Source organism: Denticeps clupeoides, chromosome 1 (genome assembly GCF_900700375.1).
Source record: "Denticeps clupeoides chromosome 1, fDenClu1.1, whole genome shotgun sequence".
Taxonomy (NCBI): Eukaryota; Metazoa; Chordata; class Actinopteri; order Clupeiformes; family Denticipitidae; genus Denticeps; species Denticeps clupeoides.
The window spans coordinates 41117652-41348787 of NC_041707.1; the positions used below are offsets into that span (position 1 = coordinate 41117652).

The 231136-nt window shown below is 48.8% G+C and overlaps 14 protein-coding genes and 1 pseudogene across 22 annotated transcripts; 3 read left to right on the forward strand and 12 right to left on the reverse strand.

The window, feature by feature from the left end:
- Positions 1–403: 403 nt before the first annotated feature.
- Positions 404–5114, forward strand: LOC114793709 (actin-related protein 2-B). 2 transcript variants are annotated; one of them, XR_003750270.1, is made up of 8 exons: positions 404–648; positions 1881–1991; positions 2069–2357; positions 2431–2567; positions 3290–3439; positions 3706–3928; positions 4182–4314; positions 4669–4809. XR_003750270.1 is itself a non-coding variant. In XM_028985820.1 (8 exons), exons 1-8 carry the CDS (start codon positions 601–603, stop codon positions 4837–4839), a joined length of 1185 nt encoding a protein of 394 aa, XP_028841653.1. In that variant the 5' UTR covers positions 408–600; the 3' UTR covers positions 4840–5114. The 2 variants fall into 2 exon arrangements, 1 of the variants encoding a protein (XP_028841653.1); XM_028985820.1 differs by having other exon boundaries at positions 408–648; positions 3783–3928; positions 4669–5114.
- Positions 5115–5797: 683 nt separating this feature from the next.
- Positions 5798–25684, reverse strand: rin1b (Ras and Rab interactor 1b). Of its 2 annotated transcripts, none has more exons than XM_028985053.1 (11): positions 25445–25684; positions 17779–17913; positions 17445–17559; positions 15079–15151; positions 14785–14876; positions 13801–14165; positions 11821–12310; positions 9994–10299; positions 8957–9088; positions 8715–8878; positions 5798–6845 (listed from the first exon to the last, which is right to left on the reverse strand). In XM_028985053.1, exons 2-11 carry the CDS (start codon positions 17911–17913, stop codon positions 6516–6518), a joined length of 2202 nt encoding a protein of 733 aa, XP_028840886.1. In that variant the 5' UTR covers positions 25445–25684; the 3' UTR covers positions 5798–6515. The 2 variants fall into 2 exon arrangements, with proteins under 2 accessions (XP_028840886.1, XP_028840895.1); XM_028985062.1 differs by lacking the exon at positions 25445–25684 and adding an exon at positions 24620–24719.
- A 6947-nt stretch (positions 25685–32631) lies between these two features.
- gal3st3 (galactose-3-O-sulfotransferase 3) lies at positions 32632–47146 on the reverse strand. Of its 2 annotated transcripts, XR_003750269.1 has the most exons (4): positions 46823–47146; positions 37348–37462; positions 35159–36489; positions 32632–34990 (listed from the first exon to the last, which is right to left on the reverse strand). XR_003750269.1 is itself a non-coding variant. In XM_028985721.1 (3 exons), exons 2-3 carry the CDS (start codon positions 37428–37430, stop codon positions 35253–35255), a joined length of 1320 nt encoding a protein of 439 aa, XP_028841554.1. In that variant the 5' UTR covers positions 37431–37462; positions 46823–47146; the 3' UTR covers positions 32632–35252. The 2 variants fall into 2 exon arrangements, 1 of the variants encoding a protein (XP_028841554.1); XM_028985721.1 differs by having other exon boundaries at positions 32632–36489.
- Positions 47147–55820: 8674 nt separating this feature from the next.
- On the reverse strand, positions 55821–74608 carry LOC114793186 (alpha-actinin-3-like). Its single transcript, XM_028984944.1, is given in 22 exon segments — positions 55821–56536; positions 56538–56639; positions 57467–57625; positions 57699–57764; positions 58009–58155; positions 59280–59459; positions 59556–59690; positions 60886–61068; positions 61153–61293; positions 61393–61501; positions 61764–61914; positions 62127–62274; positions 62359–62589; positions 63775–63867; positions 64226–64311; positions 64536–64617; positions 64830–64908; positions 65495–65582; positions 65690–65776; positions 65914–66033; positions 66125–66239; positions 74329–74608. Coding segments are annotated over 22 exon segments (2685 nt in total). The 5' UTR covers positions 74452–74608; the 3' UTR covers positions 55821–56476.
- Positions 74609–78629: 4021 nt separating this feature from the next.
- On the reverse strand, positions 78630–81723 carry rbm14b (RNA binding motif protein 14b). Its single transcript, XM_028985270.1, has 3 exons — positions 81368–81723; positions 79609–80620; positions 78630–79221 (listed from the first exon to the last, which is right to left on the reverse strand). Exons 1-3 carry the CDS (start codon positions 81714–81716, stop codon positions 78879–78881), a joined length of 1704 nt encoding a protein of 567 aa, XP_028841103.1. The 5' UTR covers positions 81717–81723; the 3' UTR covers positions 78630–78878.
- A 3917-nt stretch (positions 81724–85640) lies between these two features.
- On the reverse strand, positions 85641–89387 carry ccs (copper chaperone for superoxide dismutase). The gene is made up of 8 exons (XM_028986207.1): positions 89302–89387; positions 88323–88395; positions 88115–88252; positions 87864–88038; positions 87689–87749; positions 87033–87110; positions 86829–86932; positions 85641–86122 (listed from the first exon to the last, which is right to left on the reverse strand). The coding sequence occupies exons 1-8, from the start codon at positions 89323–89325 to the stop codon at positions 85981–85983; spliced, it is 795 nt and encodes a 264-aa protein (XP_028842040.1). The 5' UTR covers positions 89326–89387; the 3' UTR covers positions 85641–85980.
- A 101-nt stretch (positions 89388–89488) lies between these two features.
- Positions 89489–99251, reverse strand: prkd4 (protein kinase D4). Of its 5 annotated transcripts, XM_028984968.1 has the most exons (19): positions 98977–99135; positions 98084–98244; positions 95739–95877; positions 95461–95592; positions 95217–95371; positions 94828–95023; positions 93786–93869; positions 93513–93663; positions 92904–93033; positions 92252–92329; positions 91999–92176; positions 91875–91903; positions 91730–91802; positions 91393–91499; positions 91152–91313; positions 90982–91080; positions 90634–90901; positions 89739–89824; positions 89489–89655 (listed from the first exon to the last, which is right to left on the reverse strand). In XM_028984968.1, the coding sequence occupies exons 1-19, from the start codon at positions 99041–99043 to the stop codon at positions 89509–89511; spliced, it is 2442 nt and encodes an 813-aa protein (XP_028840801.1). In that variant the 5' UTR covers positions 99044–99135; the 3' UTR covers positions 89489–89508. The 5 variants fall into 5 exon arrangements, 4 of the variants coding, with proteins under 4 accessions (XP_028840801.1, XP_028840802.1, XP_028840800.1 ...); XM_028984969.1 differs by having other exon boundaries at positions 89739–89795; positions 91730–91903; positions 98977–99251; XM_028984967.1 differs by having other exon boundaries at positions 91730–91903; positions 98150–98244; positions 98977–99137.
- Positions 99252–99334: 83 nt separating this feature from the next.
- Positions 99335–107860, reverse strand: klc2 (kinesin light chain 2). The gene is made up of 14 exons (XM_028985200.1): positions 107642–107860; positions 106477–106760; positions 105212–105515; positions 104925–105141; positions 103978–104167; positions 103728–103901; positions 102859–102958; positions 101794–101843; positions 101653–101720; positions 101462–101570; positions 101255–101389; positions 100996–101120; positions 100831–100888; positions 99335–100729 (listed from the first exon to the last, which is right to left on the reverse strand). The coding sequence occupies exons 2-14, from the start codon at positions 106702–106704 to the stop codon at positions 100646–100648; spliced, it is 1842 nt and encodes a 613-aa protein (XP_028841033.1). The 5' UTR covers positions 106705–106760; positions 107642–107860; the 3' UTR covers positions 99335–100645.
- Positions 107861–110944: 3084 nt separating this feature from the next.
- Positions 110945–133529, reverse strand: pacs1 (phosphofurin acidic cluster sorting protein 1). 2 transcript variants are annotated; one of them, XM_028984931.1, is made up of 24 exons: positions 133286–133529; positions 121607–121694; positions 121352–121441; positions 119858–119983; positions 119563–119707; positions 119049–119140; positions 118860–118937; positions 118674–118733; positions 118188–118348; positions 116865–116958; positions 116325–116405; positions 116124–116242; positions 115903–116035; positions 114938–115042; positions 114432–114538; positions 114204–114358; positions 113956–114066; positions 113720–113822; positions 113418–113460; positions 113283–113325; positions 113046–113181; positions 112196–112434; positions 111680–111799; positions 110945–111369 (listed from the first exon to the last, which is right to left on the reverse strand). In XM_028984931.1, the coding sequence occupies exons 1-24, from the start codon at positions 133429–133431 to the stop codon at positions 111251–111253; spliced, it is 2694 nt and encodes an 897-aa protein (XP_028840764.1). In that variant the 5' UTR covers positions 133432–133529; the 3' UTR covers positions 110945–111250. The 2 variants fall into 2 exon arrangements, with proteins under 2 accessions (XP_028840764.1, XP_028840756.1); XM_028984923.1 differs by having other exon boundaries at positions 116325–116408.
- A 2984-nt stretch (positions 133530–136513) lies between these two features.
- On the reverse strand, positions 136514–146272 carry sf3b2 (splicing factor 3b, subunit 2). Its single transcript, XM_028984963.1, has 22 exons — positions 146113–146272; positions 145970–146016; positions 144673–144732; positions 144390–144599; positions 144236–144298; positions 142849–142987; positions 142558–142652; positions 142357–142465; positions 142194–142279; positions 141909–142106; positions 141670–141789; positions 141512–141592; positions 141202–141429; positions 140383–140532; positions 139724–139813; positions 139510–139617; positions 139308–139415; positions 138679–138821; positions 138078–138179; positions 137749–137848; positions 137483–137674; positions 136514–136736 (listed from the first exon to the last, which is right to left on the reverse strand). Exons 1-22 carry the CDS (start codon positions 146219–146221, stop codon positions 136665–136667), a joined length of 2610 nt encoding a protein of 869 aa, XP_028840796.1. The 5' UTR covers positions 146222–146272; the 3' UTR covers positions 136514–136664.
- A 4125-nt stretch (positions 146273–150397) lies between these two features.
- Positions 150398–164378, forward strand: capn1 (calpain 1). Its single transcript, XM_028985074.1, has 22 exons — positions 150398–150474; positions 152525–152881; positions 155071–155140; positions 156060–156178; positions 158499–158632; positions 159441–159609; positions 159687–159770; positions 159858–159943; positions 160187–160261; positions 160331–160491; positions 160711–160871; positions 160975–160986; positions 161060–161271; positions 161909–161948; positions 162073–162138; positions 162232–162289; positions 162373–162437; positions 163110–163178; positions 163301–163379; positions 163614–163730; positions 163809–163867; positions 163984–164378. The coding sequence occupies exons 2-22, from the start codon at positions 152630–152632 to the stop codon at positions 164008–164010; spliced, it is 2115 nt and encodes a 704-aa protein (XP_028840907.1). The 5' UTR covers positions 150398–150474; positions 152525–152629; the 3' UTR covers positions 164011–164378.
- A 1189-nt stretch (positions 164379–165567) lies between these two features.
- Positions 165568–174634, forward strand: dusp19b (dual specificity phosphatase 19b). Its single transcript, XM_028986328.1, has 4 exons — positions 165568–165791; positions 165863–165909; positions 170898–171050; positions 171142–174634. Exons 1-4 carry the CDS (start codon positions 165575–165577, stop codon positions 171322–171324), a joined length of 600 nt encoding a protein of 199 aa, XP_028842161.1. The 5' UTR covers positions 165568–165574; the 3' UTR covers positions 171325–174634.
- Positions 171761–174197, reverse strand: LOC114770566 (purine nucleoside phosphorylase-like). The gene is made up of 4 exons (XM_028964633.1): positions 174136–174197; positions 173123–173292; positions 172889–172992; positions 171761–172651 (listed from the first exon to the last, which is right to left on the reverse strand). Exons 1-4 carry the CDS (start codon positions 174195–174197, stop codon positions 172523–172525), a joined length of 465 nt encoding a protein of 154 aa, XP_028820466.1. The 3' UTR covers positions 171761–172522.
- Positions 174635–177453, reverse strand: LOC114793906 (purine nucleoside phosphorylase-like). The gene is made up of 6 exons (XM_028986057.1): positions 177299–177453; positions 176655–176824; positions 176415–176518; positions 175998–176173; positions 175263–175453; positions 174635–175129 (listed from the first exon to the last, which is right to left on the reverse strand). Exons 1-6 carry the CDS (start codon positions 177325–177327, stop codon positions 174909–174911), a joined length of 891 nt encoding a protein of 296 aa, XP_028841890.1. The 5' UTR covers positions 177328–177453; the 3' UTR covers positions 174635–174908.
- Positions 177454–192262: 14809 nt separating this feature from the next.
- Positions 192263–226178, reverse strand: LOC114792986 (zinc finger protein 208-like; annotated as a pseudogene).
- Between the last annotated feature and the right edge of the window lie 4958 nt (positions 226179–231136).

Sequence of the window (231136 nt, forward strand, 5' to 3'; positions counted from 1 at the left end):
CGAAGGTGGCAAGCAATCTCTGCAATAGATAAATAGATACTTTGTTTATAGCGGAAAAGTACATGAATATAACGTGAAACCTTTTGAATCATTTTATTATTAACAATATTTTATTAATAATAAATAATAATAATGTTACATTTCATATATTAATTGTTAATCTTGTATTTCATTTCTTATATTAATTATATATAGATATATATGTGTGTGTGTGTGTGTGTGTGTGTGTGTGTGTGTGTGTGTGTGTGTGTCTGTATGGATGGATGTATGGATATATATCAGCACAGGAAAAGGGAGGATGAAAGAGTGGAGGAAGCCAGGGTAGGAGGGGTGGGGCCAGACTAGCCCCGCCCCTGCCACAGACTGCCCGGCTGTCGGTCACCTCCTCCTCCTCCTCCTCCTCCTCCTCCTCCTCACCTTTTTACCAGAGGACTTCAGCTTTTGGTTTAATTCCATAGCCCGTGTGCCAGTGTATGAAGACGCACTCGGGACGTATGTAAAGGAGTCCATTTCCCCCCCGTTGGTGTTTTGACTCTGGTTTCTAGGTTAGACTTGGCTGACCCTTTACTGGGCAGGTAGTCTTACCTGCAGCTGGGGACGATGGACAGTCACGGCAGGAAGGTGGTGGTCTGCGACAATGGCACCGGGGTAAGTGTTCTAATCATGAATTACTGTTGCTTTTATGTAATTAACACAGCAATGCAGTAATTGTAAAAACTGTTGATGGTTAAGTGCTAGTATCCTCACTGACTGAGGTTCAAACCCCACTTACTACCATCGCGTCCCTGAGCAAGACACTTAACCCCAAGTGTCTCCAGGGGGGGACTGTCCCTGTTATTGTTAAGAGAAATGTGATTTTGTGTGTAAAAAAGATGCTATATATTTATATATTGCCATTGCCTCGTAAACTGTTGTGATGTGCGGGTCTCTAAAATCTGGCATCCTTGCATGATCGTGTCCAAATGAACATCGTGCCCTGGGCCTGCTGGCGCATTTATTACATGCAGCAATGCATGCTGACGGTGTTCATGTTCAGATCGATAGATTGGCTCGGTGTCGGTGCTTCAGCACTCGGGCGTGTTCCTGCGCAACATGTGCACGTGTTGGGGCCTGTTGGGAAGTTCGGATTCTAACACCGCACACGCCCACACACAACACACTCATACACACATCCTTAAAAGGCACTGATGAGAAAAGGGAAGTATGGCTGGACAGGAACCTGGAAGGAACGTTTTTGTTAAAATCTGTATTTCAAGTGAATCCGTTAAATCCGTTTTTATTTCAACATCAATTCTTTCAGTGCATTTACATTTTCAGCATTTACCAGACGCCCTTATCCAGAGAGACTTACAGTCAGTAGTTACAGGGACAGTCCCCCCCTGGAGACACTCAGGGTTAAGTGTCTTGCTCAGGGACACGATGGTAGTAAGTGGGGTTTGAACCTGGGTCTTCTGGTTCACAGGCGAGTGTGTTACCCGCTAGGCTACTACCACCCCTGGTTATTCTGTTTTTTTTATCTGGCAACCCCAGTCCCGCCTCGGTGGAATGCAGTGCGCGTCCCCGGGCTACGGAATGCACCGCAGCGTCTGCGACAAGTCGAGGCAGCGCCGCATGGCCCATGTTTTTGTGTCGTGTGTGTGTGTGTCGACTCAGGTCCTCTTACATTTATGGCATTTTCCAGACGCCCAAACAGTAGTTACAGGGACAGTCCCCCCCGGAGACACTCGGGGTTAAGTGTCTTGCTCAGTAAGTGATTATGAACCTGGTTTTGAAGCTTGGTGGACGTCTGGATAATAACCTACAGACCTCACCCGTGCATGTTGTGTTCACTGTTCGAACGTGTTCACCTCAGCTTGGCCTGTTCTTCTCCTGGTCCACAGTTCGTCAAGTGCGGGTTCGCCGGGTCCAACTTCCCGGAACACATTTTCCCAGCCCTGGTTGGTCGGCCCATCATCCGCTCTACCACGAAAGAGGGAACCATCGAGATCAAAGTAAGCAGAGGGGGGACGGCGGCCTTTCCGGGGTCCGGTAGTGTCGATCTGACCTGGGGATCATGCGCCTGTCGCAGGACCTGATGGTGGGGGAGGACGCCAGCAAGCTGCGCTCGCAGCTGGAGGTCTCGTACCCCATGGAGAACGGCATCGTGCGCAACTGGGACGACATGCTCCACCTGTGGGACCACACCTTCGGCCCGGAGCGCCTCGACATCCACCCGCCCGACTGCAAGGTCCTGCTGACGGAGCCGCCCATGAACCCCGTCAAGAACCGGCAGAAGATCGCCGAGGTCATGTTCGAAAAGTACCAGTTCCACGGCATCTATGTGGCCATCCAGGCGGTTTTAACCCTCTACGCTCAGGGTGAGTGCCGGTCCGCCGGAGCCACTGACCTGCAGTTGTATATACGCTCGTCCTCTGTCTCCTGTCCCTCCAGGACTGCTGACGGGGGTGGTGGTGGACTCGGGGGACGGCGTCACCCACATCTGCCCAGTGTATGAGGGCTTCTCCCTGCCCCACCTCACGCGCCGCCTCGATATCGCCGGACGGGACATCACCCGCTACCTCATCAAGGTGTGGCGTTAAAACCAGAGCCAAAATCTGCCACTAATTCCAGCCATTAGTGTTGGTTCCATCGATGAAATCTATGATGAAATATCTCGATATATCAATGGAACTTTATGACGTGACGAACACGAAATTCTATTTAGTCTTTTTTCTTTTAGACTGGATGGAATGGATGTCGAGTGTTCTTGTGTCTACAAGGTGACAATAATGTAATAATACGATAACCTTGTTTTAATTCCGAAATGGATTTGACCAAAAGAAAATGTAGTTTTTGTCTATTCTGCTCCGTATTTGTAATATACTAAAAGAAAAAAAGGAGTAAAATACCATTTTCATTGACTAAAACTAGATTAAAATAGTCATGGATAAATCTGACTAAAATAAGACTAAAATGCTCAGACTTATATATATTCATTTTAGTCAATGAAAATTGTATTTTAGTCTTTTTTCTTTTAGTATATTACTGAGCAGAACAGACAAAAACTACATTTTCTTTTGGTCAAACCAGTTTCATAATATAAACAAGGTTGTCTTATTATTACATTATTGTCACCTTGTAGAATCATGAACACTCGAGTGCAGTAGAGTGTACAAGTGTGGTAGACATGGTCCAGCCGACCCAGCACTCTGTCTCATCTGGTGACCTCGGGACTTTAGCAGTGGCGTCTTGGCGCGGAATAAAACGTTTCACGTCTCCTTGTCCCCTTGGTCGCTGCCATTTTCGGAAGCTGCTGCTGTTGAGGGGCTACGCCTTCAACCACTCCGCCGACTTCGAGACGGTGCGCATGATGAAGGAGCAGCTCTGCTTCGTGGGCTACAACATTGAGCAGGAGCAGCGTCTCGCCAACGAGACCACTGTCCTGGTGGAGTCCTACATGGTAATGACCGCGCCCTCTGAATACTCATTTATTGTACCTTTAAGTGAGAAAATGCACGAAAAAGAACATTATGAGTTTTTCTCTGTATCCACGTTAAATGTTGAGCTTGAATGGGCCTTAAAGCCGAGTTTTCGAATGCCAATAGCGTTTTTGTTGAATGAAATCTGTGGGAAATCATTCGATCTTTCCAAACAAAAAAGTATAAAAGTGTAGATTTAGAATTTTCCAGCTTATTGTACCATTTTTATGGAGTTGTAAAATTTCAGATGAACCCAGAACATCCAGGTACGTGGTGGAAATCAGAGAACGTCTTCCGATCCAAAGGTTGTGTGTGGGTCCACAGCTCCCAGATGGGCGCACCATCAGGGTGGGGGGCGAGCGTTTCGGCGCGCCAGAAGCCCTGTTCCAGCCCCACCTCATCAACGTGGAGGGAGTGGGCGTGGCCGAACTGCTCTTCAACACCATACAGGCGGCGGACATCGACCTCAGGTCTCGCGCTCAACCTCAGACATTTACATTTACAGCATTTACCAGACGCCCTTATCCAGAGCGACATACAGACAGTAGTGACAGGGACAGTCCCCCCTGGAGACACTCAGGGTTAAGTGTCTTGCTCAGGGACACGATGGTAGTAAGTGGGATTTGAACCTGGGTCTTCTGGTTCTTAGGCTACTACCACCTAGACGTTCATGCTGGTGTCCCCCTCCCGCTGACTTCTGTTTTCTCATCTTTTTGTCCAAAGGTCCGAGTTCTACAAGCACATCGTTCTCTCGGGAGGAACCACCATGTACCCCGGGCTGCCGTCGCGCCTGGAGAGGGAGATGAAGCAGCTTTACCTGGAGAGGGTGCTGAAGGGCGACACCAACGCCTTATCTGTACGTCCAAATCATGTTATCTCGATACGAAAACAGAAGACAACGAGGTCTCACGTTCAAACCCCACTCACTAACAAGTGTCTCCAGGGGGACTGTCCCCGTAACTGCTGACTGTAAGGCGCTCTGGATAAGGGTTATAAACGTGCAAGTATCTGAATCATCACATTTACATTTTAATGCGCCTCACAACCAGCAGTGACAGGGACGGGCCCCCTGGGGACACTCGGGGTTAAGTGTCCTGCTCGAACGTGGGGTTCGAACCTGGGACTTGTCTGGTTTTATAGGCCTTGTCATACTCAATCAGCCCCCCAGTACAAAGTGGGTTACTATTCATTTTGTCCCCCAATTCTGCAGAAATTTAAGATCCGCATCGAGGACCCGCCGCGGCGGAAACACATGGTCTTCATGGGAGGGGCGGTGCTGGCCAACATCATGAAGGACAAGGAGTCCTTCTGGCTCAGCCGCGCAGATTACCAGGAGAAAGGCCTCGCCGTGCTGGACAAGCTGACCGGCAAGCCGAACTGAGGGACATCTTCAAAGTTCCAAATCGTCCAGTCCTACCGAACATGTCATCATGACCACGCCTTTACATCGATGACCAGTGACAAGTCACTCAGTGACTCTCAGGCTTTTTACAACCGCTGTATTATCAGATGTTATTCAAGTTATGAATGATCATAATGATGATAATAACGTACGAGTTTTCTGCAGTGGGACCTGTAGGAAGGAACCCGTATTATCCATGTTCTCATGCACGAGTTAATAAATGGTCTCTGTGCGAGACATCGGCTTGGACATCAGCACTGGGTGGGTCCTGTAGTTCGGGTTCTCGTCCTCTCAGAATAAATGTGGACGAGCACCAGCCTGGTTGGACCTTCACACGCTCCTCAAACCAGGGTGAAGTTGGCCAGATTTTTAAAGAAGCAGTTTTCTAATCTCCTGCCCCAGAAGACCCAGGTTCAAACCCCACTTACTACCATTGTGTCCCTGAGCAAGACACTTGACCCTGAGTGTCTCCGGGGGGGGACTGTCCCCGTAACTGCTGACTGTAAGTCGCTCTGGATAATGGTGTCTGGTAAATGGCGTATATATATTACTGTTAATACTGTATAATACTGTTAATTACTGTGTCCTTACGGACACGCCCCATCACAAATGCGCCACAGTTATTCCTACCTGCCAGTCACGAATATCTCTTCCCAGATAAATTCCACCACCCAAACCTGTTCTTCAGCTCCGTGAAACAGCCGCATCGCTTTTTTCATTATTAGACGTTTTATACTGAAAAAAATACATTGATTAACATGATAATTAATATGATTAACATGCTGTTTAGGCCAGATTTAAAGAGTGCATGGACTGGGTGGTGAACATTTCAAGCTGCAGTATTTATTAACGGGCTTCTGCTGACCTCTAGTGGTGACCCGGGCCAGGCGCGGCCATCCAACAAGATCTAATAAGAATAAGACGGAGCGTGTGTGACTGCAGTACATACAGGTTCCTTTAATGCTGTTTGTTACCGACCAACGGGGGGGGGGAAGAGCACTGAGGGAAATACATTCATGAAAAAAGAAAATTCTCTAAAATCACCAAGAATATTCATGAATAACGAACGTGTGCGGCACATGCGAACGTCACCAGGCCCCTCTCCACAAGCAACGCAGCATGCAGAAAAATGCAGGAGAAAAAGCAGCGTCCCCGTCCCCGTCCCCCGGTCAACTTAAAGCCTCACAGCAGCGGCACATTTAGAATAGAAATAAACACACACACACACAATCTCAGTCCAATCACATCACGGCCGGCCAACGAAACGCAGCTCGAGCGCCCGTGAGGTCACTGGTGGGTCAGAGATGAAGCAGAGGGCGCCATGGTTGGAACTGTCAAAATCCCGTAAGAACGTCCGGTGGAGAAGAAGAAGCCTTGTTCTCGATGCGCGGAACCCTCTTCAGGACGAACTGAAAGTACGTACACTGACAACGTTCCTGTCATTTCTGCCTGGATTCCCGGAACGCCGTTTAAAAGTGGAATTTTACTTTTCATAAACCGAACCAGTTTTACATAGATCTGTTCTTCCTGTTTAAAATGTGATATTTGCAGCGTAGCGAACAGCCTCTAAAGATAATAACAATATTAACAACCAATCACCAGCATCCAAGAGGCGGAGCTTGGCGTTTTAGGACGGAGAGGCGGAGCCTCGTTGGTCACTCCTCGCACACGGACTCGCCCAGGTCCACAGCGCCCCCTCTGGTGAGGCGGCGCACCTTGCTGAAGTCGTGGTCGGAGCGCAGGTAGGACAGGGAGGGCAGGACGCCGTGGGCGTGGGCGTCGGCCTCGCCGGGGAGGGCGTGGCCCGGCAGGGGCCTCATCTCGCCGCCGGCCGCGCGGCAGAACAGGCTGAAGAACTGCGGCTGCGCCACCCGGAAGGCCTCGGCGCAGCTCCGGGCGAGGGCCTCCGCCGGGTCCCCGTCCCGCCACTGCAGGGTCCTCACCGCGCTGCGCTCACCCTCCTGGTACAGGACGCGCACGAACCGCTGCGGCACAACACAAATACACAAGCGCTTCATTCTGAGTGAAGGTGACGTGACTGTCATTGTGAGACACAGCAGCGCAGCACATGGTGACACAACGAAACGTGTCCTCTGTATTTAACCATCACCCTTGGGGAGCAGTGGGCACCATGACAGGCGACCGGTGAGCAGTGTGTGGGGACAGGACCTTCATCAAGGGGACCTCAGTGGCACCTTGACAACCTTCTGATTCCGCTTCCTTACCCACTAGTCCCATTTTTTTATTATATATATTAATATTGGTCTGTGGTACGCGTGTGTGTGTGTGTGTGTGTGTACCTGGGTCTCGACAGGCGCACGTGTGTGTGTGTGTGTGTGTGTGTGTGTGTGTGTGTGTGTGTACCTGGGTCTCGACAGGAGCGTGTGTGTGTGTGTGTACCTGGGTCTCGACAGGCGCACGCGTGTGTGTGTGTGTGTGTGTGTGTGTGTGTGTACCTGGGTCTCGACAGGCGCACGTGTGTGTGTGTGTACCTGGGTCTCGACAGGAGCGTGTGTGTGTGTGTGTACCTGGGTCTCGACAGGCGCGCGTGTGTGTGTGTGTGTGTGTGTGTACCTGGGTCTCGACAGGCGCACGTGTGTGTGTGTGTACCTGGGTCTCGACAGGAGCATGTGTGTGTGTGTGTGTTTGTGTGTGTGTACCTGGGTCTTGACAGGAGCGTGTGTGTGTGTGTGTGTGTGTGTGTGTGTGTGTGTGTGTGTGTGTAGCTGGGCCTCGACAGGCGCGCGCGCGCGTGTGTGTGTGTGTGTGTGTACCTGGGTCTCGACAGGCGCGTGTGTGTGTGTGTGTGTGTGTACCTGGGTCTCGACAGGCGCACGCGTCTGTGTGTGTGTGTGTACCTGGGTCTCGACAGGAGCGTGTGTGTGTGTGTGTACCTGGGTCTCGACAGGCGCGCGTGTGTGTGTGTGTGTGTGTGTGTACCTGGGTCTCGACAGGCGCACGTGTGTGTGTGTGTACCTGGGTCTCGACAGGAGCATGTGTGTGTGTGTGTGTTTGTGTGTGTGTACCTGGGTCTCGACAGGAGCGTGTGTGTGTGTGTGTGTGTGTGTGTGTAGCTGGGCCTCGACAGGCGCGCGCGCGTGTGTGTGTGTGTGTGTGTGTACCTGGGTCTCGACAGGCGCGTGTGTGTGTGTGTGTGTGTACCTGGGTCTCGACAGGCGCACGCGTCTGTGTGTGTGTGTGTACCTGGGTCTCGACAGGAGCGTGTGTGTGTGTGTGTGTACCTGGGTCTCGACAGGCGCACGCGTGTGTGTGTGTGTGTGTGTGTGTGTGTGTACCTGGGTCTCGACAGGAGCGTGTGTGTGTGTGTGTGTGTGTACCTGGGTCTCGACAGGCGCACGCGTGTGTGTGTGTGTGTGTGTGTGTGTACCTGGGTCTCGACAGGCGCACGTGTGTGTGTGTGTACCTGGGTCTCGACAGGAGCATGTGTGTGTGTGTGTGTTTGTGTGTGTGTACCTGGGTCTCGACAGGAGCGTGTGTGTGTGTGTGTGTGTGTGTGTGTGTGTACCTGGGTCTCGACAGGCGCACGTGTGTGTGTGTGTACCTGGGTCTCGACAGGAGCATGTGTGTGTGTGTGTGTTTGTGTGTGTGTACCTGGGTCTCGACAGGAGCGTGTGTGTGTGTGTGTGTGTGTGTGTAGCTGGGCCTCGACAGGCGCGCGCGCGTGTGTGTGTGTGTGTGTGTACCTGGGTCTCGACAGGCGCACGTGTGTGTGTGTGTGTGTGTGTGTGTGTGTGTACCTGGGTCTCGACAGGAGCGTGTGTGTGTGTGTGTGTGTGTGTACCTGGGTCTCGACAGGCGCACGCGTGTGTGTGTGTGTGTGTGTGTGTGTGTACCTGGGTCTCGACAGGCGCGTGTGTGTTTGTCTCCTGGCCCCGCCGGCGGCTCCACTCTCTCAGGCTGTCCCGAGCCTCACTGGTGAGACCACTAGGGGGCGCAGCCCCGGGCTGACTCTGGATCAGGCACAGGCTGGCGAAGACGCTGGTCAGGTAGTAGCCGCCTGTCAACACAGAGACGCGTCAGTCCACCGCGTCCCTCGCCGGGGGCCTCTATTTCGGAGACGGTGGGTGTCCCCTACCCTCCCCCGTCAGCCATGACGGCTCCAGCAGCTCCATCATGTACTCCACCTCCTGCAGCAGCAGCGGGGAGTTGCAGCACACCAGGACGTACGACAGGGCTGGCAGGAAGTCCTGTGACATCACTTCCTGTTCTGGGTCAAGAGAAAACAAACTTTTCACTCATAGAAAGATATAAATAAATGCGAAAAATCAGGGGCAGCACAACTTGGAGTCCAAAAGGATATATATATATTTAAATATCTATTTTTGGTTCAGGTATGTTACTGAGTGGAACAGTGGTGAACCTTCCCAAAATGACCCCAAGAGCGCAGCAACCACTCGGAAAAGAGGAGCATCTTGGAAGGTTAAATTGAAGCATGAATGCTGCTGAAGGAAAATGTCCAGCCATCTGCTTGTGACCTCATGCTGAAATGGACTTGGATTCATGCAGCAGGACCAGCAAGTCCACCCTTGTCAAGTCAAAGTCAAAGTCCACCTCGTTGTCCTCTCACTACATACAAGTACACAGAGAGACGAGATTGCAAAGCTTTGGACATTCACGGTGTGCAAAAAGACATAACCACCAACACAAAAAACACGACAAGGGACACTGTGGACATTGTGGACATTGTGTGCTGACCCATCAAATAGTGCAGATCGAGACAAACTAGAGAAACCAGGCAGCAGCAATGAGTGTATTGTCTGAAGAGAGCCAGAATGAAGGCTTTGGAGTGGCCCTAGTCGACGTCCAGACCTGCGGCCTACTGAGATGCTGTGGTGTGACCATAGAAAAAGTCTAAAGTGACTCTAAAGTGAAGTGATTGTCACTTGTGATCCACAGCAGCACAGCACACGGTGCACACAGTGAAATGTGTCCTCTGTATTTAAGCAGTGGGCACCATGACAGGCGCCCGGGGAGCAGTGTGTGGGGACGGTGGCACCTTGGCGGATCGGGATTCGAACCTTCTGATTAGGGCCACCGCTGCCCCGCACAGAAAGGTGGTTCATGGTGGAAAACCCTCCAATGTGGCCGAACCAGAAGACGGGAGGAACTCACCGGGCGGCGCGCCCATCGCCTTGTAGACGCTCTTGCAGACCTGCAGCAGCAGCAGCACCTTGTCGACGGGCGAGTGCGTCCGCCGCATGAGCGCCAGCTTCTGCCGCGCCCGCTCCACGCCGTCCGCGTCCAGGACGCCCGCCCGCACCCCGAGCCGCTCCGCCGCGCCCCGCTGCAGCGCCCGCAGGCCGTCGGCCACCCGCTGCGTGGAGCCGTCCTGGGCGTGGAGCGCCAGCAGGACCTGGTCCAGCTGCGTCTTCAGCGGCTTCAGGACACACCCGAACATGGCCTTCTCCAGAGCGAGGTCTACAGGGGGGACAGCAGATACACATGAACCGTAGAAAGAAGAACGAAAGAAAGTGAAGTGATTGTCATTTGTGAAACACAGCAGCACAGCACACGGTGCACACAGTGAAATGTGTCCTCTGCATTTAACCCATCACCCTGAGTGAGCAGTGGGCAGCCTTGACAGGCGCCCGGGGGACAGTGTGTGGGGACGGTGCTTTGCTCAGTGGCACCTCAGTGGCACCTTGGTGGATCGGGATTCGAACCGGCAACCTTCTGATTACGGGGCCGCTTCCTTAACTGCAATGACCTACGCGTAAAATGTAAAGCGCCCTCGGATCCGCCATCCCATGCTGTGCTGCAAAGGCTGCTGGGATACGGAGCCAGGACGAGAGTAGGATTATGTTCTGGGTTTGTGATTAACAATCTGGAGGGTGGTAGTAGCCTAGCGGGTAACATACTCACCTATGAACCAGAAGACCCGGGTTCAAACCCCACTTACTACCATCGTGTCCCTGAGCAAGACACTTAACCCTGAGTGTCTCCAGGGGGGGACTGTCCCTGTAACTACTGATTGTAAGTCACTCTGGATAAGGGCGTCTGGTAAATTCTGTAAATATAAAGCACATCTGGCTTCTGGAGCAATAGCGCCCCCTGTGATGTGCGCCTTGTCACTCATTTCCTGGCTGGGTTGCACGTAAAAGCCCGTAGCATCAAAAAAACAAGAGAAATCAGATATTCAGATAACGCGAACCTGATGCCACCCCACCCACGAGCGGCCACGCGCCCGCACCCTCGGATCCGCCATCCCATGCTGTGCTGCAAAGGCTGCTGGGATACGGAGCCAGGAGGAGAGTAGGATTATGTTCTGGGTTTATGATAAACGCATCTGGAGGGCGCATCGCGAATGCAAATGTCGCCACCAACGCAGAAAACACACACAAACACACACACACACACACACACACACACACAGCCAATCTGCTGTTACACTGTTTTTTAAAAGCCTCACACACATCCTCATATGCAGACCCGTTTCCACAGTTGAACGATGTGTGTGTATTTACATTTACAGCATTAACCAGACGCCCTTATCCAGAGCGACTTACAATCAGTAGTTACAGGGACAGTCCCCCCCTGGAGACACTCAGGGTTAAGTGTCTTGCTCAGGGACACGATGGTAGTAAGTGGGATTCGAACCCGGGTCTTCTGGTTCATAAGTGAGTGTGTTACCCGCTAGGTTACTACCACCCTACCAGTGCGTGTATCAGTGTGTGTACGAAGCCTGCGGAATGTTCTCCATTAAGCCAATCAGAACAAACCATAATTATTCCCGTCCCTTCGCACTCTGTGTGAGGCCACACCCTCATCCCTGTGTTGGTTTGCCTAGCGGGTTACTACCATCGTATCCCTGAGCAGGACACTTAACCCTGAGTGTCTCCGGGGGGGACTGTCCCTGTAACTACTGACTGTAAGTCGCTCTGGATAAGGGCGTCTGGTAAATGCTGTAAATGTAAAGATTGAATGTAAATCCCTCGTTACCTTTCTCGTTCTCGGGCACTAGGGTCTCTATGGGGGGTTCGAGCTCGCCGGAACCCAGGAGGAAGTTCTTGGCCTGGGTGAGGAACCTGCGCAGGCCCTGAAGCAGGTCCGAGGCTTTGGCTGAGCCCGCCGGCGCCCCCTGGAGAGTCGTGAGCTCCTCGCGCCTCTGCCGCAAGAAGTCCTGGACCAGCACCCCGAACGCAGAGCGCCGGTCGCGTGACAGCTCGTCGACGAGCCTCGCCACCCGCCGCTCCGGAGCGAAGAAGCAGACGAAGGCCGCGCTCATGCGCCGCAGGGAGGGCCGGCTGGTCGCGGGGGCGGGGATCGCCGCGGGGGCCGGCTTGCCGCTCTCTGGCCCCTCCTCTTCTAGGCTGCTGAAGGAGCTGCTGCTGTCCAGCTCGGCCAGCGAGGGAGCCCGCCGCTTCTCCAGAGACAGACAGGCCTGCTCCGCCCCGCATGGCTCCTCCTCCTTCTGTGCCGCGTCCCCGCCCTGAGCCGCAGAGACGCACAGTCAGCACATTGCAGGTCACCCTGCACAACACACACATGTGTAGTAGCCTAGCGGGTAACACACTCGCCTACGAACCAGAAGACCCAGGTTCAAACCCCACTTACTACCATCGTGTCCCTGAGCAAGACACTTAACCCTGAGTGTCTCCGGGGGGGGACTGTCCCTGTAACTACTGACCGAAAGTCGCTCTGGATAAGGCCGTCTGGTAAATGCCGTAAATGTGAATGTAAGGAGAGGGTTTGGCGGCATTTCGCCGAAATCAGGAGCTTGGGTCTACCCGGTTCTCTGGTTTCCTCCCACAGTCCAAAGGCACGTGTGCGGGGTGAACTGCCGGCTCTGAACTGTCCGTAGGTGCCCCCGGTAATATACGAGCCTCCTCGCCCATTTCTGGTCTGGCTTTGTTCTGTAGTAGTAGCAGATAGCGGGTACAAACCCACGAGCGGTCATGAGCCCGTCTTGCAAAGGCTGCTGGGATATGGAGCTACCAGGAGAGTAGGACTAAGTTGTGGGTTTAGGAGAAATTGGACGCGGTTGGATCGATAAATTCCTCTCCTGGCCAAAACGGGCAAGAACTAGTGTGGTAGTAGCCTAGCGGGTAACATGCTCGCCTATGAACCAGAAGACCCAGGTTCAAACCCCACTTACTACCATCATCTCCCTGAGCAAGATACTTAACCCTGAGTGTCTCGGGGGGGGACTGTCCCTGTAACTACTGACTGAAAGTCGCTCTGGATAAGGGCGTCTGGTAAATGCTGTAAATGTGAATGTTAGGAGAGGGTTTGGCGGCATTTCGCCGAAATCAGGAGCTTGGGTCCGGTAGACCGTGGGTTTCTACCCGGTTCTCTGGTTTCCTCCCACAGTCCAAAGGCACGTGTGCGGGGTGCCCCCGGTAATATACGAGCCTCCTCGCTCATTTCTGGTCTGGCTTTGTTCTGTAGTAGTAGCAGATAGCGGGTACAAACCCACGAGCGGTCATGAGCCCGTCTTGCAAAGGCTGCTGGGATATGGAGCTACCAGGAGAGTAGGACTAAGTTGTGGGTTTAGGAGAAATTGGACGCGGTTGGATCGATAAATTCCTCTCCTGGCCAAAACGGGCAAGAACTAGGGTGGTAGTAGCCTAGCGGGTAACATGCTCGCCTATGAACCAGAAGACCCAGGTTCAAACCCCACTTACTACCATCATCTCCCTGAGCAAGATACTTAACCCTGAATGTCTCCAGGGGGGGACTGTCCCTGTAACTACTGACTGAAAGTTGCTCTGGATAAGGGCGTCTGGTAAATGCCGTAAATGTAAATGTAGCTTTAAATGCTACACGGAAACGTACCGACTATCTCGACTGTCGATCACATTGTCTAAGCGCCTGACTTTATTGATCATTTTAGTTGTGTTTTTCAACGTTTTAAATCAAATTTCTCACATAACATGGCGTTTTTTTCCGGTTTCGTAACCTTATCAGACAGAGGGACACCTGCGTCGGGGTCAGCATGTCGTCCTCCTCCTCAGACGTGGGGGCCAGAGCGGCGGTCCTCCTCAGCGGCCCCGCCCCGGCGCCACCTCTCCTCTGCAGGCCATGGTTGGCCTGCGCCGCGTCCGCCTCGGCCAGAGAGCCGCCCGGGGACAGGCTGAAGGACGACTCGGTGGAGACGCGGACGCGCAGGCTGCGCTTGAAGCGGTGGCGCCTCTGCGAGGCGGCCCGGCTGGCCTGGGGCTGCGGCCGCTGCAGGAACAGCGGGTTGATGAAGCAGGGCGACAGGCGCGCCGTCCCGTTGGGACACGCCGAACCCGGCGGAGGTCCGTTGGGGGACGGGGACTCAGACTGGGAGCTCCAGAACTCTTCAGATCAAGAGAAGGGGGCAGAAAAAGAGGAAATCAAGTCATTACGGCAGATCTTTCTGAAAGAATGTAACCATGACTGTCTACGTCGGCGAGGTTTTATCCAAAAAATGTCCCTTTGCTAGCATTAGATGGACAGACGGCTGAGCATCAAAAATCTAAAATAAAAGACAATGCGAACGTCTTGTACAAAGTCAGTGTGGCTAAAAACATTTAAAATGCAATAAAAGTGAGTAAAGTGACGTGATTGTCATTGTGATGCACAGCAGCACAGCACACGGTGCACACAGTGAAATGTGTCCTCTGCATTTAACCACCATCACCCTTGGTGAGCAGTGGGCGGCCATGACAGGCGCCCGGGGAGCAGCGTGTGGGGACTTCTGCTCGGAAGAACGACGCGAGCGTGAAGGTGTGTGAACTTTATGGAAGCCAGCACTGGGTTAATGGACTCGAAGCCAGCAGCTGGATCGAGTCGAGTCGAGAAACCCCTGGATTTTTAACACGGGGCCTCGCTGAACTTAGCATAAAGAACCAAGCTGATCCACGATAATAATGATAATTAGAACCTCGGCCTCGCTCTGAAATTTAGGACATTTTTGTCCAGGACGCTTCTTCTCACCTGAGCCCAAGTGAGAGATGGCCTCCAGCTGTGTGTGTGACGAGGCTTGGGCGATGGTTTCTGGAAGCTCCAAAGGGAAGGGAAGAACATCTCTACAAAACACCAAAAAACCACACACATCTGACCTCTGCCCTCACCAGAGCGTCTGCCTTCTGGAGAGCACGGTGGGTGGAGACGTTCATCCGGCATCAGGCACCTGCTCCTGCCCCGCAGCCCTGCGGGAGGCCACCGAGCGCGACGCCGGGTGCCATTAACCGCCTGCTCTGCATGCAACATCTGCGCCTGTGCACCTACCTGCTCACGCAGTAGAAGGCCACCAGCCGACAGAGGTCAGGAAAGCTCAGGGCAGACGACTCCAGAGAAAACGCTGCAGCGGGAGAGAGAATCAAAGCTCCATTTATCCCGGTCATGGTTGGGAAATGAGCAAAAGATGGCAGCGCCGTACACCGACAAGCACTTTCCATAAAGGTCTTGACTAGTGCTGGACATCTAGTGTTGACATCCCGACACTCGAGCTGATCCCAGCCTGGGGTACTGCCTGTGGTCCACCAATCAGATTTTCCTGAAGAACTGATTTGGAACTGATTCATGAATTGAAATGAACTTTTATGAATGTGCAAATATACAGTACAGGCCAACAGTTTGGACAAAAGTTTTCTTTATCTTCATGACCATTTACGTTGGTAGATTCTCACTGAAGGCATCAAAACTATGAATGAACACATGTAGAGTTCTGTACTTAACAAAAAGTGGAGACCTGACCTCCACAGTCACCGGACCTGAACCCAATCTAGATGGTTTGGGGTGAGCTGGACCAACAAGTGCTAAACACCTCTGGGAACTCCTTCAAGACTGTTGGAGAAGCATTTCAGGTGACGACCTCTTGAAGCTCATCGAGAGAATGCCAAGAGTGTGCAAAGCAGTAACCAGAGCAAAGAAACTAGAATATAAAACATGTTTTCACTTATTTCACCTTTTTTTGTTAAGTACATAACTCCACATGTGTTCATTCATAGTTTTGATGCCTTCAGTGAGAATCTACCAACGTAAATGGTCATGAACATAAAGAAAACACGTTGAATAGGAAGGTGTCCAGACTTTTGGCCTGTACTGTACATGTGGTGGGTTTTGGCAACTTTTTCAGAATCCTCTGCCGTGTTTTGTCGTGGAGAAAAAAAGTCTGAGTCTGAAGCCCTAAAAAAAAATTGTCCACATAAAAAGTTTTAATGGACCAAACACGGTTGTTTTTTAAAGCGGCTGCTAAGTGAATTTTTTCCAGGAATGGTCTCTACACTTCAACTCACCACGGAGGAGAACCACCACGTGTGGACGACAACTTTCCAGATAACGCTTTTTTCGTGAAACCGACAACCCAGTAGGTGTCAGAGCAGGGTTGGATATGATTTGTTCGAGATAAAAAGTCCAATGCATGTATTAAATAGTCCAACATGGTGCATTGGAGAAAGGATCTGTCCGTATATGAAGGTACTTCACAGTGCGGCGTAGGTTTAAACAGTCAATCCACTTGCACGTATGGGTACGTCATGCGTTTTTAACACTTATCCAGCACTTTGAAGCCCCACAGATGATACTTGGAAATGACATTTGATAAAATGATAAAAGCCGGTCGGGTACGATCCCCTCTGGTGGCATGTTACATGTTCGTAATGAGCGAGGGCGCCACTGACGTATGAAATCGATTGGTCATGGCGCTCATGAGCCCTTTTTAGAACGTGTTTATTAGCTCTCCACGGCTGCCAGGGAGCGGTGAGACGTCCCCTTTATTAAATTCAGTGTGATAATGTGTCCCTTCTACTGACGAAGGGATGCAAATGATGCAACGTGGGAAAAAAAACACTGACTTGATGCCATTGTTTTTTCCTTCAGCAATTGCCTTGATCACATTATTTTAAGCATAAAATGTAGAAGCACTGAGCAGAAGGTATGTGGGTGAAGCACCATCTGAAAATAGGAAGAGCAGGGCTAGTGTTGGATTTTATGACCTAAACAAAATATAAACCTCTTTTAGCAATAACAATTACAGTAAAATATCAGTGGGACAACAGATCAAGACATTTATGTAAAATTAGTGCCTGACAACCAGAAAAAACACGGAAACTACACAGCTGTTTTACACACGTATTTCAAAAATGGACCTTATATGTATTCTTAAAGTATTCTGAATAGGTTACTATTTATGTACCTTAACAGAAATCATAGGTGTTCAGTATTCAATCAGCGCTGCATTTAAAGCGCTCCAATTATGAAAATGTCACTTTGCGAGATGATTGAACATTAATACGAGTTCCTCTAGCCTGTCTATGGTCCTGCAGTGGCTACAGGTATAAAGAGTGTTCTGGTCATTCTGCCTCGCCGTTCAGAGAGCAGCAGCTCAGACAGTCGGATCTGGAATTTGTCCCCTTATAATGTCATACAGTATTAGGGGACACTAAGGCCCATATAAAAGAATAATAGGGGAACTTTTAACTGTTTATTATGCATGGATACTGTCACCATATTTAAATATGAATGTTCAGAATATTCATATATATATTAATGCAGCTCTTTGACATAATCTTTGCATCTTCCCTATATCAAAAATATTGTGAGAATGAGTGTGCATGGTATTGTGTGTGTGTGTGTGTGTGTGTTAAACTCACTGGAGTCCTCCTCTCGAATGCAGTACTCTTTGACAGCCGACGGGGATTTCTCTTCACTCACCCGCACACACAGAACCTTCCCCTGGGTGGCGCCGGACTTGCACACCATAAACGTCTTCGGCGAGCGAGCAAGAGAGCGAGACAGGAAGTGATGCATACAGCATTTTTTTAATACGTTAAACAAAGACGCTAAACACAAGGTGGTAAATACTGAGAAAGCCGATCGCTCGGCACATTCACCAACACACACCGGCACCAAAAATGTGTTCCATTAAAAATAAAAGTACAGTTAATTACAACATAACCCGGTTCTGGAGAACGAGGAGAATCTCACCCCCACCGGCTCCCTCTGGAGGATGTTTAGGGCGGCGTCTGTGTGGACGGACAGCTGAAGCCAGATGGGGTGAGTGAGTAGCAACCGGTCAAGGACACTCAGACTCTTCGGCACATACCCCACGTCAGCGTCCATCTGCAACACACACACACACACACACACACATCCTTACACACGTCTGACTGCACAGTTCACTTTACGTCAAACTTGTTCGTGTATCATTATTGCAACGAAATTTAGCATGCTAGCCTGCTAATAGCAGCCCACCACCATGTGGGGGCAGTGGTGTCCTAGCGGGTAAGGATGCAGACCCGTAATCAAATCCTCGAACCGCCAAGGTGCCACTGAGCAAAGCACCGTCCCCACCCACTGCTCCCCGGGCGCCTGTCATGGCTGCCAACTCACCAAGGGTGATGGCTAAAAGCAGAGCACTTTTTCTTGTGTGCACCGTGTGCTGTGCTGTGTTTCACAATGACAATCACTTCACTCTTCACTCTCAAGAGTTCTTCCTGCACTGCCAACAAGGCTGACACAGAGCGTCCTCAAGGCGTCCTCTAGCCTCTGCCTTGCCCACATTGTCTGTGGTCCCACGTTTCCTTGGAATCACCGGCCTGCCCCTGTCCTGAGACAAGACCATGGTGCTGGTGCTGGTAGACCACTTCACCAAGGCAGCGCAGTTCATCACCCTCCCGGGGTTACCCATGGGTTTCGAATACCTTGTGGACAGGCAGGGGTACGGTCCCGGGGAACGCTCCTAGGTTCCCCCGGTGGGACCTCCTGCTGTAAGCCTTTTCGTGGATTGATCACAACCTCACGCCAACTGCCTCACCATGATTCCAGACTTCCATTCCATACCTTCATTGTTACGACCGCTTTTTCCACCCACACCTACGATTCCAGCCCCGTCTCTGACATGGCATCTGCTCCCAAAACCACCCGATAACAGCCAGCTGCCTTCCTGTACCTGTCTGCCTCGTGCCCCCCACCTTCTCCTGAACACGGCATGGTCTCAGCCAACGTTCCAAGCCTCCAACGCCCCTTATTTCCTCGCTTGTTGGGGGCACACACACAAAAAAAGGACAGCAAACCTCTCAATTCACATTTCATCCATCTCTGAAGCTGAAAGGATCTACGGGCCCCTGAACCGTACTGCATACATCAAAAGACCCTCAAAATTTGCGACGCACGATAAGAATAACGATAGTCTCTCTCTATGCACCTCGCCTTTTCTAAACTCTGGATGTCACAGTGGTGACACTGTGTGGGATGGTGGAGTGTGTTCGTGGCGGCAGATGGTTGCCATGGAAACAGATGCCTACACATCCTACCAGGCAATCCCACTCAGTCACAGAGTCCCACTCTTGTGTTCGGGCGCACACGCTACCCAATTCCTTCTTTCAAGTGAGTGAACACACACACACAAGCACAAACACTGGCGTCAAACATTGGCAGTGGCAGGTGGAGGAGGGGCGTGGAAGTTGCCGGAGAAGAAAAGCATGTTTTTTATAATTATTCCTCCAAAGTCCCGAGCACTCAACTCCTGAGTGCAACACACTTGAGTTATTTTTACTCCGTATTTTAAATTAGCCTCCGACAACAACACTTCCTCCCGTCTCCACTCCACTCCACACCAGCAGTCATAAAAACTGCAAACGTTCATCAAACGCACTTGGTCTCGAGGATAATTCCACTGGACGAGAGGGGTCGGGGCCAGTCGGTCGAAACTCGCGTTCACGTAATCGCACCTTCTTGGGGGGGAGAAAAATGTAAAATAAAACGAAGCGATGATTAAACTAAAGCCTCCGCTGCCAACAGACTTCAAAAACGCGGGCGTGTGTTTGACTTATGCAAGAGTTCGCAGGTCGTCAGTCCACCAGTTACATCACCAGCCCACTAGAGCTCCTGTAACCCGTCCGGGGTTAAGAGGCCCCACCCACTAATGCCCTGGCCCAGCCGCCACCCACTCCTCGGAGCGGCCGGTAATTAACAGAGCCCAATTAAAGCAGCCGATAGCAGAGACCTGGACACCACATGACCGCACTCGTTAGCGGGAACGCTAAACACGTACCCGCTAATCACGAACACCACCATTTACATTTACAGCGTTTACCAGACGCCCTTATCCAGAGCGACTTACAGTCAGTAGTTACAGGGACAGTCCCCCCCTGGAGACACTCAGGGTTAAGTGTCCTGCTCAGGGATAATATGGTAGTAAGTGAGGTTTGAACCTGGGTCTTCTAGTTCATAGGCGAGTGTGTTACCACCCAGCACCACTCACACGAACACCCAGGGTACGGGCGGGGCCAGGCCCGTCCCCCTGCTGAAGTAGACACAGCAGCACCCAGAAGAGGAAGAAGGGGTGGTCAGTCGCTGCCGAGGCCCAACTTACATAAAGACCCGGACTCCCACACAGAGCCGCGTTACATAACAACACGATGGAGAGGAGATGGCAGCTCTGTCCAAAGCAAGGCAACAAACAGCCGGGCGGATGCAGGGCCCTGGTTGGCCGTTTTACCGAACCCTTTACCACAGGAGTTCGTCCGAAGGAACCTTTTAAACCCAGGGGTGGGAGAGTTGGAAACAGGTGCAGACATAAGATGGGGCTGGATATGGACCACCATTCTGGTACCGGTGTACCCCCCATATGGGCGGTGTTAAATGGGACTCTAATCTGGAGTTGGTTTATATAAACACTCTGCACTAGGGATGTGGAAAATTCACAGGATCCTCGTGGTGCATCAATAATGGGGCGGTGGTGGCGACCTAGCGGTTAATGAAGCGCCCCCGTAATCAGAAGGTTCCCGGTTCGAATTCCGATCCGCCAAGGTGCCACTGAGCAAAGCACCTGTCATGGCTGCCCATTGCTCACCAAGGGTGGTGGTTAAATACAGAGGACAGATTTCACTGTGTGCACCGTGTGCTGTGCTGCTGTGTATCACAAGTGACACTCACTTCACTTTATCTTTAATCGGTGCGTTGACGATCGTAGTCAAATCAAATCGCGAGACCAGCGACGGTTCACAGCTCTGCTCGGCCTCACACGAGGTCCGTATCACCGTCACATTTTATCATCTTCCATACGCGATTTTTTGAATATTGTGACAGATGTTTTTTTCTCGTTCTGCTGAAGATGAAGACGTGACACCAGGACACGCTGAAGTGATCACGGGGAGCGCCGGGGAACGTGGGCCTGAGAACCTCCGGCGCCGGCCCGGCACGGCGACGGGGAGGAAGTCTGAACGCAGCCAGAGGAAGTGAGCCGCCGACAGCTGCCCCTGACAGCGAAGTGAGCCGCCGCCGCCACCGCCGCTAATGAGAGCTGGAGGAGGAGAGAGAGACGGGCGGAGCGGTGGCGAGGGGGGGTGCGGGGGAGACAGGGAGAACATCTCCAGGGACGGCGAGCGAAGGAGAGAGGAAGCAAGGTGAATAATTGAAGACGGGAAGGAGAGGTGAAGAAAGAGAGGGGGGGGGGGGGGGAGAGCGAGACTCCTCCAGGCGCGGAGAAGAGCGGCGCCACTTGTGACACCGGGGAAGTAAAATGAGGGGGTGAGCGAGGGAGAGACAAACTTTACATGAACATTCTGGAAAGAGGCTCCAATCAGAAGGAGAACCGTCGCATTTCATTACTCTCTGGTTAATTAGAGAGTGTGAGCAGCATTGAGGAGGCGAATGACGATACACACACACACACACACACACACACGCTCCTCGTGTGCTGCTGTCAGTGGTGTCCGAGTAATATCAGCGCTGAGAAAATAATCACATTAGCAGTATACAGAAATATTTGATATTTTAATAGGATTATAATAAAACTGGACCACAAAACCTTTTTAAATACTATGAGACCTGCTAATCATGGATGGCAGCCCATCACCTCAAAGTCAATCCCACCAGAACTGAACTAATATTCATTCCAGCAGATTCTTCAGCACATCAGGATCTTGCTATTTACGTGGACAACTCGCAGCTCTCTCCTTCCTGCAACAGCCCGCAACCTTGGAGTAACAATAGACAACCAACTCTCCTTCTCAACTCACATCAGCAATCTTTCCCGCTCATGTAGATTCCTTCTCTACAATATCAGACGAATCTCACGACTGGACTACTGTAACTCCCTTCTAGCTGGTCTACCACTATGTACCATCCCACCTCTACAACTCATACAAAATGCAGCAGCACGACTGATCTTCAACCTTCCCAAGTTTACATTTACAGCATTTATCAGACGCCCTTATCCAGAGCGACTTACAACCAGTAGTTACAGGGACAGTCTCCCTGGAGCAATTTAGGGTTAAGTGTCTTGCTCAGGGACACAATGGTAGTAAGTGGGATTCGAACCCGGGTCTTCTGGTTCATAGGCGAGTGTGTTACCCACTAGGCTACTAACACCCTGTTCTCCCACCCCACCCCTCTGCTACGTTCCCTCCACTGGCTCCCAGTAGCTGCCCCACCACATCAGGTTCAAAATACTGATGCTGGCCTACAAAGCCAAACATGGAGTAGCACCATCCTACCTCACAGCCCTTATTACACCTCGCACTGCACCTGGTATACTCCGAGCCTCCAGTACTGCTCGCCTGGTCCCTCCATCTCTGAAGGTAAAAGGAAGACGCTCATCTAGACTCTTCTCCGTCTCGGCCCCTCGGTGGTGGAATGAGTGGGGGGTTCAAGTGAACCAGAACTGATCACTTCATCCATGGTGACATGGAAGCACGTTGTATGTCGCTCTGGATACGGGCGTCTGCCAAATACCTTCAATTTAAATGTTCACTTTTTAACTCCACATCGTTAAGAGGGCAAGACGGTGGAGGTGGTGGACGTTGCTGTCCAACCACATGGCGTGGTTGGTGACGTGCCACCCAGCCAAAAATGTCCCCCGAATTACCCAGCTCTCAAAACTGAGGATCCGTGGAGGGGCGACCTCGCTACATACAGCGACTCCGTCGCGCCACACCAGTGGATCCTCGACGAACAAACAGGGAACGAAGGTTCCGAATTGCTCCACCAGTAAGAGCCCCGTGGTGAAGAAGGCAGAGAGAAGCCCAGAGGCATCGTGGGATTAACAGGGGTCCTGGTGAACAGGTGGCTGCTCTTGGGACTCGGAGAGAGGGGGGTGACGGAGGGACGAGGCAGGAGGCGCCGTGGGGCAGACACGCACTCCGGCCGCCGGTGGGAAATGCGAACGTCCGTACCGCACGGACCGACAGGGAACGTCAGCCACTCTGGCGATGCTGATGTTTTCACGACAGGCGGTGGACATGTTTCCCACAAAGTCGATAAAGTCGTATTGAACTGCGTGTGGGCTACTATTTAAAGCGTGCGAGCCCACTCCCGAGCCAGTGGGTCACCTCCCTTCACACGTTACATAACACCAACAAAACCCAGCAGGACGAAGCCAATAGAACTTTCACTCTTCTGCGGAGTTAATCCCGCCCACTTACTTTGATGGGTCAGACTGACAGATGAAAGAAAGACACAAGGGGACAAATTCCAGATCCGACCGTCTGAGCTGCCGCTCTCGGAACGGCGGAGCAGAAAGGCTATTAAATCATCTCACAAAGTCACGTTTTTATAGTAGGGAACCTTTAATTCATTATTATTAGTTTTGATTTTCGGGGCAGTGGTGGCCCTAGCGGGTACGGAAGCAGACTCGTAACTGACGCTTTACTTACGCTTTAATACTTAATTATTGATGTATTAATCTATGTACTTTTGGCACGCGTGGCCTTCCATGCTCGAGTTTTTCAATATACCAACATTAATTCAGCATTCACGTGTTATAAAAAACATTATAATAATATGGACTGGTGCTGTGTTGCTATGGTGATTTGGCCTGATTGGGTGGGTTTGTATTAATGGATCAGATCTGAAGAAAGTGACCAAACTTGTGTACTAACTTCTTACTAACTTCATGCATGTGAGGACCATGTCCAATCACAGAGAGCGTTGGAAACTCAAGTGGAAGACCGACTTTTCTAAACTTCTCAACTGATGGCTCCACTGGTATTTCTGGCTTTCCTCCATAGACTAACATTCATCAAGAATCAATGTCCATCATGGTGCCAAAACCAGCGATGGAAGCGACGTGTTGGCATGGTCATATCTGCATACTAGCCTCAGCGAGGTGGGCAATTACCTAAAGAAGGTTACCAGGACTGCATGGACCATCAGAAGAGCTTTTCTGGAGCCTCCTTGGAATGCGAAACCTTCTTCCCCTCTCTCACCTCATCTTCAGTGTTCATCCGTTCCCTCGACCGCTCAGATCTGCACTGTCCCTGTCCATTCCAGACTTCTCTCGGTCCACCGCGTTGGACTGCCGCGGGTCCCTCGCTCGTGCTAATGCGACCTCCTCCCGTGGAGCCCGGGCGCCGGTGACGGAGTCGAGTGGGAGCCCGCGGCGACGGCCGGTGAGTAAGAGGCCCCGCAGGAGGTCGAGGACGCTTGTAGAGTCGTCCACTCGCGCAAACTCGCTTTTCTTACGGGGGGTTCGCTCGTGCCCACCAGATTCATCCATTCACCCGCCAAAAGCTACAAAGATCCGACCCGGATCAGGGACCGCGGCCACAAAGTCACCAAGCTTTCAGGTTGTGGTACGAGGGTGGTAGTAGTGCTACCCACTTACTGCCATCGTGTCCCTGGGCAGGACACTTAACCCCGAGCGTCTCCAGAGGGACCGTCCCAGGCTCTGGATTAACACGTCTCCAAACGAGGGTAAAACTGAAGAACCGCGTCAACATCTCCGGCAGGGGAGAAGTTGAAGATGTTCTCGCACCTGTTGCTTCTGCTGACATCTCAGCTTCGTGTGTGTGTGTGTGTGTGTGTGTGCACGAGCCAAGTTTACGTGTGAAAGCGTCCTTCCATCTGCGACTCCGGTTACAGCGAAGGGAACAATGGCCGCTTTGGCTGAACAGATTGAGCCTCTTCTTCTCTCCCTCGTCCCTCTCAGGCAGCCCACAGATGCACATGAGAGCGTGTTGCTCTCACACCCACGCCCCCACAGGAAGGAGCGCTCCACACGAGCGTTTTCCATAACTTCGCACGTACTTCTTCCACGCGTATTCACCTGCCACAACGTCGTGCCGTTGAAAGGGTCTGCAGTTTGTGGCCCCGGCGATTTTTGGTAAAGGGGGAACGTGGGGTGGCTTGGAGGAGCTCGCCGTCCTCGTCTCAGCCTCCGATTAAAAATGCATGGTGCTTCCCAGGTGCCGGAGCCGAAGCCCCTCAGAAATGTCCTGGTCTGATGCTGATAAATACAGACGTGCTCATCACGAGCAGCTCATGGCAGAAACTTTTTGTGCCTTTGGTGGCAACAGAGGCCAAAGGGGCAGGTCTTGGTGGCTCTTAACAACTGAAACACTATATATATATAAATATATATATAAGATGCCATTCTTATATATATAAGATATAAATATATATTTTATATATCTATAAAATGCATTTCAACTCCTTAAAGTACCACGCTTTTTGCACAATAGCCCCATTTACATTTACAGCATTTACCAGACGTCCTTATCCAGAGCGACTTACATCAGTAGTTACAGGGACAGTCCCCCCCTGGAGACACTCAGGGTTAAGTGTCTTGCTCAGGGACACCTTAGGCGAGACGGATCTTCACGCCTCTGGGTTTTACATTATTAGAGTGTAATATAGCGTGGTGTCCTACCGTCCCCGTCGTCCCTCGGATGGGGTCCCAGGCGCGGTCCAGGTGCCGCCGCTCCCCGGATTCAACTCTTCCTCAGCGGCGTCCCATCTGTCCTCGCCCGCGACAACCGTCCGCGCGAACTTTTCCCCGGCGAGGACGGACGGGCGCTGCCAGCTGCGCCACGCGTTCGTCCCGCCTCGTGGAGACAGAGATAGTGGCACCAGTGCACGGCTGCGTGTAGGAATGGCGTCAGGCTGGTTCGATAATCGATACCACCGCCCTCTGCTCCACACCGCTGCTAGGCTGCCAGAAGATACATTTTTATATCATATTATATTTTATTTTATATAAATATTATATTATATATATTGCAGAGTGACAGTTTAACACTGACACTTCATTAATGTGCAACAATAATGATTATAATGCATGTGCGCTGTTGATCCCTTTATGGAATTAATTATGAGCGCGAATTGTTAATAATATAATTGTTAATATTGTTAATACCCCCCCGCCCCGCCCGCCCGGTCTTCGGAGGCGCGCTTGCGCCAGTTGACCACTAGGTGTCAGCGCAGGCCGCGAAAAGAGGAGAACTTTCGCAAGAAGAAATCCGCAAGGTGCTGTAACCACTCGGCACAGAAATAAACGTGGACGTCTTGGTCAAAGTTTGTGCGTCTTGGGCGAGGCCTCCTGCCCCTGTTTATATTAAACATGTGGACAGGCAACCTTCAACATAACACAATATGTCCTGATAACTCTTTATACACGCACTATAATTCTGTATCACTCATACAGTACAAAGTTAGCGTTATAATGAAAAAATGGGGTTGGAAATTGAATATGTTAAATAGTTTTTGCATTTATTTTATTGTTCATATTGAACTTGTGTTTTAAATGACACATCCAACAGCAACGTCATGGCAGTGGTGGCCTACCGTCCCCACACACTGCTCCCTGGGTGGCTGTCATGACCACCCACTGCTCACTCAGGGTGATACAGGTTAAATGCAGAGGACAAATTTCACTGTGTGCACCTTGTGATGTGCTGCTGTGTATCACAAGTGACAATCACTTCACTTTATTTACTTTATTAAATAAGTGTTAAAGTGGTCATGGTTAGATGTGTTGTGGGGTGTGTCCATATCAGACATGGACGAAGTCCTGTCCTCATGCGCCCACATTACTTCACGCTGGAGCTGACATTGTCTCACAAACAAAGCTGAGCTGAAGTCTTGCTCCTTCTCATGCGTCGTGAACATAGGTCCCATCACATTTAGCATGTGGGTGAAGAGACGGGCCTCCGCCCAGTGAACCCATGGATGAAGTATGGACTATTCTCGCCACATTAACGTGTGCTCCATGATGGGACAGTCCGAGAGTTAAAGTCCTTAGTGTGGAATGGGACCAGTATAGTAGTATAGTAGAATAATTATAACACTTGACTGGTCCACATGTTCTCAAGCCTTTGCTTGTGGGGTGAAATTTGGCTGGTGTGATCATCAGCACATCGTTGTGTGGAAGAAGGTGTGTTGGTGTTGGAACTACAGGGCTACATACGCGTGCACACATGGCGTAACATCTGAACCCCCCGTCGCGAAGCCCAGCTCCCGCCCTTTTCTGCAGTCATCTGAACGTCTGTTCTGCCAACACGGATCAGAGGTCATGCTGTGGCGAGAAGGGCACGTGTCCGTAGGACTTTCAGGTGTGTTTGATCCACGAGAGGAGAAGAAAAGGCCTAATGGGGCATGGGGCACTGATTTGTACCGATTTCGTGGCAGCTGTCCCGTGTCTCCCGTGTCCCGAGTCGGACCCCCCCGGGCCACAGGTCAGGTTTCAGCCGCCATCCGAGCGGGAGACGACATGCATCAATATGAAATAATCCACACAATCATCAGAAAGCTCAATCCCCGGCCTCCGCTCCGATCCCAATCCTCTTTCCACGGGATATGTGTCACCCGCAGCGCTCGGCGCGGTTGCGTAAGCGCCAGCAAGACACTTTGGCGGCGGCGCGCCAAATGCGGGCGTGGATGGAGAGAGGGAAATCGGACAGAGAAAGACAGCATGTGTGTGTGTGTGTGTGTGTGTGTGTGTGTGTGTGGTAGGGCGGGACGGGAGGTCGGGTGGGGGTTTGGGGGGAGATCGCTCCGGCACAGCAGCCTGAAAACTGGACCGAAACCGTGATTGTCGCCGCCAGTAATCCCCTCGCCTACAAGCACATTAATCATCTGAGTGGGTCAAGATTTTAAAAAATGCAATTTTTGCTGAAAACACGACGTAACGTTTGCAGCGTTTTTAATCCCCTTCTCGTGTTAGCGGCGGGACAATGGCGCTTCGGCGTGGCGGAGTTGGACTCTAATGACGCCCAGAGCTCTCCTTTTCACCGCTTTCTCTACCGGGCCGGGCCTGCAGTGTAGCGTCCACCTTAAACCGGTTCCCCTTGGACACCTGTTACATGTACATGTTAGGGCTGCGCTCGGAATTTATTTGCATTAAAGAAAACAAGGGCGGTAGTAGCCTAGCCAGAAGACCCGGGTTCAAACCCCACTTACTACCATCGTGTCCCTGAGCAAGACACTTAACCCTAAGTGTCTCCAGGAGGGGTCTGTCACTACTGACTGTAAGGCGCTCAGGATAAGGGCGTCTGGTAAATGCTGTAAATGTAAAATGTAAACTTCACCAGTGATGAATGAACTGATATTTATTGAGGTTCCTCACCCGTTGGGCCATTTTGAAATACATTCTGAACCATGTCTGGTGTTTGTGGAGTCAGGTGAGCGCAGACTTGTTTGCTTCTCATTGGATCAAACCCAGGCGTTCAGAACCAGTGTTCGGTCGTTCGGATGGCTGTAAATAAACGCCGTGTGCGATTTCTACTGAATCCTAACTAGACGCTGTACTCAGATCCGGCCGCCACAGCCACTACCGGCACTACTTTTTAACTAGAAAATCACCAATTGACGTCATTATAATTTAATAATAATCTGTTATGTTCTGCACTGCGCCCCTGCAGAATCGGCCACGTCGATTACGAGATTAATTTCAACACTCGTACTGCATGGGTGGTTCTTAAATGTCGGGTTCAGGCTACACGCTTTCAGTCTTAGGATGGCTGCACAGTTCACACTAAGCGCTCAAACCCACATTGGAGCAGTGGTGGCCTAGCGTAATCAGAAGGTTGCCGGTTCGAATCCCGACCTGCCAAGGTGCCACTGAGGTGCCACTGAGCAAAGCACCGTCCCCACGCACTGCTCCCCGGGCGCCTGTCATGGCTGCCCACTGCTCACCAAGGGTGATGGTTAAATACAGAGGACACAGTTCACTGTGTGCACCGTGTGCTGTGATGCTGTGTATCACAAGTGACAATCACTTCACTTCACATTGATTGGTGGTCACCGGTCTGGGACGGTGAACCGAGCATTCGTGGAAGAGAGGAGCCTCCTCAAACCCCACAAGGCAGTGATTCAGCACGGCGGGCAACGTAATACGTCCAGCCAAACCCCAAGGGCCAGGGGGCCCATTGTCCCCGCTAAGAGGACCTTTTGTGAAAGACAATGCGGGGACACATGCATACATTGAAGGGATAATGAGGGCAGACCAGCCTCCCGGTGAGGGTGGGGCCACAGCGGGGGGCTTGGCGTCCAAGGCCAGCCAAGGGGAACGATCCTCATTGACACGAGGTAATCCAATTCTGAGAGCTGTCGCTCACGAGGGGCACGGAGCCCACGCCACAGACCCGGGTCTTCGCCGTGAATGGGGGTTCGGTTACTGGCGAGAACAAAGCGGGTAAAAACAAAAAAACACACCAATCACAGCGGCCAGACTGCGGAGGGAAGGAGCGAGAAGCGAGTCGGAGACTGGGGGACACTTCTCAACTCGGCACAACACAAAGGCAGTGTGGGGGGAGGACCGGTCAGGTTACAAGCCTAAAGAGCTTGTGGGCTTTGACTGCCGGTGGCGTTGAGAGGGGCGGGGCGGGGCGCCCCGCCGCAGTATTGACAGCCGTCACCGAAGAGCCACTAATCTGCTCCCCTTGTCCATCGCTCCTTTTTTTAACAGCTTTGAATGCTGTAACTCGAGACGCTTTGCGTCCATCTGCGAGCTCGAGGCTGGTCTGTTTACCGTGACCGCTCTCACCCGCCCCTCCCTCCCTCGCCCCCTAATCTGAACTCCACACTAATTACCAAATCCGGCCCGGACTCTCCGAGTTATGGCAGATTAGCACTGTCTAGGGTGCCGGTCAGTCTGGATTTTTCCTCGAAAAATACCTGCTACTCGCTGTCCCTGACCTGCTGGAGTCTGTTATCAAAAGCATTTCGAGGAGAAGGACAGAAAGTCAGTGGACCCTTGTGTTCACCGGTCATCTGCAGGTCACCAACACCTCACCGCACCCATTACATTTACATTTACACCCTTATCAAAAGCGACTTTACAGGGACAGTCCCCCCTGGAGACACTCAGGGTTGCTCAGGGACACAATGGTAGTAAGTGGGGTCTTCTTGTTCATAGGCAAGTGTGTTACCCGCTAGGCTACAACCACCCGCCCAAACCAGTCAAATGACAAGAAGAAGCAGGGAACGAGTGCTTTATTGTAGCTCACCGTGTCCATCCTGGCATTGACTTTGTCAGACTGGCATGAACTATTGGATCACCAATGCTGGACCCAAAAGGCACCTATTTGTATATTTCGGGTCATTATACACAGCTGATTCAAGCTATCTACTCATTGCTGGCCAGTTATTGAGCTGCATCAGGTATGGTGGAACCTGGAAAAAATGTATGATGTGCAGGGCTTGTGCCCTCTGGGAGCAGAAGTGGTTATCCCGGCTTTAGCCGAACCCCTTCATATATGTGCAGCTCACCTCCAGTAATGATTTACATTTACATTTATGGCATTTATCAGACGCCCTTATCCAGAGCGACTTACAATCAGTAGTTACAGGGACAGTCCCCCTGGAGACACTCAGGGTTAAGTGTCTTGCTCAGGGACACAATGGTAGTAAGTGGGATTCGAACCCGGGTCTTCTGGTTCATAGGCGAGTGTGTTACCCACTAGGCTACTACCACCCTACCATGATCCTTGCTTGAAATGCAACATTTGGCACACAGACTCTTAATGTGAAGTGATTGTCACAGCACACGGTGCACACAGTGAAATGTGTCCTCTGCATTTAACCATCACCCTGAGTGAGCAGTGGGCAGCCATGATAGGCGCCCGGGGAGCAGTGTGTGGGGACGGTGCTTTGCTCAGTGGCCCTGTAGTAACATTTTACACCTGGTCACATTTTACCCAAGCTATTGCTGGTCAGGCCAATTTGTCAACCCATAATTCCAACTTCAGTATTGGTCAAGAACATGGCTGCTCATCCATCCTGCCAGAATGGAAGAAGGGAGCATTATTCCACCAAATGGACCAGCCAAGGTATACGTTGCTGTGCTGCTCTCGAACTGTGAAACCTCTATAGCTGTAAAAAGGCAAATTGCTCTCTCTACGGTCAGGTTTTGGTTTGAAGCAACGTGGTGGTCTGTATGGATGAGGAAGATATTGACAAATGATTTTAATGCCACATTTATGAAGCAGGTTTTTGCCTTTGTAGTTGACAGGGATGCAATTGCTCGGGAAAATATGTGTAGTCAGAGTGAAAGGGAGGCGATTGTCACAACAAAACGTGTCCTCTGTGTCTTAACCCATCACCCTTGGTGAGCAGCGGGCAACCTTCCGGGTCCGCCTCCTTACCCGCTGCCCCGAGGTGTACCATGTGCGCTTTATGGAATTGTTGGACGGAATGATTACCTGGTTTAGAACGGCACGTTCCCCTTTAAGTCCATGGTGGGACTTAAGAACGACCTCTTTGTGTGCGTAAAACCCCAACCGTCCTTCTGCTCGTCCCTGTCCCAAGTGTTTTTAATTGCATCTCTCCTCCACCATCAAACTCGCCATGGCTGATGCCGCGAGCCGGGCCGGGTGGAGGGTGTGTGTGTGTGTGTGTGTGTGTGTGGAGGGAATCTGTGGAAGCGGAGGCCCCTGGAAATAAAGACTCGTTTTCAGCGCTGAAGTAGCCTGCGCCCACTGCCGCCCACGCTCCTGCGCGTTGCTCATTGTTGGCGCCCGCCGGCGGCCCTCCGCTATATTATACCCATCCGTTACTGACACGCCATCACACTTCTGCATGTGTGTGTCTCTTTATTGTCCCTCATATCTTCCACACCGACGCACACACTGATCTGTGCTATAGGCGCAAACAAAGGAGGCCCATCCGTCCTCATCCTCCTCACATTCCATAAACGCGCGGCTCTACCATGCATGAATATCATTTCTGTTACGCGGTAATATTTATGATTGAATGCGAGGAGAAAGTTTCGGTTTTTCTGAAGACATGGTTGTTGTTCAGAAATTATACGTTTACATTTACGGCACTTACCAGACGCCCTTTTCCAGAGTGACTTACAGTCAGTAGTGACAGGGACGGTCCCCCCCGGAGACACTGCTCAGGGACTACCAGACTATACTGTTCTTTTCGTTTTGGTGTGTATGTAAAACACTATCAGAAGAACGAGGTTCGCAAGATGAGAGCAAGAAAAAAAAAAAAAAGCCTCCAGGATGGGAACAGCCCGCAAGAGGGGGAACAAATGAAGGGGCGCCGCCGCTATCCCCCGTTTAAAGGGGAGGGGGGAGTGATGGAGTTCTGCAGCACTTTTGCAGAGACATTTACAACCTGCATCGCCATTTATTCTTTTAATTCGCAGGCATCAGGGAACGTCCAGGAATCCATAGCAACGGCATCCGAGATGCTCTCCTCCGACTATCGGCTCTCAGAGATCTTTACAATGGAGAAGATTCCTCTCTTCTTCTTCTTCTTATTTTCCACATCAAATGAACAGTTCTGTGTAAAATGAGCTGGCATTTTTTTTTTTTTGCTAGAAACAATAATGATATTGGGAAGAGAGCGATCCTCTCAGCTCCTTGTTCGGATTAAAATAAGTGCAGCAGCAGCGATCCAGATTTTCCACCATGGATCATCTGCAGGATAATCATGTTCCCTACAGATACCGAGTAAACGTCACAAAATAAGTTATTCGATAAAAAAAATGCACAATTACAGAACTATAGACTTATGTTCATGTGGAAAATAGGATAGTGGGACCTTTTGGGAGGTTCGTATGGCACGTTTTCATAAAACATCATGGTGAAAAATCCAGAAAAAATGAACTTTTCTGTTGGATTTAGTCGTCTTTAATTAGTAATATTACTGTTTAAAACGCCAAGATGTGCAAATATCCGAACAAAATAATAAAATGTACTAATTTCATCCTTTAATATTGAAAGAAGGTTTTTTTATTCGTCAGGTGATGTGTCACATTCGAACCGGTTTAAATAAAATCCCGCAGCCGTGAGAAGAGTTTGAACGTTTAATGGTTCTTGTTCTCGGAACCTTCTGCAGAACCGAGCTTTGGGACGGCTAGCTCTGATTGTCTGTAGCAGGACACGTTTTCAGAGCAGTCAGGTCACGGAGGGAGACGTCCCTCTCCGGCGTCCTCGCTCTGAAAGCGGCCTCGAGAGACGGGTACAGTACGTTTCAGTCCTCAGGGAGCAAAATAAATTAAACGAAGTCAGAATCGTCATAATGCTGACCAGTAGTTACACTGAAAACACCACGAGCATCATGGGAAAATAAGCACAGTACGGGATATTTATATAGAAGTTATGTACAGTCAAAGAGCACTTTAAACTGGGGTGGCGGCCATACAAACGTTACATTTCATCCGTGCGTTACGGTTTATTGCGGAAGAAAACGTAACAGGACACGTAGCAACATCGCTGTAATGCAGTGTCCCCAAAACCCCGCCTTTCTTTCTGTTGTTTGGTAGTTGCACGTTCGTCACGTGACTGGCTCAGGACAAGCTTGTTTTTTAGGATGCGGCTTCAACGTCTCCGTCCACGTCCGCCACCGTGGATCTTCTGAATCCGGAGAATCAATGCAGTCTCGGGTGACGAGGTTGGAGGTCGCAGAGCGTCTCGGCCGCCCGTGCCTGGGGGACAGCTGATTGGCTGGGGGTGGACGGTGATACGCCCTGAGAGGGGGCCCACCGAGACCTCGGGGTGATGCCATGAAATATTAACACACAGACGAGAGAGAGTGACATCCGAGAGGGAGCGTCACCAAGACGAGGGACCGCTCCCGTAACATCCAATCAGGCTCCGTTTCACAGCTCTAATAACTCCTGAAGTGTGTGACCACGTTCCGTCCCTCACACACACACACACACACACACACGTCCACACACACAGCAGTTCATATTAAACTCTGGTTAATATCGTCTGGTACGTGAAAACTGAAATTAATAGGTAACGTGTCTACATAACGAGTCGTTTTTATGAAAGTCCTTCAGAGTAGAGTCGACACACACATTCACACACACACACACACCCACACACACACACACACACAGCAGTTAATATTAAACTCTGGTTAATATCGTCTGGTATGTGAAAACTGAAATTAATACGTAACGAGTTGTTTTTACAAAAGTCCTTCAGAGTAGAGTCGACACACACGTTCACACACACACACACAGACACACAAACACACACGTCCACACCAGCAGTTAACATTAAACTCCGGTTAATATCGTCCGGTATGTGAAAACTGAAATGAATACGTAACGTGTCTACGTAACAAGTCGTTTTTACGAAAGTCCTTCAGAGAAAAGTCGACACACACATTCACACACACACATACACGTCCACACACACACACGTCCACACACAGCAGTTAACATTAAACTCTGGTTAATATCGCATGGTACGTGAAAACTCAAATTAATACGTAATGTGTCTACGTAACGAGTCGTTTTTACGAAAGTCCTTCAGAGTAGAGTCGACAAACACATTCACACACACACACACACACACACACACACACACACACGTCCACACCAGCAGTTAACCTTAAACTCTGGTTAATATCGTCCGGTACGTGAGAACTGAAATTAATTCGTAACGTGTCTAAGTAACGAATCGTTTTTACGAAAGTCCTTCAGAGTAGAGTCGACACACACATTGACACACACACACACATACACGTTTACACACACACACACACACGTCCACACCAGCAGTTAACCTTAAACTCTGGTTAATTTTGTCCGGTACGTGAGAACTGAAATTAATTCGTAACGTGTCTAAGTAACGAATCGTTTTTACGAAAGTCCTTCAGAGTAGAGTCGACACACACATTGACACACACACACACATACACGTTTACACACACACACACACACGTCCACACCAGCAGTTAACCTTAAACTCTGGTTAATTTTGTCCGGTACGTGAGAACTGAAATTAATTCGTAAAGTCTCTAAGTAACGAATCGTTTTTACGAAAGTCCTTCAGAGTAGAGTCGACACACACATTGACACACACACACACATACACGTTTACACACACACACACACACACACACGTCCACACCAGCAGTTAACCTTAAACTCTGGTTAATTTTGTCCGGTACGTGAGAACTGAAATTAATTCGTAACGTGTCTAAGTAACGAATCGTTTTTATGAAAGTCCTTCAGAGTAGAGTCGACACACACGTTCACACACACACACGTTTACACACACACACACACACGTCCACACCAGCAGTTAACCTTAAACTCTGGTTAATTTTGTCCGGTACGTGAGAACTGAAATTAATTCGTAACGTGTCTAAGTAACGAATCGTTTTTATGAAAGTCCTTCAGAGTAGAGTCGACACACACGTTCACACACACACACGTTTACACACACACACACGCACACACACGCCTTGACGACGGGGTCCTTCCGTCGTCAAGGCGACGGCGCACGCTGCGACGGCCCCGAGGCCCGAGGGGCGGGGCTCGGGCGGCCCTGGTTGGCCCGCGGAGGGTTCTGGTGGGCGCGGGGGTTCCGCGGCGGGTAGCTGCGGCGGTACCGGAGCAGCTGCGAGCGCAGCAGCAGGCGCGAGTACTGCACCTCCGGCATGACGAGCTTCGTGCAGACGTCCTGGGTGACGCGCCCGTCCCCGGCGCGCGAGGCGTTCGGCGGCAGGTCGTACCCCACTATGCCCACGTTGGTGCTGGGTTGCCACGGACGCAGGTCCTTGTTTTTGATCTGGGCCGCGGACCGGACGAGGGGCAGGGGCCCGCCGAAGCAGTCCCGCACCAGCCAGCCCCGGGCGCGGCGCATCAGCCGGACCTCGCGGGCCACGCAGGCCGCGCCCAGCGCGCCCAGCTGCCGCCACAGCGAGGCGTTGAAGTGGTCGTACAGCGCGGCGTCCAGCGAGTTCCACGCCCGGATCTTGGCCGGCAGGCCGCCCCCCAGGGCGCGCTTGGACGCCGGCGTGCGCATGTTGAGCTTCAGGTACAGCACGTCCTCCAGGTCCCACGCCAGGAGGCGGCGGAGCAGGACCAGCGACTCGTCGAAGTACTCGGCGATCATGACCAGCGAGAAGGTGCGCTCCACCTCGTCTACGAAGCCCCGCACGTACGCGGCGTCCTGCGCCGAGCGGTCCTTGTCCCCGCCGAGGTCGAAGGTCAGCGTGTTGCGGGCGTACATGGAGTCCTTCTCCTCGGGCCGGTAGTAGCTCCAGGGCCGGTCCAGGAAGGCCTCCAGCGAGCCGTTGGGGACGCGGCGGAAGCTGAGGCAGTGCTGGTTGTAGTAGCTGAAGAGCGACTCGAACATGGCCGCCGGCTCGCGCAGGATGGTGACGTAGGTGGTGTCGTTGGGCATGAGCCGGCGCAGCTCGGCGCGGTCCAGCCGCATGTGGCTGGTGATGATGTCGGCCGGCGTGGTGTGCGGGTGGACGAAGCGGCCGCTGAACGGGTGCGGGTAGCAGAACTGGTGGTCGCAGGTCTGCACGGGCAGCGCCACCGTCAGGTTGTGGCGCTCGGCGAAGCGGAACAGCATGTTCTGCACCGTGGTGCTGGCCGTCTTGTGCGTCTTCAGGAAGGCGATGCTGGTGTGCTTGGCCTTGTTGCCCGCGGCGCCGAGCGGCGAGTGCAGGAAGCGCAGGGCGGGGCAGCTCAGGCTGAAGGCCTCCATGGTCCTGGATGGAGCGAGAGCATAAATAGAAATATGCAATGATGAATATTACCCATAATACTCAGTGTGTCGTCTGTGTGGGATAATAACAGGTGGTAGCGGCCTGGTGGGTAACACACTCGCCTACAAACCAGAAGACACAGGTTCAAACTCCACTTACTACCATCGTGTCCCTGAGCAGGACACTTAACCCTGAGTGTCTCCAGGGGGACTATGAATGAACACATGTGGAGTTCTGTACTTAACACAAAGTGGAGACCTGGACTCCACAGTCACCGGACCTGAACCCAATCCAGATGGTTTGGGGTGAGCTGGACCAACAAGTGCTAAACACCTCTGGGAACTCCTTCAAGACTGTTGGAGAACCATTTCAGGTGACGACCTCTTGAAGCTCATCGAGAGAATGCCAAGAGTGTGTAAAGCAGTAACCAGAGCAAATAAACTAGAATATAAAACATGTTTTCACTTATTTCACCTTTTTTTATTAAGTACAGAACTCCACATGTGAACATTCATAGTTTTGATGCCTTCAGTGAGAATCTACCAACGTAAATGGTCATGAAAACAAAGAAAATACATCAAATGAGAAGGTGTCCAGAATTCTGGCCTGTACTGTATATCTAAGAGAAAAATGGTGATTGTGAAGGAATAAACAGGTACAATGGAGCGATCGCGCTGGTGAAATGGTGTTTTTTTTTGTTCTGCGTGTCCAGTTCGGAGAGTTGACATTCTCCACACAACCATCCACAATTTAAAAACCTGCGTTTCCGTGTGCGCCAGAACGGCACCGTGTGGTGTGGGCTGAATTCGAATCGTACGGTTTGATATGGCAGCATTATTTATTACTTCGTGTCGTTCTTACCAGCTGAGGTGACCCCCATGGTGCAGCAGCAGGCTGACAGTGCTGATGGCCACCAGCACCAGGAAAATCTTCTTCTGGGACATGTTCCCTCTCCTCCCTATCCAGATCACGGCACCTAACACAAAAGCAAAGACAATGAAAGCGATGAAAAAGCTCATTATGTAACGGTTCTTGCGGAACCTTTCATCAAATTATCGCCGCTTCCTAGTTTACCAAACCACGCCAACTTCATTTATAAATAGGACCCAAAGTGGCGTACGGCTTCCCCTCCTAAAGTAAAGTGATGCAAACGGTGCACACAGTGAAATGTGTCCTCTGCATTTAACCCATCACCCTGAGCGAGCAGTGGGGGGGCCAACCCGCAGACCCTTGGAGAAAAATGTGCCAAGTGGGCGGGACCACCTATCACCTCCACTACACCTGGAAACAGGCCCATCAGATGGAGATAATATTCTTAATTATTATACTTATAATAATAACCGGTGTCATCGGTCCACGTGTAGGACTTTATTATCACAGTAAATACACTTTTCATGCGTTTTGGCAGCATTTGTGTGTCTCTCTGTCCTGGTCACGTCCCTCTTGCTTAGAAAGGTTGAACCTCCGCTCCACAGTAATCGATTGTCACGTTGCACGTTCGATTTCATCGAATTACCCAAACTTGTTTGCTTTCTCGACACCCCACGAACGATCCGTTCCTTGTTTTCCCCTCCTTTAGCCAGCGCGCAGAACCTTTCTCAGGAGAACGTGGTAAGAACATGGGCAGGAACCGTGTAAATGTCGTGAAATCTTTCACCTGCACTACACCTCATAATGAGGCTCATAAAATCATACAGCAAGCCATAAATAAGACGAATATAATAAATAAGTGATGAAAGTGAAGTGATTGTCACTTGTGACAGTGCACACAGTGAAATGTGTCCTCTGCATTTAACCATCACCCTTGGTGAGCAGTGGGCGGCCATGACAGGCGCCCGGGGAGCAGTGTGTGGGGACGGTACTTTGCTCAGTGGGACCTTGGCTGGTCGGGATTCGAACCGGCAACCTTCTGATTTACCGGGCCACCTCCTTAACCGCTAGGCCACCACTGCACCATCACTAGGCCACCACTCCCCAAGTTACGTTATATATTTAATATCACAGTAATCAGAAGGTTGCCGGTTCGAATCCCGATCCGCCACTGAGCAAAGCACCGCCCCCACACGCTGCTCCCCGGGCGCCTGTCATGGCCGCCCACTGCTCACCAAGGGTGACGGTGAAATACGGTGATTCCGATTCCACTGGCTCGGTCCTGATGTGTAAAGAATATCAGCGCCTTTCCAGTTTCATTATAAATTTGGACGGGAGTTGACCGGCTCCCGTACCAGCTGACCGAGGGGCAGGCGGCAGAAATGGATTCTGGGAACGACTCCAAGCGAAGCCAGCGCCTCTCCTCACTCGCATAACAATGCGCTCCCTCCGGCTCTTTGATTACACTATCTCGTGTCCCGGCCTGCGCTCCCACACTCCGGCTTCAATTACCCGACCACCTCTGCAGCAGCTGGACCCGAGCCGTCCCCCAGCGTCACGGCAACGGCTGGCCAGCGTCCAGGCACCGACGTCACCAACATGTGGCAAATTCCACCGCAAAGCCCGCCACCTGTTACCGACACCACAGCGCCGTGTGCATCGGAACAGAAGCACGGGAGCCACGGTCCCAGGGGGACGCCGTCCCCAGAACGCATCTCCGGCTTGGTAGGTCTACCAGGACGTGGAGCACCGTCGGCCCCGTGAACCCCCCCTTTAATTAAAAAGAAGGCTGATTGTGTTTCTAACGATCGAGCGGAGATATGATGGCGGCGAGACACGGAAACCCGAGACGCCCGGCGGCCTGGACACAAAGACGGCACAACGAGAGTCGGAGAAAGTGGCACAGTGTTAATAAAATCCCGACTCTGCCATTCTTAACTGTCTTTTTTCATTTATTTATATAAATTTAAAAATTTAAAAACCTGTAAATTAATTTAGCCAAATAAAAATAAAAAAAAGTACCATTAATACAGACAGATCATTGACAATTAGGACACAAAATGTGAATTACTCTTTGGCCAAAAATGTAACACTTGCCCAATTTAAATGTGACATTTTTTTTGTCAGATATAGGCATTGTGTGAGATTTTGATAAAAAAAATTTTTTATAAATTAATAAACAAAAATTTTAATAAATACATTTTTGTTGGCATCATTATTTGAAGGATACAATACCACGAATTACCGTTTCTGGCCCAGACAGAATATTACTAGCATAGTTAAAACACTCGTAACCAACTATTGTATTTAGCACCACATGTTCAGATGAATATTATATTAAAAGCCGTCGGTTTGGCGTCAGACTGCATGTTTCCGTAGCGAACGCCTCGTTGGTTATCAGATCGTACGCGTCACTATTAGCAATAACACGGAACGCTCAGCATTGACATTCGTTCGGCTACGCGCCAACGTGGATTTGGAGCCTCGTCTGCGTTACTGGGTGCGGGGCGGGTCTCTCGGGTGGCCGTTCCCCCTCGGCCAACGGGCCTACGTGGGGGCTTGTGCTCGTGTACGTGAACCTTCAGGAGAGGTTCCACTCTCTCGTCCACCTGCTCCTTAGACGGCCTGTACGTCTGCCGTGTACGGTTCCTCGCGGCCTGCCTGGTCGGGCGGGGCGGTCCCTGAAAGCCCTCCATCGAGCCATTGTCATCAGCTGGTCAGTTCCCAGAGCGAAATCCTACACCCGCATCGAACAAAGCGGTCCCTGTCGACCCCGGCGCCCACATACGTAATGATGCAATCTCAACTTTCCCCCTCGTTGGCCGCGAGCCGGCCGGGGGGCGGGGCTTAATAAACCGCACGGACCCACAGACCCAGTACCGACATTACGGACGGATTCGTTCTACTCGGTGTTTTACTGTATGGCCAGGGTGTAAAGATGATCTGTCTGAACCGTCCTCCTCATCCTCATCCTCCTCTTCTTCGTCTTCTACTGTCCATCTTTGTGACTTTGACTGTATTGGCTGACATCTAATCACGGACGTACACCGGAATCTATAGTCTGCTCTCCGTCTCTGACACCATCTGCTCCAGAACTGCTGGGGCAGTGGTGGCCTAGCGGTTAAGGAAGCGGCCCCGTAATCAGAAGGTTGCCGGTTCGAATCCCGATCCGCCAAGGTACCACTGAGGTGCCACTGAGCAAAGCACCGTCCCCACACACTGCTCCCCGGGCGCCTGTCATGGCTGCCCACTGCTCACTCAGGGTGATGGGTTAAATGCAGAGGACAAATTTCACTGTGTGCACCGTGTGCTGTGCTGCTGTGTATCACATGTGACAATCACTACACACACTTAGAACCGCAGTCCTGCTGCAGGACCGCATTTAACCAACCCCGCCTCCTGGCACCGGCTTCGCCGAGATCGGCCTGGCGGCTCTTAATTGATGTTGCCGATGCCGCCTCATGCTTTGTTGATTATTAAGCGGGGTGCTCGGCGGGGAGGCCTGGTATCGGCGAGGCCGAGCGTGGCCGCGAGCTTCACTTCGTCGCATCGCGCCGGGCCCGCCGCATTCGTTATTCCTGCTTAGCGGCCCGCCGCCGGCACGGCCGCTGTTTTTAATGACGAGAAGCGCTCAGGCGCCTGCAGGCTTCCACGACCGGAACCCCACCGCGCCCCAACCCTTTCATGTCGGGTTGGTTGTTCTTCATGAACTCATTTTAATTTACAGTGACCTGGAGCAGCCCTTCCTCACAATGGCAGTAACTTTGCACTTTTCTGCTCATCTTGCACGTTTCTCCTCATTTTGCACGTTTCTCCCTCATTTTGCACATTTCTCCTCATTTGGCACATTTCTCCTCATTTTGCACGTCTCTCCCTCATTTTGCACGTTTCTCCTCATCTTGCACGTTTCTCCCTCATTTTGCACGTTTCTCCCTCATTTGGCACGTTTCTCCTCATTTTGCACATTTCTCCTCATTTTGCACTTTTCTGCTCATCTTGCACGTTTCTCCTCATCTTGCACGTTTCTCCTCATTTTGCACGTTTCTCCTCATTTTGCACGTTTTTCCTCATTTTGCACGTTTCTCCTCATTTTGCACGTTTTTCCTGATTTTGCACGTTTCTCCCTCATTTTGCACATTTCTCCTCATTTTGCACTTTTCTGCTCATCTTGCACGTTTCTCCTCATTCTGCACGTTTCTCCTCATTTTGCACGTTTCTCCTCATTTTGCACGTTTCTCCCTCATTTTGCACGTTTTTCCTCATTTTGCACGTTTCTCCTCATTTTACACGTTTCTCCTCATTTTGCACGTTTCTCCCTCATTTTGCACGTTTCTCCTCATTTTGCACGTTTTTCCTCATTTTGCACATTTCTCCTCATTTTGCATGTTTCTCCCTCATTTTGCACGTTTTTCCTCATTTTGCACGTTTCTCCCTCATTTTGCACGTTTCTCCTCATTTTGCACGTTTCTCCTCATTTTGCACGTTTCTCCCTCATTTTGCACGTTTTTCCTCATTTTGCACGTTTCTCCCTCATTTTGCACGTTTCTCCTCATTTTGCATGTTTCTCCTCATTTTGCACGTTACACGTGGAATTAGATGCAGCTGATGACTGAATCAAGGCGGCACAGAAATTTTGCAATCAGGAAACACATTTACATTTACAGCATTTACCAGACGCCCTTATCCAGAGCGACTTATAATCAGTAGTTACAGGGACAGTCCCCCCCCTGGAGACACTCAGGGTTAAGTGTCTTGCTCAGGGACACAATGGTAGTAAGCGGGATTCGAACCTGGGTCGTCTGGTTCGTAGGCGAGTGTGTTACCCGCTAGGCTACTACCACCCCCATTTTCCACAGAAAAGTAGCTAACTAGCAGTGTTCATTCTGGAAATAATCTCTACTATCGGACCAGAAGCAGCCAAGAGAAGTTAGCAGTGAAGCACGGGTCATCATAATTTCAAATTTGCTGAAGATGTGTTTTTTATATTCATTATTTATAATATTCCCAGGAAAAGGTTGAGGACCCAACTTTTGTAGAAATTCCCGCTTTTTTCAGGAACGGGAGCTCATGTGCTGAATGGTACGTAAATGTGCAGAGCTTTGCTTTGCAGATCCAGATGCAGCTCGGCCTCCAGAAGTTCTGTGTCATTTGCTAATGCGTTTCATTAAAACGCTGAGCCGCAGTCGCAATAATCGTACGGCGGCTCATCCGATTTCCGGCTCGTACATTCGCGACGAGGCCGCCGGGAAACGGACGAGAATCACAGGATGTTGGGGACGGAGCTCTTTCAAAATGGATTGGACCCGTTATGAACGATGAGCCCGCGGGCTTAATTCAGCTAATGCCTTCATAAAAACTCGCTGGCCCACAAAATGAGTTGTTTGCTGGGAATTCCGAGCCATTAACGAAAAAAAAAAAAAAATTATTTTTTTTGCATTGACATAATGTCAATCATTTTTTTTATTTTTGATCGGTTTATTTACATTACGGCCATTACGTTTTTGGCCAATGTTCACTTTTTAAAGTGTTCTTATTACAGTAGTTAATATAAGTTTGCTCTTTTAGACTATCTGTCTTTAGGCTGTCTGATTCGTGCATACGAGTAAATAATTTTTTTTTACTTTACTATACTTTTTTTACTTTGCTTTATTCCTATTACAGCAATGCTAAAATATTAGGCGTGACAGATTTGAGCTTTTAAGCCAGTGTGATGGGTACAGTGTACTGTAGAAATACAGACACTGTACCACGTTAGCAGATGAAAAGACAGAATGTGATGGACATTTTGGACCAGGGTGGATCTCAGAAAAAGCTCAATTCTCCATGTCTGCAAAATACACTTTTACACGTGAGACTAACGGGCAGCTAGGTGGTCACTTTCACTCGATTTCATGATCAAAATGTAATTAAAGCAGTGGAGGGACAAGCAGGAGGACATTTTAAAGAAAGCGTTGGACGGTGGCTGCTGGGATACGCTCCAGATGGACGCCCCGCGCTGGATAAGCAGGTTTTAGAGGACGGCTGGACTTGCTTGTTTGTTAATTTGACGACGGTAAGAAGTGTACCGCCCGCGGCCGAGCAGGGGCCAGGGGCCGCGAACTCTGTTCCGCAGGTCACGGCGGGGTCACCCGGAACCCTGTTTACAGCTCAGGCAGGGATTCGGCAACAGGCTGATTAAACCGAGCTGCCGGCCTCGGATTAAAACAGCTCTCAAACGGATGAGATAATCCAGCGTGGCGCCGGAGGTGTGGCCGCCCGCCCAAAACGCTCCGCTCGCCGTACGAATACGGCAGATTCCCAACAGCGGCGCCACTGCTGCCACCGGCACAGCGATACGAGCACAGCGTTACTGCTGTCATGTACAGTACAGACCAAACGTCTGGACACCTTCTCGTCCAACGTGTTGTCTTCTCACTGAAGGCATCAAAACTATGAATGAACACATGTGGAGTTCTGGACTTAACAAAAAAAGGTGAAATAAGTGAAAACATGTTTTATATTCTAGTTTCTTTGCTCTGGTTACTGCTTTACACACTCTTGGCATTCTCTCGATGAGCTTCAAGAGTTCGTCTCCTGAAATGCTTCTCCAACAGTCTTGAAGGAGTTCCCAGAGGTGTTTAGTACTTGTTGGTCCAGCTCACCCCAAACCATCTGGATTGGGTTCAGGTCCGGTGACTGTGGAGGTCAGGTCTCCACTTTTTGTTAAGTACAGAACTCCACATGTGTTCATTCATAGTTCTGATGCCTTCAGTGAGAAGAAAACACGTTGAACGAGAAGGTGTCCAGACTCTTGGCCTGTACTGTATAGGAGATAAAATGAAGGAAATATCCATGGAAAAGCATGAATGGCGAGGACAAGTCAAATTTTCCATTGACCGCAGATTCCAGCGCGAGGGTGAAATTCAACACCTGACCGCGCCCGTTTCACCTCATGATAAAGTACGCCGGCATCGCGGTGCCTCGTCCTGCACGTCTGCCAGGTTCGGGGACAGGAAGTGACAGCGTTTCTGGGTAATATTGAACGGTGGACGTGCTCCTCGTCTTATTAATCCAGGGTCTTCCGCCAGTTTAAATATCGGAGGGAACGCTTGGTTAATGACGGACGCGCGGCGTTCATTGATCCGCGGGTGGCGTGTTTTGGCCTCGCCGTGGCTGCCAATCACGGCGGAGTAATTTCCAGGCCGACATTTACCCTGGTATCGACGTGCTGCAGCAAGCTGTTTGCTTTCACCGCTTTTTCCACGCGACCCGCGGAGCTCCGCCCCTGCGCGGCGTATTCAGGCCGAGGAAGCGCCGCCTTCAGTCTTCTAATCGGACACCAATAACGGTCCCCAGACCTGGTGACATTCAGCAGGTCGGCCGCGGCGACTATCGACAGCCCGCCAATCAGTCAGTCGAATTGGCCCTTTAATGGCGGCGGAAACGTGTCCCCCCCCAACGAAAGGGACGCTCTCTGGCCCCAGGATGTCAAAAGCCCGAGCTTATAACAAGGGGGGCGGAGCCAAGCCTCAAGACGAAGAAGGTGGTTGGGTGGGGGTTGGTTACGGTGTACCATGCTGGTGAAATTCATCAGAAACGTAAAATGAAACGCCCACAATCCCCACAACAATTACTCAACACGTACTAATTACCGTAACTGTATATCTGAATCAATACGACGAAGACGATCCAGTCTGATGCATCTTGGGAAAGGTCCCCGTGAGCCACCCCTGATCAGGGCTGTCACCCCATCGTGTTACCATGTTTTACTGTTTACTGAGTTAACCGTTCCAACATGCGTCCAGACTTAGTCCCCTTGTCCCAGTGAGGCAAAAATGATTTACTTCATCGGGCAATGGACACGAATCATTTGATTCATATGAATCGTTTAGCTTCATGTAAGTGGAATGAGGAGTGGAGGAACGCGGGAGGATCTACGATGTGCAGGACTGGTGCCCTCCAGCTTTATTCTCGTCTTTACTTCAGACCGTCCACATGATGTCCGTTCAGATAGATTTTTTTAACATGTCATTCTTACACGTTCATTCACTGTCTTTTAACGTCGAAAGTTCGTCTAGTTTTTTAGTTTTTTTTTGTCCAGTGTTTGCTGTTTTTTGGTCTGTTTTATGATGTTGCCGGACGAATTTCAGGGTTAACGCTTTCAGGTTAATGTCCCCTGATTGGGACAGTCCTCACCAACGGGAGGTTTTTATACACGCCGTCTCCATCGCCATCGTCACCAGACCAAACGATGATCATACAGCGTACGGAACATAAAGACGGACCGGTGACGATGAAGCGTGTGTGTGTGTGTGGGCGCATGTGTAAGACAGTGCGGAGGCGAGACGGGAAAATTGTCTGCGTGCGTGTGAGTCGGGTCCGGAACCGACACGCGGGGCCACGCGGAACGCTGCAGGGCCGTTAAAGGCACTCGCATATTAAAAAAACCTCAGAAAACCGCTTTTTCTTACGATTAACGGGGTTCGAGCCCCAGTTTATACCGAATATGAACAAGCCCGGTTCTCCTCCCAAAACGAAGGCCTGTATCTGTGCAGGGTGTGTGTGTGTGTGTGTGTGTGTGTGTGTGTGAGAGATGGATATTTAATCACAAGCGAATAAAATCTGTTTTGCGGCGGAATGTGGGGTCAGAGGTCGCGGCCCATCAATAATGCAGAGCCCGGCCGACCGCCAGAACCCTCTCATCCGTCCGCCCGCTGATAAACCCACAAAGCAGGACGTCACCAACACACACACACACACACACACACACACACACCTTTAAATATTGCAGGTCCCGGTGGGAGAGCGCGCGGCATCGCGAGGCGAGAAGGTCCCAGGACAATGTGGCAGTGACTCGGTGGCCGGCGTGTTTATTGTGCCCGCGTCCCTCGGCCAGGACGGAGGTGGCGAGTGGCAACAGCGGCCCGAAGGCGGGCGAGATCGGCGCGCCGAGCGGCGCGTTTACAGGCGAAACACGCGCGTGCGGGATGGAAACATTGGGGTCTCGCTTGAACCTCGAGGGCCCCTGCACCTCGAATCCCCGCCCCGCCCGCCCCGCCCCAGTTTCCGCCCTCCAGGTGCTCCAGCAGACCCTCCATCCGGCCCACGACCCCGGACGCCTTCCGTAGGTCAAGGTCCCGCTGGACTCTGGTGACCCGGCGCGTTACGAATTCCTCTGCAGGTTTTATGAATTGGGTCCAGCCTGGCGTGCAGGGTGTGTGTATGCGTGTGTGTGTGTGTGTGAGTGTGTGTGTCTTGCATCTTCCTCCTGTCCCCAGAACATCTGATCTGTTATCATGCAGCGTCAGCCACTTGGCAGCGACATTTGCAATTCAAAATAGGACGGAGCTGGGGACCCGACATTGTCGCGTATTCATGTTTAATAACCGCGTTATAAGCAGGAGCGACTCGGCGCGTCGCTCGACGCGTTAACGGACGAACGCGAGACAAAAGGCCGCCATGTCGCAGGTGAAGCCGGGACACCCACCTTCAGCATCTCAGGACGGACGCACCGGGCGGCTCGACCGAGGCGGACACCGCAGAACCGAGTCCGGGCGGGGACGGGGACGGGGACGGGGACGGCGGTGCGCGGCTCTGCGCGGCGCCGGGATCCGGTCCGGTACCCGACTGTCATCGGCGCGTCCGGAGTCCTCGTGTTCCAGCGAGACGTCAGCGACCGCCTTTACCCGACAACAGCCAATACGCGGCCGGTGGGGGCGGACACACACACACACACACACACACACATGCACGCGCACACACGCACAAACACACACACGCACCCATGCACACACACACACATGCACGCGCACACATGCACAAACACGCACGCGCACCCATGCACACACACACACATGCACGCGCACCCATGCACACACACACACGCACAAACACACACACACTCGCATGCACACGCACACACGCACGCGCACCCATGCACAAACACACACACACACTCGCATGCACGCGCGCACACACACACATGCACAAACACACACACACACACTCGCATGCACACGCACACACACACACACACAGGCAACCACGCACACACACGCATACACACCCTCACACGCACACATGCACGCGCACAGGCACACACTTTAGTTTTAATCAACCCCCTATATTCACAATTTTTTTATTACATTTTTCTCAAGATTCAATATTGAGCATTTGTTCAGTGCATTAAACACGATACGTGTATATTGAGGATTTTGAAAAAATCCATAATGGCTACAATCAACATGACACGCCGTGAAATATTGTAGGTCCAGCTGGAAAACACTGCAGCATCATGGACATTTACATTTTATTGCTTTCTTATAACAGTGTCAGCTTTTTCAAATGGCCGCATTATATTCAGCCGCAGGGAGTTTCTTCCAGTCTTTGTGTTGCAGCATGACACCTGCACAGAGTTAAATGTCCACTGTACAGTGTTTATATAATCCGTGTTAATCTGAAGCCTTTCAGTGTAAAGTTGGTAAAACTGCCACTTATTAGTGTTAAATTACAGTGACTCCGCCCCTTCCCAGGTAACAAGCCCATATGGGTGGTACACAGGTAACAAGCCCATATACCAGACAGGTGGTCCATATCAGCCCCATCTTAATATGAACCGAAGAACCCAGATGGGGAGCAAGAGTCACCCCTGATTTACCCGCCGTCATGAAAAAAGTCATTTTATTATTATTATTATTATTATAGTAATTTTTGGATGTGTATGTAAGTGTTACTTTGGTGCATATGTCATTGCAACGGACATTTGAAATCATCCAGCTGTGCTATTAAATGCAACTTAAAATTGTAATATATACAAAACATATACAAGAACTTCATCCTTTTACTGTCTGCTACCTGTGTACCACCCATATGGGCGTGTTACCTGGGAGGGGGCGGAGTCACTGTCATTTCACACTACAGAGTGGACTCTGCAAACAGTGGCGTTGGTGTGCAGCATATAAACACCCTGCAGTGTTCATTTAACTCGGGTCGTTTTTGCTGTGTATATATTCTCTCACTCCTGGTTTAAATAGAGCGAAGGTGTGGTTCTTTTCCACGTTGGAAAACAAAAGACTGCAATAAAATCGTACTTTCCGAACCTGAAATGTCCACATCTGGTATTAAATGGGTTATTTACTGTGCTGTTTTGTATATATTTTTGACCAATAGCAAGTGTAGGTTTTCGGTACTCTTGTGTAATCAAAGGCAGCACATAATGTGTTAATATACATGTTTACACACTTGTGCGTTACCTTTCTTGACACTTTTTCATTATGAAAAGTGTTAACACAGTGAACGTGTTAAAAAGCAACATTGTCCATGAACCACACGTCCATTAATGTGTATTTAATACAGATGGTGTTCATTTAACAGATCCTTTCTAATAAATGCTATTTCCATATTCTAGCACGATTCCGCTCACGTTCTGACTCATTCTCTATGTTTTTTAATGTACTGACATAACATCAGAAATGCTGTGAAACTGAATTATTCAAATTTATCCCGGCTAGACAGGCCTCCTTATCGTTTAAATCTGGATTTTCATACCTGGCTGTTTCTCTGGACGTTTTCTATTTAAAATATCCCACAACCACATCCAAACCGATATATTCAGCAATATTCATTATTATTGGCAAATGAAGACCCCCCACGTTCAGGACAGCTGAACGGTGACAGTGACAAAGAGGTGGCAGTTCGAAGTTCGAAGTTCCATTTATTAAATAATATATAAAATAAATACATTTATTTCAATAAATACGTTTTTAAAAATAGAAATAGTCAACCGTAAGTCAACTTCTAAAAAACGGCAATAAAACTCTCCTGTCAATTCTCTTCTCTAATCTCATCTCCATCTCAACTTCATCTCATCGCTTCTCAGTTCTAACAACTTGGTCCCAATCACGAAACTAGTGGGATGTGTAATATGGGTTTTTAATAAATAATGTTACCCTCCTGTGGCTTTTATTACTTTTATTTTTATTTGAATAGTAATGGCAAAAACCGCAATAAATGATTCCATTCAAATAATAATAACTCGGCGGCGTCCACGGTGTCTTTGCGAGGGTCAACCAGGCCGAGACGTACATGACTTTGTCAGGGACAGAAGTCGCCCTGGGACCACAGCCCCCTCCGGACCGAACGTGCAGACGGATCATCAGAGCTTCTGTTCCCCTGCGCGCTGCGCGATTTATAGCGCAAGGACAGTTGTCCCGTCACATGACCCAGTGGCCTAATTACTGAGTGGCTGGTTCCATTTCAGCGAAACGTCGAGAACGAAGCGATATCAGGCACACACGTCCATCGTTCAGGCAGGAGAAGGTTCCCTCACCAAAAGCTCTCATCATGAGAGGAGAGTTCTGGACGTCCGAAGTAAAGGCCCTTTTCCACAGCGGGAACGTTTCTGGAAATCTGATCATTGTAAAGCACACATTCTGACTGCCCTCTTCTTAGAACGCACAGAACGCCCTTTTTCATTGTCATCCTAATCCTGCTAGAACTTTTCCTCGAATCACCTTTTGTTTAGGACTTGAAGAATTTAGCTGACGTGGTGGAAAAGGTCACTGTTGCATTTTTAAAGCTACAGTGAAGCTGGACCTGGGCCCTTCAGCATCTTCTACGAGACCCGCCCGAGTCTCAGTGTCAGAATCCGCCCCAACGATCACAACCTCATCCAATCACAAGCCGGCTTTCGTCTGTCATGTTACCGGCCATTTTGGAGCCTTCAAAATTAACCCCCTTCATTTCATCTCCGGTTCTTTTATTGCCAGACGACCACTAGCTCCACCAGATAAACGTGCTACTACCGGCACAAGAGGGCGAGCACACGGAACCACAGAACCCAAAAAACCTTTCCTCCGTTTTTCTCATGTTAAATTGTAGATGGAACCAATGTCTGTAGAAAGATGGGGGCTTATGGTACACAGTGTATGTGGGGATGGGACCTCAGTGGCACCTTGCCGGTTTGGGATTTGAACCTGCAACCCTACATGCTAGGCCAGCACTGCCACCAAAACCTGACGTCCATGACTGAATGTGCCTGACTGGCCTCGAACCTGGGTCCTCGGTCCCAATGAGCGACGGTATAGCCAACTCCCCAACCGTAAGTTTAACGTTAGTTTAACGTTGAGCTCACGCCCACCCTGTTCTCCTCTCCATCCTCCTCTCTAGTTTGGATTAATGAGCGGTTTTGTGGATAATACGTTTTAACCCCTCGTAGCCCACATTGGACGCGGCCGGCTGCGTGCATGTTTTTAAAAGAAACGGGGCCGAGACAGGATGTTCAACTGCAGCTGTTGCCAGCAGCAACGTGGTCCCGGGAGAAATCGCAGCATCCTCGCCAGCGCTTCACCCACGCGCTGAGTCACCAGGAGGCCCTGTTGGAGGAGAGAGGGGTCACCCGCTTACACCGCCTTGGCGAGGGCGGCTGCTGCCGGTTCCGCACATCAGCCTGCGTTCGCATCCTCGTGTTTTACATGCATGAGTCCATTATTACTATTACATCATAAACGATGGTTACACAGCATGGACTAAAAGCATTCTTCTAGAACTTTCTCTAGGAGAACTCGGTTTTGTTCTTGAGAACCTCATTTGTTTATTACCTGTGGCAATAAGACTATACAACTTATACAACTCAATGGGTTGTGCAATATTACTCTTTATTACTTATCAGTTTGTGATCAATGCAGCCTGCCAGTCACTTTTCACAACCACTTGCACTAATAACCTGTAATTTATTTGAACTGTTATAGTTATTTGTTCAATTTACTTGTAGTTTTGTTATTTAGTTACGGTTGTTTTGTTATTTTGTTTGCAATATTTCAACTGTTCTTCTAAACTTTGTATTGCTCTTGTTGCACTAAGCAATGTTAAAAATAAAAGAATAGTTCTTCTTATCTTATATGAATCGCATGTATCTTATTAAATATCTTATCTATGTACTTATGAATATATTTCTGTAATATTTGAATTGTCTGCATTTAAGAAATGTTGTTTTATACACCGCCGACCGGAATCAAAATCTTTTTATGTGTTCGCTGACATAATAGGCCAATAAACGCAATTCTGATATCAAATGTCATATTGAGTAAGAGTTTTTAAATATTACGTTTAAAATATGTAAAATCTGGCAAAAACTAGCTTTATAAAGTTGTTTTGCCATGCATGGCAGCAGTGCACGTAATGAGTGTGTGGTGACCTGAAGAAACGCCAAATGTGCAAATTTGTACATAAAGTCGTCCGTGTCACACTACAACCACTGTCCCACATGCAGACGCTCCAGGGACGTGTCCACATGTACACACAGGATCATGTGCACAATAAACACAATGTGTTGACTCCTTATTTACCCAGGACCTTCTCAGTCCATCTCGCTTTCCCTCAAAGCCAGCCGTAGTGTGCCAAAACATGGTTCTACCCCCATGAACCTCATTCCCTCCTTTTCCAGAAGGGTCATTGTCATGGCAACAGGGAGGAGGCGGCGTGAACTTCCCTCACCTTGCTGGAGTAGCTGCAGCTGACTCGGCAGTAAGTGCGCTTTACACCGTCAGCAGGACACCGAGGCGAGCGCCGCATTAAGCGGCCGGCCCAGGGAGTCTTTTTTCCCATGGTGCCACGGGGCTGCCGATAACGCTGTCAGCGCCGTCTTTCCGCAATCCACCTCCCCGCTTCTCCAGACGTTCCTCGGGTTTCAGCCCCTCAGTCCCTGAGCCGCGGATAAAGAAACCCCGTTCCTGGCTAGTACAGGAGGGGCGGTGTGTTGCGGCTGCAGCTTCTGTAAGGAACAAAGTGGCCGGCCAATTGGTGTCAATATCAGCGTAAGAACCTATTACAGGATTACCGACTGTCCTGGGGTCCCAAATCGCCGGGACTTTCTGCATTTCTATACGTAATTAGCACCAAAGGGGAGGCTGGTTTCCATGTAACCGAGACCAGGCCCACGGAACGTCCAATGAAAACTTTTAACGTCAAATTCTCTGATAAACTGGTTTGTGGGTCATGAAAGATTTAAAAATATTACTCCCAAAAAATTGGGTTTTGGGTCACAAAGGGTATAAATATGTTTCTTTTTCATTAGTGAAAAGAGAGCAGGATCTGCAGGAGACAAAGAGGCCATCACCATCTTAAGCTGGTTAAGATGGTGGAGCGGCTAGTTTGACTAGCTTGAGGTACATTTTCACGCTGGTCGAGAGACTGGGTGCTTTTTACATTTTTTTTATTTTTATTGACATTGTAGTTCAGGTGCCTGCTGCTTTCCCGCTGAAATTCTACATGACATCTTTAACCTCAACCAAGTTCTGGACCCTTTTTTATTCAAAGGACGGACGGGGACAGAAGTGACAATGTGTGCTAATGTTTTAGCAATGCGCACTTGGCAGTTTTACACCGTTTCACTTTCAGTCTTTGGCAATGTTGTGACAATAAAGGCGAGAAATGCTAAAGTGATGAACTTTAGCTTAGCTTAACATTAGCATAACAGTAACTGCCGTGTTGGTTGTAGGGGCTTTTTTACATCATACTGTGACATTAAAAAGAAATAATGAACTGATGGAATTCCGGTAACAGGTTTATTCGGCTTAATTCGGTTTATTTCTCATGTCTGTCAAGGTACAGGGTACAAATATAAAGTATGAATCGTAATACTTTCTTGAGGCTGCGATTTACCGCCACAGGTGTGTCACATGTCCTCCGCGCCACGTCCTTCGTTTTTCTGCATGAAATGTGGCAACCCTGGACGTAATACGATATTGGACCGTAAGCTCAGAGTAACCTTGATGCGAATGGAGGTGAGTGCTTACTTAGGCCGCTCACGTTTGGCTTCTTCAGGACCAGAACGATGATGGTGACCTGGAATGAAACTTTCACACGCAAAGACACCTGCCTCAGAGCCACAGGAGGGTTCGAGACCGGGCCTCCAGACAGTCGTGAGAGTTGGCAGCCCGGGATTTCGGCTCCTGATGATTTCGTGTCACTTCCTGAAAGGAGAGCGGTCACGTAGCCCGGTAAATCCCTGCTATAGCGTATCACAGAGGGACCCGAAAGGCTTTTCTCACACGGCTCCAGTCGATGTACAGGTTTCGCACGCAGCCGGCGTCTCGGGTTACCTTTCCGGTTCTGCCATTCTGCTGCCCAGGTGAGCCGTCTAGGATGACTGTACCTTTTTCTGTTCAGGGTTGGCTTTGTTCACGTTCTTTTCACCTTTCACATCATCTTGTTGAGGTTTGATACAACTTCACCTGCATCATGTGATATACTGAAAATTAGGGTAGTGGCCTAACTAGGTTCAATTTATTGTATCGTATTGGCATAACCATACAGAATGGAGTGCAGTCGCACAACTGGAAATGTGTCAATGGCCCTCGTAATTAAAAAGAACGGCAAGGTCAGGATTAGTATTGACAAAAATAGGCTCAATGAGAACATCATGCGAGAGAAACTGTCAACCCAATCTGAGCCAATCAAAACTCAAATTGTTGGGTCAAACCCAATGCCCTGGTCACCGAGCACTGATTCCCACGTCCATGGAGCAGGCGTACTGCACAGTGAACAACCAGCCCAACGGTTGACTCATTTTCCCCCCGCCCGTTACCACCCTCGCTGTTTCTACTGATGTGTGGCCCTCAGGCCACTTTCCAGAACCTCTTGATGAACCACTCTGGCCGTGGGAGAACAGGCTGAATGTGTTTGGGTCCAATACGCTGTAAAGCCTGTAAATAAAGAGGAAACTAGTGGTTTGTTTGGTCCTTCTTTTTATAACTGCTTTATTTACTTATTTATTTTTATTTTTCGCAATTATTTTCCTAGTAATTTAACTCAAAATTATTCATAAAATGATTGTACAATTAATTTTTTATTTTTTTTTTTTTTACAAACCCACAAAATCAGAACCAACGTCTGTCAGATACCTGTCCAGTCCCTGGTCATCTCTAAACTGGACTACTGCAGCTCTCTACTGGTGGGACAACATTCCCTCCTCAAATGGTCTAGAGCGGTGCTGCAAGTTCCTCTCACCAAAAAAGCAAGATCTGCATCCACCTTTCACCTCTGGTTCCTCGGTGGTGCAAACTTCCCATCATCTTCAGAAGGGCCGAGTCCCTTCACATCTTCAAAACACAACTGAAGACTCACCTTTTTCAGGAGTACCTTCTGGACTAAAGACACATAACATCTCCATTACAGTTGTTTTTCGGATGCAAGGGCCTGTGCTGCTGTGTAAATGAATGATGGTCTGTAAAAGCACGGTTCACTTGAACAGACGTGATAACCCTTGGAAATCTGGAACATTCTGAGATGTGTTCTTGTAAAAAAAAAAAGGGTCGGTGCATCTGGGAATAAATTCACAGATACCGTGGTGCTCCAGGCACTTAGTACGTTGCACCACTAAACTCTGGCTGTAATGAGGGACCAGCTGCCGAACGGGAGCGAACGGCCAGGAACCTAGAATGCGGCCGTCGGAAACGCGTGTCCGGTGGCCTGTAGGGCATCTGTGGGGCCCTTGCGGTCCTAAACAATGCGAGTTGGCAGCAGTAAACACCATTTTTGTGGGATTTGGCTTCTATGACTCCCACCCAGACAGCAAGACCAGCGCATGTGAGTCACTGGCTGCTGGGGTGGGAGCTTTTTTTCTGTGATTCCATTAGGGGTGAAGTGGCTGAATCACAACAAATCAAAATCAAACGACAAAATGCATGTGTTGGGACCCTAAAAATAGGATCTTGCTTAGGGTGGCTTGACTGAGAGCTTCACTGACTGCACACCAACTGCAGATTGGATTTTATTTGCTTTAATTGCAATTATGTTCTGTTTCTGGACACGAGAATTCTTCACTTTTTTACATCGTTACACCACCATCATTATTTTTTTTCGTTTCATGTTAATGTGTTAATGGTCTTTTATGGAGTTAAACTGGATAATGTCTGATGACTTTACATTACATTGCTACATTAGCACCAGGTTGACCCACATCCTGACAACCCTGACGTGGCAACCACGAATTTCCCTGGGTGTCCCTGTATCTGTATATGTACCCGCATTGTTTGATTTTTTTATATATATATAAAACATATTGTTATGTTTAATATCTGTCTTTTTTAGGCAACATTATTTGTGTTTGAGAAGATTTCCTTTGTGGGGAATTCCCTCCAACCTCACAGTGATCACAGTGAAAAAGTGAATGTATTAAATTGGATAGTGTATATCCAATTAATATTGGATTCACATTAATAGTGTAAATATGACAATCATATCATCAGGCTCTAAGAACCTCCCACAATCATAGTCTACACACATGACAATAATAAAATTAAGCTTTATGCCATATCAAAATAAATATTTTCCCCCACTTATTATGCCACGAAAACAACAAAAAGCATTCGATTTATAAAAATAGAAGATAACTATTGGAGGCATTTCAACTAATTAAAAAATGAACCAGTTTCATGTCTCGATGCGCCCCCTGGTGGACAAAAAAAACACTCCAGACACAAAAAAACACCAGTTGTACTCTTTATTTTTCTTTGGTATTGGCAAGGTGTGTATGTGAGTGATGGGGAGGGATGGAGAGGGAGGGGTGAATGAACGAATGAACGAACAAACGAATGAATAAATGAAGGAGAAAAACGGCAGAGAGCTGATTTACTATGGCTGCTCTCATTCTCCTCATCTCATGTGAACCTGAGCGTTCTCGTGCTTTCCTTGGCCTACCCACAATTCCACTTGCTATAGGGGACTGGTGTCCGCTCTCTGTCCGACTCTCTCTTCTCCCGGGGACGGTCGGGGCAGGGAGAGAGAGAGAGAAAACCAACTTACCCACATGCAAACCGCCCAGGTCTCCCTAAAAACACCCCCCTCCTCTCCCACCAGAAAAGAAAGAAAATGCAGCAAATCATGAGCGTGTGGCGGCGCTGGCCCGACCTACGGCCTAAACGGCATCGCTCCGCGGCCTCTCCCGGCACTCCGTTCCCTTCTACAAAAAATAGATATATATATATCACGACAATCGCCTCTCCCGAGCCGTGGCTAAAGTGACAAAAGAAAACCCTTCAGTTTGTGGTGGGAGGAGGAGGAGGAGGAGGAGGGGGGGGTGAAGAAATCGGGGGGTGGGACGGGGGGGACGGGGGGGGGTGAAGAGAGGACGAGGACGGGTTTATAAATCGCTCTCGCCGTACAGCGCGCTGGAGAAGGAGATGTAGTCCAGGGCCCCGGGGGGGGGCGTCGCCGCCGCCGATGAACTTGGTCATGCGGCTGATGCAGTACTCGGCCTGCTCCAGGGGCAGCTCTCGGCGCAGCTCCTCCACCGTGATGAAGGGCTGCGGGGGGGGACAGCGGGAACATTTCAGCCACGATCGTGCTAACTGGCTAAACACGTAGCAACACGACACGCAACAAAACCAACAGATAAGCTGGTAAAAACCACGGCCAGACGTGGAGAGAACATGGAAGGTCCATGTCCATTAGACAGTAGGATTTAGGACTGGCCAGGCCTCGAAGTGCTTTGTCCTTTATTAAAACCAGAAGATCGTGTACGACGGCGGTTTATCTGTCGCTGTGGTTTTTACTGAAGATGGTTGCGCTCTCGTAACATTAAAATGCAACGTGTTCAACGCCACGTACGTGTGTTTGCCCGCCACCTCCACCCAAGTCTGTTCCAATACGGGAGCGTTTCCAACCCGGACGCCCCTTGGGGCGAGTAAACAGATGTTTGTGTGGTGTGCACATGATGACTGAGCAGATAAGCAAGTCGTGCAAGTCTCCTCCTTCTGACAGGGTTCGAAACTTGGCCATCGACCCGACCGTACATAAACACGGGGGGGTGGACAGGTCAGGAGGGAGGGGGACAACCCCCAGACCGTACTCCAATAACCGTAAAAAGCCACCTGAGCATCATGAGCACGTACGCTCTATGCAACATATAAAGTAAAACTTGTCCCCCACAGGGGAGGGGACAAAGGACGGCGGACCGAAGACCACGTAGACGAGCATCGGCCCCCCCTCCTTTCCTGCAACCTTCTTACAGACTGCATAGAAGATAAAAATAACACATCTTCATTTTACGGTGCTTTCTCTTGGTACAGGCTAATACACGTCCCACAGCGCCTCCGATGGCCAGTAGGCTACAGCGCGCCGCTGCCCTCACCTTATCGGAGGCTAGGATCTTGAAGGAGGCCATGACCTGCTCGGCGGTGTCCGTCTCGGCGGTCTCACGGGTCATGAAGTCGATGAAAGCCTGGAAGGTGACCACGCCTGTGTTGTTGGGGTCCACCAGGGTCATGATGCGCGCGAACTCCACCTCACCCTGACAAATGCGAACGAGGGTCAGAGGTCGTGGGGGCGATTGGGTTCCTGCTTTGTTTTTGCACGTTACTCACCAGGTCGTAACCCATGGAGATGAGACAGGCGCGGAAATCGTCGGGGTCCATCATGCCGTTCCTCTTCTGCGGGAATAAAAAGTCAGGCCACGTCACCCCTCCACACACTGCATCCTCCCACCTGAGGTAGGAGGCATCTCCATCCTGTTCATTACGTAATGATCCCATTTCCAGACCCTGCAGCTCCCACCTCCCACACGTCTGTTCTCCTTCTGTTCTTTCTTTTCATTTCCATTCGTTCTTTTACATAGAATAGAGTTGTCTTTGCTCCTCTGGCACTTGTGAGGTGGTGTGTGCTCGTTTTATTCACCCTGTCGAAGTGGTTGAAGGAAGCTCGGAACTCGTTCAGCTGCTCCTGGCTGATGCCCTTGGCGTCCCTGGTGAGGATCTGGTTCTCCACCTCATTGATGGTGCGGGCGATGGTGGTGAGCAGCTGCTCCCAGCCCACGCGGACGTGCTGCCGGCAGAGAAGGACATTTCACCGTGCGTGTTGGTTGGTACCCGAGTTGTAGTGGTGGCACGTACGCCGAATACACCGATGACATCACGACATCATCAGCGTTCCAAACTGCCTTCTAGCCCTCCTAGCGTTTCAGATTTTCTTATTACTCCACACAGTTATTGAAATATTTTTTCAATCATTCATAAACCTGATCACCTTCAAGAGAACTCAAGTTCTTCGCTGCCAGAAGATGATGACATGCCTAGTTTGTTACAGGTGCCATAACTAAGCAAAAATTTGCCGTATGAAATTTTGTTAGCCTGCTAACCAGCTTATAGGTGACCCTACCTATACCACCGCATACCACAAGAGGTGATAGTGAGGCGCTGTCAGGTCAGGTTCAGGTTCTATAACTCCAGTCGGACTCGAGTCGGGTCGGGTCGAGCTTGTGTGGTCAACAAACACAACCTTCCGGCCTATAGTACCCATCCTATATTCGCTACTTGTACATTCGCTTCAGTTAATTTACATTTACATTTACAGCATTTATCAGACTTACAACAAGTAGTTACAGGGACAGTCCTCCCCTGGAGACACTCAGGGTTAAGTGTCTTGCTCAGGGACAATTGGGGTTTGAACCTGGGTCTTCTGGTTCATAGGCGAGTGTGTTACCCGCTAGGCTACTAACACCTCATTCAGTTTATTTAATGTAAATGTTTTAAGGGACTGTTCATTTGATTTGCAATTCTCGGCCACTGTCGTCAGGTGACGCGCTTTAATTATTGCGAGAGAGACGCCAAAATGGATGCTGAGGAGGTGAAGCGGCCGCCAGCCCCTGGCGAGTATACTTTAAACCCGATCATGTTTCCTTTCCCTCGTAGTCTGCTGGTTGCAGGTCGTGCAAAGAAGGCGAGCTTTTAAAAAACTTGTCCGGTTGGATCTGATTCTGTCAAGCTCGTGTTGGACTTGAGCCGTATTCTGTGATGATTACAGCTCTAATCTAGACCACGTTAGGACCGGTACCTGACAACAGTAAATTCACTTATTGGGTCAACTCCACATGTGCACAACAAATGTTCTCGCCCAAGCCGATGGGAAACCAATTAATCATTGATGTAGTAAGACTGTGTGAGCATTACCTCCATGGTGTAGTTGGTGTGCTTGTTGTCGAAGATGAGGGCCTCCTGGATGAGCTGATGGTCTCCCTCCAGCTTGTCAATATTAGATTTGTAGTTTATGATGTTCTGCTCGTATGTCTTCAGGTTGTTCATCTGTTCCTCAAGAGAGCCGGCGATGTCCACCGACACGTGACCAATCTCCTGCAGATGAAGAGTTCACAGCCCGACAGATGGAGACACCAACGTTTAAAATGTCCAAGGATAAAATCAAACCTGTTCAAAAACAGATGTACCAACCTCCATCTTGGTCTGGATCCAGGGCCCGATGATGTTGGCCTGGGCAGCAAACTGCCTCCTCAGCCTCTCATTGGCCTGTTGCCTGGCAACCTCCTCCTGCAGCATTTGGTCTCTGAGGGGAACCAGCTGCTTCACCTGGGGGAGCGATGGGGGTCCAGTTAGACTAGAATGGTCATATCGTTTCATCTGTAAAGCTCGTCCTTGTTTAGCTCCACCAGAAGGGAACCAGTGAAGCTCGAACACGAGCAGCCCCACTTCAGCCAGTTCTTTCTCTTCAATTTCACTAAGAATTGGTTTTTATGGTGCAAGTCCATACCTAAACATACCTAAAACTTGTTATTTTTTGCATTTTTGTACAGAAAAAGAATCACTGAGACAGAATGGGAACTAGATGATATTGGAATTGGAATTAGATGAAGAAGTTGTATTAGTTGTAATGTTTCATTTGCTTGACCCAGCTGTTACTACTGCTGGGACAACCATCTTGGATTATTTTCCAAATCAAAAAATTCCAACTTCAAATGGAATGCACCATTAGAATACTAACCAACCAAAAGTAGAACAACCCTTTAAACAGCATCCAATCATATCACAATAGACGCTGCCCTAACGTATATTGCTATATACTAGAATTCATATTGCAATATATTTACCAATACATTTCAATATATGACAAACTTCCCCATATATTTGCCATGCATTTTTCAATATATATATATACTGATGGTAGGACATTTTTCAGAATATATAATAATTTATTAGTACATAGTATTAGTTCAAAGTATAACAATGTATTTATTGAATATATATTAAAATGGCAATAATTGCAGTATTTTCATATATGCATTTATTTATATATTGCTTACATATAAAATATATTATTAGAATATATTTTATACACATTAAATATATGGTCACATAGTATGTTGAGAACTATATTTTTGTTGCGTATGGGGGAATATTAATTTTATGTTATGTTAAATTATGTTAAATATCAGTATTGTGGAAGTCCACAATGGTGCTGAGAGAGGTGGACCAAATTTGGCTATTTTTCTTTTTGAAAGTGATTATCATTGTGAAACACTGCAGCACAGCACACGAGACACAACAAAGTGTGTCTTCTGCCTTTAACCCATCTCCCTTAGTGAGCAATGGGCTCGGGAGCAGTGTGTGGGGACGGTACATTGCTCAGTGGCACCTTGGTGGCTCAGGATTCAAACCGGCAACCTTCTGATTACGGGTCCGCTTCCTTAGCAGCTAGGCCACCACTGGCCCATTGGTTGACTATCTTGACTGAAGGAGCACTGTGGTGGAAGTTCACTGTACTCACGGCCTCCCACTTGTTGCTGATGTCCTGTGGGGAGAGGTTGGTGTAGGGGTTCACCCCAGCCAGCTTGATGCCATAAGTCTGGGCAATCTTCATAATCTCGTTCTGGATACCCATGATGGCCATGCGCTCCTTGTCGGCCTCGGGCAGAGTGGCCTTGAACTGGTCATGGGCCGTGATCAGACTCTGTGGAAGAGGAACGTCCAAGTTTGAGGTCATGTTCCTGATCTTTCAATCTTTCAAGTCACTATGAACGTTCACAAGAAGCACCTGGATCTCCTCAATGCTGTGAACAATGAACATGTCCTGCAAATCCTCCATGGCTCCATCCATCCAGTTGTTGAAAGGCGCCGCCCTCTTGGCGAACTCCAGGTACAGCTGGTCAATGGTCTCCCACAGCTTCTCTACACGCTGGAGATATGAAAAAAGGCGCGTGTGAATCTACGTGAATTTCAGCGTGCAGTCGAACGGTGGCCCAGGAAGCAGTCCAACGGTGGCCCAGCGCCGCACCTCCAGAGCGTCTCTCCTCTTCTGGGTCAGGGTGCCCAGGCTGTCCCACTGATCACAGATGCCCTGGCAACGGGCGTTCACGGTGGCGGCGTCGTGGTAGTCCAGCTCGCTGGCACACACACACACACACACACACACACACGTACATGTATTTTCAACACGCTGAGCTTACATGGCACGCTACATGTCTGTACCTGTACTGATTTAAACAAGAACATTGCTATTATAAAACTGTTAAAAATGAAAGTGCAAAATGGGCCGATGGTGATTATATATATTTTTTCAGATGGCATTAATCAACATAATGGTTTTCTTTTATTGACGTGAAACGCCAGTTCCGATTTCGGTTCTCGGGGAGAAGAGCCTCTTACTTCAGCTCCTGGGCGATGGCAGCAATCTGCTCCACGCGGTCCTGATGAGCGGCCAAGTCGCTCTCGAAAGCCTCATGTTTCCTCATCAGAGCTCGGATCTCCATCAGGGACGCGGACTCGTAGTCCTTCTGAGACAGGAGCTCCTCCTTCCCTACAGCGGGAAATCCATCACGCGACTGCATTGTATGTTAGATGTTTAGATGTTAGATGTCTCCAACACGGACCCTGCTGAGTTTACAAGCCGCAACGGGTGATCGTGTTGTGTTGCTAGAACACTGGATGGCGTACCATCACCGGGTGAGGCTGGTTGGCCGGGTTACTGTTTTGTGTTCGAGGGGTTGGTGGAGCCCAGGGTGCCCGTACCTGAAGTCCAGGACTCGTGCAGGGAGCATTTCTGCTTGAACTTCTCGGCCAGGTGGTCGAGTCTCTCCAGTCTGCGGATCTCCGTCAGCAGCCACTCTTCGTAGCCCTTCTCCACCTGCTCCAGGCCTTTCCACGCGTTTGCAATGTCCTTTACACACGACACATATAGATCTACTTCCAAACTGATTCCAAGGGCATCATGTCACCATGAGTGATGGTGGTGTGGCCATACCGACACCATCTTCCCCTCGGAGGGCATGAAGGCAGGCCGGTTGCTGAGGCGCAGTTTGGTCTGCAGGGTGTTGAAGTTGATCTCCAGCTGACACTTCTCCTGCACGCGTGGGGGCTTGTGGACGCGCCGGTAGTCCCGGAAGTCCTCCAGCTTCTGTTGCATGGCCCTCATGGTCTGCTCTGCCACACGGTTCTCCAGCCATGGGATCGTCCTACGGATCCATTCCAGCAGCTGGAAGGAGGGACAAAAAGAGAGCAGGGTGGAAAGTCAGGAGATGTGGAGCAGAGCTGTCAGGAGTTAAGGAGATAGAGGTGAAGGTAAAACAAAAAAAAGAATACATGTGGAGTGTTGAGGAGATAAAATAAATGGAGGCATGTGTGTAGAAGAGATAAGCTGCGCATGGAAAAGGATGATAAAGCGGAAAGTTAAAGGTCCAGATTTGGCGATAAAAGCCATGGCAAACAGACAGAGACTTAAACAGCAATTGATGGAGTAGAGGAAATGGGCCAGGGAGACAGAAAAAGGTCAATCCAGAGGGCACCAACACCCAGCCTGCCAAGAAGGCACTGTGCCATGGCACAGGATGCCTCTCACTGTTGAGGATCTGTGCCAGGCCACAGGATGCAGCTCACTGGGGAGGCCCAAATCCAAGCCTCAGGACAGAGCTCACCGGAGTGGCCCAGATTCAGGCCTGTGGGTGCAGCACGCCAAGGGGGCCTAAATCCAGGCTGCAGGATGCATCCCTATCTAGGCCCCAGGACACAGCACATCCAGGAGACCCGAATCTAGTCCCCAAAATGCAGCTCATCATGGAGACCTGAATCCAGGCTCTGGGATGCAACTCAGTGAGGAGACCCTATCTAGGCCCCTGGACACAGCTCGTCCAGGAGACCCGAATCTAGTCCCCAAAATGCAGCTCATCATGGAGACCTGAATCCAGGCTCCGGGATGCAACTCAGTGAGGAGACCCTATCTAGGCCCCAGGACACAGCTCGTCCATCTGGTCCCCAAAATGCAGCTCATCATGGAGACCTGAATCCAGGCTCTGGGATGCAACTCAGTGAGGAGACATTATCTAGGCCCCTGGACACAGCTCGTCCAGGAGACCCGAATCTAGTCCCCAAAATGCAGCTCATCATGGAGACCTGAATCCAGGCTCCGGGATGCAACTCAGTGAGGAGACATTATCTAGGCCCCTGGACACAGCTCATCCAGGAGACCCGAATCTAGTCCCCAAAATGCAGCTCATCATGGAGACCTGAATCCAGGCTCCGGGATGCAACTCAGTGAGGAGACCCTACCTAGGCCCCTGGACACAGCTCATCCAGGAGACCCAAATCTGGTCCCCAAAATGCAGCTCATCAACGAGACCTAAATCCAGGTTCCGGGATGCAGTTTTTCCAGAATATTCCTCACCTCACTGGCCAGCTTCTCATATTCCTCCATCAGTTTCTCATTCTCTTGGTTCACAGCAAGGACCTTGCAGATCCTGTTAGCAGCAGTCTCAGCCTGCAGACAGTGGAGAAGGGTGAAGGTTATATTTAACTTATATTTATATATAATATATATTTAACTTCATAACATGGCATTATCCAATGATTAAAATATAACGGCCGCATACATGGTGACCGCACGCTGCCAACAGGAATCCAGCCCCAGATCTTTTCTGTAGCAAATGGGGTGCTGGGAAGAGACTTTGTACAGAGTCGCCTTTCATCCACATGGCCTATTGTCCTCACCGTCAATGCTAATTTGTGTGCTTCTGTACTGTGATCCTCGGGACTGGATCTTATCGCCAGATATTATGCTCTTTTATACTCGTTGCAACAATAATGCCATTGTCCCGCGGAGGTCTTTAACTCCTCACCTGCTCAGCCCCAGCAAAGGCGTGGTAGAAGCAGGACACATATGTCATGATAGCTTTCTCATCAGGCTTCGGGGTGTTCACAATATCTGTGGGACGGTGAAGGACAGAAATGAGTTAAAATAGACTGACTACATGGATCTAGTTAAGAGTTAATATGGGACAGAACCAGAACAGTATCGAGAGCAAGGTGAAAAGTTCCCTTGGTCAAAACCTAAAGGTCTTTACCAACGGAGAAGTATGACGTTAAAATCAACATGGTGATAAGAGCTTCAGAGGGAGGCGGAGATAGGCGAGGAAACGGGAGTGTCACCTTCAGCATCGAGCATCTTGGGAATGTCCAGGAACTTCTCAGCCACCTCAAAAGCAGTGTTAAGGTTTCCGATGGGGTCATCCTGCACGAGAGGGACATGAGCAGTCATGACGCAGTCGCACGTCATTATCCACAGCAGCTAATTACAGGTCTGGAGCTAACAGCTACAATGGTGTAACCCCACCTGGGATGACATATGGTCACAATATCAAAAATGCATTTGGACAAAACAAGCAAGTGGAGCGCCCGAAGCCTCGGGCAGGAAGGGAGGAGGAAGGAGAAGAGAACAGACACCTTTCTCAGCTTGGAGTAGTCAATGAGGTCAGGCCGGTGCCTGTGGATGAGGGCACACAGGGCCAATCCATCCTTCCAGCTGTGAGACGAGAGGAGTGGAGAGGCGAGGCGGGGAGGGTGGCGGAGTTAAAAAAGGAAAAGGAAAAGAGATGAAGAGAAACAGAGCAGAGGAGACGAGGACACCGGACACATTAAGAGAAAGTAGACCATGAGGGCAGCGAAAAAGACGTCTTTCAGACAGTTCTTCTGTGTAAGTGTGAAGGTTGCATTCTGAAGTAGAGCTGAAAATCCGGTAACTCGCCCGCTAAATGACACAAAGTTCCCGTCTACAGTACCTATCCTTCCAGTACGATTCACAGCTTGTTAATATGTTTTATTAAATGTTCATTTAATCACCGTTGTTTTAATTATCGCGAGAGAGCCGCGTAAATGGATGCTGAGCGAGGGAAACGGAGGCCAGGCTCTGGATGCGGTTAAACCCGCATATTTCCTGTCCCTCTTAACCTGGTGCTCGTGGTGTGCGCAAGGAAAGCCGTGCTATACTTAACGGGTCGAGTCGGGTGGCATTCTTTTTAGGCCAGATTACAGCCCTATTCTGAAGATCCCAGCTAAGATCCAACAGAAGATATGAGAATCTCTGCCTCAAAGAGGCCATGGGTGGTCACCTGATGTGGAAGTTCTGCACATTAACATTCCTGTAGGGGGCGGTCTTCCTCTGGCACCACAGCAGCAGACCCTCTTTGGCAGAAGTCTCTGCAGAGGAGAGAGAGAGAGAGGGAGCACAGTTTTACTACAGCAGAGAAGCTCCGGAGGCAAATCCTCAAGTTCATAAAAAGTCTGCATATCCCTTAAACACTGACCTTCCACTGAGATATCTTGAATGGCAAAACGCAGAATTATTGTCCAGATCATACCCAGGGTCATCTTCACGTTGCCATCAACAATTTCTGTCGAGGACAGAGACAACATGCTTAGAGAACTTTATTGTGGCTTGTGGACTGGTGTTCCACAGGGATGGATTTTAGGTCCATTCTTTTTCTGGACTTTTTCAGAAGCACTGCTTAAAGTCATGGTGTTCACCCACCCTCAGCACCAATAGACACCAGCTTGACCCCTTTGCTGCAGATAAAGTCCAGGGCTTTGTTGACATTGGCGATCTTGTGGAAGCGCATCTTGCCTTTGTCTGGTTTGGGCAGCCTCTCGCCTATACAGAACACGCTGATGAGCACACAGACACTTGCAAACTCCAGGGAGATGGACATGCACGCCGACATCCGGCCGATCGCCATGGTTACCTGAGATGACCTCGAGCAGCAGCATGAGCTTGAGGCCATTTCTGAAGTCCTCCTCGATGTTCTCAATCTGCGTTCCTGCTTTCCTCAGGTGAGAGTTGCACCACGCAGTGAAGGTCTGGAGATAAGGGAGAAGATTATGACCCAGAACCTGGAGATAGGTCTGCTGGAAGGAGGCGAGATCTACAATCATAATGCTTGTTCTATTGGAAATTTGTGTTTTACCGGAAAGACCAGAAGCTAAATGGTGAGGCTACTCAGAAGTACAAATGGAATTTCAAACAGTGGTTCAAATTGTAATTTATTTCTCAGATGTGAAATCCAATTATTTATTTATTTCTAAGTCATTACTGCATTTTTTATTTTTTTATTGATCTTTTTTCTGCATCCTCTTTCATTTGCCATTAAAATACACAAGAATGAATTGTTTGGATCCTATGAATTTATTTAAGGATGAATAAGGCATCTTTTAATTAAGAATTCAGTCCAAATTAAATCTAAATGTTGTTTCTGTGACATTTACGATCGATAACCATAGCCTCTAATGGCACTAGTGTATCTTATAGACCTATGTGACAAAGTGAAGCAAAGACACTAATATGTAATAAAACCATGTAATTTGTCTGGCTTTCTATGAAATATGGCATATTGTCCTTTAAACAGGCTAAAACAGGACAAGTCCTTTAAACAGGCTCAGGAACAGGACAATTCCATTCCTGCCTGGGAACTTTGTCCAGTCCAATCAAAGTGACTGACGGGGACCTTAGGTTGCAATACAATGTACGTCTGGAAGGAGATCTGATCTCAGCAGGCCAGTCACAGAGCATGCCCAAATTTAGCCACCGGCCTGACCCCTCCCCCCCAAGACCTCGGGGAGCGAGCCCACGTACACCCCTGGGCAGGGCCGGAGGAGGCTAAATCGGGGCGCTGGACAGGGCCGGAGCGAACAGCTGAGGGAGCAACATTCCTGAGACGGCCCGTTACAGACAGACAGCGAGGGGACGAGAAGAAGAACAGAAGAGAGATGACCAGAGAGAAGAACAGAAGAGAAGTTTCATTATAAAAACGAAGACTTTACGTTCATTTCATGGTTAAATAACCAGTTTCTATACCAGCGTGTAGAAACAGCCACTGATAAAACTGCAGCAAACCTGGAATTTCATGGTTCTCACTTATGCTGCATAAAAATGAATTATTCATAAAGTAACTGCAGCAGGAGGCATGATGGTTCTACACGAGAAGTAACTGACATACAGCGCATGTTGTTCTTATACGGGGGGCTTTAGTCCCCTCTCCGCCTGTCGTGCGTGTGTATATATGTGTGTGTGTGTGTGTGCGTGCTCTCTACTATTCTTAAAAAATGAGGTAACCCTATAAACAGCGCCATCATTTTGTGGGGTGGACAGCTGGGAAAGCCCTAGATGACGACACTTGGCTGGAAACGCAATGTGACCCAACCCGCCACAGGGGGCAGTGGAGAGCTGCAGTCGAAACATCTATAGGATGTACTAGCATCACCTTACTGACTCAGCCCGACCAGTGTGTGTGTGTGTGTGTGTGTGTGTGTGAACAACTGGCCCAGTTTAAAATGTCGTTGCCATATTTACAGTTTTGTATTCTCTTTCACACTTACAATCAGTAAGGACGCTCAGGGGTGGGTGTCTTGCTCGGGGACACAATGGTAGTAAGAGGGGTTTAAACAAAATGTGTCCTCTGTATTTCACAGAGGACGGTACCTTGATCAAGGGGGTCTGCATCCTTACCCACTAGGCCAACCACTGCCCCATAAATGCTGATGTGACCGCGACGTGACACGTGTTAAAAGCTGGTACAAGTGGTCAGGACTGTCTCACCAAACACACACAGTGTGTGTGTGTGTGTGTGTGTGAAGGGTCTGTTTTTATGATTAGAACAGACGTCGTGATTCGGCCAATTTCTGCCTGAAGCCCCCACGCTACCTGCTGGTCACATGGCCAGCTGTTCTGCACGCCCACGCCGCGGTCTGAGGGAGAGAGAGCGCGTGTGTGTAGGTGTGTTACCGTGCGCTACGTTTCACCTCCAGCCCACCGACGGAAAGAGGACGGAACCATGCCCGGCCCGCCGTGTCCCGGGGTGACAGCTTGACGGCCTTTAAACGCACTGCCCTGCCAGGCGGGGCCGGGCAACCTTTACCACCATCTTACACCATCACACAGCTCCTCCTCTTCCACGGAGACGTCCTCAGCGCGCTGTACTCACATAGACTCACGCGGACGTATTACGACCCCTGAGGAACAATAAACCGGAAATAATCTGCTTTCAGAAAAGAGGTGCGAGAATCAAGCAAACTCGCCTTACATTTACAGTATTTACCATACGCCCTTATCCAGAGCACCTTACACTCAGTAGTTACAGGGACAGCCCCCCCCTGGAGACACTCAGGGTTAAGTGTCTTGCTCAGGGACACGATGGTAGTAAGTGGGGTTCGAACCTGGGTCTTCTGGTCCATAGACGAGTGTGTTACCCACTAGGCTACTAACACCTTTCCACGCCGTGCAGAAAAATCTGTTGTTGTTTAATAGTCCTTTTTTTAACATTTTAATTCGGATAAGATATTCCAGCTTTTACGAAATCCTTTTTAAGGTGGAGGGGATGAGTGGAGAAAGACCTTCACATTAAACACCCGGTTTTTGATAACTGTTAATTCCAGAAGGCCAAAGAACGGCAGATATTCTCCTAAAACCATTTTTACTTGCAGGACGGACGTTGGACAGACATTTCTGAACTGTTCCCGCTGACTCGGAATGGGACTTTTTTTTTTTTTGCTCTTTGCCAGTCTTGGCACCAATCGCGTAGTCCTTGCTGCTGTCAATCAAAAAAAATAAAAACCTCTGACAGCTCCCGGTCATTATAAACCCACAGGCTCTCGCTCTTACCTACAGCACAGCCCTCCACTCACTGCTGCGGTGGAGGCCGGGGGACAAACACGTCCATGTGAGGCCAGGCGTCCTGCAGATGTGACGGAGAGTCCCAGATCCAGAAATGAATCAGACAGCCCCAACGTCCCAGAGCGGAAGCCATCACCCAGGAGAGATGAAATCAGGTCAAAAAGGACACGCTGGGCGTCCTATTGGAGGATCGATGCTCCTCTGATGGGGATCTTCTGCCCTGACAGGCAGTTAGGAGCCACCAGGCGTTTATCAGATGTCAGCCGTCATTAACTCTGCGACCAGGCGCTTCAACGAGTGACGAGTGACGCCCGCCACCCAGATGGCACCAGCTACGATGCGGGCATTAACCGTGGCACGTTATATCCACGCGGCCGGCAGAAGGGCCCGGGTGGCTCAGGTGAGATTTATTTTCAGCGTTTTTAAAGGTGAGTTAAGTTGGGTGGTTGGCGACATCTAGCGGACGCCAGCTTGCAGTGCAGCTCCCACAGGTGCCACCTTCTACGGCCAGAAAGACCACGTTGGCACACAAACACCCGAAAACAGATTTTTATGTCCTTTTTACATGCTGGGATTCTACACAGTATTGAGATTTCCAACAAGAAACTACTGGAATATATAATATACTTTATTGGAGAAGATGACATGAGTGGGTAAAGCTGCCTGACCTAAACCCATAACAAATACCATTCATTTAAAAGGTAAAGACACGACTGTGATGGAGCAATTATGACATTTTGTTATGCTTCTCCTGTTGAAAAAGCTTCGTATGCACCTGCAATATGTGCGATTTTACTGTAACTGTACTGTTGCAGTAATTAATTTATCATACTCAGAAGGTCTTACACTGTTCACAAATTCATGTTCATCAACGATGCTTTAATACAATCAAAAGTGGGAGGGGCCAGTCAGGGATGACTGACAGCACTCACTCACCCTACTCTCCTGCAGAAACACCACTAGACCGGCCGTTATGACTGGTGCATGCAAATCGTTTAAAGAGGGACGAGTCGCCTGCCGCGCCCTGCAGAATAATTCAGGCTCAAGTTACAAAATGGTCAAAATGTTACCGCCAGATCACCGCCAAGCAGCCACGGTCACTCACAAACGCCGCCGAACATCCAGGAAACTGTCGCATACAGACAACAACGCAACCATCACTCGTTTACATTTACAGCATTTACCAGACGCCCTTATCCAGGGCGTCTGGTAAATGCTGTAAATGTAAACGAGTGATGGTCGTAGTTACAGGGGACAGTCCCCCCTGGAGACACTCAGGGTTAAGTGTCTTGCTCAGGGACACGATGGTAGTAAGTGGGGTTTGAACCTGGGTCTTCTGGTTCACAGGCGAGTGTGTTACACACTAGGCTACCAGCAGTATTAAATGAATTTAACACTGACTGCTCATTAATTGTCTGTGGATAAGCGAAAGCTAATTAATAATGAACAGTCACCGCCGTCCCGCCTCCAGTAACCCAATTTCTTACGGTCTTTAGTGGCACATTAACACACCAATTAAGGACATTAAGCTGTCAATATGTGGTCCTGCACCACAGTAGATGAAGTAGATGAAGACCACCAGAAGAGCTGAGGTCCCCCAGGACTGGATTTCAGGAACCTCAGACTCCTCAGACTGGCGATGTGGCTAATGTGTGTACAACCAGCTGCAGTGTGTGTGTAACGGAGGGAGGGGCATGTTTACCTCACACACACACACACACACACACACGCAGTTTATAGAAGCTGCCCTACATGGCCACAGCTTCTAGAATAGTAACTGCCATACGATCTGCTCGCCCTCACCTCTCACTCTTCTTTTCCCAACGTTCCTCCATCTGTCCATCTCTCCACATGATGCTCTTATCAGCCGTCAGCCCTCAGCATTACTGTCAGACTTTAACATTAAGGGAGAATATTGTCCTTCTGACCATGCAGAGGCTGGAGAACCATCACCAACATCGTCCAAGGACCTCCTAACCCTCATAAAGTCTTCTGGTTGCCTCCCTTTTGCTGGGGATACAACCTGAAGGTCAACAATTAAACTCTCTGTGGTGGTGACCATGGGCTCAGACCTCACCTCCATAAATAAAAACAGAGTTTCGTTAGAGTTCACACGAGAGGACCTCAAACTTCCAAATGAAAACCCTGAACTACCCCAAACTGGAGTTTTTTTTTGATGCAGCGCCTAGAAGAAACACTTCAGACGTGTTTCAATTCCAAGGCTGCACGTGGAGACCAGAGTGTGGCCCAGAACTTCTTTTCCAGGTTCATGAAAGAGCCATCATTTTTCACAAGAGAAGCAGAAGAAGCGTCAAGCCGTCCTCATCACCAACATCACCGACGTCTGAATGAAACGTCCCGCTTCCTTCTGTGCCAGTTTCTCTCAACTCGTCCAGAATTCTGTGTCAGGGAAATCAGAAGGTTGCCGGTTCGAATCCCGATCCGCCAAGGTGCCACTGAGCAAAGCACCGTCCCCACACACTGCTCCCCGGGCGCCTGTCATGGCTGCCCACTGCTCACTCAGGGTGATGGGTTAAATGCAGAGGACACGTATCACTGTGTGCACCGTGGAGGAATTCCCAGATTAAATTACGGTCAGCATCTCTCCTCCACAACAAGTTTGGAGACACGATTGTGTTGAAGTCCATAAATGGACAGTCATTAGTTACAGGGACAGTCCCCCCTGGAGACACTCAGGGTTAAGTGTCTTGCTCAGGGACACGATGGTAGTAAGTGGGGTTTGAACCTGGGTCTTCTGGTCCATAGGCGAGTGTGTTACCTGCTAGGCCGCCACCACCCTTTAACCTGATGAAACTTTGAACCATTTCTTCGTATTGGATTATAAGGTGGCGAGACGCTGGCGAGAAGATGTCAGTTCGCACCTCGCACGACCGACGTCATGTTCATTTGATCGGGGACGCAGGCGCATTCGCCAGATAATTGGGAGCCGGCTTGTTATTTATAGGCTTCTGCCGGGATGAACGACTCCTGTTCGCCGTTCGGACGTCCAATTAGCACGACGGGGACGGTAAAAAAAAGGGACAAATCAAGCAAGCGAACAGTCAAAAACCATCACGAGGAGATCGAGTTTGAGGGTTCACGCGTTTCATCGGACCTCAGACGTTTTTAATGCTCGTTTTAGGACAACTTGCAGGATGCAGATGACAGACGTCCCGAGCAGCTGCCACCACCAACACAAATTCACTGTCCTGGCACCCCCCCCCCTGAATAATGACCTGTGGCCTTCAAGACACACCGCGGCGAACCCCCCCGCTTCCTTTTGGCCCGTTTGAGCCGTAAAGCCTGAAATAGCCTTCCTCACCCAGACCGCCGGGCAGGACGGGGCCAAGATTTACACTTCCCTCCCACGGGACAGTCGTCTTCTTCATCTCCAAACCTAAATAACGAGCCATTTAATAATGAAGGGACAGGTCGACGTGAAAATGTCCCCTCAGGTGTTACATTAATAATGATGATAAATAGCAATTATCCAGAGCAAATAGCATCATTGTTTTCATCTTTTGTGCACAAACATGTTACATATGGACAGATGATGTCCATTTTCTGCCAGAATGAAGGAGATATTAAATGTTGTCTCAGTTCACGGGAACTTTATGAATTTTTAAGGCACAATTTTTGGACAGCTGGTGTAAATTTAACCCCAGATGCATTTCTAATTATTATATAATATGATGAATGCTATGTGTGTGACTATAATTACAGGATCATGGTAGAATCTTCTGTAAATATGTTGGGGTTTTTTGGCCACATCTTCCCACTGCGCATCTGGCATCAGAAACACGACTCGTGTTGATAAACACTCCATCGCTGCACCGTGTCTTTTCCACGGAAATCGCCGGGAGGCCGAGGCAACAGGTGCCCGGGGGCTCGTTTCAGATTCGTTTCACTGCAAAGTGACGCAGGGTCTATATTTGAGACGTGATATCAGCTCCATAAGACGCTTTTTACATTCCGGGGACGCGGGACGCCGGGAAGGACGACGCATTACAAAAGCCGGACTTCTGTGACACTGTTACGTTCTTCCCGAGTCGCCATTCGTTGTTCCAGGGGGGCTAACTTGGGTGCAATTTAGCAGGCTTAATAAAGGTGCACTGCCTGTCCATGCCAACAGCAAGCAGCAGAATTCTGACATATTAACCCATAATAACCCATATTTTGGGTTAAGGTAAGCAACCACGTAATCAGAAGGTTGCCGGTTCGAATCCCGATCCGCCAAGGTGCCACTGAGCAAAGCACCGTCCCCACACACTGCTCCCTGGGTGCCTGTCATTGTGCCCACTGAGGTCCCCTTAATGAAGGTACCGTCCCCACACACTGCTCCCCCCGGGCGCCTGTCATGGATGCACGTTGCTCACTCAGGGTGATGGTTAAATGCAGAGGACAAATTTCACTGTGTGCGACGTGTGCTGTGTATCACATGCGACAATCACTTCACGAACAGACTCTACACTAAAATAGCGTAAAACGCTTCCCTCGCTGCCACCACCCCCGGGATCTCAGGGTTAAGGGGTATTTTTAGCAGGTTCATTCGCAGTCCTAAACCAGGGCTGCTGGCACTTGGTCCGCTGGCGGGGTGGCGGAACCCCCTCCGGCCCTCTCCTGGCCTGGGTGCTGCCATCTGTTGAAGCGTCTCACCGCTGACAGGAGCAGCAGTGCTGGAGAACGGGGAGGTGACCAGACGCACGCAGGACACAAACAGGAAGCTGCCCCGCGGACGTTCGAGCACAAGGCTGGAAGGACTTTTCACTACAGGAGGAATTAAATGTATTAATAATTTTTAGATTTATGAGAAGGTGATAAAGTATCACCATTGGCTATAATCAGCCAGTGATCCGACCTGACAGCCCATTAAAAGCCAGCTGTCGCCCTCGTCACCGCAGCACCAGCTGATCGCCAAGGTGACGTTCTGGCCGCTTTAAATAAATGAAAAACGGGAAAACCTGGCTGCAGGGTTGTCATTCAAGGTCGCGAGAAAAGACGGAGACCCGACTTTGGAAATCTGCATCTCAGAAGCACTCGTTCCCGGCGTGCGTAATGCGTGCGTAATGCGTGCGCCTTGTGCGTAATTGCGCACCGACTGGAACTGGCTTTATCGTCCGGTTAGGACATATTTAGCCCCGGTCGGGGGGGTTACGGTGGGACAACCCGGACAAAGTTGTGAGGTCAACACATCAAACGCGTCACCCGCGTCGCAGGACATGGGCAACAGGTGCGCTTCCCAAGGACATGCGCTCTCCAGCGTCCGCCCGTCCGACCTACCTTCCTCTGCTGCTTCTCCCAGGCGGGGTCCAGCAGGAGGTCCCGGTCCCAGTCCTCCTCCTGAATCATGTACTCCATCGTCGCGAAGGTTTCATAGTGCTGCGTCTCTACCATCGCCGTCATCTTGCCACCCTCGTCAGGCCTGTCGCGTTTATCCCTCTTAGATCAGCCCGGTTCGGGGGACGAAAGGAGAGGCGGAGGGGTCCGGACTCCGTGGAGAGGTGCTGCTCCCACTAAAGCAGACTTCGGCTGCGCCCACGCCGATCAAAAGCGCCTCGCGTGACCCCACCCCGACGAGCACGAGCGCACGGGGTCGCCGGGTGTCGAGTTCCTGACCCCCAAAAAGGAGCGGTGGGCGGAGCCTCGGGGGCGGGTCTGTTTAACAGAGGGCACGGTGCCCGACGAGAGGACACGCCCACAACACAAGACTCCGCGCACCTGTTGCGCGCAGGAGCGTCATTCCTGCTCATCTCGGTGACCCGGGGTTGATCACGTGGGGCAATAAAGAGCAGGCCTGTAAAACACAGCAACGAACCTGCAACGAAATAATCAACCTTCTTTTATTTCTCTCACGTTAGAACAGCAGCTGAAGGCCCCAAACGCTGCTGAAAGACAAGAACCAAGGCTCAGCAGAGGAACCTGTCCTCTTCTGGCCAGCACCGGGTCACCCTGGGATGTCCATATGACATTTATCAAGGAAATACGGAATATAGAGTTCAGCTATGTATTATGATGTAATATTGAGGTTGTACATTACAGGCAGTACTCTACAAATTCTCCCACACCGCCCCTCTGCTACGCTCCCTCCACTGGCTCCCAGTAGCTGCATGCATCAGATCCAAAATACTGGTGCTGGCCTACAAAGCCAAACATGGAGTAGCACCATCCTACCTCACAGCCCTTATTACACCTCGCACTGCACCTGGTATACTCCGAGCCTCCAGTACTGCTCGCCTGGTCCCTCCATCTCTGAAGGTAAAAGGAAGACGCTCATCTAGACTCTTCTCCATCTTGGCCCCTCGGTGGTGGAATGAACTTCCAGCTCAGTCACTGAGCACCTTCACACGGCAGCTCAAGACCTTCCTCTTTAGAGAAGATTTAGATGAACTTGTAACCTTTTTATTGTCTGACTTCTGTATAGAAACTAGAACAGAGTGAATAAAAAGATTGTATTCATAGTTGGGGGTCCTAGTGAAACAGAACTGACCACTTCATCCATGGTAACATGGAAACACGTTGTAAGACGCTCTGAATAAATGCATTAAATGTAAATCTACAGTAAAGTATTGGTATTAACATATCTGCATGTGTAAAATTGGAACCAGTCTGTACATAAGTACACCGGCAGCTACAGACAAGTTTAATCCTTCGTTTTAAACCCCTGAAAACATCGCGTTGGAAATGTGTGTGTAATAAAGAAGACAGCCGGGCCGGTTGAACTTGGAACACTGGTTTAATTTAAACGTCAGCATGCAACGATGACAAATTCCCAGCATGCAAAGAGGCAACAGATACATTTCGCCACAGACGTGACATTGCCATTTTATGCACGGCTACGGTTCACGCAGAGTTTCACTTCTCACATAAAAGGCAATGAGTTACAAATTGCAAGTAATAAGCGTCCTATTGCCTGCAATAGAAATGGTTTTTCCACGTCGTCCGTTCAACCGAAAGTACCACAATAAGTAGGACGTCTCAAACCACACACACACAGAGAGAGAGAGAGAGAGATGGATTTTTAATCGTGAACGACCACGAGAGCCAGTCAAGCACCAGGTGAGATGAAGAGCTGTCCTGTGCACAAAGGACACTGTTGTTGTGGTGGTGGTGGGGGGTGAGGGAGGCAGCAGCCATTTTGTTGCAAGTGTGTGCAAACCAAGGGGGAGGGCTCTTTGGCCAACGTGGAAGCCGCCCCGGGTCAAGGGAAGGACCCACGCGCCGGTCGGAGGGCTGGCCGCGTGGGGGCGGAGCCCGAAACAAAGCCGAGGTTGCGGAGGGCAGGTGTGCGGAAATGGGAGCGTGGAGTCCCATCGTGGAGAACCCAACGTGCACCAACCTTTAGAACCCAATCTTAGTCCAGATCCCTTTAAAGGGCCAGCAATTGCTCTCAAACGCAGGCCGGCCCTTTAAGGGGCTCGGTTTACAGACAATCCGTTCCCCAGGATGGGGTTACGACCTCCATCGACCAATCAGAAAGCAGTGCCCAGCCTCCACAACCAAGCCAGTAACAGGGATAGAGAATAGAGAAGGACTGGAGGCAGGTGGATCCATGCTTGGTTTACTCACCTTCCCTACCTCTATCTATCCATCCATCCATTATCTCCTTCCTTCCTTCCTTCCTTCCTCCGTTCTTCGCCTCTCAAGCTGTTTGGGGCACAGAACGTGTTTAAGTAGGAAGCGGAAGGCGCCGCCTCGCAACACACGGGTGGGACCATGACACAGAGGGGACACAGGTATACACAGCACGAGCAGCCGAGACGAGGACAGCGGAAGCTTCCGGCGCTGCTGAAGAAATGTCCTATAGGAGCCCTGAGATGGTGGAGAGTATCTGCAGGTGGTTGAAGCCGCTCCAGCTCTGTGTCTTATAGGACGTTTCTTTTGGCAAAGTTTCTTTTTGCCCGGACGGGGCAGTTGGGGGGGCGGGGTAGCGCGTGCCTTTTAGTTAGGGCTGCCGGGGCGGGGCCACTTGTCACATAGCAACGGTTTCCAGGGGCGTCGGCGGCGACGACAGAAGACGGGACCAGAGGAGGGGTGCCGAGGGAGCAGGGGCAGGCGAGAGCGGCGGTGGAGGAGGAGCTGAGTACTAGCGGGGTGGGAGGGGCGATGCGCGAGCATTCAGACACACACAGACACTCCTGTCACCACATGGCACGGAACCGGCACCATCAGCCCCAACGCCAACCTCATTCGCACGGTTTTACAAACGGGCGGAGCCCCACGCTGCAGAGGCGGGGCGGGGTGGGGCGTGAAAGTGGAGCAAGGTTGGGGTTGGGTGGTGGCCAAAGTGGAGGCGTCGGGGTCTTTACGGTTACCTTGATGACGAACTTGATGAGAACGAACCGCCTTCACCTCGGCGGCGCGTCCTGGAGAAGCGCGGACCTGTTTCAGTCGGAACAGGCGAGTCAGTGAGGACCCCACACACACACCCACAGACACACACACACACACACACACACACACACACCACGGCCGGTAGAGGTGCGCTGCCCGACTTCTAATCTTCGAAAGCGAGGACCCCTTACCCAACTTACCCCGGCCACACATGGCGGGGTCACACACAGGTTCACTTCCTGCGGTCGCCCGTCCAACTTCCGCAGCGTACATGTTCCCATCGTGCACACATTCTTTATTGTTGGTTACACGTAACAACATACGCTAGAAAAAGATGACATCGTGGAAAGAACGTCATGAAAAGCCTGGATACAATCACAGAGGTCGAGAGAGAGAGAGCGAGAAGATGATGATGATGATGAAGAGGAGGAGCAAATTAAGGCGGCGTGAGCAGCAGATGAACAGAAACTGGTCTAAACTCTCTCACTGTCGTTTAATCTCATTGCACAGTCACATTCACTCAGGACTACATTCTGTCCCTATAAGGTTAAAAAAAAAAAAGATTTCGAAATTCAGGAGATTATAATTTGGCCTTGAACGTTTTCGTGTTCAGTGACACTGCTGAATCTACAACGTTTTAGAACAAGCACACCCTTCTACAGATTTACAAAATTAAAAATATAGAAACAAAGTCACAAAAAACATCAAATGAAATGAACAGTGAAAAGATGCATGTAAAAATCCTACTAAAATTACTGTTTTATATATAAAAAAAAAAAAAAAAAAAGAAAGAGAGAAATGAACATGGCAGTTTGGTACTGGAGTGCCATCCTCGGATTGGCTAATGTGGGCCACACCCGCCTCCGGTAGGATGTCACCGGGCCACATCCTGGCAGAGGCCAAGTCACAGTGTCTTTCAGCGTTCTAAACCGGTGGGGTGGGGACGGGGTGGCCATGGAAAAGGCGGCTCCAGTTTTTTGTGTGTTTATGCATACATTAAGCTTCGTAACTTTTGTATAGCTGTCTGCGCCCACAGTAAGCACAAACACACACACACACACACAGACACACACCATGTCCAGAACCCCAGGGTACAAAACACACACAAAACGAACCCGACTGACACCCCAAGCCCGGCTCTGAGTCACGCCCCCTTCAGTGCAGACTCACACACACACACACACACTTCACAGCTACATTTCACATCTTACAAATCTCAGAAATTAAGGTGAATGTTAAAAAAAAAAAAAAAAAAAAAAAAACCATAAGAGCTTGGACAGTGGCTTTAGTGTCCTGCTAGTATTAAAAATTAAAAACGAAATAAAAACCTGCACCGAGAGAGTGAACAGAACCAAAGTTGGGGTCCAGAACAAAACCCTCCCCCACACACACACACACACTAACAAACTCACACCACAGCCAGACTGCAGGGTTGAGAGGGTGGGAGAGGGGGTGGAGCTCAGACGGGGCAGGGGGTCAGAGGTCAGAGGACAGCGGGGCTATCGGTAAGGGGTCTCGGGTGTGTGCAGGGGGAGGTCGGAGCGGCGCAGGAGGGTCTCCTTGCGCGACGGTGGCGGCAGCGGCGGCTCATACACACGGGGCGTGGCCATGGCGATGGCGGCGGGGGGCGGAGGGGCAGCGGCGGCAGGGGGCGGGGGCAGCACTGGCCTGAGGGTGTCCAGGGTGGCCACGGGCTGGGCGGACACGGTTGGCACACCGGGTACGGTGGGCAGGGCGGAGATGGTGGGCATCGCCGCCAGTGGGTTGGGGGACTGGAAGGCGTACTGGTACTGCGGGTACTGCTGCAGCTGCTGGTACTGCTGGTAGTACTCGGCGTAGTACCTAATACCACAGAGGAGACACACACACACACACACACACACACACACACGAGTCAGGGACCCCATAGAGTACATTTTTTTAAAGGACCCCATAACAACCTCAAACTTACACCCTACCCCATTCACATTTACAGCATTTAACCGACGTCCTTATACAGAGCGTATTACAATCAGTAGTTACAGGGACAGTCCCCCCCTGGAGACACTCAGGGTTAAGTGTCCTGCAGGGTTTGAACCTGGGTCTTCTGGTTCATGGGCGAGTGTGTTACCCGCTAGGCTACTAGCACCCTACTCCTATCTGAGAGCACAACATATGCAGCACGGTGTGTGCTGTGGGGACCCATGTTGAAAACTGCCTTATGGGGACTTTCTCGGGTTTATTGCACACCTGGCCATGGGGTCTTCGTCCTGCGCACCATCTTCAGCTCGCCCAGATGGTGTGGGGAGCAAGGCGCGGCGTTTGGCTCTTTGGTACATGAAGGGCTTCATCACAGGGTCCGGCAGGAGGGGGGCGGACCTTCTCAGGGGACTGCGGTCCCGCTCGGCGGGCTTGCCGCTCGTCTGCTGCTCGGCCATGACCTGTTGGCCCTGGGCGATGTAATGGGCGCGTGCAGCCTCAAAGATGGCCGCCGGGTCGGCGCTGGCTGTCAGGGCGCCGTAGGCGGGCGTGGCTGCGGTGTAGAGTGCGGGAGCCATCGTGTAGGCCGGGTTAACGGCAGCAGCCGCGGCAGCCGGCACCTCCATTCCGGGCGGGGCGAGGAAGACTGGGTTGGCTACCGCAGGAGTGTACATCTGAGGCCCGTACGCCGCGGCGGCCGCAGCCGCGGCCACCGCAGCTCCGCCCGTCACCTGGCCATAGGCCAGGGCGGGGCTAACCGAGCCGTACATCTGTGCAGCGGCCGCCGGGTTGAGCGCTGCGGCCGCGGCCGCCTGATTGGCCACAGAGCCGTAGATCTGGTTGGCGACACTGCCGTACACCTGGCTGGCGAGGGCGCCGTACACGGCCGGAGTCACCGCCGGATTCTCCGCCCGTCCGCCGCCCGTGGTGAGTCCGGTGAGCGCCGCGTACGTGGGGTCGAAGGTGGTCGTGTTGTAGACGGAGTTGTGCACGCTCTGCTGCACCTGCAGGGGGAGCCCCGCCGCCGCGGCCGCCGCCGCCGCCAGCACGGCCGCCTGGCTCTGGTACTGCTCCAGCGTGGTCTTGCCCGACGGGCATTCGCCGGCGTAGTGGCCCTGCTTCCCGCAGCTGACGCAGGGGATCTTGCCGGTCGGCGCCTGCTTGTTGGGCTGCACTTTGGAGAGCTCCACCGACAGCGGGCGGCCCTTGAAGGAGGTGCCGTGGAGAGCTTCGATGGCCTGCAGAGCGTCCTCCTTGTTCTCCATGTGCACAAACGCATAGCCTGGTCCAGGAAAGAGAGAGAATTTTTAGTAGTTACAGGGACAGTCCCCACCTGGAGACACTCAGGGTTAAGTGTCCTGCTCAGGGACACGATGGTAGTAAGTGGGGTTTGAACCTGGGTCTTCTGGTTCACCCACACCTACCAGACCAAGTTCAATTCAAAAGTATAAGAACAACTCAAATGTCATGTTTTAGCACCTCGTGATTGGGATGAACGATGACACCTCCCACTAGCTTCCCAGCTAATCCTCAAAAAGAAGTTCAACTGTACTGGGGGGACTTTATGATGTATAATTAGGAAAAGAGAAGCGACTGGGTGTGGCCTGGAGGGCGGGGCTAAACGCCGCAGGCCTCCTGCTTGGGGGATCCCGTTGTAAATGGCTTGGTACGGTTGAGAAGGCTAATCCCGCTACCTGAAGACCCACCTTGGGCGTTAACCACTGGTATCAGGATCCATGACTGATCTATTATTAGAAGCGTTGGTGGCTATGAGAACAATGTGCCGTTTACTCCTTTCGTGAGTGACCCCTCCGGACCCCTCCCCCTCCCCGACTATATTTAGGAGTTGCAGGAAGACCTCCACCCAGCCTCCAGACGCTGGGGCCACCTTCTCAAATTCAGGAGCAGGGATGCCGAAGCCATGACAGAAGACCTTCCGTCTGGAGCGCTCCAACAACAGCATCACCTTTCCAGCTTTAGCGTCCGCGTCCGCTACGAGAGTCAAATCGCCGTCTTACATCGTTCTCACCTTTGACCTTGTCGCACTCCAGCACTTTGCCAAAGGTCTGGAACAATTCCTGGAGGTCTTCGGTGGTGCACATGCTGCTCAGGTTACCCACAAACACTTTGGTGGAGTGGAGGGGACGGCCGCGGGACTCCTCCACCACCAGGTTGCGTCCGCGGAACTCGCGGCCGTTCAGCTCGCGGATGGCGCGCTCGGCCGCGCCCTCGCCCTGCAGGTGCACGAAGGCGAACTGGCGCAGCACGCTGCAGCTCACCACCTGGCCGTACGACTCGAAGATGGCCGACAGCTCCTCCTGGCTGGTGTCCAGCGCCAGGTTCCCCACAAACAGCTTCACCGTGTGGCTCTTGTCCATCGTGCTACTGTGGGGCCGGAGAGTGAAGATGAAGAGTCAGGAAGTTACGGCTGGACCCTGGAACACTGACCGTTCAAACGCAACGTTTCACAATCTAAACTGGAGTATTTTACACCGTGCAAACATTTACAGCATTTACCTTATCCAGAGCGACTTACAATCAGTAGTTACAGGGACAGTCCCCCCCTGGAGACACTCAGGGTTAAGTGTCTTGCTCAGGGACACGATGGTAGTAAGTGGGATTTGAACCTGGGTCTTCTGGTTCACAGGCGAGTGTTTTACCCGCTAGGCTACTACCACCCCCAAACGCCCTACTGGGCTACTACACCCCCACCCCCCACTGGGCTACTACCACCCCACCCCACTGGGCTACTACCACCCCCAAACACCCTACTGGGCTACTACCCCCCCCACTGGGCTACTACCACCCCCAAACACCCTACTGGGCTACTACCCCCCCCACTGGGCTACTACCACCCCCAAACACCCTACTGGGCTACTACCCCCCCCCACTGGGCTACTACCCCCCCCAAACACCCTACTGGGCTACTACCCCCCCCAAACACCCTACTGGCCTACTACCCCCCCCAAACACCCTACTGGCCTACTACCCCCCCCACGCCCTACTGGGCTACTACCCCCACCACGCCCTACTGGGCTACTACCACCCCCAAACACCCTACTGGGCTACTACCACCCCCAAACACCCTACTGGGCTACTACCACCCCCAAACACCCTACTGGGCTACTATCACCCTATATACCAAACGTGTCAATATACCTAAACTATGCATCTTTAAACAGGAGTTGGTGAGAAGAAAGCCTAGCTGAAACCTGTTCTACGGATGTTAAAGGTCACCTCCTCATCAGATTCCTCTTGTAAGTCGCTGTGGATAAAAGTAAAGTAAAGATTGCGCTAATGTGGAACGTCATCGTTAAAAATAAAGCTCGCGTGTGAGTGACGTCATGCGCTGGTCACCGACCGATACATTGCATCGTTACCAATATCGTTACCACGATATCAGCAGATAAGAGCTACTTTCCAACCAGGGTTCCGCCTCGACGTTTCGCCACGAGAACCAGCACGTGCTGATCGGATCGTTAATAAATCGGCGGACAGAAACAGTCGGATCGACGCGATGACGCGGCAGCTGCGCGACGTAAACACGCGGCGACAGAAAGTCGCGGTTCGACGTTAACGGGACAAGACCCGCGGGGTTTATTTTTTTCGTTTTTTAATCTGCCAACATTTCTCCAGTGACGCGCCGCGACGCTCCGGAACCCGCGATGGGTCGTTTGGTTAAAAAAAACCCTGATTTCGGGAAGCGGATCGATAACTCGCCCCCGATCTGTACCCGAGGTTGGAGCACTAAACCGGGAACAGGAAGCGACGTCCCGCGCCGTAAATCACCGCCGTGATTATAACGACAACCGCGGAGTCACAAAGAGGAGAATCTTCCATCTTACCGAAGCGGCGCAGCGTTTCAAAATGGTCGGTGCACTTCCGTTACGCGGAGACACGGGATTTACTGACCAATGAGAGACGAGCGCGGCGCCACGCTGGAGGTCCGAACCTACTCACACACACACACACTCACACACACACACACACTCACACACACACACACACACACACACACTCCACTAATACACAAAACCACCAGCCCAGCACCCTCATACACACACACACACACACTTACACTCATACTTCACTAATACACAAACCCACCCAGCACCCTCATATACACACACACACACACACACACACACTCAAACACACACACACACACTCCACTAATACACAAACCCACCCAGCACCCTCACACACACACACACACACACACACACACTCCACTAATACACAAACCCACCCACCCAGCACCCTCATACACACACACACACACACACTTACACTCATACTTCACTAATACACAAACCCACCCAGCACCCTCATACACACACACACACACACACACTTACACTCATACTTCACTAATACACAAACCCACCCACCCAGCACCCTCATACACACACACACACACACACTTACACTCATACTTCACTAATACACAAACCCACCCAGCACCCTCATACACACACACACACACACTTACACTCATACTTCACTAATACACAAACCCACCCAGCACCCTCATACACACACACTTACACTCATACTTCACTAATACACAAACCCACCCAGCACCCTCATACACACACACTTACACTCATACTTCACTAATACACAAACCCACCCACCCAGCACCCTCATACACACACACACTTACACTCATACTTCACTAATACACAAACCCACCCAGCACCCTCATACACACACACTTACACTCATACTTCACTAATACACAAACCCACCCAGCACCCTCATACACACACACACACACACTTACACTCATACTTCACTAATACACAAACCCACCCAGCACCCTCATACACACACACTTACACTCATACTTCACTAATACACAAACCCACCCAGCACCCTCATACACACACACTTACACTCATACTTCACTAATACACAAACCCACCCAGCACCCTCTCACACACACACTCACACACACACATTCCACTAATACACAAACCCACCCACCCCTTCCTGGCGGGGTCTCCATGCGTACTGCATCACCCTCATACACACTTACACTCATACTTCACTAATACACACACACACACACACAGAGACACTCATACTTCACTAATACACACACACACAGAGACACTCATACTTCACTAATACATTTACTTTACTTTATTTTGCTTTTATCCAAAGCGACTTACAGGAGGACGACACCAGTAATTCTCATTCGATTTCTATAGATTTTGAGTTTACAAAACCCACCCACCCAGCACCACCCTAAGGGTGGTATTAGCCTAGTGGGTAACACACTTGTTACCCAGGTTCAAACCCCACTTACTACCATTGTGTCCCTGAGCAAGACACTTAACCCTAAATTGCTCCAGGGGGGGACTGTCCCTGTAACTACTTGACTGTAAGTCGCTCTGGATAAGGCCGTCTGGTAAATGCTGTAAATGTAAATGTAAACAAAAAATAAGAGCCCTGATAAGGCCTAACTTGTCAGCAAAGAGCATGCTCGGAGGTTGTGCTAGGTTGTGTGTAAGTGTTAGATTTGTCTGAAATACTTTTTGAATAAGCGGGTTTTCAACTGCTTCTTGGTGTTAGTAGTCTCGGCTAGTCGAATGGAGGAGGACAAGTTGCTCCACCAGCCAGGGACAATAACGGAGAACAGAGTTGATTAGAATCGGAGACCCAGTGAAGAGGGAATTTTCAGTGTCATTTCGTTTGCAGATCTGAGAGAGCGTGCAGGAGTGTAGCTGGCTAGTATTGTGTTGATGTAGGAGGGCGCAGTTCCATTTACAGCCCTGTAGGCAGCATCAAGGACTTGAACTCAATGCGAGCAGCTACCGGGAGCCGGTGGAGAGAGGTGAGAAGAGGCGTAACATGTTTCGGTTGATTGAAGATGATATGGGCTGCCATATTTTGGATCATCTGGAGTGGTTTTATGGTGACTGCAGAGGCTCCAGCCAGGAGAGAGTTACAATAGTCGAGTTTCGAGATGACCATTGCCTGGACAAGGAGCGCGCGCACACACACACACACACACACACACACACACACTCATACTTCACTCACACACATACTTCACTAATACACATACACACACACTCATACTTCACTAATACACATACACACACACACACACATACTTCACTAACACACACTCATACATCACTAATACACACACACACACACACACACACACACACGCATACTTCACTCACACACATACTTCACTAATACACACACACACACTAATACACACACATACTCGCACATGGCGAGATTTAGAGGACGAGATTTATTATCACGTCTGATCACAGCACTACAGGTTTGACGGTAGAATTTATTTTATGAAATGTTACATTAAATCGCACGTTACTTCAAATTCAGAGACTTCTACAGCAGGAGCTGCGCGTGGTTCTCTGACTGGTGAATAATTCTGGAACGATAAATCATCACATCGGAATCATTTATAGATGTTGAACAGCCAGGAACCTTTAACGGCATAATAATACATTCAGACTTTTATGGAATTCGTTTCTGATTGAAGAGGCTGCATGAGCCGGGCTGGTCCAGGCTGGTCCAGGGTCTCCACGAGGGGCCTGGTACAACCAGGCAGAAGCTGAGATCCAAAAACCGGAACGATGGGAGGGCGACTCTTCATCACAGGTTGGCGGTGGTCTTGCGGCCTTTCCCTGCGACTGGCCGGTCCCGCTCCTCCCAGATGGTGACGCCGTCACAGGCGCACATCTGTTTGGGGTTCTGGAAGAGTCCGGAGGAGCGAGCGATGATCCCGCACGCCAGCCTGGATCCGGGGAAACAAGGTCGCTCAGCCAGTCTATCACGTAGCCTACAGGCGAAGGTTCTAAAGAGGTTCTGATTACAGCGCTGGTTCTCTGTGCAGCCGTATTTATTCACAAAGCACCTCAACACGACAAAGGAGCTGTACGTTAGCATTAAATTACCAGGAACAAAAAGTTCATTAAAAATAAAGACTGAAAAAAAAAAAATTAGTAAAAAATATTGGTAGTAGCCTAGTGTGTAACACACTCGCCTATGAACCAGAAGACCCAGGTTGAAACCCCATCGTGTCCCTGAGCAGGGACAACCCTGAGTGTCTCCGGGGGGGGACTGTCCCTGTAACTCGCTGTGGATAAGGGCGTCTGGTAAATGCTGTAAATGTAAATATTGATCCTGCAGCCTCTGTTACGACTTACACGGTTACGCATTTTGTTTCCAGCATGACTGTTAAGTTCTGTTGGTTCAGGAAGGACATCATGGTGGATCCAGGCTTCTATTACTGCACTTCATTTTAATTAAAGCAATAAAACACGACCTGAGCCTGCAAGTTTACGTCAGTTGTCGTGTTCTTTCAGCATTCTGGGTTACGAAGCATCGTAAAAAAGTTTCACGGTCGCTTTTTATCGTTCACTTCAAAGGATCGCTGGACGAATCATTTAAAAAAAAAAAAAGAATCGCTTGGGACAGGCCTAGCTCTGATGCAGGTTTACCTGTCCCCAGAGTTTCCCGTCACACTGGAGAGCGGGTGGCCGCCCCTCCCCAGGTCGTCCTCGCCAGAGTCTACGACCAGAGAACGGCCAATCACATCCCAGACCTAAAAACACCAAGCGGGAACACGCACAACCTCTCATATCGGGACAAGCAAACCTAACAGCGTTAAATTGTTCCCCAGCGCGTGTGTGTGTGTGTGTTACCTTCAACTGGGTGTCCTCCAGGCGAAACGAAGCCCTACCATCTGCTCCAGCCAGGACGTTGCCCAGATCGCCAACATGCTGCAGGGAAGCTTAGGGTCATTTTAAAAAAATTTTTCCTTGCGTGCAAAAAAAAAAAAGGTGACAGCAGTTACGAAATCGCTGTAAAAAAAATTATATTGATTTGATGTACAGGGTGGCCCATTTATATGGATCCACCTTAATAAAATGGGAATGGTTGGTGATATTAACGTCCTGTTTGTGGCACATTAGTATATTTGAGGGGGCAAACTTTTCAAGATGGGTGGTGACCATAGTGGCCATTTTGAAGTCGGCCATCTTGAATCCAACTTTTGTTTTTTCAATAGGAATAGGGTCATGTGACACATCAAATTTATTGGTAATTTCACAAGAAAAACAATGGTGTGCTTGGTTTTAATGTAACTTTATTCTTTCATGAGTTATTTACAAGTTTCTGATCACTTATAAAATGTGTTCAATGTCACCAACCATTCCCGTTTTATTAAGGTGTATCCATATAAATGGCCCTCCCTTTTATTCATTCACATCTGCACCGTTAACTGGCCACTTGTAATCGGCCGGTAAAATACCACCATATATTTCCGCTTTGGTATTTTCGCACATGCAATTCACCGTACCCGCTCCGAATCTTCTGGGGCACCGTGCACTTTGCCATGAGGATTGAAGTGGTCTCCACAACTGCAACACAAGATCAGTCTAGTCTTCATGTGCAGACTAGTACACAGACACGGCTCTGCACAACCGAAACGTTCACCGGAAACTAAATTACGGCAAAAGCCGCCATTCTTGTACCTGAGACAGCCGCGGGTGAGGTCGCCCAGCTCGTGAACGTGCAGGCCATGGGGTCCGGGCTTCAGCCCATCGATGGTGCCGTCCACCAGGCAGCGGCCCTCCGACAGCTGCAGGAAACGCACCACGCCCTGCACCACGCCGCCGCCGGACAACATGGCCACTGCCACACCCAGGTCTGAGGCGCAAGACGCCAGTAAACACGCGTCATCCGGAGAATAACGCAGAAACCGCGTCCCCGCGCACAGACCCACCCTGCTCACGGCCCCCCACGCCCTTCAGGACGGCCCGGCGTCCCGTCCTCTCGATTACGTCCTGCACCTCCCGCGACGTCAGGCTGGACTCCACCAACACCTGCTCGCCCGCCAGGTCTATCTGCACCGCCTGGACTCCTACAGACACAAAGCATGAAACCTCGAGCTCCGGGGACGGGCCTGATGCAGGCGAGGGACGCTCGCTGACCTGGCGTCCCCTCCAGCGCGCCCCTGACCGCCTGCACACAGCTGCTGCAGGTCATCTGCACCGCAAACTCCAGCTGGGAGAACACCGGGAACAAGAAGTCAGCGGCATCGCATTACGCATGACGTAACAAAATGATCTAGATATACAGGACACCTTCTCATTCATTGTGTTTTCTTTATCTTCATGACCATTTACGTTGGTAGGTTCTCACTGAAGGCATCAAAACTATGAATGAACACATGTGGAGTTATGTACTTAACAAAAAGTGGAGACCTGGCCTCCACAGTCACCGGACCTGAACCCAATCCAGATGGTTTGGGGTGAGCTGGACCAACAAGTGCTAAACACCTCTGGGAACTCCTTCAAGACTGTTGGAGAAGCATTTCAGGTGACGACCTCTTGAAGCTCATCGAGAGAATGCCAAGAGTGTTCAAAGCAGTAATCAGAGCAAAGAAACTAGAATATAAAACATGTTTTCACTTATTTCACTTCACTTTTTTGTTAAGTACAGAACTCCACATGTGTTCATTCATAGTTTTGCTGCCTTCAGTGAGAAGAAAACACGTTGAATGAGAAGGTGTCCAGATGTTTGGCCTGTACTGTATGTGTGTGCGTGTATATATAACCGCCTATATTTAATGTTTCTTTATTCGTTATAGACCTCCATACCATCACTAGGCCTTCCCCAGATTACTTGATAAACTAGGTAAGAAATTCAAATTCATTCATTGCAATTTTCTTAATTTCACATTATTAAGTGTGGAATAACGACATCAGAAGCGCTGCGAACGACAACATTTATTCACACACATCAACATATCTGTGTATTATTAAAAGTTTAATGCAGCACAATACAACGTAATTCTGATTTATAATGAAAATAAAAGCACGCAGCTGCCTTCATCCAGTTTGAAACAGTAGCGGTCAACGACGAATGTTATTAAATTATATAATAATAATAATAAACTAAACATCAAACCTTAACAGTTTTGTCCGTTTCCATTTTGCCTATCGTGACACTTCCGGGGTGTCACATGACAACGAGTTTTTCCGTTTGTCAAAATAAAAGTCCCGTCCCTTTATTTTAAATATGGCCGCTGAGGCGCAGAATGCGGGTTTATAAAAAGGTCGCCAAATTAAAAGCCAGTTTGAAGCAGCTCTGTTGTCAGGTAATCCCTGATGAGTTTTACGGCGGCTCGGCGAGGTGTGAGGGGAAGGCGAGGCCTTTCTGCTCCGCATGGCGCCTCCAGTGCTCGTCCTCCTCCTCGTGTGTGAGGTAGCGGCGGCCCATGCGCTGTTCGAACTCCCGCAGGTCACACCACAGCTGATAGTTCTGGGGAAAGAGCGGCGAAGCCCTCGGTTACATGCGTGGATAAAGCAGTGGGGGTGTGACAGGGGTGTGGCGTGCGGTGGCACCTGGAGCCAGGCGTGTCCCATGGCCTTCCCCACGCTGAACCTGCGCCTCACCACCACCTGCAGCAGGTTATTAATGAGGTTCACCGCTGATGGAGAAAGAAGAGCAGCTTTCAAACAGCTTTCGATGCCATTGTGCTATTTCAATGTTTCCTAATCATTTTAATAACATGGTTGGCCAAATGCATGAGAAAAATTATTATTTGCAATACTTCTGGGTTGCCAATTACACTCGGTATACTAGCATCATCAATAAAATATTAAACCCAACTACAATGGACAGGCTAAAGCTGCCTTGTAAAACGTCGAGTGACCTAAATTCATTTTTAGATTCTGAACGCATGCCAGCGTGTCATTTATTATGCCACATTCCAACATAGTTTTTACATTAGCTAGTCACCCACTTGCTAAAGCTGGTGTAACATTACTACATTCATTCAATTATTACATTCATAAAGGTGGGTTTTTTTTTTCGTACCGAGGGTTTAGAACTCACTTTTTCCATTTGCACCAATAGTTTGATGGTTGTGACGGTGAAACGGCTGACACCATGATCAGTCCCTCCAGGAACTCTGATCACAGCAATTTACGCAAATTCAGCCGATCGATTGCGTTTTTGCACCTTTAACAGCACATCCTGATTGTCAAATCACTGCAGCCTTTTTGCAATTTTGACCTATCACAGCACATCCTATATCTTTTTAGGTATTGATACGCGTCCTGCTGCGTCCAGGCCTCAAGTTCAGCGACCACTCTGGCATCCGCTTCTCGGGACCTATTTATACTAGACGGCCACTCTGTCACAACTTTTCACTAAAGTTGACACAAATTCATGCATTCTAGATCGAAAACAATCCCAAAAGCCTCCATCCATGAAGCTCCGCCCCACGTGCCTCACCCTCCAATGAAACGAGAGACCACAGCTGGCGTGGGTACATGAAGGCCGCGTTGGTGATCTGCTGGGCCACGTCCTCGTCCTCGTTGAAGGGGAAGGTCCCGCTCAGGCTGACGTAGAGGATGACGCCCACCGCCCACATGTCCAGCGAGCGGTTGTAGCCGTGGTCGCGGACGACCTCGGGCGCCAGGTACGCCGGCGTCCCCACCAGCGAGCGCCGGAACGATTTCTCGCCGATGATGCGCGCGAAGCCGAAGTCGCACAGCTTGACCTGCAGTCCAGGAGAGACCAGGACCTCACCGCCGAGCGGAGGAGCCGGACACCAGGACGGGAGCTGCCGGACGCACTCACCTGAGGGAAGGGCTCCGGGGAGGCCAGCAGCACGTTCTCCGGCTTCAGGTCGCAGTGGGCGATGTGCTTCAAGTGCAGGTACCGCAGGGCCTCCAGGATCTGCACGCCACGGTGAAGAACGTTTCATCTTCCGCCCGAGAAGGAGTCGCGTTTAAATAAACCCCGCCCACCTGGGTGACAAGGAACCGAGTGTTCCGTTCCGGCAAGCGGCCATTCTCGTTGGAGAGGATCATCTCCAGCATGTCTCCGTGCAGCTTCTCCATGACAACGAAGACCAGCTCCGCCGTCTCAAACATGGCCTCCAGGAAAATCACCCCGAGGTGAGACAGGGTCTACAGAGACACGACCCAGGAGGGGTGAGCAACGTATGGAACAGCCCACCATGACGTGGACCACAGAAGCCAGGCTGACCTGCAGAATGGCCACCTCGTTCCTCGTCTGCCTCTCCAGCTTGGTGGGGAACCGGGACTTGTCCACCACCTTGACCGCAACTTGTCTTCCGGACTGTCTGTGTGCACCTGAGAGAACCGGAGCCACGTCACACATCCAAAAACTCTAGCTGCTGCAGCATATATGAGAATATCCTACTTTTCTAACACTCCCATCCATATCAAGGACATTTTGCCATAAAGACTGACAAATAACAGGATCTCTAGAACGTGGACCAGGTGCTTCTCCACTGCACCCAATATTAATACGCAACAATACACAGCTCTAATAAAAGAAACGAGTTCTCGCACGTCCTCACCTCCATAGACGATCCCAAACTGCCCCGAACCCAGAACCTCTTCTGAGAAGATCTGATACACGGCGCCGATGTCCTGAAAACACACGTTTCTGTAGGCTTTGCTACGGTTTGACGTGTCCACGTGTTTTATTTCGCCCGGTCTCACCTGCGCCTCTTCATCCTGGGGCCCGTTACCTGTCGGACAGAAGCGCATGGTTGTATGAGGAGCGTTTTCTGGACGGAGAGGAGGCCCGGCCCCCCACCCACCCACCCAGCGCCTCCGGACTCACCACCGCCCTGGACGGGCATCAGCGCCGACCGTATGGCCGACTCCCACTCCCGGCCCTCGTCGGCCGCGCCCACGCAGTACACCAGGGCGGCGGTCGCCAGCTCGAACGAGTGCGGGCCGCCGGGCTCGGTCAGCTGGCCCCGCCCTCGGACCTGCAGCACCTCTGAGAGGGCGAGCTCCTGGGTGGAGGCAGGCGGGTCGAGGCGGTTAGTCGCGTTTTATTTGGCGCCCGGCACGATGAAATGGTGGAGCACCTTGAAGTACTTGTTACTGCTCTCGTCCTGATACAGCGTGATGCTCCTCCCATCCAGGATCCAGTAATGGCGTTTTCTCTGGGGGAGAAGAAGAGAGTTAACCACTTCCTGCGGAAGGGAAGGGAAGTGGCGGCCCAGCGGATCAGGGACACGTAAATACAGAGGACACGTTCCGCTGTGTGCAGTGCTGCCTCGTGCGGAACTGGACCTATTCACCGCGGCGGCGGGTGGTGCGGGGAGCGTGGAGGGTAAATTGATGCGGTAAGGTGTGGCCATTTTTTGGTAGTACTGCAGGAAGCACGACCTCCTGGGGCGAAAGGGGGCTGGATTTTCCCAGTTCTGGGGTTTAAAGTGAAGTGATACACAGCAGCACAGCACACGGTGCACACAGTGAAATTTGTCCTCTGCATTTAACCCATCACCCTTGGTGAGCAGTGGGCACCATGACAGGCGCCCGGGGAGCAACTTCCTTGACCGCTAGGCCACCACTGCCCCCAAATTCAATTCTCCGTGTGTGAACTTGCTAATAGAACGTACGACCAGTGCAGAATTCTGCCTTTAATTCTACTCCATGTACAGCATAAGAATGTTTTAGCTGGAGATGTAACTTGGTTGATGGGTAAGTCCTTGATGGCCGAGCGTGTGTGCGCACCAGCGAGTCCGTGTCGGTGTGATGCAGCAACCAGCCCTCCTTCAGCACCCCGCCGCCGCCGCCATGCCGCTTCGTGTGCCGCACGGACTGCACCACGCGCTGGAGCGGGATGTTGCTGCTGAAGCACGGGCTGCCGGAGAGAGAGAAGAACAACTTCGAAACGTCCCAGCGCAGGGGCCGGGCCCGCTTTCAAGCTCAGGGGCCACGGCGACAGATCCAGACATATCGGACAGAAACATAAAAACGGCATTACGGCGTTGATATTTAGTGAGACGTGAGATGTTCAGCTCCATCTGCGCCTAATGCACCATCTGGTGGAACACCAGGGTGGTAGTAGCCTAGTGGGTAACACACTCGGCTATGAACCAGAAGACCCGGGTTCAAACCCCACTTACTACCATTGTGTCCCTGAGCAAGACACTTAACCCTGAGTGTCTCCAGGGGGGGACTGTCCCTGTAAATACTGACTGTAAATCGCTCTGGATAAGGGCGACTGGTAAATGCTGTAAATGTAAATGCCACCACTTCATTTTGGCAATTCTATACCCCTCTTCAGCGGGCGGGGCGTGGCCCCCGGGCCGTAGTTGGCCCCCCTGGCCGAGTGTGTACCTGATGGCTGCTGGCTGCTGCAGCTCGTCCGACTCGGGCAAGCCTCGCTTTGGGCAGAGCTCCTCGTACAGGTCGTTCACCGACTGCACCGGCACGCCCAGGTCCACGCCGTCATCCGCCAGCAGCGGCTCGTAGTCCGAGCTCCTGGCACCTAGTCGTACGACACGCTCTCGTCACGCCCGTACACGCTCGCCGTGCGCACGCTGAGCGGTAAATAGATCTCTCCATGAATTGTTCGGTCCAGGTCACCATCATGGGTGTCAGATGTCTTACCGTCCCCATTGGTGGCCTTCCTGTCCCCCAGGCAGTCGTTGGGAATAAGAGATTGGCAGCGTCGGTGGCAGTTTAATTTACAGTCTGTGGGACAGAACGCACACACACACAAACACACGTGCAAATTAACCCTTTAAATCGCCACTGTGGACACCCACGGCGTCGGCAGAAAGCCTGACGAAGAACTGAGTCTGAACCATCACGTTGCTGCGATCTCCAGATCCTGCAGGTTCACTCTCTACAGCATTCGTAAGATTCGGCCTTTTCTCTCGCAACAGGCAACGCAGCTCCTCGTCCAGGCAATGGTCATCTCCAAACTGGACTATTGTAACTCTCTCCTGGCTGGAGCTCCTGCAGTCACCATAAAACCACTCCAGATGGTCCACAATGGTCCTCATCTTCAACCAGCCGAAACACACCCACATCCCGGAAGCTGCTCGCATCGAGTTGATCCTTGATGCTGCCTACAGGGCTGTAAATGGAAGTTCACCCTCTTACACCAACACACTACTAGCTACCGGGTGGTAGTAGCCTAGTGGGTAAGACACTTGCCAATGAACCAGAAGACCCAGGTTCAAACCTCACTTACCACCATCGTGCCCTTGAGCAGGACACTTAACCCTGAGTGTCTCCAGGGGGGGACTGTCCCTGTAACTACTGACTGTAAGTCGCTCTGGATAAGGACGTCTGATAAATGCCGTAAATGTAAATGTAGATGCCCTCTCAGATCCGCAAACGAAACGAGACTAAAAATTCCCTCTTCACGGGGTCTCCGATCCCAATCGACTCTGTTCTCCTTTATATATATTCGTCCAGCAGTTAACAATTCCCAGCATGCTCTATTCCTGACAAGTTGGGCCTTATCAGGACTCTTAGTTTTGTAAATCAAAATCTATAGAAACCGAACGAGAATTGCTGGTGTCCTCCTGTAAGTCGCTTTGGATAAAAGCGTTTTGCAAGTAAAGTAAAGTAAAGTACAGTAAAGTACAGTAAAAGTTAATTCATTAAACGAGTTAATTGGGTCCATGCCCCGCCCACTCACCGGAGCACTGCAGACCCTGGCGGAAGAGGCCCTTCAGCAGATGCCGGCAGTGGTGGCACGCGGTGGTTTTGGCGTAGCTGTGCACGTGGAAGGTGTGGGGGAGCCGGGGGGGCCCCTCCCTTCCCTGACCGACACCCAGCCAGACCGGCTGCTCCGCCCAAAAGGCGGGGCGAGACCTGGGCTTAGACATACTGATCTGTGCAGAGAGAGGCAACAAATCGTCAAACGGACGATTTCATCTCTAAAAGGTGACCAGGGGCCACTAACATCTAATGCTGAAGTGAAGGATTATGGGAACCCGCACGCCACGCCCACATATCCAGATGTTTCGCTGCATATTGTCCATCATGCTCGCCTTCTAATGCAGGAAGGAAGTGGTGGCTGCTCACCTCCTCCAGACTGCCCCCTGCAGGTGTGGAGAGGGACGGCGCGCGGGGCCGTCCCGGCGGGAACAGAGACACGCTGGGCCCGCAGCGGCGCAGCACTCGGCTGCAGTCGTTGGCCAAATGCAGCGCGCAGTGCTTGTGCACGTCCAGACCGCAGCCTGGCAGCAAGAAGCCACGGAAAGCTGGTCATTCGGTGCATTTCCTTCCCAGACCAAGCAAGGAGGAGCAGGTCATCACCAGCGGTTACCTTCACATTTCAACCCCTGCCGGACCAGCCCCCAGAGCATCTGACCACAGCGATGACAGAACGTAGGCGTCCGATACGACTGGACCATCAAGGAATGAGGTCGGATCTTCACTTCGGCCACCGAGGCTGAAGCTGTGAGGAAAAAGGACCAAAATGACCCACGGACGTGGTTAAGGACCTCCGAGGTTTGAAACATGCAACTTTATTGGTTTGACATAAATACAAAAAAATAACTTTTGGGAACAGTGTGGAGAAAAGTGTGGACGCAGCCCCCTTACCTGAGAGCACAACTTCCACGCTGTCTCCGTCCTGCACGGTGTCACGCTCCGTGAGTCTCTTCAGCAGGTTGTCGCAGTCGGGCTCGTGCTTGAAGAGCAGCAGCTTCTCACCAACACCGATGACGCTGACCTCGGGGGCCTGCACAAGGCACGGAGGTCACGTCACAGCGGTCCGGTCGCGGCCGCTTTACAACAACTTCACTAATATTCCTCAAACAACCGGCTCGGCATCGACAAGACCCTCCACGAGAAACGGCGAGAAAGAAAATATGAAGTGGAGGTCTTTCCACTCCATCGTTCACAAATAGACCGCATTTACTCATTAAAGGTTTTTATTTTTTTGCATTTTTCATTAGAACATGATGAAACGCTGACGTTCCAGGAACAGCCAGTAACACGCCGACATGTCGGCTGCAGTGCATTTCCAGCATTTACCAGACGCCCTTATCCTGAGCGACTTGTCCGTGGTTACAGGGACAGTCCCCCCCCCCCCCCGGGGGACACTCAGGGTTAAGTGTCTTGCTCAGGGACACGATAGTAGTAAGCGGGGTTTGAACCTGGGTCTTCTGGTTCATAGGCAAGTGTGTTACCCGCTAGGGTACTACCACCCTCTTACCACCATTGCTCAGATCTTATCGTGTTCAATCTTTGGTGCATTTTGCTGCAGCCGCCAGAGCCGCTTCAGGCGGGGTTTGAGGGGCGTGGCAATTCAGATGCATCACTTCACAATACAGTCATTATAAAACCAAGAAGATTAATTTTTCATTGCTCTATGCAGGCGGCTGCAAAGACGTCCGTGGGCTTGGGATGTTGCACGGAAACTTTTGCCGAAGATCAAAGGAGGGACGCGGGTAGGCCGCGGCTGGCAGGGGCCTAACGTCTGTGGTTGGAAACTCCGGCTCGCTCGCACACTCACCCAGAGGTGGCTTCCGTAGGTAAAAGTTGCATTGTGCACTAGAACATGCACAGCCTATCATAACGTGCAGATCTTCTCAGCAACGCCGCTGAGAATACTACAGCATTTAGGATCTGGCAACACTGAGCACAAGCAACGTTCTCGCAACGAATGCATGCCATGTGATCGCCAACTAACACATTTGTGTAATTCCACGCTGCGCGGACCACGCATAACACAGGTGTTCTGTCGAAACAAGCTGCCTATCGAGTTGTGCTACCTAGCGGATCTGCGCATGCGCCGTCCCTCAAGTTTGCGCTCCGTTTCAGCGCCCATAAATCCACGCTACCCCTTAAATTGTAAATAAATATGATTTAGTTCACTATTACACCATGATCTTTATACTCTTACCGTGCACATGGACTGAGTGTGTGTAAGGTGACACGCCATCACCCGTTTTAAGGTGCGGTCCTAATCATAGCTTTTTATTTTAACTAAGTGATGGAATATGTTGGTGACCATAACAGTAAATACGTTTCAATGGCATATTTTATGTTTGTCTTCCACTTTTCAGCTTTATAAAAGAAATTGTTAGGGAAAAACAGGACTTTTTACTATCTGTGATTGCTACCTTCATGTAGTGGTAAAAAGCATGACAATATATTATGTAATCCAAAGTATTCAGAATAGGTTACTCACATTGAATAACTTAACTGAATACGTTACAAACTACCTTTTGGGGCATGTATTCTGTAACGGAATACATTTTAAAAGTAACCTTCCCAACACTGCTCTTAGGGAACATTAAAGATCACATGACATGAAAATGTATTGGTCCCCAAATTCTGTATCTGGAGTCTCTTTCTGGAATTCAGCCGTGGTGCAGAATTACAGCCACTTTGATCCAGTCCCAGGACGCTCAGTTTTGGTGTCTGTAGCTTTAAATACTAATGAGGAGTGAGGCAGGACGAGGAGGAGAGCGGCCTATAGAAGTTGAAATGACGTCATCAACACCATCCACCAACCACAATGTTTGGCACAGACAGGAAGTCGCGTCGCCGTTTTTCCAAAAAAAATCAAATGAACCCACTGGGTCTTCAGAGTCCAATCTCCGAGCAACTGCAATGCTTTTGCCGGTTGGTGGAGATCATGTTTTAGGGGAGGGGTGGGAAAAATCACAAGAAACGGGAGGTAACCTTTCCCCTTATGACATCATAAGGGGACAAATTCCAGATCCGACCATCTGACCTGCCACTCTCTGAACGGTGAAGCAGAATGACCAAAACACTCTTTATACCAATCACACTTTCTAGCCACTGCAGGACTTAATGTATTAATGTTAAATCAGCTCACAATTTCATATCATGGGACCTTTAATAAGCAGACACCATACAAGTACTCAAAAGCTCATTCTGTGCAACACCTCAAGGCTGAGAGCTTGCTGTCTGACCTTTTTCTCGATGATCTCTAAAGCAATCTTCTTAGCTGAGCAGTAGTTGAGATGGGTGCCAGGTACCTGGACCACCTCTTTGAAGAGGCCGATCTGGAACTGGACGACGATGGGTTTTTTAGGGCCTGTATTATGTTCCAAGGACATCAAAGTGAGGGAACCTATAGACACATTTACATATACAAACCACACAATCAAGATCCACGAGGGACAGAACAAGGTCCAACGGACTGTTATACTGTTATTGACACCATTTACACCAATCAACCACTGAGAGGTGAAACAAAACAGCAGGTCTTATAGGGTAAATGCAGTCCAAAGATGTCAACCCTTGCTGAACTCAATCTATTTCAAAGTCACCTCCAATGGTCCAATGCATTTTAGCATTGGACCTGGAGCATGAGGCAATGGAAGAAGATGCTCTGGTGTGATGAATCATCTTTTCTTTTACATCGTGTGTGTGTGTGTGTGTGTGTGTGTGTGTGTCCGTCCGTTGCTTATCTGGGGATGATATGGCACCATAATGCGCTATGGGCATGTGAAGAACCTGCAGAGAAAGCGTGATGCTTTGAGGAATGTTCTGCTGGGAAACCTTGACTCCTGACATACAGGGCCAACCTAAACTTTTTGGAAATGGTATTCGTTTCCTTGATAAAATTTGTTCGAGAATTGTTCGAGGAACACAAATGACTTGGCTTCTTGATTCTCAGGAGAGTCCCAGACACTTCATAGGTCTTGTCCAGTCAGCGCATTGCCATTCTACACAAGATTAAACTTGTGGTCACATCACCTTCAAATTTCTTACTGTGAACGGTCTTATAAAAATTTGAAGCCCGCCCACCTCATTAACACAGACGCCCATGAAACAATTTCACTCAAGTCCAGGAACTTACTGCAGATGTCCAGATCAAAGGTGCCTGAGAAGGCTTTCCTGGGACGGGCTTCCTCGTCGGCAGCCATCCTGGCTCCTCTTGTCAGCTATGCCGCAGACCTTCGCGCTGGCTGTGCCGCTTCGGCTCTGAGCAAGCTTCCTCTGCCGAGGCCTTCAGCACCGTAGATGCACTAATTAAACAGGAAGTAGGTAACTTCTCGCTTCCAGCACCCTTTTTTTTTTTTCCGCACGTCCCCCTCTGCTTGCAGGCTTCTTTACCCTCTCGCATCTTTGCAAAGGCACGTTGGCCGTTTCCTAATACATCTGATGGTTTTCTGTTCTGTGCACGTTTGAAGTTGAGAAGAAACACAGGCAGATAGTTTGGTTTGAAAACTGGAACATTTTTATTTAATATTTAAGCTTTTCTTAAAATAAAGATGAGGTTGGCCCCTTCATAAATGGGTATCATCATGGTCTTTGCAACACAGTAAATTGGCCACACCCCCCAACACACATCTGTATGTACGTTGATGCCGGGTGGGAGGAGTTTACATTCAGTCTGAAATGCAGCTTTATCGTCTCTCTACAGCGTTCCGGAACGACCCTGCTGGCTTGTGGACGCGCGGCACCCTACAAATCCGCTGCAGCTGCGGTGACCTCGACACCAACCACATCCCCCCGTGATACAACTTTACTTCCCGTCCCCTCGGCCCCCCGCTGCACATCCTCAGCTCCGTCACAGTCCTACGACACCCACAGATCTACATTCAAACGAGCAGGAAAGGTTAAAGGTCACCCGGTCCCTTGAACAGACAGCGACTTTACACTGGGAGCACTCTGCGGGTCATAAAGAACAAATGGTTCGAAGACAATGCCGGTACCGGCCCAAACGGGGCGCGTGACACGCCAGCATCCAATCCGAAGCGGAGTTTGTGAGCATTTAAACAGCCCCGCCCATTTGCTCACAATTACACGAAGCCAGCGTTCAAGTCTGCTGGTAAAACGAAAAATAAGAAACACGCGTCCGAGAGGAACCTGAGGAGGGAACCGGGCCCACGACCCTTTCAGCTCTCCCTTCTTCCAGTGATGTCCCCACATGGTTCCTGATAAGATCTACAGTGTAAACAAAGTCACTATTTACAAGGACAAAAAAAAAAAAAAACACAGCGATAATTTAAACTCTATATACATAAAAACCAGAAGGCAGAAAGTGAGGTTTAAACCATGTTCAGTGCCATTTACGTGTTTCTGTTCTGACCTTTTTTTTTTTTTTTTTTTTTTGCAGAAATTTTAATATTATAATTTTATTTTAATAATTTTTCGTACCACCGTAATTCGACGTGTGATTCCGGTAGAACGACGGTTGGCATTTGCTGTGTTTTGTGTCACTAGTGAAACTGACACAGTAACTAATACGAAACTACGGTGTCGGAGTACATTTAGTTGCCGTAAGGTATGCGAGCGTTTAAGACCACATGCTACGAGTAGCCGGCCGGCGGGCGTGGCCCTCGCTGCCCTCGCCCTGCGAACAAGCATGCCACGCCGCGATGTCCGCGTCCGTCCAGCCGTTCGTGCGACGTTAGCGTAGTTTACAGCGAAAGCGGTCGCCTCCCGTGCATCACAGAGCCGAGGCCGTGTAAAAAAAAACAAACAAAAAAAAACAAGCCCCTCCCCCTCCCCCAAACTCTGCTTTAGCCAATCAGAGAGCTGCGTCTGGTCAGGTCCACGTTGCTGGCGCTCAGCTCTCTGCACTCCGACAGCCCGGCGTTCGCATCCTGGGAAAAAAAAAAACGGGAAAGCGGGAAAATTAACCGTTTATAGATGAGAGCGTGGACAGGGACGCCGAAGAGCGTGGGACCGGTCGCGGGGACGCCACCTGTGACGTGTCCTCGGCGCTCTTGTTCAGGAAGTTGAGAGAACTGGCCCTCTTCATCCTGAAAGACAAGCGCTCGGGTCACAGGTCACGCACGCGCCTTCCGGCACGCTGGGGGGGTTAAACGGTGAATTAATTGCCGGGGTAAAGAAGGAGGCGGGGCCTCACCCAGCGCTGCGCGGCTCCTGAGGTCCGCTGAACTGCAGCTTTTTCACCAGCATCTCGCTGCTCCGCCTCAGCGCGTCGCGGATCTTCCCGAACGAGCCGCTGCGCCGCAGGGACCCGCTCCCGTCCTGTCGCGGCGCCGTGGGAGACAGCGCGAGAGAGAGAGAGAGAGAGAGAGGGAGAGAGAGAGAGAGAGATCGGTTGCTGCGCCGACGAGCGTAACGGCGCCAATGCGAAGGGGGAGGAGGGAGGACTCTCTGACCCCGTTCCACTCGGCCTCGTCGCCGTCGCACTCGCCCCTCGGGTTGCCGGGGCCGCTGGGCCCGTCCCGGCTCTGCCGGCGCTCGCCGTCCTTCAGCAGCTCCACCACCTTGCTCTGGTTAATGACGTCGATGCCCTGCGGCGTGGAGAGGCCGTTAACGCACGCCCGTCCTCCACCATGCAGAAATGCGGCGCTGCGCGGGCGCACCTGCTTGCGGCTCTTGCTGGCGCACTCCTCCAGCGTCTCGGCGGCCTCCAGCTTCCCCTGGCGGCGGTACAGCGCCCCGAGGCTCTTCAGCGTGGTGTTGACGGTGGGACTGGAGGGGGGAGAGAGGGGACAGGAGTACGTCCAGGCGTCTGAACGATAATGGACGCGTCTCGTCCTGCATCAGAGCTCACCTGTCGACCTTACAGGCCTTGTACCAGCCGCCATATTCCCCGTAGGGGCCACAATCCTTCCTCTTGCCCTGTAAAAGGACACGAGTTATCAAAAACACGGAGACGGGAGGGTCTCGTTGTTATGGGCGAGGAGATGCCAACCTTGGTCTCCTCCCTCTCCTCCGCATGCATCCAGATGGGCTTGTTCTCATCTGCAGGCAGAGAAGTTTCACATTTATACCCTCGCCAGTGGCTTTATGGGCTTTATCGGTCCTTGAAGAACACCCCGAGCACAATTTTTAATAAACAGATATTAAAAAGGGCGGAGCCTCTGCTCTGGGAGTTGGGGTAGCAATTAGTGCTGGAGGAACTGTGTTGATCAAACGCACATATTCTGGGACTGTCCCACTAGTCAACATTTTTGGACTGAAGTTAAGGGGCACATGAAGGGGCTCCTTAAAGTGAATCTTTCCTGGGACCCTTTAACGTGTCTACTGGACAAATTCCCGGACTGTCTGTCCCAGGATCAGAAAACTTTGCTACATCTCCTACTAATGATGACAACTTATTGGTTGAAACCTGAACCCCCAGACAGTTACCAAAAACCCAGACAGTTATATTTAATGGAACGGTTGACAGCACAACTAAAGCTGAAGACTCGCATCTTTGAAAGAAGATGGAGACCAGTCCAAAGCCTTGTTGGATAGGCCACTTATGTCTCTTTTAAGTTTAGATTTTTTCTTGTGTATTTATTAAGTTTGTCTATTTATTCTTTTTTTTTTTTCCCTCAGATCTTTATTGTAATTTTATATATATATATGTGTGTGTGTGTGTGTGTGTGTGTGTGTTTATTTGTGAGCTCGGGCCCAATCTCAGGACTGTTGTTATTGTTTGTATTTATGTTGACTGTTGTTAATAAAAGTAAAAAAAAATTATAATTTAAAGGGGGCGGAGCCCAGCGATCGGCAGCAGTCACGCCCACCACTTCCTTGTGCTGGATGGTGTAATGAGTGGCAGTGGTGTTGTGCCCATCAATAAATTGCACCATTAAAAGGTCGCGTTTCCGTGTTTTTCCAGCTAAGAATCCGCACGCTTGCTGCTCGAGTTTGCACGAGGTACAAAGTTCCCCCAGCGGGGCGCGCAGTAATAAAGTCGGGGGCCGGACGTGCCCGAGATTAGCGGCCTGAGCCGGTGGACGCCCTCCAACGAGAGGCATTCGGGACTTACTGTTCACCGAGCCAAACTCCTTCTCGTGGGCGCGGGTCAGGATCTCCTTGTACAGACACTCGGCGTCTTTGAACTTGCCTTGCTTGAGGTAGCACGTGGCCTGGGGATAAAAAACAAAACCAATCCTGGCTGACCTTCAGGCGACCTTGAGCTGGTGGCCAAATTCCACCGTCAGCTGACGGTTTCTCGGACATTTCTGGCATTTTTCAGACCCCTTTATCCACAGCGACTTACAATCAGCAGTTACAGGGACAGTCCCCCACGGAGGCACTCAGGGACATGATGGTAGTAAGTGGGGTCTGAACCTGGGTCGCAGTACTTTATTGAATTTTATTCCATTTCCTTACTAGGCTCCATTTCGAATTGGACGCCAGAAATGTATACTGCGAACCAGCCGGTATAGCGGCGGCTTGTTAGCAATGTTAACCTTGACTGGCGCTACTTCTAATGCGCCAGCAGTCCCCAACAGTCCACATCACCTCAGCAGACCCAGAAGACCCAGGTTCAAACCCCACTTACTACCATTGTGTCCCTGAGCAAGACACTTAACCCTGAGTGTCTCCAGGGGGGACTGTCCCTGTCACTACTGGGTGGTAGTAGCCTAGCGGGGAACACACTCGCCTATGAACCAGAAGACCCAGGTTCAAACCCCACTTACTACCATTGTGTCCCTGAGCAAGACACTTAACCCTGAGTGTCTCCAGGGGGGACTGTCCCTGTAACTCTGGATAAGGGCATCTGGTAAATGGCATAAATGTAAACTTACTGATCCCAGACGTACTAGAACTTCACCATTAGCCTCTCAGCCAGTATATCCTCTAATGAAACCATGAAACCCACTGGTGTCTCTGGAAGGTCCCCCTGCTTACCAGGTTGTTTTTGGTCTTGGCCACGTTAGGGTCGTCCACGCCCAGCTTGCTCTCGTAGATCTCCAGCGCGCGCCGGTAGTAGTACTCCACCTCATCGTACTTCCCCTGGTTCTGGCACAGCAGCGCCAGGTTGTTCAGCTGCTTGGCCACGTCGGGGTGGTACTTCCCCAAGACCTGCGCCGCGGGCACAAGTCGTCATCTCTACATCCCGCCGTTTTCTAATAAGCGAGAGCCGGTGCGCGTCCGGTACCTTCTCTCGGATCTCCAGTGCCCTCTTGCACAGTGGCTCCGCCTCCTTGTACTTCCCCCTCTTGCCGTAGAGCACGGCCAGGTTGTTGAGGGTGGCCGCCACGGCGGGGTGGTCCTTCCCCAGCGTCTTCTCCCGGATCGCCAGGGCGTCGTTCAGCAGGTGCGCGGCCTCTTTGTACTTGTTCTGGTCGCTGTTGCCAAGAGACCAACTGGTTAACCACCGCTGATGATTAAAAGCGGACAGGGTAAAAGACATTGTTATCATCGTCATATAAGGAATCACCACTAGATGGTGTATAGAGCGCCCAAAACGTATTAAAGGTCCCTGGACTTCTATGACTGTCTTTCTGGTCCCTCATTCTGTATCTATAGTCTCTTGATGCAGAAGTACAGCCACTTTGATCCAGTCCCACAATGAGATTTCTCAGGACGCGCCGTTTCACCGTCTGTAGCTTTAAATGCTAATGAGGAGGAGAGAGGCGGGACGAGGAGGAGAACGGCCTATAGAAGTTGAGCGGGAAATGACGTCATCATCAGCACCACCCACCAACAGCGATGTTTGGCCCATACAGGAAGTCATGTCGCCGTTTTTCCAGATTAAATAAATTGGTTCTTCAGAGTCTCGAGTGACGGAACTAAAAGAAATGTATTTGTGCTCATTTTTGCAAGCCATGACGGTCGGTGGAGATCCTGTTTTAGGGGCGGGCCGGGAAATTCTATGGGTGGAAAAATCATGAGAAACGGGAGGTAACCTTTCCCCTTATGATGTCATAAGGGGACAAATGTAAAAAGGGGAACTCATATAAATGTTAAATTTTCATGATAGGGGACCTTTAATTCTCGACTTAACATCTTTATCAACAGAAAAGCGTACATCTACATGAATTGTCCTCAAGGCACACATAAAATGTAGACGAATGCTGCCCGTTCTTGGCCACACCCCCTCACCGGTAGACCAGGGCCAGGATGTTCAGCATGGTAGCCACGTCGGGGTGGTCGTGTCCGGAGGTCTTCTCCAGGTCCTCCAGTGCCTGCTTGCAGAGGGGAACGGCCACCTCGTAGCGGCCCTGAGAGGCGTACTGGATCACCAGGTTGTGGAGAGTCCGCAGGCGGGTCGGGATCTCGTAGCCGCCCTGCTGTGCCGCCGCCTCCCCACTGGGCTGAGCTGTGTGGGTCAGGGGTCAGAGGTTAACGTGAACTACAGACCGACGGACAGCTGGCTGATCGGCGGCTACCTGGTCCCTGGTCGTCGTCGTTGGGGAACAGGTCGTCCAGGCTGTCTTTGGTGCTCTCGCTGCTCTTCTCCTCGCCGGGCGAGGCGTCGTCGTCCAGCTTCTTCATCTGGTTCATGAACTCCAGGTGCTTCTTCTCCTCCTCCAGCTGGGCAACGCTCTGCTCGCTGCGCTGCAGCTTCTGCTGGGTGCCCGCCAGCTCGTCCCGCAGCCACTGGTTCTCCTGGCAGAGGCGGCGCACCTGCGCCCGCAGCTTCTGCTTCTCCGACTCCACGGCGCTGAGGTGGCCCGACAGGGCGATGATCACCTGCCAGCATGGTCAAAACAGTCCAGATAACAAGCCGACCCAGCACAGGCAGTAAAACGTCGGGACGGCCCGGCCGTGTGGAGGCCGTTCTGAACCCAACGTAACAAACATGTTTTTTACTTTTTTTTTTACCTTCGCGGCTGTTTTGTTAAGTATAGTCGGCATTAAAAGCCGCTCGATGAGACGCTCATTAACACGAGTGAAGGAACCTTCGGGACGGGTGGAAACCGTCCCCGCTGTCCAAGACCAGAGCGTGAAACGCTGCCATCAGCGTAAAAGCTCCCTGATTCGGAGAGACGCAAATCTTCCCAATGTTTTTGTGTCGTTTCATAGTTTTGTTTTGTTTGATCATGTAAAAAAACGTTAAAAAAAGTAGGCGTGTCCAAACGTATTATAGACTGTGTAAGTCTATATAAATATGATAGTTTGGTGGGGAAAAACAGTTGTACAGCACATGGCGCTTGGGGAGACCATTCTGAACCCAACGTAACAAACATATTTAGAATTTTAGTAGCCACAGTAGCCATTAAAAGCCGCTCGATGAGATGCTCATTAACACGAGTGAAGGAAGCTTCGGGACCAGCTTAAGGTGGTGGAGAGAAGACCAGAGCGTGAAATGCTGCAATCACGGTAAAAGAGACTCAAATCTTCACATTTTTACCTTATTTGCTAATATTTTTGTTTATTACATAACCTCATGTGTGTCGTTTCATAGTTATGTTTTGTTTGATAACTGTGTAAGTCAGACATATACATTACTTATATATATATGATAGTTTGGTGGGAAAAGGCTTGAAATCATGCTTTTAATTGGTTTAAATGACCCTGCAATGCATCACGTCACAGAATCGTGAACATTTACATTTCAAGTAGAGATAAGTAGTCATGTATACAACAGTGTGTTGAATGATGGTGTGTGTGTGTGTGTGTGTGTGTGTGTACAGTGAATGTGACCTCTGACCTGCGCCTCCCCCAGCCCCAGCTCGATGGCCTCCAGGCTCTTGCGCAGCAGGCCGGACTTCTCCTGGGCCGCCGGCGGCTGACCGCGGTCCAGCAGCGAGGCGAGGAGCTGGGCGTGCTCGCCGCGCAGCGTCTCCAGGCCCTGCATCACCGCCTTGGTGTTGAGGACGATCTCGTCCTGGGTGAGGCGCTCCAGGGACTCCTCCCGTGGGTACACCATGGTGGACATCGCCCGGTCTCAGACGCGCTCACACACACACACACACACACACACACGCACGCACACTGCAGCGGCAGTGACAAGACAAAACAGGAATATTTATTTAAAATGTGGTAAGAAAATTACCGATAAATGCAGTAAAAAATAAAAAAATACTAGATCTATATAAAAATGTCCTTTATTTAGTTGAAAAACGTAAACTTTCACATATACGTGACATATTTTGAATATTCCGTATGGTCGGGAGTTCGTGGGGTTTAAGGTTTCACCTTTTTAGATTTGAAGCCTGCGCAGAAATTAGTGATGACAGAGTGATAATCGGAGGCGGGGCAGAATAATGCACCGCGGGTCACGTGACCAGAGGTCTCCCGTCGCACTTCAGAAGTGAAGGTGACTGTCCTGGCGCTTCTCCTCTTCTTCACCGAAGGTACTTGGAGGGGTGTGTGTGTGTGTGTGTGTGTATTCCGTTACTCGGATATGGCACAATTTATCGGGACGCTCCGAACCATCATTCCAGAAAGGCTCCTCATCCATGCGGAAAAAAGGTAAACACCACCCCACCGCAGAACCCGCCACCGGCAGACGGCGCGCGACCCCACCCTCCCGGTCCCCCTCCCTCCATCCCTCCATCCACTGCATTGCAGCAGGCAGAAGGGCACGGACGGGACGGGGTGGGACTGGACTGGGCGGGACGGTGAAGGGTGAAGGTGACCCGCCCGACATCCACCACCTCCACCCACCAGGTCCCACCATCCTGCGGCAGTAAACAGGAGGGGCCTCGTTTATGAAATATGAATAATATTTCTGTCCAGGATTGTGAAATAACAATAAATAAATAAAAACAAACACCCAGACGCACCGTTTAAATACGCAGAACAAATGATGTCGTTTCAGCCCGTGGAACAGAAAAAGAGAATTTTTAAAAGCGGCTCCGGCCCGGATCTACCTTTGTCTCCTCCGGTACCGGGGATGCGGTCTGTCCGCCCGGGAACGGGCCTCAGTGGCGGCACATGGCGTCCCGGCGGACGTCGGTGGCTTCACGGACACGGCGCTGTGGGGCTCGGCCGCCTGGCGCGCATCCTCCCCGGGTCGCGGGGGCGAGGGTGACAGCGGCAGGAGGATGAAAATGGCTCCCAGGATCCACAGCCGGCGTCGGGCGCGATGACGTCACCGCCCCAAATGTGGGCGGGGCCTGGCGGGCCGCGATTAAAGAAGTAGTCCCGCGCAACACACGTACCGACGTTACCGAGCAACGTCGCGGCGGAGGGATTTTCTAAAGTGATGCGGTCAATCAGAACGCCTGGCCGGAACTAGCTGACCTTTAGTCAAAGGTCCTCTATTACAAAAAAAAGCTGTAATTTAATCCTGTACCTGAGGTCTCTTTCCGAAATTCAGCCGTGGTGCAGAATTACAGCCACTTTTATCCAGTCCCACAATGAGATTTCCCAGGATGCGTTTCACCGTCTGTAGCTTTAAATGCTAATGAGAGAGGCGGAACGAGGAGGAGAGCTGCCTGTCGAAGTTGAGCGGGAAATGACGTCATCAACACCATCCACCAACCACGATGTTTGGCCCAGACAGGAAGTCGTGTCGCCGTTTTTCCCAGAATAAAAATAAAATGGATCCGCAGGTTTTTCAGAGTCTCGCGTGATGAATCTAAAAAAGTACATTTGTGCGACTGCGATGCCTCACACGTTTGGAAGCCATGACTGTCGGTGGAGATAATGTTTTAGGGGCGGGCCGGGAAATTCTCTGGGTGGAAAAAGAATGAGAAATGGGAGGTAACCTTTCCCCTTATGACGTCATAAGGAGACTGCCGCTCTCTGAACGGTGAAGTACTCTCTGAAATATTCTTTACACCTATTACCATTTCTAGCCACTGCAGGACCAGAGACAGGCTTGGTGAACTCGAATGTTAAATAATCTCACAAACTCAACATTTTTATGATAAGCAAAATGCAAAAATATAATTTTATAGGGAACACATCCTTAAAATATTAATTGCCTGTATAACCTAAACCTGTTTATATAGAATGTACATTTTATTTGGCCAAACCTAGAAATTGTTTGAAGGGTCAAGTGTGGGGGGTGTCAACATACTGTATGTGTGATGTGATTTTGGGCTATATAATAAATAAATGTTGTTGTTGTTGTTGTTGTTGAACCTAAAAGGTAACAGATAAGATTTATACTCTATTAATACTCCCTTCATTTCAGCAACCTTTACAAAAAAAAATACATAACATCTGCTAAATGTACCCTGCAAATTGAATATAAATGTTGTTTTTGGAACACATTAAATGATATAAGACAAGTCACATCTGGAAAAAGATTCACTATGCTAGTTAAAACCATTTAAATAAAAAATGTAAAGCCACAACTAGTGGTTTCCTGTATAAATTGTATAAACAAAGGTTTATTGTACGCAACAGAATCTGACAGAATTAAACAAATTTACAAAATCACATTAATGCATTTCTTTTTTTTAAATAAACACTTAACATATCCACATTCCACCCACACCTTTTGACAACATAATTATGGAAGAAGCAGTGCTACAAAACCCATGGCCAAAAGAAATAAAACACATTAAAAGAAACTCAAGTAATATTGCAAGCGCTCCATGATATGTACAAGATATTTTTATAGGCAGTGGCGCAAAAAAAAAAAAAAAAGACATAAAAATAGCTTGTGGCTGCGGTTATTTCATCTTTTTGTTTAGCACATTAAAATTTCCCCCATGAAATGATCCAAAATTACCACAAGGTTGCCATCTAACCACAGAGAGGACGTTTGAGGTCAATTTTCAGCGTGTGAGAACTCAAATTCAATATAGAAGAAATATTTGACGTAACGCCTGTGGATACAAGAACAAATTAGCAACCAGTTGAAAACGAGTTAGTGTGCTTCTACTCCATGTTTCAGACACCTACATTGCACATACAGGTACAGGTATAAAGCACAGGTACAAGTACAGGTATAAAAGCACAGGTACGGCCACCGGGCAGAGGACGTGTTGAATCTCCTCTCACCACAGATTTCACTGGAGCAACGTACATGATTTCACAAAAAAGGGAAAAAAAAAAAAAAAAACACACAAAACTTCACCAATTTAATATTTCTTCTCAAAACAGTAAAATATTTTTCACCAATGTTTTTTATTGCCACAATAAAAAAAAAAAAAAAAAACGCACACACTGCGACTTTAGGAATGTGAAACCATGAATATGTGTGCCGATATTTGACGTTCATTTGCCTTTTTTTTGCAACAAACGAGGATCATTTTGCGAACTGGCATTTTCACGAATATAAAAAGAATCTCTAATTCTAGCTAGCAGTCCCACACATAAAAAAAATAACACTAAATAAAATCTCAAAATGACCCATCAGATTGGTAATACTTAACGTTGCACACGAATGACGGCGCCGCCCTGTGGTCAACACAAGGCCACGCCCTAGTGACCTTTGACATTAAAGGTTGCATTTGCATCACGAGCCGGACTGTCGAGTGAGGTGAGCATACATTCGGGCTGGCTTTAAAGGTGATTTGGCGCTGGAGGTCGCAGTGCTTTGTGCCGCCAATGCCGAAGGCCAAAGTTCACATGGACCACTTAAAAACAGCCCCTCCCCCCAAAAAATGCACACGAGAACGCCACTCACTCACACCACTTCAGAAATTTGACATTTTGCGGCCCTAAACATGTAACAGAACACCGCGGCCTCGCGCCAAAAGCTGCCTGGCGACCGGGGAGGGGAGAGACTGGTGGGGCTGGCCAGTCGCTATGGCAACGTTGTGCTCTGGAAGGGTGAGAGTTAAGTGCATAGTGAGACAGCCAATAGGGAACCAGCCCCTTTCGAACCCGCCCCACCAACACACAGAAACGAAAACGGAAGCTACATGAGCCAATAAAAACCAACAGAACGTGAAGAGTCCCACAGTCAGATTCAGCCCTTGCGCTACGCCGCCACCGGAAATACATTCTCCACGAAACGTAATCTTTGGACGTTAGAACGAGAACAAGAAAAGAAGAGAGAAGTCAGCGATGAAAGCTGGAAAAAAGGTCACTTGCAGTAACGATCGTAACGGAGATGCACGCACTTCAGTAGGGCAACGACTCGTTCTTAAAGTGTTCTCTGCGGCAGCGGAACATGCGGGTCTTTCAGTGTAAAGGGTCAAATCTTGGCACTAAGCCTTGTTCATGCTTTTTTTTACATTTTAATATGCGCTGTAGTTATGTTGGCAGTTTGGTTCTGTTTTTGTGCTGCAGGCCCTGTTTCTTTAAAAAATAAAATTCATACAAGCAAAAGGGCTGCTGTTTAGACTAAAGTGACTAGCGCCCCACACACACACACACACACACACACACACACACACACACACACACACGCTTGTGTAAGGGAAATAAAATGCGACTGCCACCTGCCACTCCGTAAACAAAAGTAACAATATTAAAGAAGGCCCCGCCTTCCCGGCTGTAATGCGATTGGCTAGCGGGCGTTCCGGGCCGGCGCGAATGGCAGGCTGCGTTCGGATGCCGCGGAGCGGGCGGGGCTCCTAGGAAGGCGGCTTGCTGTAGCCGAAGAGCCCCACCGGCAGGTACTTGACGTGGGTGGGCCACTGGGCGGCCAGCTGGAAGAACTTGACGTCGTTCCACTCCACGCCGTCTATGGACACTGGAACGCACAGAGACAGCCAATCACATCTCAGAACACACCAATGTTCCCGGTATAAATAGTGATTTAATAAAATAAAGAAATAGTAATTAAATAAAATCAATTCGTTTAAGGACCAAGTTACAGATATCATTCCAATTTCATCTACTAGTCCTACTGCAATGGTATTTAGTGACCAGATCAGATAAAAAGTTCCCTTTATTAGTGTTTGAACTAATAATAATTAAGAATTATTCATTAAAAACCAGTAATAAGTTCAGCACGTCATGCCGGGCAGAACACCCCGTTGATTGGGTCTGGTCTCGCGTACCTTTGAGGATCGTGGGCTGATGCTTGGCGGAGCAGATGAGGCGGCTGATGCCCTCGAACACCTGACTCTTCGAGTCCACCTCCTTCTCCCTCGGCTTCTTCCCCAGGAAAATCGTGGGCACTGCAGGGAAAAATGGAAAATGGAGAAGACGCGTCAGCCTTTGGAGTGTGAGAGGAGGAGGAGAGCGCGTTTTTAACGCGTACAGGCCAGTAATTGCTTGCTCGACCACCGTGGGCCAACTGGCAAATGAGGTGACAGTGACTGACGATCTGTTTTTTTTTTTGTGGCCTGAAATGGACAACAGCAGCTGCAGAGTCAGAGGAGAACCAAAAGGTGGAATTTTTTTAGAACTTTTTGGTTTAGTGGATCAAATGTTGCTAATGATGTCAAAGAATAAAGTTCAACATCAGAATGGCCCTGAAATGTCGATAACATAATCATCGACCAAAAAATAGGAAATTGTACGTTAACACAGCCGAGAATTAATAAGAGGAAGGGTAAATGACAACATGTCACCTTTCTTGTTCTTCTCCTTGGTCACCACAGTCATGGCCATGGTGCTGACCTGCGCCTGCGCCTCACTGCTGCCCCCCGGTGGCAGGCGGGTGACCTGGAGGCTCCGGAAGGCGCACTTCAGTGTGTTCTTACAGCCCGTGTCTCGGCGCTCGCCCTCGCGCCGCTTCTCTGGCAGCGACACCAGCCAGTAGTCCACCTGCAGGCCGATTGCGTCGACGGCATGCGGCATGCTGGGACTCCTGTCACATTTAATCATCCATTATTAATCGATTAGTCATATATGCACTAAAAATAATATTTCTGATATAAATATATAAAGTACAGGGCAAAGTTTTTTTGCCCTGTACTTGACACCTTCTCGTTCAACGTGTTTTCTTTATCTTCATGACCAGTTACGTTGGTAGATTCTCACTGAAGGCATCAGAACTATGAATGATCACGTGGAGTTACGTACTTAACAAAAAGTGGAGACCTGACCTCCACAGTCACCGGACCTGAACTCAGTCCAGATGGTTTGGGGTGAGCTGGACCAACAAGTGCTAAACACCTCTGGGAACTCCTTCAAGACTGTTGGAGAAGCATTTCAGGTGACGACCTCTTGAAGCCATCGAGAGAATGCCAAGAGTGAGCAAAGCAGTAATCAGAGCAAAGGAACTAGAATATAAAACATGTTTTCAGTTGTTTCACCTTTTTTTGTTAAGTACAGAACTCCACATGTGTTCATTCATAGTTCTGATGCCTTCAGTGAGAATCTACCAACGTAAATGGTCATGAAGATAAAGAAAACACATTGAATGAGACGGTGTCCAGACTTTTGGCCTGTACTGTATATCAGAAAATCACACTGTACCCCTGGACGCTCAGAACTGAGCCCATAGACGGAGAAGACGGGGGCGTGGCCGTTTCTCTCAGGCTGGCAGGTGACCCGTGGGAGGGCGGAGATGTGGAGGGGACAGCCAAGCTCACGGACACACCCTCGTCTGTGTCTGTCCAGAAAATGGAAAAAGAAAAGTCAACGGAGGACCGCGTATATGCTAGCTGGGTTATGCCAGTTCAGGAATTAATCCAGTTAACCAGAATCACATACCTGCAGACATTTGCCCAGGTTCGATCAAGCCCACCTTCACCACCTGTGTGAGGACAGATGACAAGGAATGAGCATGGGGCTGCACAGCCTGATTCTGTCTCCTGTGGAGCAGTTCTGAACAGGTTCTGAACTCACCCCGATGAAAGGAATAAACTTCTGGTACGAGTCCTCCTCCCGCCTGCAGAATCAGCAGAAGAAGATGAAGACGGGTTAGTCCCAGTGGAAGTGCAGAATGTGTGTATGTATATCTGGGGACATTCTGCCGGTCCTCATAAAACATTTACACAAGACAGTGGTTTCGTATAATAACTATGAGGAAGACAACAGACAAAAAACTTTTTGGTGCTGAGGTGTAGGGTTGCGAGTAAGTCTAGTCCCTGTGCTGGTTGACCCACCCCTTCTTCACCCATCCCCATGTTTTTTCCGCGTGGACTCACGTTCTGTGTTTGCAGGTAAGCATAGCTTCTGCAATGGGCAGCTGGTGCGTGATGGTGGCTCCACTGACATACTGGTGGATCCTGCTGGCCACGTCCACCACATCTGCACACAACACACAATGTATTTGTGAGAGTAACATCGTGTGTGGTACTGGGTTGCTATGGAATATATATATATATATAAAAGTGTGCGTGAGAGAATGTGTGTAGATTGCGGAGTGGCTGGGCGTGTGTACCATTCTGGGGAGGCTCGGTGCGGCTGAACAGCTCCCTCCATGCTCCATCCTGGAAGGCGGAGCTGTACCGGTTGTCCAGGGTTCCAAGGTGCTTAGCAACAGGATGGGAGCCTGACAGAGAAACAGAGAGGGGATCAGACAAGTGGAACTACGCGTGAAATGATGATTAATGGTTCCAACATCCTTCTGGTCTCTCAGGCCTTAAAATATCAGGATACTGATCTAAGATCAGCTCATACTGCGCTTACCCAGGGGCACCACCAGGAACCTCATGTAGTTGAGCCAATCGGACGTCTTGTTGGCGAGCTGCGAGACGAAGGACTGCAGGACGGCGGTCAGGTAGGCCTGCCCGCCCACCGCCACCACCTTCACCGGCCGGGGCACGGAGGAGTTGCAGTTGCAGCTGCGGGGAGGAGGCGAAGGATGAGCAATTAGCGAACTGGATGAAATGCGCACACGAGCGGCTGGAGACTCACAACTTCTGGATGCGCGTGAGGACCGCGGACATCACAGCCTGGATCTCGGCGCTGGAGCATGTGCAAACCACCGCCTGCCTGTGTACCTGCAGCTGCTCGGCAACGTACTGCGCACACACACACACACACACACACACACACACACACACACACACACCAAAACAGAGGTATGTAAATACCTCACAAAACTCACAAATACACACACACACACACAGGTCCACAGTTGCTGTACCGGATACCAGCAGCTTCTGAACGTTTGTGCTGCCACCCTGCATCCTCCCAGCTCTAATTATCAACTCTGCTGCTTTTGTGACAGTGTTGTGATTATTGTTGTTGTTTTTTTTGTTTTTTTAACTGCAGTTCCCACAGTGACCACTGGATGTCCACGGTCATGATCAGGAAACACGGCTTTATCTCAGCACATCGTTGCTTTTCCTACGTACACATCAGTCAACAAACAAACGTTAAAACATCGCAGACGGGCGCACGTACGGACACACACGTACCTGACCCTGCCAGTCGGTGGCATTGACCATGATGAGACTCTCAGGTAGGGCGGTGTCAGACAGGAGGATCTGATTGAGCTGATCGTACACAACTTTCCTCAGCAACTTCACACACACACACACACACACACACACACACACGCACACAAACAGTATAATTTATTTATATGTACTTGTTGCAGCATCAATAATATATACTGCAGCTCAGTCATGAACAATTTAGAGTCTCAGAGCTCCACATTTAGAACAAGAGAGAGGACAGGAGGGGACTGATAGTGAAAGTAGTGTGTGTTACAGGGACGTGTGTGTGAGTGTGTGTTCTTTGCAGCAGTGGGGTGAAGACAGCTGATGCAAATAGACTGAACAAAGTGATCAAAAAGGCTGGTTCTGTCCTGGGTGTCAGACTGGAGACCCTGACGGAGGAGTCTGAGATAAGAATGCTGAAAAAGCTTCTCTGTATCATGGACCACCCCTCTCACCCCATACATGCCTCCACGATGGCCCATCGGAGCACACGCAGGAAAAGACTCAGAGCCTCTAAACGCAGAACCGACCGGCACAGGAAGTCCTTCCTACCTGGGGCTACTAGACTGTCCAACTCTTCCACCGCTCTGTAGGTGACTTTCTCAGGGTTAATACCCATGTTGTTTTTTGTTCTCACTCAGATGGTGCAATATTACTCGCCTGTATGTTTTAGAATGTTTGTTTCACCCCCCCCCCCCCCATCACACGCTGCTACTCTCTCTTTATTCATTGCACAAACACGATGTCACTTTGCATAGCCACTTGCATTTCGACGGATATAGTTATATTATTATTGTTATTGAGTTCGAGCTATTTTTTGATATTTGCACTATTGTACTATTCTTTTTTCTTCCATTCTTATTGTATAGAAATTTATTCCTCTTGTTCCTCTTGCTGCCCTCGGGATAAATAAAGTTCTTTCTTCTCTTCTCTTCTCTTACCTGAGTGTTGTGGCCCAGCTCTGGTGATCTCTCACTGTCGGAGCTGTTGGCTCTTTCACTCGTGGCTTTGGAGGCCTGTCGCTCCTTCATGGGAGTGGTGCGTTTCTGACGGGGCGTGTGAACGCCGTCCAGCCTGAAACACACACACACACGCACTTCAGTTACTCAGTTAAAAATCTGTCTGCTCGTCATCAGGTGTGTGTGTGTGTGTGTGTGTGTACCTGGGTGAAGGCACCGTTTGGCCCTCGCTCTTGCTGCTCTTCATTGGAGTCCTCTGCCTGTCTGCCGCTGAGACGGTGATGCTGGGGCCTTCAGACGTCAACTCGGACTCGACATGGTCCTTCACACAAAACACACACACGCAGATTGGCACCTCAGGGTCCGCTGGACAGTTCGGGGACCGGGCGTGGCTGCATCCTCACCTGGTTGTCCACGTCGGGCTGCGCCTCCTCCAGGTTGTGACTGCGCGAGCGCTTCATCTTGTCTGAGGGCGGCTGCTCCCCCTGCTGCAGGACATTTTATTTTATGTTCCAGAGACTCCAGTGATTCACGACCTCTACCGGTCCTCCACAGGTCATGACCTCCATATGGTCACTACAGGCATTACAGTTCCAACAAATTAAATCAGCGTTGCATAACTGGCCATGTTATGATGGTGGCCAAGCAGCTCAAGACCTTCCTCTTTAGAGAAGATTTAGATGAACTTGTAACCTTCTTCTGTATAGAAACTAGAACAGAGTGAATAAAAAGATTGTATTCATAGTTGGGGGTCCTGGTGAACCAGAACTGACCACTTCATCCATGGTAACATGGAAGCACGTTGTAAGTCGCTCTGGATCAGGGCGTCTGCCAAATGCCATAAATGTAAATGTAAGGCAGCGGACCCATAATCAGAAGGTCCCCACTGAGGTCTCCTTGATTAAGGTACCGTCCCCACACACCCCCCCAAAACAGAGTCTTACCGGACTAAAAGGGTCCCTGGTCAGACTTCCTTTACTGTTCAGGCTGCCGATCTCCGTCTGGGAGCTGGACTGGGACATTCCCTCAAAAAATGGCCTGGACACACACACACACATATAGACATTGCATGTGTGTTTAGTGTTAATAGATATCATATAGCACAAGTAAATAACATGTAGACAGATTATACAGATCTACAGGAAGACAGAACCCAGTATCCCCGTCCACGATTGGCCTTTACAGTCAGATTCATACGTTAGGTTTACATCGTTAGCGGTCTTCTTGAAATCTGTGTCCTTGTCACCATTCACCTTTCGTGGATGTGACAAATGTGGGTGATCAGAAGACCACAAAGTCCCAGGTTCAAACCCCACTTACTACAGTCGTGTCCCTGAACAAGACACTTAACCCTGAGTGTCTCAAATTATGGATTCAGACAAAGAATGAAAAACTCAGGACTGAATTTTGGACTAAATTTGTAATAATAAAAATGAAAAAAAAAACAAAAAAAAAAAAACGCAATTTTATCGATAAAATATCACAATATATTTCTGGATAAGTATAAATGTGATGACATGACTGTTTCCTCATTTACACTCGTGTGATGAAATAGTCCCGACTCTGATCAATGGAATGAGGTAGATTGTGAATATTGTGAAATGTCCTTTTTCTACTTTCGGTGTATTTCCCACGGGTGGGAATTTAATAATACATTTTTATAATAAATTAACTGCATATTTTGAAATAAAAGAGAAAACTTTATTGCAAACGACTGCTGTCTGGAGAAAATGGAACACCGGTGATCACAGTGATCAAAACTGGATACCAGTTTATCCATAATGCATCACCAAAGGCAGCATTGCGAAGAGGCAGAATCGATTTTCTGTCACGCCTCGTCATTAAGCAGACTGGTCTGCCGATGGGAGTTTTTGTGCGGCGGCACGACGGGCAGCAGGGGGCGCTGCTGCTGCACCCCCCGCCCCCCACAGCAGCCTGATCTGTATTCAGCACCCATCCCCACAGCGACTGCTCATCACGCGCTTTTAAATTCTGCCTCACACACACACACACACACACACACACACACACACACACACACACACACACACACACACACACACACACACACACACTCTCTGACAGTGGTCTTTGCTTTGTGTCGTCAAGACGTTTACAGAAGCAACCCAAACATGAATATATGAGGAATGTGTGTGTGTGTGTTTGTGAAGACAAATATAAAGCACTCAGACAGTTGGGAGAGAAGGGACCTGCTGTGAGTGCATGTGTGTGTGTGTGTGTGTGTGTGTGTGTGTGAGTGCGTGTACCTCAGTTTAGGTTTGGGGGTACTCAGGATGCTGTCAGTCTCCTCCATCTCTGGTCCACTGTCGCTGGGGTTGTAGAGCTCCAGACTGTCGTAGAGCTCGTCCAGATCCTCCTCCACCTCCTGGATCTGTTCACGAGACACATGCTCCAGGCCGAATCCCACCTGTACACACACACACACACAAACACACACACACACACACACACATTTCCAAACATACAATCACATGACTGGAATAACATTTTTGGTCACATTTACACCACGTCCCCGGTAATCACACACCCTCTCGCACTGTGAGTCTCTGTGAGGACCATGATAATAAACTTCATCATCAATCATGTCAAACTAAACCAACCCATATTCACAGAAGGTGTGTGTGTGTGTGTGTGAGAGAGATAATGTACATTCATTGTACCACTCGACCATTCGAATGGAAAACAGGGTAAAAACCAAGAAAACGTGTGAATGTGTGTATTAGAGTCTGTACCTCATCCGACACTTTAAACCTCTTCAGTAAAGCAACAAACTTCTGCTTGATATTCGGTTGCTGGGTGCAGGGGAAAGAAAAGAGAAACACACACACACACACACACACGCCATGTGTGTTTTGTGAGCAGCGCAGCAGAAAAGTGGATTATAAAGACAGATGGGAGAGGAGAGTTCAGAGACTCACTCTGGTTATTGACGCATTCGGGGTGAGTTTGCGTCGTGCCTTCTTCTTCCTCACTTCATCTTCCTCTTCATACAGGTACTGCAACACACACACACACACACACACACAGTGGGACGTGTTACCCACTCAGCCAGAAGGTTCTTTCCCGAGCCAGGAACCCCAGCCAGGTCACGCTGGAAATCACCCTACCTGGCCGTGCACTGGGTCGTCACTACCCTCCTGCTCTGACGAGTAGCTCTCCTCCTCCTCCTCGGAGTAGTTGTCCATGTCTGGAGAGCGATCTGGAACAGGTCAGAGGTCGAGACGTCCATTTTTGAATCAGCAGGTAACAGAGTATTTCGCGGTGCAGACTCCGCCCACAGTTCAGCGAGGGGCCTATTCCGGAAGAGTTCAGCAGTGGGAGGGTCCCGCTTTTCTTTTCTTTATTCCATTGTGGAACTTACTAGTTCTAATCCAATAAAATAGAATAAGAAAATCAATATTTCACTTCACCCCCTCAACAAAAGAGCGAAACACCAACCGCTGGAGACCACAAGACGGCACGTACGAAGTGCCTGAATCGACGATTCTGCATCGATGCAGTGCAGAACACGGTCGATTATATTGATGGAGATAAAAAAGTGGTGCATGCCACGTTTTCGTAGCCTCATCTGAGCAGCTGAGAGAACGCTGGTATCGTGAACGAGTCCTGACGGCCCCTCACCGGACATCTTGGCTTTGGGCCCCTCGTAGTCGATGGGCTGGCTGGAGAGGGAGTACACCCGCACCTCGGCCACCGGCACCGACGCCTCCTTCAGCTGGCTGTGCAGCCCCAGCACCTGCGCCCCTTCAGATGGGTGCTGCATCACCTGCCCGACACAAGCAAGCACACGGAAAAAATACAACCCTCAACTCTTACCAAATCTTACCCACACGACTAACGAAGAACATGAAAACTATTTCAATTCATAACAGGGCAAGATGTTAATTGGTCTGAATTTTTGATGGAGAGCTCCGACCTCGGCCATGTTGATGAGGCCCAGCGCCAGCGTCTTGTACCCCAGGATGGTGCGGTTCTTGTAGCGCTTGCGGCGCTGCAGCATGATCTGCAGCTTGTTGGCGTCTCGCTTCAGGAAGTGCGGGTACTGCGAACAGAAGCACACGGCTCAGCGATGGAGACGGTCAAAGCAGGTGAGGGCAGGATCCAGACCGTCCGATGTGCGGGACAGTAGCTTCCGAGGAAAAGGAGTCCATGAAGGTCGGGCATCGTGTGAGAGTCAAGTGGGTGACACACTCGCCTATGAACCAGAGGACCCGGGTTCAAACCCCACTTACTACCATCGTGTCCCTGAGCAGGACACTTCACCCTGAGTGTCTCCATGGGGGGACTGTCCCTGTAATTACTTACTATGAACCAGAAGACCCGGGTTCAAACCCCACTTACTACCATCGTGTCCCTGAGAAGGACACTTCACCCTGAGTGTCTCCAGGGGGGGACTGTCCCTGTAATTACTTACTATGAACCAGAAGACCCGGGTTCAAACCCCACTTACTACCATAGTGTCCCTGAGCAGGACACTTAACCCTGAGTGTCTCCAGGGGGGGACTGTCCCTGTAATTACTTACTATGAACCAGAAGACCCGGGTTCAAACCCCACTTACTACCATCGTGTCCCTGAGCAGGACACTTCACCCTGAGTGTCTCCATGGGGGGACTGTCCCTGTAATTACTTACTATGAACCAGAAGACCCGGGTTCAAACCCCACTTACTACCATAGTGTCCCTGAGCAGGACACTTCACCCTGAGTGTCTCCAGGGGGGGACTGTCCCTGTAATTACTTACTATGAACCAGAAGACCCGGGTTCAAACCCCACTTACTACCATAGTGTCCCTGAGCAGGACACTTAACCCTGAGTGTCTCCAGGGGGGGACTGTCCCTGTAATTACTTACTATGAACCAGAAGACCCGGGTTCAAACCCCACTTACTACCATCGTGTCCCTGAGCAGGACACTTCACCCTGAGTGTCTCCATGGGGGGACTGTCCCTGTAATTACTTACTATGAACCAGAAGACCCGGGTTCAAACCCCACTTACTACCATAGTGTCCCTGAGCAGGACACTTCACCCTGAGTGTCTCCAGGGGGGGACTGTCCCTGTAATTACTTACTATGAACCAGAAGACCCGGGTTCAAACCCCACTTACTACCATAGTGTCCCTGAGCAGGACACTTAACCCTGAGTGTCTCCAGGGGGGGACTGTCCCTGTAATTACTTACTATGAACCAGAAGACCCGGGTTCAAACCCCACTTACTACCATAGTGTCCCTGAACAGGACACTTAACCCTGAGTGTCTCCAGGGGGGGAATGTCCCTGTAATTACTGGGATAAGGGCGCCTGGTAAATGCTGTAAATGTTGCATAATAAAAGGCATGGGGACAGTACGCAGCGTGCGTGCAGAAAGGCCGCCGTAGAGTGATGCATGATGGGAAACGGGAGGCTTCGACTCACCTGCAGCAAGAAGGTGAGCTGCAGGTCCGTCTCCGTCAGCCCCGCCGGCGACAAGAGGATTTCGTTTGAGCGCAAAATGCGCTTCGACCCCTGAGGGAGGGGAGATAAAAAGAAGAAGAAGACGGGTGAGGAGCTCGACTTGCTACTGAGACCCGCTCACCTCCAGCAGACGGAGTGGAGGAGCGGTGCGGGTTTTATTCATTATGGAAGAAAATAAACGGGAGGAGGAGGGACGGTTGGGCTGGTCTTCTGTACCTGGAGCTTGACGGCGATGACCACAGAGGTGAGGTCTTTATCCAGCTCCTTCAGCATCACCAGCTTCTTCAAGGTCAGATTAAAGAGCCTGCAAAAACACAGACCCGTGCATACGTTAGCTGCCTCAGGATCCATGTAGACCTGACATTTGACGTGGTCGATGGACATTAAGATGCAGTACTAATTAATCTACAGTCAAGTAAACGTCAGACATTAATTAGTCATTTAATCTGAATGTTCTTTAGACGCTTGTCCCGCCCTCTGATTTACATTTACAGCATTTACCAGACGCCCTTATCCAGAGCCCTTATCCAATCAGTAGTTACAGGGACAGTCCCCCCCTGGAGACACTCAGGGTTAAGAGTCTTGCTCAGGGACACGATGGTAGTAAGTGGGGTTTGACCCTGGGTCTTACCACCCCTGATTGGCTCATATTTTGACAGTGACATTTATGCCACTTTAAACCTGACAACATCTTATCTAAGGGTTTTAGTAGCCTGGAGGATAATACACTCGATTATGAACCAGAAGAGCCAGGTTCAAACCCCACTTACTACCATTGTGTCCCTGAGCAGGACACTTAACCCTGGGTGTCTCCAGGGGGGGACTGTCCCTGTAACTACTGATTGTAAGTCGCTCTGGTTAAGGGCGTCTGGTAAATGATGTAAATGTAAATCTACTGTACTGTTGCTACTGGCAGGAACCCTTAGTGGTTGCTCAGCCAATAAGAAATACTCGTTCTGCCGAACGGAGAAAACATGACGCATTCTGCGAACGGAGCGAAACAACCGATCTCAAGCTAAACTCATGCAACTGGGTCCCTTTCCTCCCTATTTGTAATTAGCGTTAAGTTTATATATCTATTATGGAGGCGAGTTAAAGAACTAGTTTAAATGCTAGTTTATATTTGAACAGTGCAATGAAAAGTTTCTTTTTCTACAGTCAAAATGAATTTCTGCTTCCATTTCACGAGTGACAGAAAGGCGGTTTTATTATAGTCATACGGAAAAATGTGAGGTGATCGCATTCAACACCGCAGAAAAGTATATAAAAACACGCTGGCCATGAGGAGTAAGTTGCTTAACAGCATGTACATTTAATTCGGTAAAATAACAGGCTGTGTTGCTTTTAATTCAGTAAAAATTTCACAGGCTGCGCCCTGCGTGATATCGAATATGCAAACAGCCCACTCTTTCAACCCAAACGTCCACTTTTTTTAAGACTAAAAATCCCCTCTTCACGGGGTCTCCGATCCCAGACAAATCTGTTCTCCTTTGTTGTCCCCAGCTGGTGGGACAACTTGTCCTGCTCCATTCGACTAGCCGAGACTACTACCACCTTTAAGAAGCAGCTGAAAACCCACTTGTTCAAAAAGTATTTCAGATGAGTCCAACACCAAACACACACACACACACACACACACAATATTAACAACTTGCAAGGATGTTCTATTCCTGACAAGTTAGTTTTGTAAGAATTGCTGATGTCTTCCTCTTGTAAGAAGCTTTTAAGTAAAGTAAAGTCTTCCTCAGAAAAAGAGTAGTCTGATACCTCCAAGCCTAGAAGGTTCAAGATTCAAGATCGGTTTATACGACAGTATACACAGGATACCGTGTATTGAAATACACAGACAGAAACAAAAATGCATATGTATATACACACTAAACTAAACTAACTACAACTGTACGGTATTTACAGTAGAACCAGTAACTAGTAGCTGGAAACCGCACACTGACTACGTAAAAAGCTCAGAAAAGTGGTGGCCTGTGAGACTATTTTTTTTTTTTAAATGACAGAAAAAGGCCTCTGAATTCCCCCGCTCTCTGATCCTGTCACTCGACTTTGCGCCAAAGCTCCTCTGAAAGCCACAATCCCGTACTGCTGACGCTGCCACGGCAACCAACAGGGCTAAAAGCCAGAGCCTCACGGCGACCTCTGACCCCCAAACAGTCTCCACCCAGTCAAGCGGCCATCCACATCACCCTCAGGGTTCTGATATGAGCACTGAAACACAGGGGAGGTTTTGCGATTAATCGCAACTAATTCTTGAGGCTGAAGCAATAATATTTTAACCAGTTACAAACGCTCACTTGTGCACACAGCCCCGATGCCCAGAACATCCCCACGGATTGACGAACGAACGTCTCTGGACGCAGGGACACTCGTGCACACACGGAGGAGGGGTGGCGCTGGTCTAGACGCCACGAAATGCCATGTCTGGACAGTCTATAAGCCTGAAGGTCAAAAGCGCTGAATTATTAAGGAGGTTTTTTTGTTTTTTTTAACGTCTGACCGCAACACTCAGAAATCACGTCACTCGCGTGTTCCCTCCACGCCAGAAACAGCACGGAGCGTAAACGCGGGGGCCAAACCCACGCGAGACAGCTGCCGCCCGGGCTCGGAACGTTCCGGAGGGCCGCGCCGGGGAGCAATGCCAGTTGGAGCGTCGACGGAGGCGAGCAGATGGCGTCGTGGAGGCATGATTGGATTTCCGCGGAAATCTCATTAACGTATCAAGCGCTGCCGCATAATCCCGGCCACACCGACAACACGGTTCATCGTTTCCACAGGCGGTAAAGGGATTTAATGAACCTGAAGTGACTGTCATTGTGATACACAGCAGCGCAGCACACGGTGACACAATGAAATGTGTCCTCTGTATTTAACCATCATCCTTGGTGAGCAGTGGGCACCATGACAGGCTCCCGAGGAGCAGCGTGTGGCACCTCGGCGGATCGGGATTCGAACCGGCAACCTTCGTATTACGGGGCCATTTCCTTAACCGCTATGATGATAATAAGATGATAATAAGTCGCTGTTCTCCCACATTTACATGCGCTCTTGCACATGGCTGTCAGAGCAGAGTAACTTTGACAGAACTAGAATTTAAGAGCATAAATGGGTTCTACGCCACAGTGTTGTATGGAAGCTGCACTGTTGCTGAGCGTAATGCGATGCAGCGGGTGGTGAAAACTGCCCAGCGCATCACAGGGACTCCACTTCCATCCATCGAGGACATCCAGAGGAAGCACTGCCTGCGTCGCGCTCGCAGTATTCTTAAGGACTCCTCCCACCCGGCCCACGAACTGTTCTCTCTCCTGCCTTCAGGCAGACGCTTCAGGCTACCACGGACAAGAACCAGCAGACTTCCCAGAGTGGTCTCCTTGCTGAACTCCTCTGCCCCCCCCCCATACACTCCTGATAATCACTGTACTACCCATGTTTGCACATGTTTGCATATAATCAATGCACTGACCTAACTACATTTCGTTGCCCTGTACTTGTACATGTGTAATGACAATAAAGTTGAATCTAATCTAATTAGCACGTGATCTGACATTTAAAACTATTTTGATTGTTATATATATATATTACGTCCTGTAAAGCACTGAATGGAGCCTGAACTGGTGGGATAAACAAAATTTAGACGTAGAATTTAGAACAGTCATAAATCGAGCCTCGTCAGACCAGGCCCAGACAAGGGGTCACCCTGGGGTCGTAAAGCACTCCACTCCTCGGCTTCATTTACAGCCTCCAGGATTTGTGGAGACAGGCAGGGGCAGCGGTGGCAGTTCTTCACACATGAATGTGGCAGCTCTCTTGAGCAGAAATGTCATTCAGGAAGCCTCGGGGCAGATGATAAAATCTCTCTCACACACACACACACACACACACACAAGGCTGCGGTCAAAGATGGAGCCAGAAACGATGCTGCTTTGGATGATGTTGTACTTTTAACCTCTGACCCCTGGAAGAGAAAATGCTGCCACTAATCTTAAATGCAACCACAGGGTCCAGGCACCATCGAAAATGCACACACAGCCGAGCTTCCTCTGTTCCTCACTCAACCCACAGGAAGTGAGAGTTCGTGACGTAACTTCCCTGTTGGCTGATGTTGATGTAATCAGGCCTCAGCGCAATGCGGCCCTGCTGTGCTCCGATTGGTCCCGAGTCGTCAGGTAGTATCTACTACAGAAATAAAATAAATGCTCTACCTGAAGTTACCTTGGTAACAGATTCGGGTCACGTGACCTCGCCTCTCCCTCTCTGACGTGCCGTGTTCCCTCGGCTCGGAGGAGGCAATTTTCTACCCGACTCCCGCAATCTCGTCAGCCGCTAAGACACGATTGGCTTTCGATTGTAACACGCCGCCCAACCCCCCCCCCGCGGCCCAACCCAATCCCACAATCCCCTGGGCTCACATCTCCATTCTCGATTCCCATTTTCTCCCGCACTTCTGTCTTTATCTCAGTTCCTCTGGGCCCCGTTAAGGCCCTGCATTAACACACGCCCCGCGTCCGGATAACCAACACTCTGGTCCGATATCAGAGTTTCTACTTTACGTCTTTATACGTAACATCCAACTTGAAGAAAACATCCGAATTACAGTGGCAAGCAGTAGCAACCCACCCAGAACATGAACAAAGTGTAAAAAGGGGAGGAGCCTGTAGGCATGAGGCATGACTGACACCCCCTCCTGTCAATACGTGACACGGTCATATTTAGCGCAGCATCCACCCCCTCCCTCTCTCCTCCGTTTCCCTCCGTTCTCCACACTCCTAATACCCCTTGTACACAAACGTGACCACGCCCTTTAATTCCAGCGAACGTGACCACGCCCACTACCAACATGCAGGTTATCAGGCGCTTTAATTCCTAGTGAACGTGACCACGCCCACTACCGAGACCAACATGCAGGTTATCAGGCGCTTTAATTCCTAGCGAACGTGACCACGCCCACTACCAACACCAACATGCAGGTTATCAGGCGCTTTAATTCCTAGCGAACGTGACCACGCCCACTACCAACACAAACATGCAGGTTATCAGGCGCTTTAATTCCTAGCGAACGTGACCACGCCCACTACCAACACCAACATGCAGGTTATCAGGCGCTTTAATTCCTAGCGAACGTGACCACGCCCACTACCAACACCAACATGCAGGTTATCAGGTGCTTTAATTCCAGAGTTCTGATGGGGGAACTGGTGAATTATTGAACATTAGTTCCCATTAGTGGGAACAACTGCAAGATCCTGACACTACAGAACTGAATTCGTGTCCATCTACGTTGTTGCTGCTGAAGTCGGCAGTGAAATACATTATCATGAAACGGCACTACGTTAGTCTTGCTGCAGTGCTCTCTCTCACACACACACACACACAGTTGCTTTAAAAGTCACTGAAATGCACGCTGGCCTCGTAAGGGACAAAGAAGGACTCAGATTTGGGTCACTGTTCATCACAAACACAGAGACAGACAGACAGAAAAGGGCCTCTGAATTCCCCCGCTCTCTGATCCAGTCACTTGACTTTGGTCCAAAGCTCCTCTGAAAGCCACAATCCCATACAGCTACGAACAGGGCTAAAAGCGAGGGCCTTACGAGGACCTCTGACCCCAAACCGTCTCCACCCAGCCAAGCGGCCATCCACATCACCCTCACCGCCGGCTGCTTATCTCGCAAGGAGAGCAGGGTTCTGATATGAGCAATGAAACACAGGGGACCAATCGCAACTAATTCTTAAGACCAAAGCATTAATATTTAAACCAATTACAAATACAAGTGTGCAAAAGAGGCTTGGGCGTCAAGGAGTGCCAGGGGTCAACTTTGAATGGGACGCTGCGGCCTGGATGAACGCTCCATTCTGATTGGCTTCTGACTGAGGGTATCTATGCAACCACAGTAGCCTGGTGCAAGAAGAGTAAATAAGCGTGATCAAACAAAAGATTAAAAAAGCCAGATATCTCCGCCCGGGGTTTTTGATTAAAGGACGTCTCGGCCTCTTCCTGGACGTACTGGTCACCAAACAAATTTGTCTCAAGATAAAAGTGACTGTGGACCCACATCGTGGTCCGCGTTTCCATTACTAGGAACGATGTACGTTCCTGAGAGCAACGCACAACGACTGGTGTGCTGGGATCACAAACATCAATGCAGTTGAAAACGGCTCCATGGAATCTTCTGCATATTAATCTCATAATTGATGCATCGCCATGCAGACGCGGACAATTCTGCATTGATGCAGCGCCGAGCGCAATTGATTTTATCACAATAGCGTTGCTCGGTATGAAAATCTGGGTTAAAAAGTAGTGCCGGTCATGACTGTGGCGGCCGGTCCGGGTGGGACTTAGTCATCGTCCACGCGGAGGTTCCAAATGAACGCCATGCCTGTCTTGTAGTTGTGTAAGATTGGGTGTCACAGGACCATGCTTTTGTCTTGCATAGCAGCTGTATACAAGAAGATGTGTGAGCTTCCTGTGCCGGTGGTTGTGCGTGAAGATTCGGCACCTCTGTTTTACATGCTTTTGTCTGACTGCAACGTGTGAAGTGTCAGCCGTCAGGACCGCCCACTCTCTTTGTCTTCCCCAAATGGGAGGCACGGGGGGCGTGACATCAGAAACAACAGGTTCTGATTGGCCAGTGACAACTTCCTGTAGGCCAGGGGTATAAAGGTCTGCTCACATGTGGAAAAAGAGACCTCTGAGCTTTCTTGCTCAGGGGGTTTTCCATCGGAAGCCGGAAGGCTTCTGAGCCTTTCTCTCCCCCTCTCTTTCTCTTCTCCCTCTTTACTCTTTCTTCTCATTTTATTTTCTCTGTAACCTTGGTACCTTTTTACATTCAATATTCACATGTAACTACAATAATTATTTACCGGTGTTAATAAATTAGAAACTGTTCATTTTTAACCTCTTTCTGCCAGGTAACATCAAGTTGGAGTGGTTGAATACAGTGCTTTGTGTGCAGAGAGTTTTTCTACACACTCTGTTCTCTCTCACACCACATGGTCTTTTTTACAGTTGCATCCGATTGTGGTTCCACTGGCGTCCGCTTGATACTGTTTAACGTTCCGCAGGTCGGAATTGACTCCATCAGACATGTCCTAAGCCCAAGTCATACAGGACTGTTCACCGGAACGTTCCACCGGCAAACCCAGAATTCTGTTGATGGTGTGTGTCAGTCCTCATCAACTCCAAAGCAGCAGGCTTTTGAACTGTGCACGCACGCACACACACACGCGCACACACACCTCGCACAAAATAAAAATCAAGCAAACAGATGACACACGGCAGTAATTTTAGAGCCCGTTTAACACCCCTCACGCTTACAGCCTCACCGGCGGGGGTTTGGACGAAACACCCCGCAGGTAAACAGACCCCTCTCCGGAACGAGGGTCCATCTGGCTCTGAAAAACGGACCAATTAAACTAGTAAACGGGGTAAACATCCCGTGATGGGACGATTCCCACGGCGCCGGGAGGAGAGCATCGTCGTCATCATCTAATGAGTCGCCACCTCACGCGGGGGACGCGGCAGGTCCCACCAGCCAACGTCTGACGTACGAACCGCGAGGAGCCGGATGATGGCTCCACGGTCACACTAGTGCAAACGAATTTTAAAATGAACTTGGTTCATTTTCTCATTGTTGCTTCATTAAATTGTCCAAATTGACACATTCATTTCTAAACATGTTAAAAAAAAAAAAAAAAAAAAAAATGAGCACAGCGGCATTTTGTTGGATTTTACAATTCATCCTTGAAAAGAAGAGACAAACCCCACACACTCGAGACTTGAGTCATCTGCCCGACTGAAGTAATGAGAAAAGCACTTTTTATTTCCTGACTGAGAAATAAAAGAGCAGATTATCTCCCGGTCGCCCCCCGTCTGAGCCTCTTTGAACCCCTGGACGGGCTGAAACGCTGTGAAGGATCCGTAACGAGTCCGGTCACCAGTGAAATAACCTTTTTCTGAGAGCACCAGGACCTTCACAGAACCAGGGGACACATTTCACCGTTTCACAATGACAAAAAAATAAAACTACCGCTTTCACGAACACGCGAACAACATTGGAGGACGGCCACCTGCGATATCTCTCCGGAGCCTTCCGGCACTCCGCCCGTTACACGGGACAGACAGTCCGCTACGAAGCAAGACACCAAAGGCTTTAGCAGCCGAGCAAAATGGAGTTCTTGCAGAACCAACGTGGGTTTTGTATTCAGTTGTTTGTCATAAATAGTACAATCTAGAAGATCACCCGAAAACGGAATTAAGAAGAATCTGAGTCGGACGTTCCGGGCAACCTGCGGCGCGCCCGCGTCCTGAGGGTCGCGTGGCGACAGACGATAAGACGGCGAACAATGGGCCCTTTCTCCGGGGCCTCTGCCAGCAAGGTCGAGCCAAGGTCAAATCCCATCAGCCCCTCTGATTCGCCGCTTCGTGCTCTTTCTGCTCGTTTAAACCGAACACGGGCAAGAAAGGGACAACTCCCCGCCCCCCAGAATCCCATCATCCTCTCTTCATCTACTGGGCCCATTAAACCGAGCTGCCGGTTCCCGGTTCTCCTACAATCCTCTCAGTGTGTGTGTGTGTGTGTATATGTGTGTGTGTGTGTGTGTGTGTGTGTGTGTGTATAAACCCCAACACTTCGTGGCTGTCAGCTGAGCGATGGCCTCCAGGGTCCCGGAGTCCACTGGCGGAGAGGATTTTAGTAGGAAAAGTGAAGCAGGGGCTGAATCAAGTTGTAAAGACTGTGTGTGTGTGTGTGTGTGTGTGTGTGTGTGTGTGTCTTCTCCCTCAGGCTGGCATGAACCATCTGTGTATTAAAGTGCTGCTCTTCTCTCTCTCTCTCTCTCTCTCTCGCCAGACACAGTTTTTCATTCATGACGAGTCCTGGACAGGAGACAGCGCGAGGAATGCCGTCCTCCCTCGGCGGAGCGTCTTCTCACCGCGCGTTCTGATTGGCTCTTATTACACCGTTTTCTTGACGTTGCTTAGGAACGGCTGGATCAGAGATAAACTGTTTCAGCAGAATAGATCTGATTAACACACCAATAATAATAATAATTATCTGTAATAAAGCAGATTCACAATGAGCTGTTGAGATAAGTGGGGTGTTCGTTTATAACAGCCAAAGTGTGGTAGTAGCCTAGTAGGTAACACACTCGCCTATGAACCAGAAGACCCGGGTTCAAATCCCACTTACTACCATTGTGTCCAGGGGGGGACTGTCCCTGTAACTACTGATTGTAAATCGCTCTGGATAAGGGAGTATAGTAAATGCTATAAACGTAAATGTAAAATAAATGACGCAACATTATTCAGGACGGGCTGCGAGAAATATATATATCTACAGATATAAAACAAGACTGAACAGGACAACCTGCCGTCACTCTCACTACACTACCAACACAACCGAAAACTTTGGACTCGCTATTCCGCACGGCTCATAAAATATGTTTTATTCAATCCGGCAGCTGGGGAACACGATTAAATAAACGAACAAGAGAGTTTATTTACAATATTTACATTATTCCAAACACGACACGCGGCTCGGACTGACAGGAGACAGTGGACAGGAAGTGTGACTGGAGATGCTTATTAGCATCCAGGTCACTTTACAGAGATTAATCACACACACACACACACACACACACACACACACAAATCCTGATTACTGGGGACACATGTGCACACACGAAGTAACAATTCTAAAGAACGCTTTACACACACACACAGAGTTCCTTCAATAATGCAATTATGAGTTATGATCTGAAGATCCATCTGATCTCTTCAGCAGGAACTGAGAACTGTGTGTGTGTGTGTGTGTGTGTGTGTGTGTGTGTGTGTGTGTGTGTGATGGATAGATTTTGACGGTGGCCCAAATCTCCCACCGTCTCATTTAAACGATGTTCTGCTTGACGGGATCAGCAGCTCCACGTGTGACAGCACGAGAGATAACGTTCTACAACCGCACACACGAGTGTATATATGTGTGTGTGTGTGTGTGTTGAAGTTGAGACTTATTGTCATTTCAGCTACATTCAGCTACACAGTTATACAACGTGTGTCCCATACAATCCGTCCTGGTCCGGTAACAAACGTTATTTTAACATTGTAATAAATGTCCCACTAACGGATTTTTCCCTCCGACACCAGACTTGTTGTTAAAAATTTGTCCGTTTTTAACGTCGCCACACGCAGTCCAAAGCGAAACCACCGCAATGAGAACCTGCCCAACTCGGAAATCTGTCCAAACTAAAAGTGCAGTTGTCACCATGGCAACAGGCCCGAGTTCGCGGAGGAAAGTCGGTGACGGGTGCCGATAAGACCGTTATTAACACCGACGCCAGAGTTAATTACTCCTACAGTCTTAATTAACCGCCGTCGGGAACGTCAACACTCGTCATCACATGGCAACGTAACCGTGCGAGAAACACTGCAGCACAGCACATGGTGACACAGTGACATGTGTCCTCTGCATTTAACCATCACCCTTGGTGAGCAGTGTGTGGGGACCTCAGTGGCACCTTGGCGGATCGGGATTCGAACCGGCAACCTTCTGATTACGGGGCCGCTTCCTTAACCGCTAGGCCACCACCGCCACTGATGCGAACACGCAAAAGCGGCTTCCACGGTATCGTGACATCAATACGGTAACATTCTGTCGCCTTCCAGATGCTGGGCTCCGCCTCCGTTCACTTCCCGCAGAGTTCGCATCGCCGAGCGGCCTAGTCGGTAAGGAACCAGACTCATGTTCGGAGAAGTTGCCGGTTCGAATCCCGGCCATCCGACGTGGCACCGAGGCACCGTCCCCACACACCGCTCCCTGGGCCCCTGTCATGGCCGCCCACCGCTCGCCAACGGAGACACAGTCACTACACTGACGACAGTCACTTCACTTTCATGAGCTCCTGGAACATCTGACATCTGACAGCGGATTCCACGAGATTTATCAATCAGTCTATTCATCGATTGATCTAGCCACATGTGCGGCAGAAGAATTTAGGTAAATATCACCCTAGGGCGATAGTAGCATAGCGGGTAACACACTCGCCTATGAACCAGAAGACCCAGGTTCAAACCCCACTTACTACCATCGTGTCCCTGAGCAGGACACGTAACCCTGAGTGTCTCCAGGGGGGGACTGTCCCTGTAACTCGCTCTGGATAAGGGCATCTGGTAAATGCCGTAAATGTAAATATAGGTAAGAATAAACGTGTCCTCATCGGTCCCCGTCACACCATCAACACAACCGACACCCTTTCTGGCCCAAGCAAGAGGGTCGTGTTGGAGCTGAATGTACACACACACACACACACACACACACACACGGGGCTCCATAGTACAGTAAAGGAAGAAAGGCGGGGACGGGACGAAGCAGGAAGACATAAAAGCCACCAGTGTCCCCAGGCCCACGGTGACAAAAAGCCCGTTTGCAACAAGAACGTGCGCCGCCCTCAGTCCGATACTGGTGGCCTGTCAGAAGTTACGGAACTTCGGAATCGTCCGCTCGCCTCCTGCGCAGGGCCGCGGGGCTTCGTGGGGTTTTTTCAGGGCCCTTGACTCCGGCACAGGATTCCTGCTCAGGTTCAGGTTCCGGCTGCGGGAACGAGCCGCGTCCCCCACCACAACCACACAAGCACGTACCAAGAAGACCAGAACCCCGAAACAGCCACTCCCCGGTCCCCGGACCCCACGCCGGACCTTCCGATCCCCGTGTCAGCCCGCAGGACCACCGTGGAGGTCACAAGGTCACATGACCCAGACCCACGGCGACCCGATCAGAGAGAACTTGGCTCTTCTTCTTCTGTTTGTGTTTTAAAGTGGTGGACACACACACACACACACACACACACACACACACACACACACGCCCTCGCAGGAACCCGCGCGTCACGTACCGGGGCACGCAGCTCGGCAGCGAGCGGTCCACCTCCCACGTCGCGTACAGGTTCATGTGCACCGGCCGGTTGGAGGCGATGGCCACCGGCTTGGCGGGCTGCGGCGACGGGACGCCTCCGGGCCGCGGGGGCCCGCCGCGCTCCATGCCGGGCGACGCTTTGTCTCGGTCCGCGGGTCGGGGCGGCGGACGCGGCGGGCGCGTTGCGCGTCGCGTCGCGCTGTTTACCCACGCAGGAAGCGGAAAGGCGCGCAGAGCGCCGCCTCCCGTTAAAGACGTACAGCGTCTCTCTCTCTCTCACTCACTCTCTCACTCACTCTCACTGTGGCAAGCCGGTGATCGTTTAATTCGCAATTATTATTATTTTTTTTTTTTAATAAGTAACAATTAAATTTCGCAGATAATACAGGCCAAGAGTCTGGACACCTTCTCACCTTCTCGCGTTTTCTTTATCTTCACGACCATTTACGTTGGTAGATTCTCACTGAAGGCATCAAAACTATGAATGAACACATGTGGAGTTCTGTACTTAACAAAAAGTGGAGACCTGACCTCCACAGTCACCGGACCTGAACCCAATCCAGATGGTTTGGGGTGAGCTGGACCAACAAGTGCTAAACACCTCTGGGAACTCCTTCAAGACTGTTGGAGAACCATTTCAGGTGACGACCTCTTGAAGCTCATCGAGAGAATGCCAAGAGTGTGTAAAGCAGTAACCAGAGCAAAGAAACTAGAATATAAAACATGTTTTCACTTATTTCACCTTTTTTTGTTAAGAACGTAACTCCACATGTGTTCATTCATAGTTTTGATGCCTTCAGTGAGAATCTACCAACGTAAATGGTCATGAAAATAAAGAAAACACATTGAATGAGAAGGTGTGTCCAAAATTTTGGTCTGTACTGTATGTGTAACAGTTCTGGATAATCTTTACTTGTCATTCATTAAAAAAAAAAATTTAACTGGGATGTATAAAAATTAGGTTTGGGTTCGAATTCCGATCCACCAAGGTACCACTGAGGTCCCTGTTATAGTGCCCACTGCTCACCAAGGGTGATGATTAAATACAGAGGACACGTTTCACCACGTCACCAGGTGCTGTGCTGCAGTGTATTCGCTTTGCTTGTCCAACGCGTTCAGGTTTACACACAGGTAGGTTGTAAGATATTCTCAGAAAATACTGGCACAGAAGCATGGTCTGCCTTTAATTTTCGATAACTGAAGCCAGAATAAGGCTAAAATATGACTAGTGTAATCTCGACAGAATGAATTTTCCAATTTATATTAGCAACTTTGTAAAATAAGGTAATGACCATTGGTGTTTGACACGTTGAAGAATGAAACGGCTTGCCATAGTGTGTGTGTGTGTGTGTGTGTGTGTGTGTGTGTAAGATAAATAGTAGTAAATTAATACACACAATACAGGGTTCGTGGAATGCACGTATCCAAATGTCCTTTTAATGTACATGGGTGTCCAAAGCAGACCCAGTCCACACATCTGAATGTCATATTTCATTCTTTCCTCTTTTATTAAAGCTGTTGCGTTATACTTCCACATGTACAAGAGATCTGTGTGTTTTTTGTTTTTTTTACTTAGTTTCTCGTCCTTCAGGCATTTCAGTCGCAACACACACACACACACACACACGCACACACGCACAGAAGGATACGAGTCACGCCGAATACCGCGAGATTTCGAATTTTGACGCACGGGATCCACGTGTCCAGTTATCGGGTTTATACCATGTTAATACGGACCACGTATTCATCCATTTATACATGAACTCGCTCTTATAACAAGATGCTGGCCTATATCGCGAATGCTGAAACGTTGGAATGTTCTGCTTTTCCTGCTATGTCGCGTTATGACGGTGGAGCCATGAATCACCGAACTGGCGGGAAACGGGCGTCATTTCCCGCGCAGATGACAAATCTCCCCCCCTCCGTTCATTAAAACACGGGCATGGTTGAAATGCTTCCAAAGTTGCAGTTTTCTTTTTTAAATATAGGCTTGGAATGACATTTCTCATCGTTCAGACCCTTCATTTGTCGTCAAAACCAGCCCCGTTCTGAACAAGGCGCATTTAAAAGCAGCTAATATGGCCAGACGGGGCCCATTAAACCCGGGATTCATCGGCGTCGTCACTCGACTTGCAAATTGTCGCGCTCACGGCCTCCTCCCCTGCCGGCTCGGGCCCGCGTGTAAAATCTGCATCGTTGGCGGCGTCCGCCACCACCCGACCCGTGTCACCAGCAGCAGGGCCCCCGCGTCACCGCCTGCGGGGATTCGAGCGCTTGATCCGGCCCTCTCGGCCGCGTCACCGAGGACAGTCGGAGTGCGGCGGTGGCTGCAGAAGGACTGAGGCCAACAAGTCCGTGGTCTTTATTCCAGTGACCACATGACCCTGACCGGAGGAATAAAAGTGGAACTCTTACAGCCACAGCACTGATATTTAGAAATTTTCGTCACTCTCAGGAGTCTAATCACCATAAACATTTATATCTCCGATATAATGATAGAGCGGTGAAAGCCAAAATAGCGCCTGGGAAGGAAATATTTACGTTTTACGGTGTTTGGCAGACGCCCTGATCCAGAGCAACTTACTAAGTGCTTCCATGTTACCATGGATGAAGTGATCAGTTCTGGTTCACTAGGACCCCCAACTATGAATACAATCTTAAGCATCAGGATCCTAACGAGAAAGAATAATAATCCAGGAAGTCCATTCCTTTTTCCCATGGCGGTTTGTTGTTGGGAGGGTTAACCGGTCATGATGGGGACCCCCAGCTAGAACAGTGGGCGTGGTTTGAGTCTATATTTAAGAGTGCTGATTAGCTGGCGGCGTGTGACCTCAGTGGCTGATAAGGTGCTAATGACGCACGACGGGGTTCCACCTCGCCCGGGGCGGGGTCAGGGTGGTGAAGGGGCTTCTTCAACGTCAAAACGCAGCAGAACTCTGGGACAACGGTCTTCCCACCAGCCATGCCCGACGTGACTTGATAGCGAATGGGGCGGGGGATGGTGTGCCACGCCCATGAAGCTCTTCACGAAAAAAAGGGGTCATGGTGGACTCGTCCTGCGGTGAGCGAGACCTAGACAGATTCGCAGCCCCCTCTAGTGGTCGCTGCAGGATGTTACCGTGCTCATGCACGCATTTTACACGACCACGGGTGCTGGAAGCAGAGTTTGTAGGAACAATAGAACACACAAAAAAAAAAAAAGGCCAGAAAATGTTCAACAAGGTTTATTTACAAAAACAGAGCGATAAAGCATGGAAAGTAAAACTGTGTTCTGAACGTTCATTTAAAACCGACAAAAAGAAAGAAAGCCGCACGTCCTTACAGAGACACCAAGGACACGCTAGCGTACAGCGACGGGTCTAGAACTTGAACTCTTTGTACTTCTTGGCTCCGCTGCGGGTGTCCTGGGGCTGGGCCTTCCTCTTCTTCTGCTGCGGGGCGGAACACACACACACACAGTTAGAAAGAGTGTGAAGCACCACACCTCCAGGAACAGGAAGTTGCACTCGAGTTCGCACCGAATACGCGTGCGGACGAGCGATGAAAAGAGCGAAGGCTGCGTTAAGCAGTCAAGTCAGTGAATCGACGCGTGAAACCGAACACCAAAATTCTAAAATCACGCCGTGTATTTTTATTAAAAGTTTTAAAAAGTGAAGTGATTGTCACATGTGATACACAGCAGCACAGCACACGGTGCACACAGTGAAATGTGTCCTCTGCATTTATCCCATCACCCTGAGTGAGCAGTGGGCAGCCGGGGAGCAGTGTGTGGGGACGGTGCTTTGCTCAGTGGCACCTCGGCAACCTTCTGATTACGGGGCCGCTTCCTTAACCGCTAGGCCACCACTGCCCCAAATTATTATTAGGGCCGGGAACGTAGATTAAGAGCTCGATACGGGACCATGATTGTGAGGATTTAAAAATAACATTCGTAAGGTCATTTTAAAGGGGCGGGGTCATCTAAAACCCGAGCTAGAAGTTGTTCCAGAAGTGAGAAGCGGTGAAGGGATGATAGAGTTTACATGACGACACGTGAATGGAATCTGTGGCCTTTTCCGAAATTACCCAGACCAATTTTGTGAAATGTTAGCAGGACTGAAGAATAATTTTCATAAACGTAATAAACCGTTCAGAATAAATATCTGTGAAGTATCTGATGAAGTACGAGGGTCTTCACCTTCTGCTTGGCCGCGTGCTCGGCCACCATGTCGCTGAAGTCCTCCTTCTCCACCTGGGCCTGCTGCTCGCGGACGTGCTCCTCGTACTTCTGCGTCATCGCCATGGGGTCCAGCTCCAGCTCCTCCGGGGCCAGCGCCACCTCCACGCCCTGGGAGTCCTGGCCGCCGCCCGCCTTACGCCCGGCCATGGCCTGTGGGACGGTCACATGACGGTCATACGACTGCATCGTGTTAAAGGGTGAAAGCCCGAGGCGCGGTTCGTTACCCCGGAGACATCGTAGACGTGCGTGGACGCCATCATGGCCGCGCCCACGGCTGCTGCCCTCCTCTCTGGCAACACGGTGAAGAGCTGAGGAGTCTCGTTCCTGCACACACACACACACACATGAACTGCTGTACACACTTCCCTCCACAACACACTTTTAATCATCCACGCACTGATAAATGTGGGGGACTAACAGTAACCAACCACCTGATCAGCGGGCAGCCATGACAGGCGCCCATGTGGCGGCACCTTCCTCGGTGGCATTCTGGTGGTTCGGGATTCGAACCGGCAACTGGTCTGTCTCCGCAGAGGGAGCACTGAACACTCACCCGTCCATGGCCTCCTCGATCTTCTTCTTCCTCAGCTCTATGAGCTCCGGCGTCTCCATGCCAGCAGGGACCGAGGAGAAGCCGCCAGGTGTGATCAACCCACTGCGAGACAGACAGAAGAAAAGCTGCAGTAAGTGTTCATGCCCTCCACCCCGTGTGTGTGGGCTACAGTCTAGATGTTTAAATGAAGTGAAGTGATACACAGCAGCACAGCACACGGTGCACACAGTGAAATGTGTATTTAAGAGTCACCCTTGGTGAGCAGTGGGCACCATGACAGGCGTGGGGACGGTGCTTTGCTCAGTGGCACCTCGGCTAATCAGATTACGGGGCAGCTTCCTTAACCGCTAGGCCACCACTGCCCTATGTCCAGAACATTCTGGGCCTTCATCAATGACCAGGTTATAACCACGGGGTAGCTGCAGGTTGGACCTTTTTGGGTGGTGGACCAACACAGGCCCAACACCCAATCAGTGCCGCGCCCACATTATCTGGAAGCGTCTTGAACTGGACATCTTCACATCAGCACCGTATGGCTAAAATGTGCCTAATAAAAGCGGCCGGAGACACAAGCCAGCGTTCCGGATGTACGCGTGGGTACCTGTCCGCAGGCGTGAAGAACCCAGACTCGTCCGGCTTCTCCTCCTCGCTCTCCTCCTCTTCCTCCTCCTCGGACGACTCTTCGTCGGACTGCTCCAGCTCTCCCCACGGAGTCCGGTCCACCTCTTCCTCCTCCGCCTTCGCCTGCAAGGGGCCACGACCGGCATATTTAACCGCTTCCTGTTTCTCGACCTCAATATTCCTACGTTTTCATGCCACGATTAAACGTCACAGCACGCGGTGACACGTGTCCCCTGTATTTAACAGTCACCCTTGGTGTCCGGGGAGCAGCGCTTTGCTCAGTGGCACCTCGGCGGATCGGGATTCGAACCGGCAACCTTCCGACTACGGGCCCATCATCCATTTTATTACCACATACAGAGTCTGGGTGGTAGTGGCCTAGTAGTGAGTAACACGCCAGAAGACCCGGGTTCAAACCCCACTTCCTGTGGGCACCGTCCCCGTCACTACTGATCGTAAGCTTCCCTACGCAGAGGTCAACGGGTCAATCGTGGGCGCTTACTCACACTTTACCATGTCACTAATACGCCGGCGCTCTTAATATCTCCAAATTGGATTACGCGGATGTCCCTGCTGCTCCCGCCAATGACATCATTACCGCACACTGACCTGGAAATCGATGGAGTTGGTGCCAAAGACGTCCCCATAGAGCGGCTTCCCGGTCTCGTCCACCGGGGGCTTCCCCCAGCCGCCAGCGTGGTACCCAAAAGAGCAGTTCTGAGGGGAGAGCGTTTGGATCTTTTACACACCGCCCTTGGGGGAAAAAGCTCATTAAAAACAATGACAGCGTGAGAGATTTGGGGCGACCGACCTCAGGAATGGGGGCGTTCAGGCCCGGGATCTTCAGGTTGGGGTAGGAGGGCGGGGGGCCGTAGCGCTGCATGGCGATGAGCCACGGAGGAGGAACCTTGTGGGAGTTCTGCAAGGATCGAGAAGAGAGAGAGTCGGAGTCAGCCAATCTTGACCCCGAACGGTCACCAAAAAAACCCCGCAATTCATCCAGGACTGTGGGCGGAGCCACTCACGGGGCCGGTGGGCATGCCCAGAGCGATGCGCAGCTCGTCCGAGAGGTCGCCCGGCTTCTTCTCCTTCAGACGCGTCTCAAACTCTTTACCCTGTGAGACGAGGTCAAATAGTCCACAATAAATAGACAGAATTTTTTAAAAAATTGTTGCTGCAGGAGAACTAAAACGTCAGTACAGGAACTAGACCTTCTGTTCTTGTTAAACCAGGAGGACGTTTGGATTGGCTGTTGCCCCGACGATTATACGTGCACTTAACCAATTTAGGCAAAAGCCGCAGCGTTTGAAAACGAAGCAGGAGGCTGGTGGCACGTATCAAGACGCGTCCGTTAATCAATCGGCTACACCGACATCCACACACAATTCTCTATTCTCCAGTCATGTGGTTCTGTTCAGTAGCGTTCGGTACGAGTCGAGACCACCCCTCCTTCCGGGCGATTTTAATAAACAGCCATTGGCTGAGAATTTGGAAAGCGAAGATGCGCACGTTTCACTGAATAATTAAAAACGTTTGGTCTCACAAAGAAACGGCCTACACAGTCGTCCACGTTTAAAGAAACGTGTCGATTTTTGGTTCTCGCCCCTCGATATTAATCAGCGACAGAGATCATAAAAACAGCGGGGTGTGAACGAACATCGCGGCGCGTGGGGTGTTCTAGTACCTCGTAGTACAGGTCTCCGTGGATGGTGAGCTTGGGCTTGACCTGCCACTTGAAGAAGGCGTCGTGCAGCTTCTGGTAGTCGATGTCGATCTTGCCCATCTTCGGCCGGACCTTCTCCCTCATTTTGGTCTTCATGGTCTTGGCGTCCTCCTACAACACACACAACACACCAGTCCTGACACAAACCGTTCCAACCAAAAGGTTGCTGGTTCAAATCCTGAACATCCAAGGTGCCACTGAGGTCCCTGTCCCCACACGCTGCTCCCCGGGCGCCCATCATGGCTGCCCACCAAGGGTGATGGTTAAATAAGTTTTCAAACAGGTGGGCCCGTGTGTTCTTTTAGTTTTAGTAACCATCACCCTTGGTGAACAGTGGGCACCATGATAGGCGCCCGGGGAGCAGCGTGTGGGCACGGGACCTTGTCGGATCGGGATTCGAACCGGCAACCTTCTGATTATGGGGCCGCTTCCTTAACCGCTAGGCCACCACTGCCCCATGTAATAATAATAATGACACGTAACTTTCATATGAAGCCCCCCAGCCTCAACTACAGCAAGTCAACAGGGCCAAAAATCGCCAATTTCACAAGGTAACGCCATAAAAAAAAAAAAAAAAAAAACCGCATTTTTTACCCATTTACAGCATTTACCAGACGCCCTTATCCAGAGCGACTTAGTCAGTAGTTACAGGGACAGTCCCCCCCTGGAGTCTTGCCCAGGGACACGATGGTGGTAAGCGGGGTTTGAACCTGGGTCCTCTGGTTCCTGCGCGGCAGGCTACCACCACCCGGAGTGCCGGGCCAGAACCCGCCTCCTCACCTTCTCCTGCAGCGCCTCCCTCATCTCCTGGATGCCCGTCCTTTTGATGAACTCGGGCAGCTCGAACGGCGGCTTCTCGATGCCCCTCTTGCCCTGCAGGTACTTCCTCTTGAAGCACCAGTGGCGCGGCACGGGCACCGTATTGCGCGTGGCCTTCAGGTGCACCAGCAGCTTGGGCTCCTGCGCGGTCACGTCGTGCATCTCCACCACGTCCGGGCGGGCCACCAGCTGCCGGCGCATGGGGTCGAAGGTCAAACAAGCTAGTACCAGTTAAAAACACCGACAGGTTCCATGGAACCGTGGCAGATACCTGCTTGAGCTCCGCCACGGTCAGGCGGTTCATCCGGCGGAGCTTCTTCTTCGAGAGCTTCGGCACGTCGGTCCTGGTTTCCTGTGGACGAGAAGGAGACGTAGCAGAGCCGCAGCCTGCCAGCAATGACCAGTCCAAACCACGGGCGATCACCGTACCTCGTCACTGTCGTCATCCTTCTTCTCTTCCTCGAACCCCTTCTTCTTGAAGATGATGATGTCCGGCTTGTCCGACTTCTCCGGTTCCTTCTCCTTCTCCTTCTTCACGTCATCTGTGAGCTGCACGTTCGCAGTGTTAAAACCAACTCGACCGAAACTACCGGTTCCCGGCTCACAAAGCACGGGGGACCACCGGGAACCGACCGGACCTCCAGGCAGCAGAGCCTCGCGAGTCCTACCTTGAAGGTCTCGAAGATCCTTTTGAATATGATGAAGTTGGGGTCGTAGATCTCCGGCTCCTCGGTCACGTACTCGATCTCCACCTCCGCTGCCAGCTTCTCGCTCTCACCCTTCTTCTCGGCTCCCTCCTGGCTCTCCTCCTCCTCCGCCTTGTTCTTGTTCTTCTTCTTCTTCCGGTTCCTGCGCCTGCGGTTTTTCTGGAAGGTCACGAGCAACGATAAACCAAGACGGCGTGGGACATGAACACAAAAAACAACCGTCTTAAGATTAGGGTCAAAACATACATCTTTCTTGGAGAAGCCCGCTTCATGGTCCTCTGGATCAGACAGGGCTGAGGTGCCATCTAGACCAGCGTCGTCCTGATCGTCCTCTACAGAAGAAAAGACGGTTCGAAGGTGAATTCAGTTCCACGCAACTTGGCGATGTGGTGAAACAAGGGAGCCTGACCTCCCGGGACAGTGATCAGCTGCTCCTGTCTCATCTCCTTCTGCTGCAGGATCTTCTCCAGAGCCTGCGGAATCTTGGGGCCGATGCCCACCTCGTACCCCGGCCACGCCTAGCCCGGAGAAAGAGGCGAGCGTTACAACTTCAGACGTACGGGCAAGCGGGTGTGAATTTCAGGTTTTTTCTTCTTCTCATCCCACGTACCTCTCTGATATCTTCTCCAGGGGGAGGGGGAACCCGTTGTCTGGACTGAGGAAGCATGGAGATTCCTGGCGGGGCTGGACCACTAGGTGTCATGGCTGCAGGATGGAAAGGAAATTACTGCGGCCTCCACACACACTGTACAAATGGAGGCGTTAGAACCACGTGCTACATGGATCCTCGGTTTCTACTGGCATAAACCATTCAAAACGATCTATAATCTATAAACAGCTGTATCATCCATGTATCCACGGAACTGAACAAGCTGGAGCCCGAGGACCCGGAGCCACTGACCTCTCATGGGACTGAGATTGGGCATGGGGGGCAGGAGGGTGGCCCGCGGGCCGGGGTCCGGCCCCCGAGGGGCGGGGCCACCCTGATGCATCTTGGCCACCATCTCCTGCTGTCGCTCGTGCTCCAGCAGCACAGCGGCCTGGGAAACAGAGAGAGTTTGGGGTGAAAACGGAGTCGAGGAGTCATTGTTGATGGGGAGAGGTCACATTAAGAAGGCTGGAAATTAAAGTCAAAGCGGCGTAGAGCAAAAAATAAATAATTTAATCAAATCAAGTGTAAAAAAAAAAACAAAAAAAAAACAGCTCCAGCTCCACAGGTACCTAGCATCGCCCAATCTGGAGTATGATGACGAAAAATGCATTTATGGACATCTTGTGAATTTACAATGCATTTAAAGGTCCTCTATTATGAAAATGTGAGATGATTGAACATTAATACGAGTTCTCCCCGGCTAGAAATGGTGATGGGTGTAAAGAGTGTTTTGGTCGTTCTGTTTCGCCGTTCAGATGGTCTGATCTGGAATTTGTCCCCTTATGATGTCATAATGGGAAAGGTTACCCCCCATTTCCCGCCCCACCCCAAAAACATTATCTCCACCAACCGTCATGGCTTCCAAATGTGTGAAGCATTGCAGTTGCTCGGTGATTATAAATTAGCCCAAAAATTTGTCACACTAGACGGGACTTTTTTGTTTCTGGAAAAACGCAGACACGACTTCCTGTCTTTACCAAACACTGTGGTTGGTATTGACGTCAGTTCCCGCTCAACCAACTATAGACCTCTCTCCTCCTCGTCCCGCCTCTCTCCTCCTCATTAGCATTTAAAGCTACAGACACCGAAAAATCGCATCCTGGGGCATAGCATTAAGGGACTCGCTGCACCGAGACTGAATTTTAAGTGAAGTGATTGTCACATGTGATACACAGCAGCACAGCACACGGTGCACACAGTGAAATGTGTCCTCTGCATTTAACCCATCACCCTGAGTGAGCAGTGGGCAGCCGTGTGGGGACGGTGCTTTGCTCAGTGGCACCTCAGTGGCACCTTGGCAGCTCGGGATTCGAACCGGCAACCTTCTGATTACGGGGCCGCTTCCTAAACCGCTAGGCCACAACTGCCCAGAACGACACTTCAGATGCAGAATTAGGGGGCCAACAAGACCGATATAAAAGCAAAAAATAAAATAGAAAAAATCATAATAGGGGACCTTTACATCTAAATAGACTTAATTTCATTATTACAATACCTTTTTGAAAAGGTGTAGACTATAAATTTAAGGAAATCTGAAGTGCATACTGGTGAGAATGAGGGAGGGACAATGTAATAATAGTTTTTAAAAAAGCATTTCAAGAATCAGAATTGTGGAAAGCCTCTGCGTCAACCTCACCCGTTTCTGCTGCTCCAGAAGCTCCTGCTCCTTCATCTGATCCTCCATGGAGTGACTTTCACCCTGTTGTAGGCACAGCAAAGGAAAGTTTATTCACGCGTCGCAGTCACACACCACAAGTACGTTTGGCGAGGGTGTAAAGTGCATTTCGGACCGGGTCGTCGTGCTGCATCATCATGGCCGCCCGCTGCTGCGCCATCTGCAGCTGGTCTTCCTGCGACATGCCGGGCGGGAGGCCCGGCGGCTCCATGCCCATGTGCACGCCGGGCGGCGGCCCGCCCATCATGTTCATCGCCTGCAGCATGCCCATGCCGGGGGGCAGAGGCATGGCGGGCATGGGTGGCATGGGCGGGATGCCTGGCATCTGCAAAGACAGAAAGCGCGTGTGAGACGTGGACGCCGAGGGACGTCCGGGCTGCTTCCGGAACGGGACTGACCTGCGTGGTCAGGGGCGGGTCCTCCCCCTGCAGGATGGGCTTCGTCAGGATAATCCCGGTCTACGAGCACACAACCACAAATTACACACAAACTACACTTCCCACAATGCACTGCTTCGGTTCTGTTCTGGCCCCTTGTGCAATCGGGTTCGACAATGATGAGTTACAGTTACGTAAGATGCAAAGAGTAAAGCATTCGCAGTGGTGGTAGTAGCCTAGTGGGTAACACACTCGCCTATGAACCAGAAGACCCGGGTTCGAATCCCCCTTATTACCATTGTGTCCCTGAGCAAGACACTTAACCCTAAATTGCTCCAGGGGGGGACTGTCCCTGTAACTACTGATTGTAAGTCGCTCTGGATAAGGGCGTCTGATAAATGCTGTAAAAGTAAAAAAAGTAAAGTAAAGTAAAAAAAAAAAAAACATTCTGCAGGTAAGTTGCATTAGACGCGGACGGAATCGCGGAATCAGACGAATAAAACTGGATCCACTGTAAAAATGCAAGATTGTGTATAACTGGCGTTTCTGGCCGTGTTTCTTCATAAGATGGCGAGAAGGCCGGTTCCACACTTACGCTACATTAAGGGTGGTAGTAGCCTAGTGGCCTAGCGGTTAAGGAAGCGACCCCGTAATCAGAAGGTTGCCGGTTCGAATCCCGATCCACTGAGCAAAGCACCGTCCCCACACACTGCTCCCCGGGCGCCGGTCATGGCTGCCCACTGCTCACTCAGGGTGATGGGTTAAATGCAGAGGACAAATTTCACTGTGTGCACCGTGTGCTGTGCTGCTGTGTATCACATGTGACAATCACTTCACTTTATTATTTATTTATTATTAGTGGTTAAGACGCTCGCCTATGAACCAGGAGACCCAGGTTCAAATCCCACTTACTACCATCGTGTCCCTGAGCAAGACACTTAACCCTGACTTGCTCCAGGGGGACTGTCCCTGTAACTACTGATTGTAAGTCGCTCTGGATAATCACACTCCACAAATCACAGTTTTAAAACGTGGAACGTTGGAAACGTGGCCTTCGGAAGAGTAAAAACGGGAAAAGCCGAATGTAGGGAATAATAAAACGGATTTGATGGGCCCTGCATATCCAGTCTATGATGAATGTGTTATTGAAGAGGATTTTATTATTATTTTTTATATTAGACGCCGGTAGGATGACCGAACAGCGCGCCGCCAGACTCCCTACAGCTGGAAGGAACAGTGACGCAGAGTCGTGTTAAAAACACGCCGCTTTGCTGCTGATCGCTGGAAACGAGGAACCGAGGCGGTCGGAGCTTTTTACCTGCATCATGTACCCCTTCAGCCGGTCGACCAGCTCCTCCCGCGGCCCTGGACACAACAAAACGCGGACATTTTAACCCCCGTAGGCTCGATTATACTCCGGGTTTTCAACGCGAGGGAACGGCGACCGGCGGCGTTCCTCACCCATCACCGGGGCTCCGATCTCGGCCAGGCGGGCCTGCAGCTCCGGGACGCTCCATGCGTTCAGGTCGCCGGGTCCGGACTCGGTTCCTGGAGGTCCGTCGATCGCCATGTCGGGTCTCGGTACGTTGCGCCGCACAAACAACGAGCGTCGAAAGACGGCGGGAGAAAGCGGAAGTCGGCGGCTCGCTAAACCCACGTGGTCACAGCGCCGCCTGCTGTTCGGGATGAATAGATTCAAGATTGGTTTATTGTCAGTATATACACAGAACACCGTGTATTGAAATAATGTTTCACACAGACCCCCCATAGTGCAATAATAAAAGAAAAATATATACGTATATGCACACTAAACTAAACCATACTAACTAAAACGTATATACTATACAAGTCTTCTCTATAGGAGAAAAGTAGAACTTTTCTGTTTAGGTTGAAGTTTATTGTCATATGTACAAAGTACAGTGTACAGAGCACAATTAAATTCTTACTCTTACCTCCACGTAGACAGAACATAGAACATGATACATAGAAGATACAAAAATGATACATAATGATACAAATGTGTGTGTGTGTGTATATATATATATATATATTTGCAGGTTAATTTTTTTATTCATATATCAGAATCAGAATCGTATTTATTGGCCATGTGTGTACACACAAGAAGTTTGGTTCCGGCAATTGGAGACTTTCCAGCAACATGATGTATACATGTAAATGTACAGCATTTACCAGGCGCCCTTATCCAGAGCATCATGGACAGTGTAGACAATACACAATCGCATTAAGGCATACATTACAATAAATTAAAAAGACAATAAGAAAACATAAAGAATATCGTGAAGTGAATATAGTATAGTGAAGTAAGCAGAACCCACAATAAACTGATTTTAACCATAAATAAGGACAGTAATCAATGTATTAACAGTAAAGTGTACAGGTTATGCACAACTTACACAAAATCCCTTTACATTTAAATAGCAAAACTCTCATGTATAAAATTATCATGAGCATCCGTCCACAATATGCACTTCATCCAACAGCATCTATCTATCAATCCTCTATATGAAAATAAACATTTGCAGGGGATTTGCGTGTATGCAAAATCTGCATATTTGTTGTGAGAATTCAGTACTGATACATTTCTACACATTTCTCTATAACTGGTCTCACACACACACACACACACACACACACACACACACTATATAAAAAGACATATAACTTTTTTTTTTTTATTTCTTTCTGATATTAAATCATGCAAAACCCTTTTTGTTTTAGGCCCGTTCGGATTCCCCAAATAATTTCTATTTGGTAAAGGTCCAAATAATGTGTGAGTTTTTAGAGATTTTTTTTTTTTTCAAAGTCAAAAGTTTACACACATTTGCTTTCATAATTGGTAGAATTGCCTTTAAATTGAATGACTTGACGCAAACGCTTTGGGTTTCCTTCCACAAGCTTCTCACAACAGTTTAATGGAATCGTGGCCCATTCCTCCCGACAGAACTGGTGTAATTGAGTCAGGTTTGTAGGTCGTCTTGCTCGCACACGTCTATTCAGCTCAGACCACTAATTTTCTATGGGATTGAGATCAGGGCTTTGCCACTCCAGAACATTGACTTTATTGTCCTTAAGCCGCTTTGTAACTAATTTTGCAGTTTGCTAATGGACATTGTCCATTTGGAAGACCCATTTGTGCCCAGGCTTTAACTTCCTGGCTGATGTCTTGAGATGCTGCTTCAATATTTCAACATACTGTTCTTTCTTCATGAGTTTTCCATCTATTTTGTGAAGTGCACCAGCCCCTCCTGCAGCAAAACACCCAGTTCACAGTTGGGACGGTGTTTTCAGGCTTGAAGGCTTCCCCCTTTTTCCACCAAATATGACGATGGTCATTATGGCCAAACAGTTACATTTTCGTTTTGTCAGACCACAGGACATGTCTCCAGAAATTTGTCCCTGTGTGTATTTGCAAGGTGTAATCTGGCTTTTTATGTCGCTTTTGGAGTAATGGCTTTTTCTCGCTGAGCAGCTTATCAGCGCATGCTGGTACAGGACTCGTTTCACTGTGATACACTCTTACCAGCATCTTCAGCCAGCATCTTACATTTACAGCATTTATCAGACACCCTTATCCAGAGCGACTTACAATCAGTATTTTACAGGGACAGTCTCCCTGGAGCAATTTAGGGTTAAGTGTCTTGCTCAGGGACACAATGGTAGTAAGTGGGATTTGAACCCGGGTCTTCTGGTTCATAGGCGAGTGTGTTACCCACCAGGCTACTACCATCTTCACATGGTCTTTTGCTTTTGTTCTGGGATTGATAAGCGCATTCCGCACCAGAGCACGTTCATCTCTTGGACTCAGGAGCAGTCTTCCTCCTGAGCGGTATGATGGACATTCCCATGTTGTTCATACTTGCGTATAATTGTTTGAACAGATGAACATGGCACCTTCAGGCATCTGGAAATTGCTCCCAAGGATGAACCAGTCTTGTGGAGGTCTTGGCTGATTTCTTTTAGACTTTCCCATGGTGTCACAAAAGGCAGCAGGGGGTTGAGGTGTGCCTTTAAATACATCAACAGGTGTGCCTCCAATACACTCAGTTGGTGTCAATTAACCATTCAGATGCTCCCAAAGCCATGACATCATCATCTGTGCTTTCCCAAATAGTCTAAAGGCATAGTAACCTTAGTACATGTAAACTTTTAAATTTGAAGAAAGTAATAAACAAATCTCTAAAAAATTCTGTCACTCATTATTTTGACATTTAGGAAATAGAAATTATTTTGGGACCTAAAACTGAAAGGGTTTTGTATGATTTAATATCAGACAGTAAGTTATATGTCTTTTTATACAGTGTATGGAAACTTTTGGTTTCAACTGTATGTAAACACACATACTACACACATATATGTATACACACACACACAAATACATATATGAATATACACACACATATTCATATATATAAACATACATACATACATACATATATATGTATAAATACACACGCACATGCATATACATATACATATATACACACACGTATATGTACACACATATATAAATATAAATAAACACACATATGTGACGGGTTCACCTCCGCAGCACCATTCTACCGGTTCCACGCACACCATTAGACACTTGGACAGCCGGGTGGTTCACAAATTCCCTTTTTATTTTCTGTAATACATGCAAGGTACAGTGGAGTAGGTGGGAATTAGCCTACGGTTGGTCTGGATAACTCTCTCTGGGTAGCGTGGGTAGAAGAAAATTAGCATGCAACCTAAAACTACGGATATACATGTCATGGAATCATCTCAAAATAGTGAGCAAGAATCACTACCCAAACTGCATGATAAATAATGGCTTCTGTGTACTTATAACCCAGTAAAACATAGTTTATGCCAGACCTCTCAAAACGTGACCTACCCTTTCAGTGTCCAGAATTGCTTTGAACAATTTCATGCGAACTCCTACTACACTGTACCTTGATACCACTAGAGGGCGTCATTGCATTATTTAAAATAATTTAACCACATACTACTCTGTTACACATACATACATACATACATATATATGTATAAACACACACGCAGACGCATATATTTAAACACACACACACACACACACACACACACCTTTCATCAAGTTGACCGATTTGTGTCGTATTTGAATCTATAAAATAAAGATCCAGCAGAGGGCGGTGTTGCATCCGTTTTGTACATTAATACCCTGCACCATCCTGGCTTCAAAGTAAAAAAAAAACGCACAGTTAAGCACAATTTATACATTATTCTTCGTTATGCAGCTAACTTCGTTTACATATGCTGGCTCAGTACCGTTTTTAGGTTATAATTAAAAAAGGTCTGTAATTTACTAGATGGATAATAATAGCGTTTTAATTTTTTTAAACCCCGATTCCCTCCCCGGTCAGTAGGGCAGCAGCGGGGCGGGTCAGGCTGGGGTTGCCAGGTCGGGAGGTTTCCGGATCATGGTGACATTACACGCTAATCTGGACAACAACAACAACAAAACAGACTGTGAACGGACTGGGAAATTATGCCAATTCTGCTGTATTAAGAAACTGAAAAGCTCCCGGGGACAAGGGAAGACGAGGTTCGGGGGGGGGGGGGGGGGGGGGGGCAGCTCTTTATTTAGACCTAAAACATAGAAAGTCTAATAATAATAATAATAATAATAATAAACGCCTAAACGGTACGCGGCGTTGAACGGGGCTCGGGGTGTTTTCGGGGGGATTCTGTCGCGCAGACCTGGCAACCCCGTTGGAATATGTTCTGCTCAGTAAAAGTGTCTGCTGCATGGAACCAGGAAAACGCCGCGGAGCAGCAGCGTAGAAGGTACGTCTGCACCGAACTCACACTTACTAGACAACTCCCATGCGCCGGGGATCAAAACTTTGTTCGACTCCACCAGAGGTGGCCTCCCGAGGTCAAGTTGAACCCTGTTCTCCTGGCCGTGTCCACTTTCTGACCGCCAGACCTGGTCCTGGAGGCCCCACATGTCTGGAGGTTTTCATGTCGCCTGGGCTTAATTGGTTAATACTGTTGAGAAGGTGGAGGAGGAGCCTCCAGGGACATTGTTCGTGGTTCGGCTTGCCAGGAAACCTGAGATGCTTGATCACAGCCGCAGGGAAGAAACCCGGCCTGCCGATGAACACTTTTACTCAGTAACCAGCCGTGTTTCCTGTCTGGCTATGAGAGCTCTCCAGGTTCTCCCCGGTCACGCCGGTGTCCATGCTGGCTTGTGTGGAACTTTACGGTAAAGAAAGAAAGCCCAGGCAGAAGAATGTGTGGTGGGGGTACAGTTTCCCCGACAGAGGGTGTGGCATCGGGAACAGGCACCGGGCCAGATCCGCCATGAGTGAGGGTCCCAGTGGGGACGTGAGGAATAGTTGCGGCGCCACACCCACACAGTCTTGGTGGAGGACCGTTGCCAGTCTGTTGCCATGCAGATCGTCATCAATGTGATTTATTAATATAATATCAGAATACTGGTGGTAGCGGGTGGGACCATAAAGTCCCGGGTTCAAACCCCACTTACTACCATGGTGTCCCTGAGCAGGACACTTCATCCTGAGTGTCTCCAGGGGGACTGTCCCCGTCACTACTCTGGATAAAGGCCAGAAAAGGACTGATTGGTGATTATGCATAATACAAAATCCATCATAATAAACAATATCATTTACATTTACAGCATTTATCAGACGCCCTTATCCAGAGCGACTAACAATCAGTAGTTACAGGGACGGTCCCCCCCTGAGACACTCAGGGTTAAGTGTCCTGCTCAGGGACACGATGGTAGTAAGTGGGATTTGAGCCTGGGTCTTCTGGTTCATAGGCGAGTGTGTTACCCGCTAGGCTACTACCACCCATCTTGTAGTAGATTATTTATGAGACGGTGCAAACAACAATGCTGAAAATCGTGTTTTGCACAAGTTTAAATATGATTTAATGTTCTTTGGTAGTTTTACTTTTTACTTTCCCTCCTGGTATGATGCAAACGCAGCGAATGTGTGCGTTACATGACGAGAGCGAGCGCTGGTCTCCCCACGGATGGTCTGGATGATTGGATTTCACAGTTTGCTGCACGAGCAGTCCAGCGAGCAGGCACCGCTGTTTCATCTCCGCCGGCTTCCAGCGAACGTGGCAAATGTCTCCGGGTTTTGGCTTCTCAGGGCATGCGACTGGCTTTTTTGTGCATTTTCGGCAGCATCTCCACAAATCGGAAGACTGGTCAGTTCTTCTCATGTCGTGAACAGACTCAGGTCGAGACATGGTGCTTTGTTGTGTCTTTAAAGCATATTTTGATCTTTAGAGCGCTATATGGTGAGAGGAGGTGAAAACACCAAAAGCAATTCCCTGCCACCTGACCCTCAAGAGATCTTACAGGGGTCTTCAGCACCAGCAAATTGCAATTCACATCATGGCGCGTTCCACGTTCAAGGTGACTTGGCCAAAGCTGACTCGGCAGAGCAGGTTTACTTTTTCATTTACATTTACAGCATTTACCAGACATCCTTATCCAAAGCGACTTACAATCAGTAGTTACAGGGACAGTCCCCCCGTGGAGACATTCAGGGTTAAGTGTCCTGCTCAGGGACACGATGGTAGTAAGTGGGGTTTGAACCTGGGTCTTCTGGTTCATAGGTGAATGTGTTACCCACTAGGCTACTACCACCACTTTTTCCACAGTCAAACCAGCCTTTGCCCTAACTAACACCGGCGCCATTTATGTCTCCTCTCTGGAGGGTTGGAGCCATTTTTTCTCATGTGCCACCTGTTGTTTTGTCCTAACCGGACACCTCGGCAAGTTTACGGTGTTTTTCCTTCTCTGTATTTCTTGCTTGGCGTAGCTGTGAACATGCCCGGTTGTGCCCTTCTTTTGCAGGCCCTGTTGGACCCTCACACCGGGTTCCCAGTCCCTCTGCTCATCCACAGGGCCCAAACTCTACATCGGCACTTCCCGCATTCCGATTGGCCGGCGTAGACCGAGATGGAGCCGATATTCGCCACGGGGATGGCGGCGAAGCTCCGCAGCCAGTGGGACCGCGACGGTGGACTGGGCCAGAACCACAAGGCGGTCAAGTTCCTGTGTCAGGACTTCGAGTCGCTGAGGGCCCGGTGCCTCCAGAGCCGGACGCTATTTGAGGACGACCTGTTCCCCGCCGAGCCGGCGTCGCTCGGGTTCAGCGAGCTCGGACCACGTTCGTCCAAAACGCAGGGAGTCCGCTGGAAAAGGCCAACGGTGAGAGACGGCATGGATAACGGAGTCGTTTCAAATATTTTCCAACTAGATGGTTATCCTTTTTATTTTTTATCAAAAAAAGTGTTGCCAGATGTACGAAAATGATGGTATTTGTACAATAATTATTGTATTATACGATAATTTTACCACATATTTTCATGGGATTATTTAATTAGCACGACAGTGTACAGATCGCTGTTATCTCGGTTGGCTTGTGTACGTGCAGTTGTCTCACGTGCCATTTATAGTCAAACACACGATCCACAGACCACATCCGGCCCCCATACGGGTCCTTTCATACAGATCTATTATCATTTATAAAAGCACTGACAACACACAAACTACGGATCCCATAATGCAGTGCTTCGGATGCCTTGCCGTACGCATTGGTAAAAGTTGCATTGTACACTATAATTTGCATAAGTATATAATAACGTGTTATTGAAGCAGATTTTCTGAGCAACATCAGAATGGAAGTTGCAGGTGTAATGCAGTAATTCCAAGTCACCCTGTTTAAGAGGGACACCAGGTCTAGAACCAAGAACTGACTGAGAAGGGAACTGAAGAATACTGTGCAGTTGGAAAGCTGTTGTGATGGCAGCAAAGTACCTACGTTTACGGCATTTACCAGACGCCCTTATCCAGAGTGCCTTACAGTCAGTAGCTGCAGGGACAGTCCCCCCCTGGAGACCTGGGACTATAGAGCTATAGTAGCTGAAGCGGATTGACTTTTACCTCCCATTTTGGGCGGATTCCTTGGGGAAGAAAGTGAAGTGTGAAACACTGCAGACACGGTGACGTTGTACCCGGCAGTAGAGCATGAGGCTCGAAATCTCAGGGTCGTGGGTTCGAGCCCCACGTGACTGTTGGGGCAGTGCTGGCCTAGCGGTTAAGGAAGCCACCTCACCTGCTAGGCCACCACCACCCCGGAAAGGGGGCCGGCCCAAGACGAGCCCTTGGTTCCCATTGGTGGAAGGCAGACTTGAGCCAATCAAGTCCCTAAGCGTCGAGTTCCTTGTGGTTGAGTGAAACTGTTCCGAAACCTCTGGACTGTTTACAAGTATAACCGGCACCAGCCTAGAAATATACCTGCGTCTGGATTGCTAGAATGTGGGTTCTTCGCACTCGACCACCACGTTCCGCTTCTACAGTCTAACCTTCCAGAGAAAGCCTGGACTTCCTGGCCACCGTACTATAATGTCTTGGAGGACACTCTGGGGAGCTTCAGAGCTTCTACAGTCTAACCTTCCAGAGAAATTTCCCGGCTGTGGTGGTACGGTACGGTACGGTGCAGCTACTGATGGGCTTCCCCCCCGTCTGAGGAGATAAGCGTGCTCTCTATCAGCCAGAGACACGCGTGCTGGTGATGAGGCGGCACTTTCGGCGCGGGAGCTGCCTGGACGCGTGACTCTGAACCTCCATCTGCACCCGGCTCCTGTTTCCTGTTAAGCTGCGTTAAGTGCCGTCTATTGTTAGCTCGCGCTCCGCCATCCCCGGGGCGCTCTGAGGCGGGACGTTCACCTGCCACCATGTGTAGTGGCAGCGCCGGGAACTTTACACTGATAGATGCACCAGATTAATTTTTTTAAATTGGGCATAATCATAAACCGATATTAATGTGCAAAGACTAGGAAGTTTGGACACACGTTCTCATTCAACGTGTTTTCTTTATCTTCATGACCATTTACGTTGGTAGATTCTCACTGAAGGCATCAAAACTATGAATGAACACATGTGGAGTTCTGTACTTAACAAAAAAAGGTGAAATAAGTGAAAACATGTTTTATATTCTAGTTTCTTTGCTCTGATTACTGCTTTGCACACTCTTGGCATTCTCTCGATGAGCTTCAAGAGGTCGTCACCTGAAATGCTTCTCCAACAGTCTTGAAGGAGTTCCCAGAGGTGTTTAGCACTTGTTGGTCCAGCTCACCCCAAACCATCTAGATTGGGTTCAGGTCCGGTGACTGTGGAGGTCAGGTCTCCACTTTTTGTTAAGTACAGAACTCTACATGTGTTCATTCATAGTTTTGATGCCTTCAGTGAGAATCTACCAACGTAAATGGTCATGAAAATAAGGAGAACGCATTGAATGAGAAGGTGTGTCCAAACTTTTGTCCTGTACTGTATGTTAACACCTTTGCACTACAGTGTACTTCTCGCCTTGTGTGTGTGTGTCTGGTCCTCTGCAGGAGATCTGCGCCAGGCCGGCGTTCATCGTGGACGGAGCCACCCGTACCGACATCTGCCAGGGAGCTCTGGGTGAGTTCGCGTGCGCCCTGAATCACGTACATGTACGCCGGAAGGCCGTCTAATCCACTTACGTTCGCATGAATCGCCGCTCTGGGGGCTTAAAACAGATACGGGTCGTCTGGCCGGGGCCTTTGTTCCAGCCTGTGAGGTTTAAAAACCTCCACACCGCCGACCCGGCCGACCGCAGACTGTCGCGGTTACGCCGGACGCTTCATGATCTGTGCGCCGCGCGCTTCAGCAGGATCCACAGCCACCACCGGTTACACCGGGTCTCGTGTCCTCATTGAACATGAATATCTTTGCTTGCGTTAAAGTTACTTTAACTGCACAGTGGAACCAGCGCGGTTCTGGACTCATTTCACCGCGCGTTCCACTGCTGCAACTATACACGTGACGCAGAAGAGTCTGGAATCTTTCATTACTCTAATTTACATTTACGGAATTTACCAGACGTCCTTATCCAGAGCCAGTAGTTACGGGGACAGTCCCCCCCTTGAGACACTCAGGGTTAAGTGTCCTGCTCAGGGACACGATGGTAGTAAGTGGGATTTGAACCTGGGTCTTCTGGTTCACAGGCAAGTGTGTTACCCGCTAGGCTACTACCAGCCATTATTAATTATTATCTGCTTTTTTTTCTCAAAATGATTTTTATTGACTGTATGCAAGAGAAAGAAAACAACAGAAAGATCAAATAAAAATACAATGCACACAATATTAAAAAGATCTCAATAAGGAAGTCAATTCTGTACAGTACAGTGTTATCTGCTTTTTTTATTATCTGTGGTTCGGACGTTATTAGAATATATTTGATTTATATCTATAGCTGAACAAATACGGTTTTATGTTCCTGCGGCGTGCGGCTTGGACGTCATGTTTAACTCGTGTGTGTGTGTGTGTGTGTGTGTGTGTGTGTGTGTGTTAATTACAGGCGACTGCTGGTTACTGGCCGCCATCGCATCTCTGACCCTGAACGACAACCTGCTGCACCGCGTCGTTCCTCACGGACAGGGCTTCGTTGGTGGATACGCCGGAATATTCCACTTCCAGGTCGCGACCCCTGGTTATTATTACCGTTCGTGTTGGTCCAACATATCTGACTTGTGAAGGTTCTTTGTAGAAGGTGGAGCCCTGAGGTGACGGTGGCTGTTTTAACCTTCACAACAGAAACAGGCTCCATCAAGTCGCCGTGTGGGCGTGGCTTGATACCAGAGCCGGGTTGTTCCGTGTTTGAGCTCGGGGCGCGGCCGTGACTTTGACCTGTAAACACACTGACCAGCAGCACCCACACCAGAGAACATCAGGGTTGAAACAACTTCTGCTGCTCCACTCTGTGTATTACACCTGCTCAGTGTGTGCGTGTGTGTGTGTTGGGGGAGGGGACCGTAAACGTCCACTACGGTTCCACTACGAACCCGATTACAGCTCAGAGATTCTGGTTATGAACTCTCTCGCTCGTATACACACTCAGTGCACAGACAATTTTTTTGTAAACCACACAAGCACAAATAACTCATTTATCATCCTGTTGTGCACACACACACACACACAGTCGCTCCAGCACACACACATTTTTCCAACATGAGTGCTGGGATTCCAGCATGCAGCTGAATCACATTATTGCTCCATCTTGATGGTGTGTGTGTGTGTGTGTGTTGGATGGGGGAAGTGCATTTGTGTGGTAACGTGCTGCCAGCACGCTCTCTGTGTGTTTGTGTAATTATGAGATCGGTTTGCTGTGGAGCAGAGCCGGGGGATCTGATTGGATTACAGGATGTAATCTCGGTGTGTCGGTGTTTAACTCTGAGAGAAGCTTCTCCACCCAAACGCCGCCTGGCATCCCGAACGGCGACCAAATTCAACACGAATCAACATTTCAGTTTATTAATGAATCTTTGTTAATGAATCTTTATTATAGAGACGGGGGATCTGATTGGATTACAGGATATTAGCTCTCGGTGTTTAACTTTGAGAGAAGCTTCTCCACCCAAACGCCCGCCTGGCATCCTGAACGGCGACCAAATTCAACACGAATCAACATTTCAGTTTATTAATGAATCTTTGTTAATGAATCTTTATTATAGAGACGGGGGATCTGATTGGATTACAGGATATTAGCTCTCGGTGTTTAACTTTGAGAGAAGCTTCTCCACCCAAACGCCCGCCTGGCATCCTGAACGGCGACCAAATTCAACACGAATCAACATTTCAGTTTATTAATGAATCTTTGTTAATGAATCTTTATTATAAGGTGGGCCTGATTCTGTGGAGTCAGATGAAAGTGCTTCTACACCTTTAGTAAGCACTGTGTGTGTGTTCTGAGAGTATCAGGGTGTTGTAAAGTTGGGCAGTGAGTCGTGTGACCTACCAGCGTCAACCGTGCTGTGATGACACCGCGCACACACACACACACACACACACACGTCATCGTTAGTGGCGATACTTCAGAATCTGATGCTTATTGTTGCTATATTCTGCAGCAGATGGTGAATCCCCACGGATGATGCACGTCTTCTTTTATTCATGATATTACGAGCGAGGCTGTTTTAATATTCATCGCAGTTCATGAGATGGACTCTGTAGAAAAGGTAGAGAATATAGCGAGTTATGCATGAAAGCGATATTCATATTTCGCTGATAATGAGGAGCCTTTTGAAGGGAGAATCCGTGTCTGAATATTCTCTCATCACCTGAGGAGATCTGGGCTGCAGCATGAATTATTAAATCCCGCTTTGATCGGACCATCGCGCCACCCCTCATCTGCATGGCAACACAGATTTTCCTTGGAACCGATCCCGGACCAGCTCCCCGGCTGAGCTCCGTGGAGCGACGAGGAAGGAGATCCGATCCTGGACCAGCCGAGGAGCCGAATGATGCTCCTTAGCGGGGGAACGCAGGAGGAACGGCCACCTTGTGGCGGCTTCTGGGGTTTCTTTTTATTAAATACTTTTATGTGACTGCAGAAATCTCAGTTTTTGAACCACAGTTGCGCTCCTCATGCCCTTTCAAAAAAATCCAGTCAGTCAAAAAGAACATCTTAACACTGTTCGGGCAGGTGAGGAAGCGGCCCCGTAATCAGAAGGTGGCCGGGTTCAAATCCCGACACGCCAAGGTGCCACGAGGTCCCCTTGATGAAGGTACCGTCCCCACACACTGCTCGCCTGTCATGGTGCCCACTGCTCACCAAGGGTGATGGTTGAATACAGAGGACACGTTCCACCGTGTCACCGTGTGCTGCGCTGCAGTGTCTCACAATGACAATCACGTCACTTTTCATTAAAAACTAAAATTTAACCCCAAAAATGGGAATGTATGAAGTTGTATGAAGCCTCGTTCCCGTTTGGTGTTAGTAAGTTGCTTGTGACTGCAGTTCTGGCAGTTTGGCGAATGGGTGGACGTGGTGATCGACGATCGTCTGCCGGTGAAGGACGGGAAGCTGCTGTTTGTCCACTCGGCGGAGGGGACGGAGTTCTGGAGCGCCCTGCTGGAGAAAGCCTACGCCAAGTGAGTTTCTGTGTGTGTGTTTTCGTCAACGAAATTTATGACTAAAAACCTTCGTCAACAAACCTTTTTGATGTGATTGAGTCGAGGTGAAAAATGCTGGTCAGGTGACAATAACTATAATGAAATTTACATTTACAGCATTTACCAGACGGCATTATTCAGAGCGCCTTACAATCAGTAGTTACGGGGACAGTCCCCCCTGGAGACACTCAGGGTTAAGTGTCCTGCTCAGGGACATGATGGTAGTAAGTGGGGTTTGAACCTGGGTCTTCTGGTTCATAGGGGAGTGTGTTACCCGCTAGGCTACTACCAGCCCATATATACCACTACCATATATCATGTGAGACTAAATATGGTTTACAAGATAAAAACTAAACTAAAACTAAAATAACGTTATTTCCTCTTGTTTAATCTAGTTATTGTATCGCGGTTTCTGTTTCCGAACGGATGATGTCACTTCCGCAACACGCAGTGACCGCGACATTAATTGGATTTCAGGCTTGAGTCTATAAAGTAGCTATAATTTAATATTTAGATTATTTTTTTTGTCTTTTCTACTGGGTACTTATTGACTATATTGACTGGGTTTAATGGAATTGCATCACTGAAGAAAGAGACTAAAAAGCCATTTTCGTGGATTAAAATGTCATCAGTTCTTGTTGACTAAAACTAGACTAAAATGTTCATGGATAATTCTGACTGTAAGACTAAACATTATAGTCCGAAGACTAAAATTCTGGGTCTTTAGTCTAGAACGAGTCTAATAAAAACTAAGATGGCGGCTCTGACGCAAAGACTCGAACTGCAGGCTGAACGGCTGCTACGAGGCCCTGTCGGGCGGCAGCACCTGTGAGGGCTTCGAAGACTTCACCGGCGGCGTGACGGAGATGTTCGACCTGAAGAAGGCCCCGTCCGACCTCTACAGGATAATCCAGCGGGCCGTGGAGAGAGGCTCGCTGCTGGGCTGCTCCATCGACGTGAGTCCACCGCACATCTCCACCCCGACGGCCGCCGCTCCGTCCGCGCGTCTGAGAGTGTTTCCGCCATCCCGCAGATCACCAGCCGCTTCGACATGGAGGCGGTGACCTTCAAGAAGCTGGTGAAAGGCCACGCCTACTCTGTGACGTCAGTAGAAGAGGTACGTGCGTCTGACGTCCACTGTTGTACGTGGTGATGTCATTTGATTATGTCATTTGTGGGGTTTTCTGCGATGTCCGCGTTCTAGGTGGCGTACAGGGGGGTCCCTACTAAGCTGGTGCGCATCCGGAACCCCTGGGGGGAGGTGGAGTGGACTGGCGCCTGGAGCGACAAGTAAGTTGCTCCTCACGGACGCGATTAAAGGTGCAAAATCAGAGGACAACTTCTGACGTCCCACAACCCGAAGCCGCTTGTCCATCTGACGTGGTCTCACAAAGATCTCCTTTCACCTGAGACCACCTGCCGTCCTAAACCTTCTCACCCGATGTCCTACTGAGTGCATTTAGGAATCATTCGGCCACTCATCATCATCGTCATCATCATCTAAAAGTGACGTATCTGGCGTTTGTCCTGCAGCTCCAGAGAATGGGACGGTGTGGATCGATCAGCCCGAGAGCGCCTGTACAACCGCAGCGAGGATGGAGAGTTCTGGTGAGAGAGAGAGAGAGAAGGAATGAGTTTTCATCTTTTTACAGAATAGTTTTATTTTCATCCCCTCAGGATGTCCTTCAACGACTTCCTTCGGGAGTTCAGCCGCCTGGAGATCTGCAACCTGACGGCCGACGCCCTGGAGGCCACGCAGGTGAAGAAGTGGAGCACGGCTGTGTTCCAGGGCGAGTGGAGGCGGGGCAGCACCGCGGGGGGATGCAGGAACTTCCCTGGTGGGTTCACACGTGTCAAAATAAAAGTCCCCCTGTTGCTTCCGGTAAAGCAGTGGTTGACTTGTCAGGTCCACCCAGAGTATGGTTCTGAAGTTCCCATGGGGGTCCTAGTTCAGAGAAACATTCTGAATTTGGCCAACCATCCCACCGTTTGAAGGTTAAAACATGCCGTGTTAAAGGCACAAGACCTGACCTTCTGATCTTCTCTTCTCCCGTCAGCGACGTTCTGGATCAACCCTCAGTTCAAGATCACGCTGCAGCACCCCGACATCGCCGGCCACTCGGACTGCAGCTTCCTGGTGGCGCTGATGCAGAAGAACCGCCGACAGAAACGCAAAGAGGGTAAAGACATGGAGACCATCGGCTTCGCTGTCTATGAGGTGAGATGCGGGCCCATCGTGGGCGGCTGGAAGAGGCCAGAAGAGTTTTTTTTTTTTTTTTTTGGTCGATGCATCTTCTCATGTGTGGAATCTTTTCCCCCAGGTTCCTTCAGAGGTGAGTGCAAGAACGTTCTTCCCTGGGCGGGAACCCCTGTTCTAGACCACCGATTGTGTGTTGACCTGCGCAGTACGCGGGACGGTCCGGGGTCCACCTGAAGCGCGACTTCTTCCTGACGCACGGCTCCAGCGCGCGCTCCGAGCTCTTCATCAACCTGCGCGAGGTCAGCACCCGCTGCCGCCTGCCACCCGGCGAGTACATCGTCGTCCCCTCCACCTTCGAGCCGCAGAAGGAGGCCGACTTCGTGCTCCGGGTCTTCTCGGAGAAGCCCGCCAGCTCCGAGTGAGTTCCGGGACGGCGAGTTGTGACTCGAACCGCGTACTATAAACACCAGAACCATCCAAACGTCTCCAGATTTCAAATTAAATTTTATTTGTCACATACAAGGTGCACACAGTGGAATTTGTCCTCTGCGTTTAACTCATCACCCTGAGTGAGCAGTGGGCACCATGACAGGCGCCCGGGGAGCAGTGTGTGGAGACGGTGCTTTGCTCAGTGGCACCTTGGAGCGGATCGGGATTCGAACCGGCAACCTTCTGATTACGGGGCCGCTTCCTTAACCGCTAGGCCACCACTGGCCCTGCCACTGCCCCCATATTGCAAACATAACCAAATATTACACTTTTATGAACCCATAAATTACATAATGATGCATATCTAGCTTATTCCAGCATAATATGACACCATGTCCCGCACAGCAGAGTCAACCGATGTTATGAATGTTATAAATAGCGTTGCTCATGCTTCTTCATGCCTTCATGCCCAAAACTCGCACTTTATTTTACATAAATAAAAGTTTTACCTCTTTTATCATGTCTGTAATGTGTTTTTAATTTTTGTCTAGTATTAGAAAATATTAACAAATTCTGCTTTGGCACAAATCTGATTCCATAATTAAAGTGGTGCGTCCAATTCTCAGGGAACTGGACGATGACGTGGCAGCGAATATTCCGGACGAGGTGAGAGATGAAGGCTTTGAACAGGATGTGGAGAAGATGCTGAGTTGTTTCTTGTGTCGTGTGGCCTGCTCGGTCGGTTGATTGATTGATTGATTGATTGATTGATTGGTGTAAATCTCGTCAGCCACGTCTGAATGAGAGCGAGATCGACGCCGGATTCCGGAGTCTCTTCAGGCAGCTGGCGGGACCGGTAAGGACGACAGAGACAACGGAGTCTGGTCTTCATTGTCCTTCACCGCGTTCATCTCCCTCTTCTTCCCCGTCCCTGCCGTGTTGTGTGTAGGATATGGAAATCAGCGTGACCGAACTGCAGACCATCCTCAACAGGATCATCGCCAAGCGTGAGTCTCTGTCTCACACACACACACACACACACACACACAAACGAGAGCATTCCAGGAGTACCGCTGTTCTCTACACACAGATAAAGACCTGAAGACAGACGGCTTCACTGAAGAGGCCTGCCGCAGTATGGTCAACCTCATGGACGTATCCCTGGCTGTGTGTGTGTGTGTGTGTGTGTGTGTGCGTGTGTGTGCGCTGAAGTGTGTTCGGTTTGTGTGTGGTACGGATGTGTCAAATTGAGACACTTGATTGAATTTTTTTTGACAGATCAACGTTGTTCTTAAACAGCAGGGGGCAGCGATGAACTTCCCGTGTTGTCTGCTGTTTTGCTTTAACATGAGAAACAGATGTTGGCTGAGTAGGACGTCCTCCAGTGTGGCTCAGGTTGCATGCATGTCTATGCTGGAAGAAGAATGTGGTCCTCAGAACGTCTAGTAGTGTGGTGGTCAAACTCGTGGTCCACATCCAGCGACGTCACTTTACATAGATCTATTATTACGGCCCCGTGATATGAAGTGCTGATTAAACACCATCTACAGGTCCCATAATGCAGTGCTTCAGTTGCCTTTCCCAACGCAGTCTTTACACCGCAGCCGAACCTGTACGTCGACGGCAAAGGGGCTGTGAAGCAGCTCGGAATTCTTTTTTCACACTTCAAAGTCACCAAAGTGCCGTGCGAACTCTGACTTTGTCAATGAAATGTGCACTGCATTGTGGGATCTGTAGTTTGTGTGTTAACAGCGCTATATAATAATGAAGTGCACACACCTGAACTTCAAGCTGTTTGATGTGAATGTACTTAACGGACAACTGCAGACCGATGGCAGTGGCAAGTTGGGTCTGTCAGAGTTCCATATTCTGTGGGAGAAGATCAAGCGCTACCTGGTGAGGAACGTTTCTGATGCAGATGATATGACCTGGCTTTTCTGTTCAACCCATCACTATTCATTTTGTGCTCCCTCTCGCTTTCTCTCTTTGTCTCTCTCTTCGCTCCATGGCTTCCTCAGACTGTGTTCAGGAACTTTGATCTGGACAAGTCTGGCACCATGAACTCCTATGAGATGCGCATGGCCCTCGAGGCCGCAGGTACATCCATCCATCATCCCACCCACCATCCACCCACCCGTCCATCATCCATCCATGATCCCACCCACCCGTCCATCATCCATCCATCATCCACCCACCCACCCATCCATCATGCATCCATCAACCCCTTCATCTGCCCACACACTCGTCCATCCACCCATCCATCCATCTGCCCATCCACTCACACACCACCCATCTGTCCAGATTACTCACTTCCTTCTGTGTGTCTGTCAGGTTTCAAGCTGACCAATCACCTGTTCCAGCTGATCATCCTGAGGTACACCGAGCAGGATCTGTCTGTGGACTTTGACAACTTTGTTACCTGCCTGGTCCGGCTGGAGACCATGTTCAGTGAGTGTCGTTTCTGCTGAGCTCACGAACTGAGCTCATCCTTTCCCTCACTCTCCGTCTCTCTCTCTCTCTTCACAGAGACTTTTAAAATGATGGACACAGACAATGATGGGTTGATCTCCCTCAATTTCTTCCAGGTGAGAAGCTCACTTCACAATTATTCAACTCCAGCATTTTTATGTGTTAATTGATGCACGGTTGATGATTATGTGATGTCCATGCTACACGACTGCATATTTCTCCTCTCCTGCAGTGGATCTCTCTGACCATGTTTGCCTGACTGGACTCAGCATGGATAAATGGAGTCCTCCTCCTTCTTTTCATCATCATCGTCATCGCCATGTTTATTCCCGCAGTGCCTTCAATTCGTCTTTCCTCCCCTGGATACAAAGGGACCTGATCAGCCTGTACTTTTAATTCTGTGCCAAAAAAGGAACTTCCGTGCCCGTGGTGACGGGTCCCGGGCTTGAATACACGTGTGCCATGTTCGGTCGTCTTAATCTATTTTTGGGTGCTGGGACTGCGGGCATTTTAAACCTTCGCTGTTTCATGTTTACCGTGCTGGTTTCTCAAAGAATGGGGGGGGGGGGATCATCCAAATAATCACATTTGTGAATGTAGTACATTTTAGTACAATGTACTAATCATCAACATGAGTGAAAAGTGAATTACAAAAACATATTTTTTGGCACATGGTTCAGAAATGTTCGCAGCAGTACGCCTGTCCTGTGCCAAAAAACAAAAAAAAAAAGATTTTTAGTGCTGATATAAGCCATCCAATGTCTGAATGCCAAGTCGGTTTGATAAATGCTCGATTTCGTACCGCTGGGGGGGGGGGGGGGGGGGGGGATAATGCAACTGCTGTTTACTTTTTTAGCATGCACATTTATGGCTGATAACGGAATGCTCTTGTAAACTTGTCACTTGTTCTTAATGCTGCTGAATAAAGTTGTTTTTAAGAAGATCTTGCTTACCGTAAGAGGGAAACTCACAACGTGGGGGTTGCAGTATCAACAAAAATGCAGATTTAAGATCAACATCAATTTTAAGTCTAGGTAAGCTTTGAAGTGATTGTCACTTGTGATACACTGCAGCACAGCACACGGTGCACACAGTGAAATGTGTCCTCTGAATTTAACCATCACCCTTGGTGAGCAGTGGGCACCATGACAGGCGCCCGGGGAGCAGTGTGTGGGGACGGTGCTTTCCTCAGTGGCACCTTGGCAGATTGGGGTTTGAACTGGCAACCTTCTGATTATGGGGTCTTAACCGCTAGGCCACCACTGCCCCATGTATTTAAACGTCACCCTTGGTGAGCAGTGGGCACCATGACACGTGCCCGGGGAGAAGCGTGTGGGGACGGCACCTTCAAGGGGACCTCAGTGGCAAGAGATTCGAACCGGCCACATCTTTGGGGCCGCTTCCTTAACAGCTAGGCCACCGCTGCGATGGGAACTTGAATATTTGAGCCGCACTGATGCCTCAGGATTACTGTATATACTGTATATGATCTCTGGGCATATCTGACGCAGTAGAAGCGAGTGGGACATGTGACTGTGGGAAATGTAGTGGGTGATACACTGATTAGTACTGTAAACTAATGAATGAACTCCTTTTTTATATATACGTATGAACATATGCAATTTCAAATGAGAACAAATGAACACCAAACCCCAGACTAACAGGTACATGTATTTCATAAATTTATAGAGTTTTCCCAATACAAGTAGCAATTGAACGTCTTTTTTTCGGGCATCTTGTCCGGGTCCAAACGCGAAGACTTTTATTTTGGCACGCGTCGCGGCTGTAATGACCCGGAAGTGCCTCTTCACCCTGAACCCGCGATGGACTCCCTGAAGCGGGACATCGAGGGCTTTTCCCGGTCTCGGCTGAGGGAGCAGTCGACGCGCGTCACCACCGTGGCGGGGAGGACGCTGACGGAGACGCGCCGCGGCGGCGCGCTGCGCGTCACCGAGGAGCGCGGCGCCGCGACGTGCGGCTTCGTCCGCGACCTCAGCCCGGACCTCCAGGTCGGGCCGGTCCGGCCGTTCCTGCTGCTCGGTAAGGCCGCGCTCCACACGACACGCCCGCGGTCCGCCGCCGACTCACGACGCGCCGCGTCTCTCCCACAGCGTCCCAGGACGCCGCGCAGGACGTGGACACCCTGCGGAGATTTCAGGTGGGGCTCACGTCACGTCACGTCACGCACAAATATATGCTTGCACTGGTTGTAAGTGCAATTTTGCTTCTGGACGGGTGTTAGGATGGTAGTAGCCTAGCGGGTGACACACTCGCCTATGAACCAGAAGACCCAGGTTCAAACCCCACTTACTACCATCGTGTCCCTGAGCAGGACACTTAACCCTGAGTGTCTCCAGGGGGGGACTGTCCCTGTAACTACTGATTGTAAGTCGCTCTGGATAAGGGCGTCTGGTAAATGCTGTAAATGTAATGTGGGCGGGTTTCATTAAGTTGGTCGACCATGGTTCTCGGCCGGAAAAGTTGAAGTATCTCGGGGGAAGACGGGAGCAGGAGATCGACAGGCGGACTGGGGCAGCGTCTGGATGTTAGCTTGAAACGACCATAGGCACAGAAATAAAAGTACAGGCTGATCAGGTACCTTAGTATCCAGGGGAGGAAAGATGAATTGAAGGCACTGCTGGAATAAACATGGCGATGATGATGATGAACAGGAGGAGGAGGACTCCATTTATCCATGCTTGAAATGAGTTTCCTTCGTAGGGTGGCCGGGCGCAGCTTTGGAGACAGGGTGAGGAGGTCAGAGTAGAACCGCTGCTCCTCCACATCGAGAGGAGCCAGTTGAGGTGGTTCGGGCATCTGTTCAGGACGCCTCCCTGGGGAGGTGTTTCGAGCACGTCCTGCCTGCAGGAGGCCCCCGGGTCCACCTAGGACACGCTGGAGAAATGACACCAGCTCCTGCCGGAGGAGCTGGTGGAGGTGGCTGGGGAGAGGGCTGTCTGGGATTCCCTACTTGGGATGCTGCCCCCCATGACCCGGACCCGGATAAGTGGAGGAAGACGACCGGACGTGAAATCCCTCCACGCTGATAACATTTTACTCTTAGCTCTGCGTGCAGGTATAAAAACGTAGAAAAAGTTTATACATCGGCACACAGCTACAGATACCGGATCCAGTTATTTGACCGATATCCAATACTTGTATTTAGGGATGTTAGAAAATATGGATACAGCAGTATATCGGTATTTTACGTGGTGATATTGTATCAATACGGGGACATCAAATGTCGATATTTTTGTATACAAATTTAGTCCAAAGTTCAGTTCTGAGTTGTGTTGTTTTGGCCGAATTATTAATGTAATGTGATCCACACATCGTGGATGTATCGCGACCCGTCGTATCCGGCCCGTGTCTCGTCATGACCCGCGTCGTATCGCGGCCCGCGTCATATCGCGGCCCGTGTCGTATCCGGGCCGTGTCTCGTCGCGACTTGCATCGTATGCTGCATCGTGCTGCATCGTGACCCGTGTATCGCGACCCGTGTCGTATCCGGGCCGTGTCTCGTCGCGACCCGTGTATCGCGACCCGTGTCGTATCTGGGCCGTGTCTCGTTGCGACCCCGCGCCGTATCGCGACCCGTGCTGCGTCGTGACCCGTGTCGTATCCGGGCCGTGTCTGGTCGTGACCCGCATCGTATCGCGACCCGTGCTGCGTCGTGACCCGTGTATCGCGACCCCGTGTCGTATCTGGGCCGTGTCTCGTCGTGACCCGTGTATCGCGACCCGTGCTGCGTCGTGACCCGTGTATCGCGACCCCGTGTCGTATCCGGGCCGTGTCTCGTCGTGACCCGTGTATCACGACCCGTGTCGTATTGCGCCCCGTGTCGTATCCGGGCCGTGTCTCGTCGCGACCCGCATCGTATGCTGCATCGTGCTGCATCGTGTACCCGTGTCTCGTCGTGACCCGTGTCTCGTCGTGACCCGTGTCTCGTCGTGACCCGTGTCGTATCCGGGCCGTGTCTCGTCGTGACCCCGCGCCGTATCGCGACCCGTGCTGCATCGTGACCCGTGTATCGCGACCCGTGTCGTATCCGGGCCGTGTCTCGTCGCGACCCGTGTATCGCGACCCGTGTCGTATCTGGGCCGTGTCTCGTTGCGACCCCGCGCCGTATCGCGACCCGTGCTGCGTCGTGACCCGTGTATCGCGACCCGTGTCGTATCCGGGCCGTGTCTCGTCGTGACCCGTGTATCGCGACCCGTGCTGCGTCGTGACCCGTGTATCGCGACCCCGTGTCGTATCCGGGCCGTGTCTCGTCGTGACCCGTGTATCACGACCCGTGTCGTATTGCGCCCCGTGTCGTATCCGGGCCGTGTCTCGTCGCGACCCGCATCGTATGCTGCATCGTGCTGCATCGTGTACCCGTGTCGTATCTGGGCCGTGTCTCGTCGTGACCCGTGTCTCGTCGTGACCCGTGTCGTATCCGGGCCGTGTCTCGTCGTGACCCCGCGCCGTATCGCGACCCGTGCTGCATCGTGACCCGTGTATCGCGACCCGTGTCGTATCCGGGCCGTGTCTCGTCGCGACCCGTGTATCGCGACCCGTGTCGTATCTGGGCCGTGTCTCGTTGCGACCCCGCGCCGTATCGCGACCCGTGCTGCGTCGTGACCCGTGTATCGCGACCCGTGTCGTATCCGGGCCGTGTCTCGTCGTGACCCGTGTATCGCGACCCGTGCTGCGTCGTGACCCGTGTATCGCGACCCCGTGTCGTATCCGGGCCGTGTCTCGTCGTGACCCGTGTATCACGACCCGTGTCGTATTGCGCCCCGTGTCGTATCCGGGCCGTGTCTCGTCGCGACCCGCATCGTATGCTGCATCGTGCTGCATCGTGTACCCGTGTCGTATCTGGGCCGTGTCTCGTCGTGACCCGTGTCTCGTCGTGACCCGTGTCGTATCCGGGCCGTGTCTCGTCGTGACCCCGCGCCGTATCGCGACCCGTGCTGCATCGTGACCCGTGTATCGCGACCCGTGTCGTATCCGGGCCGTGTCTCGTCGCGACCCGTGTATCGCGACCCGTGTCGTATCTGGGCCGTGTCTCGTTGCGACCCCGCGCCGTATCGCGACCCGTGCTGCGTCGTGACCCGTGTATCGCGACCCGTGTCGTATCCGGGCCGTGTCTCGTCGCGACCCGTGTATCGCGACCCGTGTCGTATCTGGGCCGTGTCTCGTTGCGACCCCGCGCCGTATCGCGACCCGTGCTGCGTCGTGACCCGTGTATCGCGACCCGTGTCGTATCCGGGCCGTGTCTGGTCGTGACCCGCATCGTATCGCGACCCGTGCTGCGTCGTGACCCGTGTCGTATCCGGGCCGTATCTCGTCGCGACACCGCGTCGTATCGTGACCCGTGCTGCGTCGTGACCCGTGTATCGTGACCCGTGTCGTATCTGGGCCGTGTCTCGTTGCGACCCTGCGCCGTATTGCGACCCGTGCTGCGTCGTGACCCGTGTATCGCGACCCGTGTCGTATCCGGGCCGTGTCTGGTCGTGACCCGCATCGTATCGCGACCCGTGCTGCGTCGTGACCCGTGTATCGCGACCCGTGTCGTATCCGGGCCGTGTCTCGTCGCAACACCGCGCCGTATCGCGACCCGTGCTGCGTCGTGTCCCGTGTATCGTGACCCGTGTCGTATCTGGGCCGTGTCTCGTTGCGACCCCGCGCCGTATCGCGACCCCGCGCCATATCGCGACCCCGCGCCATATCGCGACCCGTGCTGCGTCGTGACCCGTGTATCGCGACCCGTGTCGTATCCGGGCCGTGTCTCGTCGCAACACCGCGCCGTATCGCGACCCGTGCTGCGTCGTGTACCCGTGTCGTATCCAGGCCGTATCTCGTCGCGACACCGCGTCGTATCGTGACCCGTGCTGCGTCGTGACCCGTGTATCGTGACCCGTGTCGTATCTGGGCCGTGTCTCGTTGCGACCCCGCGCCGTATCGCGACCCCGCGCCGTATCGCGACCCGTGCTGCGTCGTGACCCGTGTATCGCGACCCGTGTCGTATCCGGGCCGTGTCTCGTCGCAACACCGCGCCGTATCGCGACCCGTGCTGCATCGTGTACCCGTGTCGTATCCGGGCCGTATCTCGTCGCGACACCGCGTCGTATCGTGACCCGTGCTGCGTCGTGACCCGTGTATCGTGACCCGTGTCGTATCTGGGCCGTGTCTCGTTGCGACCCTGCGCCGTATTGCGACCCGTGCTGCGTCGTGACCCGTGTATCGCGACCCGTGTCGTATCCGGGCCGTGTCTGGTCGTGACCCACATCGTATCGCGACCCGTGCTGCGTCGTGACCCGTGTATCGCGACCCGTGTCGTATCCGGGCCGTGTCTCGTCGCAACACCGCGCCGTATCGCGACCCGTGCTGCGTCGTGACCCGTGTATCGTGACCCGTGTCGTATCTGGGCCGTGTCTCGTTGCGACCCCGCGCCGTATCGCGACCCCGCGCCGTATCGCGACCCGTGCTGTGTCGTGACCCGTGTATCGCGACCCGTGTCGTATCCGGGCCGTGTCTCGTCGCAACACCGCGCCGTATCGCGACCCGTGCTGCGTCGTGTACCCGTGTCGTATCCGGGCCGTATCTCGTCGCGACACCGCGTCGTATCGTGACCCGTGCTGCGTCGTGACCCGTGTATCGCGACCCGTGTCGTATCCGGGCCGTGTCTCGTCGTGACCCGTGTATCGCGACCTGTGTCGTATCCGGGCCGTGTCTGGTCGTGACCCGCATCGTATCGCGACCCGTGCTGCGTCGTGACCCGTGTATCGCGACCCGTGTCGTATCTGGGCCGTGTCTCGTTGCGACCCTGCGCCGTATTGCGACCCGTGCTGCGTCGTGACCCGTGTATCGCGACCCGTGTCGTATCCGGGCCGTGTCTGGTCGTGACCCGTGTGGTATGGTGAGATCCCTGTGGTCAGATCGAGTGGCGCATGCTGTAATAAAGGACCGCTTGTGAAAAGTATGACCTCCTTCGTAATCAGACTGCAGTAATGTGCTGGGAATGGCCTTTCATTTACTGTTAATTAAGCATCTGCACGTGCAGATCCAGTGTAATCTCGTTTAGGAATCATCCTCATTAGATACCATCACATGCTGCCACCTGATGCCCTGAAGTCATGTGACTGGAAAATTCTGTTGCAGGTCTCTCATATTCTGAATGTGTCATACGGGGTGGAGAACGCGTTCCCCCATCTGTTCCTCTGCAGAACGGTGACCGTGCTGGACCTGCCCGAGACTGACATCACATCCTATTTCCCAGAGTGCTTCGAGTTCATCGATCAGGCCAGAGAGCAGGTACCGTGCTCCATGCCTGAGTTGTGTTAAGATGTTAAGAAGAAGAAGAACCTTAATGAGCTGGATTGGTTTTCTGATTTTTCGTCGTCAGGGGGGCACAGTGCTGCTTCACTGCAACGCCGGCGTCTCTCGCTCGGCCTCGGTGGCCGTCGGGTACCTCATGTCCCGGGAGTCACTTCCGTTCGAAGAGGCGTTTGATGCCGTGAAGAGAGCCAGGCCCTGCATCCAACCGAACCCTGGCTTTCTGCAGCAGCTGAAGGCCTACAGACCATGAGAAGAATGAAGCCTTCACTGGTGCCCTGAAATTAGCATAATGCTGTGGCGATGGCAGTGTCAGTGATACACACCTCAGCAAACAGGCTCTTCATCGTCCAACGGAAAGACATTAGACTTTAAGAAACTTTGTCTGTTTTTTCATTCAAATTTCTGTCATCATTCACATGGTTGTGACTTCCTGATGACAACGGCAATGGGGCTCTGTGTTCAAACATGGCAGGATTGTTGATCGGATGCAAGAGTGAAATGCAGTAAAATGGTCGTTTTAAATCTCTTCTAAGTGAACAAAAGGGGTAAGATTTTCAAAGGATCCAACGGGCTGTTGGTGGACTGGAAATGAATACTTTTAATGTATTTATTAAACGAAAATGAAGTAAAATGTCACCTGTGTAGCTGATTTATATGTGGGGCATTAGTGAAACCAGGACACAACCCATTTTTGACAGTTTATAGCTTTGAATTTAGCTTCTGTTGTTACGGATTGGATTGATAAATGCTATAAATCCTATCCAGAGCGACTTACAATCAGTAGTTACAGGGACAGTTCAGGGACACAATGGTAGTAAGTGGGATTTGAACCTGGGTCTTTTGGTTCCCCACAAGCTCTCGACTGGTGTCCCTCAGGACTCGGCCCTCTCCTGTTCTCTCTTTACACCAAACCTCTGGGTGAGGTCCTATCTTCCCATGGGTTATCCTATCACTGCTATGCAGATGACACCCAGCTCTTCTTCTTCGCCATCAGATGTAAAAGTGTAAAATCTATGCTTGCCTGTCTGACATCTCATCCCGGATGGCAGCACTTCAACTGGAACTCAAACCCAGCAAACCTGAACTGCCATTCATCCCTGCTGATTCCACCCAACAACAGGAGCTTAAAATCAGGACAATTCCTAAATCTCTCCCTCTACCATTGCAAACAACCTTGGGGTAACCGTGGACAGTTTCTTTTTCTACTCCTTTCACAAGACCAATCTCTCTCTCGCTCATGTCGATTCCTTCTCTACAGCATTAGGAGGGTTTGTCCATTTCTATCGATTCAGTCTGGTCGTCTCTGAACTGGACCACTGTAACGCACTCCTGGCTGGTTTCCTCTGGTTTTCCAGAACTCTGCTGCCTGACTTGTTTTCAGCATTCCCAAATTTTCCAACATTACTCCACTGCCACGTTCTCTTCACTGGCTTCCTGTAGCCCCCACATCAGGGACGAAGGTCTTTGACGATCATGATGTCCCCCACGTTGTAGTCTTGGTTCAGTCCTCCTGCCGCGTTGGTGAGAATGACGGTCTCCACCCCCATCAGCTTGAAGATCCGCATGGGCAGCGTTATCTGCAGGACACAGCACAAGGGCTCGTGGGTTACCGATATTCCGAGGAATGCTGCGGCATGTTCAAAATCTCACAATATGTTATATGTGCACAATCATAAAAAGACACCTTGTTTGTGTCATTTATTTATTGTGTATTTATTTATGAGACCTGTTCTATTGTCAGGCGTTTATGACGATGTACATTGTAAAAAGTACTGTAGAAATAAAATTTGATTGATATTAATGGCGGTACAGACCTTCTGGATGGGGTAACCTTCATATAGATGGAAGCGGCCCTGCATGCAAACACACGGCTTCCCTTTCAAAGTACCAAACACCAGGCGACCTGCATGACCTTGAACTGCAACGCAGGAATCCAGAGGTCAGCAGTCAGGCACACATACACCTTCACGTACACACTTTCACACACCTACGCATACCTGGTCACACACACACCCACACACACGCCTGTGTTGGTACAGGACGCTCACGAGTGCTCTGGGGGAAGTTGGGGATGTCTTGGTAATGGAAGGCCACCGGGTCTTTCAGGGTGTCCGCCAGGCCGCCCAGCCCCGAGCCGCACACGATGCCCACCACTGGAGGAGTGTCAATCCGACTCAGGAGCCAGTTGGCTGTGGCGCTGCATTCCTCGTAGGTGGACCTAAGGCGAGGGAGGAGGACATTTCATCACTTGCTGACACTGACACAAGCGAGCAACGACAGGTGCCAGTCAAAAGTCCTTACCCCATAGTCAAGACATTTTCTTCTTGGAATGGTAGTAAGTGGGATTTGAAGCTGGGTTTTCTGGTTCATAGGTGAGTACCACCCCTATTGGCTGCACCCCACAAGCTCTCAACTGGTGTCCCTCAGGGCTCAGCACTTGGCCCTCTCCTGTTCTCTCTTTACACCAAACCTCTTGGTGAAGTCCTATCTTCCCATGGGTTATCCTATCACTGCTATGCAGATGACACCCAACAAAAAGTGCTAAATCTATGCTTGCCTGTCTGACATCTCATCCCGGATCTTAGCACTTCATCTGGAACTCAACCCCAGAAAACCAGAACTGCCATTCATCCCTGCTGATTCCACCCAACAACAGGATCTTAAAATCAGGACAATTCCTAAATCTCTCCCTCTACCATTGCAAACAACCTTGGGGTAACCGTGGACAATTTCTTGTTCTACTCTTCTCACAAGTCCAATCTCTCTCGCTCAAGTCGATTCCTTCTCTACAGCATTAGGAGGGTTTGTCCATTTCTATCGATCCAGGCTACTCAGATACTTGTCCAATCTCTGGTCGTCTCTAAACTAGACCACTGTAACACACTCCTGGCTGGTTTCCTCTGCATCCTCCGCTGTTTAGAGCATTCCCAAATTTTCCAACGCCACTCCACTGCCACGTTGTCTTCACTGGCTTCCTGTAGCCCCCGCATCAGGTTCAAAATACTATTGCTTGCTTACAAAGCCAAGGAAGGGTCGCGCCCTCCTACCTAAGACCCCTCACCACTCCTCACTCTGTACCTCGATCTCTCCGATCCTCCAGCACCGCTCCACTGGTACCAACATCTCCCAAGGTGCTAGGAAAGCTTTCATCTCTGTCCTGGTTCCTAGTTGGTGGACTGAATTTCCACTAGATGTCCTAACTGCTGGGTCGTTACAGATTATCAAATGCAAACTGAAAGCCCTCCTGTTCAGAGGATATTTGGACTAAAAGAGCTCCTATGAAAATTTTCTATATTCAGTATTTAAAAACGGTTGGGTTCTGAGATGTTATGGGAACAGTGTCTACAGATCGGGTCCGAGTGAACCAAACGAGGGTTTTAAAGCACTCGTGTACGTCTGGATAAGAGCGTCTGCCAAGTGCTGTAAATGTGTGGACTTAATCTGTGTACATGCATGAGGAAAAGAAATATATCTATATTAATGTATTTATTATAGAAGAATGAAGTGGACATGTGTCTGACTTTGACATGTTGTTTGTATTAAAATGACATTGCACACAATTGACCTGTTCATCTGTACAACATTTTACTGTAATATTAATGAAGTTGCACCAGCGTTTCTGTAGTGAAGCACCGTTCAAAATACAAAATGATAAATACTAATATTAGTAACAGATAGATACAAATAAAACAAGATAGCAAAGACCTCTACAGTACATCTGACATCATTAAATTAAGACGCACAAAAAGGACACAGAATTACGGAAGGCATTCTGAGGCCAAAGGAATGTACATCAGGGACGAGGCTGGACCCCCGGCTGATCTCGGATCAGCATCAGACGTTGATGTTGTTGTTGATCTCCATGCGGCCGACCATGGTGGACACCAGCCTCTCCAGCTGCTCGGCGCGCTGCCTGCCCGTCTCCAGGACCTCCTCGTGACTGGGTCTCTCCTCGCTGTGGTAGTCCATCACCGCCTGGTTGGTGATCAGAGACAGGGCGAACACCCGCATGCCGCAGTGCCGCGCGACGATCGCCTCGTGGGCCGTGCTCATTCCTGTGACCAGAGTCGGGAACGCCACAGAAACAAGGGATCCCGTTTAGAATCAAAGCTACAAAACTGTGGACCAATGTGTTAATAAAGCAATCAATAAAGTCTAAATTAGCGCAACGTTTACTGCGGCACTCACCCACGGCGTCCGCCCCTAATCTGTGCAACATACGGCACTCTGCAATGGTCTCGAAAGATGGCCCACCCAGGACGCAGTACACGCCTTCACGTATGAAGTCGCTGAAGCCTAGCTCCGCCCCCAGGTCCTGTGCCAGCTGTTGCAGCTTGCGGTCGTAGGCATCCAACATGCAGGGGAACCTCGTGCCGAACCTGACCGGATGATATATATAAAAAAAAGCTTCAATTTCACAAGAATTACTGATCATTTGGGTTTTTTTTTCCATTAATTACACAAGATGCTACGATTTATCCATTAGAGCCCATTAGAGCTCAATTTCTATCATTTTAGTCGGGTCAGCAAAGACAAACTTCGGGTCTATAGTACCTATCCTGTCCGTATGATTTGCTGCTTGTAATTTGGCTTTGTTGATTGGTAACAGTGTTTTGCGTGCTGTGGATTTGTTTTTATTGAATATTACATTTGTAATGAAATGTTCGTTTGATTCTCAGCCACCGTCGTCAGGTGATGCAAAACCGGGCTTTTAAAGGCTGTACTTGTCGAGTCGGGTCGGGTCAGGCCTAACTTTTTTGCCCGATTTTAGCTCTATTATTGGTCTATAGTGCTATGTAAGGAAACACCACTAGATGGAGCAGTCGGACACCTTCGGTTTTCTTAAATGGACCGAAAAATGCACATAAATGGATGATCTGTACAGAAGGTCAGAGTGGAAGAGCAGAACCCTGGTGCCGTCACCTCTCGTCGTTGGGCCCAACCAGCGGGTTGTTGCCAGCGAAGCCGGGCATGTTGATGTGGTCTTTGACGATCATGATGTCCCCCACTTTGTAGTCTTGGTTTAGTCCTCCTGCCGCGTTGGTGAGAATGACGGTCTCCACCCCCATCAGCTTGAAGATCCGCATGGGCAGCGTTATCTGCAGGACACAGCACAAGGGCTCATGGGTTACCGATATTCCGAGGAATGCTGCGGCATGTTCAAAATCTCACAATATGTTATATATGCACGTTCGTTTTAAAAAGACACCATGTTTGTATCATTTATTTATTGTGTATTTTTTTTATGAGACCTGTTCTATTGTCAGGCGTTTATGACGATGTACATTGTAAAAAGTACTGTATAAATAAAATTTGATTGATATTAATGGCGGTACAGACCTTCTGGATGGGGTAACCTTCATATAGATGGAAGCGGCCCTGCATGCAAACACACGGCTTCCCTTTCAAAGTACCAAACACCAGGCGACCTGCATGACCTTGAACTGCAACGCAGGAATCCAGAGGTCAGCAGTCAGGCACACATACACCTTCACGTACACACTTTCACACACCTACGCATACCTGGTCACACCCACACACACACACACACACACGCCTGTGTTGGTACAGGACGCTCACCAGTGCTCTGGGGGAAGTTGGGGATGTCTTGGTAATGGAAGGCCACCGGGTCTTTCAGGGTGTCCGCCAGGCCGCCCAGCCCCGAGCCGCACACGATGCCCACCACTGGAGGAGTGTCAATCCGACTCAGGAGCCAGTTGGCTGTGGCGCTGCATTCCTCGTAGGTGGACCTAAGGCGAGGGAGGAGGACATTTCATCACTCGCTGACACTGACACAATGACAGGCGCCAGTCAGAAGTCCTTGCTCCATAATCCAGACATTTTCTTCTCAGAATCATTTTTATGCCACAAAGTGGTATTAACGTGGTAAAACCCGTATAAAAGGCGTAGTTCCGCTTCTGAGTTCTGATTGGCTGAGCGTCTTTCAATGGTTGCCTGGCAACCACCGTTCATTCACTGACAAATTTCCACTCGTTTCCGTTTTTCCGCGTGTTTTAATGTCGTGGCTCACACAACACACTTTATAAAACAAAATGTTGTGGTTATAACAGCCGACGAGCACAAAAACCAAATATTCACAACTTCGACGTATATAATTTCACTAAACTAAACTTCATATATTCATATATACGTCCTAACTAATAATAATGACTAAAAAAACGTTTTATATTGAATTGATTTGAATTCCGAGAACACACACTCACCCGCTGCTGCTGTGGCTGTCGGGATACATGGTGCTTGGAAAACTCTCCAGATCTTCCAAAATTCCAGAAGCTTCCGAACAGACGAACGTCCCAGCTTCCGAGCGGCTCGCACTTATAGACCTCCGTCCCCCCCTCCTTCATCCTCCCTCCTTCATCCGCCCGACTCACGTTGCGTAAAGACGGACCCTCCCCACTGACGCAAGCGCGAAGCCACGCCCACCGCGCGTAGGTCCACGCAGCGTCCAGAGTGACTCACTGAAAGTGACTCGCGAATCCCGACACGCCCTGCGTCCTGGCTCCTGGAGGCCTGGGGGTGGCGAGAACGTGGCCCACGTCGCGTACACCACACTCCCGAACAGGAGGAAGGAAGGGAGGGAGGACGGGAGGCCTGCATTACGAAGCGCATCGTGTTGAAGCATGAGCCGACTCCAGCTCGGCTCCGTGAACGAACACAGCGCGCAGTTCTGCTCGTAATTCAGGGCCGTGTTACATAAGCAGAAGGAAAGTGGCGATCCTCGCCAGACATTCCCAAATTTAGCAATGCTGGGGCCGCAGCATTCCCAGACCTCCATCACATCCTGTAGTACTGTATTTACTTCACCCTGTCTAATATCAACCTGAAGGAGGAGTAAAAGGGAATCCGGGTATTGGGTTCCGTCTAATGTGAAACAGCATGGCTTCCTAAAAAAGGCTTCCTCATTCACATCTCTTCTGTCCGCAGGTCCGGCTCCGGGGAGCTGCTGCAGTGTGTAATAAGTCATGATTCCTGGCATATTTTACTCTGTCACATGCTTCTTTCTGTGCATGTAATACATTCCGTGCGGCAATAGAAATTATATAATAACGGAAAGTCATCGCTTTACTTTGTTCAAAGGAATCAAAAGAAGGGATTAATTTTGGGTTCCAAACCGACTTTGTGGACGGAATTGTACAGTATGAAGGACAAAGGGTCATTTTTACCAAATGCTGTAAATCATGTTGAAGCTCTACAGCTCTGAGCTCTCACGAGGTCACGTTCTGCCCTGATGTGTAAAGCGAGCGCCCTGTTTCAACCAGAAGGCCTGCACCACCGTTTCACCCGGTTGGGATTCAAGGCGCATCACCTCCTCCTGTAAAGATGAAACTGAATCGGTAGCTGAGGTGGCTCGACCACCGCTCAGCATCGGGGGCGTCTGTTTTTGTTAGCAGTGAATAAGCCGTTTTTTTTGTGAACACAAGCGGACGGAAATATTTGCATGATGTGTTTAGGTCTGGAAGTGTCATCATGAATAAAAGAGACCATAACAGATCAGTGGGGCCGGTGGTGGCCTAGCGGGTAAAGAAACGGACCCGTAATCGGAAGGTTGCCACTGAGGTCCTCTTGATGAAGGTTCACTTTCTTTTACTCATCTTCACATTATATTTTGTCTGGTAGCTTTTTACTCCACATTCTTCTAACATTCACCATATGTGGACTCTTGATAGTAATATAATACCTGATTGATAGAGGTAGAGCTTCATAGAGGTATTAATGAGCGGTACTTGCAGTACTAATCTAATCTGGAGTGGAGGTTTTCATTCAGAGTACAAACCGCAATCGTATCTTATCGTTTGACCTTACGAAATAATATTCGTCCTAAATCTGTCAATGGGGCCAAGGCAACAGGCGCAATGACATGGGTCTCAGAAGACTTGCCCAACGCTGGATTGGCCAAGACCGGGGACGGGGACCAGCGTCACTCAGTAAATATTTTCTTCTCCACGTGGAAAGAGGGGACAGTCTGCCCTTCACCTACAACACCCCCGACCTGGACCAATCAGGTCCTGGGTGTTGCTGCTCCATGGTAGCTCATTGGCTGCTTGGTCCTTGGCGTAAATCCAGATGAAACTACTGGTCTCCCAGCGTGTGAAGTTCCCACGTTGATAGGAAATGGATGACAAACAGACAGTAAACGCTGTAGTAAATCAGGCACAATGAATAAAAACAGAAGATTCAGTCCAATGGATGTAAAGTCTGGTGATTCACATACACCAAAACATCCACACAAAAGAAACGCTGCCAGAGGGAAACCAAAGGTAACCATTCACATTTACCACATGGAGACAACAGAGACAAAACAAACATGGGGAGGCAGATTTCCAAAAAGTCAGTATGGCTCCAACCAAACGAAGGTTGAATCCCCGTCTCCAGGAGACCTCACTTCCTGCAGTCAGAACACTAGCATGATTATAGCTCTGCTTTCTACATGGTCATTCCCCACAGATGGACCACGCCAGGTCTACAGCCCACCCTCTGCGACCAGCACACCGCAGTCTGTCAGGATCGGTAATAGGACGTCAGCCAGCGTCATTATCACAAACACTGGTGTCCCACAGGATTGTGTCCTAAGCCCCATACTTTATTCCCTGTTCATCATCCAGGAATGACAGTTCGGAACCTACTCAGCTAAAAATGAACACTGCACAATGTTTATATAATCCACACTGAAGTCAGAGTTTAATTTAACACTTTCAGTGTAAAGTTTGTAAAAGTGACACCAATTAGCATTAAGAGACTCCGCCCCTTACCAGGTAACACGCCCATATGAGTGGTACACAGGTACCAGACAGGTGGTCCACATCAGCCCCATCTTAATATGAACCCCAGAACCCAGATTGGGAGCAAGAGTCACCCCTGATTTACCCGCCGTCATGAAGAAGACTCGGACCAACATGGACCTTAAAGTTTTTTGTTGGTGGTTCTGTTTTGCTTGTCAAACTTGAGAATTAATTTAAGTTGATTGCAGTAACGCTTCTTTCTTTATTTCTTATTGTAGTTTACTTGAGAGTCAGGGAGAAACAGGGAGAGACAATCACTTCACTTTAGAATTATTTCCCTTCTTATAGAAACATGTTCCTTGAAAGAACAAAGAACAACTGACACACAACTTTAATATATAGAGAGAAAAGCCAGTGAGGTCCATGCATAAAGTATAATGTGTAGTGATTGTCACATGTGATACACAGCAGCGCAGCACACGGTGCACACAGTGAAATTTGTCCTCTGCATTTAACCCATCACCCTTGGTGAGCAGTGGGCAGCCATGACAGGCGCCCGGGGAGCAGTGTGTGGGGACGGTGCTTTGCTCAGTGGCACCTCTGTGGCACCTTGATGGATCGGGATTGGCAACCGAACTGGCAACCTTCTGATTACGGGGCCGCTTCCTTAACCGCTAGGCCACCACTGCCCTAAAAAGTGAAAGTGAAGTGATTGTCACATGTCCTTGGCGGGTCCGGATTCGAACCGGCAACCTTCTGATTATGTGCCCGCTTCCTTAATCGCTAGGCCACCACTGCCTGTTGGTCAGAGTGTTTTCCATGGCGGTGGGTAACTTCAGGGCAACTTTTGCTCCCCATCTGGTCTTGCCGACATGGGGCCACCATGGAACCCCCGAACAAAATGAACTGGGACCCGGTTCATATACAACCCATATGGGCCCCACATGAACGTGTTGGCTGGAGGTCAGGTAAGAGGTAATATGGTCTAATATGACAGCATTTTCACATGAGAAAAACCCATTTGCCGTCCACATGAATATGCAGAAAAGAGAAACTCACTCTGGAACCACATTCCAATTTTATGGAACGGACGGGGCCTCAGACACAGTTCAAATGTCCGAGCGTTTCACAGCAAACTCGTAACAAGGTGTCTGAAGATAAATTATATCACAGCAAAAAGGGACACTCAGACACTATAAAATAGTCACCGACGCAAATCATTATCAAGACAAAAGCACACCGTTTGTGTTATGAAATCAATCAAATACATCCCAAATTTCTTCATGACCTTCCACAGATGGTCTAAATAACATCCCAGATGGACACGGAAAGAGTTCTCACATGGGGGACCAACACAGGTGTCCATATGAACGATTCTCATATGCTGGTGATTAACAAAACAGACATTTTTGTCACATGATGCACATGATCTGCATCTGCATAATGTGATTCGTTGTGGTCGTAGGGTCCCGTGAAGACAGATGAAACCCTGATCATAGCGCTGGCCTCGATTCTTCCTGATCTTTCTCTCGTTCTAAAATCAGCAGATAAGGCCCAATGTTACATAATCTCAGTTACATAAAGAGTACAGGGTCATTATTGATTGCTGGCCAGACAAAACAATGCAAATGTCTCAAAGACCTGTGTCCATCAAGACCATATTCTAAAGCAAGGTGACCAGATGGTCCAGAGAGTCGTGGAGGACACCTCCGGTTTTACAAACTACATAGTTCTGCTCTTTTTGGTTTGACCAAAGTATTTGCAGTAAATACTTGATGTGCGTGGACAAGCTGAAGAATGTCTTAATAGAACGTCTCAAAAGGCAACGAAACGTTGTCAAAATCACATCTAGCATGGCTTTCATTAGTTAAAAAGGAGTGACTTTAGTTACTCTAGCGTCCCCATAATGTCCTATATTGGTGACACGTGCATGAGGATTTTATGAGATTGTCCAATCAGCATGCAGCTAGAATTCAGGGCTGGAGACTCCGTGAGAAGTGCCCGCCCTGACACGGACCAGACATTTCCATTGTTAGGAGAATACTTGACAATGATAAATAAATCCGAAGGACTCGTACCCAAAGCCACGGGCGAGAACGGCGAGTTCTCGCAGAGTTTGCCGAAGGCCTGGCCGCTCATTAAAAAGGCAGATCCTGTGGCCTGCTGTTCAAACACGGCCTGTCGTCTGGCCAAACACACACACACACACACACACACACACTGACTTAATTACATAACATTATCCGGCTCTCAGCAGCCCAGCTGAGAGAATGTAGAGCACTATTGTTACCGCCCCACGCGCAGTAGCCGGCCTGGTGTGACTTGGTGTTTAGAGTTAAATTCGGTTTAACTTTTTTTTTGCTCTCTCTCTCTCGAACTCTATCACAAGAAAAGTCTCACACACTCGCTCATAAAAGGCCATGTGACTGTCAGATGCTGTAAAAGCCCAGTAATCCCTTCATGTGAGTGAAATTTCACTGCTGTGTCCCAAGACACCCTGAATACGAACGCACACACACACACACGAACACAGAGATGCACATAAACCTCCAGATATTGCTTCCATTTGCAGCTTCAAACATCTTTGTAGAGTGTCCCCTTTGGTGTCGTAGGGGACGCTGGCAGTGGCGTCCAGTCGCTTGGCATTACCAGCATAACATGTTCATGTTTCCATCGTGTTGCCATTGAGTTGTTGGTGTTTTCGGGGCATTTCTACTTGAGTCCAAGGATGGTCTCAGACCTCGCAAGTCTGTCTGATTGTGAGCTTGTACAGGACAAGCAGGACGTCAGGTCAGTACCGCTGATGGTAAATAATTAAATGTGCCTTTTAGAGCCACTGGCTGAGGCGCTGGCATGTCCTTATCTGTGGGAGTCAAAGACGTAGTCAAAACATTGACACTGAGGATGGGGTCAAAAGCACACTTCCTTCAGAGATCAATGCAGAATTGGGACATAAATCCAAAGCCATAACAAAGATAGGTGTTTAGTGGACTGTGTCCAACACGTGGAACACAGCAGAGGGTCAAGTCAAGAAATCAACGATTACCCAGGGGGCCATATGGGTTGGAGATGGGCTGGTCCCAGTTCATTTTGTCCTGGGGTTCCATGGTGGCCACATGTGGGCAAGATCAGGTGGGCTTTAGGTGGGCTTAAAAAGCTGTAACAATTTTCGCTTTGGTTAACAGTCAGCAAGAATTGACAGTGGGTTTCCGTCCTAAAAGAAATTTTAGCACTGATAAAACGGTGGATTTCTTGTATATGTGCAATTCTTTTTTAAATCGAGTTGTAATCAATTCCTAAGTTTGATACATTCATATGTCAATCGCAATGATAAATCCTCCAAAGAATCATCACATACACCTATAACAATGAAAAGTCAACGTAATCCTTTATTAATCTCAACCCTAAAATTAAGAGAAAATAGGTAGTATTACCAATTCTGACAAACAAGATAAAACTCTTGGTGCAGAGGTCCACAGTGGGCAGTGGTGGCCTAGCGGTTGAGGAAGCGGTCCCGTAATCAGAGGCTTGCCAGTTCAAATCTCGATCCGTCAAGATTCCACTGAGGTGCCACTGAGCAAAGCACTGGGTAATGACGGTGGGTAAATACTGCTCGAATGGGTTCAAATTAAGGTGGGGCTGATATGGACCATCCACATGTTACCTGGGGAGGGGCGGAGTCACCGTAATTTAAAACTAATTAGAGTCAGTTTTACAAATATAATTCTGATACAGATTGAGACAATATAAAAATAGCTTGAAAATAGCAGCACCGCTCAATTTAAAGATATCAAAGGATCTACTCGGACAGCTTGGCACCAGATACCTCAACAGACACCTTCATATGTCTAGAGAAGTCCATGCAGCAAAAGGTGGATCTACTTAACACTTGGGTTATAGCAGCTCCATTATCTGAGTTAATCGTAAAGCACGCTTGGAAAGTAATGAATAAATCCACTCTGTCAGTATACAATAAATCAAGGATTTATTCTGTGTTCTACCGTCCTTCTCATTTACAGCATCCTTCTCCTGATTCTTCTATCACAGCTACCATTTCTACTCTCCCTAAAGGCGTCTTTTACGTACGGGCACCGATGTATCAGAGCAAGAGTCCCAACAATTCTTCCAGACAATGATAAGAAATACAGAAAAAATTATTACTGCAGAAAAACAACAAAAACAATGTTCATCCTATGGCTCTAACAGTCAGGTCAGAGTGGTCTGGCTAATGTAGTGGTGGTAGTCAATGGTGAGAACGTCTGGATTAACTAACCCAAGCCTAAGCTTCCATAACCTTCCTTCACAGAAGAGACAAAATGCTGATACAGATGTTTGGTGTTGTGACGATTTTGGCGTGAAAGAAAAATCATATTATGATACAACAGCATCATGTGCATTTCATTTTCAATTCATATATATATATACACACACACACACACACAAAGTAAAAAATAGAACACAACACGAAAGTGAAGTGACTGAAGCACAGTGACATGTGTCGAGGAGATTCAGGGACCTTTCACATCTCTGCCACTTTTCTGAAATCTCATTTCTTTCAAAAAAACAAAATTAAGTCAGAGTGACTAGATCTCTAGTGAAGTGATTGTCACATGTGATACACAGCAGCACAGCGCACACAGTGAAATTTGTCCTCTGCATTTATCCCATCACCCTGAGTGAGCAGTGGGCGGCCATGACAGGCGCCCGGGGAGCAGTGTGTGGGGACGGTGCTTTGCTCAGTGGCACCTTGGCGGATCAGGATTCGAACCGGCAACCTCCTGATTACAGGGCCGCTTCCTTAACTGCTAGGCCACCACTGCCCCAGATGACAGTAGATCTCTGCTGTCATCTGGTGGAAATGTGGAACCATGGCAGTGATGAGTTCCAGAATCTCATGGATTTCTTGACTTTCACTATTATTTAATTTTAAAGCTGTTATTATGGCAGTTTTATTTTTTACAGCAAGTGCTTTCTAATTTCCCAAACACCTTAGATTGTTCTTTTTCTGGAAACAATCTGGAGGTAACCAGGATTTCTTGCCACTAGGGGCAGTGGTGGCCTAGTGGTTAAGGAAGCGGCCCTGTAATCAGAAGGTTGCTGGTTCGAATCACGATCCGCTGGTGCCACTGAGGTGCCACTGAGCAAAGCACCGTCCCCCCACACTGCTCCCCGGGGCCTGTCATGGTGCCCACTGCTCACTCAGGGTGATGGGTTAAATGCAGAGGACAAATTTCACCGTGTGCTGTGCTGTTGTGTATCACATGTGACAATCACTTCACTTTATTTTATTTTACCAACCTTGAAATGTTCCATGAAGAGGTTTCCAGAAGCTTATAGTTCAGGTTTAGAGAATACATTGAAATTTGATATAAATTTGATTCAATCAATTAACAAAATGTACAAACCGGGCTTTTCTCTCTTTATGTTAAAGTTGTGTGTCGTTTGTTCTGCGTGTAGAACTTAAGGAACTCTTGTTGATTATTTCATTAGTTCTTGTAGTTCCACGGTAAAACCACCAGGGAAATGCTTCTGAGAGTTTATAGTGTCTCGGTCTTTATTATAGTTCGTAAAACTTGCTCTAAATATATTAAAATAACACTGACTCGGGTAACATATGATGTTACATATCAAAAGCACAAGCAATTATTCATTTTTATGTAAAATAACACATTAATTCACAGGCGTTATTTTCTAACTCCAAAACCAAACTACAAGAAGCAGGAAAGAAATCAGCAAAAGTCCTAAATTTTCACCAGCACGCAAACAATGCGAACAGACAAAAGCCGAGTCCATGTTGGCCCGAGTCTTTAACAGGACGGTGGGAAACCGTTTGGCTTCTCACAGGGACGTCTCTTAAATCGCATTAACAACACAATCATGATGAACGTTGAGAACCTCAATCAGGCGAAAATCATTTCAAAAGAAAACCCATTCATACGATGCACAAAAGAACCAACCCTATCTAACGTACATCTAACGTACATCTAACGTACAACCTTCACATTATAGGGCAGCTTCCTTAACCGATAGGCCACCACTGCCCCACATTCTGCCCACATTCCCTAGTCAGGTTGGTATTTAATGAACAATCTGAATAATTCAGCTCCTTTAATATTGTAGTAGTTAACATTTCATCTTTTGTAATATTAATGTTTAATACATATGAAAGTTGTTTATTGTTGCCAGGTAACGGAAGATCTGTAGGAAATAAAACTGAATCACTTCAGTAATTGGAGTTGCAGGTCGCTGGTCATTAGTCACGTGACAGGAAACGGAAACGTTTTCTTTCCTGTTGTGTGACGTTACGCTGCCGGATCCTCAGTGTTGTTCACGGATCACGGACAATTCTGAAGAACCGAATCAGAGCCGAATAAACCGCGAACCGGATCGCCGTCCTCTGAGTCGAGTTCTGGTGAAAGTGAACAGCCTGTCGTTTCTCTTCATGCTGAGTTCTCTTCCTGGTGTTTAAAGCCCTTTCAGCCACTTTCTGGTCCCCTTCTCAGCCGTCACGTGGCCCTACGTACCGGAAACAAGCTCCGACTTCCGGTTCCGTGTCGCAGCCAAACTGGTAACGACGATTGTAAACCGAATCAGAGCCGAATAAACAGTGAACTGGAGCCCCGTTCACCAGAAACACAACAAGTACTCGTAAGTGCGGCTCTTCTTGTAATACATACTGCACTTTTTCTCAAATTGTTACCAACACAATATAACATTTAAACAAGAGAATAAGAGTGAAATTAATAAGTTTTCTTTCACTTTAAAATGTGTGTCCCTGATACAAATGATCTAGTGGTGTCTTTCAGCACTGATTTGTTTGTCAGATACTTTAAAAATAGATTAAAATGATCTGATAAATAACAATTCAGAATGGTTTCTACTGCCTTTCACTTTTAGTGCTCACACTGTGTCTATATTTGTTGAGCCTTTTCGAACTCTGACCCACAATTGTATTTAAATATGAAAAGTTGGAGTAAATTATGTCCAACTTCCAACCACCCTAATTGTTGCTGTTGGTGAGTGAAACGTCTCCCACTTTGTCCCAGGTTCCCAGGATGGATCCCAGTCTGTCTCTGTCGTCCACTGAGACCAGGACTGTGGTCCAGAACAACACACACGTTCCACTGAAGATGTTATCAGTTGTTCTTACACGACTGGAACACGAAAAAACTCTGGAACCAACAGGAAGTGACGAGAAGAACATCTCCATCTCTTCTGGTGAGTGAAGTAAAATTAACATCTAGCAGTTTATTAAAATTCTGATATTTTTTGAATTGTGTACATCATTTCAGCTAAATTGAACTTTCCATTCATAAGAATATTAACATATTACAATTGAAATTTTATTTCAGAAATACAATATCATAAATAAGTAGTTGTTACATGTTGTAATAAAGACATAATTAGTTACTTTTAGTCTGTATGGTTATTGATTGAATGTGAATTATATTTTAATTGGTTTATTTCAACTACAGATGGAAGTAAAATCATCAGAAGACACAAAAACACATCTGAAGACACGTTCCGATTCAAGAGCTTTAGACAAGTAGAAACCCTTCAGTCACATCAGACGCTACGTGCTGGAGAGAAGCCCTACCAGTGTGTAGAGTGTGGGAAGAGATTCTCACAAACATCACACCTTAACAGACACCGCATGATCCATACCGGAGAGAAGCCCTACCAGTGTGGACAGTGCGGAAAGAGATTTTCACGATCAGCAGACCTTAAACTACATCAGGGGACACACACCGGAAAGAAGCCCTACCTGTGTATAGAGTGCGGAATGAGCTTTTCCCATACGTCACATCTTAAGGTGCACCGGCGGATACATACAGGAGAGAAGCCCTACCACTGTGTAGAGTGTGGGAAGAGGTTCTCAGATGCGTCAGTCCTCAGAGGACACCAGCGCGTACATTCTGGAGAAAAACCGTACCAGTGTGTAGAGTGCGGGATGAGATTCTCGAGAACGTCGCACCTTAACAGACACCGCATGATCCATACTGGAGAGAAGCCCTACGCCTGTACGGCATGTGGCAAGAGTTTTTCACGAGAGTCCCATCTTAATGGTCACCAGAGGACCCACACCGGAGAGAAACCGTACGTGTGTGCGGAGTGCGGGAAGGGCTTTTCACAAGCGCTATCCCATAAAGTGCACCAGAGGACCCACACCGGAGAGAAGCCGTACGTGTGTGCGGAGTGCGGGAAGGGCTTTTCACAGGCGTCAACCCTTCTAGCGCACCAGAGGACCCACACCGGGGAGAAGCCCTACCAGTGTGTCCAGTGCGGGAAGAGGTTTTCACAGGCGTCAAGCCATAAAGCACACCAGAAGAAACATAGCAGGGACAAGCGCTACAGCGTAGACACGTGAAGATGTCAGAACTTTTGACCTACTGGACGTTACGCAGATATATGGTGTTGCTTGATTTGTGTTCTGGCGTTTGCCGGTACGACACGCTTCGGTGAAAAAAGGCAAGACCGGCATCTGTGGAATGAACCCATGAAATATTGTAAAAACCAGGGGCTCACAGCAATGTACGAAGTCGAGGTGTTGATTTAGATAAAAATATTTGTGTTTATTAGATGCTTGTCCTGTTGGGGTTTCGCGTGATGTTCCATGCCTGGAAATATAACGTACATGTAGTGTAGCCCCCTCAAGGAATGACGGAGGCACGAGATAGAGTCAAAAACGGGGTTTATTCTGGTCTTAACAACCCGTGAGAACTGCTCACAAAGAAAACTTTGCATTAAAACAAGTTCTTGCACCTTTTCTCATACATTTGAAACAACGCATTGATCACCAGTGTTGGGTGTAACGCCCGTTACTGTAAGTATATTACTTTTTTCAGTAACTAGTAGTGTAAGGCATTACTCGTCTGAAAATTGTAATATTACATTTACATTTACAGCATTTATCAGACGCCCTTATCCAGAGCGACTTACAATCGGAAGTTACAGGGACAGTCTCCCTGGAGCAATTTAGGGTTAAGTGTCTTACTCAGGGACACAATGGTAGTAAGTGGGAATCGAACCCGGGTCTTCTGGTTCGAGTGTGTTACCCACTAGGCTACTACCACCACTAGGCTACTATTACAGTTTTCCCGAGCTAGTTACTTGCGTTACATTTGCCAGGAGCACCTTCATCACACATAAGGCACACAACACAGAGAACAGAAGGGGCGGGGCGGGGGGCGTGAACGGAACAGTGATTGGTCTGGGTTTGGCACGAGGGATCATTTACCATCACCGATTGGTCGACACCCGGCAGCAGCGCGGCACCCGCAAAGACAGATGGGAAAAATGGAAGCGTCAACAACGGCAAGCTCTTTTTCAGAGGAAGGTTCCCAGCAACAGAAAGCTAGTTTCGACGGGAGGAGATTCAGTCATCAAGCTTGTTGCCTCGTACGAACTAGAAGAAATGTAACCTCTTTCTACCGTCGAATCGCTGTCTTTTCTAAAGATAATCTGCAAAATACCGACAGCAGGGACCGATTGCACAAGTACAGTTGTTTGTAGTTATTTGTGCTAGACAGTGCCAGTCTGTTGTTGGTGTAATAAAGACCCTAAAGAACATTCCTCCTTTGTATGTTCTCCCTCCATCTGATGCATCTCAGGCAATTATAGAGTAATTAAGAAAAAAATGTAACTAGTAATACATTTACAGCATTTATCAGACGCCCTTATCCAGAGCGACTTACAATCAGTATTGCTCAGGGACACAATGGTAGTAAGTGGGATTCGAACCCGGGTCTTCTGGTTCATAGGCGAGTGTGTTACCCACTAGGCTACTACCAGTAACTAGTAATATAACTAGTTACTTTCTCCAGGGAGTAATAGAGTAAAGTAAGGCATTACTATTTTTGAGAGTAATATGTAATATGTAATCTATTACTTTTTGGAGTAACTAGCACCAACACTGTTGATCACAAATAAAATATTACGGTCAACACCCCTCGTGAGCTGACATCCGTGAGAGGCTAAATATTATGTTATGGCTGTGGTTTCTTCTCAACATCTTCTCAACATTGCTTTGCTTATTCCTTCTGTTTTTTTTTTATCTTTTCTTTCTCTTCAGTGGCGCCAATCTGCAGCAAAGCTGTGCATATATAAAAAGGGGTCGGGCGGAACCTTAACCCATAATAATTGTTCCGTCTGTGTTTCACCACTAGATGGCGGAAAAACAGTAAACTGGATTGACAGTTCAAAGAACATTTAATGCAAATGACTTGCGTGTAGCATTTACCTCTTCAGTGTTGTGTGCTAAAATCTTAAGAAATTTTCAGGCTCACTCTACCCTGGAAGGGGGTCCCTCTCTGTATCACTCCTTCCCAACGTTTCTTCTGACCTTTTTTCTCTCTCCTAGAGTTTTCTTGTGTGCAGAAGGGTCAAGTGTGTTGGGTGTCAACTGTACGGCCTGTCAAAGCCCATTGAGACATACTGTATGTGATTATGGACTGATATAAGATGGGATATATCATATGGGATGATATAAGAAATATATGTTGTTGTACACATGAGTAGAAGTAGAGTTACACAGGGTAAAAGTTAACTCTAGTAAACATAAAAGTCCTCGATTTAAATTTCTACTTGAGTAAAAGTACAAAAGTATTTGCCTTCAAATGTACTTTAGTATCAAAAGTAAAAGTACAGTGATTTATTGTGGCTCTAATGTCTAATTTAAATTCGGTGGACAAATCAGTTCATTTTAGATACATTTTTGACATAAAATAACTTGGGACACAGTCCCTGGAAGCTGAACCTGAATGCTAGTTCTGAGGTTGAGTTACTGAGCACTCGCCGATATTCAGAGTTTTTAATGTACTAATGGACATTTTGATTTCCATATTTTACTGTATTCACAATATAATACTTTTGGGTGATAATTATATCATATAACACTTCATATAACATAAACAAAATTCATTAGATGACAGTTGAATTTAAGCAAGTATATTGACATGCGCACGGTGAGCTCGCTATAAGCATATAGATGAGCATATATAGCCTTGTGGTGGAAATTCTGCCGTCTGGGGAGCTGCAATAAAGGAAGTCAACTGAATTGATTATCCAAGTTTATTTTACCGTGCAAGGGGGGACCCACAAGAGAACATCCCCCCCGCTTGATTACAGTTCACAAGCATTTATACATCTGGGGTGTACAAGGTCGAAAAGCAAGCTCGCACCACTTTGGACAGTGGCGCCCATCAACGTCACAGAACCTTTCTTTTATCAGTTTATGTCTAGTTTTTGCGTCAAACTTTTGCATCAACAAGGTCAGACCTAAGATACACAGTTGTCTTCTGACTGTTCCATGACCAAAGGTGAAACACGTGGAGAGTCTGGCCTACTAAATTTCGTGGAGTGTCTGGGCCTACTAAATTTTCCTTCCACACCTTCTTGCCAAGTAAGTGATTTCACAACAATGACACCAGTGTCTGCTCGTGCCTGGCACAGAATAAAAGCACACACATTCCACAGAGGTAAGGGTGAAGGACACCTCCATATATGGTGAGCCTTGTGCTCCTCACGTTGCAAGTGCGAGGTAGCTTTTTGCAGGCCCTGCATTTTCACATGCAATAACAGAGGCTGGCTGTTGGTGAATTCACGCACAACAATACATGAAAGACCTACGCTTACATACATCTTCCTTCACAATATCTGTGGTTCATATGTGGTCTTGCTGAAACTCCAGAAGACTTTTGAAAAATAACTGAAAATCTGTCTGCAAGTTTGGTTTAGTGGAGCTGGGTACGAGCACAACTCCACTCAAATTACATCGTACTGAGGCAGTGGTGGCCTAGCAGCCCCATAATCAAAAGTTTGCCGTTTCGAATCCTGATCTGCCCAGGTGCCACTGAGCAAAGCACCGTCCCCACACGCTGCTCCTCGGCCCCTGCCATGGCTGCCCACTGCTCACCAAGGGTGATGGTTAAACACAGAGGACACGTTTCACCGTGTCACCAGCATCGTAAATACTACGTAAGTAGATACACATAAAAAAAAAAAAAAAACTACTCAAGAACAGTACCAAATTATATTTACTTCATTACTATTCACTACTGCACGTCAGAGCTGTAAATCTCGCTGGGTTTGGGCTTTATTTCTATCATTTTAGTCGGGTGACTAATTAGCAGTCAGCAAACACGGTAATTATTTCACATGTTCTAAATGAGTTTTTTAAACCTTATCCAGAGTGACCTGCAGTCAGTAGTTATCTTTCTGTAATTTACTATCGTCCTTATTCTGTAAATACAGCAGTAATATGGTGTTTACAAATTCTTGAAATGGATGAATCTGATGCCATTAAAATCTGCAGGAAACACAAACACATGGACACGCAGGTCACCGGTCGACCCGCAACATGGCCGTCGTCTTCGTGTCACATGACAGTCGGAGCGTAACTTGATGTCGAGACGATCACCGATCGATTGTTCGTGCTTAGTTTGCCAGATGAATTTATTGCCATTGAAAAATGTTTCTGTGATTGAAATGGAAAAGCTGATCCAATCTGAAAACCAGACGGTACAGTGCAGTACTTCACATCCCTGTGGTCTCACCACAGATAGCTTCAGCTGTGAACATTCTCCACTCCTGAATGTTCACTTGTGCCACCTTAGAAAACCACCTCTTTTGTCCAAATGGCATTTGTCTGGAGATGGATCCTGCCACTCCACTGGCAATAACCGTCCTGTTTTACAGATTCAGATAGTTGCGTTTTCTCCCATATTTTGTCCCTTTTTTTAAACAATTTTTAACCAGCCTGCCACAAAATACACATTTATCTCCCAGTAGGAATAGGTCACAGCCACTTTTCACACAATAGAATTTGAAATACTCCTGGATGCTTTTACCATGTTTACTACAGATCTTTAAAAGTTGTCTCTTGAATGAAATTATATTTTCTCAAATGTTTATCTCAAAATGCTAATAAAGCTAAATACTTAATATAAGATAATGAGAATCATTCTTTATCCCACTTGTGATTACTGTATGAACAAGATTTTATAGATGCGGTGTAAAGATTGTGTTCAGCAAAGCAACCGAAGCACTGCATTATGGGATCTGTAGTTTGTGTCTTATCAGTGCTTCATATCGCAGGGCCATAAGAAGAGATCTATATAACTAAAAGAAAATATTTTTTGTTCTACTAGCTGCATGTACTGACTGGGTTAAATAGACCAGCTTTGATCCTGCATACTCTTTTGGTATTTACTCTTTTTTTATTTATAATGATGAAATGAACCACATAATTTACTGTGAGTTTTGAACTAAATGCACTACAACTGAGAGGTAGATTACTATTGCAGTTACTGTATATATGGATATATCATATGTTAAATATACCAATGTTACAGGAAGAAACAAATGAGATTGGAGTTTTCTCTCACGTTCCCTCTGATGCAGAAAGGAGATCTTTATACTGAACATCGTTCTCCACAGATCAAACAGATCGTCCTGCCCCTGATACCAAAATGCAGTGGTCACCAGTCCACCACATGACTGTCCCCTCTTGGAAATTCAGGCTATTTGTAGATCTTTTTGCCATGTGGTGATGGTCCTGGATTCAGAGTATGTCTCCTCTGGTGGTCTTTAAGGTTTGATGCTCGTGAAAAACTCTTCCCACACTCTACACACTGGTAGGGCTTCTCTCCAGTATGTCTCCTCTGGTGGACTTTAAGGTTTGATGCTAGTGAAAACCTCTTCCCACAGTCTACACACTGGTAGGGCTTCTCTCCAGTATGTGTCCTCTGGTGAACTTGAAGGTGTGATGGGTTTGAAAAACTCTTCCCACACTCTACACAGTGGTAGGGCTTCTCTCCAGTATGTGTCCTCTGGTGTTCTTTAAAGGTTGCTGCATGTGTAAAACTTTTCCCACACTCTACACACTGGTAGGGCTTCTCTCCAGTATGTGTCCTCTGGTGGACTTGAAGGTGTGATGGTTGTGAAAAACTCTTCCCACACTCTAAACACTGGTAGGGCTTCTCTCCAGTATGTGTCCTCTGGTGGGACTGAAAGTTTGCTGCATGTGAAAATCTCTTCCCACAGTGTCCACACTGGTAGGACTTCTCTCCAGTATGTATCCTCTGGTGGACTTTAAGGGATGACGCTAGTGAAAACCTCTTCCCACAGTCTACACACTGGTAGGGCTTCTCTCCAGTATGTGTCCTCTGGTGGACTTTAAGGGATGATGCTAGTGAAAACCTCTTCCCACACTCTAAACAATGGTATGGCTTCTCTCCAGTATGTGTCCTCTGGTGGGACTGAAGGTTTGCTGCATGTGAAAATCTCTTCCCACAGTGTCCACACTGGTAGGACTTCTCTCCAGTATGTATGCTCTGGTGGACTTTAAGGGATGATGCTCGTGAAAACCTCTTCCCACAGTGTCCACACTGGTAGGGCTTCTCTCCGGTATGAAGGTTCTGGTGGACTTTAAGGTGTGCTGTTTGTGAAAAACTCTTCCCACACTCTACACACTGGTAGGGCTTCTCTCTAGTATGTATCTTCTGGTGGACTTTAAGGTGTGCTGTTTGTGAAAACTCTTCCCACACTCTACACACTGGTAGGGCTTCTCTCCAGTATGTATCTTCTGGTGGACTTGAAGGCTATATGTTTTTGAAAATCTCTTCCCACACTCTACACACTGGTAGGGCTTCTCTCCAGTATGTGTCCTCTGGTGGACTTTAAGGTTTGATGGTCGTGAAAAACTCTTCCCACACTCTACACACTGGTAGGGCTTCTCTCCAGTATGTGTCCTCTGGTGGACTTTAAGGGATTCTGCATGTGAAAATCTCTTCCCACAGTCTACACACTGGTAGGGCTTCTCTCCGGTATGGATCATGCGGTGTCTGTTAAGGGTTGATGATCGTGAAAAACTAGTCCCACAGTCTACACACTGGTAGGGCTTCTCTCCAGTGTGTATCATCTGGTGGGACTGAAGGGTTGATGCTTGTGAAAATCTCTTCCCACACTCTACACACTGGTAGGACTTCTCTCCAGTATGTATCCTCTGGTGGTCTTTAAGGTGTGATGTTTGTGAGAATCTCTTCCCACACTCTACACACTGGTGGGGCTTCTTTCCAGCACGTAGCGTCTGATGTGACTGAAGGGTTTCTACTTGTGTAAAGCTCTTGAATTGGAACGTGTCTTCAGATGTGTTTTTGTGTCTTCTGATGATTTTACTTCCATCTGTAGTTAAAATAAACCCATTAAAATATAATTCACATTCAAGCATATAGCATATAACCATATAGACTAAAAGTAACTAATTATGTCTTTATTACAACATGTCACAACTACTTATTTATGATATTGTATTCATTTTATTTATTTCAATTATTTTGGGGCAGTGGTGGCCTAGCGGTTAAGGAAGTGGCCCCGTAATCAGAAGGTTGCAGGTCCCCACACACTGCTCACCGGGCGCCTGTTATGGTGCCCACTGCTCACCAAGGGTGATGGTTAAATACAGAGGACACAATTTGTTGTGTCCCCATGTGCTGTGTATCTTAATGACAAACACTTCACTTTCACATTACATTTACAGCATTCATTTAGCACTTCACTTCTATATGAAATTAATCATTTGCATGAATATACAATTCAATGTTAAAGAGAAAATATAATTATTCATAATAAGATGTGATTATTTTTGGGTTAATATAACACCCAAATATGGTAGCTCGTGTGACCGGGACACACTAGTGAAATACCGTATCATTTACATTTACAGCATTTACCAGACGCCCTTATCCACAGCGACTTACAATCAGTAGTTTCAGGGACAGTCCCACCCTGGAGACACTCAGGGTTAAGTGTCCTGCTCAGGGACACAATGGCAGTAAGTGGGGTTTGAACCTGGGTCTTCTGGTTCATAGGCGAGTGTGTTACCTCATATTGCTGCTACCACCCATGTTCATGATGCTGATTTTACTTCACTCACCAGAAGAGATGGAGACGTTCTTCTCGTCACTTCCTGTTGGTTCCAGAGTTTTATCGTGTTCCAGTCGTGTAAGAACAACTGATAACATCTTCAGTGGAACGTGTGTGTTGTTCTGGACCACAGTCCTGGTCTCAGTGGACGACAGAGACAGACTGGGATCCATCCTGGGAACCTGGGACAAAGTGGGAGACGTTTCACTCACCAACAGCAACAATTAGGGTGGTTGGAAGTTGGACATAATTTACTCCGACTTTTCGTATTTAAATACGATTGTGGGTCAGAGTTCGAAAAGACTCAACAAATATAGACACAGTGTGAGCACTAAAGGTGAAAGGCAGCAGAAACCATTCTGAATTGTTATTTAGCAGACCATTTTTATCCATTTTTAAACTATTTGACGCATATCAACACTGAAAGACACCAGATGTGAAGGAAAATATATTAATGTGGCTTAGTGTTTTCACACTCTGATTCTACTGTTAACAATTATATTGTGTTGCACTCGTCAAAAAGAATAAAGCGGCGTCTGGTGAAGAAAAGCGCGTTAAATCGCTCAGAAAAACGCAACAAGTAAACCGGACGTTCGTGTTTGCTGACCTAAAATCATAGAAATTGAGCCCGAAGCCGAGCCGACGTAGCGCGAATAAAAACGAGTGTTTTAATCACCTCGATGTCGCCCGGTCACCCCAGTAAAAGTCCCAGCGGGGAGCAGGAAGTATCTGAAAGGGCTTTAAACACCAGGAAGAGCAGCGTGAAGAGAAGCGGGAGACGCGGTCGCGGCGGGCTGTTCACTTTCACCAGGACTCGGCTCAGTGGACGGCGATCCGGTTCGCGGTTAGTTCGGCTCTGATTCGGTTCTTCGGAATTGTCCGTGATCCGCGTAGAAACGACCCCACGCAGGACCCTGCAGGAAAACGCCACGGAACAGGAAGTAGAACCCCGTTTCCTGTCCTGGAGAGCAGTGACATGCAACTCGATTTTCCTGAAGTGATTCATTTTCGTTTCCTCCAGCCCTCCATGCTCCAGGGCAACCTCGCTTCATCAGTTTCATCTGTATTAAAACAAGCTATTAAACATTACAGTAAAATATGAAGTTAGATAATAGATTATTAGAGGAGCTGAATTGTTCAGACCTTCATTAGATACCAGCCTGACTGGGGAATGTGGGCAGAACGCCGTCATCTTCCACCCTGCAGCTGTTTTCTCTGTCACATGAACAACAGAGCACACACCCACATCAGTATACCAACACATACCAACACCGTGCAGCTCCGAACAGCAACACAAGGGGACACCATGTTAGACCTTGTTTACACAAAGATCCAGCGTACATACAAGGCCACACCCCTCCCCCACCTCGAACAATCAGACCACATCTCCATACTTCTCCCCCAGCCTACAGTTTCATCATCAAGCAAAGTAACACCAAGAAGAGCAGCATGAAGAGAAACCGGAGACGAAGTCGTGACGGCTGTTTGCCTTCACGTGGGAAAATGGAGGAAAAAGGAAGGGCCGGCCCTAACAAATTTGCCGCCCTGGGCAAGATGCATTAATGAGAGGAAAAAGAGAGGATGCAAACTAGATATAATTAGATATAAGTTTGACGTGTTTGGGCTCCTTTGAATTATGATCCTTTGTTGGACAGACTGAGAGAGATGCTAGCCCGATGGGGTGATTTGCCCATATCTATGATTGGGCGCATACATGTCATTAAAATGCTTGTTCTGCCTAAATTCATAAATCTTTTTCAATCACTTCCACATCTTTTGCCCGATTCTATGTTTCTCTTATGCCTTCTTTTGATAAACTGTTATCGCAATTCATTCGGAAGAATAAAAGGGCCAGACTGCAACTGAGGCTACTGTACTTACCGTACGAAGCCCTACCTGTGTATAGAGTGCGGAATGAGCTTTTCCCATTCGTCACTTCTTAAGGTGCACCAGAGAACCCACACCGGGGAGAAGCCCTACCAGTGTGTCCAGTGCAGGAAGAGGTTTTCACAGGCGTGGAATGAACCCTTGAAATATTGTAAAAACCAGGGGCTCACAGCAATGTACGAAGTCGAGGTGTTGATTTAGATACAAATATTTGTGTTTATTAGATGCTTGTCCTGTTGGGGTTTCGCGTGATGTTCCATGCCTGGAAATATAACGTACATGTAGTGTAGCCCCCTCAAGGAATGACGGAGGCACGAGATAGAGTCAAAAACGGGGTTTATTCTGGTCTTAACAACCCGTGAGAACTGCTCACAAAGAAAACTGTTGGAAAATGTATATAAGATATCATGCAATCATCTTTTAGTATTACTTCTGTATTTGGAATGTTAACCTCTGGAAAACATCAGCTATATTAAACATTAGCCAACATCTGTATTTGTAATGTTAACATCTAAAAGACATCAGCATTAATCATTAGCTGCTTGGAAGAGAAACCGAGGAACAAGAGAAGTGTTGCAACACAAAGTCACCGGGGCGAGGTGACCGAGACCTGGCGGGATCTGGGAAAACAGCGAACGGAGAACTTGCAGATGGAAAAAGAAGGAGACCACCAATCATGAGATAAACAACAGTGAAGTTCTACGAATTTCTATGTTCGGGACAAAGCCATCTGACGTCTGAATGTATCACCCTGTATTGAATAAAAAGAGGAGGCACGTCAGAAACCACAGAGCTGTTGGAGGCAACCTGTGGGTGCGTTTCTGATTGCTCTCCTTGCAAGTAAACGAACTCGACCTGCTTCGTGTCTTCCTTCTCCAGTTATTTAATAAGTGTTAGAACAAGGTTTAACTCTGACAAAAACAAAAGAAAACTTTGCTTTAAAACAAGTTCTTGCACCTTTTGTGATACATTTGAAACAACGCATTGATCACAAATAAAATATTATGGTCAACACCCCTCGTGAGCTGACATCCATGAGAGGCTAAATATTATGTTATGGCTGTGGTTTCTTCTCAACATTGCTTTGCTTATTTCATCTGTTTTTTTTCTCTTTCTCTTCAGTGGCGCCAATCTGCAGCAACGCTGTGCATATATAAAAAGTAGAGCTGTGCGATTCATGACTCAACCGGGTTAATCACCCGGATCCTTTAAATGACTCATGAGTCACAAATCAGAGGTCTCCATTGAACCGAATCCTTCGAGTCCTAACTACACCATGTCTAAATTGTAAACTCCATCACAGAAATACTTCTTATAATCATTAAAACATCAATTACTACCATAAAAGTGACATAACTTCCAGTTTCTTTGCACGACCACACTTAAAAATGAGGTCTATCCTACAAACTTACAAACGTCCCGCAAAGTTGAATCCTCCTAGTGGACTCCTTGTGGGTTAGCGCTCCTGGCGGTTAACGTCCTCTACAACTGGACTGGGATCAGAGAGCGGGTTAGCGCCAATACTGACTCAAGTGACTCACACACCCGGATCAGTTTAGTGAGTGACTCAGAGGGAGCCGAATCCTAAAAAGGATCCGAGTATTACAGCTCTAATAAAAAGGGGTCGGGCGGAAACTTAACCCATAGTAATTGTTCCGTCTGTGTAATTGACAGTTCAAAAAACATTTAATGCAAATGACTGTTGCATGTAGCATTTACCTCTTCAGAGTTGTGTGCAAAATCAAACACATCGAGCGGTTTTTATGTTTCTCTTTTTCTGTAATGGGTCTAATGAGGGTCACAGTTTCGGTTGTAAAAAGTTTTTAAAATTTCCGCCGTTGCTGTGAAAATAAGTAGATAAGTAAGAACTGGGTTCGTCCAGTAATCTGACAGTATATCTAAGGGGTGCGATCAGTAGCCAATCACAGATAGGGAAGGGGGCGGGCCTTTGGTCTTGGCCAAGCATACAGAGATCCTGCAGTCGCTCCAGCTGCGAATGTGCTTCATGTTTCCTATACTGTTAACATCATGTCCAGCACGTATATAAAGCTGGGGAAGACGCCGAAGATGTCGAATAATAGGTGCTGGGCTTGGATAGAGGAGGTGGGTCGTGACGAAAAACGTTTTGGAAGCTGGTCGTTGCCAACGGCTCAAGTAACCGGGATTAGACTTCTGCACTCTGTCCGGCACGAATCATAAAGCAGCAGTTCGAGCAATGCAACACACCTCACGTTCGCAGTGGTGGATGAACTACTACGCTGACGAAACACAGTTGTATTTATCTGCAATGCCAGCTGAACAGAATAGAGAATTGTCTGAAGGACATTAGACAGTGGATGCTCACCAACTTTCTTCTGTTAAGCCCTGATAAGACAGAAGCTCTTGTAATCGGGCCTCAAGCAGCCAGACGTAAGCTGGCTGACTACATCATAACCCTGGATAGCCTTTCTATTTCACCAAGTACTGAAGTAAAGGATCTAGGTTTCCTCATCGATGCAGGTCTCTCATTCCATTCGCATGTAGATAATGTCACTAGGATAGCATTCTTTCATCTTAGAAATATTGCGAAAATAAGAAATATAATTTCAATGCATGATGCAGAAAAGTTGGTCCATGCATTTATTACATCAAGGTTAGATTACTGCAACGCATTATTGTCTGGATGCTCTAGTAGGTGCATGAGTAAACTCCAGCTAGTACAGAATGCTGCAGCCAGAGTTCTAACTAGAACTAGGAAATTTGACCACATCATCCCAGACCACAGTATTGCAAATGTTGCAAGTAAACAATAAACCAATATGCAAATATTAGTTCAAATATAACATAACCAAATATTACACTTTTACGTCTTTAACAAAAAATATGTGTAACTGGTAGGGTGAAGGTGTGCAAATGAGTTACAGACAATGTTTAAAGAAAAGAGAAAAAGAGCCATAAAAAAAGAGCAGTGAGGTAAAAAGCACAGAGTGATTTTGTGCAAAGTGATTTTGTGCAAAAGAGTCCGGAGTGATTGGAGGTGAAAGTGAAAGTGCTGGAGTTCTATGTACTGTTGATGTTGAGAGCTCGGACAGCCTGCGGGAAGAAGCTCCTCCTCATTCTCTCTGTGTTGGACTTCAGGGAGCGAAAGCGCTTCCCTGATCGCAGCAAAGAGAAGAGTCCATTGTTGGGGTGGGTGAGGTCCTTCACTATCTTCCTGGCCCTGGTGCAGCACCGTTTGCTGTAGATAGATTGAAGGTCAGGGAGCTCGGTACGGATGATTCGTTCGGCTGATCGAACCACCCTCTGTAGTGCTCGCCTGTCCTTCATGGTGCTGTTCCCGAACCAGGTTGAGATGTTTCCCGTCAGGATGCTCTCTATGGTGCAGGAGTAGAAGTTCCTGAGCACCTTGGAGGGCAGTCTGAAGTCTCTCAGGCATCTGAGGTGGTAGAGACGCTGCCGGGCCCTTTTCACCACAGTATTGATGTGACAGGACCATGACAGGTCCTGCGTGATGTTAACACCGAGGTAACGGAAGCTGTCCACTCTCTCCACTGGGCTCCTGTTGATGACAGGGGTCTGGTAGGTCCTCTACTGCTTTGTACTGAAGTCCACTATTAACTCCTTTGTCTTGCTGACGTTCAGGTGGAGATTGTTCCTCTGGCACCAGTTCACCAGATTTCCAACCTCCTCCAGGTAGGCCGTCTCATCGTTGTCAGAGATCAGGCCCACCACGACAGTGTCGTCAGCAAACTTGATGATGGTGGTGGAGTTAGTAGTGGCTGTACAGTCGTATATGTACAGAGTAGAGCAGGGAGCTCAAAACACAGCCCTGGCGGGCTGAGGGTGATGGAGGCTGAGAGACATGTCCACCCATCCTTACAGCCTGTGGTCTCCCGGTTAGGAAGTTGGAGATCCACTGACAGAGAGATGAGCTGAGTCCCAGGTGCTCCAGCTTGGTGGTGAGTGTGGAAGGGATTAAATGCTGAACTGTAGTCAATGAAAAGCATTTTAACATAATTTCCCTTCCGAGTGTCCAGGTGGGTGAGTGCTGTGTGGAGGAGATGTGGTATGGCGTCATCCGTGGACTGGTTGGGACGATACGCAAACTGTAGTGGCTCGCCCTGCAATACCTGAATGAACTTTTAGTTCTTTACAACCCGCCACGCCCCCTTCGATCAATGGGTGCGGGGTCACTACTGGTACTCAAAGTACAGAAGGGCACAGCTGGGAGCAGATCCTTCTCCTATAGAGCTCCGCAGTTGTGGAACAGCTTGCCGGTCAGTGTCCGGGACTCAGACTCAGTCTCAGTGTTTAAATCCAAACTGAAAAATGTGTTTTCTCTGTTAAAGTCCCAGACACAGTGTCAATTCTTAAGTCCACTTTATCACACAGTCCCCCTGTTAGACACAGACAGAGTTAAATTCACCCTAGTTAGGCTGTCCTAGTTAGGTGTTCGAGTTATTCATCGTTCCAACACTTATTAACTTATAAAGAGAAGAAAGACACGAAGCATTTGTGTTCTTTTTACTTGCAAGGAGAGCGATCAGAGACTCCAACAACTCTGCGGTCTCAGTCGCATCTCCTCCTTTTATTTAGCAACAGTGAAGAAGGAAATAAGCCTACGTGCAGACATAAATTATTAGCTTATATGGTATGATATCCTGCTTCACTGTTGCCGAGGTCATGGTAGCTGGTTTCCTGCTTTTCATCGTCTGCAGGCCTCCCCTTATCCGTTCGTTATCACTCCAGGTCGCGGTCACTCGGCCCTGCAAACTTGCAAAACATCCTTTGTCCCACGGTTTCTCATCCAAGTGACCAATGATTAATACAGTTGCTGTCTTCCACTTCCACTTGCCACTGTAGCACCATATACCACCATAACCACATATTTCAGTATCGGTCGTACGATGCCACCATCTGCCGCTGCTTTTGTTTGTTTTCTCCGAGACACGGAATCAAGCACCCAGACTACCGGCAGACCCCAGTGAAGAGACCAGCAAATAAATCCTGGTTCCTGACAACTGCTAAACGAGGACTCAGCATGAAACAAACCAGAGGGTCACCACAGCCACCACCACCATTCCAACTACAGCTTCAGGGATCTTCAAATTGACCAGTAGCATCATAATGGACACATATTGTACACCATGACACTGGACAACATTTGGACTTCTCCACCTCTACAACTATAGGCCTTCATCACCAGCCCTGCACTGACACCATTTGCAGGCTCACTCTACCCTGGAAGGGGGTCCCTCTCTGTATCACTCCTTCCTAACGTTTCTTCTGACCTTTTTTTCTCTCTCCTAGAGTTTTTTGTGTGCAGAAGGGTCAAGTGTGGGGGGTGTCAACTGTAGGGCCTGTCAAAGCCCATTGAGACATACTGTATGTGATTATGGGCTATATAAGAAATATATGTTGTTGTACACATGAGTAGAAGTAGAGTTACACAGGGTAAAAGTTAACTCTAGTAAACATAAAAGTCCTCCATTTAAATTTCTACTTGAGTAAAAGTACAAAAGTATTTGCCTTCAAATGTACTTTAGTATCAAAAGTAAAAATACAGTGATTTATTGTGGCTCTAATGTCTAATTTAAATTCGGTGGACAAATCAGTTCATTTTAGATACATTTTTGACATAAAATAAATTTTCTCCCATATTTTGTCCCTTTTTTTAAACAATTTTTAACCAGCCTGCCACAAAATACACATTTATCTCCCACTAGGAATAGGTCACAGCCACTTTTCACACAATAGAATTTGAAATACTCCTGGATGCTTTTACCATGTTTACTACAGATCTACAGAAGTTGTCTCTTGGATTCAATGAAAGTATATTTCCTCAAATGTTTATCTCAAAATGCTAATAAAGCTAAATACTTAATATAAGATAATGAGAATCATTCTTTATCCCCCTTGTGATTACTGTATGAACAAGATTTTATGGCTTCAAATATTTTACCTTTCTTAAGGACAGGAGCAAAACCATCAGATGATGTGAAGCACTAATAACACAAACTACAGATCCCATCATGCAGTGCTTCAGTTGCCTCGCTGAACACAATCTCATAATGTAGTGTGCACTTTGCTGACAAACTGAGCGCACTACGCACCGACTTCGCACAGCGTTCAAGCTGCTTCACAACCCATTTGCCGTCAATGTGAAAACTATACAGATTCAGATGTAGCTGATTGAGCTGCGGTGTAAAGATTGTGTTCAGCAAAGCAACCGAAGCACTGCATTATGGGATCTGTAGTTTGTGTCTTATCAGTGCTTCATATCGCAGGGCTATAAGAAGAGATCTATATAACTAAAAGAAAATTTATTTTTGTTCTACTAGCTGCATGTACTGACTGGGTTAAATAGACCAGCTTTGATCCTGCATTCTCTTTTGGTATTTACTCTTTTTTTATTTATAATGATGAAATAAACCACATAATTTACTGTGAGTTTTGAACTAAATGCACTACAACTGAGAGGTAGATTACTATTGCAGTTACTGTATATATGGATATATCATATGTTAAATATACCAATGTTACAGGAAAGAAACAAATGAGGATGGAGTTTTCTCTCACGTTCCCTCTGATGCAGAAAGGAGATCTTTATACTGAACATCGTTCTCCACAGATCAAACAGATCGTCCTGCCCCTGATACCAAAATGCAGTGGTCACCAGTCCACCACATGACTGTCCCCTCTTGGAAATTCAGGCTATTTGTAGATCTTTTTGCCACCTGGTGATGGTCCTGGATTCAGAGTATGTGTCCTCTGGTGGACTTTAAGGTTTGATGCTTGTGAAAAATTATTCCCACACTCTACACACTGGTATGGCTTCTCTCCAGTATGTCTCCTCTGGTGGACTTTAAGGTTTGATGCTCGTGAAAAACTCTTCCCACACTCTACACACTGGTAGGGCTTCTCTCCAGTATGTTTCCTCTGGTGGACTTTAAGGGATGATGCTTGTGAAAACCTCTTCCCACAGTCTACACACTGGTAGGGCTTCTCTCCAGTATGTGTCCTCTGGTGAACTTGAAGGTGTGATGGGTTTGAAAAACTCTTCCCACACTCTACACAGTGGTAGGGCTTCTCTCCAGTATGTGTCCTCTGGTGTTCTTTAAAGGTTGCTGCATGTGTAAAACTTTTCCCACACTCTACACACTGGTAGGGCTTCTCTCCGGTATGTGTCCTCTGGTGGACTTGAAGGTGTGATGGTTGTGAAAAACTCTTCCCACACTCTAAACACTGGTAGGGCTTCTCTCCAGTATGTGTCCTCTGGTGGGACTGAAGGTTTGCTGCATGTGAAAATCTCTTCCCACAGTGTCCACACTGGTAGGACTTCTCTCCAGTATGTATCCTCTGGTGGACTTTAAGGGATGATGCTAGTGAAAACCTCTTCCCACAGTCTACACACTGGTAGGGCTTCTCTCCAGTATGTGTCCTCTGGTGGACTTTAAGGGATGATGCTAGTGAAAACCTCTTCCCACAGTCTACACACTGGTATGGCTTCTCTCCAGTATGTGTCCTCTGGTGGGACTGAAGGTTTGCTGCATGTGAAAATCTCTTCCCACAGTGTCCACACTGGTAGGACTTCTCTCCAGTATGTATGCTCTGGTGGACTTTAAGAGATGATGCTCGTGAAAACCTCTTCCCACAGTGTCCACACTGGTAGGGCTTCTCTCCGGTATGAAGGTTCTGGTGGACTTTAAGGTGTGCTGTTTGTGAAAAACTCTTCCCACACTCTACACACTGGTAGGGCTTCTCTCCAGTATGTATCTTCTGGTGGACTTGAAGGCTATATGTTTTTGAAAATCTCTTCCCACACTCTACACACTGGTAGGGCTTCTCTCCAGTATGTATCTTCTGGTGGACTTGAAGGCTATATGTTTTTGAAAATCTCTTCCCACACTCTACACACTGGTAGGGCTTCTCTCCAGTATGTGTCCTCTGGTGGACTTTAAGGTTTGATGGACGTGAAAAACTCTTCCCACACTCTACACACTGGTAGGGCTTCTCTCCAGTATGTGTCCTCTGGTGGACTTTAAGGGATTCTGCATGTGAAAATCTCTTCCCACAGTGTCCACACTGGTAGGGCTTCTCTCCGGTATGGATCATGCGGTGTCTGTTAAGGGTTGATGATCGTGAAAAACTAGTCCCACAGTCTACACACTGGTAGGGCTTCTCTCCGGTATGGATCATGCGGTGTCTGTTAAGGTTTGATGCTTGTGAAAATCTCTTCCCACACTCTACACACTGGTAGGGCTTCTCTCCAGTATGTATCCTCTGGTGGTCTTTAATGTGTGATGTTTGTGAGAATCTCTTCCCACACTCTACACACTGGTAGGGCTTCTTTCCAGCACGTAGCGTCTGATGTGACTGAAGGGTTTCTACTTGTGTAAAGCTCTTGAATTGGAACGTGTCTTCAGATGTGTTTTTGTGTCTTCTGATGATTTTACTTCCATCTGTAGTTAAAATAAACCAATTAAAATATAATTCACATTCAAGCATTAGCCATACAGACTAAAAGTAACTAATTATGTCTTTATTACAACATGTCACAACTACTTATTTATGATATTGTTTTCATTTTATTTATTTTAATTATTTTGGGGCAGTGGTGGCCTAGCGGTTAAGGAAGCGGCCCCGTAATCAGAAGGTTGCAGGTCCCCACACACTGCTGACCGGGCGCCTGTCATGGTGCCCACTGCTCACCAAGGGTGATGGTTAAATACAGAGGACACATTTTGTTGTGTTTCCGTGTGCTGTGTATCTTAATGACAAACACTTCACTTTCACATTACATTTACAGCATTCATTTAGCACTTCACTTCTATATGAAATTAATAATTTGCATGAATATAGAATTCAATGTTAAAGAGAAAATATAATTATTCATAATAAGATGTGATTATTTTTGGGTTATTATAACACCCAAATATGGTAGCTAGTGTGACCGGGACACACTAGTGAAATACCGTATCATTTACAGCACTTACCAGACGCCCTTATCCAGAGCGATTTACAATCAGTAGTTACAGGGACAGTCCCACCCTGGAGACACTCAGGGTTAAGTGTCCTGCTCAGGGACACAATGGCAGTAAGTGGGGTTTGAACCTGGGTCTTCTGGTTCATAGGCGAGTGTGTTACCCCATATTGCTACTACCACCCATGTTCATGATGCTGATTTTACTTCACTCACCAGAAGAGATGGAGACGTTCTTCTCGTCACTTCCTGTTGGTTCCAGAGTTTTATCGTGTTCCAGTCGTGTAAGAACAACTGATAACATCTTCAGTGGAACGTGTGTGTTGTTCTGGACCACAGTCCTGGTGTCAGTGGACGACAGAGACAGACTGGGATCCATCCTGGGAACCTGGGACAAAGTGGGAGACGTTTCACTCACCAACAGCAACAATTAGGATGGTTGGAAGTTGGACATAATTTACTCCAACTTTTCATATTTAAATACGATTGTGGGTCAGAGTTCAAAAAGGCTCAACAAATATAGACACAGTGTGAGCACTAAAGGTGAAAGGCAGCAGAAACCATTCTGAGTTATTTAGCAGATCATTTTTATCCATTTTTAAACTATTTGACGCATATCAACACTGAAAGACACCAGATGTGAAGGAAAGTGAAAGAAAATATATTAATGTGGCTTAGTGTTTTCACACTCGGATTCTACTGTTAAAAATTATATTGTGTTGCACTCGTCAAAATGAATAAAGCGGCGTCTGGTGAAGAAAAGCGCGTTAAATCGCTCAGAAAAACGCAACAAGTAAACCGGACGTTCGTGTTTGCTGACCGCTCATTTATCATAGAAATTGAGCCCGAAGCGACACGACGTAGCGCGAATAAATACGAGTGTTTTAATCACCTCGAAAAGCCGGAGAGGGAAAGGTGTCGCCCGGTCACCCCAGTAAAAGTCCCAGCGGGGAGCAGGAAGTATCTGAAAGGGCTTTAAACACCAGGAAGAGCAGCGTGAAGAGAAGCGGGAGACGCGGTCGCGGCGGGCTGTTCACTTTCACCAGGACTCGGCTCAGTGGACGGCGATCCGGTTCGCGGTTAGTTCGGCTCTGATTCGGTTCTTCGGAATTGTCCGTGATCCGCGTAGAAACGACCCCACGCAGGACCCTGCAGGAAAACGCCACAGAACAGGAAGTAGAACCCCGTTTCCTGTCCTGGAGAGCAGTGACATGCAACTCGATTTTCCTGAAGTGATTCATTTTCGTTTCCTCCAGCCCTCCATGCTCCAGGGCAACCTTGCTTCATCAGTTTCATCTGTATTAAAACAAGCTATTAAACATTACAGTAAATATGAAGTTAGATAATAGATTATTAGAGGATCTGAATTGTTCAGACCTTCATTAGATACCAGCCTGACTGGGGAATGTGGGAAGAACGCCGTCATCTTCCACCCTGCAGCTGTTTTCTCCGTCACATGAACAACAGAGCACACACCCACATCAGTATACCAACACATACCAACACCGTGCAGCGCCGAACAGCAACACGAGGGGACACCATGTTAGACTGTTACGTCCCGTGATCATGTGATGTGTGGTTTGTATGTTCTGTCTTGTTGGTGTTTTTCTTTTTTGTAGGAGGAGCCTGTAATTTACGGAACTCCTCCCAGACCTGACGCTGATTGCGCCGCTCCCATCAGAGTGATGCCGTTAAAGACGGCGTGCTGCGACGTGGAGAAAGGACAGAAAAGAAGGACAGGAAAGGAAGGAGAGAGGGAGACTGAGAGAGGGAAAATACACAGGACAGATGCCCTGTTCACATTTCGTCTACCCGGTGCTTTTCGTTGCCTGACTGTGTGTCAAGGCGTGACTTGTATTGTTTTGTTTTATTAAAAATCACTTAGTTCCAATGGTTGTGACGTTTCCCTCCCTCTTTCTAATTGTTCACGTTCCTGACCTAGACCAGGACGTAACAAATGGGGGCTCGTCCGGGATCACTGTCACTGATCACATGTCTCAGTGATATATGCTGCGGGGTAAGTTCGCTGCGCTCTCCGTTCTCGCCTAAACTCGGAAACTCCGGTTAGAAACTCCGACCCAGCAGGACGCTTGTCCTGCTGGGTCGTGCCGAGCGCCGATCCTTCCTTCGGGCGCTGTTTCTTGTTTTCTTTGTTATTTTGCCTTTCTTATTTTTGGGGAAAACTCTGGGGAGAAGTACGCGTCGGGCATCTCTGGTGGGAGAAGCCGCGAGTTCCGCGTTTAAAGTGGCCTAAAACCGGCACTTCCTCGAAGACTAGTGAGGCTGTAGGCAGTGTTGTGTAGGCAGGTTTAGGGGCTGGACTTCCAGGGTTACGCGAGGTCACCGCTGGTCGTGGTTGTTACCCAGCATGCAGTTCGTTTAATTTTTTTTTGTATTGTCATGGCGCGTAGTTAGTTTTGTTTTATCAGCACCATTTCAGTAATCGGGTAGATGTTACGACGTTGAATTGTCTAACATGGCCTAAGAATTCGTGGGGTTTTCCGAGAGTCCGTCAGAGGAACTTTTGGACAGTTTCACCAAGGACCAGTTAGTGGCAGTAGCGGAATTTTACCAAATTCCCATAACTGGTGCAGATAAACGGTTGAAAGATACTGTTTTAAAAGCTGTAAAAATCGGCCTGGTAGAGCAGGGTGTCATTGGTTCCATTTCTAAGCTCAGTAGCCCGCCTTCGGTGGAGGAATCATTACATTCTGCAGGCGGTGTAGAGGCCGAGATGCGGCTGAACGGGAAGTTCGGGCACTTCGTGAACGAGAACATCAGCTCCAGATGCAGAAGTTAGAACATGAGCTAAAGCTTAAAATGTGGGAAGGGGAAGAACGGGAACGCGAGCGTCAACACAAACTAGAATTAAACGTGTGGAGCTCGAGTTGGCTTCTAAATATGCCCATTCGTCACCCTCGTCTAATCCCTCACCGCCTGCTTTCGATGTCGGTCGGCACATTTGAATGGTACCTCCGTTTTCTGAAAAGGAAGTGGAGAAATATTTTAACCATTTCGAGTGCGTGGCGACCATGTTGAAGTGGCCTGAGGACGTATGGACTCTGTTGTTACAGTGTGTGCTTGTGGGAAAAGCTCAGGAGGTTTACTCTTCTCTCACTGTGCAGCAAAGTTGTGATTATGCCCTGGTAAAAACTGCCATCATGAATGCGTATGAACTCGTGCCTGAGGCGTACAGGCAAAAGTTCAGGAAATTTAGAAAAACTGATCAGCTTACGTTTGTTGAATTCGCCAGAGAAAAAGAAACTTTATTTGACCGGTGGTGTGTGTCAAGTAAAGTAACTACATGGGATCAGCTGCAGGAGTTAATGTTACTTGAGGAATTTAAGAATTGTATTCCTGAAGCTGTGGCGACCCATTTAAATGACCAGAAGGTTTCCACGTTAGCACAGGCTGCTGTGTGTGCGGACGAGTACTCTTTAACACACAAAATTGTTTTCACAGTCGCGGAAAAAGGACAATGGAGAAGGTGTGCGGGGCGGCAGAATTTATTCTAGATCTCCACCCAGTTCACCACGGGGGTCTCGGGCGTGTTTTTACTGCCATGAGACTGGCCATCTCATCGCGGATTGTCCAACTTTCAAGAAGAAAAACACGCAAAGAGGACCTGCACCAAAAGGGGTTGGTTTTATTCGTGCTGTGAATGCACCTTCTCACTCAGATCCGTCTTTTGAACCGTTCGTGTTACGAGGTACCGTCTCTCGCCGGAGGGCGGAGATGAGGTCCCGGTCCGTATTTTAAGTGATACTGGAGCAGCCCAGTCTTTCATTTTAGAGGGTCTTTTACCGTTCTCTGGGGATTCATTCTGTGGGTCTAATATTTTAGTACAGGGGGTCGAGTTGGGCATCGTGACGGCGCCCCTACACTTAGTAAAAATGCGGTGTGATTTGTATACCGGCCTGTGTAAAGTGGCGGTTCGTCCTGAGCTGCCTGTTAAAGGAGTTGATTTTATCCTTGGGAATGATTTAGCGGGTGGGAAAGTACTTCCTTTTCCGGAAGTGATAGACACTCCCACCGAGTCACCCAGTCCGGTCGAGGTGGACGCTGAGTTTACGACGGTTTTCCCCGCTTGCGCAGTAACGCGAGCTCAGTCGCGTATAATGAGTGATATCGATTTAGCCGGCACTTTTATTTCTGCGCCGGGTTTAGTGTTTTTGTCCACAGCGCAGCCGCCTCAGAGCCCAGCAGCAGGGTCACTGCCCACAGCAGGTGGTGGAGAAGGTGCGCTGTCACTGTCAGTAAGTAAAGCACAACTTTCCTGGGCACAACAGAAAGATTCGACTCTGGTTAAGTGTCGTTCTGTGGTTGTTCGTAAGGAGGATTTAATGAGGAAGTCGGTGGCATACTTCTTCTGGCCAGGTTTAAAAGCAGATGTAGCGAAGCTCTGTCGTTCATGCCATGTCTGTCAGTTGGCTGGGAAGCCGAACCAGACAATACCACCTGCACCACTGTACCCCATACCAGTTTTAACGGAACCTTTTGAGAAAATAAATTTGGATTGTGTTGGTCCACTCCCTCATACTAAACCGGGAAACAAATACTTGCTTACACTGATGTGTAGTGCCACCCGTTTTCCTGAAGCAGTCCCCTTACGCTCATTAAAAACTAAGGCCGTGGTGAAACCACTGACCCAGTTCTTTTCACTATTCGGGCTTCCAAAGGTGGTGCAGACAGACCAAGGGTCCAATTTCCTGTCACGTCTTTTTAAGCAGGTGTTGTCCCACCTTGGAATTACGCATGCTGTTTCTAGTGCCTATCACCCTCAGTCACAGGGGGCGCTAGAGATGTTTCACCAAACCTTGAAAACCATGCTTCGTGCTTATTGCTTGGACACAGCTAAAGAATGGGATGAGGGACTCTCTTTGCTTTTATTTGCTGTTTGTGAGACGGTCCAAGAGTCCCTGGGATTTAGTCCTGCAGACTTAGTGTTTGGTCACACTTTGCTTGGTCCTCTTAGACTTTTACGGGAGACGTGGGTGTCGGAGCAGCCTGCTCCCAGCACTAATGTTTTAGATGACATCAGTGCGTTTCGGGAACGCCTTCATAAGGCTTGTTCAGCTGCGTTAGCTTCAGTGTCTTCAACCCAGAGGGACATGAAGACTCATTACGATAAGAGAACAGTCTCCAGATCTTTTGAGCCTGGTGACCAGGTTTTAGTTGTACTGCCTATTGTGGGATCTGCTTTGCAGGCCAAGTTTGTGGGTCCATATGTGGTGGACTCAAAGTTAAGTGAGACTGATTACATCATCCATACACCAAACAGGAAACGGAAAACTCGAGTATGCCATATCAACATGCTCAAAAGCTACGTTGATCGAGAGAACGTGGTGGTACAAAACAAGGCTGAGAAACAGGGAAAACCTGTTATCTCTGCAGCATTAGTTTCTGTACCTGTTACTTATTCTCCAGCTGAGGATGGACTATATTTGCAGAATAGTGAAATTCTGCAGGATTTGGAAGCTTATTTGTCTCATTTACCTGTAGCAGAGTGCAGACAAGTTACAAGACTAATTCAGTCACATGCTGCTTTGTTCTCTGACGTCCCTGTGGGTACGTCCGTCATACAACATGATGTTGACGTTGGTGGTCATTCTCCCATCAGGCAGCACCCATATCGGCTGAATCCAACGAAGCGAGCGGTGATGCAGTCTGAAGTGAACTACTTGTTGGAGAACGAGCTGGCTGTGCAGAGTTGCAGTGCATGGAGTAGTCCATGCCTACTGGTTCCTAAGCCGGACGGAACATTTCGATTCTGTACTGACTACAGAAAGGTTAATGCGGTTCCTAAACCGGATTCGTTTCCATTACCTCGGATGGAAGACTGTGTTGAAAAGGTTGGTGCTGCCCAAGTTGTCACCAAATTAGACCTGTTGCGGGGTTATTGGCAGGTACCATTGACTCCTCGTGCTGCTGAGATCTCCGCCTTCGTTACACCTGACTATTTTCTGCAGTACTCAGTGATGCCATTTGGTTTACGCAATGCGCCTGCTACCTTCCAGCGCTTAATCTGTAAGGTGCTGGCTGGAGTCCCTTGCTGTGAAGCCTATCTAGATGATATTATCATCTACTCAGCCACCTGGACCCAGCACCTTGAGACTCTAGAGTCTGTTTTTAAGCGCCTTCAACAAGCGTCGCTAACCCTCAACCTCGCCAAATGTGAATTTGGGAAAGCGACTGTGACCTACCTAGGAAAAGAAGTAGGTCAGGGTCAAGTTCGGCCTGTGGAGGCCAAAGTTCAGGCGGTCATGAATTTTCCTGTCCCTACTTCGAAACGAGAATTGCGGCGGTTTTTAGGGATGGCTGGATTTTATCGGGGGTTTTGTAAGAACTTCTCAGACGTGGTCTGCCCGTTAATCGAGCTGCTTCGAGGCAGCTCTTCCTTTGTTTGGTCTGAGGACTGTCAAAGTGCGTTTAAGGCTGTGAAGTCTCTTCTTTGCAGTTCTCCAGTCCTCGCTGCCCCAGATTTCCAGCGCCCCTTTAAGTTAGACGTGGATGCCAGTGCTGTTGGAGCAGGAGCAGTGCTTCTACAGGAGGATGAGTATGGGGTTGATCATCCCATTTCCTTTTTCTATAAAAAGTTCTTAAGGCACCAACTGAACTATAGTACCATAGAGAAAGAAGCTCTAGCACTGATTTTAGCACTACAACATTTCGAGGTGTATGTTGGGTCCACACCACTCCCTGTCCTGGTTTTTACTGATCACAACCCCCTAGTGTTTTTAGCCCGTATGAAGAACTCAAACCAGCGTATTATGCGCTGGTCTTTGGTACTACAGGGTTTTAACCTAGAAATTAAGTACAAGCGGGGAGGGGACAATGTTTTAGCGGACACCATGTCACGGGCCTTTTGAGTGGTATTAAGTGGTATTAATCAACATGGGGATGTTGATTCTTGGTGGTGGGGGTGTTGCGTCCCGTGATCATGTGATGTGTGGTTTGTATGTTCTGTCTTGTTGGTGTTTTTCTTTTTTGGAGGAGGAGCCTGTAATTTACGGAACTCCTCCCAGACCTGACGCTGATTCGCGCTCCCATCGAAGTGATGCCATTAAAGACGGCGACATGGAGGAGACAGAAAAGGAGAGAGGGAAAATACGCAGGACAGATGCCCTGTTACATTTAGTCTACCCGGTGCTTTTCGTGGCCTGACTGTGTGTCAAGGCGTGACTTATTAAAAATCACTTCGTTCCAAAGAAAAATCATATTATAATACAACAGCATCATGTGCATTTCATTTTCAATTCATATATATATATATACACAGACACACTCACACAAAGTAAAAAATAGAACACAACACGAAAGTGAAGTGACTGTAGCACAGTGACATGTGTCCTCTGCATTTAACCATCACCCTTGGTGAGCAGCCATGACAGGCACCCAGGGAGCAGCGTGTGGGGATGGTAGGGGGACAGTTCATCAAGGGGACCTTAGTCCCCTTGCAGAGTTTTGCACCCATGAAGGTGACTGCAGCGTTAACTGTAACGAGTAGTGAAGGTTGCGGGTAAAGCTTATTAAGAGGAAATGTCGAGGGGATTCAGGGACCTTTCACATCTCTGCCACTTTTCTGAAATCTCATTTCTTTCAAAAAAACAAAATTAAGTCAGAGTGACTAGAGCTCTAGTGAAGTGATTGTCACATGTGATACACAGCAGCACAGCGCACACAGTGAAAAAAGGTGGTAGTAGCCTAGTGGGTAACACACTCGCCTATGAACCAGAAGACCCGGGTTCACATCCCACTTACTACCATTGTGTCCCTGAGCAAGACACTTAACCCTAAATTGCTCCAGGGAGACTGTCCCTGTAACTACTGATTGTAAGTCGCTCTGGATAAGGGCGTCTGATAAATGCTGTAAATGTAAATTTGTCCTCTGCATTTATCCCATCACCCTGAGTGAGCAGTGGGCAGCCATGACAGGCGCCCGGGGAGCAGTGTGTGGGGACGGTGCTTTGCTCAGTGGCACCTCAGTGGCACCTTGGCAGATCAGGATTCGAACCGGCAACCTCCTGATTACAGGGCCGCTTCCTTAACTGCTAGGCCACCACTGCCCTAGATGACAGTAGATCTCTGCTGTCATCTGGTGGAAATGTGGAACCATGGCAGTGATGAGTTCCAGAATGTCATGGATTTCTTGATTTTCACTATTTTTCTCTTATTATTAAAATATTAAATTGAATTGTGTACGTCATTTCAGCTAAATTGAACTTTCCATTCATAAGAATATTCACATATTACAAATTTTATTTCAGAAATACAATATCATAAATAAGTAGTTGTAACATGTTGTAATAAAGACATAATTAGTTACTTTTAGTCTGTATGGTTATTGATTGAATGTGAATTATATTTTAATGGGTTTATTTTAACTACAGATGGAAGTAAAATCATCAGAAGACACAAAAACACATCTGAAGACACGTTCCGATTCAAGAGCTTTAGACAAGTAGAAACCCTTCAGTCACATCAGACGCTACGTGCTGGAAAGAAGCCCTACCAGTGTGTAGAGTGTGGGAAGAGATTCTCACAAACATCACACCTTAACAGACACCGCATGATCCATACCGGAGAGAAGCCCTACCAGTGTGGACAGTGCGGAATGAGCTTTTCCCATTCGTCATTTCTTAAGGTGCACCAGAGGACCCACACTGGGGAGAAGCCCTACCAGTGTGTCCAGTGCGGGAAGAGGTTTTCACAGGCGTCAAGCCATAAAGCACACCAGAAGAAACATAGCAGGGACAAGCGCTACAGCGTAGACACGTGAAGATGTCAGAACTTTTGACCTACTGGACGTTACGCAGATATATGGTGTTGCTTGATTTGTGTTCTGGCGTTTGCCAGTACGACACGCTTCGGTGAAAAAAGGCAAGACCGGCATCTGTGGAATGAGCCCATGAAATATTGTAAAAACCAGGGGCTCACAGCAATGTACGAAGTCGAGGTGTTGATTTAGATACAAATATTTGTGTTTATTAGATGCTTGTCCTGTTGGGGTTTCGCGTGATGTTCCATGCCTGGAAATATAACGTACATGTAGTGTAGCCCCCTCAAGGAATGACGGAGGCACGAGATAGAGTCAAAAACGGGGTTTATTCTGGTCTTAACAACCCGTGAGAACTGCTCACAAAGAAAACTTTGCATTAAAACAAGTTCTTGCACCTTTTCTCATACATTTGAAACAACGCATTGATCACAAATAAAATATTACGGTCAACACCCCTCGTGAGCTGACATCCATGAGAGGATAAATATTATGTTATGGCTGTGGTTTCTTCTCAACATTGCTTTGCTTATTTCTTTTGTTTTTTTATCTTTTCTTTCTCTTTCTCTTCAGTGGCGCCAATCTATAGCAACGCTGTGCATATATCCAAGATGGCGCCAGCATCCAGTCACTGGAGAACAAGCTCGATGACCTCAGGGCCAGGGTAAAGTTCCAGAGAGACATCCGGGACTGCAACCTCCTCTGCTTCACCGAGCCATGGCTGAACCCAGCGGTGCCGGACCACGCCATCCAGCCGGCCGAGTTCTTCTCGGTCCACCGCATGGACAGGACACGCGACTCGGGGAAGACACGAGGAGGCGGAGTGTGTTTGATGGTAAACAGCAACTGGTGCAATTCCATTGCCCCCCTCACACATTCGTGCTCTCCGAATCTGGAACTATTGTCCATCAAGTGTCGTCCCTTTTACCTTCCTCGGGAGTTTACATCGGTCATCATCAGCGCCGCTTACATTCCGCCGAAAGCGGACACGGACACTGCCTTAGGCGAACTGCAGGAGGCGCTCACACAGCACCAAACACAGCACCGGGACGCTGCGCTCATTGTGGCAGGAGATTTTAATAATGCCAGCCTCAAACGCGCAGCGCCGAATTTCCACCTGCCCCACCAGGGGCGAAAGGACACTGGACCATTGCTACACTACCATAAAGGACGGGTACAGGGCACAATCTCGTCCACCATTTGGAAAATCCGACCACGCCGCCATCTTCCTCATGCCTAAATACAAACAAAGGCTTAAACAGGAAGTTCCGGTTCAGAGGGAGGTGGCACGCTGGACGGACCAATCGGTGGCCGCTCTTCAGGACGCACTGGAGGACGCAGACTGGGACATGTTCCAGAGTAGTTCCGGAAAAATCAGTGAGTTTATGGAAGCGGTTGTGAGTTTCATTGGGAAACCGTTCAGAAAACGATCGTCAGAACGTTTCCCAACCAGAAGCCATGGGTGGATAAAACGCGGGGCTCGCTTCCGGGGACATGGAACCATACAAGGCTGCGTCATACAGTGTCAGGAAAGTGGTGAAGGAGGCGAAGCAGTGCTACGGGAAGAAACTGGAGTCACAACTCGAACAGGGTGACTCTAGGAGCCTGTGGCGGGGACTACGGACAATAACGGACTATAAAGCACCAACATCCGGTACGGAGAACGCGGACGTGTCTCTGGCAGACGAGCTAAATACGCTCTATGCTCGCTTCGAGGCTGCAGCTAAAGGCGCTAGCGATGCTACGGCTAGCGGCTCCAACAGCTGCAGACGGGAGGACACTGCCAGCACCGAGAACGCGTTCGTCATCACCGAGCATGATGTGAGGAGAGCCTTCAGGAGAGTGAACACCAGGAAGGCAGCAGGACCAGACGGCATCTCGGGGAGAATCCTCAGAGTGTTTACAGAGATATTCAACCTCTCTCTATCTCAGTCGGTGATCCCCACATGCTTCAAGGAGTCCATCATTGTTCCGGTCCCCAAGAAAACCCATCCTGCCTCCCTCAACCACTACCGCCCTGTAGCCCTCACCTCAGTAGTGATGAAGATCTTTGAACGGCTGGTCAGAGACTTCATCATTTCTTCATTATCAGATACACTCGACCCACTACAGTTTGCGTATCGTCCCAACCAGTCCACAGATGATGCCATATCACATCTCCTCCATACTGCACTCACCCACCTGGACACTCAGAAGGGAAATTATGTTAAAATGCTTTTCATTGACTACAGTTCAGCATTTAACACAATAATCCCTTCCACACTCACCACCAAGCTGGAGCACCTGGGACTCAGCTCATCTCTCTGTCAGTGGATCTCCAACTTCCTAACAGGGAGACCACAGGCAGTAAGGATGGGTGGACATGTCTCAGCCTCCATCACTCTCAGCACTGGAACCCCCCAGGGCTGTGTTTTGAGCCCCCTGCTGTACTCCCTGTACACCCATGACTGTACAGCCACTACTAACTCCACCACCATCATCAAGTTTGCTGACGACACTGTCGTGGTGGGCCTGATCTCTGACAACGATGAGACGGCCTACCTGGAGGAGGTTGGAAATCTGGTGAACTGGTGCCAGAGGAACAATCTCCACCTGAACGTCAGCAAGACAAAGGAGTTAATAGTGGACTTCAGTACAAAGCAGTAGAGGACCTACCAGACCCCTGTCATCAACAGGAGCCCAGTGGAGAGAGTGGACAGCTTCCGTTACCTCGGTGTTTACATCACGCAGGACCTGTCATGGTCCTGTCACATCAACACCGTGGTGAAAAAGGCCCGGCAGCGTCTCTACCACCTCAGACGCCTGAGAGACTTCAGACTGCCCTCCAAGGTGCTCAGGAACTTCTACTCCTGCACCATAGAGAGCATCCTGACGGGAAACATCTCAACCTGGTTCGGGAACAGCACCGTGAAGGACAGGCGAGCCCTACAGAGGGTGGTTCGATCAGCCGAACGAATCATCCCTACCAAGCTCCCTGACCTTCAATCTATCTACAGCAAACGGTGCTGCACCAGGGCCAGGAAGATAGTGAAGGACCTCAGCCACCCCAACAATGGACACTTCTCCCTGCTGTGATCAGGGAAGCGCTTTCGCTCCCTGAAGTCCAACACAGAGAGAATGAGGAGGAGCTTCTTCCCGCAGGCTGTCCAAGCTCGCAACAACAACACTACATAGAACTCATGCATTTTCACCCCCAATCACTCCGGACTCTTTTGCACAAAATCACTTTGCACAAAATCACTTTGCACAAAATGACTGCGCTTTTTACCTTACTGCTCTTTTTTTTTTGTTTGTTTATGGCCCTTTTTCTCCTTTCTTTAAACATTAAAAAAAAAAAAAACTGTAACTTATTTGCACACCTTCACCCTACCAGTTACACATAGTTTATGTTAAAGACGTAAAAGTGTAATATTTGGTTATGTTTGCAATATTTGCATATTGGTTCATTGTTTACTTGCAACATTTGCAATACTGTGGTCTGTAGCAGTTGCAAAAAGCATTTCACTGCACATCATACCGTGTATGACTGTGTATGTGACAAATAAAATTTGAATTTGAATTTGATATATAAAAAGGGGTCGGGCGGAACCTTAACCCATAATAATTGTTCCGTCTGTGTTTCACCACTAGATGGCGGAAAAACAGTAAACTGGATTGACAGTTCAAAGAACATTTAATGCAAATGACTTGCGTGTAGCATTTACCTCTTCAGTGTTGTATGCTAAAATCTTAAGAAATTTTCAGGCTCACTCTACCCTGGAAGGGGGTCCCTCTCTGTATCACTCCTTCCCAACGTTTCTTCCGACCTTTTTTCTCTCTCCTAGAGTTTTTTTGTGTGGAGTTTTTCCTTGTGTGCAGAAGGGTCAAGTGTGGGGGGTGTCAACTGTAGGGCCTGTCAAAGCCCATTGAGAAATACTGTATGTGATTATGGGCTATATAAGAAATATATGTTGTTGTACACATGAGTAGAAGTAGAGTTACACAGGGTAAAAGTTAACTCTAGTAAACATAAAAGTCCTCGATTTAAATTTCTACTTGAGTAAAAGTACAAAAGTATTTGCCTTCAAATGTACTTTAGTATCAAAAGTAAAAGTACAGTGATTTATTGTGGCTCTAATGTCTAATTTAAATTCAGTGGACAAATCAGTTCATTTTAGATACATTTTTGACATAAAATAACTTACGGTCGTGATTGGGACAGTCACCCTGAAGACAGTCAGGGTTAAGTGTCTTTTGCAGGTTCTGTAGCTTCAGACCACATTTATATTTTGGGCACAGTCTTTGGAAGCTGAACCTGTGAAAACTGTGGGACTGAATGCCAGTACTGAGTTTGAGTTACTGAGCACTCGCCGATATTCAGAGTTTTTAATGGACTAATGGACATTTTGATTTCCATATTTTACAGTATTCGCAATATAATACTTTTGGGTGATAATTATGTCATATAACACTTCGTACAACATAAACAAAATTCATTAGATGATATTGTTGTAGAAATCTTTCCAGAGAAGCTACAATGAGGAGACAGTCAACTGAATTTAAGCAAGTTTATTGACATGCGCACGGTGAGCTCGCTATAAGCATATAGATGAGCATATATAGCCTTCTTGCCACGTAAGTGATTACACAACAATGACACCAGTGTCTGCTCGTGCCTGGCACAGAATATAAGATCACACATTCCACAGAAGTAAGGGTGAAGGAGACCTCCATATATGGTGAGCCTTGTGCTCCTCACGTTGCAAGTGCGAGGTAGCTTTTTGCAGGCCCTGCATTTTCACATGCAATAACAGAGGCTGGCTGTTGGTGAATTCACGCACAACAATACATGAAAGACCTACGCTTACATACATCTTCCTTCACAATATCTGTGGTTCATATGTGGTCTTGCTGAAACTCCAGAAGACTTTTGAAAAATAACTGAAAATCTGTCTGCAAGTTTGGTTTAGTGGAGCTGGGTACGAGCACAACTCCACTCAAATTACATCGTACTGAGGCAGTGGTGGCCTAGCAGCCCCATAATCAAAAGTTTGCCGTTTCGAATCCTGATCTGCCCAGGTGCCACTGAGCAAAGCACCGTCCCCACACGCTGCTCCTCGGCCCCTGCCATGGCTGCCCACTGCTCACCAAGGGTGATGGTTAAACACAGAGGACACGTTTCACCGTGTCACCAGCATCGTAAATACTACGTAAGTAGATACACGTAAAAAAAATTAAAAAAAAACTACTCAAGAACAGTACCAAATTATATTTACTTCATTAATATTCACTACTGCACGTCAGAGCTGTAAATCTCGCTGAGTTTGGGCTTTATTTCTATCATTTTAATCGGGTGACTAATTAGCAGTCAGCAAACACGGTAATTATTTCACATGTTCTAAATGAGTTTTTTAAACCTTATCCAGAGTGACCTGCAGTCAGTAGTTATCATTCTGTAATTTACTATCGTCCTTATTCTGTAAATACAGCAGTAATATGGTGTTTACAAATTCTTTAAATGGACGAATCTGCTGCCATTAAAATCTGCAGGAAACACAAACACATGGACACGCAGGTCACCGGTCGACCCGCAACATGGCCGTCGTCTTCGTGTCACATGACAGTCGGAGCGTAACTTGACGTCGAGACGATCGCCGATCGATTGTTCATGCTTAGTTTGCCAGATGAATTTATTGGCATTGAAAAATGTTTCTGTGATTGAAATGGAAAAGCTGATCCAATCTGAAAACCAGACGGTACAGTGCAGTACTTAACATCCCTGTGGTCTCACCACAGACGGCTTCAGCTGTGAACATTCTCCACTCCTGAATGTTCACTTGTGCCACCTTAGAAAACCACCTCATTTGTCCAAATGGCATTTGTCTGGAGATGGATCCTGCCACTCCACTGGCAATAACCGTCCTGTTTTCCAGATTCAGATAGTTGCGTTTTCTCCCATATTTTTTAAACAACTTTTAACCAGCCTGCCACAAAATACACATTTATCTCCCACTAGGAATAGGTCACAGCCACTTTTCACACAATAGAATTTGAAATACTCCTGGACGCTTTTACCATGTTTACTACAGATCTTTAAAAGTTGTCTCTTGAATTCAATGAAATTATATTTTCTCAAATGTTTCTCAAAATGCTATTAATGCTAAATACTTAATATAAGATAATAAGAATCATTCTTTATCCCACTTGTGATTACTGTATGAACAAGATTTTATGGCTTCAAATTTTTGACCTTTCTTAAGGACAGGAGCAAAACCATCAGATGATCAGCACTAATAACACAAACTACAGATCCCATCATGCAGCGCTTCAGTTGCCTCGCTGAACACAATCTCATAATGCAGTGTGCACTTTGCTGACAAACTGAGCGCACTACGCACCGACTTCGCACAGCGTTCAAGCTGCTTCACAACCCATTTGCCGTCAATGTGAAAACTATACAGATTCAGATGTAGCTGTTTGAGCTGCGGTGTACAGCAAAGCAACCGAAGCACTGCATTATGGGATCTGTAGTTTGTGTCTTATCAGTGCGTCATATCGCAGGGCCATAAGAAGAGATCTATATAACTAAAAGAAAATGTTTTTTGTTCTACTAGCTGCGTGTACTGACTGGGTTAAATAGACCAGCTTTGATCCTGCATACTCTTTTGGTATTTACTCTTTTTTTATTTATAATGATGAAATGAACCACATAATTTACTGTGAGTTTTGAACTAAATGCACTACAACTGAGAGGTAGATTACTATTGCAGTTACTGTATATATGGATATATCGTATGTAAAATATACCAATGTTACAGAAAGAAACAAATGAGATTGGAGTTTTCTCTCATGTTCCCTCTGATGGAGAAAGGAGATCTTTATACTGAACATCGTTCTCCACAGATCAAACAGATCGTCCTGCTCCTCATACCAAAATGCAGTGGTCACCAGTCCACCACATGACTGTCCCCTCTTGGAAATTCAGGCTATTTGTAGATCTTTTTGCCACCTGGTGATGGTCCTGGATTCAGAGTATGTCTCCTCTGGTGGTCTTTAAGGTTTGATGCTCGTGAAAAATTCTTCCCACACTCTACACACTGGTAGGGCTTCTCTCCAGTATGTCTCCTCTGGTGGACTTTAAGGTTTGATGCTCGTGAAAAACTCTTCCCACAGTCTACACACTGGTAGGGCTTCTCTCCAGTATGTTTCCTCTGGTGTACTTTAAGGGATGATGGGTTTGAAAAACTCTTCCCACACTCTACACACTGGTAGGGCTTCTCTCCAGTATGTCTCCTCTGGTGGACTTTAAGGGATGATGGTACTGAAAAACTCTTCCCACACTCTCCACACTGGTAGGACTTCTCTCCAGTATGTGTCCTCTGGTGGACTTGAAGGTGTGATGGTTGTGAAAACCTCTTCCCACAGTCTACACACTGGTAGGGCTTCTCTCCAGTATGTATCCTCTGGTGGACTTTAAGGGATGATGCTCGTGAAAACCTCTTCCCACAGTCTACACACTGGTAGGACTTCTCTCCAGTATGTGTCCTCTGGTGGACTTTAAGGGATGATGCATGTGAAAAACTCTTCCTGCACTCTACACACTGGTAGGGCTTCTCTCCAGTATGTGTCCTCTGGTGTGACTGAAGGTTTGCTGCATGTGAAAATCTCTTCCAACAGTATCCACACTGGTAGGACTTCTCTCCAGTATGTGTCCTGTGGTGGACTTGAAGGTTTGATGCTTGTGAAAACCTCTTCCCACACTCTACACACTGGTAGGACTTCTCTCCAGTATGTATCCTCTGGTGGACTTTAAGGGATGATGCTTGTGAAAACCTCTTCCCACAGTCTACACACTGGTAGGACTTCTCTCCAGTATGTGTCCTCTGGTGGACTTGAAGGTGTGATGGTTGTGAAAACCTCTTCCCACAGTCTACACACTGGTAGGGCTTCTCTCCAGTATGTATCCTCTGGTGGAGTTGAAGGTATGATGCTTGTGAAAACCTCTTCCCACAGTCTACACACTGGTAGGACTTCTCTCCAGTATGTATCCTCTGGTGGAGTTGAAGGTATGATGCTTGTGAAAACCTCTTCCCACAGTCTACACACTGGTAGGGCTTCTCTCCAGTATGTATCCTCTGGTGGACTTGAAGGTATGATGCTAGTGAAAACCTCTTCCCACACTCTCCACACTGGTAGGACTTCTCTCCAGTATGTATCCTCTGGTGGACTTTAAGGGATGATGCATGTGAAAAACTCTTCCTGCACTCTACACACTGGTAGGACTTCTCTCCAGTATGTATCCTCTGGTGGACTTGAAGGTGTGATGGTTGTGAAAATCTCTTCCCACAGTCTACACACTGGTAGGGCTTCTCTCCAGTATGTATCCTCTGGTGGACTTGAAGGTATGATGCTTGTGAAAAACTCTTCCCACACTCTACACACTGGTAGGGCTTCTCTCCAGTATGTATCATTTGGTGTTTTTTAAGGTCTGATCTTTGTGTAAAACTCTTCCCACACTCTACACACTGGTAGGGCTTCTCTCCAGTATGTGTCCTCTGGTGGACTTTAAGGTGTGATGTTTGTGAGAATCTCCTCCCACACTCTACACACTGGTAGGGCTTCTTTCCAGCACGTAGCGTCTGATGTGACTGAAGGGTTTCTACTTGTCTAAAGCTCTTGAATTGGAATGTGTCTTCAGATGTGTTTTTGTGTCTTCTGATGATTTTACTTCCATCTGTAGTTAAAATAAACCCATTAAAATATAATTCACATTCAAGCATTAACCATATAGACTAAAAGTAACTAATTAAGTCTTTATTAAAAAAAAAAAAAGTAAAAAAAATAAAAAGTGAAGTGATTGTCACATGTGATGCACAGCAGCACAGCACACGGTGCACACAGTGAAATTTGTCCTCTGCATTTATCCCATCACCCTGAGTGAGCAGTGGGCCGCCATGACAGGCGCCTGGGGAGCAGTGTGGGGGGACGGTGCTTTGCTCAGTGACACCTCAGTGGCACCTTGGCGGATCGGGATTCGAACCGGCAACCTTCTGATTACAGGGCCGCTTCCTTAACCGCTAGGCCACCACTGCCACATGTCACAACTACTTATTTATGATATTGTATTCATTTTATTTATTTCAATTATTTTGGGGCAGTGGTGGCCTGGCGGTTAAGGAAGCGGCCCCGTAATCAGAAGGTTGCAGGTCCCCACACACTGCTCACCGGGCGCCTGTCATGGTGCCCACTGCTCACCAAGAGTGATGGTTAAATACAGAGGACACATTTTGTTGTGTCCCCGTGTCCTCAATGACAATCACTTCGCTTTCACTTTACATTTACAGCATTCATTTAGCACTTCACTTCTATATGAAATTTAACACCCAAATATGGTTGCTAGTGTGACCGGGACACACTAGTGAAATACCATATCATTTACATTTACAGCATTTACCAGACGTCCTTATCCAGAGCGACTTACAGTCAGTAGTTACAGGGACAGTCCCCCCCTGGAGACACTCAGGGTTAATTGTCCTGCTCAGGGACACAATGGCAGTAAGGGGGGTTTGAACCTGGGTCTTCTGGTTCATAGGAGAGTGTGTTATCCACTATGCTACTACCACCCATGTTCATGATGCTGATTTTACTTCACTCACCAGAAGAGATGGAGACGTTCTTCTCGTCACTTCCTGTTGGTTCCAGAGTTTTATCGTGTTCCAGTCGTGTAAGAACAACTGATAACATCTTCAGTGGAACGTGTGTGTTGTTCTGGACCACAGTCCTGGTCTCAGTGGACGACAGAGACAGACTGGGATCCATCCTGGAAACCTGGGACAAAGTGGGAGACGTTTCACTATCACCAACAGCAACAATTAGGATGGTTGGAAGTTGGACATAATTTACTCCGACTTTTCGTATTTAAATACGATTGTGGGTCAGAGTTCGAAAAGGCTCAACAAATATAGACACAGTGTGAGCACTAAAGGTGAAAGGCAGCAGAAACCATTGTGAATTGTTATTTATCAGAGCATTTTCATCCATTTTAAAACTATTTGACGCCTATCAACACTGAAAGACACCAGATGTGAAGGAAAGTGAAGGAAAATATATTAATGTGGCTTAGTATTTTCACACTCGGATTCTACTGTTAAAAATTATATTGTGTTGCACTCGTCAAAAAGAATAAAGCGGCGTCTGGTGAAGAAAAGCGCGTTAAATCGCTCAGAAAAACGCAACAAGTAAACCGGACGTTCGTGTTTGCTGGCCGCTAATTTATCGCGTTGGAGCCCGATTAAAATCATAGAAATTGAGCCCGAAGCGACACGACGTAGCGCGAATAAAAACGAGTGTTTTAATCACCTCGAAAAGCCGGAGAGGGAAAGATGTCGCCCGGTCACCCCAGTAAAAGTCCCAGCGGGGAGCAGGAAGTATCTGAAAGGGCTTTAAACACCAGGAAGAGCAGCGTGAAGAGAAGCGGGAGACGCGGTCGCGGCGGGCTGTTCACTTTCACCAGGACTCGGCTCAGTGGACGGCGATCCGGTTCGCGGTTAGTTCGGCTCTGATTCGGTTCTTCGGAATTGTCCGTGATCCGCGTAGAAACGACCCACGCAGGACCCTGCAGGAAAACGCCACGGAACAGGAAGTAGAACCCCGTTTCCTGTCCTGGAGAGCAGTGACATGCAACTCGATTTTCCTGAAGTGATTCATTTTCGTTTTCTCCAGCCCTCCGATTCTGAAAAAAAAATCATACATCAGTTTCTGTGAAGATGTGTGTGTACCAACCAAGACCTTCTGCACATACAACAACAATAAACCTTGGTTCAGTCCCAAACTGCAGCATCTTCGCCAGGCCAAGGAGGAGGCCTACAGAAGTGGTGTCAGGGTCCTGTACATGCAAGCCAGGAACACGCTGACCAAGGAGATCAAAGTGGCTAAAAGAAGCTACTCTGAGAACCTGAAAGAACGTTTCTCAGTCCTGTAAGAGTTCACCAGCTACAGACAACCCCCACCCCCTGTACCAGCAAACAAAGACCTGGCAGAAGATCTTAACACCTTCTACTGCAGGTTTGAGAGGGACAGATTCACACCCTTGATCCCCATCACACCTCTCTCCCCCCTCCCCTTCCCCTGGAACTCAGGGGATGTGCGTCGGCTGTTCCAGAAACAGAAGACTTGGAAAGACAGTGTCTCCCCCTCCTGTCTCAAAGCCTGTATTGAACAGCTCTTCAACAGATCCCTGGAGCCGTGTGAAGTTCCCACCTGCTTCAAACACTCCAGCATTATTCTAGTCCCCAAGAAACCCACCATCACTGGTCTGAATGACCACAGACCTGTCGCCTTGACGTCTGTGGTCTTTGAATGACTTTGAACATTTTAGCCCATCTGAAGAACATCACGGGACACCTGCTGGACCCCCTGCAGTTTGCCTACAGGGCAAACAGGTCGGTGGATGATGTAGTGAATATGGGGCTGCATTACATCCTGCAACATCTCGACCACCCAGGACTACAGCTCGGAATTCAACACCATTGTGCCTGAACTCCTTACCTCAGCGTGTCACCTGCTACCTTTCAGTGGATCACCAGCTTCCTGGTGCTGCAAGTGAGGGGGGGGGGATCACTACTGGAACACGGTCCCTCAGTCCTGGTGCCCCTAGAGGATGTGTCCTCTCCCCACTGCTCTTCTGCCTCTACACCAACGACTGCACCTCAAGGAACCGGCTGGTACTCTGGTGCAGTCAACACAACCTGGAGCTGAACATGCTCAAGAGTGTGGAGATGAAAGCGGACTTCAGGAGACATCCCTCAACATTGCTCCCCCTCACCATATCAGACAGCCCAGTGTCTATTGTGGAGACCTTCAAGTTCCTGGGGAAGCACAGTTGTGGAGGAAAACTGTATGACCTGAACTTCTCACGTGTTATCTGACCAACACCTGTGGTCATGAAATAATTAGAAGACAACTGTGTATCTTATAAGGAAGGTTCTGTGACCTTGATGGGCGCCATCTGGGATGAGCTTGTGTTTTGACATTGTATGTCCCGTGGTATAAAAGCTGTGAACTGCTATCAGGGGATGGGCGTTCTTCTTGCGAGTTCCCCCCATGGCCATGGTAAATAAACTTGGAAAATCAATTCAATTGACTTCCTTTATTGCAGCTCCCCAGACGGGAAATTTTCAAACCACAATTGGCGTGAATCCGCCAGGACCTGACCGGAGGGGCTGATCACCCTAGGTCACCAAGACGCATCTCCAAAACCTTGTTTTAGAGTTTCAGAGTGTCTGGGGCTGCGGTCAGCGTCCTTGGCCGATTCCGCCAGGAGATTCCTTTTTTTTGTCGTCTGGGGACACGAACACGGTGAGCTAAAATATTCCACCTCTCAAACATTTAATTAAAACTGTAGAATCTAGAAGATGAAGAAATCCAAAACCAAAATGATAAGATAAATTGCATATTTGCTTTATTCTGTAGTCGGCTGAATTGATCCAAGTGAGGGGGTTTGAAACCAGTACCCTGGTGCTGGGGGGCAAGAACAGGTTTAAAGTCCTGTGAGCTAAAATTAAGGTGTGAGATAAGACCGGATTTTTATGAGGGGCCGTATAGGACCGTGGAGGACCGGAGTTCTGATGAGTTCCATCACCGGGTGGATGGCAGCGCTGTTAAGAGGCGGGGTTCGCGTTTCTCTAACTTCCTGTCGTATACTCGTCAACCCTGCATTGTCAGCTTTCGCCTGCTGCTCCAGCCTCTGTGTGTGTGTGTGTGTGTGTGAGTGTCTGCACACATTGGCAGACCTTATCTCTCTCTCTCTCTCTCTCTGGTGTGTGTGTGTGAGGCGCCTCCCTCTCTCTCTCTCGTTTTGTTTTGGGACTGAACTCTTAGCAATAGATTTTACCGTCTGGGCATCAGCACAGCGATTTACAGCGGGTTTCAACCTTATTAGGCTTTAAAGGGAATATGGGAAAATATTTTTCATTTTGTGGAATTTGTTTTGTTTTTTCTTTCTGAGAGTTTTAAAACTAAGTTTGTGGAAAGCTGGGAAAATTATAAGTATAAATATATATAACACCTAAACTGTGCAATTTTAAATGCATTTTGTACCATTGTATGTGCACTTTGGGTTCTTTTTTCTGGTTTGACTTTATTTTATTTAAGAAAGGAGACTTCCCAACGGCTGCACTGTTTGCCTCTGCTCCTGTGTCTTTGAATCCCCCTTTTGCAGAACTCTTGGGCTGCAGGCCGTCCAGAATCTGAAGCTCCACCCTTCCACCCTGAAAAACCATCATGACCCCTGCTGGAGCAACAGAAACCACCACAGCACGATGACGTCACTGCTTCAACTCCACAGGAGAAACCCACCATCAGAGCAGCTGACCCATTCTCTCCTCCCAAGACTTGTTCAGGCGCCACCTACGAGTTGGATGCCTCACTATCATCTGGACAATCAGGACCCTCAACTATAACCCTCCCCATGGACGACTGAAGATCTTCTGAACTCTTATAAGCACCTCCCAAAGGCAAATCGAGGGGGTGCAGCCATGTCCAGAGCCGTGAATGATTTCATCAGAGAATTCACACAGACATCCACCAAAAGGGCTCGAGTCCTGCTACAGACTGACGTTGTGCACCACATCCAGGCCAGACAGGTTGAAGCAAGGGTCAAGAAAGACAAAAACCAAAAAAATGAAACTCACCCCACATCATGGCACGGCCGCCAACAGAGCAAGAAACAGTGTGATATGAGCTTCTGCTGTGGCCAAAGCAGACATTGGGCGCTCCAGATGAAGGCGCGGCCGCAGTCCTGGTGGAAGTTTCAAATAAGGTCCTGCACATCTACACTTTTTCATTGTTGATTGTAGTGCAGCCATGTAAAAAAAAATCTGATTTGCCTGTGTGAAGCACAGTGGAAGATATATTGACCCAAAAAAAAACAAAAAAAAGGCTTCACATTTATATTGTACTGTGGCTTTTATTTTATTGTGTTGCCCCAGCCACAGCATTTTGGTGACCAATATGATGCTGTATTTTAATTTTTTTTCATGATTTAAATGATAGCATTGAGATGACGACATTGTTCTGCTTATAACTTGTGCTGTGCCCTTTTTGTTTCCTTGAACCCAGACCAAGAGCATTTAAAAATATATATATATTTTACCTGACAAGTTGCCCACATGTTTCACTGGTTAAAATCATGTTGTGACACAACTGACTGGACTGATTTTTTTTTTTGTTGTCTAAGATCTGTCTATTTACAGTTCTTTCTCCATCTGACCCCCCTGAATTGGCTGCAATCCCTGCTTCTGTCTGGGCCACTCACAAACACGATGTTGGCTTAATAAAAAACTGCGAGCCCCTTGTTGTGACCCCAAAGTCTCACCACCGCCCACGCAGGGCACAGTAGACCAGAAGACCAGAAGCCATAGCAGGCATTCGTCCGGTGTTCGAAGCCTTTTTAAAGGCAGGAATTATTGTGCCATGTAATGACTCCCCTTTTAACACTCCTATTCTTCCTATGAAGAAATACAGGCCCCCTAACTCTAGAGTGACAAACATGTTATTTTTTAACAAATTATCACAAAACAACGCAAAACCAAAGATAAATAATAAATAATATGGAGTGTAACACCTGTTACGTCCCATGATCATGTGATGTGTGGTTTGTATGTTCTGTCTTGTTGGTGTTTTTTCCTTTTTGTAGGAGGAGCCTGTAATTTACGGAACTCCTCCCAGATCTGACGCTGATTCGCGCTCCCATCGGAGTGATGTCGTTAAAGACGGCGTGCTGCGACGAGGAGGGGGGACGGAAGGAGAGAGGGAGACGAGAGGGAAAATACGCAGGACAGATGCCCTGTTCACATTTGAGTCTACCCGGTGCTTTTCGTGGCCTGACTGGGTGTCAAGGCGTGACTTGTTTTGTTTTATTAATTATTAAAAATCACTTAGTTCCAACGGTTGTGACGTTTCCCTCCCTCTTTCTAATTGTTCACGTTCCTGACCTAGACCAGGACGTAACACACCTGACACTAGAAATTTAACACACACACAGCAACAGTACTGCATAACACCGATAATGGCAGGGTTTTCAAGGTTTTTTTTTTGTTTATTCCAGTATCATTCGTTACCTAAAATGAACAAACCGGTCTCGAAGTCGAGTAGATGACTCTGCATTCCTGGACTATATCACTAACCGACCACAGTATGTGAGAACTCAAGGCTGTGTGTCAGACACCGTTGTCTGCAGTACGGGGGCCCCGCAGGGAACGGTTCTGTCACTTGACAGTCGGAGCGTAACTTGATGTCGAGACGATCACCGATCGATTGTTCATGCTTAGTTTGCCAGATGAATTTATTGGCATTGAAAAATGTTTCTGTGATTGAAATGGAAAAGCTGATCCAATCTGAAAACCAGACGGTACAGTGCAGTACTTCACATCCCTGTGGTCTCACCACAGACGGCTTCAGCTGTGAACATTCTCCACTCCTGAATGTTCACTTGTGCCACCTTAGAAAACCACCTCTTTTGTCCAAATGGCATTTGTCTGGAGATGGATCCTGCCACTCCACTGGCAATAACCGTCCTGTTTTCCAGATTCAGATAGTTGCGTTTTCTCCCATATTTTGAAACAATTTTTAACCAGCCTCAAATGTTTATCTCAAAATGCTAATAATGCTAAATACTTAATACAAGATAATGAGAATCATTCTTTATCCCCCTTGTGATTACTGTATGAACAAGACTTTATAGCTTAAAATATTTGACCTTTCTTAAGGACAGAAGCAAAATAATAAAGTTTTA

Coding starts and splice junctions, on each gene's coding strand:
- LOC114793709 (XM_028985820.1), top strand. CDS start 601: ATGGACAGTCACGGCAGGAAGGTGGTGGTCTGCGACAATGGCACCGGG. Junction 649..1,880: donor TCTGCGACAATGGCACCGGG/GTAAGTGTTCTA, acceptor CCTGGTCCACAG/TTCGTCAAGTGCGGGTTCGC. Junction 2,358..2,430: donor TTTAACCCTCTACGCTCAGG/GTGAGTGCCGGT, acceptor CTGTCCCTCCAG/GACTGCTGACGGGGGTGGTG.
- rin1b (XM_028985053.1), bottom strand. CDS start 17,913: ATGGACGCTGACGTGGGGTATGTGCCGAAGAGTCTGAGTGTCCTTGAC. Junction 10,300..11,820: donor AGTGCCCGAGAACGAGAAAG/GTAACGAGGGAT, acceptor TCCCCCCTGTAG/ACCTCGCTCTGGAGAAGGCC. Junction 9,089..9,993: donor GGCGATGGGCGCGCCGCCCG/GTGAGTTCCTCC, acceptor CTCTTGACCCAG/AACAGGAAGTGATGTCACAG.
- gal3st3 (XM_028985721.1), bottom strand. CDS start 37,430: ATGTCCCAGAAGAAGATTTTCCTGGTGCTGGTGGCCATCAGCACTGTC. Junction 36,490..37,347: donor CATGGGGGTCACCTCAGCTG/GTAAGAACGACA, acceptor CGCTCCATCCAG/GACCATGGAGGCCTTCAGCC.
- rbm14b (XM_028985270.1), bottom strand. CDS start 81,716: ATGGACAAGAGCCACACGGTGAAGCTGTTTGTGGGGAACCTGGCGCTG. Junction 80,621..81,367: donor GGAGTGCGACAAGGTCAAAG/GTGAGAACGATG, acceptor TTCCTGGACCAG/GCTATGCGTTTGTGCACATG. Junction 79,222..79,608: donor GACGAAGACCCCATGGCCAG/GTGTGCAATAAA, acceptor CTGTGGTATTAG/GTACTACGCCGAGTACTACC.
- ccs (XM_028986207.1), bottom strand. CDS start 89,325: ATGGAAACGGACAAAACTGTTAAG. Junction 87,750..87,863: donor CTCACCCGCGGCTGTCTCAG/GTACAAGAATGG, acceptor CTTGTGTTGCAG/TTGTGGAGACCACTTCAATC. Junction 86,123..86,828: donor ACGGGAAACTCTGGGGACAG/GTAAACCTGCAT, acceptor CCCCGGATCCAG/GCTGGCGTGCGGGATCATCG.
- prkd4 (XM_028984966.1), bottom strand. CDS start 99,043: ATGGCTGCCGACGAGGAAGCCCGTCCCAGGAAAGCCTTCTCAGGCACC. Junction 93,664..93,785: donor GAAGGCCACCAATGGGGACG/GTAAGACATCTG, acceptor TCGTACGACTAG/GTGCCAGGAGCTCGGACTAC. Junction 92,330..92,903: donor ACACCGACACGGACTCGCTG/GTGCGCACACAC, acceptor CTTCTCCCCCAG/AGAAAACGCCATTACTGGAT.
- klc2 (XM_028985200.1), bottom strand. CDS start 106,704: ATGTCCACCATGGTGTACCCACGGGAGGAGTCCCTGGAGCGCCTCACC. Junction 105,142..105,211: donor CGACGACGACCAGGGACCAG/GTAGCCGCCGAT, acceptor TGACCCACACAG/CTCAGCCCAGTGGGGAGGCG. Junction 101,390..101,461: donor CCAGCAAGAGCCGCAAGCAG/GTGCGCCCGCGC, acceptor TCCACGCCGCAG/GGCATCGACGTCATTAACCA.
- pacs1 (XM_028984923.1), bottom strand. CDS start 133,431: ATGGAGCGCGGCGGGCCCCCGCGGCCCGGAGGCGTCCCGTCGCCGCAG. Junction 116,036..116,123: donor CAAACGGTGCCTTCACCCAG/GTACACACACAC, acceptor TGTGTGTTTCAG/GCTGGACGGCGTTCACACGC. Junction 113,182..113,282: donor ACCTGGGCAAATGTCTGCAG/GTATGTGATTCT, acceptor TTTTCTGGACAG/ACACAGACGAGGGTGTGTCC.
- sf3b2 (XM_028984963.1), bottom strand. CDS start 146,221: ATGGCGATCGACGGACCTCCAGGAACCGAGTCCGGACCCGGCGACCTG. Junction 140,533..141,201: donor GGGAGGCGCTGCAGGAGAAG/GTGAGGAGGCGG, acceptor TGTGTGTTGTAG/GAGGACGCCAAGACCATGAA. Junction 137,849..138,077: donor ATCGAGGAGGCCATGGACGG/GTGAGTGTTCAG, acceptor GTGTGTGTGCAG/GAACGAGACTCCTCAGCTCT.
- capn1 (XM_028985074.1), top strand. CDS start 152,630: ATGGAGCCGATATTCGCCACGGGGATGGCGGCGAAGCTCCGCAGCCAG. Junction 161,272..161,908: donor GAGAAGCCCGCCAGCTCCGA/GTGAGTTCCGGG, acceptor TCCAATTCTCAG/GGAACTGGACGATGACGTGG. Junction 163,731..163,808: donor CCGGCTGGAGACCATGTTCA/GTGAGTGTCGTT, acceptor CTCTCTTCACAG/AGACTTTTAAAATGATGGAC.
- dusp19b (XM_028986328.1), top strand. CDS start 165,575: ATGGACTCCCTGAAGCGGGACATCGAGGGCTTTTCCCGGTCTCGGCTG. Junction 165,910..170,897: donor ACACCCTGCGGAGATTTCAG/GTGGGGCTCACG, acceptor ATTCTGTTGCAG/GTCTCTCATATTCTGAATGT. Junction 171,051..171,141: donor TCGATCAGGCCAGAGAGCAG/GTACCGTGCTCC, acceptor TTTCGTCGTCAG/GGGGGCACAGTGCTGCTTCA.
- LOC114770566 (XM_028964633.1), bottom strand. CDS start 174,197: ATGTTGGTACCAGTGGAGCGGTGCTGGAGGATCGGAGAGATCGAGGTA. Junction 173,293..174,135: donor GAGGTACAGAGTGAGGAGTG/GTGAGGGGTCTT, acceptor CCCTCGCCTTAG/GTCCACCTACGAGGAATGCA. Junction 172,993..173,122: donor CAACTTCCCCCAGAGCACTC/GTGAGCGTCCTG, acceptor CCTGCGTTGCAG/TTCAAGGTCATGCAGGTCGC.
- LOC114793906 (XM_028986057.1), bottom strand. CDS start 177,327: ATGTATCCCGACAGCCACAGCAGCAGCGG. Junction 176,519..176,654: donor CAACTTCCCCCAGAGCACTG/GTGAGCGTCCTG, acceptor CCTGCGTTGCAG/TTCAAGGTCATGCAGGTCGC. Junction 175,130..175,262: donor ATTAGGGGCGGACGCCGTGG/GTGAGTGCCGCA, acceptor CTCTGGTCACAG/GAATGAGCACGGCCCACGAG.